Source organism: Jaculus jaculus, chromosome 16 (genome assembly GCF_020740685.1).
Source record: "Jaculus jaculus isolate mJacJac1 chromosome 16, mJacJac1.mat.Y.cur, whole genome shotgun sequence".
Taxonomy (NCBI): domain Eukaryota; kingdom Metazoa; phylum Chordata; class Mammalia; order Rodentia; family Dipodidae; genus Jaculus; species Jaculus jaculus.
In genome coordinates this window covers 71,034,098-71,263,532 of record NC_059117.1, presented here as the reverse complement: position 1 = coordinate 71,263,532, position 229,435 = coordinate 71,034,098, and the positions used below count along the sequence as shown (strand labels likewise).

At 41.4% G+C, this 229,435-nt stretch overlaps 6 protein-coding genes and 2 pseudogenes across 7 annotated transcripts; 4 read left to right on the top strand and 4 right to left on the bottom strand.

The window, feature by feature from the left end:
- Nucleotides 1-16,467: 16,467 nt before the first annotated feature.
- On the bottom strand, nucleotides 16,468-57,743 carry Uba3 (ubiquitin like modifier activating enzyme 3). 2 transcript variants are annotated; one of them, XM_045136035.1, is made up of 18 exons: nucleotides 57,705-57,743; nucleotides 57,497-57,538; nucleotides 55,789-55,909; nucleotides 52,035-52,115; nucleotides 47,468-47,550; nucleotides 42,651-42,731; nucleotides 33,016-33,059; nucleotides 31,953-32,017; nucleotides 31,507-31,662; nucleotides 30,705-30,807; nucleotides 30,470-30,583; nucleotides 20,765-20,818; nucleotides 19,544-19,580; nucleotides 19,377-19,458; nucleotides 18,447-18,547; nucleotides 17,942-18,005; nucleotides 17,789-17,843; nucleotides 16,468-17,335 (listed from the first exon to the last, which is right to left on the bottom strand). In XM_045136035.1, exons 1-18 carry the CDS (start codon nucleotides 57,722-57,724, stop codon nucleotides 17,247-17,249), a joined length of 1,392 nt encoding a protein of 463 aa, XP_044991970.1. In that variant the 5' UTR covers nucleotides 57,725-57,743; the 3' UTR covers nucleotides 16,468-17,246. The 2 variants fall into 2 exon arrangements, with proteins under 2 accessions (XP_044991970.1, XP_044991971.1); XM_045136036.1 differs by lacking the exon at nucleotides 57,497-57,538 and having other exon boundaries at nucleotides 57,705-57,730.
- On the bottom strand, nucleotides 43,953-45,925 carry LOC105944821 (annotated as a pseudogene).
- An 8,263-nt stretch (nucleotides 57,744-66,006) lies between the features above and the next one.
- LOC101606330 (RWD domain-containing protein 1-like) lies at nucleotides 66,007-66,477 on the top strand. The gene has a single exon (XM_045135446.1). The coding sequence runs from the start codon at nucleotides 66,007-66,009 to the stop codon at nucleotides 66,475-66,477; it is 471 nt and encodes a 156-aa protein (XP_044991381.1).
- A 2,110-nt stretch (nucleotides 66,478-68,587) lies between these two features.
- Nucleotides 68,588-108,082, top strand: Arl6ip5 (ADP ribosylation factor like GTPase 6 interacting protein 5). The gene is made up of 3 exons (XM_004669098.2): nucleotides 68,588-68,813; nucleotides 104,479-104,696; nucleotides 107,217-108,082. The coding sequence occupies exons 1-3, from the start codon at nucleotides 68,638-68,640 to the stop codon at nucleotides 107,387-107,389; spliced, it is 567 nt and encodes a 188-aa protein (XP_004669155.1). The 5' UTR covers nucleotides 68,588-68,637; the 3' UTR covers nucleotides 107,390-108,082.
- Nucleotides 108,083-116,232: 8,150 nt separating this feature from the next.
- Lmod3 (leiomodin 3) lies at nucleotides 116,233-138,558 on the bottom strand. Its single transcript, XM_045136031.1, has 4 exons — nucleotides 138,495-138,558; nucleotides 132,010-132,327; nucleotides 126,800-128,194; nucleotides 116,233-116,426 (listed from the first exon to the last, which is right to left on the bottom strand). Exons 2-4 carry the CDS (start codon nucleotides 132,301-132,303, stop codon nucleotides 116,400-116,402), a joined length of 1,716 nt encoding a protein of 571 aa, XP_044991966.1. The 5' UTR covers nucleotides 132,304-132,327; nucleotides 138,495-138,558; the 3' UTR covers nucleotides 116,233-116,399.
- On the bottom strand, nucleotides 137,997-138,716 carry LOC101606917 (myeloid-derived growth factor-like). Its single transcript, XM_045135670.1, has one exon. It carries the CDS (start codon nucleotides 138,714-138,716, stop codon nucleotides 137,997-137,999), a length of 720 nt encoding a protein of 239 aa, XP_044991605.1.
- Nucleotides 138,717-146,186: 7,470 nt separating this feature from the next.
- On the top strand, nucleotides 146,187-146,567 carry LOC101613488 (annotated as a pseudogene).
- Nucleotides 146,568-173,288: 26,721 nt separating this feature from the next.
- Nucleotides 173,289-215,066, top strand: LOC101607202 (zinc finger protein 25-like). Its single transcript, XM_045135669.1, has 6 exons — nucleotides 173,289-173,664; nucleotides 173,757-173,899; nucleotides 185,604-185,730; nucleotides 192,349-192,441; nucleotides 210,446-210,534; nucleotides 212,849-215,066. Exons 1-6 carry the CDS (start codon nucleotides 173,289-173,291, stop codon nucleotides 214,256-214,258), a joined length of 2,238 nt encoding a protein of 745 aa, XP_044991604.1. The 3' UTR covers nucleotides 214,259-215,066.
- The last annotated feature ends 14,369 nt before the right edge of the window (nucleotides 215,067-229,435 follow it).

The window sequence follows — 229,435 nt, the reverse complement described above, 5'->3', positions numbered from 1 at the left end:
TCTGTGGACCTTAAGGAGAAATTCTGGTGTGGTTTGGCTTGAATTTGACATAGTGTACAAATTCTGAAACATCTTATAGAAGGAAAAATCTTCCCTCCTCAATACTGGTATTTCTTGTCCAAGCCAAAACAAATCTAGTACCTTGAACTAAATGAATGCATACAGACAACACATCCGCCCACCCCCAAATTTATGTTTAAACCAAATCTCCAAGAGGTGAGAGACCTTTAGGAAATTATTAGGTTATTAGAATGGGAACCTTTATCAGAAGTCCAAGAATGCCTTTTGAGCCTTCCAAGCGTGTGTGTGTGTGTGTGTGTGTGTGTGTGTGTGTGTGTGTGTGTGTGTGTATTTATACATACATACATATGAAATTCAAAGCCATCTCACAAACCAGGAGGCCTCATCACACAGAACCGTGTTGATCTTGAACCTGGCTAGTTTATACAACTGTAAAAAACCAACTTCTGTTACTTATGATCCACCAGCTTTATGGCAATTGTTACAACAGTTCAATAGGACTAAAACACCTGGAAAACAAAATATTTACATATCAGTGTGTATTGTGGATATTACTGAAAATATAACCAGCATGCACTCTTGACAACAGGAAAAAAATTTAAATTGGTGGCCTTCTTAATCCAGTCATCAGCACCTGGAAAACAAAATATTTACCTATCAGTGTGGATTGTGGCTATTACTTAAACTATAACTATCATGCACTCCTGACAACAGGAAAAAACTTTAAATTGGTGGCCTTCTTAATCCAGTCAGCAGCTGTTTGGTTTGGTTCTAATCGTGCTACCAATATATTTAAAAGCCAAATTTTATTCAAAACCCATAATTTCAACTGGTTATGAAAAATATGAGAATTATTTCTGAAGACATCACATCCTTCAGTTGCAAGACACTGAGATATCAAACTAGAACTTAGCTGGAAGCCTCCTCCCTGCTGGCGAGGGGTCATAGTGCTAAAAAGTGCTTATACAGCCTTCTGGGGGAGAAAAGTCATCAAGCTTTAACGAGCAGTGAACCCTGCAAGCTACATAACTGGCCAGCTAGGAAATATGTACCCACAAACACAATACTGGCATGTCTAGTATGTATGGGGTTATGTAACCAACTACTGATTAAATTTGAGGCCAGCTCCATGGGAGGGAATTCATACCGGATACTGAAGGCCTACATAGGAGACTATGGCTGGGGAGGTCATAATCTTAGGGAAAAAGCTATTATTTGGCTAAATGGATATATTATGCCCACCAAACTGCCCTCTAGATATTTATGTTTATGCCCATATATTAGTGATCTCACTTATGGTTAGAGAAGCTTCTCTTTTTGCAGATGGTAGTGGCTACTAAGAAAACTCAAAACTCATCCAAGTGTTAAGAGACAGTGGATAAAACTACAATGAGATTCCATCTCACTCTTGTCAGATTGGCTACCATCAGGAAAATGAATGATCATAAATGCTGGCGGGGATGTGGAAAAAGAGGAACCCTTCTACACTGCTGGTGGGAATGCAATCTGGTCCAGCCATTGTGGAAATCAGTGTGGAGGTTCCTAAAACAGCTAAAGATTGATCTACCATATGACCCAGCTATAGCACTCCTAGACATATATCCTAAGGACTCATCTCATTTCCTTAGAAGTATGTGTTCAGCCATGTTTATTGCTGTTCAATTTATAATACTAGCTGGGAAATGGAACCAGCCTAGATGTCCCTCAACTGATGAGTGGAAAATGAAAATGTGGCACATTTATACAATGGAGTTCTACTCAGCGGTAAAGAAAACTGAAGTTATGAAATTTGCAGAAAAATGGATGGACCTGGAAAGGATTATACTAAGTGAGGTAACCCAGGCCCAGAAAGCCAAGTGCCACATGTTCTCTCTCAAATGTGGATCCTAGCTACAGATGATTGGGCTTCTGCGTGAGAATGAAAATACTTAGTAGCAGAGGCCAGTAAGTTAAAAAGGAGACATAAAGGGAAGAGAAAGGAAGGGAGGAGGATACTTAATAGGTTGATATTGTATATATGTAATTACAATGATTGTAATGGGGAGGTAATATGATGGAGAATGGAATTTCAAATGGGAAAGTGTGGGGGTAGGGAGGGAGGGAATTACCATGGGATATATTTTATAATAATGGAAAATGTTAATACAAATTAAAAAAAAAATGTCAGCCAAAAAAAAAAAAAAAGAAGGGATTCCGTGGAGATATTTGGGAGGAAGAAATGATCATGGTATATTGTTTATATTTATGGAAGTTGTCAATAAAAAGTTAAGAAACAGAAAAAAAAAGGGGCTATGGAACTAAATAGAAAGTTCTCATCAGAAGGAATACAGATGACATATAAACATCTTTAAAAGTTTTCTACATACGAGGCCATCAGGGAAATGCAAATTAAAACTACCATCTCCCATCAGAATGGCTACTATCAAGAAAACAAATGACAATAAATGTTGGTGAAGATGTAGTAAAAGGAGAACCCTTCCGCACTGTTGGTGGGAATGTCATCTGGTATAGCCATTGTAGAAATCAGTGTGGAGTTTCTTGAGACAGCTTAAAATAGATTGGCCATATTACCCAGCTATAGTACTCCTAGGCATATATCCTAATGACTCTTTTTTTTTTTTAAAGTGTCTTTCTCATCATCAAAGGAACCTACTATTATTTATTTATTTATTTTAGAGCGACAGACACAGAGAGAAAGACAGATAGAGGGAGAGAGAGAGAATGGGCGCGCCAGGGCTTCCAGCCTCTGCATACAAACTCCAGACGCGTGCGCCCCCTTGTGCATCTGGCTAACGTGGGACCTGGGGAACCGAGCCTCAAACCGGGGTCCTTAGGCTTCACAGGCAAGCACTTAACCGCTAAGCCATCTCTCCAGCCCTGTCCTAATGACTCTTCTCACTACCTTAGAGATACTTGCACAACCATGTTTGTTGATGCTCTATTCACAATAGCTAGGAAATGGAACCAGCCTAGATGTCCATCCACAGAGGAATGGATACTTAAGATGTGGTACATCTACACAATGGAGTTCTATTCAGTGGTAAAGAAAAATGAAATTATTAAATTTGCAGGGAAATGGATGGATCTGGAAAGGATTATACTAAATGAGGTAACCCAGGCCCAGAAAGCCAGACATCACATGTTCTGTCTTATATGTGGGTCTTAGCTACAAATGTATAGACTTGTGTGTGATCTGGAACCAAAATTCAGTAGCAGAGGCCCATAAGCTAGAAAAAGGCTTTAATGAATGGAGCAGAGGGAAGGTCTTAAGGAGATGGTATTGTATATATGTAAGTAGAAAAAAAGATTACAGGGAAGGGAAAGGCCTAAGCGAGGTCAGGGGAAAAGATTATATAAAACAAAGGTGGGGGGAAGGGTCAATCAAAATTCAAGATATTCTGAATAAGACATATTAAAATCTACTTTCTTGAATAATGGCACACCTAGAAGCCATAGATTTTTAGTAGAAAATTTTCACTGCCAGGGATGGGATACCTTCTAGTGAGTTGTTGGCCAGGGAGGTCCCTGTTGCCTCCAAAACATTATAGGTTATTGCCAAGGCCCTTGGTTTCCCATGAGAAAGAGATGGTAAGACCCTATTGCTAAGACTTCACATGCCAGAGTGGCAAAGTCACTGAGAAATCAAGCTGGTGCTGAGCAGAAAACTTTCTCCCTGTAGACCAGCCAACTGAAAGCTGGAAAAAGCTGCACTGTATGCAGCCTTATGGGAGACAGAACTCATCAGCGGTGAAACGGTGGACCTCAAGTTATGACTGAACAAGTGCAGTGGTGGCATGTCTGCTCTGGGGAAATCAACTGCTCTCAAATTGGCTGGAGGCCAGCTCTATGGGAGGGAATACATGCCTGGTACTGAAAACCTAGTCAAAAGCCTATAGCAGGGGAGTTCATGAGCCTTAGGGGTACAAAGCCTGCTCTTGTCTCGATAAATGCATATATTACTCTCACCAAATTGCCCTGAAAGCACTACACTTAATGTCCATACTCATATATTAATGCTACTCTCACTTCTAGTTAGAGAAGCTTCTTATTTTAGATGGCGATGACCACTAGATTGACCCAAAAGGCAACATAGTCCTGAAAAGAAGGGATGAAGGAGCGTCCAGCACTGAAACGTCTCACACTCTCCAAGGCTCGGGGTCCATTGCAGAAGAGGTGACGGAAAGAATGTAAGAGCCAAAGGAAGGGTACCACTCCTTACATATAACTGTCCAAACATAATGTGGCCTCAATATCCAAGACCTCACAGTGCCTAGCAATACCCACACAAGACCCTCATAATAGGGGGAAAAGATGATGACACCAATTTAAAAGAGAGACTAATGGAGAGAGAGCGAGGGGGGATATGATGTAGAACAGAGTTATGAAGGGGAAAGTGGGGGAGCGAAGGGAAATACTATGATTTGTTGTAAGTATAGAAGTTGTTAATAAAAATATATTAAAAAATGAAAAACAAGTTCCTCCAGCAAATAAAAAAAAATGTCCTTTCCTTAGGTGCCACTAAGATTTTTGATTCTTTCAAGGAAGCTAAGGCCACATTGGGGTGAGATTCTCACTTCATCCGTGTCCAGCAGTCTACACTCTGGCCATACGTTCTAACTTCACCTGTATCTACCCTGCCCTCATCCTGCCCAACTGAAGTGACCATAACAGAGGATAAGATAATACCCTCACTAAAGCAGGTGTTATGAATATTGAATCTTTTTGGCCTACCTTGTTTGCAAAGGCCCTGGCCAATGTCAATCCTGGGAGTCTCACCTGTAATGTAGGAGTTGGTGTACCTCTTCCCAATGCAGGTGCTGTACCCACAGGAAACCCTGCCCACCACTGCTGCTGCACAGATGAGAAGAAAGTATTAGCTAAGAAAGACGAGTCTGATGACAACATGGACTTTGGTTATTTTTAACTAAACCTCTCATAACACACTCAATAAAAGAAGACTGTTGCCAGGCATGGTGGTACACTCCTTTAATCCTAGCAATCAGGAGGCAGAGGTAGGAGGATCACCATGAGTTGGAGGTCACCCTGAGACATAGTGAATTCCAGCCTGGACTAGAGTGAAACCCTACTTCGAAAAACCAAAAAAAAAAAAAAAAAAAAAAGACTGTCAACATAAAAAACGCATGCTTTACACATTCCTGTATTCACAATACTCAACAGAGGGAGTATTGTTGGGCCTTGAGAGGCCTGGGTGTGAGGCCTAGTGGAACTTCCTGAGCCTAGCTAAAGTTTGGTGATCTGCCTTGGGCCAGTTACACCTAATGGCTTCTGGCCTGCTACTTCCACGTAGGAGTTGGAATTCCCACACGTGCACTTGGGACCAATCATCTCAAAGGCCCTTACCTCTCCCCCTCTCCCGTCCTAAAATCTCCGCCTTCGTTCTCAACATGATATAGGCAACTGCTTGTAACAATAAAGCGAGTTCCTGCTTTGACAAGACTCCCAACTCAGTGTGGTTTTTCTCTGGTGACTAGGAGAGGTTCTGAGTCATCCGAACTTCATCCCTTCTTCCTCTACCCCTTGGGAGGAACCAGTGGCCCTGGTCCCTCCTCAGCACTACCTACCTGCTGGGGAGGAGCCCAACCTCTGGTGCCTAACGTGGGGCTCTGGGAACCTGGAAGACTAGTGCCCCATGAGAGGCATTCTGGTTGAGGAGGTCAATTGGTGTACATGTGTGGGTGAGCATACCCTCATAAGTTATGAGGTAGTCTTCATATTTAATGCGTTAAACTTTGCTTCTATAACCTGTACTTGCTTGTCAACATCACTTCGTTCTCTTTCTCTTTCCTTTCACTTTTGGTTTCCCAGCAAGCAGCATCTGCAGCTTTTGTATTTCTGATCGGGTCATATGTCCCTAGTGAACACACTGCGTGGCTTTTGACCTTTAGGCTGTGCTTCTCTCTCTCTCTGCTTGGGCCTGTGAAGGCAGGCCAACTTTTTCTGCCATTATGAAACTTCCCCTGGATCTGTAAGCTTCAATAAATATCCCTTCCTCTATAACTGTACCTGGTCTGGAAGTTTATCTCAGCGAACCTGAAGCTGTCTGATACAGAACTTGGGTACCGAGGAGTGGACTGAGATGAACCTGACCATTTGGATGTTGATCTTTTGGAACCTTTATCTTGGAGGAATAGGTATGGACATTCATCCCTCTTCCTCAACCCCTTGGGACCAGTGGGACTGGTCCCTCCTCAGCACTACCTGCCCACTGGGAAGGAGCCCGTCAGAGTGTCACAAGTTTTGAGACCAGCCTGAACTACACAAATAAACCTTGACTTAAAAAAAATAAATAGGAGCTGGAGGCCCTGCTGCACCCATTCTCTCTCCTCTCTCTCTCTCTCTCTCTCTCTCTCTGTCTCTCTCTCTCTCTCTCTCTCGGCCTCTTTCTTTCTGTCAAATAAATAAATAAATAACATGTTTAAAAAAATAGCAGGGCGTAGTGAAACACACCTTTTATCTCAGCACTCGGGAGGCAGAGGTAGGAAATCAACATGAGTTCAAGGCCACCCTGAGACTACAGAGTGAATTCCAGGTCACACTGAGTTAGATTGAGATCCTATCTTGAAAACTAAAAATTAAAATATTAAAAAATAACCTAGGCTGGAGATACCTGGAACCACCACCAAAAATTTTTAAAAGCTACACTGATTTGTATTCTTTTAAGTAAAACATATAAATCTACCTATAGCCAACATTACTCTGAATAGGGAAAAACTGAAAACATTTCCTCTAAAATCTGGAACAAGCCAAGGATTCCCACTGTCTCTACCCATTTAATACAGTTTGGAGTCTTATCTAGAGCAGTAAGACATGAGGACATAAAAAGGATAAAAATCACAGGAGGGCTGAAGAGATGGCATAGTGGTTAAGGTACTTGCTTGTGAAGCCTAAGGACCCAGCTTCAATTCTCCAGGACCCACTTAAGCCGGATGCATGAAGTGGCGCATGTACCTGGAATCCGTTTGCAGCAGCTAGAGGCCATGGCACAACCACTCTCCCTCTATCTGCCTCTTTCTTTCTTTCTTTCTTTCTTTCTTTCTTTCTTTCTTTCTTTCTTTTTTTTTTTTGTATTTTTATTTTATTTTATTTTTTACCTCTTTTTCTAGCTCTTTCTGTTAAATAATTTTTTAAAAATCAGAAAAGAAATGAAATAATCACTATTTACAAATGATATGAGTCCATATTTAAATGACCCTACAGACTCTACTAGAAAACATTTAATAAAGAACTTCAGTAGGGTTGCAGGATACAAAATCAATACACAAAAATCAGTAGCATTGGGCTAGAGAGGTGTCTTAGTGGTTAAGCGCTTGCATGTGAAGCCTAAGGACTCTGGTTTGAGGCTCAATTCCCCAGGATCCACGTTAGACAGATGCATAAGGGGGCAAACACATCCAGAGTTCATTTGGAGTGGCTGGAGACCCTGGCACACCCCCCCTTTCACTGACTCTCTCTCTGTTGCTCTCAAATAAATAAATATAAAAAAATTTGAATAAGTAGCATTCATATATTCCAAGAATGAACTTGCTGAGAAAAACAGAAAAATAATTCATTCTCAAGAGTTCTCCTTAAAAATACAGAACTTAGACACATACACACAAAGTGGGTGTGATGGTTTGATTCAGGTGTCCCCCATAAACTTAGGTGCTCTGAATCCTGGGTTCCCAGCTGATGGAGATTTGAGAATTCAAGCCTCCTGGAGGCAATGTATTGTTGGGGGCGGGGTTATGGGTATGATAGCCAGTTTCCCCATGCCAGTGTTTGGCACACTCTCTTGTTCCTGTTGTTCACCTGATGTTGGCCAGGGAGTGATGTCCACCCTCTGCTCATGCCATCATTTTCCCCTGCCATCATGGACCTTCCCTCTCAAGCCTGTAAGCCAAAATAAACCTCTTTTTATCCCCTCAAAATAAAAATACACCAGTGAAGATACTCAACAGCGGACACTGCAAGCCTTAGATTTGGCCAGCCATTCCAAATGAGCCAAAAGGTGCAATAGTGGTATATCTGTCATGGTGGAAACCCACTGCCCTCTAATTGGACTGGTGGTAAAAACCAAAGAACAGAAACTAGCCACGTGTGGTGATGCACGCCTTTAATCCCAGCACTCAGGAGGCAGAGGTAGTAGGATTGCCATGAGTTCAAGGCCACCCTGAGACTAATACTGAATTCCAAGTCAGCCTGGGTTAGAGACCCTACCTTGAAAAACCAGAAAAAATAAAAAAGACTTTAACATCCTAAAGAAAGCACTAAAGAAGTGGTTCCTGGATTAGCAGGATACTGTGAAAATAGCTATATTACCAAAAGTAATCTATACAGATGCAGTGTGATTCCAATCAAAGCTCCAATATTTTTCTCAGAACTAGGAAAACAATCCAAATGTTCATATAAAAGCAAAAAAGGCATATTCATAAGGTAACCTTAACCACTAGGGAATGCAAATTTAAAAAAACCTTGAGATTTCATCTTACCCTAGTTAGAATTTCCATTCTCCAAGAAAGCTAATGACAACAAATGCTGGTGAGGTTGTGAGTGGAGGGAAACTCTTATGTACTGTTGGTAGGAGTGTCAACTGGTATAGGCACTGTGGAAATCAGTGTGGAGGTTTCTCAAAAAGCAAAAACATTGGGCTAGAGAAATGGTTTAGCAGTTAAGGTGCTTGCCTTAAGGATCCATGTTCAATTCTCCAGATCCCACATAAACCAGATGCACATGATGGCACATGCATCTGGAAATCATTTGCAGTGGCTTAAGGCCCTGGCATGCTCATTGTCTCCCTCTACCTCTCTCTCCTTCTCACTCTTCCTGTCTCTAGTAAATAAATTTAAAAATGCAATTTTTTTTTTTTTTTAAGAGCAAAAATTTGGGCTGGAGAGATGGCTTAGCAGTTAAGGTACGTCTGGAGTTTATTTGCAGTGCCTAGAGCCCTGGTGTGCCCATTCTCTGTCCCCTCCCCCCTGCCCCCATCTCAAATAAAATTAAATTTTAAAAAATCTTTAAAAAAAGCCAGGCATGGTGGCACACATCTTTAAAATCAGCACTCGCGAGGCAGAGATAGGAGGATCGCTGTGAGTTCGAGGTCACCCTGAGACTACATAATGAATTCCAGATCAGCCTGAGCTAGAGTGAGACCCTATCTCAAAAAACAAACAAACAAACAAAAACCCTACCATATGACCCAGCTATACCACTCTCTCCTGGGCACATACCCACAGAACTTTATATCCTTTCATACACATACCTGAACATGGAAGTTCACTTCTGCTCTATTCATAAGATAGAATATGAAAATCAACATAAATGTCCATCAATTGCTTGATGATTGCTTAATGAAAAAGTGATATGTATACACAATGGAGTTTTATTCAGTTGTAAAGAAAAATGACCAAGGATGGAATACTTCCAGTGAGTTGTTGGCCAGGGAGGTCCCTGATGCCCCCAAAACATTATAGGCCATTACCAAGGCCAATGGTTTCCCACCAGGAATAGTTGGTAAGACCCTACTGCTGAAGACTACACATACTTGAGCTGCAAGGTCACTGAGAAATCCTGCTGGAACTGAGCTGAAAACCTCCTCCATGTAGACCAGCTGACAGGAAGCTGGAAAAAGCCATGTTACATGCAGTTCAATGGGAGAGAGAGAAATCACCAGAGACGATACTTAACAGTGGACACTGCAAGTCTTATATTTGGCTAGCCAGGTCAAATGAGCCAACAGGTGCAACAGTGGCACATCTGTTATAGGGGAAACCAACTGCCCTCTACCTGGACTGGAGGCCCGCTTTATGGGAGGGAATAGATCCCTGATACTGAAAACCTAGGAGGGTAGTCATGAGCCCTAGGGTTGTAACGTCTGCTGCTGTTTGGCTAAGTGTGTATACTATGCTCACCAAAATCCAGTAAGCACTTCTCTTAATGTTCATACCCTTATATTAATACTACTCTCACTTTTGGTTAGAGAACCTTCTCTTTTCAGATGGCAGTGACCTTGCGATGACTCAGAAGGCATCATGGTTCTGAGAAGTGACAGAGGAGTGCTCAGCACTAAAATTTCTCTATGACACCTTCCAAGGCTCAGGGTCCATTGTGGAAGATGTGGCCAAAATAATGTAAGAGCCAAATGAAGGGTAGGACTCCTTATAATATGCTCCTCCAGACACAAAATGGCCTGGATATCCATGACCTCACAGTGCCTGACACTACCTACACAACGCCAGGCTCACGGGCAGGTAGGGCTGTGGGAGAGCTGGGCCCGTTGGTCTCTTCCTGGGGCTGAGCGGGATGGTGAGTGTCCACTACCCAATACCTCTCCTAAGCACTGGAGAAAAACCACACTGAGTCTGGAGACTTGTCGAAGCAGGATCTCACTTTATTGTAACAGGTAGGTGATTATATAGCATTGAGAACGAAGGCAGGGATCTCAGGAAAGGATGAGGTGTAAGGGCCAATAGTATACCGTGACTTTTGAAATGACTGGTTCTAAGAGCATGTGGGAACTCTAACTTTTTTGCAGAAGTAGCAGAGCAGAGGCAATTTGGTGCCCTACTGAGTCATAGCTGGCCAGAGACAGGTCGCCAAACTTTAGCTAGGCTTAGGAAGTTCCACTAGGCCTCACATCCGGGCCTCTCAAGGCCCAACAACACAAGACCATCATAAATGGAGGAAAAGATGACATCAAAATAAGAGAGTGATTGAGAGGGGGAGGGGATATGAAAGAGAGTGGAATTGCAAAGGGGAAAGTGGGGGGAGAGGGAGGGAATTACCATGTGATATTGTTTATAATCATGGAAGTTGTCAATTAAGAAATATATATAAAAAAAGATAAATGAGGGCTGGAGGGATGGTTTAGCGGTCAAGACCTTTGCCTGAAAAGCCAAAGGATCCCAGTTTGTTTCTCCAGGACCCATATAAGCCAGATGTGCAAGGGGGCCCATGCTTCTAGAATGTTTGCAGTGGGTAGAGGCCCTGGCATGCCCATTCTCCCCCCTCAAATAAATAAATAAATTTAAAAAAATGAAATTTGCAAGAAAATAAATAGAACTGGGAAAAATATACCAAGCCCATTAAGACAAAAATTGCATGTTCTCATATGTGGATCCTAACTTTTTTGTTTGTTTTGTATTTCAAGGTAGGGTCTCACAGTACCTCAGGCTGACTTGGAATTCACTATGTAGTCTCAGGGTGGCCTTGAACTCAAGGTGATCCTCCTACCTCTGCCTCCCAATTGCTGGGATTAAAGGCATGTGCCACCACGCCCAGCTTGATTCTTTTAATGTTGGTATGTATGTAAATAAAAGCTGGTTGACTGAGTATGGGCTATGATTCTATATAGGAGAATGTAAGAAGAGAACAAGAGATGATAAGGAGATGATAAGATGGGAAATGACAGAAGGAAACATGTAGTATGAAAGCAGATAGGCTAGGTTGGACAAAAGGCCCCAAAACAGGCGGTGGGGGGGGGACGACACTATGAAAGTACCATAATCTAACCTGATTCTATGTAAGCTAATAAAAAATTTGTTGAAAGAATTATTTTTTTATTTGTTATTTTTTTGGTTTTCGAGGTAGGGTCTCACTCTGGTCCAGGCTGACCTGGAATTAACTCTGTCATCTCAGGGTGGCCTTGAACTCATGGCAATCCTCCTACCTCTGCCTCCTGAGTGCTGGGATTAAAGGCTGAAAGAATTAATACATTGAATTGCTAATTCTTTTTTCAAGTTAGGATCTCAATCTAGCCCCAGGCTGGTCTTGAACTCACAGCAATCTTCCTACCTCTGCCTCCTGAGTGCTGGGATTAAAGGTGTGTACCACCATCCCTGGCTCTCTAATCATTTTTTTTTCTCAATTTTTATTAACATTTTCCATGATTATAAAAAAATCCCATGGTAATACCCTCACTCCCCTCACTTTCCCCTTTGGAATTCTCCATCATATCCCCTCCCCCATCTCAATCAGTCTCTCTTTTATTTTGATGTCATGATCTTTTCCTCCTCTTATGAGGGTCTTGTATAGGTAGTGTCAGGCACTATGAGGTCATGGATATCCAGGCCACTTTATGTCTGGAGGGATCACGTTGTAAGGAGTCCTACCCTTCCTTTGGCTCTTAGATTTTTTCTTTTTTTTTTTTTTTTTAAATTTTTTTTTTTGGTTCATTTATTTATTTATTTATTTGAGAGTGACAGACACAGAGAGAAAGACAGATAGAGGGAGAGGGAGAGAATGGGCGCGCCAGGGCTTCCAGCCACTGCAAACGAACTCCAGATGCGTGCGCCCCTTGTGCATCTGGCTAACGTGGGACCTGGGGAACCGAGCCTCGAACCGAGGTCCTTAGGCTTCACAGGCAAGCGCTTAACCGCTAAGCCATCTCTCCAGCCCATCTTACATTTTTTCTACCACCTCTTCTGCATTAGACCCTGAGCCTTGGAAGGTGTGATCGGGATGTTACTCAGTACTTCAGTTACTTCTTTCCAGCACTATGATACCTTCTGAGTCATCCCAAGGTCACTGCCATCTGAAAAGAGAAGATTCTCTACCTAAAGTGAGAGCAGCGTAAATATAAGGGTTCTCTAATCTTTTAAAAATAAAGTATATATCACTTATATCACATACTGTTGGGAGCTGTAGCTGCTCTTTGACCATGAGAACTGAAGCTGTTTTTGGATCTCCGGGCACAGAGGCCTTATCATATGGCCTTGGCATACAGTCTTCAGACACAGAGGCATTTGCGGAGCAGACTTTAGGCACGTAGGCACTGTGTGGAAAGTTTTATTTTCAGTATATAAGCTTGTGTTTGCCTGAATAAATCTGAGACCTTGATCAGAAAAATAAAATAAAATAAAGTATATAAACTTACCCTGTGTGGTTTTGAGACTTAACTTGTCAATATGGAGCTAGAAAGAATAAATGAGGCAGAGTCCTTGCCTCGCATGCCTGGCACCCTGGTTTCCATCACTATACCATTTATATATGTTTTTTCTTTCTTCTTTAAAAGAAGAAAGTCTACTGGTATACCACAAAGCTTTTGAACAGAAAATTGCAACTTAGCTGGGTATGGTGGTGCATGCCTTTAATCCCAGCACTTGGGAGGCAGAGTAAGAGGATCACCATGAGTTCGAGGCCACCCTGAGAGTACATAGTGAGTTTCAGGTCAGCCTGAGCTAGAGTGAGACCCTACCTCGAAAAACAAAAACAAACAAAAAAAATGCAGATTTTCACTTTAGCTCAGCTGACCTGGAATTCACTATGTAGTCTCAGGGTAGCCTCAAACTCAAAGCAATCCTCTTACCTCTGCCTCCCAAATGCTGAGATTAAAGGTGTGCACCACCACACCCTGCTCAGACTTAAAAAAAAAGGTGGGGGGCCTGGGACATAGCTTAGAGGTTAAGACATTTGACTGAGAAGTCAGAGGACCCAGATTCAATTCCTCAAGACCCACATAAACCAGATGTACAAGGTGATGCCTCTGGAGTTTGTTTGCAGCAGTTGAAGGCCCTGGTGTGCCCATTCTCTCTCTCTCTCTCTCTACCTACCTAGCAAGCTGCCTCAAAAAAACTCCCAACAGCTAGGCATGGTTGGCACACACCTTTAATCCCAGCACTTAGGAGGACTGCCATGAGTTGGAGGCCACCCTGAGACTAAATAGGGAATTCCAGGTTAGCCTGAGCTAGCGGGAGACCCTACCTCAAAAAAAAAGAAGGAACTTATGTCTTGAACCCAGGCCCTGCAATGCTACATATGAGGATGTCACCCCTTGGTCAGAGCTTTAGGCCATTGAAGCCAGCAGCTGGGTCTCATTCATCTTGGATCTCCAGCCCCCAGCCCAGTGGCTTCTGAGCCATAGCAGACTTGACTCTTTCTTTGTTCAATCCACCATCACACAAGTCCACTAAGGCCTACAAACAGTGTATCACACAGTTATTTGAGCTGAGTTCCAGGGGAATATCACAGGAACATGTGCAGACTGAGTATAGACAGTGAAATGCAAGCCAGCTTGGGATCTTATCTGTCTGTCTGTCCATCTGTCCATCCATCCATCCATCTGTCCATTTGTCAAGCAGAATTTCTAGAGGACTTGGTAATCTAACCAAGGCTTCATGGTGGGTGTTGGCACAGCCTATCTCACAGAATTGATGACTTCACGTGAACTGGAATTAAGAACTGCTGAATTAGTTACACTTAACTATTGCATTGAATTAATCATCACTACCTATCAATTGTACTTTCTCTTTACATAGTATCACTTAACAAAAGGCCAGGGTTCTTCTGAAACTGATAAAACTCTTGACTAGGGCACAGGGAGGCTGGAAGCTGGAGGGGGACTGTTCCAAGAGTGAGGCATGAGTGGTGCAAAGGCCCTGAGGGTGGAAAAGACGATGTGTCTGTATGTGGTCTGAGATGGTCATGATGGCAGCTGGGTAAGCAAAGAGGGATGGTCTTGAGTGAGCCTGGGCAGCGGATTTTAGAGCTTGTGACACTGACACAAAGGAGTTTGTCTGGGAGCAAGCACTGTGAGGGTCTGAGAGTAAATGTTCTAGGCTGGTGTGCTACATGCTATGTCTGTTGTGTAGTCTACTTTATTTTGTATTATTCGCTTCATTTTGTCTTGACTGCATATGTGATTTGCATTATTAACCATGGCTGCTAGAATAAAGTCAGAGAAATGGGGACTTAAAAAAAAAAACTGGGCTGGAGAGATGGCTTAATGGTAAAGGCGCTTGCCTGCAAAGCCAAAGGACTCAGGTTCAACTCTCCAGGACCCTCGTAAGCCAGATGCACCAAGCTGGTGCATGTGCATGTGTCTGGAGTTCACTTGCAGCAGCTGGAGACCCTGGCACACCCATTCTCTCTCTCTGCCTCTTTCTCCCTCCCTTTCTCAAATAATAAATAACATGAATATTAAATTAAAAAAAAAAAACTGCAAAGAATGAAAGCATGTTTTGGTGTTGGGTGTGGTGACGCATGCCTTTAATTCCAGCATTTAAGAGGCAAAGGTAGGAGAATCACCTTGAGTTTGAGGCCACCCAGAGACTATATAGTGAATTCCAGGTCAGTCTGGGCTAAAGTGAGACCCTTCTTCTAAAAACCAAAAGGTGGTGGTGGTGGGGAAGCATGCTTTGCACTTTCCAAATGAGTTACCACAATGTAGTTTTTTATTTTATTTATTTATTTATTTGGAGAGGGAGAGGGACAGAATTGGTGCACCAGGACCTCTAGCCACTGCAAACGAACTCCAGACACATGAACCAACTAGTGCATCTGGCTTTACGTGGGCACTGTGGAACTGAACCTGGGTCCTTAGACTTTGCAGGCAAGTACCTTAACCACTGAGTCATCTCTCCAGCCCACAACTCAGCTGTTGTTAGAATTTGTCTTTAATTTTAGGCTTAGTCTTTTTGAAAAAACAAAGACGTGTGAAGAGTCCTTAGTATAAAAATATAGTTATCTAGCTGGGCGTGGTAGCACAAGCCTTTAATCCCAGCATTCAGGAGGCAAAGGTAGGAGAATCACAGTGAATTCAAGGCCACCCTGAGACTACATAGTGAATTCCAGGTCAGCCTGGACTAGAGTGAAACCCCAACTCAAACAAAAAATAAACAAACTATACACACACACACACACACACACACACACACACACACACACACACACACAGAGGCTGGAGAGACAGCCTAGCAGTTAAGGCGCTTGCCTGTGAAGCTTAAGGATCCAGGTTCGATCCTCCAGGTCCCACATAAGCCAGATGCACAAGGTGGCACATGCATCTGGAGTTTGTTTGCAGCGGCTACATGCCCTGCATATGCCCATTCTCTCTCTCTCTCTCTGTCTCTAATAAATAAAATAAAAATAAATCTTAAAAAATAACATATGCATATAGTTATCCCATTTCATGTCATTATGCTGTCTTTACTATGGAAATCACTGTAGCAAAAGTAGTAATTTAAGTACACTTAAAAATCTGGCATTAGCAATTCTGTTAAATATTTAAAGAAAACTAGGCTGCAGAGACAGCTTGGTGGCTAAAGGCACTAATGGCCTTAGTTTGATTCCCCAGTACCCATATAAGACCAGATACGCAAAGTAGCACATGCATCTGGAGTTTGTTTGCAATGCTAAGAGGGCCTGGTGCCTCCATTCATATCTCCCCCCCCCTTCCTCCCTCTCTCCTTGCAAATAAATTTAAAAAATTGAAAAACTATTCTTATATCTTTTTTTTGTTTTGTTTTGTTTTTTTTTGAGGTAGGGTCTCACTGTAGCCCAGGCTGACCTGGAATTCACTATGGAGTCTCAGGGTGGCTTCAAACTCACAGTGATCCTCTGCCTCCCAGTGCTGGGGTTAAAGACAGGCGGCACTATGCCCGGCCATTCTTACATCTTTATGGAACTATTTACTATCATTAATATACTTAAAAAGAGTTTTTGAAAAAAGTAGACAATGTATAATTTTATTAATAAATAGTGCAAATGCATCAGTGATAACTGTTTAAACATTAATTTTTTAAACAGCCATGTGTTGGTTTAAATTTGTGCATACTGGCCTCTATGGCACTGCAAATAACACATAAAAATATTTCCCATTTCATGCACAAATATTTAGCTATAATACTGTTTACAAATTATTATGGACAAGATAAATTTTGTTATAATATACATTTGGATAACCACAATTTAAATGGATATTAAATCAAGAAACAGCCCATGTTCAATACACTCCAGATATTGTTATAATTTTTAATGCTATTTTAAAACTTATTTCCTCATTTCAATTAAAGGACACATCTTTTGTACATGTGGTTGTTCAAATGAAAGCTGAGAAAGGCATTTTTTTGACTACAATATAACTTACACAAAAGAGAGATTTGCCTCCTCCTTTAAAGAAGCAACACATTTGCTCAAAAACTTTCTCTCCATGCATTACTTCCCATATTACTAATGAAAACATGTATAAGCACCAACCCCAAAGTTCAGTCTTCAAGAGAAAGTTACAAAGTTAAAGAAGGGTAGCTTGCTGTGTGTGTGTGGTGTGTGTGTGTGCGTGCGCATGTGTGCATATATATATATAAAAGTCAAATTCTCATGACACCAATGCTAAAAGTGGTATCAATTAAATTTCCATTTCGGTGGGGTCCCCTGCTCTTCAATCAGATTTTTTAGCATTCATAAAGAATATTATTTCTACAAGTTTTCCATTATGTACAGATTTATTTTCCTTAGGAAGTAAAATGAAGTTTGAAAAGTACAGTTTGAGGTGTGGTGACATCAGCAACAGCCAGTTCCTGTCCATCAACAAGCCCTAATTCTAAAATAGAAAAAAGTATAATTAATGTAAGACAAACAAACAAAAAAAAACCCACATATACATAACAAAGTATACTTTTCTGATCCAGATAAGTTTTAAAATTCTATTCTATTAAAGCAGGATAATATTTGATTTATTGTAGGCTTTTTTTAGTTTTCTACTAAAAAAAACAATCAACTTTATTATTTCTATAGATATAAATAATTATGAGCTGATCATGGATTGAAAACAAAACTAATCTGAGCTACATCAAAGAGAACCTATCTCAAAACACCAAGGACTGGTGATATAACACAGTGTGGTAGGTCATTTGCAGACCAAATGCAAAGATTGGATTTGGCATTGCAAAAGAGATACATGGAGATGGGTAAAACACAAATCAGGAATAAGCACTTTATATTTCTATCAAAAAATTAAAAACCATATATACACATACATATTTTCTTAAAATACCTTTCAATGTCTTCGAAAGATTTGGCCTTGTTCGTTCTTCGATAGAGGTTACTGACTAGAAAACATCATTATTTTAGTGGATAGCACATTAAAATGAAATTTAGCTATTAACATAATGTTCTGAATAAAATTAAATATGAATATACTACTCACCTGTAAGTAAAGTGTTCTATTTTTCCCCTCTAATGTGGCCGTGATAGCTGGTGATTTCATTTGCCTAAATATAATCAAGAGAAAAAAGTAACAAATATTTCATTTTAAAATTCTTTTTTTTTTTTGGTTTTTTGAGGTAGAGTCTCACTCTGGCTCAAGCTGACCTGGAATTCACTATGTAGTCTCAGGGTGGCCTCAAACTCACGGCGCTCCTCCTACCTCTGCTTCCCGAGTGCTGGGATTAAAGGCGTGCGCCACCATGCCCGGCACAAAATTCTTATTTTTAATTTTTAAAAAATTTTTCACAGCCAGGCATGGTGGTGCACGCCTTTAATCCTAGCACCCGGAAGGCAGAGGTAGGAGGACTGCTATGAGTTCCAGGCAACCCAGAGAATACATAGTAAATTCCAGGATAGCCTCAACTAGAGCGAGACCCCACCTTAAAAAAAAAAAAACAACAACAAAATAAGATTTTCATAATATAACAAATCCTCAGAACACTTACAAAGCAGCACTATTGGTTAGATAATCCAAAACCTCTTGCAGTTTAGCTGATGGAGAAAACTCAATATTTTGAGGAAGCTGGCTACATGCTGGGCAGTTTTCCTAAAAAATTAAACATAATTTACATTAGTATATGAACCAGTATCAATATCTATATAGACAAAAAACTGGAAATCAATTTTTTTATAACTTTGTATATTTCCTATGAAAATTTTTTCATGTTTTAAATAAAGTCTATTTTGTTGTTGTTTTCAAGGTAGGGTCTTACTCTAGCCCAAGTTGACCTGGACTTCACTATGTAGTCCCAAACTGGCCTTGGACTCACAGTATTCCTCCTACCTCTGCCTCTGAGTGCAGGGATTAAAGGTATGCACTACCACACCCAGCTTTAAACCTTTTTTCTTTGTTGTTGTTGTTTTTAGAGGTAGGGTCTCACTCTAGCCCAGACTGACCTGGAATTCACTATGGAGTCTCAGGGTGGCCTCAAACTCACGGCAATCCTCCTACCTCTGCCTCCTGAGTGCTGGGATTAAAGGCGTGCACTACCACACCCGGCTTTAAATCTATTTTTATAATAGATCCATCCAACAGAGTTCATTTGCCATAGCTGAAGGCCATATTCTTTCTTTCTGTCTGTCTAACTGTCTATCTTCCTCTCTTTCTCTGCTTACAAATACAAAAATATTTTGGGCTGGGGAAATGGCTCAGCAGTTAAGGCAATTGCCTGCAAAGCCTAATGACACAGGTTCAATTCCCCAGTACACATGTAAGCCAGATGCACAAAATGGTATGTGCATCTGGAGTTTGCAGTAACTAGAGGTCCTGGAGCACCCATTCTCATTCATGTTTTTTTATTCTCTCACTCTCTCCTTGTAAATAAATAAATATAAGAATTTTTTTTAATTATTTCCATTATTCGTACACTACTAACCTTTCTCTCAGCTTCAAATGTGTATGTGTACAGCCCATCTACATCATTGAATACCAAGTAATTATTAAGGGGAATGTATGCACTGTAATGAGAAAAAGTCCATAATTATCTTACTTAGCCAAGTCACAACACGGATTTATATACATAGTTAAAATAAAATTCATTACCTTGTGGCTATTTTAAAAACCTCAGTGGCACACACAGCTGAAGGGGGGAAAAATAAAAGGCACTCAATGAAAATGAGGTACTTAAAAAGCCAGTTTTAGATAAGAAAAAATAATGTGGTTATCTTTGGTAGAGTCTCACTCTAGCTCAGGCTGACCTGGAATTCACTATGGAGTCTCAGGGCAGCCTTGAACTCATAGCATCCTCCTATTTCTGCTTCCCAAGTGCTGGGATTAAAGGCGTGTACCACCATACCCAGCTCAAATAAAGTTTTAATTGCTACTTATGAAAAATAATCTTAAATATAGAAAGTACCAACTTGTATGCTTGCTTCATGTAATCCAGACAATATATATTTTTTCCTTCTTAGATTAATGAGCATTCAACATGATTAAAAAGATATGATATCAATAATCCCACCTAAGACCCTCAGCAAAATTAGGGAGGTGTCTTTGTGTGTAACCTTTTTATTAAAAGAAAAATCAATAAATTAAAAAAATATATGGTACTAGATCAGAGAAGAATCTGGCTTCTCCTTATCTCTTGCCTAAAGGAGTTACATAGACATATTTTTCCATAAACAATCTGAACCCCTCCTTGGTAAGGAGCATTCCTGGAGGTTTAAATCAGATCCTAATATTATGGTTGGTTAAGGTCAGCCCCAAAACTTGGTGTCATGGCTGGTTAGCTCAGCACCCATTTATAAATGACCACAATTTGGATCACAGTGTGGATTTTACACCTTCTTACCTCCTTCTTGGCAGGAGCGGTATTTCACCCTCTTCTCTTAATCTAATAAAGTCTCTCTAAACCTGAACAAAGAAGATATGGCAGCCAGGTGTCGTGGCCCACACCTTTAATCCCAGCACTCTGAAGGCAGAGGTAGGAGGATCACTGTGAATCTAAGGCCAGCCTAAGACTACATAGTGAATTCCAGGTCAGCCTGGGCTACTGGACTGGAGTGAAACCCTACTTCCAAAAACCAAAAAATAAAAAAAAGATATGGCACTAAAATGTTCCTTTACTGTAAGTACTTTATTTAAAACAATATTGATACCAAAAAAATATACTAGGGATCCAACAGCTTATTTAGTTTAGACAGGTTAATTTACACCTTACTCTAGAACACAAGTAGCTACAGAAATGTTAATTTAGATATTGAGTGAAAAAACAAAGGGAAAAAAAGAAAACGAAACTCAGAGGCAGTATTTTTTTTTCCTTACCTGCAATGACAGCATTTGTGGAAGCTACTGCAGGAATGATTCGTTTTACTACCCCTGAAAAAATTAACTAGTTAAAATGAGGCCATTTCTTTTTAAAATTATCCTAAATTAAAAGGACTTAATTAAATCATTAAATCAAATTGTGTTTTTTCTACATAGTACTATGATTATTCAATATCATATTTTCATAATTTACTTTTAAAAACTTTTACACAAGGAATAAACTTAAGTATAGCAAAGCATGTGGTGTGTACTTACAATCCCAGCAGTGGGGAGGCTGGTGTGGGAGGATTAAAGGAATTTGAGGCCAGCCTGGGCTATATAAAGAGACCATATCTCTAAAAAATCAAATTAAAAAAATAAAATCAGTGGTTCTAAAATGTGAATGAGCTTGGTGTGTTCACAGAACACAGAAACAAATTAATGTAGGAAGAAGGTAGGAAAACAAGAAATGGGTATGAAGGGAATCTTAAAGTGATATTATTAGACCATTAGTCTAATAAAAGGACATAATCACAGAAGAGACATGAAAGATTTGCTGGCCTCAAATTCCTTTAATTCCGTATCAGCCTCCTCACAATTGCATACGTTGTGGTGGTTTTTACTGATTATGTATATTACTCTGTTGAAGTTTAGAATTTGCCAGTAAATTATTTCACCCAGTCCACTAGAATACTTGCTTAGCAAGCACACTCAACACTTAGGATTACTTCTGTGGCTTGGTTAACGGACAAGAGCTATACCTGGGCACCTTGAACTCACATCCTGAGGGTATATAGAGTGGGTTGCCATGTCTGGGAACATGGCAGATAAGTAGAAAACCCAAGCATTAAATCAATTCCAGATTTAAAAGTCACTACAACATAAAGCAAGAAACTCAAAGAATCAAGACAATACAGTCCCACCCAAAACTATAAATTCATGAGAAATGATCAGCAATGAGACTGTTTTAGATGAAATGCCTAACAAAGATTTCAAGACAATGATGGTATCTATGCTCAAAGAAATGAGAGAAGAACTGAAGGGGATCAAAGAAGAAAACAAACTTCTGAAAGAGAAAACAAGAAACCAGCTTAATGAAATAAAGTGGTTATTACAAGACACGAGTAAGGAAACAGAAATACTGAAGAAAAACCAGGCCGAAATCCTAGCTCTGAAGAATACAGTTAATGAAATGAAAAAAAAAAAAAAACCAAAAAAAAAAAACCAAACAAACAAACAAAAAAACCTCTGTGGGAAGTCTCACCAGTAGAATGGATGAAAGAGAGAACAGAATATCTAAACTGGAAGACCAGGTGGCAGATCTAATAGAGTATAACACAGAGAAAGACAAGCAAATAGCAAGGTATGAATGGGAATTTCAAGATATCCGGACACTATGAAAAGATCAATGATAAGAATTCAGGGTATAACAGGAGAATTTCGATCCATAGGCTTAGTAGGTGTTTTCAACAAAATCGTAGAGAAAAATCTTCCCGGAATTGGGAAAGAAATGCCAATGCAGATACAAGAAGCTTTTATTTATTTATTTATTATTTTTTTTTAAATAAATTTTATTTATTTATTTATTTGAGAGCAACAGACACAGAGAGAAAGATAGAGGGAGAGAGAGAGAGAATGGGCGCACCAGGGCTTCCAGCCTCTGCAAACGAACTCCAGACGCGTGCGCCCCCTTGTGCATCTGGCTAACGTGGGATCTGGGGAACCAAGCCTCGAACCGGGGTCCTTAGGCTTCACAGGCAAGCGCTTAACCACTAAGCCATCTCTCCAGCCCACAAGAAGCTTTTAGAACACCAAACAGACAAAACCTGGAAAGAACCTCTCCTCACCATGTTATAATTAAACTACGAAACACACAAACCAAAGAAAATATATTGAAAGCAGTTAGAGAGAAAAAGCAAACCACCTACAAAGGCAAGCCCATCAGAATAATGGCAGATTACTTAACACAAACTTTAAAAGCCAGAAGGGCTTGGAATGATGTATTCCAAGTTCTGAAAGGTAACAACTGTCAACCAAGATTACTTTATCCTGCAAAGATATATATCCAAATTGTTTGTTTGTTTGTTTTTGATTTTTCAAGGTAGGGTCTTACTCTAGCCCAGGCTGACCTGGAATTCACTATGGAGTCTCAGGGTGGCCTCGAACTCATGGCGATCCTCCTACCTCTGCCTCCCAAGAGCTGGGATTAAAGGCTTGCGCCACCACACCCGGCTATATATATTCAAATTGATGGAGAAATGAGGACATTCCAGAACAAAAACAGGCTAAAGGAATTTATGACAACTAAACCAGCTTTACAGAAAATAGTTGAAGGAATTCTTAATGCCAGAGAGAAAGCAAAACATACACAGGAGGAAATAGGAAAAAATAAACCACACTCAACAGTTAAATGAGTAAAGGGAAAATAGGAAACACTACAAAATAATAATAATAAATGCATACCTTTCAATAATAACTCTTATTATCAATGGCCTCAATGCACTATCCAAAAAAAAAACAGGCTTGTAGACTGGATTAAAAGGCAGGATCCGCCGGGTGTGGTGGCGCATGTCTTTATTCCCAGCTCTCGGGAGGCAGAGGTAGGAGGATCGCCATGAGTTCAAGACCACCCCGAGACTCTATAGTGAATTCCAGGTCAGCCTGGGCTAGAGTGAGACCCTACCTCAAAAAACCAAAAAAAAAAAGGGGGGGGGTCAGGATCCTACTGTTTGTTGCCTCCAGGAAACTCATCTCTCAATAAAAGATAGACACCAACCTTAGAGTGAAAGGATGGAAAATGGTATTTCAAGCAAATGGGCCTAGGAAACAAGCAGGGGTTGTTATCCTAATATCTGACAGGATTGACTTCAAACCAACATTAGTGAGGAAAGATAAAGGAGGTCATTTTATACCGATTAAAGGAACACTCCAACAGGAGGGCATGAGAATCCTAAACATATATGCACCTAACATGGGGGCTCCCAGTTTCATCAAACAAACACTATTAGACTTAAGGTCACAGATAACATCAAACCCAATGTAGTGGGAGAGCTCAATACCCCACTCTCATCAATTGACAGATCATCCCAGCAAAAAAAAGAGAGAACTTCCGGTTAAGATGGTGGCATAGGAACCATGCCAAAGGAGCCTAGGGGAGAAAAAGCCAAAGAAAACCCAGCAAAATACACACTTTTACTAAAAAGTGAGGTGTATAAGAAATTAAAACAGCAGCAAAAAAGTAGGAGAAATCCAGAGCATCCAGAGCCCACACAGGCAGGCCAAAGCAGCTCCAGCAGTGGAAGCGGCGGTGGAGCGGCTCTGGCAGCAACAACAGCAGCTCCAGCAGTGGAAACAACAGCTCCAGCAGCAGCAGCAGCAGCTTTGGCAGCAGCAGCAGCAGCAGCAGCAACGGCTGCTATAGCAGTGGCGGATTCAGCAGTGGCAGCTTTGGCAGCAGCAGCAGCTCCAGCAGCAGCAGCGACGGCTATAGCAGCGGCAGATCCTGCAGTGGCAGCTTCAACAGCAGTAGTGGTGGAACTAGCAACGCAGCTTCAGCAGCAGCAGTGGCAGATCAAGCAGTGGTGGATCCAGCAGCAGCAGCGGGGGTGCCCATCTTCAGGGCCACAGTTGCCAGGCTCGGTTTGCCCCACAGGAAAAGCCAGTGCCCAGCTCCAGAAAACGGAACAGCAGTCTAGTGACCCAGCTAGCCTACTTGACTGACACCAAAATCATCCAAAAAAGTAACTGGGATTGCACCAGGGAAGGGTCTCACTTGGTCACAAGCTGACTTGGAACCCTCAACAGAACAGAAATCTTAACCTCTTTGTTGATAGAGGATCTGGTTGTTATATTACCTACTCTGGCATTCTCGGTGCTGTTTTTGTACAGTGTTTAGTTAAATTTTAGAATCTACCTGTATTTTGTTCCACTCAGCCTACTTGAATACTCCCATAGCAGGGAAACTCAACCCCCAGAAGCACCTTTCTAGATACTCTGAAAGTCTTAAGAGCCACACCTAACACCTTAAGCTCCCACCCTAAAAATATATAACATCAAATCAATTGATACAGCTAAGAATACCCAACTAGCTAGAAAATCCAAGCACTAAATTGATCCAAGATGCAAAAATATACACATCATAACACAAGAAACACCAAAAATCAAGACAATATAAATCCACCAAAAAGTAGTAATGCATCAGAAATGACCTCTGATGAGAACGAGTTAGAGGAAATGCCTGAGAAAAATTTCAAAAGAATGATTGTAAATATGTTCAAAGAAGTCAAAGAAGAAATCAAAGTAATCAAAGAGGAGATCAGAGTAATCAAAGAGGAAATCAAAGGAATCAAAGAAGACACAGGACACCAATTTAACAAAATAAAGAAGTTCATACAAGACATAAATAAGGAAATAGAAATAATAAAGAAAAACCAGTCAGAATTACTAGCAATGAAGAACACAGTTAATGAAATAAAAAACACTGTAGAAAATCTCACCAGTAGAATGGATGAAGGAGAGGACAGAATATCTAAGCTAGAAGACCAGGTGGCAGATCTAACATACTGATATTCGGTCACTATGAAAAGAGCAAAGAATTCAGGGCATAACAGAAGGAGAAGAATCTCACTCCAAAGGCATAGTAGGCACCCTCAACAAAATCATAGAACTTCCCCCAAATTGGGAAAGAGGTGCCAATGCAGATACAGGAAGCCTTTAGAACACCAGCCAGGTAAAACCTGGAAAGAACTTCTCTTCGCCATATTATAATCAAACTCCCAAACACACAATCCAAAGAAAAAGTATTGAAAGCAGTTAGAGAAAAAAATCAAGTTACCTACAAAGGCAAGCCCATCAGGATTATAGCAGATTACTCAACACAAACGATAAAAGCCAGAAGGGGCTTGGAGTGATATATTCCAAATTCTGAAAGACAACTGTCAACCAAGGTTACTTTATCCTGCAAAGCTATCCATTCAAATACATGGAAGAATATTCCATGACAAAAACAGGCTAAAGGAGTATTTGAAGACAAAACCAGCTCTACAGAAAATACTTGAAAGAATCCTCCATGCCGAAGAGAAGGAAAAGCACACATATATGGAACCTGGAAAAAAGCAAGCACTACTCAAATACTACTTAACACAAGCAAAGGTAGAACCATAACCACAATAAAAAAAATGGCAAACATAAATACACACCTTTAAATAATATCTCTGCATATCAATGGCCTCAATGCCCCAACAAAGAGACATAGGTTTGCAGACTGGGTTAAAAAGCAGGATCCTACAATTTGTTGTATCCAAGAAACTCACCCTTCTACAAAGGATGGCCATTATCTTAGGGTGAAAGGTTGGAAAACAGTGTTTCAAGCAAATGGGCCTAGAAAACAAGCAGGGGTTGCTATCCTAATATCTGACAAGGTAGACTTCAGTCCAATGTTAGTCAAGAAAGATAAGGAAGGTCACTTTATACTGATTAAGGGCACACTCCAACAGGAGGACATTACAATCCTAAGCATATATGTACCTAACATGGGGGCTCCCAAATTCGTCAAACAAACACTATTAGAACTAAGGTCACAGATAACACCAAACACAGTAGTAGTGGGTGACTTCAACACCCCACTCTCATCAATTGACAGGTCATCTCAGGAAAAAATAAACAGAGAGGCATCTGGACTAAATGAGGTCAGAGAAGGAATGGACCTAACAGACATATATAGGACATTTCATCCAAATGCTGCAGAATATACATTCTTTTCAGCAACACATGGAACATTCTCTAAAATAGACCATATATTAGGACACAAAGCAAATCTTAACAAATTCAGGAAAATTGAAGTAATTCCTTGGATTCTATCTGACCACAATGGAATCAACCTACAAACCAATAGCAAGAAAAGCTATAGAGTATCCACAAAATCATGGAAACTAAACAATACACTACTAAATGATGAATGAGTCAATAAATAAATCAAGAAAGAAATCAAAATATTTATAGATTCAAACGATAATGAGAACACAATATACCAAAATCTCTGGGACACAATGAAGGCAGTCCTAAGAGGTAAATTTATAGCTTTAAGTGCCTATATTAAGAAATTAGAAAGGTCGCAAGTAATGACATAATGCTTCACCTTAAAGCCTTGGAAAAAGAAGAACAAGGCAAACCAAAAACCAGTAGATGGGAAGAAATATTAAAGATTAGGGCAGAAATTGATGAAATAGAAACAAAAAAAATCCAAAGAATCAACAAAACAAAGAGTTGGTTTTCCCCAATGACTAGTGACGTAGAACATTTTTTTTTTTAGATGCTTATATGCCATTCGTATTTCTTCCTTTGAGAACTCTCTATTTAGCTCCATAGCCCATTTTTTGATTGGCTTGTTTGATTCCTTATTATTTAACTTTTTGAGTTCTTTGTATGTTCTAGATATTAATCCTCTATCAGATATATACCTGGCAAAGACTTTTCCCCATTCTGTAGGTTGCCTCTTTGCTTTATTCAGTGTCCTTTGTAGTACAAAATCTTTGTAATTTCATGAGGTCCCAGTGGTTAATCTGTGGTTTTATTCCTTGAGCAACTGGCGTTCTTTGCCAAGACCAATATGCTGAAGGGTTTCTCCTACTTTTTCCTCACAAATAAACAATTTAATGCTTCACTTCAAGGCCTTGTAAAAGAAGAACAAGGCAAACCAAAAATCAGGAGATAAGAAGAAATCATAAAGATTAGGGCAGAAATTAATGAAATAGAAACAAACAAACAAAAAAATCCAAAGAATCAACAAAACAGTTGGTTCTCTGAAAGGATGAGACTGATAAACCCTTAGCAAATATGACCAGAAGAAAGAGAGAAGAGCCAAAAATTAATAAAATTAGAAATGAAAAAGGCACCATTACAACAGATACCAAAGAAATACAATTATAAGGACATACTTTAAGAATACATATATGCCAAGTGGGAGATGGTAGTACACGCCTTTAATCCCCGCACTCAGGAGGCAAAGGTAGGAGGATAGCCATGAGGTCAAGACCACCCTGAATGAGTTCCAGATAAGCCTGAGCTAGAGTGAAACCCTGCCTCAAAAAACTAAAAAAAAAAAGAATATATATGCCTCTAAGTTTGAAAATCTGAAAGAAATGGATTTCTTTGATTCATATGACCCACCAAATTTTAATTAAGATGAGATAAACCATTTAAATAGACCTATAACAAGAACAGAGATCCAAGCAGTTTTAAAAAGTCTCCCAACCGGGCTGGAGAGATGGCTTAGTGGTTAGGCGCTTGCCTGTGATGCCTAAGAACCCCGGTTCAAGGCTTGATTCCCCAGGATCCACAGAGGGATGGATAATAAAAATGTAGTACATCTAAAACAATGGAGTTCTATTCAGTGGTTAAAAAAAAAAAAAAAAAAGAAAGAAAGAAATTATGGAATTTGCAGGGAAATAGATGGATCTGGAAAGGATTATACTAAATGAGGTAACCCAGGCTCAGAAAGCTCAACGTTGCATGGTCTCTCTTACATGTGGATCCTAGTTACAAATGTATAGGCTTGTGTTTGATCTGGAACCAAAATTCAGTAGCAAAGGCCCATAAGCTAGAAAAAGCCTATAAGGGAGGGAGGAGAGGGACGGTATTGTATATATGTAAGTAGAAGAACAGATTACAGGGAAGGGAAAGGCCTAAGCGAGGTCAGGGGAAGACAGTGTATAAAAGAATGGTGGGGGATGAGGGGTAGGGTCAATCAAAATTCAAGATATTTTGAATAAGATATATGAAAATCTACTTTCTTGAATAATGGCATACCCAGAAGCCATAGATTGTTAGTAGAAAATTTTCAGTGTCAGGGCTGGGATACCTTCCAGTGAATTGTTAGCCAGGGAGGTCCCTGTTGCCACCAAAACATTATAGGCTACTGCCAATGTCCTTGGCTTCCCGTTAGAGAGACGGTAAGACCCTACTGCTAAAGACTTCACATGCCAAAGCAGCAGAGTCACTGAGAAATCAAGTTGGTCCTGAGCACAAAACCTCCCTAAAGACCAGCCAACTGAAAGCTGGAAAAAACTGCACTGTATGCAGCCTTATGGGAGACAGAAGTCATCAGTGATGAAAACAATGGACACTGGAATCCTCAAGTTGGCCAGACAGGCCAAATGACTGAACAAGTGCAATGGTGGCATGTCTGCTCTGGGGGAAACCAACTGCTCTCTAATTGGCTGAAGGCCTGCTCTATGGGAGGGAATACGTGCCTGGAACTGAAAACCTAATCAAAAGCCTACAGCAGGGGAGGTCATGAGCTTTAGGGGCATAAAGCCTGCTCTTGTCTCAATAAATGCATATATTACTCTCACCAAATTACCCTGGAAGCACTACACTTAATGTTCATACTCATATATTAGTGCTTCTCTCACTTCTGGTTAGAGAAGTTTCTCATTTCAGATGGCAATGACCACTGGGATGACCCAAAAGGCAACACAGTGCTGAGAAGAAGGGTTGGAGGAGTGTTCAGGAATGAAACATCTCACACCCTCCAAGGCTCAGGGTTCACTGTGGAAGAGGCAGTGGAAAGAATGTAAGAGCCAAAGGAAGGATACCACTCCTTACATACAACTGTCCAGACAGAATTTGGCTTTGATAGCCAATACCTCACAGTGCCTAACAATAGCCAGACAAGACCCTCATAATAGGAGAAAATGATAATGACATCAAATTAAAAGAGAGACTAATGGAGAGGGAGAGGGGATAGGACAGACAGCAGAGTTATGAAGGGGAAAATGGGGGGGATGGGAAATAGCATGGTTTGTTGTCTGTAAGTATAAAAGTTGTCTATATATATATATAAGTAAATAAATAAATAAATATACATATATATATACTTATATACATACATATATATAATTAAAAAATAAAAGCCAAAAGAAAAAAATTAAAAAACAATAAAAATTTTTTAAAAATCTGTTCTACTTTGAGACTGTATCTATCACCAGAAATCTGTTCTGAAATATGACCAATCCTAGAATGCTGCATTCTGGCCTAAACAATCAAGTATGGAAAACTGGATGACTGGAATAGGATCACAGAACAACAGTTGAAGCCTTGCAGCATATCAGAAGGTTAAAGGAACTAGGGAGTCAACAGAGTGATAAAAGTGTGAAGATGGGGTGGTCACTGTGCTCAGTATGTTAAAAGCTATTATCTAAAAGGGAATTTAGATTATATATGGTATCAGGTAAAGCTCAAACAAAAGATAGAGATTTTTGCTTAAAATACAAGCTCAGACATGCACACATGCTCAATCTCTCCTTGGAAATAAATATATAAATATTTTTAAATATATAGATTATTTAAGTCTTATGCAATTTGATATAAGACTGCTCCCAAGAGGTACTGAATTCTTCTTCAGTTGAAAATAAAGTATACAGTTTTGAGTTTGAAGACAGTCTTTCAGTCTTATGTAACCAAGAGCCAATGATTTCATTAAATATCCCTTTCCAGAGGAAAATGAATTCTGCTGATCTTGGTTACCTCCTTCTTTGGAATAAACTGGAAATAATTGTTTTCATAGTTCTTAACTGAACCTCAAATGGATGACATTCTCTAAAATCACTTTTCAAATATTCTAATCCCCAATCCCATCCCCACCCACATATACCAGCATTCCCAAACCTGTAAAGAACTTTGGAAGAGTCCAAGATCATGATTCATGACAATTCACTGACTCACCTTGTGTGAGTCTATAGGTAACACCCCTAATATTGTATTGTGATGCTCGCTCTAGAGACTTTTGGAAAATCCACTGAATATGTTCGGGTTCATCTCCATCTAACAGAACCCCATCTGTTGGGAGAGAAAAAAAAGACATACCTCAGCAATCAGAGAGCAATTTTTTACTAAAATTATCCAAGTGACCAATACAGAAAATATGTATTTAATATGTCAGTCTTCTTAAGTTCATTACCTCCAAATGGCTGCTCCTTAGGCCACTGCAACATCCTTACATACTCAATACAATGTTCTGGTAGCCTGGGCATAGATGCAATGGTGCACATGGGGAAATTAACCTAAAACCACAGTTGGTCTTTTTTAGTGAACTTTAAATGAATTATTTTAAAATTTCATATACAGTTATAATTTAGTTTTCAACAGTCATTTCAGCTCTCTACTCATATAAGAAAAGTAAATTAAGAATGTTTTTAAACTAACATGGACACCTGAGTCACTTCAGTGGTGTGTTTAACAAGTCATGTTTGATATACATACATACATGTACATGTATGTATGTATGTATGTATGTATGTTTTTCTTTTTTTTGAGGTAGGGTCTCGCTCTAGCTCAGGCTGACCTGGAATCCACTCTGCATTCTCAGGGCAGCCTCAAACTCATGGTGATCCTCCTACTTCTGCTCTCAAGTGCTGGGATTAAAGGCGTGCACCTTTTGTAGATGAAGTATGAAAATATTTGTAGATGAAGTATGAAAATATAATCAGAACTGTTAGCAGTATCTTCCCTCAAACAGAAAACTTTCACATTTTATTCTTTATTCTTAAAATAATTTTATTTTTTAAACTCATTTGTTTATTTTACAGTGCTAGAGATTTAACACTGATGATGGGAAGTACAGACTTGTATTCCCTGCCCCTAGCATAACTTTAAATATATTTACCCATAACTAAAAATCATAATCATTGGCTCAGTGAAATAATTTAACCATAATTCCAATGAAGACACTGTGAAAAAGAGGCAGGTACTTCTCTGATTACCTGTGGTGGATAAAGTTCCAGTGTACACTCAATACAAGCAGTCATTCCAGGCAAAATCACCCGAGCATTTCCTTTAAAGCCTTCTGTCCCCCCATCTATCAAAGGGACAATGGAGCTTGGATCTAACACACCATCTTCATAATTTAGAAGAGATATCTGGGGAGATGTTTTAAAGGGTTTAAAAGGAGAAGGGGTTAAGAACTAAGTACAAGCAGCATGCTTCCAACTAATTCTATGAGCCAGTTATGCTACTGATGTGTTGGAAACATAGGATCTTAACATTAACAATATTAATGAATGACTGGCAATAACAGTGAAGTATGTCTACCCAATTTAACATTAATTAAACTCAATAGTTTTTGAAAATCTGATGTGAAATTCTAATTTTTAATATAAAAAAGAAACAACAAAGATCTTCCGAGAACCATTAACACTAAAGTTTTTACCAGCATTCCATTTATCCATCTTCTGGCTATGATAGAGTCCAATCCACATACAATAATATGAAATTCTATGAGAAAAAAAAAAAATCCAAGTTTTTTTTTTTCAATACAGGGTCTTGGTATGTAGGCCAGGGTTGTCTCAAATTCTCCATTCTCCTGCCTTAACCTCCTTAGTGCTAGAATTCCAGGAATGCCCCACCACATTTAAATTTAATATTTATAGTACAGCTCCAGTACAGTACTGCCGTTTCAATGTAGGCTCACTGACTATAACAAATCTATCACAATGATGTAGGATGCTAATGATAAGGAAAGTTGTTTGTAGGAGGGGACAGCAAACTCTGCTGGAGGGCTCTACTCTCCATTCAATTTTGTTGTGACTCTAAAACTTCTCTCAAAATAGTTTAGTAATTTGCTTGGTGTGGTGGCATCTGCCTTTTCCGGCATTTGGGAGGCAGAGGTAGTAGGATTGCCATGAGTTCGTGGCCACCCTGAGCTAGAGCAAGACCCCACCTCGAAAAACAAAATAAAACAAAAAAATAGTCTAGTAACTTAAATAAAGACAATTAGGCAAAATAATTCACTTTCTAAGAAACAAAATGTAATTTGATTAGAAACTACTCCCTCCCCCTAATTCTTCAGTAATTCTTAAGCAAGTGAGTACAGAAAAATGTGAAATCTACCAAGAATTAAAACAGTGGCATTTCAGTTAGCCAATAAGCTTACTAAAAATACTAACTAAAGAAACAAATTTCGGGCTGGAGAGATGGCTTAGCGGTTAAGCGCTTGCCTGTGAAGCCTAAGGACCCCGGTTCGAGGCTCGGTTCCCCAGGTCCCACGTTAGCCAGATGCACAAGGGGGCGCACGCGTCTGGAGTTTGTGTGCAGAGGCTGGAAGCCCTGGCGCACCCATTCTCTCTCTCTCCCTCTATCTGTCTTTCTCTCTGTGTCTGTCGCTCTCAAATAAATAAAAAAATTAAAAAAAAAAAAAGAAACAAATTTCAAAATAGCCCAAACTAAAAAGTCTAATAATTTACTGAGAACTTAATTCCAAAACAACAACTTACGTCGATAGAAAGTGTCATTAAAATCTTGAATCTTGCTGAAATGTCTGAATGCAAGTAAAGGAACTTAAGCTGCTGAATTTTAATTTCTGAGATGAATTTAACAATGCTATAAGAACAAATTAAAAATATATATGTTTTATAAATTTTTTTCATTGTTTATTTTCATTTCTTTATTTGAGAGTGACAGATAGAGAAAGAGGCAGAAAGAGAATGGGCACACCAGGGCCTCTAGCAACTGCAAACGCACTACAGACACATGTGTCCCCTTGTGCATCTGGCTAATGTGGGTCCTGAGGAATCAAGCTTCGAACTGGGGTCCTTAGGCTTCACAAGCCGCTAAGCCATCTCTCCAGCCCAAAATGTATATTCAAATAAGAAAAAAGTAATCAATATTCAAAGCAGTGGAATTCAAAGAACCTGACAAAATAATTACAACTCTACTTTCTGATAAAAATTCTTTTCTACAACATAAGCCCACTCTCCAATATCAAGCTAGCATCAATCATGGGGTACAAGAGGGCCTACACCTATTAAACTCTCTATTAAAAAAGTAAGGGTTATCTCATTTGTCCTGGTGCTAACTCACTCTCCATGGGAGATTCTGCTTCTCTTTTTCAGATAGATGCAGATCCTAAGGAGAGAGCCACCCCATCATACCTCAAAAAGGCCCCGACTGAAACTAAGGAAAATTGGCAAAACAAGCAAGGGTGCTGTTTTCCTGATGAACCAGATACCAGCACAAGGGGGAAGGAGACCAACACAGAGAAAAATCAACTCCTACCAAATCAGAGAGCCAGAGCCTCAGAGGCCCCCAACACCTCATCACTGAAGCAGACCAAAAATGAACCCAACTTAGCTCAGGGAAATTTTGTGGAAGAGGGGGCAGAAAGAATGTCAGAGCCACATGTTGGGTCATGATATGCAGAAACACCTATCATACCAATAACTGTGGGCTAACTCCACAATGCACAACCCATATACATCAACAAGGAGGGGCCATTGGGGAGGGGGTAGGTCACGGATGAGCCTAATAATGGTACCAAACTGCCTGTATTTGCTGAATAGAAAACTAATAAAAAATAAAAATAAATAAATAAATAAAATTCTTTTCTACCATTACTTTTTTTACCGAGTTTGTTTTCCCCATCATTTAACCCCCATGTCACTATATTTAAAAATCATTTCTCAGAGTTTTATTACATAAAACCATAGTCCCAACAAAGTAAGATGTATGTGTCTTTCAATATCAGCACCAAAAAGACACTGTTATTTAGTGAAGGGAACAAACATCCTAGTTACTGCTTAGCTACGTAATTTTTTTGTTTGTTTGTTTTCTGAAATAGGGTCTTACTCTAGCTCAGGATGTCCTGGAATTCACTATGTCTCAGGATGACCTGAAACTCATGGCAATCCTCCTACCACCACTGCCTCTGGGATTAAAGGCATGCACAACCATGCCTTCTTTAGGTGATTTTACGAGCTATTATCAACTTTATTTAAAACAAAATAGGAGGCCAGAAGTGGTGACGCATGTCTTTAATCCCAGCACTCAGGAGGCAAAAATTGTAAAAGACGGTGAATTCCAGGTCACCTTGGACCTGAGTAAAACCCTACCTTGAAAATTACAATAGCTTTCTCAGCTGCTATTGTTGAATTTGTTCTTTTCTTGGGTTAGGGAGGGGTGGGGAGGAGGATAAGGAAACAAGGTATACATTTTTTCTACCTCTGTCATAATACTGAGCTTCATGTCTCTTCAGCAAATTACTTCCAAGTCTTCCGGTGCTTATAGACTGCACAGGAAACACTATTCAAAACTGGCTGTAAAGCCCAGGCATGATGGTGCTTGCCTTTAATCCCAGCCCTCAGAGGCTGAGGTAGGAGGATGACATGAGTTTGAGGCCACTCTGAGACTACAAAGTGACTTCCCGGTCAGCCCAGACTAGAGCAAAAACGCTACCTCAAAATACCAAAATCAATAAACGAACAAATAAACGAATAAATTAGGCCGTGGAAATGAGTCCATCAGAGCACTTTTTTCTTTTTTTTTGGAGATAGGGTCTCTTTCTAGCCAAGGCTGACCTGGAATTCACTATGTAGTCTCAGGGTACCCTCAAACACGTGGTGATCCTCCTACCTCTGCCTCCTGAGTGTTGGGATTAAAGGCATGCACCATCACACCTGGCTGCACTTACACACACACACACACACACGTGTGCGCGCACACAATTTTTTTTTTTGTTTGTTTTTAGAGGTAGTGTCTCACTCTAGCTCAGGCTACCCTTGAGGAACAGAATCAGGGGAGCCAGGAGCCAGCCCAATAAATTCTCCTGGATTTCTATGAAATACCAATTTCCCACTGGGAATGGCAGCACACACCTTTAATCTCAGCACTCTGAAAGCAGAGGTAGGTTTGCCCTGTGAGTTCGAGGTCACCCTGAGTCTATAAGGTGAATTCCAGGTCAGTCTGGGCTAACAAACAAACACCAGTTTCCCAATCTAAACAATGGAACTAGTAGGAGTATAAATACTCCTTTTTTCTTTTTTCTTCCATATGGAGGGAATACATTTCTATTTTTATTATTATATATATTTTTTATTTGAGAGAATATATATGGGCACTGCAGGGCCTCTTGCCAATACAAACCAACTCCAGACAAATTTGCCACATTGTATATCAGGCTTTATTATGGGTACTGGGTATTTGTACCTAAGCCTGCAGGCTTTGCAAGAAAATGCCTTTAACCACTAAGCCATCTTCCCAGCCCTCTAATTTTAAACTTGTGAAATCATACAGACTTTCAGGAAGTTGCACAGGTAGTTCAGGGAAGTCACATACTACTCATGATCACCACGCATCCAAGATTAAGAGTAAACTATGGACATGACACTGGTACAATGTACCTAGAGTCCTGCTGTTGTGAACACATGCAGATTTGGGTAACCACCAACCAAAATACACAACTACTACTCTACCATCACAAAGATCGCCCTTTTTCCTTTTCTTTTTTTTCTGGTTGTATTTGTTTTGAGATAGTTTCACTATGAAGCCTAAACTTTACTACATAGACCAGACTACCTTGAATTTGCAGGAATCCTCCTGCCACTGTGTGGTAGGTGCTAAGATTAGACAACAGCCACAGTGCCCAGCAAAGCTAATTATTTATTTATTTAATTTAAGTGGGAGAATATGTATGTCAGGGCCTCTGCCTGCTGTAAATGAACTCCAGGCGCACACGGTACATCTGACTTTATGTGGGTACTGGGAAATTGAACCCAGGCCACAGGCTTTGCAAGCAAGTGCCTTCAACTCCTAAGCCATGTCCCCAGCCACAAAGCTCTCTCTTGATACCTTTAACTCCTATGCCCTGTGCATATTCCCTGGTGGTCACTAATTTATGCTCCATTTTAAAAATAACTGTTATTTAAAGATTGTCACATAAGTGGAATCACAGTAAATAAGCTTTTGCAATTGGCAATTTTTTATTCAACACCCTTGAGATCGATCCCAGGTGGTCCACTTTCATGACTTCTTCCTCTCTACTGCTTAGTAGTATTCCATAGCATGGATACACTATAGTTTAATCATTCACCTATTGAGTTTATACTCCTACAAATAGTTTTATAAACAGGGGTGTACCAATTTTTATTCAAACACAAGTGTTCATAACTTGCCCAGAAATGAAGCAACAGGGTAGTATAGTTAAGTATAAGCTTAGGTTCATAAGAAAAGACCAAACTATTTTCCAGACCACTATACCATATTATGTTTCTTTTTATTTTTTTTCCCCTTTGGCTTTTTCCAGGTAGGATCTTGCTGTAGCCCAGGCTGACCTGGGATTCACTACATAGTCTCAGGCTGGCCTCAAACCCACTGCAATCCCCCTACCTGTCGAGTGCTGGGATTAAAGGCATGCACCACCATGGCCAGCCCCATCTAACATTTTTTTAAGTGATTTTATTTATTTTTATCTGAGAAACAGAGAAAGGGAAAGGGAAAGACAGAGAAAGAGAGAGAATGGGCACGCCAGGGCCTCTAGCCACTGGAAACCGAACTCCAGATGTGTGCGCCACCATGTGCATCTGGTTTACATGGGACCTGCAGAATCAAACCTGGGTCCTTAGGCTTTGCAGGCAAGTACCTTAAAGGTTAAGCCATCTCTCCAGGGGCCCATCTTACTTTTTTTTGGGGGGGGGTTCAAAGTAGGGTCTCTCACTCTAGCCCAGGCTGACCTGAAATTCACTATGGAGGCTCAGAATGACCTCAAACTCGCGGTAATCCTCCTACCTCTGCCTCCCAAGTGCTGGGGTTAAAGGCATGTGCCACCATGCCTGGCACCCACCTTACATTTTTATTACCAGTAAGTCACCTTAATTTTTTTTGCCAGCATTAGATACTGTAACTATTATTGTAACCAGCCTAATAGGTGTGCGTACTTTTATTAATAGCAGTAGCAGGGACTTAAGGGAATGGTATTGTATACATGTAAGTAGAAAAACAGATTACTTGGGGTAGAAAGTCCTACATGAGGTCATAGGAAGTAAAGATAGGGTAGGGGGAGGGTATGAAAAAGTCATGTAAACCTACTTTTTTGGACAATGGTACATCCAGAGGCCATAGATTGTTATTAGAAAATTTTCAGTGCCTGGGATGGGATACCTTCTGGTGAGTTGCTGGCCAGGGAGGTCTCTGATGTCCCCAAAACATTATAGGCCATAGCTGAGGCTCGTGGTTTCCCACTAGGAAGTTAATAAGACCCTATGGCTAAAGACTCCACATGCTTGGGCTGCAAGGTCACTGAGAAATCTTGTTGCTGGAGCTGAGCTGAAAACCTCCTCCGTGTAGACCAGTTGACAGACAGCTGGAAAAAGCTACACTGCATGCAGCTCCATGGGAAAGAGAGAAGTTATCAATGGAGACAAACAACAGCGGACACTGAAAGTCTTAAGTTGGGCCAGCCAGGACAAATGAGCCAACAGGTACAATAGTGGCATGTCTGTTATAGGGCAAACTAACTGCTCTAATGGACACTCCACACAAGGGAATGCATGTCTGATACTAAAAATCTATGATGGGGGAAGTCATAAACCCTAGTGGTATATTGCTTGTTGGTGCCTGGCTAAATGCATATATTATGCTCCTCAAACTGCCCGGTAAGCATTTCTCGTAATATTCATACCTATATTATGCTTTTGGTTAGAGAAGCTTCTCTTTTCAGATGGTAATGACCTCTGGGATGACTCAAAAGGTACCAGTGCTGAGAAGTTTCAGAGTGCTCAGCACTGAAACATCTCTATCATACCTTCTAAGGCTCAGGGTCCATCACAGAAGAGGTGGTGAAAAGAATATACGGGCTAGAAAGATAGGACGAGCCAGGCATAGTGGCACACGCCTTTAATCCCAGCACTTGGGAAGGAGAGGTAGGAGGAATGCCGAGAGTTCGAGACCACCCTGAGAATAGAAAGTGAATTCCAGGTCAGCCAGAGCTAAAACAAGACCCTACCTCAAAAAATCAGAGGGAGGCAGGCGTGGTAGCGCATGCCTTTAATCCTAGCACTTGGGAGGATTGCAGTACAATTTGTGTAAGATGTTATCCTTCCTCTAGTAAATCTCTTTCCCCACCTTTGGCAAACATCAACTAACAATACTTGTATTGGGCTACTTCTGTCTTCGCTAGTTTCACTGTCCAGCATATATCTTCTGAAAATGCCAGACAGTCTTCATTATTATTCACTATGCAGTCTCAGGGTGGTCTGGAACTCACAGCAACTCTCCTACCTCTGTCTCATGAGTACTGAAATTAAAGGGGTGCAACAACACGCCCAGCTAGGTATTCCTTTTCCTATACATTAACATTCAAGCTATGTCTGGTGATGCATGCCTTTAATCCCAGCACTTAAGTGGCAGAAGTAGGAGGTGACCAAGAGTTGAAGACCACCCTGAGACCACATAGTGAATTCCAGGTCAGCCGGTCAGCCTGGGCTACAATGAGACCCTACCTTAAAAAAAAAAAAAAAAATTCAGAATATTCTTGGTTAGGATTTTGACAGTAAGCACATTACACAGAGAAACATATATTCATTTTATTAAATCTTTCAACAGTTGAACATGGAATGTATCTCTCCATTTATTTAAATCTCTGAGCTTTGATTTATTTCATCAGTCTAAGTTTAGTATATATGTCTTATACTTTTTTTTTTTAATTATTTTTTGGTTTTTTGAGGTAGGGTTTCACTTTAGCCTAGGCTGACCTGGAATTCACTATGGAGTCTCAGGTGGCCTCGAACTCATGGTGAACCTCCTACCTCTGCCTCCCGAGTGCTGGGAATAAAGGCATGAGCCACCACGCCCAGCTGTCTTATACTTTTTATGTTAGACTTTTACCTAAATTTTTATTTATTATTATTTTGTTTTTGTTTATTCAAGGTAGGGTCTCACTCTAGCTCTGGCTGACTTGGAATTCACAACGTAGTCTTAGGGTGGTCTCAAACTGACTGTGATCTTTCTAACTCTGCCTCCCAAGGTTAGCCTGGGCTACAGTATTCTATGGGATTTCCTACATAGAATTTTTTTCCTTTTTCTTTTTTCTGAGGTAGGATCTCACTCTAGCTCAGGCTGACCTGGAATTCACTGTGTAGTCTCAGGGTAGCCTCAAACTTATAGCAATCCTCCTACCTCTGCCTCCTGAGTGCTGGGATTCAAGGCATGTGCTACCACACCCGACTCATAGAATATCTTTTTAAGGTTTGGGATTTCTAGCCCAGGCTGAAATGGCCTTGAACTCACAGAGATCCTCTTACGTTAGCCTCCCAAATGCTGGGATTAGAGGCATAAGCCACCACACCTAAATTCCATATCCTGATTTTCTAAAAAATTACCAAAAGTTCTACAAATCTAAATTCACGTGACTGTAAATAGTCCTCCTAAAAAAAAAAAAGTTGGGCATGTTGGTGCATGCCTTGAATCCCAGCACTCGGGAGGCAGAGGTAGGAGGATTGTCATGAGTTTGAAGCCATCCTGAGACTAATTCCAGGTCAGCCTCAGCTAATTCCACCTTGAAATTCCAAAATTCCACCTTGAAACACCAAAAGAACAAAAAACAAAAACAAAAAAATCCTTCTTGTATAAATCATTTCTAACAACCTTCCATTTGCCTAAAATATAATTGTTGCAGTCCGCTTCACATTGCTGGTAGAAATCACCCAACCAAGAGCAGCTTCTGGGAAAAAGAGATTTATTTTGGCTTAAAGGCTCAAGGGGAAGCTCCACGATGGCATGAGCAGAGGGTGGACATGACCCCCTGGCCAACATAAGGTGGACCACAGCAAGAGGAGGGTGTGCCAAACACTGGCAAGGGGAAACTGGCTATAAAGCCCATAAGCCCGCCCCCAACAATACACTCCCTCCAGGAGGCATTAATTCCCAAATATCCATCAGCTAGGAACCTAGCATTCAGAACACCTAAGTTTATGGGGGACACCTGAATCAAACCACCACATTCCGCCCCTGGCCCCCATAAACTGATAATCATACATGATGTAAAATGCAATGCATTCATCTCATTTTAAAAGTTCCATAGTTTTTATCAATCCCAGTGATGTTCAAACATCCCCATAGACCAAGATCTTTTAACTGAGCCATAATACCAAAAAATAACCTCAAAAAACCCATAATGGCACAGAAAAAATATTCACACTGCAAAATATGGCATTGGGCATAGCAAAGAAACATTCAACCAAGATTTAAAACAACCAGGGCAAATAAAATAGCAAACTCTGTAGCTTCAAGTCCAGCGACTCCAACCAGTGACAAATCTTCAAGCCCGATAATTCTAACCAGCAACAAGTCTCCGGCATTCCAATTCCACCCCTCCAGCTAGGCTACTCACAGTCCTGGGAAACTTCATCGGGGCCAGCAGCTCCTTGGTAGCCATCTCATGGTCCCGGCATCTCCATTGGGTCTCCACTGCAAGCCACGGTTCATCCTCATGGCCCCATGGGGTCTCTATGCAGGCAACCAGCAAACCTGCTTCACACTGCCCATGGCCATTTCCAAAACACAAGACCGTGTTGCGAAATCAATGACCCTCTTTTGAGCATTTCTTATACTCCACAATATCAGGTAGGGATCCAATTTGTTAATCCAGGAGGGAATAAAGCAGACTTTGAAGAACAGAACTCGCCTTGAGTACTCAGGCCCTTTCAAAAGAGTCTACATTCTTCCTTTTACCCCAGCACAGGTCAGCTAGCCCAGTCTCAAAGGTTGTAATCTTTCAGTTGCAGCTGAATGGGCAACAGTTCACCCAAGGATTTTTCTTTCTGTGCCATATTCCTCTGCTCACACCAGTTCATTTCTACTCAAAGCAACCCTGCACAACTTCTCAGGACACTGGCATAAGAGCAAGCTTCTCACACAACTGCTAGCCCAGTCCAGGCAAAGCTTTTTCTCACCCTCATAAGCCAAACCTCACAGTCCATAGTTCTGACTGCATTCAGGTCTTGCAGCTCAGACCAGAACAGTCCATCAAGCTGTAGTTACAGCACTGCAAGGCATCTCTTAGGCCAAGGTTTCAACTCCTTCCACATTCCTCTTGAAAATCAGCTACAAAAGGCTGAAGCCACACAGTCAGGTGTCTAGCAGCAACCCCACTCCCGGTACCACTTTACTGTTGCAGTCCGGTTCGCACTGCTGGTAGAAATCACCCAACCAAGAGCAGCTTCTGGGAAAAAGAGATTTATTTTGGCTTAAAAGCTCGAGGGGAAGCTCCACGATGGCAGGGGAAAACGATGGCATGAGCAGAGGGTGGACATCACCCCCTGGCCAACATAAGGTGGACCGTAGCAACAGGAGGGTGTGCCAAACACTGGCATGGGGAAATTGGCTATAAAGCCCATAAGCCTGCCCCCAACAATACACTCCCTCCAGGAGGCATTAATTCCCAAATATCCATCAGCTGGGAACCTAGCATTCAGCACACCTAAGTTTATGGGGGACACCTGAATCAAACCACCACAATAATGATTACTACTATTTGGAGAAAAAGAAGTTAACTAAAACCAGTCTAGGAAACCAACAGACTAGCAAAGATGTACAGGTAATACTGAAACAAGGAAGCAATATGCAAATAGAAATAGATGATAGCACAGGCTATATGAACTAAATTAAAATTCAAGGCCAAGGGGATCGAGAGATGGCTTAGCAGCAGTAAATACACTTGGCAGTACTCATGAGTGCATGCCTGTGAAGCCTAAGACAATTCTCCAGGTCCCATGTAAGCCAGATGCACACAGTGGCACATGCATCTGGAGTTCGTACGCAGTAGCTAGAAGACCTGGAACACCCATTCTCTCTCACTCACTCACTCACTCTCTCTCTCTCTCTCTCTCTTCCTCCCTCTCTGACTGTAATAAATAAATAAAAATCAAGGCCAAGCATATTTGTATAGCCATAAACAGAGAATGAAATATAAAGCAAAATGTTATCAGTAATTACTTCCCCAGTAGGTTTTCTGCTATTAGTTTTTTGTTTGTTTTTGTTTTCCTGCTCCTCTGAATTCTCTGTTAAGCATCTTTTTACTTACAAGAGGAAAATCCAAAGCTTTAAAAACTTAAATAGTTTTTTTCTGTCAAAAGGATACGGAACTACATTGCAATTCGGAATTCTGTCATTTAGAAATTCTGCAGCAACTTCAGCCTTAGGTCTTCCAACATCTTTAGGCCTATAGGAAAAATTATATTTAAATTATCACTCATGATATAAATTTAGATGATCTATATCATTACTTTCAGACATAAAATAACAGTGAGTTTATTTGTATTTAGAGAAAAAATTTTTTACCAAAGTATTTTTGTATTACTAATAACATTATTTATTCAACATTGAATGTCAATCCTTAGCCAGATGTGGTGACAAACACTCTTAATCCCAGCACTCAGAAGACTGGGGTACAAAGGACTGTCATGAGTTTGAGGCCAGCCTGGGCTACACAATTAGCTCTAGGTCAGTCTGAGCTAGAGTGAGATCCTGCTTCAAAAATAAACAGGGCCAGGTGTGGTGGCACATACCATTAATCCCAGCACTCAGGAGGCAGAGGTAGGAGGATCAGAGTTCAAGGCCACCCTGAGACTACAGAGTGAATTACAGGTCAGCCTGAGCTACAGTGAGGCCCTACCTTGGAAAGCCAAAAAATTTTTTAAAAAAATAACAACAACAAAAACCAACAGGGCTGGAGAGATGGCATAGTGGTTAAGGCACTTGCTTGCAATGCCTAAGGACTAAGGTTCAATTCCCCAGCACCTACATAAAGCCAGATGCACAAGGTGGCACACATATTTGGAGCTCGTTTGCAATGGCTAGAGGCCCTGATACACCCATTCTCTCTCTCCCTCTCTAATAAATAAAAACAAATAAACAAAAAGGTCATCCCTTCCTGAGGTTCACATTAATCTGACAAGTCTAATTAATATTTTGTTTTGTTTTGGAGGTAGGGTCTCACTCTAGCTGAGGCTGACCTGGAATTCACTATGTAGTCTCAGGTCTCAGGGTGCCTTTGAACTCACAGCGATCCACTTACCTCCGACTACCAAGTGCTTGGATTAAAGGTGTGCACCACCATGCCAGGCTAATTAAGCATTTCTTTTTTTTGTTTTGTTTTTTTGTTTTTTGAGGTAGGGTCTCACTTTGGCCCAGGCTGACCCGGAATTCACTGTGTAGTCTCAAGGTAGTCTCAAACTCATGGCGATCCTCCTACCTCTGCCTCCCGAGTGCTGGAATTAAAGGCGTGCGCCACCATACCCAGCCTAATTAAGCATTTCTTAAGTGAAAATATGAACAAGTGTTTTTGTTCCCCAGGTAAAATATACTAGTAGCACATTTTTTGGCCACTTCCAACCATGACATTTCCTCATGTGAAAAATTATCCCATAGCTGGAGAGATGTCTCAGAGGTTAACAAAATGACACATGCATCTTGAGTTTATTTGCAATGGCACAAAGCTGTGGTATGCCTATTCTGTCTATCTCTGCTTGCAAATAAATATTAAGGAAAGAAAAGAGGCTGGGTGTGGCTCCAGCTGAGAGTGGCTTATCTGCAGTGTGGCAGACGGTACCACACGTGTCAGCCATGTCATCCACCAGGATGGCCACACGGTCCTTCACGTTACCCACAAGAACCACCAGTCCACTTCATTTGCTTTCTTTCTCTCTCTGTGAATTAAAGCAAACTCCACATTCAACCTATCTGCAATTGAGGTAACACTTTTGGCTCCTCTAGCATCTGGGAAACAATAATACAGTTCTTCCACTGGGTGATGATCTCCCGAATCCACTGCAGAACTGCAGGCTCTGCATATAAATTATCCACGGGAATATGAAAATATTCCTGTATCTGAGGGGCATGCAGGTCCATGGGGATGATATGATCAGCCCCAGCAACTGATAGCATGTTGGCCACAAGTTTTGCAGAAATCGGAGCATGACTCTTGTCATTTTTGTCTTGCTGGGTGTACAGGAAGCAGGGGATCACCACGGTCACCCTGGAGGAGGCAATCTTGCATGAGTTGATCATGATGAGCAGCTCCATCAGGTTGTCATTAACTTCCCCACAGCCACTATGGATGATATACACATCTTCCCCTCTCACACTTTCACTGATCTCAACGCTCGTTTCCTGGTTGCTGAACTTCTTGGTGACTACCTTGCCCGGCTCCAGGCCCAGACGATCAGCTACTCACTGGGACAGGTCCTGGTGTGAAGCCACTGAAGAGCACTATGTTGGGCATGATGAGGCGTGGGATCCAAGGGGAAGAAAGAGAAGATGACAGCTGCTGCTGCTGGAGTGGGTGGCAGCAGGACTTGTCTTGGAAAATGTCCCCAGCAGTTACATGATCCTTTCTCTTGATGGCTTCCGTCAGAGGGAAAAGGCTCTTTATTTTAGAGAGAGGAATGTGACATTGTGCTGTCACCTCAGTGGGGGGAGCCATCATATTCAAAATATGTTGCTGAATTGGGGGGAGAGGCTCCTGGGGATGTAAAGCCCTGTGCAACAGACACTGGATAATCTCTGGAATTCAGGTCAATCAGAGCATCCACGGCACTCAACTGTTCCTCTATAAACAACGATAGACAGGAAGAAAACAGATTTTTATTCTCCACTATAACAAATATTCTCCACTGTGGGAGCAAAGTTCTTATTTTTCAATGAGGAAAATGTGTATTGCCGCAAGTCTTCCATGAAAAGCAGCTGCACATAAACTAAACACTCCTAAGTATCCTTAATAAGAGGAAAAGCCACACCAACTTGAGGATTAGCTCTCCTGTTATAAACATATCGAACAATGGCCACCATGTCCAATTCATCCAAAGCATGACTCAGGGAGGAAAGCGCAACTGCTGCTGCCTCATCATCTTTTGCTGCAAAGACCTTTACAACTTGGTTTCCCATAAAGAATTTTCTATGGACCTGAGAAGATTCACAAAACCCCAAAACAGAGAAGCACTTCCCCTCTGATTTATATTTCCTCATCCACTTTAGAAAAAGGAATTGTATCACTTTCATAGTGGAACCCTGAAGGAGTAGACCTCACCGAGCCCACCGTCACCTTCTAAAGACACCGTCACCTTCTGCACCTTCTTTCTGCTGCTCAGTCACGCCTTCTTGTGCAAAGGAGGGTCCACGGTGGTCCGAGCACAAGCTGCCATCTCCTCTGTCCCCAGTTTCATCATTCTTACCAATTGGAAAGGGCAAGAAGAACTGCAGGGAGATGTCAGATTTCTTCAAGTTATGAATTATTATACCCAGCTGATCTTTGCTGAAGGGACTGCTGAGGTCAGTGAACACTCCAATGTGTCTCTTCCCAAACTTTTTTCCTCTGTCGTTGGACAAACATGGTCATCACCTTCTTTGCTTGTTCAAATGGGGTTCTTCTCCAGAAAAGGAGTTACTCATTGCCGCGCCCACATCCATACACAGCACAACTGCCTTGTTCCCGAACCACACCATGTTTCCGGGACCCCAAATTTTTAATTTTGAAAGTGTGTGTGTGTGTGTGTGTGTGTGTGTGTGTGTGTGTGTGTATTTTTAAGTAAGGTCTCACTCTAGCCCAGGCTGACCTCAAAGTTATTCTGTAGTTTCTGGTTGGCCTCAAATTCCTAACAATCCTCCTATCTCTGGCTCCCAAGTGCTGGAATTACAGACATATGCCACCACATCCAGGCAAAAGCTTAAGAGATTAAACATTCAGGGATGAAGAGATGGTTTACCAGTTATGGTGCTTGGTTATGAAGCCAAAGGACCCTGGTTTAATTCCCCAAGACCCACATAAGCCAGATGTACAAGATGGCACATGAGTTGGGAGTTCATTTTTAGTGGCTAGAGGCCCTGGTGTACCCATTCTCTATCTGCCTCTTTCTCTTTCTCTCAAATAAATATTTAAGAAAAAAAAGATTCCATGTTTTACAAAATCATATATAACACACATATAGTTTAAAAATGCTTAGTACATTATAAACACTTAGCATTAAGTATCATTATTATTTCAACCATTTCATCCAAAAATAATCAATCATGTTGATGTCTTTTTTTTAAATAATTTATTTTAGTTTTTCAAGGTAGGGTCTCACTCTAGTTCAAACTGACCTGGAATTCACTATATAGTCTCAGAGTAGCCTTGAACTCATGACAATCCTCCTACCTCTGCCTCCCAAGTACTGAGATTAGAGGTTTGTACCACCATAACCAGGCTTAATTTTGTTTTTCTTTGGTTTCTGAAGGTAGGGCCTTAGTCTAGCTCAGGCTGACCTGGAATTCATTATGTAGTCTCAGGGTGCCCTCGAACTCACAGCGATCCTCTTACCTCTGCCTCCTGAGTGCTGGGATTAAAGGCGTGCACTACCATACCCAGTTAAAATAAATTTTTATTTATTTATTTAGAGAGAGAGAGAAAGAGGCAGACAGAGGGAGAGAACAGGCAAACCAGGGCCTCCAGCCACTGCAAACTCCCTCTCTTTTGCCTTTTTTTCCTCCTCCCTCACAAATTTTTTTTTTTTTTTTTTTCAAGGTAGGGTCTCACTCTGGTCCAGGCTGACCTGGAATTAACTCGGTCATCTCAGGGTGGCCTTGAACTCATGGCAATCCTCCTACCTCTGCCTCCTGAGTGCTGGGATTAAAGGCGTGTGTCACCATGCTCGGCTCAAATAAAAATATTTTTACAAAATAAGATTAAAATTGAGCATGGTGGCACAAGATTTTAATCCCAGCACTCAGGAATATGAGGCAGTCTGGGCTATAAAGCGAGTTCCAGATCAGCCTATTTTAGTGTAAGAACCTGCTTCTAAAAAATCAAATAAATAAATAAGTAAATAAAATTAGTGCTATTCTCTTTCAGAATTATTAAGCTAAAATATACAAGTCCATATGTTTATCAGAATTTTTAAAAGACCAAGATTTAAAACTTACCTAAATAAAAATTGCCTATTTAGATTGGAGACATCTATTGTATCCATGTCTATAACATGAATCTGTCTAAAACCAGACAATGCCTGTGGAGATAAAAACAATCCAATTATGCAGTTTCCTCATATTATTTGAAATTTAATATTCATTTTAGTATTTCCCCAAACTTACAATTTTTTGTAATAATTTCTACATAACTGCATGCAATGGCTAATAATATCTTTACAAGGTATATAAAATTAAAGATTCTTAAACAGGTCAAAAACGTATAACAACTCAGTTTTAAACAGCCTAGAACCAACAGAGAACAACTCACCATCTCAACAGCTTTTGCATCCATTTTTGTTTATTTGTTTTTGTTTTTTGAGGTAGGGTCTTGCTCTAGATCAGGCTGACCTGGAATTTGCTATGTTGTCTCTGGGTGGCCTCAAACTCATGGAAATCCTCCTACCTCTGCCTCCTCCTGAGTGCAAGGATGAAAAGAGTGCACCACCACTTCTAGCAAAATCTGCCTTTTTGTTTTGTTTTGTTTTTTTGAGGTTCTCACTCTAGCCCAGGGTGACCTGGAATTCCCTATATATTCTCAGGGTGGCCTCAAACTCACTGTGATCCTACCTCTGCCTCCCCAGTGCTGGGATTAAAGGTGTGTGCCACCACTCCCAGTTGACCAGAACATTTTTCTTCCGGTGTCTCCACAGCCTATTGTTCACCTCCTCACTCAAACAGCACCTTCTTATAATCTTTTTCCTTATCACCAGCAGTCTATCTACACCTTCCTCAGTTCATAGCATTTATTACCACCTCACATATTACCTAATTTGTCCTTTCCTTTAGCTAACACAATTTGGATCCCCAAAACATAAACACCTGCCTACACTGTTCTATTTCTTATCTTTATCATCTAAAATGCTGTTTGGCATGTATTAGGGGAGGCAAAATAAATATCTGCTTAATTAGTGATATGAATGCCATTATTTAAAGAATAAGCCTTTAGAGGACTTAAAGTCACTAATAGAGAAACCTATATATCTCTTATGTGCTTATGTCTGAAATGACAAAAGTGGGCTGGAGGGATGGCTTAGTGGTTAAGGCATTTGCCTGCAATCAACCCAGGTTCGATCCCCCACCCACCCAAAAAAAGGTCTGGGATTGACACACTGTGACAGTAAGTCAGATAAAGTACTGTCATTTTAGAACCCCAACACTGAGTATGTTATGATTACTGTTAGTTATTTCATGTGCGACTTGTCTCCCCAACATAACTTCAAATTCACTGTTAACAGAGACCTCAGTGACTAACAATCCTCTAGAACCCAACACAGCACTAAGTACAGTAAAGCATACTTAAGTTTTTGCAAATTCACTGTTTGCTAGCAAAATCAATGGAAATGTGTTGATACTTAATTTTTTTCCAGCCCTAATTTTTTTTAAATTTTTATTAGCATTTTCCATGATTATAAAAAAATATCCCATGGTAATTCCCTCCCCCACCCCCACACTTTCTCCTTTGAAATTCCATTCCATCATATTACCTCCCCATCACAATCATTGTACTTACATATATACAATATCAACCTATTAAGTACCCTCCTCCCTTCCTTTCTCTTCCCTTTATGCATCTATTTGGGTCCTCCATTTAGCTATATGATTTACATGGACCATTTTCATTTTTCTATAGTGATTAAGAAACCTGGCACACAACAGTTGCTCTACATCAAACCTCTCCCTACTCATTTTTGTTAAATAAACTGATAAATAATGAAAAGCTGCTTCATGGTCATAAAAAGTCAGTGAAAGCAGGGCATGGTGGCATGTGCCTTTAATCCCAGAACTCAGAAGGCAGAGGTAGAAGGATCACCATGAGTTCAAGGCCACCCTGAGACTACACAGTGAATTCCAGGTCAGCCTGAGCTACAGTGAAACCCTGCCTCAAAAGAGAAAACAAAAAAGTCAGTCAGGAGAGATTTGGCTTAGTGGTTAAGGCACTTGCCTGCAAAGCCAAAGGACCTTGGTTCAATGCCCAGGACCCATGTAAGCCAGATGCACAAGGTGGCACATGTGTCTGGAGTTCGTTTGCAGTAGCTAGAGGCCATTCTCTCCCTCTCTCCCTATCTTTCTCTCAAATAGATAAATAAAACATGTTTAAAAAGGGCTGGAGAGATGGCTTAGCAGTTAAGGCATTTGCTTGCAAAGCCAAAGGGTCCCGGTTTGATTTTCCAGGACCCACATAAGCCAGATGCACAAGGGGATGCATGCATCTGGAATTCGTTTGCAATGGCTGTAGGCCCTGGCACTCCCCTTCTTTCTCTCTCAAATAAATAAACAAACAAATAAATAAAATATATATTTTTAAATGTTTAAAAAAAATCAGTTGGCTGGGTGTGGTGGTGTATGCCTTTAATTCCAGCATTTGTGAGGCAGAGGTAGGAGGATCGCCGTAAGTTTGAGGCCACCCTGAGACTCCTTAGTGAATTCCAGGTCAGCCTGGGCTACAGTGAGACCCTACCTCAAAAAACAAAAAACAAACAACAACAAAAATAACCCATCAGTTAGCAGTGAGCTTGGGACAACTCAGAAGGTATCATAGTGCTGGAAAGAGGTGACTGTAGTACTGAGTATCACCTCAATCACACCTTCCAAGGTTCAGGGTCTAATGTGGAAGAAGTGGCGGAAAGAATGTAAGAGCCAAAGGAAGGGTAGGACTCCTTACAACATGCTCCCTCCAGACATTAAATGGTACCTGAACAAGACCATCATAAGAGGAGGAAAAGATCACATCAAAATAAAAGAGAGACTGATTGAGATGGGGAGAGAATATGATGGTGAATGGAATTTCAAAGGGGAATGTGGGGGTAGGGAGGGTATTACCATGGGATATTTTTTATAATCATGGAAAATGTTAATAAAAATTGAGAAAAAAATAAAAAATTAAAAACAAGCAAACAAAAAAATCAGTGAAACTGGCATGGTAGCACATGCCTTTAGTTCAAGGCCATCCTGAGACTACATAGTGAATTCTAGGTCAGCCTGGGCTAGAGTGAGACCCTGCCTCAAGAAAAAAAAAAAAAGTTGGACAGGACAGATGACTTAGTGGTTAAAGCACTTGCCTGCAAAGCCAAAGGACCTTGGTTCAGTTCCCATGACCCATGTATACCAGATGCACAAGGTGGCACATGTATTTGCAGTTTGTTTGCAGTGGCTAGAGGCCATTCTCTCCCTGTCTTTCTCTCAAATAACTAAATAAAAATAAGATATTTTTTAACATGTTTTAAAAGGGCTGGAGAGATGGCTCAGCGGTCAAGGCGCTTACCTGCACAGCCAAAGGGTCCCAGTTTGATTCTCCAGGACCCATGTAAGCCAGATGCACAAGGGGATGCATGCATCTGGAGTTCGTATGCAGTGGCTGTAGTTCCTGACACTCTCCTTTCTCTCTCTCTCTCTGCTTCTTTCTCTCTCTCTCAAATAAATAAATAAAATAAAATATGGTTTTTAAAAATGTTTAAAAAATCATCAATGAAGCTGGCATGGTGGCACATGCCTTTAATCCCAGCACTGGGGAGGAAGAGGTAGGAGGACTGCCATGAGTTCGAGGTAACCCTGAGACTACATAGTGAATTCTGGGTCATCTGGGGCTAGATCAAGACCCTACCTCAAAAAACTAAGAAAAGAAAAAGAAAGTCAATGAAGCCAATAAATATCACAACTATGTATTTTCAAACAGCATGTGGAAAGAGCCATACTTCCAACCTCAAATCTTGGGCATTTGCCACCATAGGGTCATTAAAAACTACTATCTTGGATGAGAAAGATAACTTAGTACTTAAAACACTTGTCTGCAAAGCCAAATGACCCAGGTTCAATTCCCCAGGACCCACAAAAGCCAGATGCACAAGGTGGCGCATGTGCCTGGAGCTCATTTGTATTGGCTAGAGGCCCTGGAGTGCCCATTGTCTATTTGCCTCTCTCTCTCTCTCTCAAATAAATAAATAAATATTAAAAAAAGAAAAAAAAAAACCCTACCATCTTATTAGGTCATGTAATAAATACCCAAATGCTTCAGGGAAAAAGAGTACTTAGAGAACTGATGTTCTAGATTACATTCTAGGCATATCACTATAACATAGAAAAATAATCAAGGAAATCTTTTCATTTCTCTGATGCTCAATGTTCCTTTGGCATAAAATGATACAACAGCCAACCTAGTTGAGTTATTAGGAGAAACAAAGGAAAACAAATCATGTGAAATTGTACAATAAAATATGAAATATCCTACATTTATTCAATGAAAATACAGTTAGCACTTGGCAAAAGGAAGTGCCAAAATTTGTTGGGTTAAGAACAGAGAAGAAAATGGAAGAAATTCTATCAATGACTACATAGCTAAGACGTTTAGAGTTAACCAGTTACAAAAGCTATAACATATTTTAATTACTATCTAGAATTTGATCTGCTTAATTTACCTAACAGATTCAAGAGAAAAGTTAGTAATTATGAAATAAGGATATTTCTAGTATGACAGAAAAGCAGAAAAGTTTTCTATCAAAAGGTATTTTACATATGAATGTATTACCAGGTTCTTCAGGAGCTCACATCCTAGGCCACCAGCCCCAATGACCAGAACTTTACACGTATCTAACAAAAACTGGAGAGACTGGAAAGAATGGAAAGGCATGTTAAAACCTAAGTAATTACCAATAATAAAGCAACATACCATGACAGCTGCAGATACATCAGTGAAAAATGTAATTGCTGATAAGGAGCACCTTTGGCATGTTATCAATTATTTCAAACTACAAAATAGATGTAATCAGAAATTCTAAAGTATTCATGATTTTACAGTTTGTGAATTTTTTAAATTTAATTTTTGGTTTGTATCAAAGTAGCCCAGGCTGACCTGGAACTCACTCTGTACATTTTTTTTTAAAATTTATTTGCAAGCAAAGAGACAGAGAAAGAATGGGTGCACCAGGGCCTCTAGCAGCTGCAAACAAACTCCAGATGCATGGGGCCACTTTGTGCATCTGGGTTTATGTGGGAACAAGGGAATCAAACCTAGCTCATTAGGCTTTGCAGGTAAGGGCCTTAACTGCTTGAGCCATCTCTCCAGCTCAATATCAATACTTTTAAATCGACTTTTAGTTTCCAAAATTAACAAACTATTTTTGAACGCAGCTCCTCAGTCTGCTTGGCCATCCTGACATGCTAAAAAGCTATTTTTGTTGCTGCTGTTTTTCTGAGGCGAGGTCTTGCTCTAGCTCAGTCATACCAAGAACTCTGTCGCCTCGGGCTAGCCTCAAACTCACAGTGATCCTCCTACTTTAGCCTCCCTAGTGCAGGGATTAAAGGCATGCACCATCACACCAGGTTTAAAAAGATATTTCTGGGCTGGAGAGATGGCTTAGCGGTTAAGTGCTTGCCTGAGAACCTTAAGGACCCCGGTTCCAGGCTCGGTTCCCCAGGTCCCATGTTAGCCAGATGCACAAGAGGGCGCACGCGTCTGGAGTTCATTTGCAGAGGCTGGAAGCCCCCTGGCGCACCCATTCTCTCTCTCCCTCTATCTGTCTCTCTGTGTCTGTCGCTCTCAAATAAATAAATAAAAATTAAAAAAAAAAAAAACTCTTTAAAAAGATATTTCTAATAGGGCAAAAAAACCAAACACCTATCCTTTATTATTTTAAAAAAGCTGTTTCTAATAGAAAAATACTATCTTTTGTTACTATTATTTTCAAGGGTTATTTTATCATTTCATTGGTGACATAATTTTACAATTACTTGTCATGTTCATTACACATTCCTTTCTCTGATTTCTGAAAGGGTAGGAAAAACATCAATTACTTAACTTCCTAAAAATAGAAAATTTAAGCTGGGCATGGTGGTGCATGCCCTTAATCCTAGCACTTGGGAGGCAGAGGTAGGAGGATCACTGTGAGTTCGAGGTCACCCTGAGAATACAGAGTGAATTCCAGGTCAGCCTGGGCTAGAGTGAGACCCTACCTCAAAAAACAAAAACAAATAAACAAACAAAAATAGCAAGTTTAAAAATCTGAAAAAAGAGGGCTGGAGAGATGGGTTAGTGGTTGAGGCACTTGCATTCAAAGCTTAAGGACACAGGTTCAATTCTCCAGAACCCACTTAAGCCAGATGCATAAGGTGGTACATGCACCTGGATTTTGTTTGCAGTGGCTAGAGGCCCTAGCATGCCCATTCTCTCTCCCCCTCCTTCTTTCTCTCTCTCTCTCTTTCATAAATAAATATACACCATGCCTGGCATAAAATAAGTTTTTAAAGAGAAAGCTGCTGCTTAAAGACTTAATACATACATAAAATAATTTAAAAAATAAAAATAGAGCTGGGTATGGTGGCACATGCCTTTAATCCCAGCACTCGGGAGGCAGAGGTAGGAGGCTCACCATGAATTCGAGGCCATCCTGAGATTCCATAGTGAATTCTAGGTCAGCTTGGGATAGAGTGAGACCCTATCTCGAAAAATCAAAAAAAAAAAAGGACTGGAGAGATGGCTTAGCGGTTAAGCACTTGCCTGTGAAGCCTAAGGACCCCCGGTTCAAGGCTAGATTCCCTAGGACTCACGTTAGCCAGATGCACAAGGGGGTGCACACATCTGGAGTTCCATTTACAGTGGCTGGAAGCCCTGGCGTGCCCATTCTCTCTCTCTGCCTCTTTCTCTCTCTGTCTGTCGCTCTCAAATAAATAAATTTATAATAGCTGGGAAATGGAACCAGCCTAGATGTCCCTCAACTGATGAGTGGATAATAAAGATGTGGCACATTTATACAATGGAGTTCTACTCAGTGGTAAAGAAAAATGAAGTTATGAAATTTGCAGAAAAATGGATGGACCTGGAAAGGATTATACTAAGGGAGGTAACCCAGGCCCAGAAAGCCAAGCGCCACAAGTTCTCTCTCATATGTGGATCCTAGCTACAGATGATTGGGCTTCTGCGTGAGAATGAAAATACTTAGTGGCAGAGGCCAGTAAGTTAAAAAGGAGACATAAAAGGAAAAGAAAGGAAGGGAGGAGGGTACTTAGTAGGTTGATATTGTATATATGTAAGTACAATGATTGAGATGGGGAGGTAATATTTTGGAGAAAGGAATTTCAAAGGGGAAAGTGTGGGGGGGGGGGAATTTCCATGGGATATTTTTTTATAATCATGGAAAATGCTAATAAAAAATTTAAAAAAAATCCCTCGTAAAAAAAAAAAAAACAATAAAAATCTAAACAGAAAATAAAGGTGTATAAGGTATTTTTTTTTTAATGAGATAAGAACCACCAGGTATGGTGGTGCACACCTTTAATCCCAGCACTCAGGAAGCAGAGGAATGAGGATGAGAATGGCCGTGAATTCAAACCCAGCCTGAGACTATATAGTGAATTCCAGGTCAGCCTGGGCTAAAGTAAGACCCTACCTCAAGAAAAAGAAAGAAAGAGGGAAGGAAGAAGGAAGGGAGGAAGGGAAGAATAGGAAAAGTTACCTTTGAATCTTTGAATACAGCAAGTAAAACTTATAAGAAACATGAGAAACTCAGAAAATTCAATATCAGCAGAATACAATTTAGAATAATCATTTAACTGAATTTACAATCTTAAATTATCATGCAAAAATGAAACTTTAAAAGTGCAAGAAAATATGATTATTACATAAATGTACTATCCAAAAAATAACACTGTCAATTCTGTCCAACATTAAAGGAGCAAAGTTATTCACATAAAATACTGAGCCAACTAGCCCAAATCAAGAGTTTCTACATGAATTGTCAGGACTAGTACAATATTTCTATTTCAAAATATCATCTCTACATAGAATCACTATAAAGAATACCTTTTCCATAACTTGTTAAAAAAAGTTTTATCTAATTGAATATTTGCTTTAAGTCAGATACAGTATAGAATATAATCTATGGCAAGCACATTTTTAACATGCAATTACATTCAATACTAAGTAAAGATTGCCAACAAAATTTCAAATTTTAAATAAACACATGTATAGTCCTACCAAAATTATTTCTCATATCAGGGCTACAAAAGAAAGATGTGTCTAAGAAATCACTTCAAACTGAAATTTTAAACATAACATTTTAAAGTGAAGTTATCAAGTTCTTTTTCTCGTGAAAAAATGTCAACTTATATGAAAGTCACTAGCTATTTAAGTAAAATTGGTTATAGTTTTTACTATAAAACCAAGATGTTTTAAAAAGCAATTTTATAGTGATCAGCATTATAAGAGAAAACTAAAAAGGAAGCATTTTATTATTTTTGAAAGTTAAACCTATTAGAGGAGTTATTTAAAAATAAATGTTTCTCACTTCAGTGCTTGGTTCGAAATCGGGGTGTGTGAAGGGTCCAGATCGCTCGAGGAACTTCTTTACATGGTTCCAGCGACCTTCCCAGTCTCCAGTGTCCCCACACCCACCATCAACAGCCATTCTGCACAGAACACAGTAAATTCAGCTGCAAAGATCAGTATGAAAAAGCCATACCTACAACTATTCGGCCTCCCCAAATGTAAAGGTAAGCACACAAGACCTGCTCAAATAAAGTAGGGAAACTGAGTAGAGGTTGTGTTTCTTTTCAATATTTGCTTGTCTATTACAGACCAAGCATTTTATTTCATTCATTTGATGAAATCAAAGTTTGTGTTTCTGAGTTCCTAACACCCAAAGATCAAACTTGAAACACTAGTTGTGAGAAATGGTCATCCCTACATTCAATATTTACAATCAGTGTAAACTTCCATAATCTGTTCCTTTAACACACTTGGATGAGGAAATATAGACACATGGAGTCAGGGGCACTTTCAGAATTGTGATGCTTCAAATCTAATACGAATTACATGTCTTTCCAACTTTGAAGTTTTTTTTTTTTCAGAGAGGTCCCAATTAAAAAAAAATCATACTGAGGTGCATTTGTTGTAAACACACACACGCACGCACACACACGTTTTAGGTTGAAATTATGCTAAAGATAATATTACCATCTAGAAATCCTTGAGAATACACAACTAAGAATGTGGGACTCCTCTCACATGTATTTTCTAGTCACTGAACGATTTATGTTTGGTTGTGACTATCTTCCTACAAATCCAAAATTTCTACCTTCAAATATATTAGTGTTATGGATTTTTTACAGAAGGGAGCAACAAATATTGCCAAGAAAAAACAAGCGTTTCAATATAGATTTAACAACAAAACCGTAACCTTGAGATTATACAACTGCCATAAACCTCATCTGTATAGAATAGCTCCTTCTTGGGGTCATGGGGATAATAAGATAATTACACAGAGGACTTAGGACAGCTCTTGCTATATAGTAACCAAAGCACTCAACGTGTCATTTTATGCAACAATGGTAGGAAATTAAAAGGTGGGAAGGAATGTAAACTCAAACTTATCATTCTAGACTACTTTTGCAGTTGAAATCTAAGGGACAAGATATGGCAAGACCAAAGCACTACTGCGCAATGGCACAGAAATTAGAAATTCGCCACACCCACTAAGACTTCCCTCGTAGGTAGGATTGGGTCAAATGAGAAAACATAGTTTCTCATATGTGGCATCATCACAAAACTAAGCATCTGATAAATTCATGACTGTAGAGAATTAGGGAATAAGTACTGGGGTCAACATATGTTTTAGACCCAACTACTCTACAGAAATGACCAGCACTCAGTACAACACCTGATTACAGTGTCGGATAAAGTTTGCGATTAGTACTACGTGTTAGTATTTGCCAAGGGTCAAGGAGGCCTCGTAGGTGCAGTTAGCGTGGATTCACTTGTCACAAGGTCACGGACCAGACAGTTTGGGATGGAGGAAGACGAGGGGGCACAAGGTGGCCTTGCCGCGCGGCTGGCCGGCCCGGGGACTGGGGGATGGGGTCAGGGGTGAGGACAGCGGCCTGCGCTCCGGGTGCCCCCTCCCAGCCCCCCGGCCCGCTGCGGCTGGTCCCCTAGGCCTGGGGATGGAGGGAGGCGGGGGTCTCCTGAGAGGACCCCGGCCTCCCGGCAGCACTAACTTCTCAGCCAGCAGCTCCTCTATTCTCCTTCTTTTCTTCTCCCTAAAAGAAAGAGAGAATAAAAGAAGGGTCAGCATCACGCTACACAATGGGCGCCGCGGGCATGGGGGGGCGAGGGGACGGGGCGGGGGCTGAGGGGCCCCGGGAGGCGGCGGCGGCCGCCCGCAACCCAGCGCAGCCCGGCGCGCAGGCGAGCGCCCGTACTTACGGCTCCTCGCCATCCGCCATATTGTTCTCCGCCTCTTCCCGGCGAGCCTCGCGCGGGCGGCCCGGAGGCGGGGCGGGGCGGGGCGAGGGCCCGGGCGACGCCCGGCCGGTTGTGAGGGCCTGGGCTGTCGGGAAGGGGCCGGGCGCGGGCGAGCCAGACCCGGCCGACGGAGGGGGCGAGAGAAGGGCGGAGCCCAGCTGGGGGCGACGCTGTCGGAGGGGAGAAGGGGTGGGGGTGGTCCCGGGGAGGAGCGGGCTGCTAGGAAGGAGAACTTGAGCCGCAGGGCAGGGGCGGGCCCGCTTGGGGGCGGGGTCACAAGCAGGGAGAGGAGGGGCGGGGCCGCTTGGGGGCGGGGCCACAAGCAGGGAGAGGAGGGGCGGGGCCGCTTGAGGGCGGGGCCACAAGCAGGGAGAGGAGGGGCGGGGCCGCTTGGGGCGGGGTCACAAGCGGGGAGGGGCGGGGCCGCTTGGGGGCGGGGCCACAAGCAGGGAGATGAGGGGCGGGGCCGCTTGGGGGCGGGGTCACAAGCAGGGAGGGGAGGGGCGGGGCCGCTTGGGGGCGGGGTCACACGGTAGGACCGAGGAGGGGCGGGGCCGCTTGGGGGCGGGTCACAAGGAACTTGAGGTGGAAAGGGCGCCACCAGCAGGAAGGGCCTTGGGTGCAGGGAAGCGAGGTGAAGGGCCGTCGTGGTCGAGGCTGCTTGGGAGCGGAAGGAGTGGAAAGTGCCCCTTGGGTGGGTGGGGAGCGGCTGCAGGGAGGGGAAGGAAGGGAGGGCAGAGCCAGCACGGAGGGCGTGCTGACCGGGCGTGGGCAGGACAGCCTTCAGGAAGGGGCAGGGCCCTGGAGAGGGAAGAGTGGTCTGGCGACCCAGCCGTGAGAGGCTGGGAGGTTTGCTAAGGTTCCTGTGGGCTTTGCGAGCCTCTCACTGTAATTAAAATCTTGATTATCTGCACCTGGTTAAAAATTGCGATACAAGGGCTGGAGAGATGGCTTAGCGGTTAAGCGCTTGCCTGTGAAGCCTACGGACCCCGGTTCGAGGCTCGGTTCCCCAGGTCCCACGTTAGCCAGATGCACAAGGGGGTGCACGCGTCTGGAGTTCGTTTGCAGAGGCTGGAAGCCCTGGCGCGCCCATTCTCTCTCTCCCTCTATCTGTCTTTCTGTGTCTGTCGCTCTCAAGTAAAAAAAAAAAAATTGCGATACAAGGAGGGAGTACTGACACACAGCTTTAATCCCAGCAGTCAGGAGGCAAAGGTAGGAGGGTTGCCATGAGTTCGAGGCCACCATGAAACTACATAGTGAATTCCAGGTCAGGCTGGCCTAGAGTGAGACCCTACCTCGAAAAACCAAAAAATAAAAAAAAAACAAACTTGTGATACGATGTATAATGTTATGCTGCCTACAGATATATTGCGTGTTTATACAATTATATCTTAACAAATTGCATAGAATATTGGTTTATTCTATTTTTAAGCTTCTAGAAAAACCACCACAATATGCCAGATCTTTCCTCACAGCAAAATGGTGAGAGGAATTTTTATTTTCCAGGAGGATTTCAAAATCCTTGCCTTTATAGGTACTCAGTGTAAAACATTTCATAGAGCTAGAGAGAACAGACTATTTTCTTTGTGAGAAATCAATATTAATATTTTAGTCATACCCTTCCGTCAGAAAACCATTCTGAGGTACATGTATTTATTTAACCATCATGTAGGTAGATGTTTAATTGGTAGGTGATAGATAAAGGATTGATAGAGCTTAAAGATTAAGAATACTGGGCTGGAGAGATGGCTTAGCGGTTAAGCGCTTGCCCGTGAAGCCTAAGGACCCTGGTTGGAGGCTCGGTTCCCCAGGTCCCACGTTAGCCAGATGCACAAGGGGGCGCACGGGTCTGGAGTTCGTTTGTAGAGGCTGGATTCTCTCTCCATCTGTCTTTCTCTCTGTGTCTGTCGCTCTCAAATAAATAAATAAATATTTTTAAAAAAGATTTAGAATACTCACAATCCTATCACCTAAAGGTAATAAATGGAGATGGAATTTTATTTTTTGATTTTTTAAATTTGCTTTGTTTTGAGAGAAAGAGGTAGTGAGAGTGAGAGAGAATGGGTGCACCAGGGCTTCTAGCCACTGCAAACGAACTCCAGACGCATGCACCACCTTGTGCATCTGGCTTATGCAGGCACTAGGGAATCAAACCTGGTTCCTTAGGCTTTGCAGGCAAGCGCCTTAACCGCTAAGCCATCTCTCCAGTCCAGGGATGAAATTTTCTAACATTTTCTTCCAGAATCATATACTGAATACAAATGAGTAAGTCTGAATGACCAGGTAAAGAAACATAACTATTTTATTTAACACAAACATCTCCTTTCTTGGGAGTGGGACAAGAACTGAATTAAAATTGTTACTCCCTAGCTATTAACTATGAGAACATGGTTACTTTCATTCCTTCATTTGTAAAGTAGGGAATAACAAAATTCACTGTATAAAACTCAACCAAATGGAATCTAGAATGCTTCTCATACACAGTCTCTGATCAACACCACTGGTAATTTGTTAGGATGCAGACTTTCAGGCTTCACATCAACTTCTGCAAAGTGAAGTTTATAAAATATTTTTATTTATTTGATAGACAGAAAGAGAGAGAGAGAGAGAGAGAAAATGGATATGCCAGGGCCTCCAGGAACTGCAAATGAACTCCAGAGGTGTGCATCTGGCTAACATGGGTCCTGGGGAATCGATCCTGGGTCCTTTGGCTTTGTAGAAAAACACCTTAACCACTAAGCCATCCCTCCAGCCTTTTTTTAAAAAAATTTTTGTTCATCTTTATTTATTTATTTGAGAGTGACAGAGAGAGAAAGAGGCAGATAGAGAGAGAGAGAATGGGCACACCAGGGCTTCCAGCCACTGCAAAGGAACTCCAGACACGTGTGCCCCCTTGTGCATATGGCTAACGTGGGTTCTGGAGAATCGAGCCTTGAACCGGGGTCCTTAGGCTTCACAGGCAAGCGCTTAACCACTAAGCCATCTCTCCAGCCCCCTTCCAGGCTTGTAAAGTGACGTTTAACACCATTGAGATGCAGTATCAAGAGTGTTCATCACCAGGTGTAGTGGTGCACACCTTTAATCCCAGCACTCAGGAGGCTTGCCATGAGTTCAAGACCACACTGAGACTACATAGTGAACTCCAGGTCAGCCTGAGCTAGAGTGAGACTCTACCTCGAAAAACAACAACAACAACAACAACAACAAAAGAGTGCTCATCAACTTAGCATCAGTCAGATACAGGTAGTGAGTACAGGGTAAATCTAGCTCATAGTCCACACTAGTCACTGTCTGGGTCACATCTTGACATGAGCTCAAAGACCTCTTTTGCTTCCCTAGACAAGGGGAAAGAAAACCTGTGAGATTAAATCCTTGCTTATCAAAATTGGCTATTGTTGGGCTGGAGATATGTCTCAGCATTTAAAGGCATATGCTCGAAAAGCCTAATGGCCCAGGTTTATTCCCAACACCCGCTTAAGCCAGATGCATGAAGTGGCACCTGTATCTCTGTTTGTAGTGGCAAGAGGTCCAGGTATACACATTTTCATATTCTCTCCATAAATAAGTAATAAAAATATATTTATAAGGCAAGCATGGTGGCGCACGCCTTTAATCCCAGCATTTGGGAGGCAGAGGTAGGAGAATTGCCATGAGTTCAAGGCCAGCCTGAGACTACATAGTGAATTCCAGGTCAGCCTGGGCCAGAGACGCTACCTCAAAAAACAAAAAAAAAATTATCTATCTACCTATCTATCTATCTATCTATCTATCTATTTATTTATTTATAAAATATTGGCTTTTGTAGGCTGTGCCCCCTAAAATCCTGCTTTCTATACACCCTTTGGTTTATGGCAGCAAACACCACTGCCCACTAGATGGTGAAAAACAATAGGCATCTAGTCCTCTCCATCACAGGAAAAGAAACTGGGCCTTAGGAATATGGCAGAAGTAGCTAAAAATGAAGTCTGAAAAGGCATTTGGTCCTGTATATGTATGCCTTGAGACTGATTCCATGACTAACTATAGTGACATTTTGATAGTTGACACCAGACACTCATTAGATCAGACTGGCTGATTAGAAATAACCACCTGCCTTTGCCAATAACGATAGCATTGGTGGCGTGTGAGCAATAGACTTACTAGACTTACTTTATTTGGGGCAGAGTATATTTAACTATTACTATAACTTATGAATATTCAGGATGGATGTAGCCCCAGGTGACTTCTGTGGTTAATTTGTTTTCTACTTCACCAACCCTCAATGAATACTGAAAATGACTTACTAGTAGTAACTTTCAGAGCTTGAAATATGTGTTTATTTTTATATAAACTGTATGGCAAAGTAACAATATACAGAGAAAAACCACAAACAAGCCAGGTGTAGTAGTGCACACCTTTAATCCCAGCATTTGGGAGGCAGAAATAGATGGATTGCTGTGAGTTTGAGGCCATCCTGAGATAACATAGTGAATTACAAGTCAGCCTGGGCTAAAGAGTAAGACCCTACCTCGAAAACCAGAAAAAAAAAAAAGCCCTCCCATAATCCAGGCATGGTGGCCCATGCATTTAATCTCCGCATTTGGGAGGCAGATGTAGGAGGATCATCATGAATTCAAGGCCGCTCTGAGACTACATAGTGAATTCCAGGTCAGCCTGGGCTACAGCAAGACCCTATCTTAAAACAAAAACAAAAACCAGAAAACCTTCCCATAATCCAAACACAAACATTTTCAGCAAGGGAAAGGGTACTCATGTTATAAAACAGACCTCTGTATTTTTTTTTCTCAATTTGCATTACTGAGAATTGAGTTTAGGGCTTTATACATTCTAGCAAACCTCTCTACCACTGACCTTCATCCCTGGCCATTTTCTTACTTTTTATTTTGACAAAGGGTCTCACTAAGTTGCCCAGGCAAGCCTTGACTTGCAATCCTCTAGTCTCTTCAGTAAGTGGGTGACAGACTTGTACTATTAGGTCTAGCTCTCTTTGGAGGTTTAAGCAAATAAATATGCCAAACATGGTGGCACATGCATTTAATTCCAATACTTGGGAGTTCAAGGCTAGTCTGAGACTACATAGTGAATTCCAGATCAGCCTGGGCTAGATAGAGTAAGACCCTATCTTGAAAAAAAAAAGAAAGAAAAAAACAAAAAAATAATAAAAATATCCCCAACAAATGTGTGCTGGCTATCAATTGCCTGTGATGGGTTGAGTGATCATATTATTACTAATATCTAGTTGACAATTTCGAGAAAGCCCTTAGTCATAGCTTCTAATGCTCATGGAGCTCTCCAACAGGTGTGGAACCCTACTGAGCTTGTACAAGGTCATGTGCTCTGCTTGTCCACACCACTGAATCTTGAAATTCATAGCCGGGACTTGGACTTCCTGTAACTGAGCAGACTGCTGGCACGTCTCTGGCACTCTTCTTACTGTCTCATATTCAGAGTATTTCCTGCATGGCAAGACCTCTGAAGGCAGAGCAGGGCTGCAGCTTCCTCTACTCTGAAATTCCTAACACTGATTTCACAGAGCTTTGAAAGGACTCAGAATATCTGATGGTGGGTTAAGGAGATGGCTCAGCAATTAAAGGCTCTTGCTTACAAAGCCTGATTACCTGCCTGGGTTCAATTTTCCAGTACCCACAGAAAGCCATATGCCTAAAGTGGAGCATGCTTTTTGAGTCCTTTTGCAGCAGTAAGAGTCCCTGGCATGCCCATTCTCTCTTCTCTCCAATCTCCCTCTCTACATCGTGTGTGTGTGTGTGTGTGTGTGTGTGTGTGTGTGTACATATATATATACACAGACAAAAAAGTGAAAACTCAGGATCATTTTTTAAAATTTAATTTAATTTAGTTTTTTATCTTTTCACAATTTTTATTAACATTTTCCATGATTATACAAAATATCCCATGGTAGTACCCTACCCCGCCCGCACTTTCCCTTTTGAAAAGGGTCATTTTTTTTTTTACACTGGAATTCTATTCAAAAAGCAGCACAAAGGATCTTAGCCAGCACTGATTTGACTCAATTATCAAATTATCCTAAACACCAGCAGTATTAGTGATTTCTTAAAGCTGATATAATTTCCCTTACTGCACTTATTTTTTTTTTAATTTTTTTTTTTGTTCATTTTTTATTTATTTATTTGAGAGCGACAGACACAGAGAGAAAGACAGGTAGAGGGAGAGAGAGAGAATGGGCGCGCCAGGGCTTCCAGCCACTGCAAACGAACTCCAGACGCGTGCGCCCCCTTGTGCATCTGGCTAACGTGGGACCTGGGGAACTGAGCCTTGAACCGGGGTCCTTAGGCTTCACAGGCAAGCGCTTAACCGCTAAGCCATCTCTCCAGCCCACTGCACTTATGTTTAACAAGGAAAATTAAATTGCTTTCCAAGTTTAGGAAATTTGGTGATCTGAGTAGAATGCATTTGAATTTTGTTTTTAAAAATAACTTTATTTGAAAATGGATGGATCCGGAAAGAATTATACTAAGTGAGGTAACCCAGGCCCAGAAAGCCAAGCGTCGCATGTTCTCTCTCATATGTGGATCCTAGCTACAAATGACTAGGCTTCTGTGTAAGAAGGAAAAAAAAACTCAGTAGCAGAGGCCAGTAAGCTAGAAAAGAGATATAAAGGGAAGAGAAAGGAAGGGAGGGGGTACTTAATAGGATAGTATTGTATATATGTAAGTAGAAGAATAGATTAATGGGGGTGAAAAGGCCCAAAATTAGGTCTGGGGAAGAAGTAAAGGAAAGGTAGAGGGACAGCTAATCAAAATCTAAGAGGATATAAATAAATCATATGGAATCCTACTCTTTTGGACAATGGAACACTCAGGAGCCATAGATTGTTGCTAGAAAATTTTCAGTGGCAGGGATGGGATACCTCCAGTGAGTTGTTGGCCAGGAAGGTCCCTGATACCCCCAAAACATTATAGGCCATTGCTGAGGCCCTTGGTTTCCCACCAGGAATAGATGGTAAGACCCTATTGCTGAAGACTCCACATATTTGGGCTGCAAGGGCGCTGAGAAAACCTGCTGGAACCGAGCTGAAAATCTCCATGTAGACCAGCTGACAGAAAGCTGGAAGAAGCCATTCTATATTCAGTTCAATGGGAGAGAGAGAAATCACCAGTGAAGATACTCAACAAAGGACACTGCAAGCCTTATATTTGGCCAGGCAGGCCAAGTGAGCCAATAGGTGCAATAGTGGCATGTCCGTCATGGTGGAAACCCACTGCCCTCTAATTGGACTGGAGCCCTACTCCATGGAAGGGAATACATCCCTGATATGGAAAACTTAAAACAGGGGTAGTCATGGGCCCTAGGGGTATAATGTCTGCTGTTGTCTGGCTAAATGTATATACTATGCTTATCAAACTGCCCAGTAAGTACTTCTCTTAATGTTCATACCCTTATATTAATGCTACTTTCACTTTTGGTAGAGAATCTTCTCTTTTCAGATGGCAGTGACCTTGGCATGACTCAGAAGGTATCATAGTGATGGAAAGAAATGACCACAGTGCTCAGTACTGCCATATCTTGATCACATCTTCCAAGGCTCAGGGTCTATTGCGGAAAAGGTGGTGAAAAGAATGTAAGAGCCAAAGGAAGAGTAGGACTCCTTACAACATGCTCCCTCCTGACACAAAATGGCCTGGATATCCATGGCCTCACAGTGCTTGACACTACCTGCACAAGACCATCATAAAAGGAGGAAAAGATCATGACATCAAAATTAAAAGAGAGACTGATTGAAAAAAAAAAAAGGAAAAAAACCTTTATTTGGGGCTGGAGAGATGGCTTAGTGATTAAGGCACTTGCCTGCAAAGCCAAAGGACCCAGGTTCGATTTCCCAGAACCCTCATAAACCAGATGCACAAGGGGACACACACATCTGGTGTTCTTTTGCAGTGGCTGGAAGCCCTGGCATGCCCATTCTCTCTCTCCCTAGTTCTGTATCTCTCTCTCTCTCAAATAAATAAATAAATTATTTTTAAAAATACCTTTATTTAGCTGGGCCTGGTGGCACATGCCTTTAATCCCAGCACTCAGGAGGTAGAGGTAAGAGGATTGCTGTAAATTTGAGGATACCCTGAAACTACATCATGAATTCCAGGTCAGCCTGAGCTAGAGTGAGACCCTGCCTCAAAAAACAAAAACAAAAACAAAAAAACTTTTATTTGTTTATTTGCAAGCAGACAGAGATAAATGAGAGACAGAGAGAATGGCGCACTAGTGTCTCCAGCCCCCGCAAACAATGTTGGCATTGCAGTCTGAGGAGAATCTTGGCATGGTGATGATCTTCACCGTAGTGACAGCTGCGCAAGAAAAATTAAATGAAATTGTAGACCAGATAAAAACTAGAAGAGAGGAAGAAAAAAAAAAAAACACTAAAGAAAAAGAAGCAGAAAGGAAATTATTCCATGGTACTCCTGTTACAATTGAAAATTTCTTAAGTTGGAAGACCAAATTTGATACAGAACTCCTAGAAATTAAAAAGAAATGGATGAAAGAAGAGGAACAAGCAGGCAAAAATAAATTAAGTGGAAAACAGCTGTTTGAAACAGATCATAATCTTGACACATCTGACATCCAATTCTTGGAGGATGCTGGAAACAACGTGGAAGTGGATGAGTCTTTGTTCCAGGAGATGGATGACTTGGCACTGGAGGACAACGGGGATGACCCAGACTACCATCCTGCTGACCCAGGGAGCAACTCTGACTAAGTGGCCCCTTTCCAGAGAGGCTTTACCACCATAGCATCTGTGGTGGTGTTGAAAGGGTTTTGATTTTCCTTTCTTTTTTTTCTAAGAAAAAAATATTTTTTCAGGAGAATAGTCTTCTGATAGTTTTCTTGTTGGACTTAATAAACTGACCTTAACATTTCAAATAAAAAACAAACAAACAAACCAAAACCCCAAACAACAGCAACAACAAAACCCATGCCTAAATGTATGATCATTCCAACACAAAGATCAGTGATCACATACACAGGTATAAGGACAGTCATGCATGATGTATGTAATCAGAAAGTTTGAAGTGTCTTCTTTCTCATAAAGAATAGTTTTAGACAGGAAAGATGGTTTATTGGTTAAGGTGCTTGCCCAAGAAGCCTAAGGGCCCAGGTTTGATTCCCCAGGACCCACATAAGCCAGATGCACAAGGTGGTGCAGGCGTCTGGAGTGTTTTTTCAGTGGCTGAAGGCTCTGGTGCACCCATTCTCTATCTGCCTCTCTGTCTTTCTATCTCTGCAATAAATAAAGAAAATATTATCAAAAGAATAGTTCATTGAAAATACTTTTCAAATTGTCCTTGATGTATAATTACAGTTACATGGCTGAAGAGGTTATTTTAAACATGAACAACTTTTCCTATGTTTTTTTTTTTCTTCTGTTTTGTTTTGTTGTTGTTTTGTGAGATAGGGTCTCACTCTAGCTCAGGCTAACCTGGAAGTCACGATGTAGTCTCAGAGTGGCCTCAAACTCACAGCTGTCTTCCTACCTCTGCCTCCCAAGTGCTGGGATTAAAGGCCTGCGCCACCACGCCCGGTTTCCTATGGTTTAATTGCCCCTTGGAGCTTGTTTAGGAGCAGAGAAGGACCTGACTTATGGCACTGTTGTTTCAAATAAAATATTTGGGTGCTTTTCTTTGCCACTGTGGATTTCTGAATGCATTGTCATAAAATGTATTGCTATAAAATTCATTGTTCTCTCTTAAGAGTTTGTGTCCCTGTTCAGTGATGAATTAGTAAATATGTGGCCAATATTGATTAAACAAATACTGTGATCCCTTAGTGAAAATTGTCACCAAATATTGTAATAAAACTCAGAATACTTTTTGGAATGATATCCACGTTTCTGCTTAGAAAATACTAGGCACAGAACACTTGGCTCATTCAAACTGTTTGCTTTGAAGATGTAAACAGTGTGCTCAGCAGAGGCTGGCGTGAGCACAGTACTATTTTTTCACTTTAAAATATATTTTTAAATTTTTATTTATTTATTTGACAGAGAGAAGGAGGGAGAGAGGGCGGGAGAGAGAGAGAGAGAGAGAGAGAGAGAGAGAGAGAGAGCGCAGGCGCGCACCAGGGTCTCCAGCTGCTGCAACTGAACTCCAGATGCATGCACCACTTTGTGCATCTGGTTTATGTGGATCCTAGGGAATTGAACCTGGGTCCGTTGGCTTTGCAGGCAAGCACCTTAACCGCTAAGCCATCCCTCCAGACCTATTTCTTCACTTTATTAGACTAGAAAGGTGGTATAGTAATTTTACTAAGAGACAGCAGAGATAAAGAGTAAAGAAAAGTGAAAAGACAACCAGACCTTAGTTCTACAAATTCTTCTTTCCCATTTTGGCAGTCTGATTTTCACACACGGTGACTCATGGTGAAACAGAAAACATGGAATTTGCACTCAGATGAACAGAGCTTGGAGTACTGACCTAACCCTAACCTATTTCCGGCCACACTATTGTCAGTTCCATTCCATTCCACTTAGACTGGCATGACAACAGCTTTTGTTTTTTTTCTTTCTCCAAGGCCGAGAATAAACAATCCAAGGTTCAATATTCAGAGTTTAAAAGGGATGAGTTTGTGTGCGAACTGTCACCTCCTTTAGACACAGGGTTTCCAAGGGCTGCTTTCTGTCACTTCACCTCTGTTCTGCATTTGGTCCTTGGCTCTATTGGGAGGCTTATTTTCCTGTTCACTAACCACTTTTAGCCAATCGAGAGGCATAGAAAGATAAATCCGCCCGCCCGCTCCTGATTTGCTGGGTCCCGAGAACTCTAACCGCACAGACGATTGAGCAGAGCCGCTGTTACCGCCCCGCCAGCTCGGTCGCCGCGGCCGCCGGATTCCGGAGGCGGAGGGAGCCCGGCGGAGGAGCATGGACGTGCACGTTCCCCCGCTGCGCGCCTGGGACGATTTCTTCCCCGGCTCTGACCGCTTCGCCCGGCCGGACTTCAGGGACATTTCCAAATGGAACAACCGCGTAGTGAGCAATCTGCTCTACTACCAGACCAACTACCTGGTGGTGGCTGCCATGATGATCTCGGTCGTGGGGTAAGCAGGTCTCGCGGCGCCGCGCCGGGCGGACGCGGCCAGCGCCCGGGGCTCCCGGGCGGGCGGCGGGCGGAGGACTCCCTCGGGGCCGCGGCGGCTCCGGAAGCCACCGGGCGGGTGGAACCTTGTTCTCAGGGCGAGGCGGCAGTGTGCGCGTCCCTTTCTCCGTTCCCAGGGCCGAGTCCCGAGAAGGTTCCCTGGAGAGGAAGATGGGGGAGAAGCACTGCCTGCCAACCTCGGGCTGGGAAAGTTATTTTCCCTCCGTGACTCTTACTGGAGAGATATGTGTAACCCCTTCAGTGTTTCTAAAAAGTGGTGTAGCCTGGTTCTGGGGCTGCCAATGGAAGCCGGAGGTGACAGGGTGTGGACTCTGGACGGTGTCCCAAAAGCGCATCTAAATGTTCTCCTGATGTCCGCCACACTGTACAAGGAAGCTCAGCTTGGAAACCAGGGCTACATTTCTCTCCTGGGAATTTCTTCCTTCTGGCATTTTCTTTCTGAAGTTGGCAGGTACCAGTTGCTTTCTCCAGTATCACTCCCTAGCATGGGGTCTTAGTGTATCTGAAGGCCTTTACAATGTTGGCGCTTTAAAAGTTAGATTAGACATAGGTCTGCATGGCCCTACATCTGCTTCCACTGTAGTTTACCCTTTAAACATGCTTCTTCCACTTTTGCAGAATGGGTAGCAATGTTCTTCACGTTCCTTATTATTTCCTATACACCTTTAAAGAAACAAACAAACAAACAAAAAAACAAAACAACACTTTCAGGGCTGGAGAGAGTTAAGGTGCTCGCCTGCAAAGGCTAAGGATGCACGTTCAACGCCCCAGATCCCACATAAGCCAAATGCATAAAGTGACTCATGCACACATGGTGGCCCACACGCTTGGAGTTCAGTTGCAGTGAGTGGAGGCCCTGGCGTGCCAATTTTCTCTCGAATGCGATATCATTAAAAAAAAAAAAAAAAGCACCTTCAGATGTTATAAAGGACTCACTTGCCCTAAAATCAGTGCCTGACATCTATTTAAGAGCAAACACAAAAAGTAGTGTAGGGACAGAACCGAGAAATTCAAACTGCAGCGTGAGGGAAAGGGTGAATTGGGTGGTGTCTTAAGTTGGCTGGATGTTAGTTGGCTTCTTTTACTGAGCTACTGCTGTGCAGCAGATCTTATGCCAAGCTCAGAGCACACCAAGATGAATCAGACTTGAATTCTGGCCCAGGTACACGTGGCATTTGCTGACAGGCTAAAGAAGCAAATAAATATACAATACAAAGAATAGTGGTGAAATTCATGGTCTCTGGTTTTGTTCAGACAGAGTGTCTAGGGCAGAAGTGGAAGCTATACGGGGACTTTATGTAGTCAGAAGTTCCTCATTGTGTCTTGCTGGATTTCTGGGAAGTCTGGGAATGGCCTAGTGGACAGAGGCTCTGGTGGAGTCTGAATGGAGTGGCAACCAAGAAACAATTAGAGTACAGCAAGCTTGAGCCAGAGACACCTGTCTCTGTACCTTTCCCTAGCTCTGTGCTTCTCAGTACACAAAGTTTTGTCAAAACAAGTAGTCGATAGGCTCACATCTTTTTTTTTTTTTTTAATTTGTTTGTTTGTTTTGCTTTTCAGGGTAGGGTCTCACTCTAGCCCAGACTGACCTGGAGTTAACTATGTAGTTTTAGGGTGGCCTGGAACTCAGTGATCCTCCCGATCTGCCTCCCGAGTGCTGAGATTAAAGGTTAAAGGCGTGTGCCACCATGCCCGGGCTTAAATATTATTTTTTTAAAAAATTTTTTATTTATTTATTTGAGAGCGACAGACACAGAGAGAAAGACAGATAGAGGGGGAGAGAGAGAATGGGCGCGCCAGGGCTTCCAGCCTCTGCAAACGAACTCCAGACGCGTGCACCCCCTTGTGCATCTGGCTAACGTGGGACCTGGGGAACCGAGCCTCGAACCGGGGTCTTTAGGCTTCACAGGCAAGCGCTTAACCGCTAAGCCATCTCTCCAGCCCTTAAATATTATTATTATTATTTTTTTAATTTTTAATTTTTATTTTTTTTATTTTTATTTGAGAGTGACAGACACAGAAAGACAGATAGAGAGAGAGAGAACGGGCACGCCAGGGCTTCCAGCCTCTGCAAACGAACTCCAGACGCATGCGCCCCCTTGTGCATCTGGCTAACGTGGGACCTGGGGAACCGAGCCTCGAACCGGGGTCCGTAGGCTTCACAGGCAAGCGCTTAACCGCTAAGCCATCTCTCCAGCCCTTAAATATTATTTTTAAAAAACTTACAAAAGGGGTTTCCAACTCAGGATCCTCCTGTTTTACAGGAGGCTTGGCTTCTTTCCTTCTCTTAACAAGCTTTTAAATATATACATATATTGTTTGTTTGTTTGTTTTGCAAGGTAGGGTCTCACTCTAGCCCAGGCTGACCTGGAATTCACTCTGTATTCTCAGGGTAGCCTTGAACTCATGGTGATCCTCCTACTTCTGCCTGAGTGCTGGGACTAAAGGCGTACGCCATCATGCCCGGCAAGAAGCTTATTCTTTTTATTTATTTTTTTGAGAGAGGTAAAAGAGGCAGAGAGACAGAGAATGGGCATGCCAGGGCTTCCAGCCACTGCAAACGAACTCCAGACGCATGTGCTACCTTGTGCATCTGGCTTATGTGGGTCCTGGGGAATCAAACGGAGGTCCTTTGGCTTTGCAGGCTAGCACCTTAACTGCTAAGCCATCTCTCCAGCCCTCTTAAGAAGCTTTGAATAAAGTTTTGTTCTGTTTAACTTTCAAATAAATTACAAAAAGTCAGGTGTGTGATGGCTCATACCTATAATCATAGCACTCAGGAGTCTAGTAGGAAGATTGCCATGAGTACAAGGCTACCCCTGACTTCATAGTGAGTTCAAGACCAGACAGGGATACAATGTGAGATCTTGTCTCAAAACAAACAAACAAACAAGAAACCTAAGATAAAGATCATTGAGAATAATTGTTTTGAAAATACAGGTTTGTAAAGTGTGGAAATTTTCTTCATATTCTAGTGAAAGCTTGAGTTTGTAACCTTTATTTTTCTGTGTATCTTTATTGTTTTGTTTGTTTGTTTTTGTTTTTTGAGGTACAGTTTCACTCTAGCTCAGGCTGGCCTGGAACTCACTATGTAGTTTCTCAGGGTGGCCTTGAACTCACAGCAATCCTCCTACCTATGCCTCTCAAGTGCTGGGGTTACAGGTGCGTGCCTTTTAAAAAATATTTATTATTTATTTATTTGAGAGAGAGAGGCAGATAGAGACAGGAGAGAGAGAATTCATGTACCAGGACCTCTGGCCACTGCCAATGAACTCCAGACACATGCGCCACCTTGTGCATCTGGCTTATGTGTGTCCTGGGGAATTGAACCTGGGTTCTTTGACTTTGCAGGCAAGCGCCTTAACTGCTAAGCCATCTCTCCAGCCCTAATCAACAATTTTTATACATGTGTATAAGTAAACTATTATTATTTTCATTATAAAAACCTAGTGTCAGAGAGGTTGGATGACTTGCCTATAGTCACAGATTTAGGCTTATCTTCTTAACAACTATGACATCTTTCTAGGAATCAAGGTAGAAGAAACCAAATACCTTCAGGATCAGGAATCAGCTGATTCTGGAACATTTCTCATTCTAAAAAGGTCTATCCTCTGGGTGCTATCAGATGATGGGCCGGTCAGAGCATTGCTGGTGGCTGTTTATCTGGATTCTCTTCTAGCAGCTGATAGTTCTTTGTGGTAATATGTGCAAATGTGGCTGGGATATTACCTAGGATGAGGACTATGTTCAAAGGCTGCTGATCAGTGATTCCACCCCTGTGTTGAGAAGGCCCTTCAGAGGGCTCTAGCAGCTCTCTGGTGTTGAGAAATGGCTTGGCTGAGGAAAGATTGGTTCAGTTCTTCAAGACTGCAAAGATTGCAAAGAAGGAGAGGGAAAACCCTAGAGGATGTATTGTAGATCCAGAAACACTAGAGAGATTTGCCTATGCCAAGATGGAGATTAAGATAATAGCTGGGGACTGGAGAGATTGCTTAGTGGTTAAGTGCTTGCCCATGAAGCCTAAGGACCCCGGTTCAAGGCTCGATTCCCCAGGACCCACAGTAGCCAGATCCACAAGGGGGCACAGGCGTCTGGAGCTCGTTTCTAGTGGCTGGAGGCCCTGGCACGCCCATTCTCTCTCTCTCTCTCTGTCTATCTGCCTCTTTCTCTCTCTGTCTGTTGCTCTCAAATAAATAAATTAAAATATTTAAAAATATTTAAAAAAAGAGATAATAGCTAGGAGCTGGAGAGATGGTGTGGTGGTTTAATTCAAGTGTACCCCATAAACTTAGGTGTTCTGGATGCTAAGTTCCCCAGCTGATGGCAATTGGAAATTGAAGCCTCCTGGAGGCAGTGTATTGTTGGGGGCTGGCTTATGGGTATTATAGCCAGTTTCCCCAAGCTGTTGTTTGGCATAGTCTCCTGTTGCTATTGTCCACCTTATGTGGGTCAGGGGGTGATGTCCACCCTCTGCTCATGCCATTGCTTTCCCCTGCCATCATGGAGCTTCCCCTTGAGCCTGTAAGCCAAAATAAACCTCTGTTTCCCACAAGCTGCTCTTGGTTGAGTGATTTCTTCCAGCAATGCAAACCTGACTATTACAGATGGCTTAATGGTTAAGGCACTTGCCTGCAGATCCTAAGAACCCAAGTTTGATTCCCCTGTACCCACATAAGCCAGATGCACAAAGTGCTGCATGCATCTGGAGTTCATTTACAGTGGCTGGAGGCCCTGGAGCACCAATTATCTCTCTATCTGCCTCTTCCTCTCTCTCTTTCTCTATTCTTCTCTCTCAAATAAATAAATAAAAATATTTTTAAAAATTAAAAAAAAAGATAATAGCCAGGTATGGTGGTGCATGCCTTTAATCCTAGCATTCAGGAGGCAGAGATAGGATTTCCATGAGTTTGAGGCCACCCTGAGACTACATAGTGAATTCCAAGTCAGCCTAGTCTAGAGCAAAACCCTACCTCAAAAGAGAGAAAGAGATTAAAATAGATAAGTGTGCATATTGAAGTCCTAATTGGGAAGGGTTTGGAAGTTACAAGTTTGGTCTTCAAACAGGGCATGGTTGTACATACCTGTTATTCAAGCACTTAGTAGGACAAGGAAGGAGGATCATGAGTTTGAGGCAAGCCTCCAGCCACTGCAAATGAACTCCAGACACATGAGCCACTTTGTGCATCTGGCTTATGTGAGTTCTGGGGAATTGAACCTGGGTCCTTAGGCTTTGTAGGCAAGCACCTTAACTGCTAAGCCATCTCTCCAGCTCTGATTTATTTATTCTTTTAATGAAGAGGTACCTTATTTAAAAACACAATTTGGCTGGGCATAGTGACGCATGTCTTTAATCCTGGCACTCAGGAGGCATAGGTAGGAGGATCTCTACGAGAATACAGAGTGGATTCCAGATCAGCCTGGCCTAGAGCGAGACCCTACCTCAAAAAAAAAAAAAAAAAGAAAGAAAGAAAGAAAGAAGGGCTGCAGAGATGGCTTAGTGGTTAAGGCGTTTGCCTGCAAAGCCAAAGGATCCGGGTTTGACTCTCCAGGACCCATGTAAGCCAGGTGCACAAGGGGCCACATGCATCTGTAGTTCATTTGCAGTGGCTGGAGGCCCTGTCATTCCCATTCTCTCCCCCTCTCTCTCTGCCTCTTTCTCTCAAATAAATTAATTTAAAAAAGAAAGAAAGAAAGAAAAAAAAAAAGAAATGTAAAAAAGATAAATTATTCTCACTAGAGACCACAGGGTAGAACAGACAAAGTCTTAAATTTTCAAAGCATGTGTGTGTATGGGGGGGGCATATTTAGGACAGTGTTCCTCAAGTTTGGCTTCTTTCAAAGATAGTCTTTGAGAGGTGTCCTGATGCTTTTGCATTTCACATTTAATTTTGCTGGTTGCCTCCATCATATTAACACACAGCTGCTCAGGGTTTCTGGACGTCCATCTTTTCTAACAGTGCTGCATATATTTGTACCATCTGTTCTCAGTCTATTCATGTAGCTCCAATAAGGACCACCATATTTAACTTTTTCATCCAATTTCTCAGACCAGTCCTCACAGAATTGTGGAGTATCTTTTATGAGATCTAGGATATGGTGACTTTGAGAACACTGGTTCAGAACTGTAACTGTCAGGCTGGACTGGATGGGAAAGGGAAGATGTATATATACAATTTGAAAAAAAAAATTCCCTATATCCATTAATTTCATGTAGTAGTTTGAATGTACGTCTCATATAGACTCAGGTGTCTTATTAAAGCTTGTCACTTGGATCTCTAGCTGCCTAGCTGGTGGAACTGTCACTGGGGGAGGATCCTGTACTCTACTCTTAAGGTGTCCCTGGGTGCGGATCTGAATTCCAGCCCAAAGGTGTCAGAGGGCAACATGAGCGGTGCCTGTGTCCCTGCTGCTTGCTGTGGTTTGTGTTTGTTGATTTTGGTGTTTGTTGGCTGGTGACTGTTTTTCTGTCTGTTTGGATGAATGGAAGTAGCTTCTTCTGCCACTGATGAAACTTTTCCTCTGGATCTGTGACCTTGAAATAAATCCCTTTATCCCCTAAACTGTGCCTGGTTTGAATGTTCATCCTAATAGTGTGAAGCTGACCTACAACAGAAATTTGGTCCACAGTGGGGTGGTGTTGCTATGATGAATCGGACCATGTAATTTTTGGTCTTTTGGAATTTTTGTTCTAGAGGAATGGTTATAGACTTAGCTTGCAAGTGAAGATGCCTTCCAGAGTGGTAAACCAAGTTTTATGAGCTATTCTGGTGAGAGTTTGAAAATGCTGAATGAAGAGAGAATTGTATTTAGTAACTTTGTTTATGAACTTTCAAAGGGGAAGGAAAGACCACAGAGAACTTTGTTGGAACTGGGATACTGGCATAAGGGTTGGCTGTGTTCTTCTGCCCATGCTCAGAGTGTTTTTGCAAGGCTGAATTTAAAAGTAATGCAATGATATGGTTGGTAGAAGATATAAAATAGAGATATAAGATTTAAAGTTGAAAAAAATTTTAAAGTTTAAAATTACTGGCACAGAGATAGGTTTTAGGTTACTGAAGCTGCTATTGTTAAGGATGACTAACTACTTACATTGAAATAATGAACAGATGTCTGTGGTGATTCCACCTAGGAAAGACTAAATGAATATAAATATAAACTCTTTTGAAAAGAAGAAATTTGCTTTTTTTTTGTGATTTTTTTTTTTTCTTTTAGATAGGGCTTTTTTTTTTTTTTAAATAGGGTCTTGCTCTAGCCCAGGCCGATCTGGAATTCACTATGTAATTTCAGGGTGGTCTTGAACTCATGGTGATCCTCCTACCTCTGCCTCCCGAATGCTGGGATTAAAGCTGTGTGCCACCATGCCTGGTTTAAAACTGCTTTTTAAGGTCAAGATTTGTTTCTTTCCTAAAGTAATATGGTTGTGTCTTTACACTTCTTTTAATGGTTTAAATGGTTTTAATGGTTTTAAGCATGAAAAATACATGGAAGTAGATCATGAAGTACCCATGGTTCCAGGAACCACTGCCATAGATGGGATTTCTCTTGGATCTGCAAGCTTGAAGTAAATCCTTCCCTCCCATAAACTGTGCCTGATTTGGATGTTCATCTTAGCATCTTGAAGCTGTCTAAAAAATTTCATAATACTTTACAGAGTCAAATTCAACAAGATATTTCAGTTGATGGCCAGTAGCAGAAAAACTAACAATTGATTCAGCCACGAGGATTTGGATAAACATGGTAGAGAAACAGGGTTTCGAGGTAGAGGAATGCTGGTCAATAAAGAGCAGATAGGAAACATGAGCTGAATAGAGGACATCTTACAGATCACTGAGTGAATCCTAAACAGAAATTGTCAGAGAGCTAATCCAGAAGAAAACCAAGATGGCCTGTTAGCTTTCTTGCCCCAAGGTTAGGGGCAAGTTGCCCACTCTAGTACTTGGGCAATACGAAGAAAAAGGTTGTTGCACAAAGTTCCATTCACCAGGAAATGCTGCCACCCTTTGTGATGTTCAGCTCTCAGGAGGACAGCAGCATGGGGTCTGTTTCCCTGTAACTCCCCTGTAATGACTGCAGAGCTTTGATCTTCTCCAGCATGGTTTGTGCATGGCTGTATCCACCTATATACTCTTTACCTGATGCCTGTGCCTGTGAGCTGTTGCATATAATCTTGAATCTTGTTTGTATCACTGCTGGCTATGATATCCACAAACTGTAGAAGTCCTTGTTTGAAAGGCTGTTTACTAAGGATCTCTTGGGTTTTCTGCAGTAGGAGCCAGTGAGCTTGATGAACACAACCACCTACCCAGGCTGGATTATGCCTTTCACAAAATCCTGAGCCATGCTGATAGGATTACCTGGGTGAAATCCTCAAGTTGTGTTTCTTTTTTTTTTTTTTTAATTTTAAAATTTGTTTATTTTTATTTATTTATTTGAGAGTGACAGACAAAGAGGCAGAGAGAGAGAGAGAGAGAGAGAGAGAAGGAGGGAGGGAATGGGTGCACCAGGCTTATGTGGGTCCTGGGGAATCAAGCCTCGAACCGGGGTCCTTAGGCTTCACAGGCAAGCACTTAACCGTCAAGCCCTCTCTCCAGCCCTCAAGTTCTGTTTCTTACAGAATTTTGCTTCCATTGGGGATCAGAGTTTCCTTTTGAGATTTGAGTATCAATCTAAAAGAGATTAAAAGACTTAAAAGAAATGGCATGAGATAGCTGGGTGTGGTGGCTCATGCCTTTAATCCCAGCACTTGGGAGGCAGAGGTAGGTAGGATTGCCATGAGTTCAAGAGCACCGTGAGACTATAGAGTGAGTTCTAGGTCAGCCTGGGATAGAGTGTGACCCTACCTCAAAAACAAAACAAAAACACAAACAAAACAAAACAAAAAAATAACAAAAGAAAAATATCATGAATAACAAGCTAGGAAGTATTTTTGCCAAAAATGGTTTTGAATCTTCACATTGGGAAAACAAAGATGTTTGAGTTCAGAAATTATAACTTTCCCCAGTCTTGACATGCACCATCAAGACATTAAGATATTCTGCTCATAATATATGCAGCAATAGATAAATGAAAACTTAGGCAACAGTTAATTGCATTTGCAATTTAAGTACTAAGCCTGGGATACCTCTACTTGTGGGTGGGAGTTTTTATGTGTTTAGCAGCATGTCAAAAGGTTTGAGCTAGAGAAATCTATTCAAGGAATATGTTATGGAATAGCAACATCTTGCACCTGTAAGCTTGTCAGAAATGAATCTCTGGGCCCATTTTAATAATTTGAAAAGAATCAATCTAGTCTGACTCAAGATAAACACTAGGGGTTGGAGAGATGCTCAGTGGTTAAAGCGCTTGCCTGGAAAGCCTAAGGACTCAGGTTTAATTCACCAGTACCCATATAAAGCCAGATGCACAAAAAAGCCAGACGCACATGTATCTGGAGTTCGCTTACAGTTGGTATGCAGCTGACATTCCCATTCTCTCTGTCTGTCTGCCTCTTTCTGTCTCTCAAATAAATAATAAATATAATTTAAAAAGAGGGCTGGGGAGATTGCTCAGTGGTTCAAGTCGCTTGCTGTCATAAAGGGACCCAGTTCCATGTAAAGCCAGATGCACAAGATGGCACATGCATCTGGAGTTTGTTTGCAGTGGCTAGAGGCCGTGGCATGCCTATTCTTTCTCTGCTTGAAAATAAATAAAACATTAAAAAAGATAAAGATAAAATAAAATAAAAAGAATGGTGGCACATGCCTTTAATCCCATCACCTGGGAGGCAGACGTAGGAGGATCACTGTGAGTTCGAGGCCACCCTGAGACTAACTACACAGTGAATTCCAGGTCAGCCTGGGCTAGAGCAATACCCTATCTCAAAAAACAAACAAACAAAAAAAACTAACAAAATTTAAATTAATCTAACTTTATGATTGGTGTTTTCTTCAGAGATTGTGATACATACCCCAGATTTGGAAGGCAGCTATGTAACCGCTATACCACCAATGCTGCCATAACCCCAATTTGTCACTGAAAATTATTAGTCACCCAAACTTTCCGAAACATAAAAAGGAGGCTGTGGGGGGGGGGGTGTTGTTGCTCAATAGTTAAAGGCATTTGCCTAAAGTCTGCCAGCCTGGGTTTGATTCCCTATGTCCAAGTAAAACCAAATGCACAAAGTGGCACGTGTGTGTGTGGCATTCATTTGGGGTCTTGAGAGATGGCTGAGCAGTTAAAGGGACTTTCTTGCAAAGCCCGAAGGCCCAGGTTTGGTTCCCCAGTACCCATGTAAAGCCAGATGCACAAAGTGGAGTTTGCATGTAGTGGCAAGAGACCTTGGCATGCCCATTCCCTTTCTGTCTCTCATTTTATCTCCCTCTCTGATTGCAGATAAAATTAAAATTAAATTTATAAAATGAAATAAATAAATAGTAATAAATGTTCAGGGGCTGAGGAGATGCCGCAGTCAGTAAATTGCTGTGCAAGCATGCGGACCTGAGTTCAAATTCCTGGCATGCACATAAAAGCTGGCTATGGCAGCATACCTGTAGTCTCAATGTTGAGGAGGTGGAGAAAGGAAAATCTCTGGGGCTTGTTTGCTGGCTAACCTAGCTAAGTTAGTGATCCGTGTTCAGTGTCTTAAAGAATACGGTAAAGTTGGGCATGATGGTACATGCCTTTAATCTCAGCAATTGGGTGGCAGAGCTAGAAGAATCATTTTGAGTTTGAAGCCAGCCTGGACTACAGAACAAGCTCCAGGTCAGCCTGGACTAGAGTGAGAATCTACTTCAAAATAAATAAATAAATAAATAAATAAATAAATAAATAAAGCAAGCAAAAATAAAAACAAGCTGGGCATGGTGGCGCACACCTTTAATCCCAGCATTTGGGAAGCTAAGGTAGGAAGATCACCATGAGTTTGAGGCTAGCCCGAGTCTACATGGTGAATACCAGGTAAGCCTGGGCTAGAGTGAGACCCTACCTCAAAAAACAAACAAACAAAAGTGGGTGGTGGGGGAAGAAGGTGAAGAACAATTGAGGAAGACACTTAACATCAACCTCTGGCCTCCATGCACACATGTACACATGTATATACATACATATATGTGTGCACATATCACACATAGACATGAGGAAAAAAGAAGAAATGTACATATTGTCTGTTCTTTTAAATGCTGCAAGGAAGAACTGTGTTTCCAGATGGCGAAGGAAGAAAAGGATGAGAGCCCAAGAGTACTCTGCATGAGGATGTGTTTAAACATTTATAAGGCTGATACCTGAGCCCCTACTAACTGACCACCAAATAGCCTTCAGAGTGCTTTTTCTATGTTTTTGCTCCCTAAAGCAACCACCAACCACCACAAGCAGGCTCACTCCAGGAACCCCAGGCAGAGTTCAAGCACTCTGCACCTTTAGGCTGGAATTCAGATCTGCCCTCAATGAGACCTTCTCCAGCCAGGCAGCTAGGAAACTAAGTTACAAGCTTTAATAAATTTGTGAATCTATTGGGGGCATCCATTCAAACTACCATACCTCTTATCACTGCAAATCCCAGGTGCATACTCTACTTTATACATCTCGCTTTGTGTAGGTGCTGGGGAATCAAATCCTGGGCCATCACGCTTTGCAAGCAAATGCTTTAACCACTGTACCACCTCTCCAGTCCAAAGTACTTTTATTTATTTACTGAGAGAGAGAGAGAGAGAGAGAGAAAGAATGGGCTTACTAGGGTCTCTTGCCACAGCAAAAAAAATTTTTATTTAAGAATTAATTTTTAGGGCTGAGCATGGTGGTGCATGCCTTTAATACTAGCACTTGGGGGGCAGAGGTAGCAGGATTGCTGTAAGTTTGAGGCCACCCTGAGACTGCATAGTGAATTCCAAGTCAGCCTGGGCTAGAGTGAGACCCTACCTCGAAGAAAAAAAGAATTAATTTTTATACACATTAACCAAGTGAAGAGAAATAAACACCTACACAGATAATTATCTTTGTCCAAGTGACTTATTTATTATTTTTATTTATTTATTTAAGAATGACAGACAGAAAGAAAGAGGCAGAGAGAGAGAGAGAGAGAGAATGGGCACGTCAGGGCCTCCAGCCATTGCAGACGAACTCCAGATGCATGCACCCACTTGTGCATCTGGCTAACGCTGGTCCTGGGGAATTGAGCCTCGAGCCAGGGTCCTTAGGCTTCACAGGCAAGTGCTTAACCGCTAAGCCATCTCTCCAGTCCCCAAGTGACCCTACCTTGAAAAAAAAAAATAAAAGAGTGATCACGTGCATGAGAGAGAGAGGGAAGAAGAGAAAGAGAGAGAGAGAGAGAGAGAGAGAGAGAGAGAGAGGGAATAAGTTGCAGTCTATTTAAGGTTAGTTAGCTGCAAGTTTTACAGTGTTACTCTTATTTGTATTGCTTCATATAATCACACTCAACAAGGAATGAGACGAATCTACCAACTTTTCAAACATTGCTGGGAAATATATCAGAGACTAAGACAACTGTGATTTCTACCTTCATCAAGTTTAGATCCCAGAGGAGTGGTGAGACAATGCTGTAAATATAAGAATTAATTAATTTTTTTTGTTTGTTTTTTTGAGGTAGGGTCTCACTCTAGCGCAGGCTGACCTGGAATTCACTATGTAGTCTCAGGGTGGCCTTGAACTCACGGCGATCCTCCTACCTCTGCCTCCCAAGTGTTGGGATTAAAGGCGTGTGCCACCATGCCCGGCTTAAGAATATTTGATCTAGCCTGTACAATTCCCACTTCCAAAACTCTCAGGATAGGGATAGGGAGTTATGTGGAGTGGTTGGGTTGTACTAATCCTCACTCACAGCTCAGATGCCCTTTACCTTGTTGAGCAACTATTTACTGAGTTCCTCTCTGTGCTAGATACTGGTGAGCTTGCAAGGATACAGTTAGGAAATCTGCTACATCCAGGCTTCCCAATTCCAAAATTCATCTCTACCTCCCTTGCCATTAATTGCACTTCATATGGGGCAGATGGAATGCTGGTGGATGTCAGACTTGTAAGAGGTCTATGAACACTCAGATGTTTAAACATCCTCCATCTGGACTGAGGATGTAGCTTAATGGGAAAGCACTTGCCTTGTGTGTACAAGGTCCTGGGTTCTACCTCCAGTGTTGCAACATTGTCTCTCATTAAGTCATCTTGAAATTATCTATGTAACCTTGTTCTTCCTTCCTGACTTCTCCCACCCTTGATTGTCTTTTTTTTTTTTTTTTTTTTTTTGGCTTTTCAAGGTAGGGTCTCACTCTAGCTTAGGCTGGAATTCACTATGTAGTCTCAGGGTGGCCTCAAACTCACACTGATTCTCCTACCTCTGTCTCCCAAAGACTGGGATCAAAGGCATGCACCACCACATCTGGCTCCCGATGGTCATTTTTTTTTTTTTTGATTCTGTTCAATTTTATTGATATAATTGTTGGTTGGTTCTTTGATAGTTTGTTTCAAGTTCAGTGATTCTTTTTTTTTTTTTTTTTTTTTGAGGTAGAGACTCACTCTGGTCCAGGCTGACCTGGAATTCACTATGTAGTTTTAGTGTGGCCTCGAACTCACTGTGATCCTCCTACCTCTGCCTCCAGAGTGCTGGGATTAAAGGAATGTGCCACCATGCCCAGCTAAGTTCAGTGATTTTTAAAAAAAAAATTTTTATTAACAACTTTCATGATTATAAAAAATATCCCATGGTAATGCCCTCCCCCCCCCACTTTCCCCTTACGGGCATGCATCACCACACCCGGCTCCCAATTGTCATTTTTTAAAAATTAAATTTTGTTTTCTATCATTACCAACTGCTTGGTAGCTTGTTTCTTTCCTAGGAAAGGATTCATAATTTTTCTAGGTAAGTGTTCAAACAAATGCATATAGTCTAGATTCCTGGTACCCTCTCTTTTTTTTCTGTTCAAGTGACATAGCAAGTTTGAGGTAGCTGGAAAAAGTGAGACCCTAGCTCAAAAAATAAATAAAAAAGGAAAGAAAGAAAATTACTGAACTTAAGTAATATGAAAATAGGCAAGTTTCTTACCTTTTTTTCTTTCAGTGTCTTAATTGAATGCATTGTGTTAGGTGCCGGAGTTAAAAATGTGATAGTCCTGGTTCTTATAGAGCTCCATAGTGGCCAGAGGCCAGAAATATTACTGCTCATAAAAAGAAGGTTTCATTGTGGTAAGTGCTGTAGAGGAACACGCATATGGTGCAGTGTGCTGTTCAGAGACAATGAGAAAAGGCTTGAGGAGCTGAGTTGTAAAGGTTGTTGGAATGAATCAGGCTGAGGGAACAGCTTGTGCATAGGCCTTTTGCTGCTCAGAGGGCAGAGCAAGCTCTAGCAAGAACTAGATGCCCTAGGGACATGAGGGCAGAATCAGGAGGTAGCATAAGAAAGCTGGCAGGGAAGGCTGCTGCCAATCCATAGGCCCCTCCTGCCAGTTACCAAAGATGTCCCCCAATAGATGAGCCTAAGACAAACCCCAATCGTGTGTAGGCTCACTTCAGATCTCACCATTCATTCAGGCACTGTGTCCCAGGTACCAGCTTCACACCTGAATGTAATAATCCTGACTACAGGGAAAGGAGAGCATTGTAGCATGTGTAAAGAATGCTGGTTTCAGGGCTGGAGAGAGAGCTCACATAATAAACTGCTCGCCTTGCAAGCCTAAGGACCTGAGGGAGTTTGATCCTCAGAACCCACATGGAAGTGTGTGGTGGCAGGCTGGAGAGATGGCTTAGCGGTTGAGGTGCTTTCCTGCAAAGCCAGAGGACCCGCACAAGCCAGATACACAAGATGGCTCATGTGTCTGTGCTCATTCTCTCTCTGTCTCTCCCTTCCACCCCGCTCAAATAAATAAACAAACAAATCATTTAAAAAATGTGTGGCGGCACACACCTATAATCTCAGACCTGGGAATCCCTGGGGCTTGCTGGCCAGTCAGTGTAGCTGAATTGGCAACCTCCAAGCTAATGAAACACCTTTGTCTCAAAGAAAAGTAGATGATGGGGCTGGAGAGATGGCTTGGTGGTTAAGTGCTCGCCTGTGAAGCCTAAGGACCCCAGTTCGAGGCTCAGTTCCCCAGGTCCCACGTTAGCCAGATGCACAAGGGGGCGCACGCGTCTGGATTTCGTTTGCAGAGGCTGGAAGCCCTGGCGCGCCCATTCTCTCTCTCCCTCTATCTGTCTTTCTCTCGGTGTCTGTCACTCTCAAATAAATAAATAAAAATAAAAAAAAAAAAGTAGATGATGCTCCACAGGAATGACACCCAACGTTGTCTTCTGGCCTCCCCTACAATCACACATACACCTATAGACAAACACACAGACACTCATGTAGAAAAATGAAGACTCTGACTTCATTCTAAGAGCAATAACAAGCAAGAAAACGGATGGGTACATTCACAATTTTAGTGATCCCCCTTGCCGTTTAAAGACCATAGGAAAACCTCACCCTCAGAGAAGTGTGCTGTGAGAGAACTGCGCCCTTCCACAACAACCCCTTTCCTTGGTGAGCCAGGAACCACGCTTCAAAAATAGCTTTTTAAGTTGGAAACTGGAACTCAGCAGGAAGCTGCTTCTGCTTAGATAGAAAACATTCCTCTGCCTCTTGGGCTGCGGCTGGCACAATGAGTCACCAAATGTGTACTGTGTTGCTCTAGGATCTTTGCCTTGGTACATTGCATTGCCAATTCTACAGTTGATAGCCTACCTTTCTCCCTTCTTTTAGTCCTTCCTTTTTCTTCTCTCTCCCTCCTCCTCCTTTTCTTCCTTTCTTTCCCAATGCTAGGGATTGAACCCAGGGCCTATCATATGTTAGGTGAGGGCTGAGCTACTTTGCCAACCCCTGCCACCTTCTCTCAGAAATGTACTTGCTGAGGGATTCTTGTGGTGATCCTTAGTTGTTTATAGGTGGTTAACCATACAAAATGGGCTGCCTTGAAAAATCATACCTTCTCTCTGTATTCCATTTCTCCCCTGACTCCTTTGACTATGTTTCTTCACTTCTCTGGGTCTCAGTTTTTCATCTATACAATGTGACTGTACTGATTTATTCAGTTTATTAATTAAAATAGGTAATTTACATTTTTATCTCAAAATAGAAAACATTTTATTTTATTTATTTATTTATTTTATGTTTTGGTTTTTCAAGGTAGGGCCTCACTCTGGCTCATGCTGACCTGGAATTAACTATGTAGTCTCAGGGTGGCCTCAAACTCACAGTGATCCTCCTGCCTCTGCCTCCTGAGTACTGGGATTAAAGGCATGTGCCACTATGCCCAGCTATTTTTTTAAATTTTCTTTCTTTCTTATTATTTTTATTTTTTGTTTTTTCGAGGTAGGCTCTCACTCTAGTCCAGGCTGACCTGGAATTCACTCTGTAGTCTCAGGGTGGTCTCGAACTCACAGCAATCCTCCTACTTCTGCCTCCTGAGTGCTGGGATTAGAGGCGTGCACCACCACACCCCACTAATTTTCCACTATGTTTGGCTAATTTTATTTGTTTATTTATTTGAGAGAGGGAAAGAGGCTGACACACATAGAAGGGGAGAGAGAGAGAGAGAGAGACAGACAGAGAGAATGGGCACACCTCCAGCCATTGCAAATGAGCACCAGATGCATGTGCCAACTGGGGTCCTGGGGAATCAAACCAAGGTCCTTTGGCTTTGCAGGCAAATGCCTTAACTGCTAAGCCATCTCTCTAGCCTGTTTCTTATTATTCATGGATTCCACTAAATGAAACTATCCAACAGAGCCCAATGACAAATGAAAGATGAGTGTCATATTTATAGAAATTATTACCCTAAAACATCTTTGGATTTTATTTTGACTTACCAACTGTTAGCTAACTGCATGTCAGACAAGAATTGCTTGAATCAGCCCTGGATCTTTCACTGTTCTTTGTCGTAGGCTTCCAAACTCTTACACTCACTGGGAAAATTCAATTAATCTTGTGTGTTCCAAGTGCAATTGGGTACCAGGGCATTGGTGGGCTGTACATTTTACCACTTTTTTTCAAAATGGAATTATATGTATTCAGAATATGGAAAAAATCTCTTCTCCTTGGAGTAAGTTTGTTATTCTAGCTTAGAAGCTTGGTTATTTTCTAAATATAGACTGTGGCTGGGTTTGTTGTAAGCTAAAACCATTTCTATAGGAGTCCTTGCTGTGCTATTTTCCCCTGATCATGAACTACAGGAACAGGTGAACAGCAAATTTGGAATTGCTTGAGTCAGCCCTGGATCTTTCACTGTTCTTTGTCCTGGGCTTTATTTAGAAGTTCAACCGAGATATCCACTTTACTTTTCAACAGGAACTACAAAAGGCTTTATATGAATTTTATTATATGCCTTGCAATTTCTTGTTTTAAGAATATGCTTTTAACATTTATGTATTTATTGAGAGAGAGGAAGAGAAAGAGAGAATGGGCATGTCAGGGCCTTCTGACAGTACAAACCAGCTTCAGAAGCATGTTCTACTTACATGGGTACTAGGGAATTGAATCTGGGCAATCAAGCTTTGCAAGCAAATGCTTTTAACCACCAAGCTATCTGTCCAGCCCACAAATTACTGTTTTTTTTTAATTTTTAAATTTTTATTAACATTTTCCATGATTATAAAAAAATATACCATGGTAATTCCCTCCCTCCCCGCCCCTGCACTTTCCCCTTTGAAATTCCATTCTCCATCATATTACCTCCCCATTACAATCATTGTACTTACATATATACAGTATCAACCTATTAAGTACCCTCCTCCCTTCCTTTCTCTTCCCTTTATGTCTCCTTTTTAACTTACTGGCCTCTGCTACCAAGTCTTTTCCTTCTCACGCAGAAGCCCAACAAATTACTGTTTTAATGAGCATTCTATAAAGGTCTGAGTAGCAGATCTTTGATGCTTTGCTGCCTTTTGACCATCTTCTACTCACAGTTTATACAAAGTTTTCTTTACTTTTAGCTCTCTAGTCTAGTTCTTTATGTTCATTTTGATCTTTTATTTTCTTTACTTTTTCTGGTAAGGTCCCAGTCTAGCCCAGACTGACCTGGAATTTACTATGCAGTCTCAGGATGGCCTTGAACTCACGGTGATTCACCTACCTCTCCTGGGATTAAAGGCATGTGCCACCATGCCCAGCTGATCTTAGCTTTTCTTTACAACTTAGAAATATTTGGGTACCTTCTAGGCCAAAGTTAAGATTTTTTAAAAAGATGTATTTCTTTTATGTATTTTTCTCAAATTTCATTTGTCATTTTAAATACCAGTTTTTTAAAATAATTTTATTTATTTGGAGAGGGGAGAGGCAGAAAGAGAGAGAGAAAGAAAGAAGGAGAAAGAATGGGCACATGTTTGGCCTCCAGCCACTACAAACGAACTTCAGACACATGTGCTACCTTGTGCATCTGGCTTACATGGGTTCTGGGGAGTCAAACCTGGATCCTTAGGCTTTGCAGGTGAATGCCTTAACTGCTAAGCCACCTCTCTGACCCCAGTATCAGATTTTTTTTTTTTAAATATGTGTGTGATTGTATGTGTGTGTTGCTGCATATGGAGATCAAAAACAATCTTAGGTGTCATCATCAGGAACACTGTCCACTTCTTTCCGAGACAGTCTCTCACTGGTCTGGAACTTACCAGTTAGGTTAGATTGGCTGGCCAGGGAGCACCAAGGATTGACTGTCTCTACCTACCCAGCACTAGTATTATAAGCACACATTGTAACACTAAGCCTTTTATGTGGGTACTGGAGATGAGCCCTGGTTTTTATGCTTGTGAGCAAAGCACTTGGTTGACTGAGCTATCTTCTAACCCTTGGCCTTTTTTAACTATTCAAAATACACATGGCAGGGCTGGAGAGATGGCTTAGCAGTTAAGGTGTTTGCCTGAAAAGCCAAAGGACCTCGGTTTGATTCCCCAGGACCCATGTAAGCCAGATGCACAAGGGGGCGCATGCACCTGGAGTTCATTTTCAGTGGCTGAAGGTCCTAGCACACCCATTCTCTCCCCCCTCATGTCTTTCTCTCTCTCAAATAAATAAATAAATATTTTTTTTAAAAAAAAATACACATGGAGGCTGGGCATGGTGGCGCATGCCTTTAATCCCAGCACTCGGGAGGCAGAGGTAGGAGGATCACCGTGAGTTCGAGGCCACCCTGAGAGTACAGAGTGAATTCCAGGTCAGCCTGGACTAGAGTGAGACCCTACCTACGGAAAACCAAAAAATTAAAAATTAAAATACACATGGAATTGAAAATTATGCAAATAAAAGCCAGGTATGGTGGTTCATATCTGTAATCCTAACACCTGGGAGGTTGAGGCAGCAAGATTGATATGCATTAAAGACCAGCCTGGGCTATATAGGAGAGATGAAGGAAGGAAGGAAGGAAGGAAGGAAGGAAGGAAGGAAGGAAGGAAGGAAGGAAGGAAGGAAAAAAGGGAGAGAGGGAGTGAAGGAGGGAGAGAAAGAAAGGAAGGAGAGAAAGAAAAAAAGAAAGGCACTACCCATCATGCTCCCACCCAGGGTCACTACTGTAATCTTTTGGTCTAATTTCTCTAGGAATGAAATTCATTGACCTATAAAAAATTCTGGGCTTCTGACTCAGCTTGTTGAAGAGGATATCATTTTTACTTTTTTTTTTGAGGTAGGGTTTCACACTAGCCCAGGCTGACCTGGAACTCACTATAGTCTCAGGATGGCCTTGAACTCACAGCGAACCTCCTACCTCTGCCTTCAGAGTGCTGGGATTAAAGGCATGCACCATCACACCTGGCCCTTAAAAATACTTTTATTTATTTGTATGCAAGCAGGAAAAGATAGAAGAGAGAAAGAGAATGGGTGCCTTGGTGTTCCTAACAAACTTCAGATGCATACACCACTGTGCATAATGTGTATGCTGGGGAATCAAACCCAGGTCGTTAGGCTTTGCAGGCAATAACCTTAACTGCTGAGCCATCTCTCCAGCCCTAATATTTTTTTTCTGTGTCCAATTATTTTTTCAGACCTATAAGGAAATTATGTCTGTCTCATATCAAGTATGGTTAGATATGGTGACACATGCCTGTAAGTACTAGCAGTTGGGAGGTGGAGGCAGAAGGATCAGAAGATCAAAGTCATCCTCAGCTACAGATAGGTTCTAGGTCAGGATGGGCTACATGATATCTTATTGCACCCGCCCAAAAAGACATCAAATCTAGGGTTATATCCAATGACAAAGTGTAACCCAGATTTAAAAAATAATCAAAGAATTATAAGCTACAGAGGCTAAATTGCCCTAAGGAACACAGAACTGAGAAGGAAGGAGGGAGGATTGGATAGGACAGGATGGGCAGGCAGAAAGCTTGTGTGCTGAGCTTGGAGAGCTCTTGGAGTAAGCCAGATGATACAGACTCATCCAGAGCGGGCCTTTGTATGAGCAGGGAGCCAAGGTTGAGCTTTAAGAGGGTGTATAAATTGAATTCCAATAATGACACTGGAAAGATGTAGTAACCCTGGGTAGTGGACAGAGGAGCAGTTGATCTTCTATGTTCACTTTATTTGTGATTAGAAAAAAATATGCCAATTATAAAACTTTCTGGGCTATATCACATGCATGATAAATCCATCTAATAGATTGTATAAATGTTTTATACTTGCTTTTACCCACTCAATATATTATTAACGCCTTGCCATGTTATTAAGTGTATTCATCTTGTTGGTTTTTTTCTTAGCTTTATTGACAGCTTCCGTAAATATAAACAATATACCATGGTCATAATCCCCTTGAACACTCTCTCTTTCCCCCCTCCCAAGTCCCCCCTCCCACTGGTTCCATTTCCCAGCTACTGTGAACAGAGCATCAGTAAACATAGTTGTGCAAGTATCTGTAAGATAATGAGAAGAGACCTTGGGATTTATGCTTAGGAGTGGTGTAGCTGGGTCATATGGTATATCTATTTTTAGCTGTCTCAGGAACCTTTACACTGATTTCCACAATTGGCTATACCAGATTACATTCCCACCAATAATGCAGAAGGGTTCCTCTTTTTCCACATCTTTGCCAACATTTATTGTAATTTGTTTTCTTTCTTTTTTCAAGGTAGGGTCTCACTCTAGTCCAGGCTGACTTGGAATTCACTATGCAGTCTCAGGGTGGCCTTGAACGCACAACGATCCTCCTACCTCTGCCTTACCCACTAAAGGCATTTGCCACCATGCCTAGCTTTGTTTTCTTGATGATAGCTATTCTGACAGTTGTAAGATAGAATCTCAAAGTAGTTTTTTTTTTTGAGGTAGGGTCTTGCTCAAGTGTGGGCTGACCTGGAAGTTAGTATGTAGTCTCAGGGTGGCCTCCAACTTTCTGGCAACCTCCTACCTCTGCCTTCTGAGTGCTGGGATTAAAGGCATGTACCACCATACCTGGCTCTTCAAAGTAGTTTTTTTTTTTTTTTTTCCCTTTTTCCGAGGTAGAGTCTCACTCTGGTCCAGGCTGACCTGGAATTAACTGTCATCTCAGGGTGGCCTTGAACTCATGGCAATCCTCCTACCTCTGCCTCCCGAGTGCTGGGATTAAAGGCGTGCGCCACCACGCCCGGCTTTCAAAGTAGTTTTAATTTGCATTTCCCTGATGGCTAAAGGATACAGAACTTTTTTTAGATGTTTATATCCCATCTGTATTTTTTGTTTTGAGAACTCTCTATTTAGTTCTTTAGTCATTTTTTTTCAAATTATTTATTTACTTGAGAGCAACAGAGAGAGAAAGAGGCAGATAGAGAGAGGGGTAGAATGGGCGCGCCAGGGCCTTCAGCTGCTGCAAATGAACTCCAGACGTGCGCCCCCTTGTGCATCTGGCTAACATGGGTCCTGGGGACTTGAGCCTCGAATCGGGGTCCTTAGGCTTCACAGGTAAGCGCCTTAGCCCATTTTTTTTTTAAATAGACATTTATTTTATGTTTTTTGTTGTTCATTTTTTATTTATTTATTTGAGAACGACAGACACAGAGAGAAAGACAGAGAGAGGGAGAGAGAGAGAATGGGCGCGCCAGGGCTTCCAGCCTCTGCAAACGAACTCCAGACGCGTGCACCCCCTTATGCATCTGGCTAACGTGGGACCTGGGGAACCGAACCTCGAACCGGGGTCCTTAGGCTTCACAGGCAAGCGCTTAACTGCTAAGCCATCTCTCCAGCCCTTTAGCCCATTTTTTAAATAATAGATTTAAAAAAAATTATTTTTATTTATTTATTTGAGAAAGAGAGAGAGAAAATGGACACACCAGGGCCTCCAGTCACTGCAAACAAAGTCCAGATGCATGTGTCCCCTTGTGCATCTGGCTTAAGTGGGTCCTGGAGGATTGAACTGGGATCCTTTAGCTTTGCAAACAAACACCTTAACTGCTAAGCCATCTCTCCAGCCCTAGCCCATTTTTTAATTGGGTTATTTGATTTCTTATTATTTAGTTTTCTGAGTTATTTGTATATCCTAGATATTAATCCTCTTTCAGGTATATAGCTGGCAAAGATATTCTCCCATTCTGTAGGTTGTCTCTTTGCTCTATTCAGTGTTCTTTGCTGTACAAAAGCTTTGTAACTTCATGAGAACCATTGGTTGATTAGTGGTTTTATTTCTGAGCTACTGAGGTTATATTCAGAAAGTCATTGCTTATGCCAGTAAGTGTAAGGGGTTCCCCTACTTTTTCCTCCAGCAGTTTCAGAGTTTCAGGTCTGATGTTAAGGTCTTTGGCACATTTGGACACATTTGGCACATTTGCATGGAGAGAGATAAGAATCTATTTTCATCCTTCTACATAGATATCCAGTTTTCCCAGCACCATTTGTTAAAGAGGCTGTCTTTTCTTCAATGCATGTTTTTGCCATTTTTGTCAAAAATCAAATGGCTGTAGCAGCCTGGATTTACATCTGGGTTCTCTATTCTGTTCTATATATCTGTCATTGTGCCAGTTCCATGCTGTTTTTGTTATTATGGCTTTGTAATATAGCTTAAAATCGGGTATGGTGATACTGCCAGCCTTATTTTTGTTGCTCAAAATTGTTTTGGATATTCGAGGTTTTTTTTTTTTTTTTTTTTTTTTTTTTGCTTCCAAATGAATTTTTGGATTGTTTTTTCTATTTCTGTGATGAATGCTATTGGAATTTTAATAGGGATTGCATTAAATGCATAGATTGCTTTGGGTAAGATTGACATTTTCACAATACTGGTTTTTCCAACCCAAGAACATGGGGTGTCTTTCCAGTTCCTTGTGTCTTCTGCAGTATCTCTTTTGAGTGTTTTAAAGTTTTCATTGTAGACACCCCTCACTTGGTTAGATTTATTCCAAGGTACTTTATTTATTTTTAATTTTTTGTCTATTTTTATTTATTTATTTGAGAGTGACAGAGAGAGAGAGATAGAGGCAGTTGAGAGAGAGAGAGAGAGAGAGAGAGAGAGAGAGAATGGGCATGCCAGGGAATCCAGCCACTGCAAACGAACTCCAGACGCGTGCGCCCCATTGTGCATCTGGCTAACGTGGGTCTGCATTCCACTTTATGACCAATATTAAACGTTCAAGGAGGAACTTTATGCACAGCCTTTGAATCATTACATAAACATTATCCACTGAATAGTCAAGACATTATGCTATATCCAGATTTTCATTTGTTTGGCTCCAAGGTCTTAGCCCATGCGCAGCTCCCAGGGACACTGAATTAAGTCCATTTTCACACAATTTTATGTTCAAAATACTGTGCACTTCAGGATTAGTATCTGGAGAAACCTTTTTTCCTGTAGCTTTCACCAAACGTTTCTTTTTGTGGGATGAATAGATGCATGCCTTTCAGAGGACATTCTTTTTTTTTTTTTTGACTTTTTATTTTTATTTTATTTTTTAAATTTTTGTTAGCATTTTCCATGATTATAAAAAAATATCCCATGTTAATTCCCTCCCCATTGTGACTTTTTGAGGTAGGTCTTGCTCTAGCCCAGGATGACCTGGAATTCACTTTGTAGTTTGTGGGTGGCCTCAAACTCACAGTGACCCTCCTACCTCTGTCAGAGGACATTCTTAATGTCACCTGTCTCTTCTTTAACAAATGCCTTGCTTCCCAACCAATTCATGTCTGATTTTTTTTTTATATTTAGAACATGAGTTTGTTGCAAATAAAATTTTTTTTTTGCAGAAAAACTTGGACCTCTTTTTTGTAATGCATCTTGCGGCCACTGTCGCATCCTGCCATGTGTCCAGAGTTGGGTTTAAGGATACACGGCTTCTTTACATAGTCCCGTGGGGTCTTCCACCGCGCCTCCGCTCCCCCCGACAGCACCTTCCCCAGCTCGCGCCTGCGTCACTGGGCACACGGCCCAGGAGGGGAGGCCCGCTACGAGCGCAGCGCGCATGCGCGGGCCCTGCCCGTGTTCTCGCGAGACCTCGGCACGGCGTTCCCACAGCTCCCTTGGTCAGCCTGCACGCCGCTATGCCCGCCCGGCCGTAGTCGCGGCCTAGACGTGTACCTGCAAGCGGATGTTGAGGGTCACCGAGCCCGCCTCGTAGAAGTAGGGGAAGTTCATGCGCCTCTGCCAGGCCAGCTCGAAGAAGGCGGGCGGCGTGCCGGAGAGCCCCTTGCAGAAGAGCCCGTAGGCGGTGGCGGCGGGCGCGGCCGTGGGCGCGGGCCTCCGAGGTCGCCGCAGGCTCGGCGGTCAGGGTCCACGGCCGGGAGCTGGATGGGGTCGGCCGGGGAGATGGGAGCGCGCCGCCGCGGAGTCACACCTGCGCCTCCCGCGGGCCCTGCTGTTAGTCTTGAGGGTCCTTTATGTATAGACTCATACCATCTGCAAATAATGATAGTTTGATCACTTCCTTTCCAATTTGTATCCCTGTTGTGAGTATCTCTTGTCTTGCTATAGCTAAGACTTGCAGTACTGTATTAAATAAACATAAGTACAATGGACACTCTTGTCTTGTTCCTGAATTTAGTGGAAAAGCTTCGAGTTATTCCCCATTTAGTATTATGTTGGCTGTAGGTTTGTCATAAATAGCCTATATTATGTTGACATATGTTCCTTCTGTTCCCAGTTTCTGTAGGACTTTTACCAGGCACAAATGTTGGATTTTGTCAAATGCCTTTTGTGAATCTATTGAGATGGTCATGTGATCTTTGTCCTTTAGTCCATTTATATAATGTATTACATTTACTTATTTATATTTATTTATCTTTTTATTTTTGGTTTTTAGGGATTTGCTCTAGGCCACGCTGACCTAGAATTCACTATGTAGTTGCAGGGTGGCCTCGAGCTCATGGCGATCCTCCTACCTATGCCTTCCAAGTGCTGGAATTAAAGGCATGCACCACCACACCGGCTTTGTATTACATTTAATGATTTACATGTGTTGAACCATACCACATTTCTGGGATAAAGCCTACTTTGTCGAGGTGAATGATTTTTTTTTTTTTTCAAGGTAGTGTCTCACTCTAGCTCAGATGGACTTGGAATTCACTCTGTAGTCTCAGGGTAGCCTTGAACTCATGGTAATCCTCCTACTTCTGCTTCCTAAGTGCTGAGATTAAAGGCGTGTGCCACCATGCCCGGTTGAATGATCGTTTTGATCTTTTTGATACATTATTGTATTCTGTTTGCCAATATTTTGTTGAAAAATTTTGCATCTCTGTTCATGAGGGAGATTGGTGTGCAATTTTCTTGTTCTGTCTTTGTCTGGTTTTGGTATCAGGGTGATGCTGGCTTTGTATAAGGAATTCAGTAGAATTCCTTCCTTTTCTCTTTTGTGGAAAAGCTTGAGAAGCAGTAGTGTTCTTCCATGAAGGTCTTACACAATTCACCAGTGAATCCATCTGGGCCTGGGCTTTTTTTTATTTGGGATTTTTTTTTTTATAACTGCTTGGATCTCCATACTTGATATAGGTCTATTTAAATGGTTTATCTCATCTTGATTTAATTTTGGTAGGTCATATAAATCAAGGAAATAAATTTTTTTTTCAGATTTTCAAACTTTTTTCTTTTTTAGTATCTTCACAAACCCTTGTGTCAAGGGCTAGAGCATATATTCTTAAGGTATGTCCTTATGATTTTCTGAATTTCTTTGGTATCTGTTGTAATGGTGCTTTTCATCTCTAATTTTATTAAATTGTGTCTCTCTCTTTTGGTCATATTTATTAAGGGTTTATCAATCTTGTTTGACCATTCAAAGAACTAACTCTTTGTTTCATTGGTTCTTTGGATTTTTTTTTTTTTTTTGGTTTCTATGTTATTAATTTCTGCCCTTATCTTCATAATTTCTTCCCATCTATTGGTTTTTAGTTTGCCTTCTTTTTCAGTTTCCAAGGCCTTAAGGTGAAGCATTAAGTTGTTTACTTGTGAACTTTCTAATTACTTTTTTTTTTTTTTTTTTTGGTTTTTAGAGGGGGGCTCTCACTCTAGCCCAGGCTGACCTAGAATTCACTATGGAGTCTCAGGGTCTCAGAGTCTCAAGGTGGCAATCCTCCTACCTCTGCCTCCCGAGTGCTGGGATTAAAGGTGTGTGCCATGGTGCCCGGCTTCTAATTTCTTCTTCTTCTTTTTTTAATCTGTCACATTTGGTCTTGAACTTGGGTGGGAGAAAGTAAAAATTTAGGGAAGAAGACAGCAGAAATCAAGCTGTGAGGATAGCCTGGGTGACCAGGCTGGGACTAATTTCTTAATATAGGCACTTAAAGGTATAAATTTCCCTCTTAGGACTGCCTTCATTGTGTTCCAAAAGTTTTGTTATGTTGTGTTCTCACTATCATTTGCTTCTGTGAGTTTTTGATTTCCTCAGTGACCAATTTATCATTCAGTAGTGTACTGTTTTAGTCTCCATGAATTTGTATATGTTCTGTAGTTTTTCTTGTTGCTGATTTGTTGTTAATCCCATTGTGATCAGATGGAGTACAAGGAATTATTTTAACATTCCTGTATTTCTTAAAAGTTTGCTTTGTGTCATAATATATGGTCTATTTTATTTTATTTTAAATATTTTATTTATTTATTTATTTGACAGAGAAAGAGAGAGGGGGAGAGAGAGAGAGAATGGGTGCATCAGAGTCTCCAGCCACTGCTGACAAACTCCAGATGTGCGCGCCCCCTTGTGCATCTGGCTAACTTGGGTTCTGGGGAATCAAATCTGGGTTCTTTGGCTTTGAAGGCAAACGCCTTAACTGCTAAGCCATCCTTCCAGCCCTATATGGTCTATTTTAGAGAATGTGCTGCTGAGAAAAATGTCCTCCTGTTAGAGTGTCAAGCAGAAACACTGGCAAGGAAAAACACAGTCAAATAAAAAAACACAGTCAGTCAAATAAAAAAAACTCCGCAGAAAATCTCACCAGTAGAATGGATGAAGGAGAGAATAGAATGTCTAAACTACAAGACCAAGTGGCAGATCTAATAAAGCCCAACAGAGAGAAAGGCAAGCTAATAGGAAGATATGATTGGGAATTTCAAGAGATTCAGGACACTATGAAAAGATCAAACATAAGAATTCGGTGGGGGGGGACTGGAGAGATGGCTTAGCAGTTAAGCATTTGCCTGTGAAGCCTAAGAACCCCAGTTTGAGGCTCCATTCCCCAGGGCCCACATAAGCCAGATGCATAAGGTGGCGCAAGCATCTGGAGTTTGCAGTGGCTGGAGGCCCTGATGTAGTGTCAGGCACTGTGAAGTCATGGATATCCAGGCCATTTTGTGTCTGGGGGGAGCACGTTGTAAGGAGTCCTAAACTTCCTTTGGCTCTTACATTCTTTCTGCCACCTTTTCTGTAATGGACCCTGAACCTTGGAAGGTGTGATACAGATACTGCAGTGTGGAGCACTCCTCTGTCACTTCTTCTCAGCACCATGGTGCCTTCTGAGTCATCCCAAGGTCACTGCCATCTGAAAAGAGAAGATTCTTTACAAAAGTGAGAGTAGCATTAATATATGGGTATGAACATTAAGAGAAGTGCTTACTGGCAGTTTGATACGCATAGTATATACATTTAGCTAGACAGCAGCAGACATTATACCCCTAGGGCTCATGACTACCCCTGTTTTAAGTTTTCAGTATTAGGGATGTATTCCCTCCCATGGAGTGGGCCTCTAGTCCAATTAGAGGGTAATTTGTTTCCATCATGACAGACTTGCCACTATTGCTCCCATTGGTTCATTTGGCTTGGCTGACAAAGTTTAAGACTTGCAGTGTCCACTGTTGGATATCTTCTATGGTGATTTCTCTATCTCCAATTGAACTGTATGTAGAATGGTTTCTCCCAGCTTTCTGTCAGCTGCTCTACATGGAGATGGTTATCAGCTCAGTTCCAGTAGGATTTCTCAGTGGCCTTACAGCCTGAGTATGTGGAGTCTTCAGCAATAGGGTCTTACCATCTGTTCCTGGTGGGAAACCAAAGACCTCGGCAATGGCTTGTAATGTTTTGGGGGTATCAGGGACCTCTGTGGCCAGCAACTCACTGGAAAGTATCCAATCCCTGGCACTGAAAATTTTCTGGCAACAATCTATAGCTCCTGTGTGTTCCATTGTCCAAAAAAGCAGATTTCCATATGATTTATTTATATCCTCTTTGATTTTTATTAGCCCTCCCTCCACCTTTCCTTTACTCAATCTTGTCCCCTGACCTCACTTGGGCCTTTTCACCCCCATTAATCTATTCTTCTATTTACATATATATATATATATATATATATATATATATATATATATATATATATATATATATATATTACTATCCTATTAAGTACGCCTTTCTTATACCCTGAATTCTTTTTGTTGTTTATTTTTACTTATTTGAGAGCAACAGACAAAGAGGCAGACAGAGATGGGGGTGGCAGTGGAGGGAGAGAGAAAATGGGCATGTCAGGGCCTCCAGCCACTGCAAACAAACTCCAGATGCTTGCACCACCTTATGCATCTGCCTTATGTGGGCCCTGGGGAATGGAGCCTCGAACTGGGGTTCTTAGGCTTCACAGGCAAATGCTTAACTGCTAAGCCATCTCTCCAGTCCCCCCCCACCGAATTCTTATGTTTGATCTTTTCATAGTGTCCTGAATCTCTTGAAATTCCCAATCATACCTTCCTATTAGCTTGCCTTTCTCTCTGTTGGGCTCTATTAGATCTGCCACCTGGTCTTGTAGTTTAGACATTCTATTCTCTCCTTCATCCATTCTACTGGTGAGATTTTCTGCAGAGTTTTTTTTTTTTTATTTGACTGACTGTGTTTTTCCTTGCCAGTGTTTCTGCTTGTTTTTTCTATTTCCTTACTCATGTCTTATATTGACCTTCTTATTTCATTAACTTGGTTTCCTGTGTTCTCTTTCAGGAGTTTGTTTTCTTCTGTGATTTCTTTGAATACAAATAAAATCATTGTCAGGCATTTCATCTAAAACAGTCTTACTGGGGGGGGGGTCATTTCTGATGAATTTATAATTTTATTTATTTTTGTTTATTTGAGGCAGAGATAGAGAAAATGGTCATGCCAGGGTCTCCAGTCACTGCAAATGAACTCCAGACACATATGTTGCCTTGAGCATCTGGCTTACATGGGTCCTGGGGAACTGAACCTAGGCCCTCAGGCTTTGCAAGCAAACTGTTAAGCCATTTTCCCAGCCTGGATTTATAATTTTTGGTGGTATTTTATTATCTTGATTTTTTTCCTCAATTTTTATTAACATTTTCCATGATTATAAAAAATATCCCATGGCAATATCCTCCCTTCCCCCACTTTCCCCTTTGAAATTCCATTCTTCATCATATCCCCTCCCCATCTCAATCAGTCTCTCTTTTATTTTGATGTCATGATCTTTTCCTCCTTTTATGATGGTCTTGTGTAGGTAGTGTCAGGCACTATGAGGTCATGGATATCCAGGCCATTTTATGTCTGGAGGGAGCACATTGTAAGGAGTCCTACCCTTCCTTTGACTCTTACATTCTCTCCTCCACCTCTTCCACATTAGACCCTGAGCCTTGGAAGGTGTGATCGAGATGTTACTCAGTACTCCACTCACTTCTTTCTAGCACTATGATGCCTTCTGAGTTGTCCCAAGGTCACTGCCATTTGAAAAGAGAAGATTCTGTACCCAAAGTGAGTGTAGAGTTAATGTAAGGGTATAAATATTAAGAGAAGTGCTTACTGGGCAGTTTGATAAACATAGTATATACATTTTTCCAGACATCAGATGTTACACCTATAGGGCTCATGACTACCCATTTTAAGTTTTCAGTATCAGGGATGTGTTTCCCCCCATGGAGCGGGCCTCCAGTCCAATTGGAGGGCAATTGGTTTCCACCATGACAGACATGCCACTATTGCACCCTTTGGCTCATTTGGCCTGGCTGGCCAATTATAAGGCTTGCAAGTGTCCACTGTTGAGTATCTTCACTGGTGGTATCTCTCCCATTGAACTACATGTAGAATGGCTTCTTCCAGCTTTCTGTCAGCTGGTCTACATGGAGGAGGTTATCAGCTCAGTTCCAACAGGATTTCTCAGTGGCCTTACAGCCCAAGTATGTGGAGCCTTCAGCAATAGGGTCTTACCATCTATTCCTGGTGGGAAACCAAGGGCCTCGGCAATGGCCTATAATGTTTTTGGGGCATCAGGGACCTCCCTTGGCAGCAACTCACTGGAGGTATCCCATCCCTGGCACTGAAAATTTTCTTTTTTTTTTTTAATTTAATTTTTATTAACATTTTCCATGATTATAAAAAAAAAAATCCCATGGTAATACCCTCCCTCCTCCCCCAGTTTCCCCTTTGACATTCCATTCTGAAAATTTTCTAACAATGTTATCTTGATTTTTTTTTAAATAGTATCTTGTTTATTTTATTTTATTTGCAAGCAGAGGGAGATAAGAGCAAAGACAGAGGAGACAGAGTGAATGGGAGCACCAGAGCCTATTGCAGCTGCAAACAAACTCCAGACACATGTGCTACTTTGTGCATCTTTACTTGGGTACTAGAGAACCCAACTCAGGTCATTAGGCTTTGCAGGCAAGTGCCTTAACTTCTGAGCCATCTCTAGCCCCTGAAGGGGTATCTTGATTTTTTTATGCTTCCTGTATGATAATGTAGAGATTATTTCATCCTCAGTTAATTTGTTGCTTGGGTTTTCTAATTATTTGCAGTGTTCTTAGCCTCGTAAATCTGACTTTATATACCTTCAGGGTAGGAGTTTAAGGTGCCCAAGTGTAGTTCTTGTACTCCAAGAAAACAGCAGAAGTGACCGTAGGTGTTGAGTTTGCCTGCTGTTGAAGAATTCTAGTGGACTGGGTGGAGCAACTTACTGGCAAATTCTACAATTCAACTGATTAATATACACAGTCAAAACCACTACAGAGCATTTATGCAAGAGTAGAGATTAAAACAAACAGATAATCTTATAAAGCCAAAGTCGGGCTGGAGAGATGGCTTAGCGGTTAAGCGCTTGCCTGTGAAGCCTAAGGACCCCGGTTCGAGGCTCGGTTCCCCAGGTCCCACGTTAGCCAGATGCACAAGGGGGCGCACGCGTCTGGAGTTCGTTTGCAGAGGCTGGAAGCCCTGGCGCGCCCATTCTCTCTCTCTCTCCCTCTATCTGTCTTTCTCTCTGTGTCTGTCTCTCTCAAATAAATAAATAAATAAAATTAAAAAAAAAATAAAGCCAAAGTCTCTAAGGGTGTGTGTTGCTCTACACCCTTAATCCTGTCAACTGGTAGGTTGAGATTTCTGTTCTGAAATGGGTTTTAGGTCAGCCTGGGTCTGAATCAGACCCTGCCCACAGTAATGACAGAAGAAAAAGGCAAAGGCCCTACCAACCAGGAAGCATTAAAGGCAATAATAATCAATCCCAAAATATAGCTTACTTGTGATCAACCAAGAATATGTAACCCATAACCTGGCCTGACATGGAAAGAAAGATTAGCTCTTCCAGTGCAGGCCTATGTGCCTGCTTTTTTGTCATTCGGCCTTGTTACCTTTTAGGATGGCTTTCAATCTTAATAATGCTGAGTACCCACCTTGATCCCTCTGTGTTGTGCTGTGGGTCTGGTGTTCTGATCAACTGTGCTGGATGCCCTGTGGCTGGGGGCTGAATGAGTTCTCCAGAGGTTCAGGGCCCTGACCACTGGGGGATGGGAGAGTGCAGGATACCAGGAGTTGCACCTGAGCTGCTCGGCTGGTTACATTTGTGTTCTCTTTCAGAAGCTGCTCAGTTGGCCCCTGCTATCTTCCCCTTCAGGTTTCTTGACTTTGAGGAGGCTGGTGCAAGTGGAAAATCCCCTCACTTGGTTTCTGCTCCTATAGCTCAGCACTAGCTTCGTCTGTCTTCTGATTCTCTGTGTGGTTGATAATCACTTACACACTTACACTCTTTAGAAGAAGAGTATATTTTGCTGTGTTTTTGCTTATCCCCTCCCCCGCCCCCAGGCTGGTTTGGTGTGGCTCCTATGCTGCCATCTCACCTGGAAGTGATAAATATTTCTAAAAGGAGGGTTAGGTTGAAACTAAAATCACAGTAGTTTTAAGCGTTAATCCAAATGTGAATAGAAATCATTCATCTGTTCATTATAGAGAAAGTGATCTCTGGATCTCACTTTATCTAACTCTTTTTCCCCTATCCCTCATTTCAAATTTAATGAATACTGAAAATACACTAACTCTTGTCCTTCCTAAGGAAAATTCACATTGGCCTCTAAGGTAAAAAAACATTAGTGACTGGTTCTACTCATCTATCATAGATATCTCTTAATGGCGGCGTTAGGTTGGGATAAAAGAGAAGACCACAATAGTTGGTCCTTTTTATTTATGAAAAACTTGGTTTAAATATCGCCTTCATAAATTTCCCCTAGTATCCAGAGTAGATGATTGCTATCAAATGATAAAGACATGTTCTCATTCTCGCCACCTCTACCACATTGGCCAGGGCCCAGAAGTTGCAGAGGAAGGGACGTCATGAATACTATTGTTACTGCTATACTAACAACCTACTCCAGGTGATGATGAAGACATGATGACTAATCAAAACCTATCAAAGCAGAAGTCCAGAGGCTACAAAGAACTCAACACTAAATCAGACTGTCAACAGGCTTGCCATGGCTCAGGGAGGCAGAAAGATTGTAAGAGCCACAGAGTGGGTAGGAATACCCTGAGGCATGGTCCACCCTCCCCTAGAACCCCACTGGGACTTACAGGACTTCATGACCCCACAGTAAATACTATAGCCCCGCCAGGCATGGTGGCACACGCCTTTAATCCCAGCATTTGGGAGGCAGAGGTAGGTGGATCTCCTTGAGTTCGAAGCCACCCTGAAATTACATAGTGAATTCCAGGTCAGCCTGGGCTAGAATGAGACCCTACCTTGAAAAACCAAAAAAGTAAAAAATAAATAAATAAAAATACTATAGCCCAACTAAGGAGGACCTGTTTTCATGTAACAATGAATTTGTACTTGGATATATCAGTTGACAACTCCTGTCTTAAGGATGCTTTGGACATTTATATCTGCTTGTTTATTTAATTTTTTTTTTCAAGGTAGTATCTTACTCCAAGTCAGGTTGACTTAGTACTCATTCTGTGCCATGGTTGGCCTTGAACCCACAGTGATCCTCTTGGACCTCAGCCTCCTAAATTCTGGGATTAAAGGCATGCACCACCACATCTGGTGTTTTGGGTCTTTAGAAAGATTGATGATGGACTTTCTGTTAGGAATCATAAACTCCAGTGTTTGTGAGGGAGTGTCCAGGCCAGTTATGAGAAAAACAGTAATTTGTGGCAGTACTCTTTGGACTGTTTTGTAAAAGCAATAGAGAATGGTGGGGATGGGGCTGCACAAAGAGCATTTGTCTTGTCAGAATGAGAAGGCACTCTGGCTTGTTGGCAAAAGCTTGGATGATTGGATTTTTTTTTTATGCCAGGAGACGCAAGAGACCCTGTATTTTTTTTTTTTTCTTTTGATTTTTCGAGGTAGGGTTTCACTCTAGCCTAGGCTGACCTGTAATTCACTATGTCTCAGGGTGGCCTTGAACTCACTGTGATCCTCCTACCTCTGCCTCCAGAGTGCTGGGACTAAAGGTGTGTATTACCATGCCCAGCTTTTTTTTTTTTTCAATAGGGTCTCACTCTAGCCCAGACTGACATGGAATTCACTATGTTGTTTCACTCTGTCCTCAAACTTGCAGGGATCCTCCTACCTCTGCCTCCCAAGTGCTGGGATTAAGGGTGTGTACACACACACACACACACACACACACACACACACACACACACACATTTGCAAGCAGAGAGGGAGAATGGGCATTCCAGGGCCTCTTGCAAATGAATTCCAAATGCAGAGGGAGAGAGCTTTTTCTGATCTGGCTTTCCATGGGTACTAGGGAGTTAAACTCAGACCATTGGGCTTTGAGAGCAAGTGGCTTTAACTGGTGAGTCATCTCTCTAGCTCCCAAATACTCTGTATTTTGTGGCCTTCATTACCCAAATAGGGAATCAAGCAAAAGTTTTTAAAACTATTACCTATTTATTTATTTACTTGTGTGTGTGTGTGTGTGAGAGAGAGAGAGAGAGAGAGAATATGGGTGCTCTAAGGCCACCAGACACTGCAAATGAACTCCAGATGCATGCATCACCTTGTGCATCTGGCTTATGTGGCTACTGGGGAATTGAACCTGGGTCCTTAGGCTTCGTAGGCAAGTGCCTTAAGTGCTAAGCCCTTTCTCCAGCCCTCAAGCAAAAGTTTTTAAAAACACTGTACTTGCCAACCAAAAAATGTGACTGTAGCCAGGATCTTGCTCATAGAAGCCATTGTGTGGCCTATCCATCATGACTACTTCTGTGAGAATTGAAATATACCCTTAGAGCTTTAAAAAATATATAACTGCTACCTGCTGTGTATTAGCAGCCAGGAGGTATGAAAGCTAAACACACTACCTCTGAAAAAAGCCATAGTCTTCAGAATTGTAGGATTCTAATAAGATAGACAAGTATGGTCTGTGTTAAACTGCTTGGAGGTGGAGCTAGGGACAGGGCTCAGCATTGGGGGGCACTTGCTTACAAAGCCTGCTGGCCTGGTTAGAAATTTCCCCGTACCTACATAAAGCCAGATTCACAAAATGCTCTCTCTTTCTCTCCCTCTCCTCCCCATATCTCTAACAAATATAATAAAAGAATTTTTTAATTGCCTGGAGGTGATCTTAGCTCTACCATTTTCTTCCTCCTCTTCTTTTATCTTTGCTTCTCTGTCTCTCTCTCTGTCTCCCTCTTTGTCTCTCTCTCTCTTTTTCTTGGATTTTTCAAGGTAGTATCTTAAACTTACTCCATAGCTTCAGGCTGGCCTCAAACTCATGGTTAACTTCTTACCTCAGCCTCTGGTACTTTTTTTTTTTTGAGACACAGTCTAACTTTGTAGCCAAGGTTGGTCTTGAACTCTTAATCTTCCTGCATTAGCCTCTCAAGTGCTAGGATTGCAGGAGTGAGCCACCTTGACTAGCTGTTAGCTCTACCATAAGCATTTCATAAGCATGGAGGCTGTTTTCAAATAAAGTATTTGAAAAATGACATAATATTCAATTTTGATACCATGCTTAGTAAGTAATATGTGTTCTTTTCTCTTCTCTTGCTGAGCCAGGCTCTGTTTATTTGTCTTGTTTTGGTTTGTTTTCGTATTCCAGGTTTCTGAGCCCCTTCAACATGATCCTTGGTGGAATTGTGGTGGTGCTGGTGTTCACGGCGTTTGTGTGGGCTGCCCACAATAAAGACGTTCTCCGCAGGATGAAGAAGCAGTACCCTACAACGTTTGTGATGGTGGTCATGCTGGCTAGCTACTTTCTCATCTCCATGTTCGGGGGAGTCATGGTCTTTGTGTTTGGCATCACTTTTCCTTTGCTGTGTAAGTGTGCCTGTTTTTCTTTTCTTATAAGAAATGCTGGCACAGTTGACAAGTGGGAATTATGTGTTCTGATTTGTCTGTTATGGTATCAGAATCTTCTAAACAGATCAAGGTCTAATAGTTGGTCAGTTCCAAGATACATAATGGGCACTTGTAGTGAGTCAGACCCTCTAATGGAGACACAGGAATAAATGGATACAGATCCCAAGAGATGCAGCAGCACTTTGAAGGTCTGCTTTGTGTTCCGCATTGCCAGCTTCTAGAGTCTCTTCCCAGTCTTTCAGTGCCATTCATGTTATCTTGACATAGGAATGAATATATCTGTCATCTGGAAGCAAGCCATTTTCTCTGCTTGCCTCAAATGATCCTAATTAATGTTCAGAGATGGATAACTCTATAAAAATAGTTTACATTGTGCTGGAGAGATGGCTTAGTGGTTAAGACACTTGCCTGTGAAGCCTAAGGATCCAGGTTTGATTCGCCAGTACCCATGTAAGCCAGATGCACAAAGTGGTACATGTATCTGGAGTTGTTTTGCAGTGGCTGGAGGCCCTGGTGCACCCGTTCTCTCTCTCTGTCTATTGCTCTCGAATAAATACAAACAAAAATTTAAAAAATAGTTTACTCAGAGTATAGATACCCAAATGCTCTGATTCTGAATGATGTTTCTAAATTAAACATGTCTTTCTTTTTTTTAAAAAATTTTTACTTCTTTGAGAGGGACAGACAGACATAGAGAAAGAGGCAGAGAGAGAGAGAGAGAGAGAGAGAGAGAGAGAGAGAGAGAGAGAGAGAGAGAGAGAATATGGGCATGCCAAGGCTCAGCCACTGCAAATGAACTCCAGATGCATGCGCTACCTTTTGCATCTGGCTTACCTGGGTCCTGGGGAATTGAGCCTGAAACTGGGGTTCTTAGGCTTCACAAGCAAGCACTTAACCGCTAAGCCATTTCTCCAACCCCATTGTCTTACTTTCTAAGACCCAAACACTTGAAACCAGAAGAGATAAAATTCCACTCATATCAGGAGAAATCTGATTGACATTCTAGCATATTCAGTGAGAAGAACATCTCTTTAAATTATATTTCATCTATGCATTTATTCTGAATAGTAAAATCATTTGCTTATATGGGATTTTGTTAAATTAAGGCCATAGTATTTATAAATACTGTTCCTTCTTACATAAAATACTTGAATCAGTAAATCCAGACTTATTAAAATTTTCTTCAGATTTTCATTATATGCCACAAGGTAGTATTTCAGTGAGTCTATTTATTTATTTTTTTCAGGGTAGAGTCTCACTCTAGCCCAGGCTGACCTGGAATTCACTATGTAGTCTTAGGCTGGCCTCAAACTCACAGTGATCCTCCTACCTCTGCCTTCTGAGTGCTGGGATTAAAGGCATGTACCACCATGCTAAAACATAGGTTCTTTTTAAAAAATATTTTATTTTTATTTATTTACTAGAAAAAGAGAGGGGGAGAGAGAAAGAATGGATATGCCAAGGCCTCCAGCCACTGTAAACAAACTCCAGATGCATGCCCCACCTTGTGCATCTGGCTTACATGGGTACTGGGGAATTTAACTGGGGTCCTTAGGCTTCACAGGCAAGTGCCTTAACTACTAAGCCATCTTTCTATCCCTTCTTTTCTTTTCTTTATATTTATTTACTTGAGGGAGAGGGAGGATGTGCCAGGGCTTTTAGCCACTGCAAATGAACTCCAGACTCATGGGCCGCCTTGTACATCTTGCTTACATGGATACTGGGGAATTGAACTAGGGTAGTTAGGATTTTCAGGCAAGCACCTTAACCAATGAGTCAACCTTCCAGCCCAAGAAAGCTGTTTTTCAATAAATAACATGAGGCATTCCTGGTGATCACCAACACTTTGGAAAACTGCCTCATTTGAGACACTTAAAAGTGGACTTTATTTGCATGCCTTCTGTATAGAACAAAACAGATAAACCCCAAAGTGAGCAAGTGTTCCTTTTTGAAGCCAGGTATGGTGGTGCACACCTTTAATCACAGCATTTGGGAGGCAGAGGTAGGAGGATCATTGTGAGTTTGAGTCCAGCCTAAGAGTCCATAGTGAATTCCGGGTCAGCTTAGGCTAGAGTGAGACTGTACCTTGAAAAACCAAGAGAGAGAGAGTTCCTTTCTGAAAAACTTTGGGTAAGTGGATTTATGTTTAGATCAGAGTCACCTTGATTCAGGTTGAATAACTGGCATTTAAATAGTATTTGCAAGGTGATGGTGTCAGTGTGAGGAAGAAAATAATGTAGCTGCCAGATTATAGCTTGTTTGGCTGAGTACCATGTTCTCATCCACACACAAAGAAATCTGTATGTGGCTTGATGAGTAACTTTATATAAAGTCCACATAACCGTTTAAAGGCCTGGATCCACATGAGAAGCAGAACAAATAGTATATTTCAAGTTGGAAGGATGATAGGGGACAAGATGTTGATATGGCAAAAGAGAATTCTTGCTTTGGCACTAACTGTGGTTCTCTTCTTTGTAGTGATGTTTATCCATGCATCCTTGAGACTTCGAAACCTAAAGAACAAGCTAGAGAATAAAATGGAGGGGATCGGAATCAAGAGAACACCCATGGGCATTGTCCTGGATGCCTTAGAGCAGCAGGAAGAGACCATCACCAAATTCACGGACTATATCAGCAAAGTAAAAGAATAAACATGACTTACCTGGTGATGGAGCTGCAGCAGATAATGAGCTTCAGCTTGCCCTTGCCTAGACCAATTTCTGTGTGTGTGTTTGAAATTGGAGGTGCACATTTTATTACCCACCTAAGGCAGCATGCATGTACAGGCCTACCTAGTAACATCTCTGAGGGGACTGAAGAAAGGACTCAGAAACAAAAATAAAACCTGCCTTTTTATTGTGTCTGAAGTTTCAAGTGTGCTTCTGAAAGAGACAGTACTGTTATCTTGTAGGGAAAAAAGTCATTGTAAAGTATGGAGGCAATATGAATACCAAAGTAGATGTTATGTGACAGCCTATTTCTAATACCCTCCAACAACTGCTCCAAAATTCTCTAACACTGTAATGTGTGTGGTATGTCAATTTAGTTGTATTATTATTTTAAATATCAAAGATTATCTCTATCACTTTGCCTCCTATTGACATGCAGTTTAAAACTAAACCAGTTGTTTGTACTTTGTTTATGACTATTAAGACAACTGTTTAGGAGGCTATTTGTTAAGGTTTTATAATTTTTTTTTTAATGCTAGTAATGTGCTTTTACCAGCAGGTTTTTTTTCCTGTGGCAAACTAAATGTCATCTTCCTTAAGGAGGTTATGGTTGTATGATCTCTATTATTCTTGACTTGTTAAAGCAATACAAAATAAAACCAACTTTGAGTTCTGCTTATATTGTATATTTCTTGTTGCTACAATGATAAAAAGGAGTCCTAGTTTTTGCATTGTTTAGTTTTTAACTAAAGTACCTAGGAAGGAAGAAATGAAGACAGTAACAGCTGTCCTTTTTAAAAAATATGAGAGAGAGAGAGAGGTAATGGGCACACCAGGGCCTCCAGCCATTGCAAATGAACTCCAGATGCATGTGCCCCTTGTGCATCTGGCTTTCGTGGGTCCTGAAGAATGGAACTGGGATCCTTTGGCTTTGTGAGCAAATGCCTTAACTGCTAAGCCACATATCCAGCCCACAGCTGACCTTTTGAAGTTTGAAAAGCCTCTCTAGAAGACCAAGCCAAAATATTTTATTTATTCTTTTTAATTTTATTAAAAAAATTTTTTTTGTTCATTTTTATTTATTTATTTGAGAGTGACAGAGAGAGGAAGAGGCAGGTAGAAAAAGAGAGAGAATGGGTGTGCCAGGGCTTCCAGCCACTGCAAACGAATTCCAGACGCATGCACCCCCTTGTGCATCTGGCTAACATGGGTCCTGGGGAATTGAGCCTTAAATCGGGGTCCTTAGGCTTCACAGGCAAGTGCTTAACCACTAAGCCATCTCTCCAGCCCTAGCCAAAAGATTTTAAACGGGCATGATCTCCAGCTTTTATAATTCATAAAAATTTTATAATAGTTATAATTATATGCTTTAATATAATTATAATATAATTATAATTAGGTAGCATGAGTTTACGTATTTCATTACTTTCATCCCTTTATTCCTCATACACTTAGAAATAAACTTTAAAAAGTGTTTGTTTAAGCCAGGCATGGAGGGACACACCTTTAATCCCAGCATTCGGGAGGCAGAGGTAGGAAGGAGGATCACTGTGAGCTTGAGGCCAGCCTGGGACTACAGAGTTAGTTCCAGGTTAGCCTGACATAGAGTGAGACCCTATCTCATGAAAACAAGCAAAAAATGTTTGTTTGCCAGTTCTGTATCTCATGGTGAAATATTAAACATTTCGATTTCCCTAACAATGAAAAAAATGCGTGAGGTAGCATTTACTGAAGAAACTCTCTGTATGCATAAATAATAAGCACATTTGCAGCTCCTGATTTCTCCTGTATTTTAATCTGTTAACTTACCTGCAGCCTTCATTTTCAGCAGTCCTATCACCATGATGTCATACAGGAACTAGAATCTGTACCTTTACCCAAACAAGGAGAATAAAACCTATCACAGGTATTTTTTTCATGAGACTTTAATTACTCATTAAATACCTGAGCTCAGTGACAACCTTATAACCAAGATAATATCCCACAGCTTGTGTTTCAAGTACTGTTCAATAAAACCTTCAGTTGGAGCCAGAAAAGAATTCTAGTAGAATCTTTCAAACCTGCCATTTGTTCTATACACATTTGTGTGTAGTGTGGTATGTATACATGTGTGTGTAAATGCACATATCCCAAGCTGTTGTAATTATCTTCACTTTATTGGAACAAAACACCTGACCAAAAGCAGTTGGTGAGAGGAAAGGATTTATTTCAGCTTAAAGCCTCCGAGGGAAGCTTTGTGATGGCAGAGGAAAGCCTGGCACGGGTCGAGGCTGGACGTCATTTCTGGTGCCGCAGGTGGACAACAGCAAGCAGGAGAGTGAGCTGAGCTCTGGCAGGAGGGAGCTGGCTATCACATCCCTAATCCCACCGCACAAAACATACCTCTTCAAGCAAGGTTCTACTTCCTAACTTGCTACCACCTGGGAACCGAGCATTCAGAACACATGACCTTACGGGGTATATCTGACTCGAACCACCACACGTGCACACACATGCCATAGAATAACAGGCATTCTGTCTCCATCACTCATTTGTGTATTTCCTTGGGATGAACTCTTTCACTGATTCTAGAGTTTGCCATTTTTGCAAGTCCCAGCAATTCCCTAATCTCTGCATAGGTCTGGGGAGAAGATGGCTAACACTTTAGTTCTAAGTGGTTACAGACATGTGTGGCTGTGCTCAGCTTCTTATGAGGATCATGCCCCCTTGGGTCTTCATGTTTCTGTGGGAAGCAGCATTGCACACTAAGCTAGGTCTCTGACATTCTATACATATTTTAACACCTTCTATTTTCTATATAATGTACTTGGGACTAAATACCATAAATATGGAGAAAGTGACCATGTGAATTTGAAATGATACTGTAATTTCTAATGGCCAGTGGTCAATCCAGGAATGCTAATAATAGGAGAACATGACATATAAACATATTTTAATATTAAATTTTAAAAGTTAGTTAAAGTATTCAACTAAAATCTTCAGGGAGTGGGCTGGGGTGTGGCTCAGTTGGTAGTGAAGGAGGATAGGAGAAAGCTAGCTTTTTTAGGCAGTTTCAATTAGGGATTGAGGCTCAAGGAGGACCAGAAGGTGCCAGCTTTCATGCCACCTTGCCCTGGCACCAGAATGAAACTTTTGGCAAAAATGTCTGTTGAGACTCATCCATAGTGCCCCCTGCTTCCCACAATCTACTGGGTGGGCTAACCCAAATAGGCCTAACCTCAGGTTCTTCCTCCAAATTTACTAGCCAATCAGGTCTTCTCCTTACCTGAGGCTGGGCTGGAGAGATGGCTTAAAGGTTAAGGCGCTTGCCTGTAAAGCCTAAGGATCCAGGTTCAGTTCTCCAGGTCCCACCATTCCCTCTCTCCCCCTTTTTTTCTGTGTCTCAAATAAATAAAAATAAATAATTTAAAAAAAAAGAGGGCTGGAGAGATGGCTTAGCAGTTAAGAGCTTGCCTGTGAAGCCCAAGGACCCCTGTTCAAGGCTCCATTCCCCAGGACCCATGTAAGCCAGATATAAAAGGTGGCGCATGCATCTGGAGTTCATTTGCAATGGCTGGAGGCTCTGGCATGCCCATTTTCTCTCTCTCTCTCTCTGCTTCTTTCTCTCTCTGCCTGTTGCTCTCAAATAAATAAATAAAAATAAAAATAATTTTAAAAAGATGAGAAAAGAAAGGCTGTGGCCTTCTAGTTCCTTCCTCTCTTCTCTCTTAGAAGCAACCCTCAATTGTGTGTGTGTGTGTGTGTGTGTGTGTGTGTGTGTGTGTGTGTGTGTTTCTTTCTTTTCTTTTTTTAAAATTTTCTGATGTAGGGTCTCACTCTAGCACAGACTGACCTGGAATTCACTATGTAGTCTCAGGGTGGCCTCAAACTCACGGGCAATCCTCCTATATCTGCCTCCTGAGTGCTTTTATTCTGTGCTGCTTGGACACACCTGAGTCTGGGCTCTACCCCCACCCAACCTGGCTCTTCTGCTTTGATACTTTCCTTTTGCAGGAAAGCACATAATGGATGCCAAGTATGTTTTTAGAGTCTCTACATATACATCTAAGTTCTACTTTCCATGTGCTTACAACTATGTTCCAGTCTTTTCCCAAAGATCTCAATTTCTCTTAAATAAACCTTATATGCTATATAGTGTTTCCACATGAGAGCATGCTTTCCATTTAGCCTCCTTTCCTAGACCCCAATCTCCCTTAAATAAAACCCACAATCTGTGAATTACCCATAAATAAACTTAATAATTCATAATTTATCCTTCTTGAGTCTGTATAAATTCTTCTTTTAAAATATTTTGTTTATTGATTTATTTGAGAGACAAAGAGAGATAAGAGGCAGATAGAGAATGGGCACACTAGGACCTTCAGCCACTGCAAACAAATTCCGGATGCATGCACCATCTTGTGCATCTGGTTTACGTGGGTACTGAGGAATCAAATCTGGGTCCTTAGGCTTTGCAGGCAAGTGCCTTAACCACTACTAAACCATCTCTACAGCCCTGTCTTTATTAATTCTTTTTGAGTCAAGCCCAAGCCCAATGGACTGGATTTTATTTTATTTTATTTCATTTTTGAGGTAGGGTCTCATTTTAGCCCAGACTGACGTGGAATTCATATGTAATCTCAGGGTGGCCTCGAACTCATGCAACCCTCCTACTTCTGCCTCCCAAGTGCTGGGATTAAAGGTGTGTGCCATCACACCCGGTGTATTAATTCTTTTTTAAAACTTTTTATTATTGACAATTTCCATAATTATAGACAATAAACCATGATAGTTCCCTCCCTCCCACTTTCCCCTTCACAATTCCATTCTCCAACATATCACCTCCCCTGTCCATAGGTCTTTTATTTTTTATTTATTTTTTAAAAATTTTTTTCCTTTTATTTATTTATTTATTTTTATTTTATGATTCATTTTTATTTATTTGAGAGAGACAGAGAGAGAGAGAGAGAGAGAGAGAGAGAGAGAGAGAGAGAGAGAGAGGGAGAGAATGGGCACGCTAGGGCTTCCAGCCACTACAAATGAACTCCAGATGTGTGTGCCCCTTGTGCATCTGGCCAACATGGGTCCTGGAGAATTGAGCCTCGAACCGGGGTCCTTAGGCTTCACGGGCAAGCGCTTAACCACTAAGCCATCTCTCCAGCCCAGGTCTTTTATTTTTATGTCATCATCTTTTCCTCCTATTATGATGGTATTAATTATTTATTAAAGGGAAGACAGAACCCAAAACTTGGAGTTCATAAATTCTGAGTAATACCTCCTGAACCCCCAAATCTTGCATCAGTCATATGCTTGTCTACCATATATGAAGCCCTGGGTTTGATCCCAAGTAGCATATAAATGTGGCACGGTGGCACGTGCCTCTAGTTCCAGCACTCAGTAGGTGGAGGCAGGATGATCAGAAAGTCAAAGTCATCATCAGCAAGTTAAATGCCAGCCTGGACTACATGAGACCTTGACTCAAACAAACAAACAACAACAACAACAAAAATTATGCTAATTAAAAAAAATTTCTGTGGATGAAGAGATGGCTTAGCAGTTAAGACACTTGCCTGTGACGTTTAAGGATCCATGTTCAATTCCCCAGGACCCACTAAGCCAGATGCGCAAGGTAGCACATGCATTTGCAGTGGCTGGAGGCCCTGGCATGCCCATTCTCTCTCTACCTGCCTCTTCCTCTCTCTTTTTCCCTCTCTCAAACAAATAAATAAGATAAAATTTAAATTAAAAAACGTTCAGGTTGGGAAAGCTGGTTAGAAAGAGATTAATGGGAATTACTTTCTTTTTCTTTCTTTTGTTTTTTGAGGTAGGGTCTCACTTTAGCTCAGGCTGACCTGGAAGTCACTCTGTAATCTCAGGATGCCTGGGAATTACTTTCTTTTGTTTGGTTTTTAGAAGCAGGGTCTCACACTAGCCTGGGTTGACCTGGAATTCACTATGTAGTCTCAGGGTGGCCTTGAACTCTCAGTGATTCTCCTAGTTCTGCCTCCTGAGTGCTGGGATTAAAGGTGTGTGCCATCATGCCCATCTGTTTTCTCTTTCTTAACAAAATCTGTGTATTGAGGCAGGAAGCCATGAAATTGGATTGTCTTTGGGTATGGGATTCATATCCTTTTTCAGGACCATCAGCACCTTTTGCAGTTCCTAACATACCATGGTTGAATAGACACATGCAGAACTTCAACTACTAACAAACTTGACATATTTACATATGCTTATAGTGCATTGTTCTGCCACAATTTTGCCTTCATAGATGTAGGACATGCAATAATAAAAATAATTTCATTTATTGTAGTCTTTTCTTTTCCCCCATTCCAGCACTGAGGATGAAAGCAAAGGATTCACATGTGCAACATAAGCATTCCACCACTGAACTATATCACTGATCTTCTTTTTACTTTTTTTGAAAATGGTTTATTTCTGTTTGGTTCATGTTCTGAATTCCAGAGGCAGGATTAGAAGGTACCCCTGCTTCTTTTTCTCTCTGTAATTTATTTTGAACGTGTTTCTTCAGGTACATTCTGGCTGCCACAAAAACTCTCCACACATAGTTAAGATAGTCTCAACGCATCTGATAAGGCAAATTTCTAAAAACATACCAGCAGACACACTCATAGCTTCAGAATTCCTGGGCACAAAATAATAATAATAAAAGTAATACTCACAAGTCAGGTTCGCTGAGTTTTTAACAAATATTTGACTACCTTATTAGTTTAAAAAATGTTAAGAGTTTTTTGAGCTTTTTTTTTTAAAAAAATAAAAATCTCAGATTCTATGCACCTAGTGATGAGACAGATGACTAAGAACTATAGGAACTTGCAATGAGGAAAGCACTGGTGGGGGGTGGTGGCTGGACTTGTCAGGAATGCTCCTGTGGAGGCATGCCATACAGTTGAGAGGTTGGATGGGGCCTCTTAGATGGAGGGAAATCTGTGTTTGTTCTATGGAAAGATCAAGAGGCAGAGGCACAGGCTGCTTCCTCAAGAAGAATATATTTCAGGGGAAGATCAATATACTGGTGCCAAGTGATGCAGGGCTTGAAGCAGAGGATGAGGAGTTTAGCCCTGTGGACAATCTTCTCTGCGGGACAGCTATGAATGTAGACCAGCATGACATTGTAGACTTACCTAAAACATTATGACGATTTAAAAAAACTCTTTATATGTAACTCAAGCAGTTCTCAAATCTGAACTTTGGAGAGAAAAATAACAATGATTGTCATAATGTTCAAAGTTTGGACATGCCTGCAGGTTTTGTAAAGAACAAGTTTTGAAAAGAACAGAGTAAACTCTAAGATTATATGTGTGAATATGTAAAATCTAAAAGCTTGTCAATAGCTGTATTTATTCCCACTTTTTCTTTTTTTTTAAATTTTAATTAATTAATTTATTTGACAGAGAAAGGGGGGGGGGAGAGAGAATGAGCATGCCAGGGCCTCCAGCTACTGCAAACAAACTGCAGATGTGTGTGCCCCCTTGTGCATCTGGCTAACTTGGGTCCTGGTCAATCAAACTTGGATCCTTTGGCTTTTATAGGCAAACACCTTAACCTCTAAGCCATTCCTCCAGTCCTATTCACACTTTTTGTAATGCTATGAAACAGGATGCTATCTCTAATCGTCCCTGTACATGGGGATACTGCCAGGAAATGTGTGTGTGTGTGTGTGTGTGTGTGTGTGTGTGTGTGTGTGTCTTAATTTTATCAGTATTTTTTTCTGTGACACTTTTTTTTTCTCTACATTCTATGGTTTACATACTCTGTTCCTGACAGATACCCTGTTAGAAAAATGCCCCCAAACATCAGAGGAGTCCACAAGGGAGAAAGCAGGGTTGGTAGATTGGTTAATGCTCATTAGCAGCTTGACTAGATTTAGAATCACCTAGGAGAAATATCTCTAGGCCTGCCTTTGAGGAGCTTTCAAGAGATGTTTGACTGAGGAATAAAGACCCCCCCTAATGTGGGAGCATCATCCCATGGGCTGAAGTTCCAGACTGAACGAATAATGAGGAAGGTAGTTAGGCCCCAGCAGAGATCTCTCTGCTTCCTGACTGGAGATGCAGTGTGACGAGCAGCCTCATGGTCCCACCTCCACACCTTCTCCACCACTGTGTTCTTTCAAACCATGAGCCAAAATAAAACCTTCCTTTCATGGGTTGCTTTTGTCAGATATTTTGTCAAAGCAACAAGAACAGAAACTGATACAGTTAGATATGAAGTCTTCACTAATTTTCCAGAAAAGACCTAGCAAACAAGCTTTCATTTTGACACCTGAGGGTGCAGGAGCTCATATCACCTTTCACACGTGTAGAGCTTAGAACATGATTTATTCCGTTTAAAATGACACATGGTGAATAACAACAGAGGAAATAGAGGGAGAAAAAAATGGGAATATAATAGTTACTACTTCTGTCATATTTATTGTTATTACCAGAAGAAAGCAATAGTAAAATGTTTACAAAAAAATTAACTTCTGCTCTGGGAGGCATCACTCTAATTTTCACCCAAGTCACTCAAATTGTTGGAAGTAGAAAATGTTGCCTGTGACTATTAATATTTTATTCTGTTTCCTTTCATCTTCTGCCTGTCTTTTGTCTTGGCCCAGGCACTTTTTATTTCACTATCCTCTGTGTCAGCTGCAGCCTTGTCCCTAGTTGTGCCACTTCTTTTTTTAATTTTTAATTTTTTATGTATTTATTTGAGAGCAACAGGGAGAGAAAGAGGCAGACAGAGAGAGAATGGGAGCGCCAGGGCGTCCAGCCACGTCACTGCAAACAAACTCCAGATGCATGCGCCCCCTTGTGCATCTGGCTAATGTGGGTCCTGGGGAATTGAGCCTCGAACCGGGGTCCTTAGGTTTCACAGGCAAGCGCTTAACCGCTAAGCCATCTCTCCAGCCCTAGTTGTGCCACTTCTAACCAGAAGCTGTGTTGGTGAGAAAGCTTCTCAGCTCTGATCCATTTCAGCTTCATGCTCTTCTAGATCATTCTTCTGTCTCTTACGCCAGCTCTTTTGGGAGTTGCACCTGTGATTTAGCCATTTGGAATATAAAAAAAAAAAGAACAGAAAATGAATGATGGAAATTCAGGAGCTTTACAGAAAAAAACCACAAATTTATATGTCTGATGGATGCAGAATGCATTAGAAATTTTGTCTAAAAAACCCTCCAAAATCATTATAAACTAACTACAACACTGTTGTTGGGATAATAACTATTTCCAAGACCTGTCCCAGAGTCTGTGAACATGTGACAAAGCAGATCACTGCAACAAGAGCAGGCATGAGAGCCGGCCAGAGCGCATAGCCTGGCACTGGCACCTACCAGCTGCTTGGGGTTGAGAATCAATTTCCAGCCATACAGTGACAATAACAGTATCTCATTCACATGGGTAAGAGTTACTTTACATCATGCAAGTGAATAATTCATGGGAAAACTTGTTTTCAAATGTACTATCTTACTACATCCTACAATAGGCTTGTATGTAGAAAAATGTCTCAGAGAAAATAATAATATCCCTCAGGTCACATTACTAGGAAGTAGTAAGCAGTACTTAAGCCAGATCTGTTTGGTTTCAGTAAGTATTGTTACATACTGCCTGCAGAAATACCACCCTAAAGCATATACCAGCATTTGGAGGGAGAAGGAGGAGGAGCACCCTATGCTTAAGGCTACCCTTAGTCTATAGAGTGAATTCCAGGTCAGTCAGGGCTACAGTGACACCCTACCTAAAAAGAAAAAAAGAGGGCTGGAACGATGGCTTATTGGTTAAGGTGCATGCCTGTGAAGCCTAAGGACCCAGGTTTGATTATCTGGGTCCCATTAAGCCAGATGCTCATGGTGGCACATGTGTCTGGAGTTCATTTCCAGTAACTAGAGATCCCGACACACCCATTCTCATTCACTATCTATATCTCTCTCCCTCTGTCTGTCTCTAATAAATAAATAAATTAAAGAATCTTTTAAAAATTGACAAAAGCTGGGCGTGGTGGCGCACGCCTTTAATCCCAGCACTCGGGAGGCAGAGGTAGGAGGATCGCCATGAGTTCGAGGCCACCCTGAGGCTACATAGTGAATTCCAGGTCAGCCTGAGCCAGAGTGAGACCCTACCTCAAAAAACCAAAAAAAAAGTAAAAATTGACAAAAATAAAATATTAAAAAATAAAAAGTAAAAATAATGATTGAGAGAGGTAGGGGAATATAATGGACAGTGGACTTGTGAAGGGGAAAGTGGGGGGAATGTTTATTGTCTATAATTATGGAAGTTGTCAATAATAAAAAAATTAAAAATAGGGCTGGAGAGATGGCTTAGCGGTTAAGCGCTTGCCTATGAAGCCTAAGGACCCCGGTTCGAGGCTTGGTTCCCCAGATCCCACGTTAGCCAGATGCACAAGGGGGCGCACGCGTCTGGAGTTCATTTGCAGAGGCTGGAAGCCCTGGCACGCCCATTCTCTCTTTCCCTCTATCTGTCTTTCTGTGTCTGTCGCTCTCAAATAAATAAATAAATAAATAAAATTAAAAATTAAAAATAGGGGCTGGAGAAATGGCTTAGTCATTAAGGCCTCTTGCCTGCAAAGCCAGAGGACCCCAATTAAATTCCCTGGGACCCATGTGAGCAAGATGCACAAGGGGGTGCACACATTTGGAGTTCGTATGCAGTGGCTGGAGGCCCTGGTGTGCACATTCTCTCTCTCTTGATCTGCCCATCTCTCTCTCAAATAAATAAAGAAAAAATAAGATAAAATAAAAATACTTAAAAATTAAAAAAATATATATATATTATTTGGTGTTTTTCTCAAGGATAAAATAAATACAGAAGAGCCACAGCAGCTCAATTGTGAAAATCCACTTTATGCTTCTGTTTTATGGTTCTAGCTTAAAGCAAGTTCTCTGTCTGTCTCTCTCCCTCTCTTTCTCTCCTGCTCTCTCTTTTCCAGGTAAGGTCTCACTTTCACCCAGGCTGACCAATGACATTAATATTCGTGAGGTGACTCAGCAACTATTATGTTTGGGACCTTTCAGAAGACTGATCATGTTAAGAAGACCCTGAGCATTTGTTTAACAATAGCTAAGAACGTTTTTCCCTTCACTGCCCATGTACACCTGCCAGAGTGATGTGTCATTTTGACATCTGCTATGGCTTCTCTTGCAGTCAGGTGAGATCCATCTTCCAGCCCTTCAGAAAAGACAATATCTCCTTCAGGCCAAGGGTTGCTCCATGTGTTTCTGAACGTCTGCATTCCTGGTGCCAGACTTTAAGAAGAGTGGGGTGTGACTGCTTTGCTATGCCTCACCCATGGAAAGCACTGATGATTGAGTGCAATGAGCAAAAGTATGTCTATATACTTTGAATAAGTATAAATCTGCAGCAAATATCTGAAATAGGGTGACATTTGTCTCATGGATCTTTACAAATATTTACATGAACATTTGAGAATTCCAAAATATTTTAAAAATCAAAATGATCCAGCATGAAAACCAAGAAACAAAATAACATGTTCCAAAGATGACCAAGGTGCTTCTTAGTGGTATAGTGGTTCAGATTCAGTGCTCTCAAAGATGACCAACTTAGTAGCTCAGAGCAAAGGAGAAAGAAATGAGTCACAAATAATCATTGGTTAACTGCGTGGAAAAGAATAATAAAGTACATATCTTGCTCCTTACTTCCTTCCAAAATTTAACCCTTTGATTCATCTAAAATAGCAACTATTGTGTTAGAAACCTGGAACTATAAAGGTTGTAAGAAAAGAAAAGCACTTACTTAAGCTACATTCAAGTAAGTCCCTTTAACTACTGAACCATCTCTTCAGCCCCTAAGCATCTAAATTCAATCCACAACCTCAATGTTTAAGAAAAGCTATGCATGGCTGCTCACACCTGTAACCCTGCTCACACCTGTAACCTCAGCCTTGAGGGGGGAGCAAAGAATGGGGCTCACTGGTCACCCAGTCCAACCAAAAACAGTGAGCTCCAGGTTCAGGGAGATAATGTAGAAGAGGGTTAGAGGAGGACATTCAACATCTTCTGGCTTCCACATGCATGAATACATACAGGGTGCACACATTTGCACATACACATACATATAACACACACACACATACACACACATACCATGTACTTTATCACACACACCCAAAATTAATTAATTAAATTTATTTAAAATATAATACCTGGGCTGGAGAGATGGCTTAGCAGTGAAGCGCTTGCCTGTGAAGCCTAAGGACCCCAGTTTGAGGCTCGATTCCCTGGGACCCACATTAGCCAGATGCACAAGGGGGCGCATGCGTCTGGAGTTTGTTTGCAGTAGCTGGAGGCCCTGGCACGCACATTCTCTCTCCCTCTCTCTATCTGCCTCTTTCTCTCTCTGTCAGTTGCTCTCAAATAAATAAAAATAACAAAAAAATTAAAAATAAATAAATATAATACCCACCCAGCGTGGTGGTGCTTGCCTTTAATCCTAGCACTTGGGAGGCAGAGGTAGGAGGATTGCCATGAGTTCTAGGCCACCCTGAGGATACATGGTGAATTCCAAGTTGGCCTGGGCTAGAGCAAGGCCCTACCTCGAAAAAAAATAATAATAATAATAATTACCATACCCATGCCAAATAAAGCAAGCCTGAAGACCTGGCCTGTATCCTCCAGTGTCTGATCCAGAGAGAATATTTTGCTTAAACTAAATTGACTAGGTCACTTTTGTAGAACATAGCATGTGAGCTAAGCAACTGTTCAGATTTCCCCTTTATTCTTTGCTGGTGACTCCACTGCAGGAATACCAGCCCAGAAACATGAGGTAAGGGTCTTGAGAGTATACATTAAAATTGAAGTTAAAAATTTAGCTTGGAAAAAAGCCGGGCGTGGTGGCGCATGCCTTTAATCCCAGCGCTTGGGAGGCAAAGGTAGGAGGATCACTGAGTTCGAGGCCACCCTGAGAATGTAGAGTGTATTCCAGGTCAGCCTGAGCTAGAGTGAGACCCTACCTTGAAAAACAAAAAAAGAAACAACAACAAAAAAATTTAGCTTGGCATGGTGGCTCATACCCTGGATCCCAGCTCTGGAAAGGCAAAGGTAGAAGAATCACTGTGAGTTTGAAGCCAGCCTGGAGCTACAAGGTGAGTTCCAGGTTAGCCTGGGCTAGAGTGAGACCCTACATCAAAAGCTTGTGCCAGGCATGGTGGCACATACCTTTAATCCCAGCACTACGATGCAGAGGTAGGAGGATTGCTGTGAGTTCAAGGCCAGCCTGAGACTACATAGTGAATTCCAGGTCATCTTGGGCTTGAGAAAGACCTAATCTCAACAAACAAACAAACCCCACAGGGCTGAGGAGATGGCTCAGTGGTTAAAGGCACTTGACTTCAAAGCTTGCTGGTTTGGGGTTCAATTCCCCAGTACCCATATAAAGTCACATGCAGAAAGTGGCACATGCATCTGGAGTTTGTTTGCAGTGGCAAGAGGCCTTGGCATGCCCATTTTCTCTTTCTCTCATACACATGAGCACAAATAAATATTTAAAAAAAAAACACAACATTTCAAATTGTGTGTCAATTATTTTTTTTTGGAGGTAGGGTCTCACTCTAGACAGGGGTGACCTGTTATTCACTATGTAGTCTCAGTGTAGCCTTAATCTCATGGGGATCCTCCTACCTCTGCCTCCAAAGTGTTGGAATTAAAGGTGTATACCACCACACCTGGCTATGCGTCAATTGTTTTTCAAGGTAGGGTCTCACTGTAGCTCAGGTTGATCTGGAATTCACTATGTATTCTCAGGGTGGCCTCAAACTCAGGGTGATCTTCCTACCTCTGCCTCCTGAGTGCTGGGATTAAAGGCATGTGCCATCATGTCTGGCTTGTCAATTTTTTTTTTAAGCAGGGTCTCATTGTAGCCCAGGATGACCCAGAATTCATTCTGTAGCTCCGGTTGGTCTTGAACTTGTGGCAAATCTCCTACCTCAGCCTCCCAAGTGCTGGAATTAAAGTGTATACCACCATGCCCTGCAGATGTGTCAATTTTAACCTCATTCTTGAAAACTCAATGCTATGGAGGGTATCAGTATCCCAAACCATAAAACCTTCCATTTCACCTCTATAATAAATGTTGTTATACTACATTTGCTTGACCAAAACTGTCCCTTTTAGCTGAAGCTTATGGCATTGAGTATAAGATGCATGCTTGTGATGTCTTTATTGCTCTGATATTAGCATGAACCTTAAAATGAATGGTGTTTGTAACAGGTGACCAGAGATGCAAGAGTGGGACTCATGAACATGCAGATGCCCTGAAATTGAAAGTCTTCTAAAAAGAGGTAGAGCAAATGTGGTACAACGTGATGCGTATGTAAGAGTTCTTTGCACTGTTTTTAAACTTCTGTACATCTAAACGATTTCAATATAAAAAGATTTAAAAAATTAAAATGCCTTTTAAAAGGTCACACTATGACTTGGCTTTAATCAAATATTTATTGTGTTGAAAGAAACCATAAAATCAGAGCAGTAAGTGGCCTAATGTTGGTGAAGCCATTTTAATCAGTGTAATAATACATTCTCACATTAACAGACCAAATAAGTGAAATCATGTGACATTTTGCAGTTGAGATACCTGCAAAAAGATGACCACTGCAGGCCAAGCCAGGCAACTGCAGGCAGAAGAAGTTGCCAGTTCCTCAGAAGAATTAAAAGCCATTTCAAAACATAGGCTATCATTCAAAAAGCATGTCATGGTTTTCTTCACAGCAGGCTCTTTGTTAGTTTATTAAAAAAAATAAAAATACCAAGCATGCTTAAATGGATAGCATTATACACCAAATAAAATATTAAAAATTTAGTAGCGGGGGGGGGGATCATGCTTTTGCAGTTATCAGCATGGTTTATTTTCATGTTTTTTTGTTTGTTTGTTTTGCTGTAGGATTTAGATCCCAAGCTGATGTGTTCTCAGTTAAGTAAATGGAAAAGGTCTTGACCCTGAAAATTAGAAAAGATACATTGTAGCCTCCATGAGGTGAAGACTATACCTGGTCCATCCACTGTGGTATCCTGCCCCTTCTCACAGCAATTGATATGAGTATTCACTGCATTAACGAATCACTGAGTGGATTAGACTAAGTAAATGGAACATTCCTTCCCAATTTAGGAGGTTGGATCAGATGTTCTCTTGAACTTCACTTCACTCCCTCTTCTACTTTGAATCCACAGTATCATTTTTAACATAGATTTAAAAACACAAACAAACTGATCATTCTTTTCAGTCTCTTATTTTCTGACAGTCACCAAACAGCTTGGAAATTTTTTGTCAATAACTGGCAAAGTGACAGCTTTCTCGAACAGCACCCTCATTCACTGCAGCAGAGGTCTGGTTGTCTAGAGAACAGCAGGTACAGACAGTCTTGATGCCGTGACCAAGGGCAGGCACAGGGCCCTGCCTGACCTCATGTGCTTTCCCCTGACACTTGCCCCAAGACAAGGCAGACTCCCTCCAATTCAGAGATAAAAACCATCTTAGGGGCTGGAGAGATGGCTTAGAGGTTAAGCGCTTGCCTGTGAAGCCTAAGGACCCCAGTTCGAGGCTCAATTCCCCAGGACCCACATTAGCCAGATGCACAAGGGGGCACACGCATCTGGAGTTTGTTTGCAACGGCTGGAGACACCGGAGCGCCCATTCTCTCTCCCTTTCTTTCTGTGTCTGTTGCTCTCAAATAAATAAATAAAAACAAACAAATTCTTTTAAATGTTAAAAAATCTTGGACTTATAAGATGGAATTCGTGATAACTTTTTTTCTAGGAGGTTGAACTACGAGCCAGAACTATATGTGAATAAATTACAATTCCCTTATTTTAGAACATAAAGCTCTGCAAAGCTGAAAGACTACAAATTTATGTGGAATTTGTTTGATATATCTTGAAAAAAGTGACTCTATGATACAATAATATATTGACCATATTGTCAATGCACATGCTTAGCCAAATTACACATGAAAAATTTTAAAAGCTATAGATAAAAATCAATCAATAAGGCCTATTGATATATGTCCTTTGGCTTCTATAAATGCCTCTGTAATAATGAACAAAACCCTTCTTCATTTTTGCTGTGTAAGCTGCAAGGGATAGAACTGGCTCTATTCACCTAGACTCATAGTTAATATTAAAAATGAAATAATGCAGGCTGGAGAGATGGCTTAAAGGTTAACGCATTTGCCTGCAAAACCTAAGTTCAACCCAAGTTAAGCTCCCCAGACCCACATAAGCCAGATGCACAAGGTGATGTGTGCATACAGGTAGTGTGTGTGCACAAGGTGGCACATGCATCTGGAGTTTGTTTGCAGTGGCTAAGGTCCTGGTGTGCCAATTCTCTCTCTGTCTCTCTATTGCTCTTTTGATCTCTCTCATACACACACAAAAGAATAAAAAACATGAGGGCTGGAGAGATGGCGTAGCGGTTAAGTGCTTGCCTGTGAAGCCGAAGGACCCCGGTTCGAGGCTCGGTTCCCCAGGTCCCACGTTAGCCAGATGCACAAGGGGGCGCATGCATCTGGAGTTCGTTTGCAGAGGCTGGAAGCCCTGGCGCGCCCATTCCCTCTCTCTCTCCCTCTATCTGTCTTTCTCTCTGTGTCTGTCGCTCTCAAATGAATAAATAAATAAAAATTAAAAAAAAAAGAATAAAAAACATGAAACCATAGTAAAGTATTTTAAAACTCTACTGATTTATGAAGATGCTTACTAGTGGTTTACCATTTGTCAGCTGGCCTAAAAACAGTGAATAGCATAGATGTAATTATAGGTAGTCTCTCTTCATCTACTTAAAAAGAAAAAGCAAACAACAACAACAACAAACAAAAAACAAAAACAAAACTCTCTTGAGCATTTATTCCAGTTACTTCCAAACATGGATTAATTAGGTTTTCTTCTTTTTTTTCTTTCTTTTCTTTTCTTACATTTTTCTATGTAAGGTCTCACTCGGGCCCAGGCTGACCTGGAATTCACTATACAGACTTAGGGTGGCATCGAACTCATGAGGCTCCTCCTACCTCTGCCTCCCGAGTGCTGGGATTAAAGGTGTGTGCCACCATGCCTGGCTCAAGGTTTCTTTTTTATTTCTTTCTCTCAGCAGGCTCCTGAGATATCTCTAATTCTCAGCTGTATGCAGCTATAATGGTGTTGTGTATGCACTTTGATGATGGAGAATGGCAGGCTAAGTAAGATTGACTCTAGACTCAGAACCAAGTTTCAATACCAGTACTGCCATTTTTTAGTGCTATCTCATAGATGTGTTATTAACTTCTCTAAGCTTCAGTCAGTCTCCCCTTTACAAACTGAGATTATTGTACCTACCTTGTTGAATTAAGATTATACAAGCCAAATCATATAATGACTTTGGTTTATGACAATTGCTCAATATAAGCTGGCTGCTTAGGAAGGTACACTGTGGGGTAGATAATTCTGAGCCCAGAAGCATTGTTACAGAAAAATTTCAATATCTAGAATGGGTTCCCTCTCAATGAATTTTTTGTCATGGAAGATCCCAATAACCCCTATTGCCAAGCCTCTCAGTTGCCCACCAGAACTAGATTATAAGACACTTTTAGACACTGTGTACTTTGCATGCAGGACACTGAGAAATCAAGCTGGAGCTGAGCTGAAAGTCTCCTCCATGTGGACTAACTGTCATAGGGCTGGAAAGTGCTGCACAGCCTACTGAAGGAGAAAGTCATCAATGAACTTAACCATAAGAGGACTCTGCAAGCTACACGGCTGGTCAGTTAGGCAAAATATGCCAACTGAAACAATGGTGGCATGTCTGTTCGTGGGAAACCTACTTTTTTTTTTTTTTTTTTAATTGGATTTGAGGCCTATTCCACAGGAGGGAATTCCTGTTTGGTAGTGAAAACATAGTCAAGTCCATGGTCCATGGCTGGGAAGATCATAAACCCTAGAGGGGAAGTTACTATGGTTTTTTTTTTTTTTTTTTTTTTTGCTAAATGTTCATATGTATATAGTCTTTCTTTTTGAGGTAGGGTCTCACTCTGGACCAGGCTGACCTGGAATTAACCATGTAGTTTCAGGGTGGCCTTGAACCCACGGTGATCCTCCTACCTATGCCTCCCAAGTGCTGGGAATAAAGGCATATGCCACCATGCCTGGCTCCTAAATGGATATATTATGCCCATACAATTTTCCTCTAATATTTATGTATATACCAATCTATTAATGCTGCTCTCACTTTTGGTTAGAGAAGCTTTTCTTTTCAGATGGGATTACTCAAAACTCATCAAAGTGCTGAGAAGGGACAGTGAAGTGTTTAGCACTGACAGACATCTTTATTATACCCTCTAAGGCTCAGGGACCATTGCAGAAGGGATGGCAGAAAGAATGTAAGAGCCAAAGGGTAGGAGGAGTGCTTATAATGCTGTCTTCCAGACACAAAGTGGCCACTGCATTTATGACTTCAGAGGGGCTGACACTACTAATACAAGACCTGCATAATATGAGGGCAAAGAAATGATGACATCAAAATAAAAGATGGGGCTGGAGAGATGGCTTAGCTGTTAAGTGCTTGCCTGTGAAGCCTAAGGACCCCGGTTCGAGGCTCGGTTCCCCAGGTCTCACGTTAGCCAGATGCACAAGGGGGCACACGCGTCTGGAGTTCATTTGCAGAGGCTGGAGGCCCTGGCGCGCCCATTCTCTCTCTCTTCCTCTATCTGTCTTTCTCTCTGTGTCTGTCGCTCTCAAATAAATAAATAAATAAATAATTTTTAAAAAAAGACAAGTTTTAAAAATAAGAAAATAGGGCTGGAGAGATGGCTTAGCGGTTAAGCGCTTGCCTGTGAAGCCTAAGGACCCTGGTTCGAGGCTCGGTTCCCCAGGTCCCACGTTAGCCAGATGCACAAGGGGCGCACACGTCTGGAGTTCGTTTGCAGAGGCTGGAAGCCCTGTTGCACCCATTCTCTCTCTCTCCCTCTATCTGTCTTTCTCTCTGTGTCTGTTGCTCTCAAATAAATAAATAAATAAATAAAATTTAAAAAAATAAGAAAATAAAAAAAATAATACTTCACATTGATTCTCATGATAACAGGAAAATAAAAAAAATAAATAAAAGATGGACTAGTTGTAAAGAAGGGTTCAGTGAGGAACAGGGGAAGGAAGACAAAGGGGTGGAGGGGATTATGTTCAAGATACATTATGCATATGTATGAAGGTTGTTAGTAAAAAGTTAAAAAGTTGCTTGCTGATACTGTTATCATAGAAAAATACAGGGGTATGTCCTTAAGAATAACCAATAATTTAACCTACTGGCAATGCTCCTCCAGTTGGGTACAATCAGTATCACGCTGTGTTAAGACTAACAAGGAACAGAACAGAGATACTTTTCTTGTGGTCCTTGTTGGTCATTTGACCCTCCTTCTACTTACGGGTTTCAGATAGGCGACATTGCTGTGACGGATGTCATTCAAGAGCTGATCTCTGGGAGTGATTTCTACCAGTGGGGGTGGCCTATTTCTTGGGACTGGTTTGAGTGTTTTGATCACATCTTTGAGGTTGGTTTTCTCTGCTGTCTCCCTGGCTTCTGGCATGCGAGATTTGCGCTGAATTCTCTTTAGCTTCACCACCCGGAAGGAGTCAGGGTCTGTCTTGCATTGGGGAGGCTGAGCTGGCTTTTTCATCATTTCATTCCTTTGACCAAAGGGAGCTGCTTGGGCATTGGGAGGCCATCCAGAAGAAGGCTGGAGGAACTCCTGCATTCTGGGATCTGGCATAGGTCCCCCCAACATCTCCCACATCCCAGGAGGCAGTCCTAGCCCATTCTCCAGCATAGCTATTAGCTTTTTTTGCTCTTGGAGTTGCTGCTGTTTGACTTCCTTTTGTCTTTTCTGCCTTTGTTTATCCTGGTTCCTGGTGAGCAAATTAGTGACCACCATTCTAGGACCAGGAAGCTCAAAATGGTAGCCCATCTTCAGGAGAGTGTTGTTGGCCTTCAAAAGTCTGGAAATTTCCATCTCGGCATGGTGTCCCAGCATGTGTCTCTGATTATGAAACCGAAGCTCGGTTAACGTCTCATTAAACTGCAGGCACCTCATGATGGCCACTATGCCTTTTCCTGTGATGAAGTTAGACTCGATGTTGAGCGTGATGATACTCCTGTTCTCACGCAGCATGTTGGCCAAGGCAAACGCAACGCTCTCATCTGCACCGACGTTGGCTAAGCTAAAGGTTTTGATGTGTTTGTTTTTCTTCATGGCATTAACAAAGTCCAGTAACATTTCTTTGGGGATGTTTTCAATGTTGTTCAGGTTGAGCTCCTTCATGTCAGGATCATTTTGTCTCACTCGTCTCAAACTCCCATCCAGGTCTGTTTGGTTTCCTGAAGGCCGGGCACTTACCTTCAGAAAACTGGTATCTAAAGCTAACTTCTTAGGATCTAATTTTGTTATTTTCTTCTCACCTTTTTCTTGGAATTCCAGTCTGTTGTTCTGTCCTTCAAATGCTTTAGTAGTTGCCTGTGGGAAATTGGTTTTACCATTTTGGATTTGTTCCTTTGTTTCATTTTCTTCTTCACTTTTGTTTTCTTCACCATCACTATCTTCACTTTCATCTTCTCCAGCTTCTTCATCGTTGTCACTATCACCATGTTCATAGTCTCCATTTTCGTCATTGCCCTCATCATCATTGCCTACTTTTTGGACATTGTAGCTGCCTTTTGATTCCCTTTTATTTGTAGCTATTTCACTATTGAGCTTTTCTTTTAAAAACTGAGACATGTTTTTGATAGTCTTATGTCTTTCTTCATTCTGTTCTTGAGTGTGTTCCTAAAAGACAGGTTTATGAGGATTAGCACATATAGCGATGATGAAATACCAAACACAGCAATCTCTACTGGAGTTAAACTATTTTAAGTGAAAAATTTATTCTTGTTCTTGGTGAGCAAATTAGTTACCACCAGAAAATATCTTAAGTGAATATTTTAGGCAAAATAAGCTATATATAATATTATTCTGTGTGCATATATGTACACATAAATTATTCACTGATTCTTATAGATACCAAAACTCATGCTCAGCCTGTCATAAAATGGTATATTATGTACATGTAACTGACATACCCTCCCACATGCAGGTGCTTCAACTCATTGTTAGGTTACTTAGAATGCAGTACATGCAAACTGTTGTTACACCACATTGTTTATAATTGTTTAGAATGAAAAGAAAAAATCTGTACATATTAAGTCCAGATGACAATTTTTATCTTTTAATTATTTTTTAATTAATTAATTATTTATTTTCTGAGGTAGGGTCTCACTCTAGCCCAGGCTGACCTGAAATTCACTACATAGTCTCAGGCTGGCATTGAATTCACAGCAAGCCTTCTACCTCAGCCTCCCAAGTACTGCAACTAAAGGTGCAAGCTACCATGTTCATCTAAATTCTTTATTTAAGGTAAGCCCAACAGACTGCTTTCTTTTTATGAGAGAGAATGAGAGGTGTGAGCAAGAGAGAGAGAGAGAGAGAGAGAGAGAGAGAGAATTGGTGTGTCAGGGCCTCCAGCCACTGTAATTGAAGTCTAGATGTGTGTGCCACCTTGTGCATATGTATACCCTTATGCATGTGTCACCTTGTGCATCTGGCTTACATGGGATCTGGGATGTTGAGCATGGGTCCTTAGGCTTCACAGGCAAGCCCTTAACCACTAAGCTATCTCTCCAACCTAAATTTTTAAAAGTATTTTCAACCATTGGTTGGTTGAATATAAGGATACACAGAGATAGCCGCATTAAAATAAAACCAAGTTTCAGATGAGGTGGTACACACCTTTAATCCCAGCACTTGGGAGGCAGAGGCAGGAGGATCACCATGAGTTTGAGGCCACCATGAAACTATAGAGTTAATTCCAGGTCAGCCTGGACTAGAGTGAGACCCTATCTCAAAAAACCAAAAATAAAAAATAATTTTTTAAAGTGGAGTGGGGAAACAACTCAGTGGCTAAGGCACTTGCCTGTGAAGACTAAGGGCCCCGGTTCAATTCCCCAGGACCCATGCCAGTTATGCACATGGTGGTGCACATGTCTGGAGCTCGTATGCAGTGGCTAGAGGCCTTGGTACACCCATGCTCCCTCTCTGTCTCATAAATAAATACATAAAAACAAAATATTTTTAAAAAACAAGATAATTTTGCTTTCAGATTCTATATTTTTTAAATGGTCTTCAATTCCAACAGCAACTAAAAGTACATTATTTGCAGCTTTACACAGCTTTTGAAATCCATATATTGAAGTCTTTGTTTCAAATGTAATTGAGTAGACAGTCCTGGGTTATGGAATAATTTAATCATTTCCCTAAATAAAGTTACCCTTCCTAAAGCGTCCACAAATCTTGTGTAACACTCAATTACATTTCCCTGAGAATATAACACAGTGTGAGGAAATGTGAGCAGTTTGATAATTTGGAGTGTGTTTTTAAAATCCATTTGGATTTTGTCTCTGCAGCTCTTTGAAAACTGTCTTGACTACTTCAAAGACAAGCTTGCCAGCTTAATTTCTTTTGAGGGAAAGTGCATGGGATGAAGAAGCAACCACAGAATGGAACAGGATTGGGCAAAGATTTAGGATTTATTGCTTTTACTGGAAAAGAAAATGGCAATCTTTTAAAATCAGTTTATTAGATTCTTGTGCATCAATTATTACACTTTTCTATACAACTGAGTGCCTCATTGTGTAATTTAGAAATGTGGTAGAGCAATCTAAGGTGCAAGAACTTCTGAGCAAGAACTTAAAGATGATGATACATTATGGGTTGGCATTGATAGTTGACAAGTGTCCCTAATCACCTAAAACCTTCACCACTGCATTTCTCATTAGCCCCATCGGGGGGAGCCAACTATCAAGCATTTTAAATGGAGGGAAGTCTCTCTTTTTTTGAAGTAGGGTCTCACTCTAGCTGAGGTTGACCTGTAATTCACTATTTAGTCTCAGGGTGGCTTTGAACTCACAGTGATCTTCCTACCTCTGCCTCTCCAGTGCTGGGATTAAAGGCGTGCGCCACCACGCCCAACTAGAACTAATTTCTTTCTAAAATTGGTGGCCAGATAGACTTGGCTTTGAATCCATTAACGTGCAATCGTAACAGGTCTAAAAATCACATTTTAAACAATAACATCATTAAGGTATAGTAGCAATTTATTTCCTTGAGCTCAGTTAATGTTTGGAGTCTCCTGGCCATAAAACCAGTTTACTACTTCTGTTACTAATACCCAGTATGATAGCAACATGATAACATGCACCTGTTATCAGTAGGTGTGCCTGAAAGAAACTTGCGATATCTCTGTCATATTCTTACTGTCACCTTTTTTTTTCTTTTTTTTTTTTCGAGGTAGGGTTTCACTCTAGTCTAGCCTGACCTGGAAGTCACTGCATTCTCAGGGTGGCCTCGAATTCACGGCGATCCTCCTACCTCTGCCTCCCGAGTGCTGGGATTAAAGGCATGCTCTACCATGCCTAGCTGTTGTTTGTTTTTTTTGAGGTAGGGTTTCACTGTAGTCCAGGCTGACCTGGAATTCACTATGTGGTCTCAGGGTGGCTTGAAACTCACAGCAATCCTCCTATCTCTGCTTCCCAAGTGCTGGAATTAAAGGTATGTGCCTCCATACCCAGTAGCTGTCACCTTTAAACCAAACAAAAAGTGTATGCTTTATACATAATAAATGTATAAAATTGGCAATTCCAGTTTTTAAATTTAAAAGTTTCAAGAAAGAACTATCTTTACAACTAATTGCTATCAAATTCTAAATGCTAAATGAAAAGCAGAAGTATTACATATTTTTGGTTCCTTGATTTGGCTTGGCATGTGTGGCTAGAGTTCTTTGAAACTGGGAAGTCTTTGATATTGTATGTAAAATATTGCATGTATATAATAGATGGGACAAAGAGATGGGATACAGAACTTTAATTAGCTTCTCAAAGGCACATTTAAGCCAAAGCAGTAAAGCATTAGCACTGCTTCTGGGTTATGAACTAAGTCATTAAAGAATAGACCACCGGCTTCTACATAGCAAATCTGATAACAATGTTTAAAAAGAGACAATGAAAAGAAATTATCAACTTTCCTCATACCCCTTTTCAAGGTAGGGTCTCACTTTAGCCCAGGCTGATCTGAAATTCACTCTATAGTCCCAGGCTGGCCTCAAACTCACGGTGATCTCCCTACTTTGCTTCCCAAGTGCTGGGATTAAAGTTGTGCACCACCATGCCTGGCAATGTTCACCCCCCCCCACTTTTTTTTTTTTTTTTTCGAGGTAAGCTCTCACTCTAGCTCAGGCTGACCTGGAATTCACTATATAGTCTCAGGGTGGCCTCAAACTCACCGTGATCCTCCTACCTCTGCCTTCTCAGTGCTGAGATTAGAGACGTGCACCACCACACCAGGAAACTTTCCCTTTTTGATTATACCATGTGTTTCAGAAAGTTCCAGTCTGAAGTAAGACTTAATGTGACTATATAATCTAGATGTGGCAAAACCCAAAACATAACAGCACACTGCAATCTTGAGAATCATAGTTGGCTGCAACATAGACACCTTGACAGCCCAGGCCCCTGCAGCCATTTCTCTGTCACACACAAATTCATTATTACCTCAGATTGTACAAAGGTGACAGGAACTCGTTCATCTTCCAGCATGCGCCTAGATGCCTTTTGCCAATACATATAATCAACAAGAGATTTATGGTCAAAGTTTCCTGTTGGTGGTTTGTCGGTTTGATCTTTCTGAATCATTCCCACAGGAAGATGGGGATCAGGGGCCATCACTTCCATTTCTGACTGTAGTTCCCTCAGCTCTTCAGGGGACAAGTTGGCCAAAATTTCATCTTCATCAATCTCCTCACCAACAATTTCTTCTTGATCTGAATTTCTGCTGTGCTCTGACATTTTTCCTTGTATGTTTCTATTTTACTAGAAAAAAAGAAAAATAATCAAACTTTCTTTTTAAAGGAAGATAAACACTTCAAGGTCTTCCAGCTAACATGTATCCCAGGTCAACCCACACTTGAGATATTTTTTCCCAAGAGCCTCAGTGGTGTTTGCTGTAGCTAGGAGTGACCACAGCTAAGCTCATACCTGATCTATATTAAGCAGGGTTTGACTGGACAGAATCCATTTATGGAGCTACTACGCCACTCCCCTTTCAGCAACTTGAGTCAGCTGTGCAAATCCATCTGACATTTCAGTACAGCTGCTCGTGTTCTCCAGCTCTGTGGATCCACAGGCTCGGCAGGAATAAAGTTCATTCCTGTATGCCCGTCCATTGTCACAAACTGTGTAGCTACACAGTCCAGTTCTTTGGGGAGTCCATTTATGTTTACTTAAAAAATGCAATCAGCTCACAATACATCAGAATGTACATTTGGCCAACAACCACAGTCCTTTTAGAGAAAAAAAAAGTCACTTGAAGGTAGAAATGAAGCTCTTGGAGTATGCCTCTTCACTATAACAAGGATCTGAAAGTCATTACTCCTGCAAAGAGCAGAGCTGTGGCCTCACTATGTCATTCACGCCTGTGTAAGTGGAACCCATGCAAGATGTCCTTATCTACATCTAGATCCTATGATCAAACAGATGGGGATAACCAGCCTCTGAATTTCCACTATGTAGGAGGAGTTAAATATTTTAAACAATTTGTTTTTCTCATGTATCCATTAATCCTGGAAAAATTAAGAAGGGTCTAAAGTGAAATGTACAAAAATTCAAATCATGAATGCACTAAAAGAAACTTATGAGAGAAATTTTTTTGTGACCTTGGGTGGGGATGGCAGTATGACAATATTTTTCAAATTACAAACGTATATGTGCTTTGACCTGGCAACTCCACTTTTTGAAATGTACCTTTCTGTTGTATTCCCATATAGATGAAATACCATTTCATTTACTCAATGTAGTAAACTATAGAAGAATATGTGGTGCACGATATTTATGTAACAAAGGGTAAAATAAATGTATTTAAGTATAAAAATAGTGTAACATTTTTCTAGGAAAATACATAAGAAATGAAATACCTTGAATATTCATAGAGAGAAGAAAATATTTGAAAGACTGGGCTGGGAAAAGACTTTTCTATTACATATAACTCCTTTTACTATTTTCAAACTTTGAATCTTTTGGATATTTATTCAGAAATATGTATACACACACACACACACACACACACACACACACACACACTAAAAACATGGGAATACAAAGCAAAGTAAAAAAAATTTCTCTTTATTTAATTGCTGAGTCACCACAAGTTAAAAAAAATTAAAAAGAAGAGTCACCATAATTAATATTTTAGTTTATCATTTCAGGCATTTCTTTTAGGCATATCAGATCTATAATGTCATCTCAATTATTTTTTTTGCAGTGTTGAAAATTGAATCCAGGGACTCATACACGATAAGCAAGCACTCTACCACTGACCTGTATCCCCAGCCCTGTCATCTGTCTTTTTAACTGGCAAAAAATTTCCCTATTTAGAGCTAAAGTGTATAAACTGCATACTTTACATAAGCAATCTTTAATGATATTTAGACTTCATTTCTCACAAGTACAAAGTTCTTCGATAAACATCCTTGTAGCCGGGCGTGGTGGCGCACGCCTTTAATCCCAGCACTTGGGAGGCAGAGGTAGGAGGACTGCTGTGAGTTCGAGGCCATCCTGAGACTCCATAGAGAAATCCAGGTCAGCCTGGGCTAGAATGAGACCCTACCTCGAAAAACCAAAACAAACAAACAAACATCCTTGTAGCTAAATATTTGTAGATATTCAAATTTATTTTTGGGGGGTAAGTTGGATAAATTCTTTTTAAAATATTTTACTTTGGGCTGGAGAGATGGCTTAGTGGTTAAATGCTTGCCTGTGAAGCCTAAGGACCCCGGTTCGAGGCTCGATTCCCCAGGTCTCACGTTAGCCAGATGCACAAGAGGGCGCACGCGTCTGGAGTTCGTTTGCAGAGGTTGGAAGCCCTGGCGTGCCCATTCTCTCTCTCTCCCTTTATCTGTCCTTCTCTCTGTGTCTGTCACTCTCAAATAAATAAATAAAAAATTTAAAAAAAATTTTACTTTTATTAGAGACACAGAAAGAGAAGGAGGGAGAAAATGGGCACACCAGGGCTTCTAGCTACTTCAAATGAACTCCAGACACATGTGCTACCATGGGTTCTGGGGAGTCAAACCTAGGTCCTTAGGCTTCATAGGCACGTACCTTAACTGCTAAGCTATCTCTCTAGCCCAAGGTGTGTAGATTCTTAGGAAGTCAATTTGCTGTGTCAAAGAAGATGAAAAAACTAAATGCTTTTCATATGTAGGCTAAATTATGCCCTTAATATTATCATAATACATCCAAAGCATATGCATATTATTTTAATTACATGCAAATTTTACTATTCCATTATTGTGTGTGTGTGTGTTTCTCCATGTTACATGGTTCTATATCCAGAGTCAACCAATCACAGATCAAAAATATTTGAAGAAAATTTTATTTGGCCTGATCCTGCTGTAATTCAAGTGCCCTGCTACAAGTGCCCAGGTCAGATGCCACCAAGATCTCCTCCATAGGGTTGTAGCCATTCTGAAGACAGTGGATGTAGGGGACTATAGGATGGATTACTCCTACTTTAATGTCTTCTTGCTTGATCTTGGGAAAGCACTACAGGGTCAATTTCAATGAAAATTTTATCTCCATGCTTGTCTTGAAACTGATCTAAGCCAGCTGACCCAGGAACAGAACTTTGCTCAAGAGAGAGCATGGATGGTGACATGGAGATATGTGTTCAACATGTGTGTTAGCTCAGTGATCTTCTGGGGATTACAGGGTAGCACATGTCAGTCATTGTGTCTTGTTCCTGGAACCCTGAGTTCACACTGTCAATGCCAGAAGTTTGTATGAAACGCTTGCCTCTGCACACTTGAGAAATAAAAGCCAAGGTATAAGCAAATTTTTTTTTTCATTTGAGAATATATATGCTTTTGTCTAGTCATTACCCAAATAGTACAGTATGGCAACTATTTATATAATATTGACATTACATTCATTACCATAAGTCATTTAGAGATGATTTAAAGTATACAGGAAGGTATGCATAGATTATGCATAGATATCATGCTGTTTTGTATAAAGAACTTGAGTGCCTTTGGATTTTATTTTAGAGATAGCGAGAGAGAAAGAGAGAGAGACAGAGAGGAAAGAAAGAGAACTGGTCTGCTGCCGGGTTCCTATAGCCCCACGTCGGGCGCCAGACTACTGGGCTCCCCCGGCAGGTAGTGCTGAGGAAGGACCAGGCCTGCTGGTTCCTCCCAAGGGGTTGAGGAGGAGAATGAGTGTCGATGGCCAGGAACACAGCACCAAGCCGGGAGTCTTGTCGAAGCAGGAACTCACTTTATTGTTACAGGTGGTTGCCTATATAGTGTTGAGAATGAGGGTGGGGATTCTAGGATGGGGGGAGAGGTAAGGGCTAATAAAATGATTGGTTCTAAGCACACACGAGCATGGGAATTCCAAATCCTATGTGGAAGAAACAGGCCAGAGGCTATTAGGCATCTTGCTGAGTCCTAGCTGGCCAGAGGCAGATCACCAAACTTTAGCTAGGCTCAGGAAGTTCCACTAGGCCTCGCGTCTGGGCCTTTCAAGGCCCAACAGTCTGCCAGGCCCTCAGCCACTACAATCAAGCTCCAGAGCTTGCAACACCTAGTGGGCACATGCAACCTTGTACTGCTTCTCTTTTGTGCATCTGGCTAACATGGGATCTGGAGAGTTGAACATAGGTCCTTAGGCTTCCCAGGCAAGCGCCTTAACTGCTAAGCCATCTCTCCACCGACTTTGGATTTTAATGTTTGCATAGGGACACTGAAACCAGTCCCTTGTGGATACTGAGGGATGACTAAATATAGATAATCTTGAAAGTTGTGAAAACAAAGATTAAAAAGGGGGGGAAATGCCAACGGTTTTAAAGGAAAGTTCTACTACTTCTACCAACATCAGTGGTCTACTTTTAAAAAAATATTTTCATTTATTTATTAATCTGCAAGCAGAGACAGACAGGGAAAGAATAAGCATGCCAGGGCCTCCAGCAGCTGTAAACAAACTAAAGACATGTACTGTCTATGTAACTAACTTTCCAAAAAAAAAAGTTCATATTTTGAAAAATATCAATTTAAATATGAAGAAGGAACACATGGAATTAGCTTGCCTGGATTTTGTTTGTTTGTTTCCAAGATAGGGTCTCACTCTAGCCCAGGCTGACTTGAAACTCGCTCTGTAGTCCTAGACTGGCCTTGAACTCACATTGATCTTCCTTCCTTCGCATCCTGAGTGCTGGGATTAAAGGATTTGCCTGGATTCTTTAGTGATTTCAGGATCCTGAGAAACTTACTGAGCCCTATATAATGGTAATATCCATAACATGCAATTACAGACATATTTAAATGTGGCATGCGTATTTACACATACATTTGTAAATTACACGGGACAGTACAGTGCACAGAGTAAGCCCTAGTATTAGTTACTGTTCTGGTCACTGTGACCAAATGCCTAACACAACAACTTAAGGAAGAAGAAGATTATTTTGGCTCAGGGGAGATTCAGTCCATCATAGCAAGGGTGGCGTGGCAGAGTTAATGGCAGCAGGAGCACGTGATCGAGACTCCTCACATTGTGGTCTATCACAAGTGGGTATAAACTTCCAGGTCTATTTTTAGTAGCCTACTTCCACCAGCTGGGCCCCACACTGCAAAGGTTCTACAACATCCCCAAACAGTACCACCAGCTGGAGACCAAGCTTTCAAAACATGAGCCTGTGGGGTCATAACAACCCTCAACACATGTGCTATTTCAGGAATAACTACAGAAGCATTTAAAGAGAAACACAGGCAAGTGTAAAATGTAGTATGCTAAAAAAATCTTTTCCAGAGTGGGAGAGATTTCTTGGCCGTTAACGTGCTTGCGTGTGAAGCGTAAGGACTCAGGTTTGACTCCCCAGAACCCAAATAAGCCAGATGCACATGGTGGTGCATGTGTCTGGAGTTTGTTTGCAGTGGCTGGTGCACCCATTCTCTCTCTAGTGAGTAAATAAATAAAAATATGCAAAAAAATTTCCAGGGCTGTGGAAATGACTTAGCAGTTAAAGGCACTTGCTTGCAAAGCCTGACATTCTAGGTCAAATTCTCCAGGACCCACATAGAGCTACATGCACAAAATGGCCCATGCATCTGGAGTTCATTTGCAGAAGCAAGAGGCCCTGCCATGCCTATTCTCTCTCTCTTCTCTCTCTTTAATAAATTAAAAGCATATTAAAATAAAAACATTTTCATGAAAGAAACCATTAGGCCTGGGGAGATAATTCAGCAGTTAAAGGCAGTTGCTTGCAAAACCTGACGGCCTGGGTTTGATCCCCCAGTACCCACATAAAGCCAAATAAATAAATAAATAAATTTGTTTTTTGTCTTTTATTTATTTAAATATGAAAAGACTTCATGCCCTCCTGGCTTCTGTGAAAGGAGGCCCCTGGGAGAGGGGCAACTATGAAAGTGGTCCTTGAGCTGGGGATGCCGGCTTGGGCAAAAGGGTAAACCTGCTGGCTTCAGAAAAGTCTAGCCGCTCCCGGTTCCCGCCCCCATGTAGTAAGTGCCTGCACTGGTTAAGAAGTTGGGGGACTTCAGACCCGAGTTCCGAGACCAGGGCTCTGTGGAGTGGGCTGGTGGCTCTGCACGGGGCCGTGTGGATTCCAGGGGCGAACCGAGGGTCCCCAGACAAGCCAGGCCGCAGCGCTCCAGGTGGCAGCTTCTCGGCAGCCGCTGAGGACCGCCAGGGGCGGGGGCGAGCCACAGCTCCGAGCGGGCAGCCGTGGCCACCGCCGCCAGCTTGGGCAGCTCAGCCGCGAAGGCCCGGCTGTGGCCACGGCGCTCTCGGTCACGTCGAATCTTCGCTCTTTCTCTTTCAAACGCTGCCTTGGAGCAGGCCATGGCATATTCGATCTCGGCACCCCGAACTTCGGCCTGGAACTGGGTGCAGTAGAGGCAGGACTTCCCCTGCGGCCTCCACACGGTGCAGGTGAAGTCCTGGTGGTCTTCGCTGGCCCCCAGACTCACCTGCCATTGCTCGTTAGTGCCGCCTGGGAAGCATATGTGAACACACACGTAAACTTGTCCCCGTCCAACGTTCTGGGAGAAGGAGTGCTCCACGCCGCCCGGCCGCACGTCGAATGCCACCTTCGTGGGCTCAGACACCGGCTCCGCCAGCCCCCGCACCAGGGCTGCCCGGAGCAAGGCGGCCCTCCTGCCCGCGCCGCTGCACGCGCCGGGCGCCGCCATCTCAGGACGGGGCGCCACGAGGGACACGTGGCCGCCGCCTCTCCCCACGCCCTACCCCTTCGCGACCGCGGTCTTGGGACGGAGCCTCAGCATAGGTAAGTAATTTTTATTATTTTTTTTATTTTTATTTTTAGTTTTTATTAGCATTTTCCATGATTATAAAAAAAAATCCCATGTTAATTCCCACCCTCCCCATAAGTAATTTTTTAAGGTAGGGTCTTGCTCTAGTCCTGGCTGACCTGAAATTCACTATAAAGTCTCAGGCTGGCCTCAGTAGCAATCCTGCTCCTGCCTCCCAAGTGATGTCCACAATGGCTGAACCAGATTGCATTCTCACCAACAGTATAGAAGGGCTCCTATTTTTCTGTATCCTCACCAGCATTTATGGTCATTTGTTTTCATGATGGTAGCTAATTGGACAGGAATGAGATAGAATCTCAACATAGTTTTAATCTGCATTTCCCTGATGGCTAGGGATGTACACCATGTTTTTTAGATGTTTATATGCTGTCTGTGTTTCTTCTTTTGAGAACTTTCTATTTAGTTCCATAGGCCATTTTTAAATTGGGTTGTTTGATTTCTTACTATTTAGTTTTTTTGAGTTCTTTGTATATTTTGGATATTAAACCACTGCCAGATGTATAGCTGGCAAAGATTCTCTCCCATACTGTAGGTTGCATCCTTGCTCTATTCACAGTGTCCTTTGCTGTACAAAAGCTTTAGAATTTCATGAGGTCCCAGCAGTTGATCGGTGGTTTTATTTCCTGAACAATTGGGGTTATATTCAGAAAGTCTTTTCCAAGACCAATATGTTGAAGGGTTTCCCCTATTTTTCCTCTAGCAGTTTCAGAATTTCACATCTGATATTAAGGTCTTTAATATATTTGGACTTCATTCTTGTGCATGGAGAGATATAAGGATCTATTTTCATCCTTTTACAGATACATATCCAGTTTTCTGAGCACCATTTGCTAAAGAGGCTGTCTTTTCTCCAATGAGTATTTTTGTCATTTTTGTCAAAGATCATGTGGCTATAGCTACCCAGATTTACAAGTGGGTCCTCTATTCTGTTCCATTGTTCTACAGATCTCTTTTTGTGCCAGTACCATGGTGTTTTTGTTACTAAGGCTCTGTAATATAGGTTAAAATCAGGTATGGTGATACCACCAGCCTTATTTTTGTTGATAAAAATTGTTTTAGATATTTGAGTTTTTTGTGCTTCCAAATGAATTTTTGGACTGTTTTTTCTATTTCTGTAAAAAATGCCATTGGAGGGCTTGAGAGATGGCTTAGTGGTTACGCATTTGCCTGTGAAGCCTAAGAACCCCAGTTTGAGGCCGATTCCCCAGGACCCCTGTTAACCAGATGCACAAGAGGGCACACGCATCTGGAGTTCATCTGCAGTGGCTGGAAGCCCTGGTGTGCCCATTCTTTCTCTCTCTATCTTCCTCTTTCTGTCTCTCTCTGTCGCTCTCAAATAAATAAATAAAAATGAACATTTTTTTAATATTTAAAAAAGAATGCCATTGGAATTTTGATGAGGATTGCATTAAATGTGTAGATTGTTTTTGGTAAGATTGCCATTTACACAGTATTGATTATTCCAATCCAAAAACAAGGAATGTCTTTCCATTTCCTAGTGTCTTCTACAATTTCTCTCTTGAGTGTTTTAAAGTTTTCATTGTAGAGCTCCTTTACTTTCTTGGTTAGGTTTATTCCAAGATACTTTTTTTTTAATGCAATTGTGAATGGGAATGATTCTCTGATTTCATCCTCTGTGTGTTTGTTTTTAGCACATAGGAAGGCTACTGATTTTTCTGTGGTTATTTTATATCCTTCTACCTGACTATAGGTGTTTATCAGCTCTAACAGTTTGCTGGTATAGTCTTTAGGGTCCTTTATGTATAGAATTGTATCATCTGCAAATGATGATAGCTTGATCTCTTCCTTTCCAATCTGTATCCCTTTTATGTGCATCTCTTGCCTTATTGCTATGGCTAAGACTTTGAGTACTATATTAAATAAAAGTGGGGACAGTGGACACCCTTGTCTTGTTCCTGATTTTAATATAAAAGCTTCAAGTTTTCTACATTTAATATTATGTTGGCTGTAGATTTGTCATAAGTAGCCTTTGTTATGTTGACATATGTTCCTTCTTTTAAAAAATATTTTATTTTTATTTATTTGACAGAGACAGAGAGAGAGAGACAGAGACAGAGACAGAGAGAATGGGAATGCCAGGGCCTCCAGCCACTGTAAATGAACTCCAGATGCATGTGCCCCTTGTGCTTCTGGCTAACATGGGTCCTGGGGAGAAGGGACAGTCTGGATGGTGGCTGAAGTTCTGTTGGTCCTCACAATCCTCTTCCTCACAAGCTGCTTTGTTGGTCCCTGCCATCCTCCTTTTCACATTTCTTGAGTTTGCAAGGAGGCTGGTGTGAGTGGAAAAATCCCCCCACCTGGCTTTTCCTGTGGCTCAGGCCAAACCTGGTGGCTGTATGGACCTGGTGCCACTGCTGATGGAGCCACTTGTGCCTGCTTCTGTGGTCTCTAGATGCTCTGAATCTCTTCTCCTTTTCTGCTGTGGTTGAGAATTTCTTATACATTCTCACTTTTTAGTAGAAGGGTATATTTTGCTGTTTGGGTTTTTTTGTTTGTTTGTTTTGCTTTTTCTCCCCTATGCTGCTTTGGCATGGTTCTTAGCCACTATCTTAACTGGAAGTCCCTAATTTTTCCATAACCTTTGATTTTTGTCTTCATCTTTTACTGAGGTTACCTCCTCAGGGAAGCCTTCCCTGATCTTGAAAACTGAGCTTGATGTTCCTTTGAAGACCTTGCTTAGAACTGGACACTTGTCCTATGAGACTAACTGCCAATTCACTGGTCAGTCTTTTTCCTAAGCACTATAACTTTGTGATGACAGATGGCCTTGTGACGTCATGGTAATAGTACCTCATGGAGTAGTCAGTGATATTTTTTTCAGGAAATCTTTGTATTTCTTAACCATAAATATCCAAATTGTTATACAACATGGTAGGCATTTCAGATGTCTTTTTTGGTCTTTATCCTGAAAGACCAAATCCAATCAAACAGGGTGATTCAAAAGTAAGACTTGGCAGTGACCTTGGGATGACTCAGAGGCACCATGGTGCTGAGAAGAAGTGACAGAGGAGTGCTCAGCACTAAAATACCTCTATCACATCTTACAAGTCTCAGGGTCCATTGTCAAAGAGGTGGCAGGAAGAATGTAAGAGCTTAAGGAAGGGTAGGACTCCTTACAACATACTCCTCCATACAAAAAGTGGCCTGGATATCCATGACCTCACAGTGCCTGACACTACCTACACAAGACCATCATAATAGGAAGAAAAGATCATGACATCAAAATAAAAAAGAGATTGATTGAGAGGGTCAGGGGATATGATGGAGAGTGGAGTTTCAAAGGGGAAAGTGGGGGAGGGAGGGAATTACTATGGGTTATTGTCTACAATTATGGAAGTTGTCAATAAAAAATAAATTAAAAAAAAAGTAAGACTTGGAAGTCAGTCTGGATATAAGTCCTGCTTGTGATAATGACTGGGAAACTTTGAGGTTACTTGTCCCTTTGTTTCCTTCCTCATTGACTCCAGTTGTATTCAGTGGTGAGATACTAAGGCTCAGGATTCAAGATGGCAGATTTTAATTGCAAACTCCTCCTTGTCCTAACTTCCATCTAGAGAAAGTCAACATCATTCTTCTTAATTTACAGTAGTCTGTAAAATGAGAAAAATAAAAATACCTAATGGGATGATTGGAAGAAATCTAAATGACATTAACCCATACTAACTTAGTAAACATTAGCTATTATACATTTATAGATGACTTGATTGTGTTATTATCTTTGCCTACAAAATGCTCAATACCTAAAAAATATAAAAGAAGGAAAACAAGCACTGGGGAGGCAGAGGCAGGAGGATCTATGAGAGTTTGAGGCCACCCTGAGACTACATAGCAAATTTTAGGTCAGCCTGAGCTAAGGGTGAGACCCTTCCCTGAAAAACCTAAAAAAAAAAAAAAAAAAAAAAAGTAAAACAGGATGACTTCTCAAAAATACCACATATGGGCTGGAAAGGTGGCTTAGCAGTTAAATCACTAAGGACCTAAGGACTAGGTTCAATTTCCCAGAACCCACATAAGCCAGAAGCACATGACAGAACATGTATCTGGAGTTTGTCTTGAGGCCCTAATGGGCCCATACTCTCTCTCTCAAATAATTTCTTTTAGTTTAATTTCACAGGTAATTTATTTTTATGTTTTTTGAATGGTGTGAGGATGAAACTACAATACCATTTTTAGTAATTAACAGTCCCACTTCTGGGTGTGATTTCACTTGAGGAACCTGAAATTGTCAAATTGATAAAGGGAGAAGTTATTTAATGGATACAGAGATCAGTTTTGTAGATGAGAAAGTTCTGACAATCCATGGCACAGTAATGCAAATGTGCTTAATGCCACTGAACCACATATTTAAAAATAATTATGGCAGTAAATTTTATATATTTTTGTAATTAAAAAATACTAGAAAGGGATATAATTCTATATAAGTATATAAATGAATAAATATATTCAATTATATATTATATATATATTATATATTATATATATAAATATATATATAAATATAAATGTATTCATTTATATACTTATGTAGAATTATCAAAAAGAAAAATATATAAAGCAAATAGGCTAGCAAATCTGGTTTATTCACTAGTATTCACTAGTATTTGTTGCACAATATTCTGTCTACCTGTGCTTATAATATAAAATTCTATTCCTTTTATGGATTATTTCACAAAAAACTCATCTAAAATTTAGTGGTAGTGGGTTAGGAAGATGGTTCAGCAGCCAAAGGTATTCTAGCCAGGAGTGGTGGCACACACCTTTAATTCTAGAACTTGGGAGGCAAAGGTAGAAGGATCACTGTGAGTTTGAGGCCAACCTTGGAATATGGAGTAAGATTAAGAGCAGCTTGGGCTAGAGTGTGACCCTTATTGCAGTCAGATTTGCATTGCTGGTAGCAATCACCCAACCAAGGGCAACTTGGGGGAAAAAAAGAGGTATATTGTATAAATGCTCAAGGGGGAAGTTCCATGATGGCAGGGAAAACAATGGTATGAGCAGAGGGTGGACATCACCCCTCACCAACATCAGCAATAGGAAAGTGTGCCAAACACTGGCATGGGGAAGCTGGCTATAACACCCATCAGCCTGCCCCCAACAATGCACTGTCTCCAGGAGGCATTAGTTCCCAAATCTCCATCAACTGGGAACCTAGCATTCAAAACACCTAAGTTTATGGGGGACACCTGAATCAAACCACCACATTCTGCCCCTGGCCCCCACAAACTGATAATCATCCATGATGTAAAATGCAGTGCATTCAGTATGTCTTTAAGAGTACCCATAGTTTTCATAAATCCTAATGATGTTCAAACATCCATGTAATCCAAAGTCTTTTAACTGAGCCATAATACCAAAAAATCCTTCCAAATCCCATAATAGCACAGAATACACATTCACACTGCAAAAGATGGCATTGAGCATAGCAAAGAAATATTCAACCAATACAAGATTTTTTTTAAAAAATTTTTGTTTATTTTTATTTATTTATTTGATAGCAACAGACAGAGAAAGGGGCAGATAGAGAAAGAGAGAGAAGGGGCACGCCAGGGCCTTCAGCCACTGCAAACGAACTCCAGATGTGTGCACCCTCTTGTGCATCTGGCTAATGTGGGTCCTGGGGAATTGAGCCTTGAACTGGGGTCCTTAGGCTTCACAGGCAAGCACTTAACTGCTAAGCCATCTCTCCAGCCCCCAATACAAGATTTTAAAAGGGCAAACATCAAACTCTGTAGCTCCAAGTCCAACAACTCTAGTAGTGACAAATCTCCAAGTCCGATAATTCTAACAAGCAACAAGTCTCTGGAGTTCCATTTTTGCCCCTCCAACTAGGCTACTCACAGTCCTGGAAAACTTCATCCAGTGCCGGCAGCTCTCTTTGGCAGCCATCTCATGGTCTCAGCATCTTCACTGGGTCTCCACTGCAAGCTACAGTTCATCCTCATGGCTCCACTGGGTTTCCATGCAGGCATCCAGCAAACCTACTACATGCTGTCTGTGGCCATTTCCAAAACACAAGACCATGTTGCAAATTCAATGACCCTCTCTTTCCTGCATTTCTTTCTTTCTTTTTTTACTTTTTATTGTTTGGTTTTTCAAGGTAGGGTCTCACTCTAGCCCAGGCTGACCTGGAATTCACTATGTAGTGTCAGGGTGGCCTTGAACTCACGGTGATGCTCCTCCTACCTCTGCCTCCTGAGTGCTGGGATTAAAGGTGTGCACCACCACACCTGGCTCTTTCCTGCATTTCTTATACTTCATAATACCAGGTAGAGTGCCAATTTGTTAATCCGGAGAGGAATAAAGCAGACTTTGAAGAAAAGGACACTCCTTGAGCACTCAGGCCCCTTCAAAAGAGTCTACATTCTTCCTGTTGCCCCAGTGCAAGTCAGCTGGTCAATCTCAAAAGTTATAATCTCCTCTGTAATTGCAGCTGTATGGGCAGAGGCTTCAGCCCAAAGATTTCATTCTGTGTCATAGCCCTCTGCTCACACCAGTACAATGCAACCCTGTACAACTTATCAGGACGTGGGCATAACATCAAGCCTCTCACAGAAACTGCTTGTAGCCCAGTCTGGGTAAAGCTCTTTCTAACCCTCATATGCCAAACCTTATAGTTCATAATTCTTAAAGCTACACAGTCAGGTGTGTAGCATCAACCCCACTCCTGATACAACTATACTGTTGCAGTTAAGTTTGCATTGCTGGTAGAAATCATTCAACTAAGAGCACCTTGTGGGAAAAAGAGGTTTATTTTGCTTACAGGATCGAGGGGGAAGCTCCATGATGGCAGGGGAAAATGATGGCATGAGCAGAGAGTGGACATCACCCTCTCACCAACATCAGGTGGACAAAAAAGATAGGAAAGTGTGCCAAACACTGGCATGGGGAAGCTGGCTATAACACCCATCAGCCTGGCCCCAGCAATACACTGCCTCCAGGAGGTGCTACTTCCCAAATCTCCATCAGCTGGAAACCTAACATTCAGAACACCTAAGTTTATGGAAGACACCTGAATCAACCCACGACAACCCTACTTCTTAAAAAGAAAAATAAGCCAGGAGTTGTGGCACATGCCTTTAATCCCAGCACTCTGGAGGCAGAGGTAGGAAGATTGCCATGAGTTCAAGGCCACCCTGTGACTACGTAGTGAATTCCAGGTCAGCCTGGGCTAGAGCGAGACCCTACCTCCAAAAACCAAAAGAATAAAAATAGGGTGCTCATCTATTTCTGCTCCCTTTTATATGTGTGGTGGTTAGGCTTCTGGCTGTAGTCTGCACTGGTGGTGTGGCAAGGCCAGTGACTGCTGCCATGACAGAAAGTGATGTTAATCCAAAGGCCTATCCTCTCAGAGGTGTCCACCTCATCAAGAAACTAATGGCCCTCATTTAGCAATCATGTAACTACAAACAGCTTTGGAAAGGAGCCAGTGAAACTTGGGAAAACATTGAGCAGGGACATCTCTGAATTAATTGTGATGGCAGCAGATGCTGAACCCTTGGATATCATCCTGCACCTCCCACTGCTGTGAAGAATGTCTCCTATGTATTTATGTATTTTAAGCAGGTCCTGGGCCAGACCTGTGGGTTCTCCAGGCCTGTCATTGCCTGTTCTGTCACTATCAAAGAAAGGTCTCAGCTCAAGCAGCAGATCCAGTCCATTCAGCAATCTACTGGATGGCTCTTGGTCTAAGACTGTGGCTGTGGCTCTGTTTCCCTGCGGAGCCCTCTCCCTTGTGTACCATATTGCTTGTGTTAGCATGTAGTATTTCAGCAGCTTTCTATTATAAAATATTATACTACAGAATAAAATAAAGTAGGGCTGGAGAGATGGCTTAGCAGTTAAGGTACTTGCCTGCAAAGCCAAAGGACCTTGGTTCAGTTCTCCAGGACCCATGTAAGCCAGATGCACAAGGTGATGCAAGCATCTGAAATTTGTTTGCAGTGGTTGGAGGCCCTAGCCCATTCTCTGTCTCTGTCTCTCTCTCTCTTTCACTGCCTCTCAAATAAACAAATAAGAATAAAATATTTTTTAAAATAAAATAAAATAAAGGTACTTACTTGATTGTAAAGCCTGTTGGCCTGGGTTTGATTCCCCAGTAGCCATGTGAAGCCAGACACAAAAAGTGACTTATGTGTCTGAAGTTCATTTGCAGGGGCAAGAGACTCTGGTGTGCCCACTCACATACACACACAAACACAAATAAATAATTAAGTTGATAGTAGTAAGTCCCCTTAAAGAATTGTGGGTTGGAGAGGTGGCTCAGCAGGTAAAGGCATTTGCTTGCAAAGTAAAAGCCTAAAGATCCAGGTTCAACTCCCTATCACCTATGTAAAGCCAAATGCACAAAGTGGTGCATGCACTTGGAAATTGTTTGCAGTGGCAAGAGACCATGGTATGCCCAGTTCCACACTCTCTCTCTCTTTTATTTTCTCCCCCCATGTCTTGCAGATTACATATATATATATATATATATATATATATATATATATATATATATATATATATATATATATAAATATAATTTATGTATTTGCAAACAGATATATATTAAATAATTGTTACTGATGGAGGGTGGGGATTGACTGGGAAGTTGGTATCAGGAGCATTCTGGGTTGGTGGCCTTATCTTGACTGGGTATTAGTTGCCAATTAGTGGCCAAGACTAATCCATAGACACTTAAGACATGAACATGTCACTCGATGCAAATTTTACTTCAATATGTCAAAAAAATGTTGAACAAAATATGAATGATTTTATTTTGTTTTGTTTTTCGAAGTAGGGTCTCACTGTAGCCCAGGCTGACCTGGAATTCACTATGTAGTCTCAAGGTGGTGAATTCATGGTGATCCTCCTAACTCTGCCTCCTGTGTACTGGGATTAAAGGTGCATGCCACCACACCCAGCAAAATATGAATGATTTTTAAAGTAGCTATTGACAAGTTGAGAAAAGAATCCCAACATTGTTGGTGCCAAACACCTGAAAATACAAGACCAAGGGCACTTAAGTTGGTTGAAATGTAAGGAGAAATTTAGATGCACAATTCTGTTATTCAAGAAGTACTCAGGACATTGGAGAAAAGGCCAGCCCTCCTAGAAACCTTAGAAGAGTAACAAGATAATGTCTTGAGAGCTTTATCAAATCCTACAAAGGTACAAACAGGCCTTCTCTTTGGTCCTGAAAAATTATGGCCACTAGAAACAAGTTTATTTGCTCTTTGTTTTTAAAATAACTTTATTTTAAGCTTAAGTCTTACATGTTGAATTTTTTTTGTTTTATTTTGTTTTTTCATGTTGATTATTTTTGAAAGACAGAAAATGCAATGTGTAGAAAGGAAGAAACTAAAGTCACAAGTTAGCATATAATCATGTTCAGTATGTTATGGGTATTCCTCTATTTTCTATTTTTAAAGATTAATTATTTTAAAGATATTTTATTTATTTGCAGAGAAAGAGGGGGAGAGAGAGAGAATGGGCACCCCAGGGCCTCTAGCCACTGCAAACAAACTCCAGACACATGTGCCACTTGTGCATCTGGCTAACATGGGTCCTGGGGAATCTAACCTGGGTCCTTTGGCTTTGCAGGAAAATGCCTTAACCGCTGAGCCATCCCTCCAGCCCTAAAAATTAATTATTTGAGAGAGTGAGTAAGGGTGCACCAGGGCCTCTTGCCTTGTACCATATTTTGCATCTGACTTTATGTGGAAGCTGAGGAATTGAACCTGGTCTAGAAGGCTTTGTAAGCAACGGGATCTCCCTAGCCCCTTTGTACTCTATTTTTAAAATTTATTTATGAGATAGAGAGGGGGTGGGGGAGAGAATGGGTGCACCACGGCATCCAGCCACTGCAAATAAACTTCAGATGCATGAGCCACCTTTTGCATCTGGCTTACATGGGTCCTGGGGAATTGTACCTGGGTCCTTTGGCTTTGCTGGCAAGCACACTAACAACTAAGCAATCTCTCCAGACTTTTTTAAACATTTTAAATTTATTTTTATTTATGGGAGAAAGAGTTGATGTACCACGGCCTCTAGCTGCTACAGAAGAACTCCAGATGGCTACATCACCTTGTGCATCTGGTTTATGTGTGTCCTGGGGAATTGAACCTTGTTACTTTGACTTTGCAGGCAAGTTCCTTAACCACTAAGCAATCTCTCTAGCCCTGTATTTTTTTTTTTTTTTTTTTCTGATGTAGGGTCTTGCTCTAGCCCAGGCTGACCTGGACTTAGTCTCAGATTGGCCTCTAACTCACAGTAATCCTCCTACCTCAGCCTCCCAAGTTCTGGGATTAAAGATGTGTGCCAACACACCTAGCTTCATGCTCTGTTTTTAATGTTGTACTTTTTAAGATTGTTTCTAATATTTTCTATCATATGGTCCATCCTCATTTTAACAAACTGTAACTGTCTTTGTTAGGCATGATCCATAATTTTTATCATGTTTTTAAGTATATTTGCCCCTAGACCTGTGGTATCATTTTACAATGCTTCACTCAGTTTATTATCTCTTGCCCCTCCTTTCCTCTCTTCTCTTCTCCCTTCCCTTTCCTTCCCTTCCTTTCTCTCCTCTCCTCCTCTTCTCTCTTTCTCTCTCCTCTTTTCTTCCTTCCATCCCTTCTTTCCTTTTACTTTTTTTGAGACAGTTTCTCACTATTTAGCCCTGAGTGGCCTGAAATACATATTCTCCTGCCACTGCATCCTAAGGACTTGTATTACAGGTGTGTGCCACCAAGTCTGGGACTTCCTTCCTCCCTTCCTTTCATTCATTCTTCTTTCTTTCTTTTAGATGGCTCAGTTGTTATCATAGAGAAATTTGCCTTTTATAATTTACCATTTACAACTTGGCATGTGTTGTATGATTCTGAGACAGAGTACTTCTCCAGGAACGAGTTCTTCTTGAAAGAAATGCACTGCTCCCTAGACTTCTGTATGAAGTATGATAGCAGGACATGGTGTGTGTGTGTGTGTGTGTGTGTGTGTGTGTGTGTGTGTTTTTGAGGTAGGGTCTCATTCTAGCCTAGGCTGACCTGGAGTTCACTATGTAGTTTCAAGCTGGCCTTGAACTCGCATCGATCCTCCTACTTCTGCCTCCTGAGTGCTGGGATTAAAGGCATGTACCACCATGCTCTGCTGAACATGACTTTTTAAATGCATATATACATGGGTGTATGAATTCAGATGAGCCTGTTCCTTTCTGTTCTCTGAAGATATTTATTCAAACAGTGCTTCCCATTATCAAAGCATTTTAGCAATGATCCTTTGAGACCTGCCTCTAGCCTCAGGTAGATTCTGTCAAATTCTCTCAATTAAACCACAGGATACATGAGACCAGAGATGGTAGCAGCCTCACTTTGCTATCCCAGCACCTAGGACAGGGAAAGAGAGGCTTAAAATAGATGTGTCAAATGAATGAATGAATGGGTTTCACTTATGGAAGGTCAATTGATTGCTGAAATAACTTCTAGTTTCCCAGGAAAATAATAATAATAATAATAATTTTATTATTTTTCTGCTTTTCAAGGTAGGGTCTCACTCTGGTCCAGGCTGACCTGGAATTAACTATGTAGTCTCAGGGTGGTCCTGAACTCATGGTGATCCTCCTACCTCTGCCTCCAAGTGCTGGGATTAAAGGAGTGAACCATCACGCCTGAAACCCAGTATAATTATTGCTCTCCTTCCTTCCCATATTGCCTCTCTTCCCAGTGTTTAGGTGTGTGGGGATGGAGGTCATAGTGATGGTGATATGAGACAGGTGGGGAGGTAGAAAGGGACCTTGCATGACACAGTAAGGGATCAACATTTTATTCTAAATGTAACTAGAAGCCATTAATTAGGGATTCTAAGAAAATAAAACAATTTATGCTTTTAAAGGATCCCCCTAACTGCAAGAAGGCCATGGATTTTATGGTGACAATGTGGAAATGGAGAGACATTTGGAAAATTGCAGACCAAATGATGCTGTGGGTGGAGAGGTTATAAAGGGCAGAGGTTTTTAGCTGCATATTGGTGGTAGAGCAGACAGGATCCATGTCTGAATATATAGATTAGCAAGATCTAATGGGGGTGATTTACACATGCCTCATAGAGACAAGTTTCAACCCTTTTAGTTTTCAAATTGCACAATTTAAAATTCAATTCTAGGGCTGGGAAATTTCTCAGTGGGTGAAGTGCTTGCTATACAAGCAGGAGGACCTGAGTTTGGATACCCAGAACCCATGTAAATGCTGGGCATGGTGGCACTTGCCTGTAATCCCAGTGCTGGGAAGGCAGAGACGGGGAATCTCTGGGGTTCATTAGCTAGCTGAAGTCTAGCTAAACAGGCAAACTCCAGGTTCAGCAAGAAATTTTGTCTGAAAGAATAAAGGTAGAGGGCAATGGAGTAAGATATTTGATTTCAAACTCTGACTTCCACATGCATGTGCGAACACATGTACATTTATTCACACATATGTGTACCCACACACATGAACACACATATATGCAGGCACCCATACCACACATACATACACATGCAAAAAAGTCAAATTTCCAATAATGTAATGGACACCTGACTGGCTACTTTGCAAATACTCTTATCCAACCAGGAAAAGGATGGTGCCTTGAGAATGATTAGGTGTTATTAGGACAGTGAATGGTTGCTGATTGCAAAAAATAATAATCTGGGCACACTCAGATATAATCTCTTAAATAACAGACAGCTTGGGTTGTCTTTTGGGAAATGCCTGCAAAATGCCCCTGGGTAGGGTTTGGAACTGGCTTTTGAAGAATAGACATGCCCAGCAGATGCAGCTCAGCAAATCCTGTTGATAACCTTTGATGTCATATCTCAAAATCCTCCACATAGAACATAGAAACCCAGAGTCATGTGATCCATGAGGCACAATGACCATCTCTACATGTGCAAAAGAATCCAAAACATTCTCCTTCTACTATTCAGTCCACATAAGCAGCCTCTTTCCTCTTCCCTCCATTAATCCCCTGCTGCTGATTGAGTAACACACGTAAGCTTATAGAACCTTGCCTCCTTGTCATTGACCACATAATAAAGCCTTTTTGTTAGCACAATCTGGGAGCCATCAGCAATCCTTGTTTGATGTCAAAAGTGTGAACGTGGGCTGGAGAGATGGCTTAGTGGTTACTTCACAGTTGCCTGTGAAGCCTAAGAACCCTGGTTCAAGGCTCGATTCCCCAGGACCCACGTTAGCCAGATGCACAAGGGGTGCATGCATCTGAAGTTTGTTTGCAGTGGCTGGAAGCCCTAGCATGTCCATTCTGACTCTCTATCTGCTTCTGTCTCTCTCTGTTGCTCTCAAATAAATAAATAAAAATAAACAAAAAAATTTTTAAAAGTATGAATGTCTTCTGGATGTGTGCTAAGCTTAGAATCACATTACTGACTTTGTAGAAAATATCTCACCTGCTTGGGCCCTATTTTCTTTCATGACCCCAATATAAAACTTAAAACAGGGCTGGAGAGATGGCTTAGCAGTTAAGCTGCTTGTCTGCAAAGCCAAAGGACCTTGGTACTATTCCCCAGGACCCATATAAGCCAGTTGCACAAGGTGGCACATGCAGCTGGAGTTTGTTTGCAGTAGCTGGAGGCCCTGGCACGCCCATTATCTCTCTCTCCCAGACTCTTTCCCTCTCTCAAATAAATAAATAAAAATAAAATATTAAAAAACCCTTAAAACAGTTTAAATATCAACCCATCTAAGAAGTCTCACCTGTTCTTCCCCCGTGGGTTAGGTGTTCTCTTTGGCCCCTCAACAGCCTGTTCCATCTCTAAGAGAAGGCAACAGCTCATGGGTGCAAGGAATTCTCTTATTAACTCTATTTCATTTTGTGTTAATTCTGGTTCATGTTATTGTTATCTCTTCTCATACTGCTACTTTGGTCAGTCATTGGTGCAAGTTAATTATTACATTACATTACATGTGTGATAAACTGCATGCTTCCTTTCCTGAAGTCTAACTATTGTGTTTATTGGTAAGAACTGAGAATGCTGCTGGCCGAAAGTGATTACTTTTTGAATGGTAATGTAAAAGGGAGAAAAGGTGGCACTATCATAGATAAAAGATAAATTAGTAAAAAGATCTAAAATATACTTGATTGTTCCTTGCATTGTTTATAGCAAAAGATCTGCCAATATCACAAGACTCAGAAAGCTTTGTAAAGACAAGGACCAGATTTGTTTGTTATACATGCAAAACATAATCAGATATTTTGTCTGAATGGATAAGTCACTTAAATAGCTGGTGAGAAACGCAAGATACATATGGTAAAAATAGTTTGATAAATTTGCAAGTTCAGTAGAAACACTGAGCAGGACACAACTCATGTATCTGGTTTTGGCCTGAAATTTGGAACCAACCCTTTTCATCAGTCTCTACAATGCAACAGAGAATACACAGAGGGACCTCAGCTCCCTCTCCATCAGGACAGATATTATCACCTTGCAATTGTATGCAGCTTGGAGAGAAACCAAGGTGTCAGCTTACACAACAAGCTGGGCCCTTGGAGGTTGTGGGCTGCTTCTGGACAACCTGAACCAAAAATAACAAATCAATGTACAAAATAGTAGACCATACTCTAGCAGGCCTTCAAGTTGAAAAAAAATCACCATCAATTCACTTTGTGTAATCTCATTAGTGTAGATAACATTGTGGGGTTGGGTTGCTAATCAGAAGTGAATCTGATTTGTTTCCCCTGGTTTAGAGGGCAGAGACAATATGCAGGGTCTGTCAGAGGTTGTCCATTTTCATTGTTTCTTCCTTACATTGTAAACCATTTCTGTGGGCCATGAGCACTTTTTAGCAATAATGTCTACTGCCTTTAGAACTTTATATTTGAAAACATTTAAGCCATTTGGAAAAAAGAAATAACCACATAATTATTTGTGGTCATAGCACCAGCACTGTTTTTTATTTTAAATTATTATTGTCTTCTTAAGCCTGTGCCCAGTGTCATTCCTTAAGTACTTCACAGATTTCCTGGGTTCAAGTTTTTTCAGACAGAGTGTCATGTCAAGGTTGGCCTTGAGCTCATGTTTAGCCATGGAAGACCTTACACTTCTGATCTTCCCTCTACCTTCCATGTATTGATATTACAGGCAACGCACCACCACATCTGGGTTATGCAGTATTGGGGAATCAAACACAAGGCTTTGTGCATGCTAAGCAAGCATTCTACCAACTGAGTTATAACTCTAGCCCCTAGATTCTATTTTTAAATGAGTGGAAGTATCATATACTAAATGCTTCCAAGTAAATTTCACCCCATCAGCATCAGTTTATTTACCTGAAAAACATCACTAAATGATTGACTTCGCCAGTAGCCTTGGGTTGCCAGACATTCCTCAGCTTTGCTCAGCATGTGTTTCCATGTAACACAAACAAGCATCACTTAAAAAATACTTGTAGGTATGATGGAGGTTTCTAAAATTGAAAAAAAATATATTTATCTCTGTCCAGCTGTAATCCGCTGAAATGTAATCTGAGGATTACAGAGCCTTAGATAGTACCTTTATAATGACAAACACCCAGCAACCACAGAAATACATGTGAGAGGCTCTGGGTAAGAGGTGAGCCTGTGAGGACAGAGCTTGTCAATGCTGGCATAGGGAATCATTTAAGAGCAAATTATTCTGTTGCTGTTTTTACTAAAATAATTTTTGAGGCTTTTATACATGTTCTTGGTATGCATCATTTCAATGATCATAATCTTCCTATTTTTCCAAAGTATATGTTTCTATTACAAAGGGAAATGGTATCTCAAAGTCTCACAGAACAATAGAGATAAGATAACCACTAGCATATCTTGATTAAATGTAAATCTATCCCTTGAATTTATCCTAAAAGACTTCTCTTTCTTGGTATTAAAATGTATGTTAAGCCTTAAACTTCTTCTGAAAGCTCAGATAAGGCATATAATCTTTTCATTAATCAGTTATTTAAATATAATTTTTTATCAGTGCAAAATTAATTCTTGCATATTAGGCCAGATAAATAGCAAGCAGCCTGTCAAGGCCTTGTCAGGGCATGACCCAGCAGAAAATTACAACTACTAGTAGCTGTAGGCTTGTATTACAGATCAGAGATGACAAATATGTCACACTTACATCACCACTCTCCTATGCCATGTCCGTGGCAGACATTTCTAATCAATCTTGATGCCATAAGCCAAAAAAACCCTTCAGAATCCTTTTCTGAGCCCTATGCCAGCCAATCATTATCAGTTAAGCTAGTGTCTGAGGCAAAATATATTTATTCATAATTAAAATCATTGATAAAGAAATAAGGGCTCGAGAGATAGCTCAGTGATGAAGTATCTGACTTGCAAGCATGAAGACCTGAGTTTGGCCCACAAAACCCGTAAAAATACAGGATCAAAAGCAAAAAGAGTCAAAGCAAAGTGCAAACTTTATTACTAAGCATGGTGGTTTGAATGTAATATGCTCCCCCATAGCTTCATATATTTGAATATTTATTCCCCAAATGGTATTGTTTGTTAAGGTTGTGGAACCTTTTCCGGCTCGAGCCTTGCTTGAAAAGTGTGTTACTAGGGGTGGGCCTTGGGGTGCTAGAGCCCGGCCCAGTTTGTCTGCACTCAGCTTATTTTGCCTGTTTCCTGCTTGCTGATGTGACAACACAGTTGTCTGCTCTTGCCGTACTTTTCCCATTATGATGAAACTTCTTGAAAATGTAAGCCAGAAATAAACCCTTTCCTTCCATAAACTGCTTCTGGTCAGGCATTTCATTTCAGCAATGAGAAAAGTAATTTTTACGCTAGGTAAGAGAAGCACACCCCACGGCAAAGCCTCACTCCTGGTTTAGACTGAAGACAAAACCAGAAGTCCTCTTTTTTTTTTTAACCCCTTCCTGAAGAATCTATAACTTGAGATTTTTTTTTTAATTTTTATTTATTTATTTGAGAGCGATAGACACAGAGAGAAAGACAGATAGAGGGAGAGAGAGAGAATGGGCGCGCCAGGGCTTCCAGCCTCTGCAAACGAACTCCAGACGCGTGCGCCCCCTTGTGCATCTGGCTAACGTGGGACCTGGGAGCCGAGCCTCGAACCGGGGTCCTTAGGCTTCACAGGCAAGCGCTTAACCGCTACGCCATCTCTCCAGCCCCTAACTTGGGATTTATCTGAAGGGTAGATAGGGAAAAATAAGAGACAGGGAGGTAAGGGAAGGAGAAGAGGACAGGAATGGATGAGAAGATAGGGAATGTTCTAAGAGAACCAGAAATTCGCTCATTGATTTTTACATCTCCTTACAAACAAAATACATGTCCGGGATGCTTACTGTGTAGCAGGTTCCACTCATCATCTTCCTTGTCATCCTCGCAGAATGTCTCTGAAGAAGTGTGTCTGTTAGAAACTGTGTGGGAGGGCTGGAGAGACGGCTTAGCTTCTAAGGCCCTTGCCTGCAAAGCGTCCTCTGGGGACGGGAGACACAGACTTCACACTGAGGTTCAAGATGGAGTTAAAGCTGGTGGGGTTAGCACTGAGCACCAGCGGTGGCAAAAATCCAAACAAGCCTGGAGAGCTGGCTCCGCAGTTAAGGCGCATGCCTGCAAAGCCTAAGGACCCAAGTTTGATTCTCCAGATCCCACGTGAGCCAGATGCACATGGTGGCACATGCATCTGGAGTTCATTTGCAGTGGCTAGAGGCTCTGGTGTGCCCATTCTCAGTCTCTCTCTCTCAAATAAATAAATAAAATCAGAAAAATAAATGAATAGATAAATAAAAGTACTAGAAAATAAACTTCAAAAACAGACTAGCAAACAATAATGACTTAACCATTTACGTTTCTACTGAAGAGACAAGTTAGAACTGCTCAACAGGGAAGTTAACGGCAACTAGGCTCCTACGCAGTCTTCCCTTAGGCTGGAAAAAATGTTCCTCCATGTCAGGATACCAGCCTTACACACCAGGTGGGAAGAAGGAAGGTCAGAGATCATCTTGAAGGTCAGAGATCATCTTGCTCCACTTGAGTCTGTCCCTTCTTCGTTTTTTTTCCTCAGGCTGATCTGAAATTCACTATGTAGTCTCAGGGTGTCCTCGAACTCAGGTGATCCTCCTGCCTCTGCCTCCTGAGTGCTGGGATTAAAGGCGTGCACTGCCACGCCCAGCTAAAGGTTTACTTATTTATTAATTAATATTTTTGATTCTGTCCCTTCTTTTTTTCTACAAAACCATCCATTTTATTCCAGAATACATCATCTTAATGAGAATAAAAAGCTTTTGTAAGCACATACTGCCAATACATTTTAAAAGGCCCAAATTTTAACAAGTAGAGTAGACAAGTTCATCAGACATGAGATCATAAATTACTTTGGTCAATAAAGATTTTTTTTAATCTGTCTCAACATTCTGCTTACACGTTTCTACATACACTGTGTATATGGTGAGTGTCTCTGTGTGTATATAGAGAGCTTTGTTTAAAGGGAATGGAGTATGATCTAGCCCACTTTCCCACAGTTATGTAGGAACTACAATGTTCTTTGTTAGCAAAACAAGAAGTGTGAGGTCTGCATTTCCACCAACATGATGCACAGCCCCAGCAGTCTCCTATAAAGTAAAGCCAGCACAGAGGATCTGTCAAGATCCGTGGCAGAACAGAGGAACTTGGTGATGGCTGGCTGGCAGGTGGTTCTAATTCAAGAAATGGCCTTGCAGCTTCTGGACAGGCATTTTCTCTGGTTTCAGGATTATCTGTGACTGGATTCTGAAGGCCCTCACCCAAGTCTTTAGCCAGTATGGAAGAGTTTGACTTCACTTGCTCAGAAGTGAGTCTGTCCCTTCTTAATCAGGAAAACATCCGTGTTTCAAGGATACTTTGTTTTCATTGTCTAGATCTGAGTCATGGGCCCTGCTTTAGATCCAGCAGGAGCCCAGGGAGGGAAAGATTATTAATTGAACTGGGATCCCAAGAATCTGATAAGCTTGACTTTTAAATAAATAACTGATGTGTAGAGAATAGGACATAGTTTATTTAAAAATATTTACAACCTGGGCTGGAGAGGTGGCTTAGTGGTTAAGCACTTGCCTGTGAAGCCTAAGGAACCCTGTTCTAGGCTCAATTCCCCAGGGCCCACATTAGCCAGATGCACAAGGGGGGCGCATGTGTCTGGAGTTCGTTTGCAGTGGCTGGAGGCCCTGGCACGCCCATTCTTTCTCTTTCTCTCACTCTCAAATAAATAAATAAATAAATAAATAAATAAATAAATAAATAAAATATTTTAAAAATATTTACAACCTGCTGGGTGTGGTGGTGCATGCCTTTAATCCCAGCACTTGGCAGGCAAAGGTAGGAGGATTGGGGAGATCAAGGCCACCCTGAGACTACATAGTAAATTCCAGGTCAGCCTGGCAATAAACAAACCAAAAAGAAAAAAAAAAAAAAGCCAGGTGTGGTGGCTCACACCTTTAATCCCAGCACTCACAGACAGAGGTAGGAGGATCACTGTGAGTTCGAGGCCACCCTGAGAATACAGAGTGAATTTTAGGTCAGCCTGGGCTAGAGTGAGACCTTACCTCGAAAAACCAAAATAAATAAATAAATAAATTACAACTTACTTAAAATAAAGTTTAGCCAGGTAGCACACACCTTTAATCCTAGCACTTGGGAGGCAGAGGTAGAAGAATCACTGTGAATTTGAGGCCAGCCTGAGATTACCTAGTGAATTCCACGTCAGCTGGGGCTAGAGTGAAACCCTACCTTGAAAAACCAATAAAATAAAATAATAAAATAAATTTAACTAGGCACCCTGTATTTTTATTTGCTAAATATGATCATTCCCACCCAAACAAAATTGAGTTTTTTTTAGTACAATAAGGGAGACACAAATACTGTGTACAGAACAAGCTACAGCCAAACAGTCCAGTGCTACACTTATTCCCAACATTCAGAAGCTGGGGTCTAGAAGAAGAGAGAGGTTTTAAAACTTTATCTAGCTCGCAAGTGCAAATACCGGTGTTAGATTCCATTGAAGCTAAACTCTACATGTTCTAGCCAGTACATTATTGACTTCTGTGACTAAAGAGACTTCAGAGGCAAGGTCAGATAAGGTGTTCTTAAACAAAGTGTTGGACTGGGGCAATGGCTCAGCAGCTAAAAGCACTTGCTAACAAAGCTTGCTGGTCTGAGTTCAGTTCCCTAGTGTCCATATAAAGCCAGATGCACAAAGTAGTGCATGTGTCTGGAGTGGTTTTTTTTTTGTTTTGTTTTGTTTTTTTGTTTTTCGAGGTAGGGTCTTGCTCTAGTCCAGCCATCCCTCCAGCCCATGTCTGGAGTTTTTTAGCGGCAAGAGCACCCATTCTCTCTCTATTTCTCATAAATAAATAAATAAAATATTTCAATAAAAAAACAGTGTCTACCCATGAAGGTCAGATTGCCACCAATCTGATTCGCAATGCTTCTTCTAAGGAAGTAGTTCTCTTTTGAAGGAAGGTGGGGGACATTGTGCCCCTTCATGGGTCATTTGGCAATGACTAGAGACATCCCCAGTTACCACAAGTGCGGAAGGGGCGCTGCCGTCATCCAGAGCTCGAGGCCTGAGACAGAGTTAAATACTCTACGATGCAGGAGATACTCTCTCCACAACACAAAAGCATCTGATTCAAAATAGCAACAATGCTGAGTTTTTAGGGGAAATGATGAGAAGTAGGGGAAAGTTTTCCCAGTGCATATCCCAAATACAAAGATAGACGTTGTTTTGTTCTTTTTTTTTTTTTTTTGAGGTAAGGTCTAGTCCAGTCTGACCTGGAATTCACTATGTGGTCTCAGGGTGGACTTGAACTCACAGCAATCCTTCTACCTCAGCCTCCCGAGTGCCAGAATTAAAGGTGTGACCACCACACCACCCCCCGCCCTTGTTTGTTTTTTTTCAAGAAATTTTAGATTTATAATTATGAACAGAGTTATTTGAGCTATCATGAAACTATTGGTTGAAAGTGAATAGCAGTATGTACCCATGAAGTTTAACATTATTTTTACTTCTTTGTTGAAGTTAAGCATAAGTAGTAATAAGAAGTAGATAGGCTACTTAAAGTCATATGTGTAAAACCAACTAGAAATTCTGTGTTTTTTCAGATGAACCTCCTTATTCCTGCGTTATTATATTGGATATTAGTTTAGAAGATCAGGATCACATAAGTTTGACTTTGTTTTTGATTCAAGAACATCTTATGTCAGAAAATGATTATTGATCAATATTCAAAGACGGGTGTATTTAAATTTCATAGATGTTCTTAAAAGAAATGATCACAGTTGCTTTACTAATGAATAAATTACTAATTAATAACAAAAGGCAGGGAGCTATATTGGAGCCATGGCACTAATTGTTAAAATACATTGTTGATCAGAATCTTTGGCCTTCATGTTTGGACCTCTTTTCTTTCTCCTCCAGAGTCTGATTACCTTATTAGTCTCTTCCAGGGTAACATGTGATACTGTCCCAACAGACACTGAGCTACAGTTTTCCATATCTCCTGAGATTCTTGGCAGATGTACAACCCAAACCTTATTCCTTTTTATTATTGTGCCAGGCCTATAATAAATGTCATACCAGTAGCTTCTGAAAAATACAATGGACTTTCACTGTTACTCTTGCATTCTTTATGCATTTAACATATATCTATAAATTATCATTTGGTTATCAAAGTGTATGTATTAATTGGAACCAGAATTTTATTAAAGATATAAATTCCATGGAGCTTTACCAAATGGGGCTTTAGTCAAAAGATTTTGGTTACTTAAATACCAAAGAGGATCATTAATGACTGAATTCATTTCTAAAGTGGTCTAGTGGCATTAATCCCAAAGAGAGGAACAAACAAGCCTAAATCTATTAAGTTCTATCTATATCTATCAATATCTCTAATCTAATTTTCTAGTATCATCTAGTCTACTTTTCACAACACAACAAATCTGATTCATTTATTTTTTATTTATTTGAGAGCAACAGACAGACAGAGAGAGAAATGGGCATATAGATAGAGAGAGAATGGGAGCACCAGGGCCTCCAGCCACTGCAAACAAACTCCAGATGTATGTGCCACCTTGTGCATCTGGCCTACATGGATCCTGGGGAATCAAGCCTTGAACTGGGGTGCTTAGGCTTCACAGGCAAACTCTTAACCATTAAGCCATCTCCCCAGCCCCTGCTTCTTCATTACTAGTGAGAAGATGAAGAAAATTACCTCTGGCATGAAACCTAATAAAGCATTTGTTTATCTATCTATGAAATGATAGTTCAGATAATGCCTACTCCAAAGTATGAAGATGAAATGGAATAATGCATGTGGAACCTAACTGTATAACTAGGGCTTAACTACTGTTATATTTCATTATCATTATTTTTACTAATGAAATGACTTTCCACTCTAGCATGTGATCTGCAAGTCACAGGACCCATAATTTTTTCAGTTATTTGCATACCATTTTGGGGATAGCTCACCTGGATTCTTGCAGTATATATGATCTTTTTCTATTTCCCAGATTGAACCTATTATTTACTTTCTAGAAACCTCCTGCCTCCAAATAAGAAAAATAAATGAGTGATTTGTACATGTTGCTCCCTAGTCTTAAGGTTTCCTTTTTTTAGGGCTATCAGAAAACCATGATTATTTAATGTGTTATGCTTGATAAAGGAAGATGAGAATTCATCAGAGGAAGGACAGTCCTGTAGTTACTGGGTTGTGAAGGAGCCTTTCTAATTGGATGGTGGCCCACAATATTAATAGCACAAACTGTTCCCTGCTGACTCTGCTCTAAGACAGCTACCATCAATAGTACCTGATACTTGGTGAGAATGAAGATAACAAAAATAATAAAAGCAATACATCTTGGAAAATATTTTGGTGGTGTTAAGAGATTGAGCATTTGGCCTTGAACATGAGACAAGTGGTCCACAACTGAACTATATCCCCATCCTTGTGTTTTCTTTTCTATTTTGAGATAGAATTTTATTTTTTAAATAAATTTTATTTATTTTACTGTTTATTTTAAAGAGTGAGAGAGGGAAAGAGGCAGACAGAGAAAGCGGGGTGGGGGTAGAGATTCATGTTACTGGGACAAACATCCAACCAGACACAGCTTATTTTTTCATTTCAGGAGTTTATTTCAGGTTTATAAAATCCAGGGGTAACTCCTTCAATGGTATAAGAAGCTACCTTCTGTAGATCCAGGCAGAGAGAAAATCACAGCAAGCAAACACCAACACCAGGAAGCACAAGCAGCCAGAGCTCAAATTACTCTCCACACTTAGAAGGGTTGGACCCAGATCCACCCCAAACACACATTTGAGTTAGACTCCAAGATCCACCCTCCAGTGACATGCCCCCTAAGGCAGGGGTATACCTGCCAGGGGCTGAAGTTGCAAGCTTCATTTTAATAAAACACCCGTGTCTATGATGCTAAACTATTATCAAACTATCACATTTTGCCCCTGGTCCCTGTAGACTATGACTATCTCACAATGCAAACTGCATTCAGTCCAACTTCAAAGGTCCTCATAAGGTTTACCAACTTTAAGACTATTCCAAGGCCCCAAGTATTATCTGAGATTTAAGAATGTCTCTTTAATTGTGAGTCCTGTAAAAAAAAAAAAAAACACCCAAAAAACAAAAAAGAAACAAGTTAGAGTTGGAGAGATGGCTTAGCAGTTAAGGAACTTGCCTATGATGCCTAAGAACCCAGGTTTGATTCCCCAGGACCCATGTAATCCAGATGCACAAGGTGGTGCATGTGTCTGGAGTTTGTTTGCAGTAGCTAGAGGCCCTTGCATGCCCATTCTCTCTCTATCTCTTTTATAAATAAATAAATAAAATATTTTAACAGAATGAAATAAAAAAAACAAGTTATATACTTCTAACACATAATGTCACAGAGCATACATTTTTTACTGCAATAGGCATAACAAGGAGAAACTGGACCAATGTAAAATCAACAACTATCAGGTAAACATCAAACATCTGCAGTTCAAGTTTGATATCCATAACCAGGGATGGCAGTTTCTGGATTTTATAATTTCACCCCTCTAGGTGGGCTGAGTATCCCAGGGAAAAATTTCATCCCAAGTCAACAGTGCTCCATATTGCTGTTACACAATCCTGCTACATCCAAAACATCTTCAAGTCTCTACAGAAAACCATGGTCCATCTTCACAGCTTCATACAATGACCTTATTTGACCTCCAAACATGGATGTATCCCTGTTTCCAATGCCACATCTCAGCAGTGAGCTGATGGTTACGAAGACCCATGTTGTCCCCAAAACAATGCAGACCATTGCCAAAGCACTTGGTTACCCACCAGAGATAAAAGGTATGAGACTATTGCTGCAGACACCATAGGCTGCTGCCACAGGACGTTGAGAGATTATGCTGGAACTGAGAGGAAAGTCAGTTCTTTCCTGGCAAATCCTCATGATGCTGGAAAGTGTTGTGGGACAATGACTGAGTGCTGCTCTCCCAACTCATGACCCACAACTCCGTGGTGAGTAACAGCCATCCCATTAAGGAAGGCCTTCAGTGGAGTGGGGGCCAGGCGGAGGTAAATAATGGTACTAACACATGATGTACCCATAAAAGTCTCAACTTAATTATATATATGAAGAAAGTGCTATGGGAGCTGCCGGGGGATAACGGTCACCAGCAGCATGAATAAGAGGGGACCCTTCAAGCTGTGCATCAACCAGCAAGAAGTACACACCTGTGCAATAGTGGTACACAGCCTTTGTGGATAACCAACTGCTTTCCTATTCGATATGAGACTGGCTCAGTGGAGAGAGCCCATACCTGGTGCAGGGAACCAAGTCAGAATCCCATGGCCAGGAAATTTATAGACCTCAGAGAGAAGCCCCCATTGTTCTCTGGATAAGTATAGTGAACATACACATCAAAAAGGCTTGGGCTGGGGGCTGGAGAGATTGCTTAGTGGTTAAGGTGTTGGCCTGCAAAGCCAAAGGATCCTGGTTCAATTCTCCAGGACCCAAGTAAGCCAGATACACAAGGGGGCACATGCATCTGGAGTTCATTTGCAGTGGCTGGAGGCCCTGATGTGCCCATTCTCTCTCTTTCTGCCTCTTTCTCTCTATCAAATAAATAAAAAATAAAATACTTTTTTAAAAGTCTTGGGCTGAAGAGATGGTTTAATGGTTAAGGTGTTTGCCTGTGAAGCTTAAGGATCCATGTTTGACTCTCCAGATCCCATGTAAGCCAGACGCACAAGGTGAGGCAAGCAAAAGGTTGCACATGAACAAAAGGTGGCACACATGTCTGGAGTTCAATTGCAGGGGTTGAGGCCCTGGCCTACCAATTCTCGATCTCTCACACAGAAAAAAAAGAAAAGAAAAGCAAAAAGCAAAAAGCCAGGCATGGTGGTGCATGCCTTTAATGCTAGCACTTGGGAAATAGAGGTAGGAGAATTGCTCTGAGTTTTACGCCACCCTGAGAGTACATAGTGAATAATTCCTGGTCAGCCTGGGTTAAGAGAGACCTTACCTGAGAAAACTAAAAAAAAAAATTAAAAAAAAAAATAAATAAAATCTTTCAAATTACTATGCATATCCCCTTTAGTCAAAGCTGCTCTCACTCTTGATGGAAGAATCTGTTTTATTTTATGGATAGCAGACAATACTGGGGAAATCCAAGATCCATCAATATAACAAGAAGATAGCCAACTGCCTACCACAAGATGTGCCACTTCTATCACATCTAGGAAAAGTTGAAGAGGAAGCAGTGACACAAATATTACTCCCACTGCTAGTCTGACAACCAGCTCTAGGGTAACAGTGACAGACTTTGTGGTCAAACACATTAAAGCAGAAATAAAGAGGTTACAGAGAACTTGACACTAAACCTCACCGTTCACAGACCCACCAAGGCTTAGGGACCTTTGCAGAAGAGGGTTCAGGAAGATTATAAAAGCCACAGGGTAGCTAGAAATATCCTGAGGCATAGCCCCTCCCCCAGAGGCTGACTGATGCCTTAATTACCCCACAGAGAACACCAATGACCTCACTGAGGAGGGTCTTCAGGGACTATAACCTTTGTAAAAAAAAATTAAAGTTAAAAAAACAAATTTAAGCTGGGCGTGGTGGTGCATGCCTTTAATCCCAGCATTTAGGAGGCAGAGGTAGGAGGATTGCTGTGAGTCTGAGTCAGCCTGGGCTATAGTGAGACCCTACCTCGAAAAACCAAAATAAATAAATAAATTTAAGAAAAGAGATAGAAGGCTGGGAGATGGCTCAGTGTTAAAGGCTTGCTTGCAAAATCTGCTGTCTCAGGTTTTATTCCTTAGTACCCATGTAAAAGCCAGATGCACAAAGTGGGACATGTGTATGGAGTTTATTTGCAATGGTAATAGACCCTGGCATGTCCATGTTCTCTCCTTCTTTCTGTCTCTCTTTCTCAAATCAATTAACCAATAATAAAAAAATTGTAACATAGCATAACATTAAAAACAATATAGAGAACAGAACTATCAGAAGATGCAGTGAGTTTTCACAGCTAGAGATTCTTGTGGAGCACCTACTGTATAAGCTGGAGCTTGTTTAAAATGTACTGTCATGAGCTGGGCATGGTGGCACAGGCCTTTAATCCCAGCACTTGGGAGGCAGAGGTGGGAGGATTGCTGTGAGTTCAAGGCCACCCTGAGACTACATAGTAAACTCCAGGTCAGCCTGAGCTAGAATGAAACTCTACCTTGAAAAACAATAAATAAATAAATAGGACTGTCAGTGTTGAGGTTTCTGAGACAACTGAAAATATATTTGCTATAGGACCCAGCTAAGCCATACCTGGGCATATATCCCAAAGACTGTGTACTTTACTACCAAGATACATGGTCATCAATGTTTATTGCTGCTCTGTACTCACAATAGTTAGGAAATGGAGTCAGCCTAGATGACCATCAACTGAGGAATGAATGATGGAGATGTGATGCACATACACAATGAGGTTCTATTTAGCTGTAAAGGAAAATTGAAAATGTGAAATTTGCAGGAAAGTGGATAGATCTGGAAAAGGTTATACTAAGTGAGGTGAAGTATTCTCAGAAAGTCAAATTGCAGTATTTTCTCTCCCATTTGTGGATTCTAGCTTCAAATTTTTAGATTTGTGTGTGAGTTGGAGTAAGAGTTCTCACCCGAGGCCAGGAAGCCAGAAAGGCTCCATGAAAGAAGTAGAAGATGAGAGGCCTACGAGAAGAAGAAGCAGGTAGAGTGGATGAATCCTAGAGTAGAACAATCTACGCAGAGTCAGGGGAAGTGGGTGGAGAAGAGGAGGGGATGGAAGGAGGGTCATCAAAAGTGAAGAGGTTATGAGTTGGGCGTGGTGGCGCATGCCTTTAATCCCAGCACTCAGGAGGCAGAGGTAGGAGGATCACCATGAGCTCTAGGCCACCCGAGAATACAGAGTGAATTCCAGGTCAGCCTGTGCTAGAGTGAGACCCTACCTCGAAAAACAAACACAAACAAGCAAACAAAAGTGAAGAGGTTATGAATAAGCCATATGGAAATCTATTTCTTTGTTATCTAATGAAAAAAAAAGGTAAGTTTAAAAAAAAGAGAGACAGTTTGGACAGAAGTTCCCTGCAGAGGTAAAAATGCTATGCCCAGAAGCCATAGGTTGTCACAGAAAAAATTCAGTGCTAGAGTCGGAATACTTCCTAGTAAGGTGTTCTTAGAAAACCCCTGAGGTTCCCAAAACAACACAAGCAATTGCTCAGGTTCTTGGTTGCTCACTAGAACTAAATGGTAAGACCCTCTTGCTGAAGACACTACACACTTCGGTTGCAGGATACTGAGAACTCAAGCTAGAACTGAGCTGGAAGCCTCCTCCCTGCTGACAAGCAGTCATGGTCCAGGAAAGTGCTTTGCAGCCGGGGGAGAAAAGTCATCAGCAATCTTAACTGGTAGTGAACCCTTCAACCTACACAACTGACTAGCTTGGCAAGATATGTCCACTAGTGCCATAATGGTATGTTTGTCATGGGGTGACCTAATGCTCTCTAATTTGATTTGAGACCAGCTTCATAGGAAGTAACTAATGTCTGATACTGAAAATCAAAATCCTATGGTTTGGAGAGTCACAAACCCTAGCAGTGAAGTTATTACTGTTACTTGGCTACATGGATAAATTATAAATGGAATGGCGTTGGATCACAGAATATAATGAAGTATGTTTAGTTAAAAAAAAATAAAGACATAAAATAATGGCTGGAGTGAAGGCTTTGTGGTTAAGGTGGTCATCTGCAAAGTCTAAGGACCCAGGGTTTTTTTGCAGTGGCTAGAGACCCTGGCACACCCATTCTCTCTTCTCTCTCTATAATAGTAAATAAATAAATAATTAAATCCTTAAAAATAAAGTAAAATGGACAAAACCCCAACCCAGCCTGTGCCACAGCAGAGTAGAAGAAAAACAGCTTGTAATTCAGGAACTAAAATTGGAAATTTGGGTTGAAAGCTCATCTCATGAGAAATTACATGATAGTTGAACAAATATGCTTCTGGGTCAGGAAGCAGTAATAACGTTTGAAAACTTTCAGATTTCATTATTTAATCTAGTGTATATAAATGGCATAAATTCTCATAAGTATGAATGACTTAGGAGTGACTATTATCCCTTGTGAATCATTTATTTTAGATCAAGTTACTTCAGCTTTACACCTAGACATTGATGTCTGAATAGAGAACATTATCTACTTAAATGTTGGAAATGTTTCCATATATACCCTATTGAAGCCATTGATCAGACTTTGGTTTTTGGCAGTGGTAATGGTAATGCCCTGTTGAATATTCACAAAACATCTGCAATAACAGAGCATCTTTCATGTACCCTAATAACATATACTCACCACATATATTATTTTTTTTCACATATATCATTTTTAAAATGTTGACAAGGGCTAGAGAGATGGCTAAGGTGCTTGATTGCAAAGCCTAAGAATTTGGTACTGATACCCATGTAAAGCCAGATTCACAAGGTGGAACATGTGTCTGGAGTTTGTTTGTAATGGCTAGAGGCCCTAAAGCACCCATCTTCTCTCTCTCTCTTTCTCTATCTTCCTCTCTCTCTCTCTCAAATAAATAAATAATAAATAAAATGTTGAAAATATACTATGAAATCAACATCTAAGGAAATATTTCCCCCATAATGGTCCCACATAGCTGGCAACAGAAATACTTAGTTCATATGGTAAGCACCTTGGCATTTAAAGATCCTTTGCACCAATTAATCTTGCAATATTTAGCTATCATAACATCAGTATTTGATGAATATCATAGATTGTGGGGTCAGGAAGGCAAGTGTCTGTTTATCTTTTTTTTTACTAGTATGACCTTTGGCACTTCATTAACTCTTCTCAGCTTCAAGTTCCACCCTTGTAAAACTAGATAAAGAAATGTGGATTGCTGAAATTTAAAGGAAGTGTTAAGTGTATACTTTGTTTTTGCTTTAAAATATTAGACCCTTATTTAGTACATAGAGTGTTTCTGCTTCTTAGTAACTCTTGTGTTATCTGAATGAATAGCTACTTGGTCCCTCTCTACTTTTAGACATGCACTTCTTTTTTTCAATGTACTTCCTTCACAAAAATTCTTAGTACTTATTACAGATGCTCCTCTGATGTCACAACATTGTAAATACAATATCCATAGTTTTAAATCTTTCTTATTTACCATACTACAAATACTTGTCTGTTTTTAATCATATCTTCCTATAATTTGCATCCAATAACCTCATTACCTATAGGAACTTTCCTATAGGCACTATCTTTATCAATATATGGCATACATTGCTTCCAATACTGTTTTGATACTATTTTAAAATGCACACATTTAATATTTTGGAGATGGAAATCTCCACACTGAGCTCCCTTCCACTGACAGATTAGAGTTGAAAGGGCAGTTAAGCCTCTTGTCCTTTGCTCCTTTACTGCCATCTTCTGGTGTGTTCTGTTTGCTACTATAAGATCAGTCCTGCCTTCTGGAACCTCTTCTGAGATCTCCGGCCTTTGCTGCTGTTGTTTTGAAGATGTCCCTTCACTTTCACATGAAGTAGTGCTCCATATGATTTGTTCTTCACAAGAAAGATGGGGCAGCTCTCAAATCTATCTGAGGGGTATGGCATTGGACTTCATAACCAGTGTAGAAGTGTTCTCTCAGAAAAGATGCTTTATGCTGGGCATGGTGGTGCATGCCTTTAGTCCCAGCACTTGGGAGGCAGAGATAGAAGGATCACTGTGAGTTCGATGCCAGCATACGACCACATAGTGAATTCTAGGTCAGCTTGGGTTACAGCAAGACCCTACCTGAAAAATAACAACAACAACAACAACAAAAAAAAAAAACAAAAGCGGGGCATGGTATTGCACGCCTTTAATCCCAGCCCTCTGGAGGCAGAGGTAGGAGGATCACTGTGAGTTCGAGGCCACCCTGAGACTCTGTAATGAATTCCAGGTCAGCCTGAGTTAGCGTGAGACCCTACCTTGAAAAAACAAAAAACAAATGAACAAATAAACAAACAAAGATTCTTTATTTCCTGATATAACTGTAGAAAAAAATAATATGGATCTGTATTTATGACACAAATTCCTAATAAATTAAATACACAAATGTAAATAAAAACTATGACTAGAAAAAAATTATATTCAAGTGAGATTTTGGAACAGATTTCTTTAAGGAATTTTAAAATTTAGGACTCAAAAGATGGCTTGATGGTTGATTTTCTCAATGCCTGCCAGCTCAGGTTCAGTTCCTCAGCATACACATAAAGTCAGATGCACAAAGTGGCACATGCATCTGGATTTTGTATGCAGTGGCAGGAGGCCCTGGTGTACATATTCTCTTTCTCTCTCTAACATAAATAAAAATATTTGCTGGGCATGGTGTTGCACACCTTTAATCCGAGCACTTGGGAGGCAGAGGTAGGAGGATTACTGTGAATTCAAGGCCAGCCTGGGACTATGAAGTGAGTACCAGGTCAGCCTAGGATACAGTGAGACCACACCTTAAAAGTATTTTTTAAGATTGGATTATCCAGGAGACTTCTGGTCAAGATGGCGTCCTCCTAACAGCACCTCACCTCCTCAGGGAAAGAAAGGCAATTAAGGGTTCTAGGACTTAGAGGGAAGAGCAGTCTCTGATCTGTCTCCAGTGGGAGGGTGCAGAGGGGCAAAAAAGGGAATTGGCTGAGTCCCCCGTTCCTGGGCAGCTCACCAGGTCCCCAGTCACCTCAAGCTGCCGTCCTAGCCACAGTCCCAGACTCAAGTTCCTCGTGCACTTAAGGCAAGCAAGGGGCACAGGCCAGCCTAATTCCACTGTGCTGCTATGATCGACCCTCTCCCTGCACACCATGCCAAAGCCCCTCACCCACCTGCCCTGCTCGCTCCCCCTGCCCACACCAAAGCCCCTTGCTCCTTCACCCCACACCAAAGCCCCTAGCTCATCCACCCTGCTCCTCCCCCACCCATGCCAAAAGCCCTCACTTCTCCACCCTACACCAAAGCCCCTCATTTCCCTGCCTACTTGCTCCCCCACCCACGCCAAAGCCTTTTGCTCCTCTGCCCTGCTGCCAAAGCCCCTAGCACCCCCAACCCTGCTCACTTTCCCACCCACCCACACAAAGGCTCCTTGCCCCACTGCCCTGCATCAAAGCCCCTTACTCCCCCACCCCGTTTGCTCCCCATGCCAAGGCCTCTCCCTCCTCCCATGTCACAGCCGCTCACTCCCCCTGCCCCATGTGAAAGCCTCACCACTCCCCCCCACCTCAACACCTGTCCCGCTCTCCCTGCCCCTACACTGTGATGGGAAGACCACAGGCAAAAAGAACAACAGGGAAAATCAAATGCTAGTAAATCCCATAACATCACCTAGTCATATGATGGATGTCTCCAATCAAAACATAGAAGAGACATGAGGGTCAGAACCCCAAAATGAAGTTATGAGCAATGCAACCTTGACCAAGCTAATAGTAGAACTTGCAGAAAAACAACAAAGGACCAATAATCATGTGGATGTTGTCAGCACTAAACTAGACCTAATAGATAATAAAATGGAGAAGATCCAAAGACAGTTAAAGGATATGAAGGAGAGTAGAAAAAAAAAAGATGACCTCAAAAATCAGCTGGCTAAGCTAAATGAAGACAAAGACACACAAGGATGAATTCCAAGAAACATCAAGTAAATCAGAAAATGATGTGAAAAGGGAACTTGACAGAGGGATGGAAACTATACATAGAAAAGTAGTAGAAAATGCAAACCTAATTGAACAAGCCCAAAATGCTATAGAAGCTCTCAAGAACAAAGTCAGCCATGTTGAAGATAGAAACTCAGACCTGGAAGACAAAATAGAAGAAACAGTTTGATAGTTCAAAAGTTTCAATAAGTTCAAAGTTATCTGTGAACAGAACATGAGGGAACATCCTAACATTTGGATTATGGGAATAACAGAAGGGGAAGAAACTCAGACCAAAGGCATGGAGAACTTATTTAACAAAATTCTCAAAGAGAATTTTCCCACTCTCACAAAAGAAAGGCCCATAAAGATACAAGAAGCTAACAGAACTCCAAACAGACTGCACCAAAGGAAAAACTCTCCAAGTCATATTGTCATTAAGACTCCAAATATTGACACCAAAGAGAAAATCCTAAAAGCAGCTAGGGAAAAACAGCACATCACATTTAAAGGTAACCCCATCAGAATTACTTTAATCTTCTCTATGGAAACCTTGAGAGCCAGAAGGGCCAGGAATGGAACACTGCAAAGTCTAAGAACCTATGGCTTTCAACCCAAAGAATTCTACCCAGCAAAAGTACCCTCATAATAGATGGTGAAAGGAAAACTTTCCATGACAAAACTCAGCTTTACGATTATATGAACACAAAACCAAACCTACAGAAAGTTTTCCAGGAAATTCTCCACAGAGAAGAAACAAATAACCAAACACAAATGCCTACAAGAAGCAGATCACAGCAACCAAACCTTGATATTCGATAAAAATGCCAAAAATACTCATTGGAGAAAAGACAGCCTGTTCAGCAAATGGTGTTGGGAAAACTGGATATATATCTGCAGAAGGATGAAAATAGATTCTTCTCTCTCCATGCACAAGAATTAAGTCCAAATGGATTAAAGACCTTGACATCAGACCGGAAACTCTAAAACTGCTAGAGGAAAAAGTAGGGGAAACCCTTCAACATATTGGTCTTGGCAAAGACTTTCTGAATACAACCTCAATTGCTCAGGCAATAAAACCACAGATTAATCACTGGGATCTCATGAAATTACAAAGATTTTGCACTGCAAAGGACACAGTGAAAAAAGCAAAGAGGCAACCTACAGAATGGGAAAAAAATCTTCACCAGCTATATATCTGATAGAGGATTAATATCTAGGATATACAAAGAACTCAAAAAGTTAAATAATAAGGAATCAAACAAGCCAATCAAAAAATGGGCTATGGAGCTAAATAGAGCATTCTCAAAGAAAGAAATATGAATGGCATATGAGCATCTAAAAAGTGTTCTACATCACTAGTCATCAGGGAAATGCAGATTAAAACTATATAGAGATTCCATCTCACTCCTGTCAGATTGGCCACCATCATGAAAACAAAGGATCATAAATGTTGGTGGGGATGTGGAAAAAGAGGCACCCTTCTACACTGCTGGTGGGAATGCAATCTGGTCCAGCCATTGTGGAAATCAGTGTGGAGGTTCCTAAAACAGCTAAAGATTGATCTACCATATGACCCAGCTATAGCACTCCTAGGCATATTTCCTAAGGACTCATCTCATTTCTTTAGAAGTACATGCTCAACCATGTTTATTGCTGCTCAATTTATAATAGCTGGGAAATGGAACCAGCCTAGATGTCCCTCAACAGATGAGTGGATAATGAAGATATGGCACATTTATACAATGCAGTTCTACTCACTGGTAAAGAAAAATGTAGGTCTATTAACCCCACAAACCCAGGCAAACAACTCTGCAGCCAGGTGTCTTGCTGTGGCTCCCTGAACACCCCTTTGCATGCACTCCTTGGGCCCCAGGCTGTGCTCTGCCCCGTGGAACCTCCTAGTCCCAGAAGTTCTGCTTGGCCGCAGTGACTGGTTTGTGGTTCACTCTGGCCCTAGTCAGGCCAGAGACGCTTTAACTAAGTCGCTACTGAGTGGCCTTTGGGGTTAGGACTGGGCGAGGCCCACTGAAGGTCCGCAGAGCTGGGATAAAGAGCCCAGGCCGCACACAGGTTCCAGATAGCTGGGTGACAGAATGTCATCTGATGTTCCAGGGCCAGGTCCTCTAGGAACAGGCTGCAGTGACATGGAATCTGGATAATGGGCAGGGAACCCATTATCTCAGAGAGCCTGGGGGACAGACCCCAGCAACAAAGTGGTACAGACAATGGGGAACCTGGTGCTGCGTTCAGGTTGTAGACGGGGGCGATGCAGCTTTCCTTCCCCTGATTCACGACGTACTGCGGAGAGGGCTGCAGTCCCCGCGCAGGGGCGGGACAGGACGCCGGGGTTCCGGAGCCAGCCCGGCCCCCACCCCACAGTCAGAGGGCTCAGGGCGCTCGGCGGCGGAGACCGGGTGGCTGACCCTGTGGACTCCGAGTGTTCGGGGAGTCCCCGCCGCCCCCCCAACAGCGGCCCTCCCCAGCTCCGGACGCCGCCTCACGCCCCGCGAGCCGTTGTGACTGACAGGCCTTCGCCCACGAGTTCCTCCCAGGTGTCAGTCAGGACTCGGGGGTGGGCCGAGAAGTGCCGTCCAATCGATGGCACGGGGGTGAGCACTGTCCAATCAGACGCTCAGGAGGAGCGGAGGGGGCGGGCTGTTGCCGCGGGTGAAGCGTTTCCTGCCCACGGGGAGCCGTGGCGCTGTGTGGGGAGCCGCCAGCCGCTTCGCGGTTCTTCTCGGGACCCCGGAGATTGTCCCCTGCCCTCTGCGCTTTGCGCCGCGGTGCTGCGTGGAGATCCACGTCAGGACGCTGGATGTCCGGGAAGCCCGAAATGGTGAGTGTGTGACGGCTTCCAAAGTCAGGGGAGGGAAGGGGTGTGCCAGCGGCCGTGGCTCCCCATGTTCCTCCCCTGAGTCTCCAGGCTGGAGCCCTCCGTTTGGGCGGCTGTGAGCGCGGTGCCCCCCAGGTGCTGGGTGGGGACTTGGACGGCTCCACCAACCCGGTTCGGCCCAGGCTACAGCCCTTCCCACGTACTTGTGTCCAGAAGTGTAGGGCCGGAGACCTGCGCCAGGGCAAGGAAGCTGTAAAACCCATATTTAGATCACTGGACTCTTGTCCCCAAACTCTCCATTTTCTATGCCACTTGCCTTCTGTCCTGTGTCCTCGGTGTTTCTTGATGTCTAACATGGGACTCTCACATCTGTTTTTCAGGGTGTTGTAGTCTGATGTCTAGATAATCTCTTACCTGTCCCTGGGACATCAGATTCCAATCTGCCTTCTAGCTAGCTACCTGAAGTCCATCTGATTGTGTTCTGAGCTCTGTCCTTGGGTTCTCATAATCTTGGGTGACCCCTACTGGGCCTTGAACCTCAGGAGGTCTCTCACACTGACCTGGGCAGGCTGTCATGAGCATGCAAGACCCCAGTTTGTTCTAGCCAACAGATGGGGGTTCAGGTGAGATGGGCTCTGGTCATATGCAATGGATGCTTGCAGAGTGGCAGGTTGCAAAGTAACGGTGGTGTTGGGTTTACAGGCACAAGAGCCCCTTTTCCATGGCTCTGGAAGTGTATGGGATTTGGGGTTTGGGAAGTGGAGACTTGGTGTAGCTGGCCATTGCATAGTTGTAGTCAAGAAGCAGATTTTGTGACTGGGGAGATAGCTCAGGTATTAAGGCACCTGCTTACAAAGCCTGATGGTCTGGGTGTGATTCCCCAGTACCCATGAAAAGTCAGATGCAGAAAGTCGCTCATGCATCTGTAGTTCGTTTGCAGTGGCAGGAGGTCCTGGTGTGTCTCTTCTCTCCTTCCTTCTCTGCTTGCAAATAAATACTTAAAAAAAAAAAATATATATATATATATATATCAGTGCTGGAGAGATTACTCATTGGTTAAGGCACTTACCTGCTAAGCCTAATAACCCTGTTTCAATTCCCTAGTATCCATGTAAAGCCAGGTGCACAAAGTGACATGAAAACATGTTTGTTTGCTGTGGTTAGAAGACCTGTTGTGCTTATTCTCATTCTCATTACCTCTCTCTCTTCTTGCAAATAAATAAAAATGTTTAAACAATTAATCTTAGGAAAGGTCTTGGAATGGAGTAGACCATGTAGAAGATTGAACACAGTGACCAAAGATAAGGTTAAGCAACTATGACCATCAGATAGGAGAAACCCCAAAAGTGCAATTAAACCACAACACCTAAGACCTTTGGATGTGAGTAAAGCAATGGAAATTTATTGAGAAAAGACTGAGAAATCCCTGAGAGTCAGAGCAAGCATACTTAGTATTTATTTATTGTGTTTGTTTTTTGAGGTAGGATTTCACTCTAGCTCAGGCTGACCTGGAATTCACAATGTAGTCTTAGGGTGGCCTCAAACTCATGGCAATCCTCCTCCTTCTGCCTCCTAGTGCTGGGATTAAAGGCATGTGCCACCATTTCTGGCCCCATACTTAGTATTTTGACCTGTATCCAAGTAAGAGCTAAAAAGGGGAAAGTATCAAATATACTTTAGAACTTAGACCAAGAGAAGCAGATAGGCTTAGCAGCAAAGATCTACAAGGAACTACCCCTTGTATGATTGTGACCCATTTTAGAACAGCATGGTAAGATGGAGACTAACAATATAGGAAATATTTTCTAAAATTGTACTAGAAATCTAAAGGAACAGATATGTATGGTTAGGAGTTACTTAGAACCACAAATTGACTTGATCTGAAAACATTTTCTCAAACGTCATCATACTTCAAATGTGAAGAATATGAAATAAAGAATTCTAAAATGGTTATCTCTGTGTCTCTGAAAATGTGTTCCTATATCACTTATCTCCTATTCCCCCTATCATGTTTGTTTCATTTTGTCTTTGTTTTTGTTTGATATAGCAAACTGGCCTCAAGCTTGTATCATTCCTCTTACCTCAGTTTCCTAAGCACTGGAATTTATATGTATGAACCAGCAACTTCAGCTACATGTCCCTTTTAGTCTCCCTATTTCTTTTTTAAAAATATTTTATTTTATTTTTATTTTTATTGTCGAGGTAGGGTCTCACTCTGGTCCAGGCTGACCTGGAATTAACTATGTAGTCTCAGGGTGGCCTCGAACTCATGGCGGTCCTCTTACCTCTGCCTCCTGAGTGCTGGGATTAAAGGCATATGCCACCATACCAGGCCCTTTTATAAAATATTTATTTATTTAATATATTTGAGAGAGAGAAAGAGGCGTGGGGTGGGGAGAATGGGAATGCCAGGGCCTTCAGCCACTGTAAACAAACTCCAGACACATGTGCCACCATCAGCATCTGGCTGACTTGGTTCTTAAAATTGAACCTGGGTCTTTTGGCTTCACAGGCAAATACCTTAACTGCTAAGCCATCTGTCTAGCCGTAGTCTTCCTGTTTTATTCTCTCTCTTTTAAAAATATTTTTATTTGGGCTGGAGAGATGGCTTAGCGGTTAAGCACTTGCCTGTGAAGCCTAAGGACCCCGGTTCGAGGCTCGGTTCTCCAGGTCCCACGTTAGCCAGATGCACAAGGGGGCGCATGTGTCTGGAGTTCGTTTGCAGAGGCTGGAAGCCCTGGCGCGTCCATTCTCTCTCTCTCCCTCTATCTGTCCTTCTCTCTGTGTCTGTCACTCTCAAATAAATTAAAAAATTTTTTTTTAAATATTTTTATTTATTTATTTGAGAGTGGGGAAAACAGAAAGATTAGGGGCATGACAGGACCTCTTGCCATTGCAAATGGACTCCACATGTATGTGCTTTATGTGTGCTTTACCTGTGCAATAGGGAATTGAAACTGGGCCATCACTTTGTCAGCAAACATCTTTTTTTTTTTTTTTTTTTTTTTGAGGTAGGGTCTCGCTCTATCCCAGGCTGACCTGGAATTCACTATGTAGCCTCAGTGTGGCCTTGAACTCACAATGATCCTCCTACCTCTGCCTCCCAAGTGCTGGGATTAAAGGCGTGTGCCCCCATGCCCAGCCACAGGATACATCTCTCTGGGCAGCAATCTCTTTAGCCCTTATTCTCTGTCTCTTTGGTTTTGTCTTTCTAACACTCTGAAAGAGTATGCATAGTCTGGGAATGGAATTTGGCCAGCCCAATCAGTGTGTTTGGTTCACTTCTTACCTTTTCTTTCTCTTTGGATTTTCCTCTCATTTTCTTTTTAAGGAGAAACCAGGAGAAGAGGCAGAGACCTGGGTTCAAATTTTACTCCTAAGCAAACATGATAGTTTAGGCCTGTAATCTACCTTATTGAGGAAAGTGAAGCAAGAGGAACTATTGAATATTTCACACTAGCCTAGGCTATAGTCTGAGTTCAAAGCAAACCTGGGCAAGTTAGTGCAACCCAAATCATAAAAGAGGTAGGGGGATCTCTGTGAATTCAAGGCCAGTCTGAGACTACATAGTGAATACCAGGTTAGAGTGGGCTAGAATGAAACTCTATATTGAAAAAACAACAACAAAACCATAAAAGAAGCACATGGAGGTCAGTGGTAGAGGGTTTGCCTGGCATGCACAAGACCCTGAGTTCTACTCCCAGGCACCTTCTATGGGACCATGGTAAATGGTTTGATATCACCCTCTGCCTTCCAGTATGGCAAGGTTACCACAACAGCAAAGAATTGTCTTGGAAAGGCTGAATCTGTTTTAGTGCCCTCCTTTTCTACCCTCTGGGCTCTTCAATTCTAGGAGAGGTGTGGGATGTGGAGCTCTGTCCACGATATAGAAAGGGAACTGAAGCCAGGGCACAGAGCTTAGAGGGATGATTACCACCGTGATTTCCACTGAGGGAAGCATGCAGCATCATTTCCCTCAGTGATCTGAAGAAGTCTGTGTCTGTACTAGGCTCAAAGGGGCTTCAGAAGTTTAGGAGAGCTGGGTATGATGGCACATGCCTTTAGTCCCAGCACTTGGGAGGCAGAGGTAGGATCACTGTGAATTTGAAGCCAGACTGAGACTACATAGTGAATTCCAGTCAGCCTTGGCTAGATCCTACCTTGAAATCAACAACAAAAACAACAAAAAATTTAGGAGAGATGTTCCTGATGGTGCCTGTTCTCTGAAGATGGTAGGGTACTGAAGTGTTTGAGGGAAGAGGATCACTTCAGGAAATCAGGCCTGAGAGGTGCTAAGAAAGATGACATGGTGTGAGGGAGGTGGCCAAGGCCTTAGGGAAGGAACTGTTGTTATTTCTGAGAGATGTAGTGATAGTGTCAAGGGTGTGCCACATCCTGCAGAAGTCTGAGGAGTAAGCAGGGAGAAATGGTACTAAGGGAGGATTGAATTGTGGAAAGAGAGGTTTTGGAGAGGGTCTGAATCTGGAGGTGACAGTTTGTGAAAGGAGGTGAATGCTTCAGGCTAGGAGTGAGGACTGAGAGAGGACATGAAGCTCCGAGGGAGGGGACATGTTTGTCAGCAACATGAGAACTGTTAGGGTTCAGAAACAGGTTCTGGGACACACTTTCTTTGATGCAGGGAAATTTATTTAGCAGATGTTCAGTGCAGGGCAGTTCAAGAGGGAAAAGAGCAGGTTTTGTATTTTTGGACCCACTGACAGCAACTGTTGAACAGGAGCCAACCTGGACCAGCACTTTGTGTCCATTTGTATTGTGTGCATAGTGGCTTAATAGGAGGGGTGTTGTTGGGGGAGGGGTTCTTGAAACTGACAGAGATGGATAGAAGGGAAAGAGAAAGGGACTGTATGCATCAAATAGAGATGTAGGGTGTTCAGGCACCTGCCGAGGGACTAGAGAGAAGAGGATGCTTTATATATCTCTGATTTTTCTGGGAAGGGGGAACTATTCTTCGTGGTGGTATGGACTGGTACTTGGAGGAACCATGCTGGCTAGATCCCACCCCCACTACTGTTGAGACCTTTTCAGGAAATGAGACCAGATTATGCTTGGGAGGGCAAGATGGGAATGGATATGTAAAACTTTGAGATTCTAACAAGAGCCTAAGAGGTTGTGAAGCAGGAGACAATTGATGGAAAATATGTTAATGGAAAAAGACATCAGGCTTGTTGCCTTGAAAACCTGGGAAACGGATACCCTGTGCCCCTCCAACTGCATGATCAAGCCGTTTGTATATGGAAAGCATATGCAGATGTTGGCACTTGCCATTATAATGTTTCAGAAGTTTAGGTACAGCTCAGAAGGTCCCAGGTGTCCTGATAAGAAGGTGATAGGCAATCTGGCCAGGTAATGTTGGGTGTCAATGGTCCTCATCTGTAAATGGAACACTACAGTGTTTAGGTTGAGCAGAGCATGGTCAACTTGCCTGTATTTTCTACACATGGAGCCTGAAGCAAGAGAATTAACAGTTGAAGGCCAGCTTTGGCTATCTAGGGAGTCCCTGTTTCAAAAGAAAAAAAATACTATTTGAATTTGAATTTGAATTCCAGTTCTATCCATTTGCCTGCTATGTGATCCTGGGCAAGTTACTTGCCTGCCCTATCTGAACTCCAGTTTCCTCACCTATGAAATGGGTTAAAATGATTTCCCCCTGTAGTGGTTGTGATAATCAACATGAAGTAGACCCTGTCTGCCTAGTGGAAGTATTAGTATAAAATTGACTCTGATAGCACACCTCTGATCCCAATATTTAGTAGGCATTAGCCTTAACAATAGGATTTTGAGGCCAGTTTGAGAATCAAAGAGAGGCCTTGTTTAAAAAGAAAGTGCTGAATGGTAGTGTATCTAAGTGGTAGAGAACTTACCTAGTATGCCAAGGATGTACCACAAAACACAGGAAGCAAACAGACCCTACTTCCTTAAAATAACTAAATGTATATACATATATACACATAATCTCCCCATAGATAGAAACAAAAACTTCTTAGGAAATGGATGGCTTTAGTTTAATTGAGTAGTTTTAATGCAGAAAGTAGGAGTGGATGACACACAATGCTGCTCCAATTTCCTTTCTTTCTTTATTTTATTATTATTATTTTTTTTGGTTTTTCGAGGTAGGGTCTCACTATAGCCCAGGCTGACCTGGAATTCACTATGGAGTCTCAGGGTGGCCTTGAACTCATGGCAATCCTCCTATCTCTGCCTCCTGAGTGCTGGGATTGAAGGCATGCGCCACCACGCCTGGCCCAATTTCCTTTCTTGAAAGATCCCCTCTTCTGAAAAAGTAGATTGCTTATAACCACTAATGATGTGTCTTCCCAGCTGGAGAGATGATCTGCAGTCTTTGGAGCCAAGTGGGGAAAGGAGGGTTTTCCTGTTTTCACATCTCCCATGGATCTTCTCAATTGAAGGGTGCTCCATCACAGCCTGATGCCTCCCACCCTATCATTCCCTCTATATTTTCTTGGGTGCTGCATCTCACCAAAATTTTGTCAGCCAATCATCACATAAATAAATGTTTTATTTTCAAGGGACACAACTGCTACTTGGGCTTTGGAGTCTCTGCTCTGCCTCCTCTGTATCTTATCTTTCACTTCAGCTTTTCCCTCTGAGTCATCACATAATGACAGATAATTCAAATGTAGCAGCTAGGAAGGTTTGATGTGTTGGTAATAAAGCCTCTGACACAGTTTCATGTCAGAGCAGAGCCTCCACACAGGTTCCTCATCTTCCTGTGTAAAAATTTAAGTTCTCTGGCACTGGGGCTGGACTTGTCCCCTACTCTATTAAGATCTGGCAGTGTGACTCTGTAATACTCTGCTTTGCCCTTACAGCTTGTCTAGAAGGTGGGGTGATCCATCCTTTTCAGGGCATGCTGAAGTTGGTCATGGGATGACCTTGAGAAGCTTGGCACACTGCCTCAATCAGGACACTCAGTAGCCAGCTGTTTTCAGTGCACAGCTGGTATGATAGCTGAACAAGGATTTACTTGCCTGGTATGTCTGTTCCCAGGATTGCTCAGTTGGGAAGTGAGGCTGGGAACCATTGTGTGCTCCCAGAAAAGGTGTTGCAGTCAGGTTCACATTACTGGCAGAAAATACCCAACCTAGAGACGCTTATAGGAAAAAAGGTTTATTTTGGTTTACAGACTCGAGGGGAAGCTCCATGATGGCAGGGGAAGAGGATGGCATGAGCAGAAGGTATATATCAAGGTCTGGGCAACATCAGATGGGACAATACCAACAGGAGACTGTGCCAAACACTGGCAAGAGGAAGCTGGCTATAATACCCGTAAGCCTGCCCCAATAATACGCTGCCTCCAGGAGGCTTTAATTCCCAAATTGCCATCAGCTGGGGACCTAGCATTCAGAACACCTAAGTTTATAGGGGACATCTGAATCAAGTCACCACAGAAGGTTCCTGCTTCAAAGATTCTCCAAATAGATGGGGATGATTACTCTCATTTAGTCTACCACAGTAGCTGGGGATAGAGGTAGAAAGAAGATTCTAGACCCATGTAATGGTATATCCCAGCACTTAAGAGACTGAGGCAGGACTTTCCCAAGTTCAAGAAGAGTGTGAGCTACATAGAAATTATGAAATCAGTCTAGGCTATATGGGAAATTTTGTCTAAATACCCAACCTCTCCCCAAAATATTCTGTGGAAAGTATAGGACACTTGTAATCCCAGCACATGAATGGCTGAAGCAGGAAGATTGTGAGTTACAGGCTAGCCTAGACTACCTTTGATACCATGCTCAGAAAAGGAGGGAGAGATGGAGAGAGAAGAAGAAGAGGAAGCAGCAGCAGCAGCAGTGAAGGGGAGGGAAAGGGAAGGGAAGGGGAAGACAGGAAAGGGAACAGAAAGCTAAATGTAATATCTTGTTTGTCATACCAGAAATTTAGAATCTGATATAGTTGAATTGCTTTGATTGACTTCAAACTAGACTATAATGTGAGACTCTGTAGAGAAAGAAAGGCAAGAAAAAAAGAAATTTTAAAAAAATGTCCCGTTTCTCTAATCATCAAGCTAGATTTCCCCAAAAGTGTAAGAAAGGCCTCTACATTCTGATATGGGAACATTGTTCAAATATGTGAGATGAAGGGAACTTAAGTTCTATAGAGCCATTAATAATTATCAGTGGTTTCCAGGGCGTCTATTTCAGAGGGATAAGTGATTGTCGGTGGAAAAGTAGAGTAATGAATAGGCAGATCACAAGCAAAATTTTAGGACAGGAAAATGTTCTGTATAATGATGTAATGATGGATATGTGACACATACTTTTGTAAAATCCTTACATAAAAGTATACAAAACAAAGAACAAACTCAAATGTGAAGTTTTGACTTATTACCTAATGATGTATTGTTTCCTTACTTATCATCATCATTAAATGTAGTCTACTGGCTCCTATTACAATTATATTATATACCTGCAAGAGGCTAAGAGTAGGAAATTAAGATCTGATGGTATATATGAGAACTGTACTATATTCAATTTCTCTGTAAAATAAAAAAGCTTTTAAAAGTAAGGTCTAGGGCTGGAGAAATGGCTTAGCAGTTAAGGCGCTTGCCTGTGAAGCCTAAGGACACATGTTTGACTCTCTAGATCCCAGGTAAGCCAGATGCACAAAGGTGAGGCAAGTGCAAGGTTGCACATGCCCACTAGGTGCCATAAGCATCTGGAGTTCAATTGCAGTGGCTGAGGCCTTGGCACACCAATATTCTCTCTCGCCCTCTGTCTCTCTCCGTCCCTCTCTCTCTAAAATAAATAAATAAAAATAAATGGAAAAAGTAAGGTCTCATGTACAAGCATTACCATGATACTCCTTTGAAAACAAAAAACCTGATATTACATTGCATAAAATAAAAATAAATGAGTATGATGGCATATACCTGTTTGCCTAGCACTTGACAGGTAGAAGTAAGATGCTGCCATATTTTGAGGCCTGTGTTACATAGTGGGGTCCAGTTGCAAAACAAAAAGAAATGAATTACCTGGGTGTGGTGGCACATAATGTTTAATCCCAGCACTTGGGATGCAGAGGTAGGAGGATTGTCATGAGTTTGAGGCCACCCTGAGCATACATAGTGAATTCCAAGTCAGCCTGGGCTAGAGAGAGACCCTACATCAAAAAACTAAAAAATAAAACAGAAATGAGTGAATGAAGAAAGAAGAAAAGGTAAGAAACCTTAACACATGAGTGAACATGAGTTCTGTAAACTTTTTAAAAAATGTTTTTATTGGGCTGGAGAGATTTTTCTTTGGTTAAGGTGCTTGCCTGCAAAGCCAAAGGACCCAGGTTTGATTTCCCAGGACCCACATAACCCAGATAACAAGGTGGCACATGTGTCTGGAGTTTCTTTGCAGTGGCTAGAAGACCTGGTGCACCTATTCTGTCTCTATCTTCCTCTTTCTGTCTTTCTTTCATATAAATAAATAAGCCTGGTGTGGTGGCGCACATGTTTGATCCCAGCACTCAGGAGGATTGCCATGAATTCGACCCTGTGACTACATAGTGAATTCCAGGTTAGGCTGGGCTACAGTGAGACTCTACCTTGAAAAACTGAAAATAAGTAAATAAGTTAAATTTTAAAAAAATTTATTTGTGCCAGGCATGGTTGCACATGTCTTTAATCCCAGCACTCAGGAGGCAGAGGTAGGAGAATCACCATTTGAGGTGCAGTCAGGGAGAGAGAGAATAGCCATGCTAGGGCCTCCTGCCACTGTAAGTGAACTCCAGATGCATGTGGCACTCTGTGCATCTGACTTTACATGGCTACTGGGGATTTTCACCCAGGCCACCTTGCTTGCAAGCCCCTGAATCATCTCTCTAGCCTGAGTTCTGTAAACTTTTGTATGCATTTGATGACTGGAATATTTTAGTTTTCTTTGGCACCGTGTTTTTTGTCCCTTCCCCCATCTACAAATGTTCATACCACAAGAATACTCATCCGGGCGAGGGTACTTTGCACAGTTCTTTGCACATCATAGGTTATGTGTTCCCTGGGTTCAGTAAGGAACAAAATGAGTAATAGAGGTATAGTTGAGCCAGCGGTGGTAATTAGAAGTATAGATAAGACTGAAAGGCCTTGAGAAGTTTGGATCTATGCCCCTTAATTGACTCAGGTGTTACTCAGATTGACTTTGCAGCTTTTGCCCCAGCAAGCAGACTCCTGTTATGGTAGTAGTTGGGGGTGCTTTGGAGACGGATCTGAATTCCAGCCTAAGGTATGCAATGCAGAGTGCTTGAGCTCTGCTCGGGGTTCTAGGGTGTGCTTGCTTGGGGTGCTGGTAGTGGTTTTTCTCTCTGCGTGAATTTGGTAAAGGGGGCCAGCTTCTTCCACCATTATGGAACTTTGCCTGCCTCTGTAAGCCTGAAAATAAATGCCATTCCTCCCATAAACTGTGTCCTGTTTGGAGGTTCATCCCAGCTGTGTGGAGCTGACTGTAACAGGTCCCAACTCAGCAGCAACTTCTCACAGTATTTTAAAATATTTTATTATTTATTTACTTATTAGAGAATGAGAGAAGGAGAGAGAGAGAGAGAATGAGCATGCCAGGGCTTCTAGCCACTGCAAATGAACTCCAGATGTATGCACCATCATGTGCATCTGGCATATGTGGGATCTGGAGAATTGAGCCTGGGTTCTTAGGCTTTGCAGGCAAGTGCCTTAACCACTAAGCAATCCCTTCAACATTTCATAGTATTTAAACAAACTGTCTGCAAAATGTGATGTAAAAAAGAAAGTTATTGGAGCTTTTCCTCACATAGAATTTCCCCTGGAGAGCTTTAACCAATATCAATTTCAAGGTCCCTGAGCTGGAATCTTGTTTCTATTGTTCATTGTAAACTTGACTTGGACAACTTTCAAAAGTCCTAGGAGGACTGGGGAGATGACTTAGTGGTTAATGTGCTTGCCTTCAAAGCCTAATAACCCAAGTTTGATTCCTCATTAACCACGTAAAGCCAGATGCGCAAAGTGGCTTATGTGGATGCCCTTCCTTCCCTCCCTCCCCCTTCCTCCCTTCCTCCCTTCCTCCCTTCCTCCCTTCCTCCCTTCCTCCCTTCCTCCCTTCCTCCCTTCCTCCCTTCCTCCCTTCCTCCCTTCCTCCCTTCCTCCCTTCCTCCCTTCCTCCCTTCCTCCCTTCCTCCCTTCCTCCCTTCCTTCCTTCCTCCCTTCCCTTCCCTTCCTTCCTTTCCTTCCTTCCTTCCTTCCTTTCTTTCATCTATCTTCTATCATCTATTACCTATCATCATCTATCTATGTAATCATCCAATCTGCCTCTTTCCCTCACTCTCAAATAAATTAAATAAATATATATTTTTAAAGTCCTATTAGACTCTAATGTGGAACTAGGGGTTAGAAACATGATGTTGAGGAACTGGGATGTTCTAGCTCTGCATGACGTCTGTGTGTACTATGTGGCTTTGCCCACAGCAACATCCAGTTCTAGGTGGTAAAAAGCTGCTCTTTCACAGCAAAAATTAAAGAATTCAAGATGTATTCCTAGATTATCTTATACCTGATCGTAGAACATCAGTTTCCATTCTATTCCCCAGCAATTCAGAGCCCTTTCTGTTTTTGTCTCAAAGTGATTTGTGCTTTGATGACCTTTGATGGTGCCTACATGGCTCTGACTTTCTTGGCCAGGCTTTCATGGGGTTTAAAAAAAATGTGTCATTACAGGGGTCGGTGTCATTTGAAGACATAGCTGTGGACTTCACCAGGCAAGAGTGGCAGGAGCTGGGTGCTGATCAGAGGACCCTATACAGGGATGTGATGCTGGAGAACTACAATAGCCTGGTGTTCTTGGGTGAGTTTAACTCCCCTGTAACTGTCAGTAGCAATTACTTTCTTTTTGGTTGATGAGTTTAGGGATCATTGTTAACTTTTCATACTAATTTTGTTATGCATTTTAACTGACACATATTAATGTCAAACGTATATGGAGAACAATGTGGCTTCAGCACCCTACATAATGTGTAACTATCAGTTGAAGACAACTGGTAAGAGCTCAGGAAGTTTTGTTTCTACATTTTAAATTTGATAGCCACTTTGAAATACTCAGTTAATTACTGTCTACCATACATATCACTTACTGATTACTTTATCTGCTTCTCAATAAATACTATCCATCTTCTCTCCATCACACTCTCCTCTATGCCTTTTCCAAAGTCTTGTAACCACTATTTTGTTGTCTATTTCTTTCAGGTCCACTTTGTCTTATAAGCAGAATGAAAGGATACATTATATTTCTTTTTGTGTGTGATGTAGTTTACTTCTGTCTTTTATATTGCTTGGAAGACATAGAAGAAACAACTGTTAACAAGTATGGAGTGAATAGATAACTGTGGTGGTTTGATTCAGGTGTCCCCCATAAACTTAGGTGTTCTGAATGCTAGGTTCCCAGCTGATGGAGATCTCGAGCCTGTAAGCCAAAATAAACCTCTTTTCCCACAAGTTGCTCTTGGTTGGGTGATTTCTACCAGCAATGTGATCCTGACTATAACAATAACCCAAAGAAAGTTTCCATCAACTCCATTTTATTTTATTTTATCTTATTTATTTATTTATTTTTCAGTGCAGGGTCTTACTCTAGTTACAGCTACATGGAACTCACTGTGTAGTTCCAGGCTGGTCTTGATCATAACAATCCTCCTATCTCTGCTTCCTAGGTGCTGGGATTAATCAATTCCATTTTTTCTTTTATATTTTATTTTCATTTATTTATTTGAGAGAGAAAGAAAGATGGAGGAAGGAGAGTAAAAGAGAGAGAGAAAGACAGGAGAGAGAGAGAAAATGAGAATGGGTTTACTGGGCCTCTAGCCTTTGCAAACAAACTCCAGATGTACGCACCACCTTGTGCATCTAGCTTTATATGGGTACTAGGGAATCGAACCTGGGTTCTTGGGCTTTGCAAGAATACTTTGGCAAGTATTTTAACCACTGAATCATCTCTCCATCAGTTCCATTTTGAAAAATGAAATTAAAGAGGTTACAGGTATTCTTTTATTTATTTATTTTTTTAAAGCAGTGTCACTGTAGCCCAGGCTGACTTGGAATTTACTCTGTATTGCAGGCTGGGCAAAAACTCAAAGCAATCCTCCTACTTCAGCCTTTGTAATACTGGGGTTCAAGGTATGCTTCATCATGCCCTGCTCAGATTACAGAGATTCCTTGAGAACAAAAGTAGATCTCACGCATGCCTGTGAAAAATAGCAATCCTATGTAGTTTTTTTTTTTTTTTTTTTTTTAAGGTAGGGTCTCACTCTAGTGAGACCAGCACTCGGGAGGCAAAGGTAGGAGGATTGCCAAGAGTTCGAGGCCACCCTGAGACTACATAGTGAATTCCAGGTCAGCCTGAAGTAGAGTAAGACTCTACCTCGAAAAACTGAAAAAGGAAAAAAAAAAAGTGTGGTGGTTTGTAATTCTCTTATGTGGACTATAACATGTCTATTTGGGTTTCTTTCAGTTTCCTTGACCTACATGTTCTTATCTTTCCTTTCATATATCATTCATTTTACTGAAACTATGTTTTTATTTCTTTTTTTTTCTTGAACACCCATAAGGTAACTATTTTCTTTCTTAATGACAGTGCCTATATATTTAAGGGTCCATTTTTCCTTATATGTTTTTCAGCTTTTTATCTTCATAGGTTATTTTTTATTATTTTATTTATTTTATTTATGACCTGGAATTCATTATGTAGTCTCAGGGTGGCCTCAAACTCATGGTGATCGTCCTACCTCTGCCTCCCAAGTGCTGGGATTAAAGGCATGCGCCACCATGCCTGGCAATCCTGTATAGTTTTTTACCTCTTTATACCACATGTATTTTGGCAGGCCAGCTCATAAGGGACACTTAATGAGGAGGACAGGATGAGGGAAGGAGAAGTGAAGATGTAGTTCTCTTCTTTCATCTTGACTCCATCTTGGAACTCTTATCCTACCTAACACTTAAGCATTTTACACTCTATAATCTCTATGATATATATATGTATATGTATATGTATATGTATATGTATATGTATATGTATGTGTATATACTATCTAAATCTCTGTAATAAAGTCTAAGTTTACCCTCTGGTCTGGGGGCTTCTGTTCTTTTAATTCATAAGGCAAGAGCCTGGAGGCCACTGACTCAATGGAAGCTTTTCATGACCATGATAGTCTAGCACCTTCACTCCTGGGTTACAGCCCAACCAAGTGCCACAAAAGGTTCCAGTGCTCTCAAAGACACCAAGAAAGGCTCCACATATTGCCATATCATATCAAAAGGAGTTTGTTTTGACTAATATTCTTTGAAAATTTGGGATTTTTGGTGCTTACATATGTTTGAGACTGATTGAAATACTGTTGAGAACTATTTTTCAAATTCTGTGAATAAGATCATTGTTTTAAAGACAAGGCTGTGAAGGTGTCTATAATGTGGTGGTGGGTGTGTGTGAGAGTGAGATGTGGTGTATGCAAGTATATGGGCCCATGCAGCGCCCTGTGCACTCACCTGTAGCCTGATGTGGCTGTCTCCAGTGGCCTGAGGCGAAAGTTGGGTATCATGGTCGCTTGCTCTTTTGCCTGTTCTTACTTTAGCCAGAATCTCTTATCAGAGAATTTGCTTGTTTTCTTGAGCTCTGTTGATTCTGTAGTCTGTGATCCCCCAGGACTGGGGATACAGACATGCATGACCATGTCCAGCTGTTTGAGTCCTGGGGATTGAATTCAAGTGGTCTCTCAAACTTCCTTATGCCCTCATGCTTGCACAGGAAATGCTTTTTTTTCTTTAACCTGTACTCTGTCATCTATCCAGCCATATTTGTTCTTTTATAATCAGTAGTATGTTTTCCTTTGGAAGTATTTAGAAGTCCACTTGTCTTGGAGTTTTGTTAGTTTCACTATAATGTGACACAGAATTGTGTTGATGACATCTGAAATAGCTAAGTTAATGCCATCTTGCCCTAACTAGACCCTGACTCCATTTATTGGGGGAATAAAATAGCTAAGCTAACATTTACCTCTTAGGGTGCCTTTTAGTTACAAACTCCTTAACTCCCTAGGAGGGCCATGCCTGCATTGGCATTGTAAGCAGTCTCAGGGCTTCCCATGACCCAGGTATTTAAACTCAAGATATCTTCAGGATAGGGAGTAGAATGCCTGTATGTCCAAAGATACCCCAGCCTACATCTGGCACCAATGTCCTTGTAATTTTTATGGTCTTTGGCCTTTAAAAAACGCTGTACCTCTGAGCTTCTGCCCTGAGAACATTTTCTGGTGTGAGCCCCTCTCAGTTGCTGGCTTAATAAAAAGGACTCTCAATTGGCTACAAAAGTGTGGTCATGCTGGGTGTAGTGGTGTACACCTTTAATCCCAGCACTCGGGAGGCAAAGGTAGGAGGATTGCCAAGAGTTCGAGGCCACCCTGAGACTACATAGTGAATTCCAGGTCAGCCTGAGCTAGAGTAAGACTCTACCTCGAAAAACTGAAAAAGAAAAAAAAAAAGTGTGGTGGTTTGTAATTCTCTTATGTGGACTATAACATGTCTATTTGGGTTTCTTTCAGTTTCCTTGACCTACATGTTCTTATCTTTCCTTTCATATATCATTCATTTTACTGAAACTATGTTTTTATTTCTTTTTTTTTCTTGAACACCCATAAGGTAACTATTTTCTTTCTTAATGACAGTGCCTATATATTTAAGGGTCCATTTTTCCTTATATGTTTTTCAGCTTTTTATCTTCATAGGTTATTTTTTATTATTTTATTTATTTTAACATATAGGGGTCCATCAGTGTCTGTAGCTACTGCAAAAATATGCTAGATGCATGCGCCACTGTCATCCTACCTTTCTTTTTTTCTTTTTCTTTTTTTCTTTTTTTTCAAGGTAGGGTATCACTGTAGCTCAGGCTGACCTGGAATTCACTATGTAATCTCAGGGTGGCCTCGAATTTATGGTGCTCCTCCTACCTCTGCCTCCTGAGTGCTGGGATTAAAGGTGTGTGCCACCACGCCCAGCTGCATCCTGCCTTTCTTGAGTGGCTAGAGGATTGAAACCAGGCCAGGAGGCTCTGCAACCCAGTGTCTTTAACTGCTGAGCCATTTTATCTTATTTAAAAAATATGTTTTATTTATTTATTTTCCTTTTTTTTTTTTAAGAGATAGAAAGAAGAGAGACAAGGAGAAAGACTGGGAGAGAGAATTGGTGTGCCAAGGCCTCAGCCACAGCAATCAAACTCCAGATTTTTACATCACCTAGTGTGCATGTGCAACCTTGCTCTTGCGTCACCTTTGTGTGTCTGGCTAACATGAGATCTGGAGAGAGATTGAACATGGGTCCTTAGGCTTTGCAGGCAAGTGCCTTAACTGCTAAGCCATCTCTCCAGCCCTGATTATTTATTTTGAGAGACAGAAGAGGCAGGGGCAGAGAATGGGCACATCCGGCCTTCTCTAGCCTCTGAAAATGAACTCCGGACACATGTACCACCTTGTGCATCTGGCTTTGCGTGGGTGTTAGGGAATTGAACCTGGGTCCTTCAGCTTTGCAAGTAAGTGCCTTAACTGTTAAGCCATCTCTCCAGCCCTGTTTTATTTTATTAAAAAATTTGTATTTAAAGCCAGGCGTGCTGGTGCATGCCTTTAATCCCAGCACTTGGGAGGCAGAGGTAGGAGAATCATCATGAGTTCGAAGACTACATAGTGAATTCCAGGTCAGTCTGGGCTAGAGTGGGACCCTACCTTGAAAAACAAAACTAAAAATAAAAAAACTTTATTTATTTATTTGCAAGGAGAGAGAAAATATGAATATGAATGAATGAGAATGGACAGATACATCAGGGCCTCATGATACTGCAAGTGAATACCAGATACACCTTTATGTGTGTACTAGGGAATCAAACCCTAGCCCTCAGGCTTTCCAAGCAGGTGCCTTTAACTACTGAGCCATCTCTCTAGCCCCTTTAGTTTATTTTTATTTATTTATTTTTTAAATTTTTATTTACTTATTAGAGAGAGAGGGAATGGATGTGTCAGGGACTCTAGCCACTGCAAATGAACTCCAGACATCATGATCCACCTTGTGCATCTGGTTTATGTGAGAGCTGGAGAATCAAACCTGGATCCTTAGGCTTCACAGGCAAGCACCTTAACCATTGAGCCATCCCTCCATCCCTAGTTTATTTTTTAAATAACCATGTTTGTGTTCAAAATTTGTTTCTCCAACTCAATAGTTGCGCTGTGGGGTCATTTAACTTTTAAAATGGTTTTGTTTATGTCATTAACTGCACTCTTATTCTGTAGGGTTTTTTTTTTTTTTTGGACTGTGTGTGTGGTATTCATGGGGTATATTTTGTATGTATATTTGGTATATTCATGTATGTGTCCAGGTGTGTGCCCCCTGCATGCATGCATGCATGTGGAGGCCAGAGGAGGATACACTCAACCTGAAGCTGCTGTTTTTTAGTCAGATTGGCTGACCAGTGACCCCTGTGATTCTCCCATCTCCACCCTTTTCAGCAAACAGGATATATGCCTATATGCCCATATCTAGCTTTTTTTAATGTCTAGTTTTTTATGTGGGTTCTAGGAATCAAACTCAGGTCCTTATGTTTGTGCAGCAAGTGCTTTTACTTACTGTACCACTTTCCAAGGCCCCTAAAATTTTTGACTTTTTATAAAAATTATTTTTATTTATTTATTTGAGAGTGACGGGGGGGGGGGGGGAATGAGAATGGGTGCACCAGGGCCTCCAGCCACTGCAAATGAATTCCAGATGCATGAACCACCTTGTGCATCTGGCTTACGTGGGAAATGGGAAATTGAGCCTCGAACCTGGATCCTTAGGCTTCATAGGCATGTGATTAACTGCTGAACCATCTCTTCAGCCCCTCGACATTTTTTATGACTATGTTCTTGGTTAGTTTGTTCAAATATCATCTAATTTTATTGTATTTTCTCTTACTTATGTTTACATAAACTAAAATATAGTATTTTAATGCCACTTGAAAGTTTTATTCTAGAACAGTGAAGAATGTAAGTATAAATAATCTCTAATGACAGTTTTTCTTTTTTAAAAATTTTTTGATTATTTTATTTATTTATTTGAGAGCTACAGAGAGAGAGAGAGAAAGAGGCAGTGAGAGAGAGAGAGAGAGAGAGAAAATGAATGGGTGCGCCAGGGCTTCTAGCCACTGCAAATGAACTCCAGACATGTGCGCCCCCTTGTGCATCTGGCTAACGTTGGTCCTGGGGAATTGAGCCTCGAACTGGGGTCCTTAGACTTCATAGGCAAGCGCTTAACTGCTACGCCATCTCTCTAGCCCATCTAATGACAGTTTTTCATTCACTGATCATAGTCAGTTCCTGAATTGGAGCTATTATCTTTCATCAGTTCACCCCATTTTGTACTCAGAAATAATTTTCAATATGTTTCTTACTTACAGGGTACTGCATTACCAAACCTGAATTGATCTTCAAGTTGGAACATGGAGGTGGGCCATGGCATGTAGCAGAAGCCTCAGTCCGGAATCTCCCAGGTTAGTGAACGTATACTGAGCAAGGGAGGTCAGCAAGAAGAGAGCTCATCACATTGAGTTTTTTTCAGTATCTTTTATCTAAACCTAGTCCTGAAGATAGATATTCTTAAACATCTGACACTTTATTTCTACTTTTAGGAGAGGATTACCTATCTTGTTTTCTGCTTACATATATTTTGTTAGATTTAATCCAATCAACACCTAGAACTTTTTGGATAATTTCCTTTTGGCTTTTTGCAACAGGTGTTAATGTATCCTTCCATGGCCTGAGGCTGAAGTTCTCCTTGAACTCTTGATCATTCTGCTCCCTTCCCATATTCTGGTCTGACAGATACATACTACCAATCCAATTTTGTTAGTGATATTTATTGACTAATTGTTTATGTATATTCTCTTTTTTTTGTTTGTTTATGTATATTCTCTATTATCATTCTTTCCTCTTGGCTGTGTGTGTGTGTGTGTGTGTGTGTGTGTGTGTGTGTAATTAATTCATTTAAGAGAGAGAGGGAGAGAGAGGCAGAGAGAGGCAGAGAGAGAGAAAGAGACAGAGACATAGAGAATAGGCACACCAAGATCTGTAGCCATGGCAAATGAACTTCAGAGGCATGTGCCACCTTGTGCATCTGACTTACATGGGGTCTGGGGAGTCAAACCTGGATTCTTGGGCTTCTCAGGAAGCCCCTTAAACACTAAGCAATCTCTCCAACCCTCTCTTGATTTTATATCATAGTTTGTTTGTTTTTTTTAGTTGTTTGTTTAGGCTTATTTCATCACTAAATCTTTGGAGAAGCTGTGAGTTTCCTGTCTTCAAGAAGTTCCACCCAAGACTCATAGTTTACCATGTCCCCAGACTTAACCTGTGCAAAGATTATCCTAATTATATCTAATTAGTTTGATCTCCATATGCCACCACAGTTGGTTTTCTTACAGTAACAGGAATGGAACCCAGGGCCTTGCACTTGCTAGGACCCAGTCCAAAGTAGGGAATGGTAAGAGGCAACACCCATGGAGCCCAGGCACTCAAGAGCTTCTGGGGGAAGTTAAATATTGTATATAGACACATTTGACAAGTTTGATGAGATGGCCTAACTCCTTCAAAAACACAAAGACCTGTCAATCAAGAAATTGGGCTTCCAATGAAACACTCCTTTCTGGAATAACTCTACATGTCTAGTGTCACTGATGAGTGCATAAGGCAGTTAAGAATGAATCATCCCAGTCTGGAGAGATGGCTTAGTGGCTAAAGTGCTTGCCTGCAAAGCCAAAGGACCCAGATTCAATTCTCTAGGACCCATGTAAGCCAGATGCACAAAGTAGTGTATGCATCTGGAGTTTGTTTGCAGTGGCTGAAGGCCTTGGCACACCCATTCTTTCTCTCCATCTGCCTCTTTCTGTCTCTCAAATAAATAAAATAAAATGAAAATGAAAATAAAAGAAAGGGCTGGGGAGATGGCTTAGCAGTTAAGGTGCTTGCCTACAAAGCCAAAGGACCTAGGTTTGATTCCCCAGGACCCACATAAGCCAGATGCACAAGGTGGCACATGGTTCTGGAGTTCACTTCCAGTGGCTAGAGGTCCTGGTGTGCCCTCTCCTTCCCCCTTCTCTTTTTCTCTGCTTCTCTCTCTCAAATAAATAAAATAAAAATATTAGAATAAATAAATAAATAAAAGAATGAATCTTCCCAAGGGTTGGGAAGATTGCTCAGTGGGTAAAGCACTTGAATGCATGTGTGAAAAGCAGAGTTTGGATCTCCAGCACCCACATAAATGCCAAGCAGGTGTGGTGGCCTACCTGTAATACCAGTACCCAGGAGGTGGAGATGGGAAATCCCAGAGACAAGCTGATGGGCTAGGCTAGCTGAGTGGGTGACCTTTGAGTTCATGACATGTATCATAGTTTTTATTTTATTTTTTTAAATTTTTTTTTAAATTTATTTATTTGAGAGCGACAGACAGAGAGAAAGACAGATAGAGGGAGAGAGAGAGAATGGGCGTGCCAGGGCTTCCAGCCTCTGCAAACGAACTCCAGACGCGTGCGCCCCCTTGTGCATCTGGCTAACGTGGGACCTGGGGAACCGAGCCTTGAACCGGGGTCCTTAGGCTTCACAGGCAAGCGCCTAACCGCTAAGCCATCTCTCCAGCCCGTATCATAGTTTTTAAATTGGTCCTTTCTTTTCAGATTCTTCCAATATTTCTTCTTTCATGATCTTATAGAAAGTGTCTTTGAATTTGTAGTGATACCACTAGCAACCATACAAGTTCATTGTCTTTTAAAGCAATTGCATTCACTGAGAGAAAAATAAAGCAAAGTTGTAATGTATCACTGCCAGATGAGAGTCGCAAGAATATTAACTATAAGGAGAGGAAAAATATACTTGGTTTTATTTTAGGGATGGAGTAAATTGAACTCACTTTTTTTTTTTTTTTTTGGTTTTTCAAGGTAGGGTCTCACTCTAGCCCAGGCTGACCTGGAATTCACTATGGAGTCTCAGGGTGGCCTCGAACTCACAGCAATCCTCCTACCTGCCTTCCGAGTGCTGGGATTAAAGGCGTGTGCCACCACGCCCGGCTCACTTTTAAGGAATTATTCACTTTAAGTTTAGGATGACTTTTCCAGGTAAATAAAGATAAAAAGCACAAACACAAAACCAGTGCTGAGAAAAGTAAAAAGTACTTCTAATCTCAAAACTCATATATTAGATAGACACAGAACCCAAGTCTCCAACCACCGTGTAAACAGAAAAAACACAGCTTCCAGAGAGCCCCACTCAGAATGGACTAGATTTCATGGCCACAGGAAAAAAAACCCATGGTTCCTTTCCCTGTCTTTTTCTTTTGAGATAGGGTCTCATATACTGCGGGCTATCCTCAACGTTGCTATGCAGCTGGGGATAATTTTTAATTTCTTAACTCTATCTAGACAGTGCTGACATTAGAAGTATGTTTCACCGCTCTTGGTTTTATGCAGTACAATGGGCCAAACCCAGGGCTTTATGCTAGTTAGGCAATCTGCCAGCTAAGCAACATCACCAGCATAACCTGTGTTTCTTTCAATGTTAAGTATAATTAATTTTTTTTTCCCTCAAATTGTCCAAATCTGCTTGGCACATCAGCATTGGAGAACAAATTTATTGTCTATGTTCACATGTTACAAAGTCCTGAAATCAAATGTTATCTAGTCTTTGGACCGGAAAAAAGCCAGGAGGCTGTGGACACGCTGACAGTGTTTCTTTCTTTGTGGGAGATGGCTACAGGAGACTGCCATGGACGCCAACAGGGCCATGTGTAGAATCACTGCAAGAGTTAGTCAGCATGGGTCTTGGGGTATGGAGAGGTAGTGTTCAACCTCTGTGGCCACAAGTTAGCCACTCTGCTTGTAAATTACTACAAAACATGGGAATATTAAGCCCAGAGTGAGCAGATTGCTTGGCCTCCAGAGCTTCCTTTCATCCTTATGTGGTTAGGTACACAGTGGGACTGAAAATTCTTGAGTTCATTCAGATCCAACAGATGCTTGGATATTTAAAGCTTGCCATTTATCACAGGGAGGTTTACAGTTGTTTGGGTTCTGAAAGCACTGAGACTCATAGGAAGAGTCCTTCCCTCTAGTCCTTTAGTCTGACACTCAGAGCATGTTTACCTTGTGGATTAGACTTTTTCCTTCTCAGTACACAGTATTTGTGGGCTCCAGAGTGAGTATACTAGAAATCACAAAGTCTCACTGTATCCACATGAACAAGTTTATTTTACTTATTTATTTGTTTACTTATGATAGTCAGAGAGAAAGAGAGACACACAGAGAGAGAGAGATTGGGTGTGCCAGGGCATCCAGCCATTGCAAAAGAACTCCAGTCGCATGCACCACCTTGTGTATCTGGCTTATGTGGGTCCTGGGGAATCAAACCTGGGTCCTTTGGCTTTGCAGGCAAGTGCCTTGACTGCTAAGCCATCTCTCCAGCCCCACATGAACAAGTTTCTTAAGTGAGTACCACCCTGCTGATCACAACATAATACTAATGGGCCAGTTCTCAGCCAGTATCCAGAACCAACTGATAAACCAAGAACAGAGGAGCTGCATTAGACTACATCTATAGGCTAACAACCCCCAACCCCTCTTGGGAGATACCTATTCATATTAGAGGACATAGATAATATGTTGTTTTCTTTCTCTTTCTCACCATCGTCCCTGCCTTATTTATTTGTTTCATACATTCATTGGTTTTTTTTTTTTTTTTAATTTCCACAGTTTGTTCTGCTAAACTTTACGCACATGTATTTTTCAATGTTTACTAGTGGCATATCAAGCTTCATTTTCCTTTTACGTTTATATTGTATTTGTTTTGGTGTTGCTGTCTTGTATTAAGATTGTTTTATTTCTTTGCAGAGAAAGATAGAAGAGAGACAGACAGAGAAAATGGGTGCATCAGGGCCTCCAACCAGTGCAAACAAACTCCAGATGCATGTGCTACTATGCACTTCTGGGTTTTACTTGCATACTGAGGAAATAAATGAACCTGGGTCCTTAGGCTTCATAGGCAAACCATCTCTCCAGCCCTTAAGATTATTTTATTCATTTATTTAATTTTATGTTTTAGTTCACATACACAGTTTTAAGTATCATTCTGGTATTTTCCCCCTTTCTACTCTTGTATCTTCCCCACTTCTGCTTACATGTCTCCTGTGTCCTTTCTTACAACATCCCACTTCTTTTTTATCTCTTTATGCATGCTTTTGATTACCTTTCTAGCTTTTTATATTTCCTCATGTATGATCCCTTTTTATACATACATAAACATACTGTAAGTACAGATCTGTATATGAGAAAGAACATGTAATCAATAGGCTTTCTGAGTTGGGTCACTTTTGCATAATTTAATTCTTTCTAGTTGTATTCTTTCATTTTCTTGAAAATTTTATGATTTCACTTTTCCATACTTCTGAGAAAAATTCCACATTATGTTTATATCATGTTTCATTATCCATTTACATCTTATTTTTAAAAGTATTTTTTATTTACTTGCAGACAGAGATAATAGACTGTATGGGAATGCAGCAACACTGTAAAAATAACTCCCCATGTATGCACAACTTTGTGCATCTGGCTTTACTTAGGTAGATGGAAACCAAATCTAGGCAAACAGGTTTTATAAACAAGCATCTTTAGTCTCCTGAGCCCTCCATTTATATGTTGATAGGTGTGAAGATTGGTTTCATTTCTTAGCTGTTGTAAATAGGACAGCAATAAACATGGATGTGCATGGAATTCTTAGGGTATAGGCCCAGATGGTATGGCATTTCAATTTAATTTTTTGAGAAACCTCCACACTGATTTCCATAATGGTTGCACTAGCTTACACTTCTACACCTCATCAATTTTGTTATCAGTTTTCTTGTTAATAGCCATTCTTTCAATGTTGAGATAGTATTCTATAGCAGTGTAAATTTTTATTTTCTTGATGGCATGGGATGTTGTACCCTTCCTATAATACTTACTGGCCATTTGTGTTTCTTCATTTATTCTTCATTTCATTAGCCTTTAGATGAGTGTCTGTGTTTTTTTTTTTTTTTTTTTTTTTGGTTTTTCGAGGTAGGGTCTCACTCTGGTCCAGGCTGACCTGGAATTCACTATGTAGTCTCAGGGTGGCCTTGAACTCATGGCGATCCTCCTACCTCTGCCTCCCGAGTGCTGGAATTAAAGGCGTGTGCCACCACGCCCGGCTATGTGTTTTTTTTTCTTAATGTTTAATTTTTACATTTCTTTTTTTTTTTTTTTTAATAAATTCTGGATCTTTGCCCCCTGTCTTACATATAGCGGGCAGAGATATTCACCCATTTTGTAGCCTATCTGTTCACTTTTTGAATGTTTGTTTTTCTAGAACCTTTTTAATTACATGTAGTTGTTAGGTGCTTTTACCTCAACTATTGGAATCTTGTTTAGAAAGTTATTGCTTATGCCTATGCATTTCAGTGTATTCCCTAGGATTTCCTCTTACAGTTTCAGAATTTTAGGATTTAGATTAAAGTATTCCATCCATTTTGAATTGATATTTATACAGGGAGAAAGTTATGGATTTTATTTTATTCTGCAGGTAGATATACAATTTTTACAGTACCTTTTGTTGAATAGGCTATATTTTTCTTCCCTGGACATGCTTTTTTGCCAAAAATTAGGTTATCAGAGCCATGTGGGCATCATTCCACATGCTCTGTTCAGTCCCATTGATTCTTTAGTCTGTTTTTGTGCCTGACCATGCTGTCTTTGTCAGCATCACTCTGTAGTGTAGTTTGAGGCCAGATATTTTCATATCTCCAAGTGCCTGTCTTCTTTAGATTACTGGGGTTATTCATGGTCTTTTCTGCTTCCATATGAATTTTGGGATTGATTTTCCCCCCAGTTTAATGTGGATGTCATTGAAATTTTATTTTATGTATTTTGTATAAATTTTTTTTTGGAGGGGGGAGAGTTTTGAAAAAATGTTCTCTCTCTGCCAAGCTGACCTGTAACTCACTCTGTAGCTTAGTGTGGCCTTGAACTCACAGTGATCCCCTATGTCAGCCTCCTGATTGCTAGAATTAAAGGCGTGAACCTCCAACATGGCTCTTTTGAGTTTTTTGTTATGCTTACATTGGAACTGTAGATTAATCTTGATACTAGGATTCTTTTATCGATATTAAGGTTGCCAGTCTGGAACAATGGAAGATCTTTGCCTCAACTAGTATCCTCTTTTATTTTATTTTTTTGGTGTCTTAAAGTTCATGGTAGATTTCTTTCATATGTTTGGTTATATTTATTACCACTTACTTGTTTTTATGCTATTTTGAATAATGAGATGCCTTATTTGATTTTCTTTGTATAGAATTATGCTGTATGCAAAAAAAAAGAATAGTTTGATTTCTTTCTATTGTTATTCCTTTAAGGAGTTCTTGTCTTACTATCTCTAGCTAGGACTTCATGCAGTGCTTTGAATGGAAGTAGAGTAGATATCATTGTCTTATTCCCAATTTTAGAGAAAATGGTCTCAGTTTTTCTTTATTTAGTATAATGTTGTCTGTGAACTTGTCATATTAGGCCTTTACTATTTTGATTTATGTTCCACCTATTCCTACTTTCTCTAGCACTTTCATCATGGAGCCAGACTGGCTTTTATTGAATATATCAGTTAAATCTGTATTGATTAAGTTGACCATGTGACTTCTATCCTAAAATTTATTTATATGGTGTACTACATTTATCAATTCACATTTATTAAACCTATCTTGCAACCCTGGTATTAAGCCTATTTCATCCTAATGAATGGATGTTCATTCAAGTGTGTTCTTGAATTTAATTTATTATTACCTTGTTGAAAATCTTTGCATCAATTTAAAAAATATATTTTATTCTTATTTATTTACTTTTAAAAAATTATTTTTGTTTATTTATTTAGTTTTTTTAAATAGGATTTTTTTTTTTTTTATTTGAGAGCGACACACACAGAGAGAAAGACAGATAGAGGGGGAGAGAGAGAATGGGCGCGCAAGGGCTTCCAGCCTCTGCAAACGAACTCCAGACGCTTGCACCCCCTTGTGCATCTGGCTAACGTGGGTCCTGGGGAATTGAGCCTTGAACCGGGGTCCTTAGGCTTCACAGGCAAGTGCTTAACCGCTAAGCCATCTCTCCAGCCCTTATTTATTTATTTGAGAGAGAGGCAGATAGAGAGAGATAGAATTGGTATGCCAGGGCTGCCAACCATTGCAAATGAATTCCAGACACATGCACCACCTTGTGCATCTGGCTTACATGGGTCCTGGAGAATCGAACCTGGGTCCTTTGGCTTTGCAGGCAAGTGCCTTAACAACTAACTCATGTCTCCAGCCCTGCATCAAATTTTAAATATTTATTTTTATTTATTTATTTGAGAAAGACAAAGACAGAGAGAGAGAGAGAGAGAGAGAGAGAGAGAGAGAGAGAGAGAGAATAAATCAGATAGAGAGAGAGGGTATACCAGGGCCTCCAGTCATTGCAAATGAACTCCAGAAGCATGTGCCTCCCTGTGCATCTCGTTTAAGTGGGTCCTAGGAATTGAATCTAGGTCCTTTGGCTTTGCAGGCAAGCACCTTAACTGCTAAGCCATCTCTCTAGCCCTCTTTTCACAAATTTTCATCAGGAAAATTGGTTGTAGTTTTCTTTTTTTTTTTTTGGTTTTTTGAGGTAGGGTCTTACCCTTGTCCAGGCTGACCTGGAATTCACTATGGAGTCTCAGGGTGGCCTCGAATTCATAGCAATCCTCCTACCTCTGCCTTCCGAGTGCTGGGATTAAAGGCGCACGTCACCATGCCCGGCTAGTTTTCTTTTTTTTGTGTGTGTCTTTTTGTTGTTTTGGAATCATTGTAATTCTGGCTTCATAGAATGAATTTTGTAATGTTCATTTTTTTCTATTTTATAGAAGAATTTGAGAAGAGTTTTTATTAGATATTCCTTTCAAGCTTGATAGACTTTAGCATTGAATCCATCTGGTTCTGGGCTTTTCTTGTGGGGAAAGTTTTAATTATATCTTTAGTCTCATTGTTATTAATTGGTCCATTTTAGTTATTGATATCTTATACTTTTAGCTGTGGGAGTTTCTCTATGTTTTAGTAAATTATTTTTTCTTCTAGGTATTTCTTTTAGAATAAGTTTTCAAAATATTCTCAAGTGATGTTCTGGATTTTATTAAGATCTGTTGCAACAACTCCACTTTTGTTTCTGATTTTTAAAATTTTGGTTTTCTTTCATTTTTTAAAAATATTTTTATTTTTGCTTATTTGCAGGGGGGAAGGGGCAGAGGGAGGGAGAGAGAGAGAGAGAAAATGGGTATGCCAGAGCCTCCATCTACTGCACACGAACTCCAGATGCATGCACCATGTTGTGCATCTGGCTTACATGGGTAATGGGGAATTGAGTCTGGGTCCTTGTCAGCAAGCACCTTAACCACTAAGCCATCTCATTTTTGCTTTTGTTATTCTGGCTATGTGTTTACTAATGTTCTTAACTTTCTCAAAGGACCATTTGATAGATTCTATATATTTTTATTTTAGTGTCTATTTCATGAATTTATGTTTTAATGTTTGTTATTTTTTGCTGCTTAGTAGACTTTGGCTTGGATTTTTATTCTTTTTTCTAAAACTGTGAGGTGGCTTATTTAGTTATTTATTTGAAATTACTTTAATTTTTTAAATAGTTGTTAACGAATTTATGTATTTATTTGAGAGAGAGAGAGAGGTTGGGAGGGAGGGAGGGAAATATAGGGAATGGATATGCCAGGGCCTTCAGCCACTGCAAATGAACTCCAGATGCATGTGCTACCTTGTGTATCTGGCTTATGTGGGTACTAGGGAATCAAGCCTAGGTCCTTAAGCTTTACAGGCAAGCACTATGCCATCTCTCCAGCCCACTTTAGTTTTTTTAGGATGGGCATTTATTAAATATAAAACATTCTTCAAACTGCCTTAGCTCTATCGAAGAGGACCTACTAGGTTGTACTATTGTATTCATTTATTTCAATGAATGTTTTAATTTCCTCCCTGATTTCTTTAGTAACCCTCTGTTCATTTAAAAATGTGTTGGTTTGGGCTGGAGAGATGGCTTAGCGGTTAAGCGCTTGCCTGTGAAGCCTAAGGACCCCAGTTCGAGACTCGGTTCCCCAGGTCCCACATTAGCCAGATGCACAAGGGGGCGCACGCATCTGGAGTTCGTTTGCAGAGGCTGGAGGCCCTGGCGCGCCCATTCTCTCTTTCACTCTCCCTCTATCTGTCTTTCTCTCTGTGTCTGTCGCTCTCAAATAAATAAATAAAAAATAAAAAAAATTATAAAAAAATGTGTTGGTTAGTCTATAAGAATTTGGCAACAGAAATATTTGCATAATTTTATTGACAAATTGATTCCTGTGCATTTATCTTAGGTATTTCTTTTTTGTTGTTTATTTATTTATTTGAGAGTGACACAGAGAGAGAGAGAGAGGTAGGGGTGGGCAGGCAGGCAGAGAGCGAAAGAGAGAATGGGCGCTCCAGGGCCTCCAGCCACTGCAAATGAACTCCAGACACACGTGCCCCCTTCTGTATCTGGCTAACGTGGGTCCTGGGGAATTGAGCCTCGAACCCGGGTCCTTAGGCTTCACAGGCAAGCGCTTAACCACTAAGCCATCTCTCCAGCCCTATCTTAGGTATTTCTTTTGCCCCTTGTATCCTGAAGTTTATTCTCTTGAAGGTAGCCCAGACTTCTTGGAATTATGATTATGTTGTTTGTTTCTTCATATGTATCTTACTGTGTTATTGACTCAAGGTTTTTCTCTACCCTATGTAATTTATTCTTCTACATGATCTTTGCTGTTGGTTATACTTTTCTAAGTTGGTTTTCAATGATTTGATTGATAATTGCTTTAAATTCCTTAATTTCTGTTTTGTTCTTTTTTAGTATTTCAATTTTTTGATGACTTTTTCTTCTAACTTACTCTTTCATTCATTTTGGAGTCTATGACAGTCTTAAATGTGTTCTTTTGATTATTCATCTGCTGATTCTGTGTGTTCATTATTTTTAAAGTAGGGCTCAAATTCTTTCTCTGGATTTTTTTGTTGTTGTTTGCTTGCTTGCTTGCTTTTCTTTTTGCTATCTCATTTTCAAGGTTGACTCTAGGTGAGTTGAGGTTGCCAGTGTTTTAGTACTTTGGTGTCTTTTATGTTTAGTGTTTCTCTTTTTTTAATATTTTATTAATTAGTTTTGTAGTCAGCAAATACAGGCAGTTTGGTACCATTATTAGGCTCATCCGTGACCTACCGACTCCCCACTGGCCCCTCCTTGTTGAGGTATATGGGTCGTGCATTGTGGAGTTAGCCCACACTTATGGGTAAGATAAATGTCTCTGCATATCATGACCCAACATGTGGCTCTGACATTCTTTCCGCTCAGGGAAATTTTGTGTTTCTCTTTTTAAATATATTTTTTATTTATATTTGAGAGAGAGAGAGAGAGAAGCAGAGAGAAAGAGAGAGAGACAGAAACAGAGAATGAGAGAGAGAATGGGTGTGCCAGGGTCTCCAGCTGCTGCAAACAAATTCCAGATGCATGTACTACCTTGAGCTTAGTGGGTCCTGAGGAATTGAAACTGGGTCCTTTGGCTTTGCAGTGCAAGTGTCTTAACTGCTAAGTCATCTATCCAGCCCTATTTTTAGTGTTTCTTTCTTGTATTGTGGGCATTTTTTTGGAGATGGAAGTCTTCCAGTTTTATTTCTTCCATTTATTCCAGCTCTATTTGGTTGCTTTGTGTGTGTGTGTGTGTGTGTGTGTGTGTGTGTGTGTGTGTGTGTAATTTCTTTTATGGTGGATGTCCTCATTAGAAAGTATGTTCCTTTCAGGTTTTTAGGGGTAGACAGAAGAGCTTAATACCACAGATTTCTTGGCAGTTGTGATTTTGCTCAGCTGTACTATCATTCTGCTTCCTATAGTTTACAAAGATTGTGGCATTGGTGTGTTGGTTAGAAAGGATGTGTTTTGTAATAATTTCTTTTTATTTATTTATTTATTTATTTGAGAGAGGGAGAGAAAGAGAGAAAATGGGTACCCTAGGGCCTTTAGTCACTGCAAACAAACTCCATATGCGTGTACCACCTGTGCATCTGTCTTATGTGAGTATTGAGTGACATTCTTTTTCTTTGTTATTTTTATTTATTTATTTGAGAGTGGGAGCGAGAGCGAGAGTGAGAGAGAGCAAGAGAGAGAGAGAGAGAGAATGAGAATGAGCATGCCAGGGCCTCCAGCCACTGCAAACGAACTCCATGTGTGTGCGCCCACTTGTGCATCTGGCTAATGTGGGTCCTAGGGAATTGAGCCTCAAACCGGGCTTCACAGGCAAGCACTTAACCGCTAACCCATCTCTCCAGCCCAACGTTCTTTTTATTTATTTATTTTGATTGCAAGAGAAGGAGGCAGAGAGAAATAATGGGTGCTCCAGGGCCTTCAGATGCTGGAAAGGAACTCGAGATGCATGTGCCCCTCGTGTACATGTGCGAGATTGTGTGCTTGCATCACTGTGTGTCTGGCTTGACCTGGAGACTCAAACATGCGCTTTTAGGCTTTGCAGGTAAGTGACTTAACTGCTAAGAAATCTCTCCAGTTTTTATGTGGGTACTGAAGAATTGAACTTTGGTCCTTGGACTTTGCAGGCAAGTGCCTTAATTGCTAAGCAATCTCTCCAGCCCAATTTCTTTTTTTCTTTTCTTTTTTTTTTTTTTTTTAAGAGCAAAAGACAGCAGTATTTGAGTGGTCAAGTGAGAAAGGAGTGAATTGTATATAGAGTAGATTAAGTCTGGATTGGGAGATAGGTAAATACATTGGAGGTATGCAAGGAAGTATGGAGACTATCACATTTATAAGATGCAGAAAAGTATATCTTTCTGAGTATTGAAAAGTGAGGGATAGTCCTGAAGATCTGTTTTCTCTGTATACCGGTGTGTATGTTCTGTGTTTATATGAGGTGTATGTGCATTATGAGACATGAGGTGTGTTAGAGTTTTTTACCCACAAGTGACCTGTTTGGTTTCAAAAGGTGGAATAGCATTATGCTTGCAGGAGCACCTGGGAAATTTATTATAGGATAGTTTATTATCCTTAGCCTGTGATACCTATTTTGGCTCAGGCGTGGCACAGGCTGTAGAGATTATGAGAGAGTTTAAATGAACATGTAGGTTTAGCAGGAGACTTGTCATAGAAAGTGGAGAGGGCATTGCTTTCATAGGGTGGAGAACATTTTTATAGTCAGCATTTATGTTTTCATGAGTAAATTGTAAGGCTAAAACATCAGCAGCCTTTTAATTATCAACCTGCTATTGCATTTTGTAACCAATTTATAAAATATATAGTAGTGCCCGGCGTGGTGGCTCATGCCTTTAATCCCAGCACTCGGGAGGCAGAGGTAGGAGACCCTGAGACTCCATAGTGGATTCCAGGTCAGCCTGGGCTAGAGTGAGACCCTACCTTGAAAAACAATATATATATATACACACACACACACATACATACATACATACATACATACACACACACACACACACACACACATATATGTATATGTATACATATAGATATATATGTATATGTATATATATGTGTGTGTGTAGTAGTTTTAGTAGCTCCTTGATGAATTGCTGTCTGAGGTCAGAACAGAGGGATATTGGAGGAAGCAGCAAGTAGTCATCAGGTGGAGGCTCCAAGGAGCTTGATCTGAATGAGAGGAATGAATATTTGGCATAAATTCCAAGTGGCAAGGTATTGTATTGTTGCAAGGCCAAGGAATTGTTAGAACCAGGGTCTCATTGAGTGGATGTCCTACTTCCTTAGCCAGACTTGAGGCAGCAGTGTGTGTATCTCCCATGTCTGGGTACCAGTTGTCAGACAGTTTTGGAAAAAAATGTTTGTAACTGGACATCCTCACAGGATAAAATATGATGAGAGGTTTGCACAGCTGAAAGTTGTGGGTCCTTGGAGCCTTGGTCCAGGCAACCATGGAGAGCAGGGTCTTGAGCAGCCATGAGCACAAGAAAGAATCACTTTCAGGAGGCAGTCTCAGTGTCAGCTTGTTTTATTTGTCAGGGAGATGGGTTTATAAGAAGTTGAGAGTGGGAAGAAGGTTCTGAGGGGATTGGTGGGTTCAAAGGTTGCTTGCCAATGCCTCGGGACATTCTTCCAGCATGTAGGGAGAGAGTCAGGTGCAGCACGTAGAGAGAGCCTGGTGATCTACATAGTGGCGAGAAAGGGACACAGGGGGATGGGGTGTGTGAAGGCTGCTGGCCAGTCAGGACTTTCCTAGGCAACTGAGCCAGGTCACAGGGCTATGAGCAAAGCCTAAATTTAGGTGTGCCAGGCTTGGAGAGGGAGTGGTCTCCTGTAGCCCAGGGATCTTTAGCTGTCCCTGGAAGCTCAGGCCCATCTCCTCAAGGCTCCAGCCCATGTTTGGCAATGCCTGACAAAAAGTAGCACTTTAAGGAAAGTACATTTATTGTCAATATGTAGGTAAAAAGTTCAAGGGCTGGAGAGATGGCTTAGTAGTTAAGGTGTTTGTTTGCAAAGCCAAAGAACTTTGGTTCAATTCCCCAGGACCCATGTAAGCAGGTGCACGTGTCTGGAGTTCGTTTGAAGTGGCTGGAGGCCCTGGTGTACCCGTTTTATCTCTCTTTCTCTCTGTTTGAAATAAATAAATAAAAATAAAGTTTAAGTTCAAATAGTAGGTAACTAATTAAGGAATATAAAGAATACATCTGGGAACAGTTTTTAGAAGTGAATCATCAATGCAGTTTAAACATTAAAGAAAGTGGGCTGGAGAGATGGCTTAGCAGTTAAGCGCTGGCCTGTGAAGCCTAAGGACCCTGGTTTGAGGTTCGATTCCCCAGGACCCACCTTAGCCAGATGCACAAGAGGGTGCACACATCTGGAGTTCGTTTGCAGTGGCCGGAAGCCCTGGTGTGCCCATTCTCTCTCTGTCTCTCTCTGCCTCTTTCTCTGTCTGTTGCGCTGAAATAAATAAATAAAAATAAACAACAACAACAACAAAAAAAAACATTAAAGCAAGTAGTGGGCTTAGTTTAACAAAAGGACAGGGAGGAGTTAGAAATTTTTTTGCCAACACAGCCTGAAAATTTGGCAAAAAGTGTTGCCTGACATGACAGGTAGCTAATATGTCATCTTAAAGGGAACAGAACAAAATGCATACATAGCAGTGTGCAAGATTAATTAAGAGTATCGATTACTGGCAATTATTACTGTTCCAGTAAGGCATGTATAGAATGGGTTAAAATTCCACTTTAAGCCCCAAGACCCCGGAACTCATATAAAAATTCTAGGTGTTGTAGCAAAAACCTGTTTTCCCAATGCTGGGGAAGCATAGAGCAGTATGAAATAAGGGGTTACTTGCTGGGCGTGGTGGCGCACGCCTTTAATCCCAGCACTCAGGAGGCAGAGGTAGGAGGATCACCATGAGTTCAAGGCCACCCTGAGACTCCATAGTGAATTCCAGGTCAGCCTGGGCTAGAGTGAGACCCTACCTCGAAAAACCAAAAAAAAAATAAATAAATAAATAAAAAAAGAAGAAAAATAAAAAGAAAGAAAGCAAAGAAAAGAAATAAGGGGTTACTAGCTATGTGCTCTAGGTTCACTGATAGATCTTGTCTCAAAAAAAATAAAGAGAACAACAAAGAGGGATACCCAATGTTGAACATTGGTCTCTACAACTATGCACACACATATGTGGAGCCACACATGTACCAACACGCATAAATGCTTACACCTCACACTCAAATACATCTAAATAAAAATAAAATCATGTGTATGTAAAAATATAGTAATATTGTGTCTTGAAGAATACATTCATGGTAATTTACATAAACATGAATGGATGTGCATCTATCATTCCAGAATAATGTAGACAGTTCCACAATGATAAGATGAGCCTTCAACCAAATACAGGTATGTGGTAGGAAGGGATTTATTTTAAGCTTACAGATCCAAGGGAAGTTCCATCAATGGCAGAAAAAGCTGGCTCTCATTCATAAATCCAAGCAGAGAGAGAAAACGCCACCAGCCAGCAAGCAGAGACCCCAGAGCTGACACTGCTCTTTCCACACTTTTGGGCTGGATCCCAGGATCCACATTCAGTGATACCTTCTCCAGCCATATAGCTGGAGACCCAAATTACAAGCTTAATAAAACACCTGAGTCTATGGGGGATATACATTTACATTCAAACCACCACAAATAAGTTCATGGTGTTTATAAAAACATGAATGATGTTCACTTTATTATGCTAAGTGCAATGGGTCCTAGTCAGAATGATAAATACATATTTTGTTATGTCAAATGTTTAATTAACTTAAAGGTCAAGAATATAAAATTGCCCTGGCATGGTGGTGCACGCCTTTAATCCCAGCAATTGGGAGGCAGAGGTAGAAGGATCACTAAGAGTTTGAAGCCACCCTGCGACTACATAGTGAATTCCAGGTCAGCCTGAGCTACATGGAGATCCTACCTCAAAAAACCAAAAGGGAAAATAAAAAAAAAGAATATAAAATTGGGTAGATTCAGTTCAAGTTATGAACCAGCTGGATGATAAGAATTGACCAATTATTCCTCATGTTTTAATATATAGTAAAAGAATCCATTAAAATTTGTATTTCACATTCTTTTTTTTTTCTTTTTTGGTTTTTCAAGGTAGGGTCTCATTCTAGCTCAGGCTGACCTGGAATTCACTGTGTAGTCTCAGGGTGATCTTGAACTCTCGGTGATCCTCCTGCCTCTGCCTCCTGAGTGCTGGGATTAAAGGAGTGAACCACCACGCCTGGCTGCTTTCACATTTTTTTTTCTTTTCAAATTTTTTTTTTTTTTTTTTTTTTGGTTTTTTGAGGTAGGGTCTCACTCTAGCCCAGGCTGACCTGGAATTCACTATGTAGTCTCAGGGTGGCCTTGAACTCACTGCGATCCTCCTACCTCTGCCTCCCAAGTGCTGGGATTAAAGGCGTGCGCCATCAAATTTTTTTTATTAACAACTTCCATGACTATTAAAAAAGTCCCATGATAATACCCTCCCTTCCCCCCACTTTCTGCTTTCACATTTTTTTTTTGCTTTCACATTCTTAATGGTGCAAAGGAAATGCAGTTGCATAATCAGTTTGTGTCCATTTTGCCTTTAAAATTATTTATAATTACTTTCATGCAAGGATGAATGTGTGAGCAAAGAATGGTGGTACACACCTTTAATCTCATTATTCAGGAGGCTGAGATAGGAGAATTGCCATGAGTTTGCAAGCCTGGAGCTACAGAGTGAGTTTTAGGTAAGACTGGGCTAGATTGAGACCCTTCCTTAAAAAAAAAAAAAGAATGTGTGTATCAGGGTGAAAATGAATACCAGACCCAGGCTTTACTTTTTGTATCTATTTTTACGTAGGTTCTGGGGAATTGAAACCAGGTTTGCAAGTTTTTCAAGCTTTCAACTGCTGAGCCATTGCCCAAGCCCCCATTTCATATTAATAAAAGTGTTTAGTTTTGTTTTAGAAAGTATATAGGATAAAGAGTTGAGTGAGTTGTGAGAAACATAAGGCATGCAACTGTAATGGGCATGGGCATAGGAAGTGGCCTGCAGCCACTGCAAAGAAGTCTGATCCAATTTGGAAGTTACCAAAACAGTAAAGAAATAAAATAAAACATGGATATTAAAAAAAAAAAGCAAGAAACATAAGGCAGACTAAGTAATTTGGCAGATGCTTACTTCTACATTTGGATATAGTTGACTCACTTAGGTAATTCCATTGAATATTATTGTTTTTTTTTCTTAGGATTTAAAAAATTATTTGAGACACACACACACGCGCGCGCGCACACACACACACACACAGAGAGAGAGAGAGAGAGAGAAAATGAGTGCACCAGGGCCTTCTGATGCAAACAAACTTTAGATGCATGCACCACCTTGTGCATCTGGCTTATGTGGGTCCTGGAGAATTGAACCTGGGTCCTTGGGCTTCACAGGCAAGTGCATTAGCTGCTAAGCTATCTCTCCAGTTACCTACTTTTTTAAATGTACTATAATCCTTTACCTAACCTATAGTTCTTCTTAGGATAAGAAAATATTTGACTATGTCTATCTCCCTAAGTGTAGCCAGTTTAAGAAAATCTTACCATTCCACATGTATGAGATGTGATTTTGGATATTATTTATAAAGTTAACATAATAGAGAAAAAGAACAAGTGAGAAAATAGGAAGGGAAAGTTACTATGTAGAACCCTGTGTTGAGAAATAGGTGAATAAATGATCTCCATTTGTTTCAACAGAATACAACAAAGAAATGTGTTAATGATAATTTGTAGAGTACTAAAGTATTTACAATTATGGTAAATCAGTGTTATTTTACAACTATAAGGATATGAAAATGCACTGTTACAATAGAATTACACAAAAATGACAAATGTTAACATGTATTTTTCACATCATTTTATGGTCTTGAAGTAACCGGCCAAGTTGGCACCAACCAGGAAAATCAAAAGAGACATTTATGGCAAGTTCAAAAGAACAGTACCAATGAAGAAATAGTTAAAGTAAGTTTTTTTTTTTTCCAGCAATTTATTCATTATAATCTATTCAATGTGTTAAAGTTTTTCCTGTGTGTTCTAAACATATTTCAAATCTGAACATAAGTGGAAACTATTCACTATTATTTCCTAAAGGAGATAACTGTGGGTTATGGAGAGGGCTCAGTTAGTAAAGCATTTGATGCACAAGCATGGGGTCAGAGTTTGGATCCAGAGTAATTGTCTGACAATCTAGGTGTTGTGATATGCACATATAATTCCATCTCTTGGAGGATGAAGACAGCTGGATCACTGGGACTTGCTAGGTGGTCATACATCACAATCTGCATTGTCATGGTTCTTTTTTTTTTTGGTTTTCTAAGGTAGGGTCTCACTCTAGCTCAGGCTGACCTGGAATTCACTGTGTATTCTCAGGGTGGCCTCGAACTCTCGGTGATTCTCCTACCTCTGTCTCCCGAGTGCTGGGATTAAAGGCGTGTGCCACCATGCCCAGCTTTGTGGTTCACTTTTAAACCATGTCACCAAAAATAAGTGGGAGAACATTTATGGATGGCACCTGACATTGGTTTCTCATCAAAACATTCATATGTGCACATGATATTAACATACATGCAGTAAGAAGATGAACACAGGATAAAATATACTATTTGTGTATACTATGCCTAATGAAATGTAGGGGAAACTCTAACTATTTTAACGTATCTGTCATTTAGATATCCTGAACATTTTAAATGCCATAACAACAATCAAATTTCACAGTGATGATATGTGTGTGTGTGTGTGTGTGAGAGAGAGAGAGAGAGAGAGGGAGAGAATTGGCTCACTAGGGCCCTCAGTCACTATAATTGAACTCCAGATGCATGTGCCACCTTGTGCACATGTGTGACATTGTGCATGTGTCACCTTGTGTGTCTGGTTTACATGGGATCTGAGAAGTCGAACATGAGTCCTTAGGCTTTGCAGCCAAGAACCGTAACTGCTAAACCATCTCTCCAGCCCTTCCATATATATTTTGATAATTTTGCATGTGTATATGTTTTGGTAGATGTGGTGTGTGTGTGAATATGGGTATGCATGTGCCACCACATGTGGAAGTCTGAGGATGGATTCAAAGTATAATCTTATTCTACCCTGCTTGAGGCAGTGTCCTTTTTTGTTTGTGTCTTGCTTCTTGTGTGAACAAGTGAAGCTGGCCCATGGGCTTCTGGGCTCTACTTCCCATTTGTTATAGGCAAGATGGGATCATAGATGCATACACCACATTGTGTCCAGCTGTATGTGGATGCTGTGAAATCAAACTTGGGCAAAAACTTGAAAGCATACACCTTTATCCACTGAGCCATTTCCTGTGCCATTTCAATATATTTGACCAAGACCATCATTTAATTAATTAATTAATTAATTAATTAATTTATTTATTTATGAGAGAAAGGGAAGGAGAGAGAGAGAGAGACAGACAAAGAAAGAGGCAGATATATAGAGAGAGTGGGCATTCCAGGACCTCTAGCCACTGAAAACAGACCCAACATGTATGCTCCTCCTTGTACATCTGGCTTATGTAGATATTGGGGAATTGAACCTGGGTCCTTAAGCTTTGCAGGCAAGTGCCTTAACTGCTATGGCATCTTTCCAGCCCATGACCATCATTCTAAACAAAGGTCATAATCTTTTGTTTGATTTTTTGAGATAGAATCTCACTGTAGCCAAGGCTGATATAGAACTCAGTATGTGGTTACAGGATGACCTCGAACTCACAGCAGTCCACCTCACCTCTAGAGTACTGTGATTAAAGCATGTACCACCATGCTTAGCTTTTTTTATAGGGAGTGATTTATGAAGATTTTTTTCTTTTTAAGACAAGCCCTTTTTTGTTTTTAATGCAAGTGTGTGAGAGAGACAGAAAGAGAGAATCGGCACACCAGGGTCTCTAGCCATTGTAATAGAACTCCAGATATGTATGGCCACCTTGTGCACATGTGCACCCTGTTGCACACTTGCATCACTTTGTGCATCTTGCTTATGTGGGATCTGGAGAGTCAAACATGGGTCCATAGGCTTTGCAGGCACATACCTTAGCTGATAAGCTGTCTTGCCAGCCTGAAAATGTTTTATATTAAAGAAATTTCTAGTAAGTATTGTAATATTGGAAATTCACTGTTAAGATGGCAGTTATTTATATATCTCAAGAAATATTTGATGTAAGTATACAAACCATTGATATAACATATCTAAATGACACTGTACATATAAGAAAGCATATGTAAATAAAAGCCTGTGGGTATTAGAAATATAACAAGGTTTTAATTTTTTTTTATTATAGAATGAACAAAAGGTGCATCTGAAAATCTACCAAGGGATAAAATGCTATGAAGGTAAAGCATGTGTGAGAATGTGTAACCAAGAGTCACAGTACCAAAGGAATCTGATGTCTTACACATGCAAAAAGGCTTTGTATTACAACTCAGCTCTCAATAAACATCATAATCTTTGTAGAAAGGGGGGTAAGAAAGATGAGTATAAGGAATGCAGGAAAACATTAAAATCACTCCACATTGTACCTCAGAGAACACATTTAAGTAAGAAGCACAATGAATATACAGAATATGGGGAATCTCTCTATTACAAGAAAGTCTCTAGACATAGAAGTCATTCTGGTGAGAAGCGCTATGAATGTAGAGAATGTGGGAAAGCTTATACTAGCAAGGCATATCTCACTGTTCATGAGAGAACTCATACAGGAGAGAAGCCCTATGAATGTACAGAATGTACAAAAGCTTTCATTCGGAAAGTGTACCTCACTAGACATCAGAGAACTCATGTGGGTGATAAGCCCTATGAATGTACACAATGTACAAAAGCTTTCACCCGGAAGGAGCACCTTGCACGGCATCAGAGAACTCATACAGGCGAGAAGCCTTATTTATGTACAGAATGTGGAAAAGCTTTCTGTTACAAAGAACAACTCATTGTTCATAAGAGTATTCATTCTGGTGAGAAACCCTATGAGTGTACAGAATGTGGGAAGGTTTACACCAACAAAGTAAGCCTTACTCGACATGAGAGAATTCATACAGGTGAGAAGCCTTATAAGTGTACCGAATGTGGGAAATTTTATATTTTCAAAGGAAGCCTCATTCAACATCAGAGAGCTCATACGGGTGAGAAACCATATGAATGTATAGACTGTGGGAAAGCTTTCACTCGCAAGGGAGACCTCACTCACCATCAGACAACTCATACTGGTGAGAAACCCTATGAGTGTACAGAATGTGGGAAAGCTTTTACTCGCAAAGGAGACCTTCGTAAACATCAGAGAACTCATACTGGTGAGAAACCATATGAATGTACAGAATGTGGGAAAGCTTTCACTTGCAAAGCAGAACTCATAAGACATCAGAGAACTCATACGGGAGAAAAACCATATGAGTGTACAGAATGTGGGAAAGCTTTCACACGCAAAGTACACCTCACTCATCATCAGAAAAGTCACATGGGTGAGAAGTGCTACAGTTTTCCAAAATATACAAAAGTTTGTACCAGAATAGGAAACCTCACTCATCATCACAGAACTCATGCTGTTAGAAGCTCTTTGAATGTAGAGAATGTGGCAAATCTTTCTATGACAAGTCACAATTCATTAAACATCAGAGAAGTCATACAGGTGAGAAGCACTCTGAATGTACATAATGTGGAAGGCTTTCATTTGGAAAGTCATCAACATTGTTCATGAGATAACTCTTGGGTGAGAAGTTCTATGAATATATTAAATGATGGAAAGCTTACACCAGCTATACATCAGAGAGCATGGGTGAGTAGCTCTATATGTCATTTGGGAAATTTTCCACTCTTAAGACCCAGCTGATTATATCTCAGAAACAGCAAAAATGAATAAGCAGAGAGATACAATATGGTAAAATATACCACCACAATTTATATTGTCAAGAGCTCCTATCAGTGTGAGATTTATAGAAGGGAAATCCAACAACATTCACACATTGACATGCCTTAAACCACTTATGAAATTGCTAGCATATTTGAAATTTTAAAAAAGTTTTGAATTTTGGATGTGACTCATAGTTTCTTTTGTGAATTTTATGTTATATATGCACGTGTCAAAGTTCTATCATGTGATTTACATATTTATGTCTATAGGGAAATTGAAACTATAAGCAATTTTGGAGAAATTTCATCAAATTTACTGTGTCTAATTGTACTATTTTTTATTGTAATCATTGAAAAAATTTCATAATCATCATTGAGACAATGCCCATGCAGTCCTTGAATTCCTATTGTAGTTCAGGCTGTTCTCATATTCATGTTACTCCTTCATCTTCCCAACTTGTTGGATTAGAGATACATTTCTTTAAATTTTGTTAAATTTATATTTAAGTACATAAATGAAATGTCAAATTTGGGGGGCTTAAGAAGTGACCACATGCTATGTAAGAATCAGGACCTATGTTTTTATTTCAGATGTGAAACCATATCTCAAAAAAATAAATAACAGGCTGCTGAGTAATAAAGACCAATATCTAGTATGTCCGTCTGACTTCTGCTTATACCCACACTGGAATTTGAGAAGGTGTACACAAACACACCCTCATGGTGTGTTCCTCAGTGATAGGGTATATTCTGGGCTTTGTGATTGTACTCACAAGCACATAGAAGTTACAGTGAAAGAATTTACTGGTGTAGTTATTATGTCAATATGATGCAATATTTGACAGAAACCTGAGACTGCAATTATTTGTTTCATGCTTTAACTTGGTTTATCTGTTGTAATTGGACCCCAAGACCATGGCCAGAATATCCTGATGGCAAGAAAGTGTGATAGTAGTCTTTCCTTATATCATGAAAGACAAGATTCTTAAAACAAAGAAAAGCCTAGTTACTAGTTTTAATCCTCATAATTGTACATCTTTTCAATCTATCACAACAAAGTTCTACTTTCTAAATTCAAAATTATCTCCCAAACAGTATCACAAGTTGATGCTCAAACATTCAAAACATAAACCTCTGTGGAACACCCAAAATACTTAGTACAAATCCTCAGTCTATAGGCATATCATGATGAATATTTCCAAACTTGTATGAATTTGCATCCTGAGCAGCAATGCATAAATGTGTGCCTATAATCCCATGCTGGGGTTGTTAAGAAAACGTCTTTCTTGGGCTCATTGGCTAGCTAGTCTGGCCTCCTTTGCAAGTTGCAGGCCAGTGAAAAACCTTCTGTCGTGACACCTGAAGAATAACACCCAAGTGAGGTTGTCTTCTGACCTTTGCATAAACAAGAACACACATGAACATGCATGCACAAACACAAAGATTATAGGCTACAGAGTGCCTCAAAAAAAAAAAAAAAACAACACAATGTGGGGGCTGGAGAGAGGGCTTAGCAGTTAAGGTGCTTGCCATTGAAGCCTAAGGACCCAGGTTTAACTCCCCAGAACCTACATAAGCCAGATGCATATGGTGGCGCATGTCTGGAGTTCGTTTGCAGTAGCTAGTGGCCATAATGTGCCCATTCTCACACACAGTCATTAATAAAGAAAAATAATATTTTTAAAGACCAAGCTTTAAGGGCTGGGGAGATGACTCAGTGGTTAAAGTGCTTGCCTGCAATGCCAAAAGACCCAGGTTCAATTTCCCTAGACCCACATAAACCAGATGCTCAAGGTGATACATGTGTCTGGAGTTTGTTTGCTAGAGGCCCTGGTTCATCCATTCTCTCTCTCTCTGCCTCTTTCTCCTCCCTCATATAAATAAATAAAAGTAAATATTAAGAATACATTCTTAAAAATCAACTTTAAACAAATTAATGAATTGTGGATGTATACATGCATGCATATACATATATGCATGTGCATATAAAAATATATAGATTGTGTACACATATACATACATACACATACATGCACACCTATGTATACATTCATATATAACACCTTTGCAGAGAAAGAATATGTACACATAGTTTTTGTGGCCACTGGGATTCTATTATTTATCCTTGTATGTCTATCAGTTATGGTGGTGATGAGAAACATTTGCAAATGAGAAAGTGTGTACTTAAATTTTGACAATCTTATATTTGCTTGTAGTTGAATAATACAAAGAGTTACACCCTTCATGGCATACTTCAAAACCTAAGTACACATTAGCATCGGGATACTTACATTGACAGAATATCATTGATATTATTCAGGGTTGACTATTGAATTTATCTCTATGTGTTTCATTCTGTATATGCCATTTTTAACCACCACCACCACATTCAAGATACGCTACATTTTGTCATTACATAGAGCTCTTGTATTCTCCTTTATGATCATATCTATCTGCTGTGTGTATCTCTGAGTAATCACTAGAGTATTATCCATTTCTAAAATTTTGTCACACCAAACTAATCGTTTTGTTCTATAACTATTTCATATTGACTTTCTACTGTGTGCATAAGCACTCAGAATACTTAAAACATTTTTATATATAACTTAAGTTTATTAGGGAATATTCATTTAAAAATACAATTTACAAAAATTATTTTTTGACAGGCTGTCCTTGAACATAGTATGTAGATAGGGCTGGTCTTGGATACCAGATCGTCCTGTGTCTGCCAGACATGCTCAGGCTCTATAATTTTAATTCATTGGCCTACTATAAGAACTTAAGTTTCCAAGTGGTAGCCTACCATAAATACAGTGTGTTATGCTTATAGGTGTTAATCTATTTTTTTCTATTGGTTTCTTTACAGTTCTAAAGTAGTAAAAGCATGGTAGCAGAACTAGTAAAATGGCATGTATATTATTTTAGGAGCATAAATTATTGATTAAAAAACTCATTAGTTTTAGATTTTGTTCTTCATAACGGAACACAGAAGTGAAAATAAAATTGAGTTCATTTTACTTTCTGTTATTTACTGTCTTATCCCCAACTTTAAATAAGAACATACCAAAACTTACTTTTAAAGACCTGGTGGGAAAATGTGGAGATCATTGTGAAACATACATCAGAGTTAACTGAAGGAAATTTGTTCTTGGATTCTGAAGTGCTCATGCAAAAGACATGTACCTGGTCTAGGGGGTATGAGAAGAAGGGCTAATTAAATGCCCTAAATCTGATTGCACGTCTATTCTCCAACTATTTAAATGTGTTACACGATGTTAGGATTTCATTAGAGAGCTCAGATTAGGGTGAGCCCACAGAAGTTAATTCAGAAGACTCCATGAGAGAGCTAGCACAACAGGTGCACTGTCCTCTGTTTAAAGACAGATCTTGGGATGAAGAAATGGCTCAGCAGTTAAGGTGCTTGCCTGCGATGCTTAAGGACCCATGTTTGGTTCTCCAGATCCCACGTTAGCCAGATGCACAAAGCTTAGGCAAATGCAAGGTCCCATATTCCCATTGTGCAGTACAAGCGCCTGCAATTTGTTTGCAGTGGCTGAGGCCCTGGCGTGCCAACTCTCTCTCTCTCTTTTTCTCTCTCTGTCTCTAAAAAAAAAGAAAATAAAATAAGAATAGATCTTGAGCCCGGCATGGTGGCACACACCTTTAATCCCAGCACTTAGGAGGCAGAGGTAGGAGGAGTGCCGTGAGTTCGAGGCTACCTTGAAACTACATAGTGAATTACAGGTCAGCCTGGGCTAGAGTGAGACCCTACCTTGCAAAACCAATAATAAAAAGAAAGAATAGATTGATCTCAAGGTGTTTTTTTTTTTTTTTTTTTTCTATCTGGCCAATATTCTGCAGCAGCTGTGGCTTTCTGCCTATTTGACTCCTGTTAAAATGGTGGATTCAGGGGCTGGGAAAATGGCTTAGTGGTTATAAGGTGCTTGCTTGCAAATCCAAAGGACTAGGTTTGATGCCCCAGTACCCATGTAAAGCCACATGCAGATGGTGGCACATTTGTCTGGAGTTCATTTACAGTGGCGAGAGGCCCTGGCATGCCCATTTTCTCTCTCTCGTTCTCTCTCTGTAATCTATCTATCTAAAATCTCTCTCTATATAAAATCTGCCTTTCAAATAAGTAAATTTTAAAAATATTTTTAAAATTTGTACATTAACATAGAGCAGTGTTTAAAGTTCAAACCTGTTACTGAAAGGATAAAATTAAAGGAAAAGTGTTCCTAGTTTTGAGTAGATGTGGATGGAATCATGGCAAAAAGTGTACAGTGGCAGCAGGGTGACTGTTGGAAGGCAAGTTTAGCAAGATCACCATTGGTTGGGGAGAAAAGCATGAATTGGGAGATGGTTCAAAACCACTTGGAATCTGGGAAAAGAATATCAGAGGTTTCAGAACCTGGCATAGAAAGAAGGTCAGGGCTAGAGATGGAGCAATAGCCAGAGCTTGAGGTGGAAAGTGGGGTCAGTTCCAGGGTCAGAGTGACAGCTCACTTGGCATCTGTGGGGGGAAAGCTTATTCCAAAGACATAGTCAGCCTCTGTACCACATGTTGTTACTGTTCTTGCATGAAGGAGTAGCACGAATCTACTCCAATACCCTGCAATGGGTACAGATCTCTTAATCTCTGTAAAATCTGAGCAAACAGCTGAAAGGTATACATCCCTCTGCTTGTTCCAGGCTCTATCATGTTAGTCACTTGGAGCTTTACCCACCCAGTTGATCTTTCCCTTGGGCCTACCTCTCTGCTCTGCTGACCCCATGCACTTCTGGCACCTCTGTGGCTCACTACTAGCAGATTGTCCCTGCTGAAACCTACATGGAGCAGTACCAGTTCTGAGCATTTGATGTTCATGGCTATTTACCAGGCAATGTATCCTTAGACAATGTGAGCTAGAGTCACCCTGAGATTGAGCATTTTCAGTTCCAGGTTGATGGTCTACCCTACCAACCAGTGATGTATCACTTTCATAGTTGGAAGCTTCCAGGTTCTGTCTAGGGGTGTGTACTGTACAGAAAGGATAGCAGACAGATTGTACCAAGGGTTACGGCCAGGAAGTGAGGTGCCATCGGATCATAATCATCCAGTGTTACAGTGCTGTCACTGGGTGCTGGACCACAGATAGTAATACGATGATTACAGCCAACTGGAGCAATGTTTGGACAACAGTGACAGTGAGTGACTCCTGCCATTGCCGCCATATGCATCTGGCTTATGTGGGACTTGGAAAATCAAACCTGGTCCTTCGGCTTCACATCTCTTCAGCTGACTCAAGCCATTTTTTAATTTTTCTTTATTAGAGAGAAAGAGAAATAGGCAGGGGGAGAGGGGGTGGCTGTAGCCACTGCAAAAACTCCAGATGCATGATCCCCCTTGTGCATCTGGCTTACCTGGGCCCTGAGGAATCGAACCTGGGTCCTTTGGCTTTGCAGGCAAGTGCCCTAACTGCTAAGCCATCTCTACAGCCCTCATGCTGTTTTTTCAACTGCGGTCTTGCCCCCAGATTTTCTGAGTCTTTGGATAGAAATTATAAGCACCTCAGCTCCTAGATTCAAAAATGAGGTAATTGCAGAAGAGGTGGCAGAAAGAATGAAGAGTCAAGGGAAGAGTAGGACTCCGTACAAACGTGCTCCTCCAGGCACAAATGGCCTGGATATCCATGCGCTTGCAGTGCCTGACACTACCTACACAAGACCATCATAAAAGGAAGAAAAGATGATGACATCAACATAAACCAGACTGATTGAGAGGATTAAGGGATATAATGGTGAGAGGAGGTACAAAGGGAAAATGTGGGGAGGGTGGGAATTACCATGGGTTATTGGCTATAATTATGGAAGTTGTCAATAAAAAATTAAAAAATAAGTAAATAAATTTAAAAAAAAATTAATGAGGGACATAGCAAGGCATGGTGGCACACATCTTTTATCTGAGCACTCAGGAGGCAGAGGTAGGAGGATGACCATGAGTTTGAAGCCACTCTGAGATTACATAGTAAATTCTAGGTCAGCCATGGCTAGAGAGAGACCCTACCTTAAAACAAGTCCACCCCCACCCCTGCCAAGAAAAATGAGGGAACCTAGATTAACCTTGGACCCAGAAGATTGGAGTATCTACTGTCCTATTTGTTGAGGGTTTTTTTTTTATTTGATACAGCATATCAACTGGTTTTGGCCTTGCCATATAGTCCAAGATATATTTGAATGCTTGATTATTGTGCCGTAGTGTCCATGTGCTGGATGTGTGCCACCCTGTGGCTCCACCCTGATACCAGCTCACCCGGTAGTAGAATTCAAGCTTCTCAGGACCAAGCAAGGACAAAGGACATCGGCCACAGGCACGGCGAGAAGCGGGAAATGGCTTAGAGGTTAGAGCTTTTGACTCTGAAGTCGAAGGACGCCAGTTTGAACCTCAGGGATGCAGGCAAGCCCGAGACACAAGAAGGGCGCTCATGTGTTCTAAGTAACCTAGGGGGCACATTTCCTGAACGGGTCCTTTTCTCTTGTCAATCTGTCACTTTCTCTCTCATAGTTAAATAAGTAAAATACTTTTTTATACCCCTTGCGTGCGGGGTGGGGCGTAAGAAAACGTGCTCAACACAGGTTTGTGAAGAGAGAGGGCCTTCCTGCCGGCACCTGTCATGTGTACTTCGCAATTTTATTGTGATAGAAGGTAAGCAAATCAATTAATATTAAAGTCAGGTCCAAGAAGGAATTGCAAAGCCTGTGGGAGTGGGGTTCAACACACAAGCAAGAGTCCTCGGGCCTTTTTAACTGGGGGGAAAGAAAACCCCGCTCCTTTGAAGGCCTGGAGTTGTCAGGCTCCCTGTCAAGACACCCCGACCAGCATCCCTGCTCGTTTCAGCAGAGGTGGCCCCTAATCATCACCACTGACAAGGGTAAGTGAGCAGTCCACGAACGTGGACTCAGACGTTCTCGACGATTTTGGGATCTCTGAACGTTTGATAGGTGAGGCAGGCTCTCCTGCTCAGGCAGCCCGCCTGGCGCTCGGGGAGGCCCTCCTCCTGCTGCCAATTAAAGGACACTTTGCGGAGCTGTCTCTTTCCCAGAGAAACACACCCTGCGCACCCTACTCCCTTACATTTCACACAGTCCCGTTCAAGGAGGCTCCCCACCTGTAAGTGAGGGGGGGAACCCGCAGAAATTGCTCAACTTCAACAAGAACGACTCGGGCTGGCCCATGGCTGTGCGCCGGCCATTCTTTGTGAATTCTATAAATCTGACCATTTTTCTGAAGAGAGCCGATTCTCTAACCTAGGGTGATAGCGTTCGCTCTCACCCTAGGTTAGAGAATCGGGAGCTTTTCGGCCAGAGAGAAGGCCACGAAGAGGCAGTAGATCTCCGTGTGCTAGGGAAAGGAGGCCCCTGACAGACACGTGACTCAAATGGTCACATCTGCATGGGACATGCAGAGCTTCCAGGTGAAGTGAGAACCTACCAGGGGGTCCTGTGCCCCTTTCTAGCAGGAGGACCGACGTCTTTTTGAGGCAGTAGACACACAGGAGTCTCTCGAAAATAGGACTGACATCAAATTCATAGGCAGGTGTCGACATTCTTTATGCCTTTGAGGCCCAGGGCAAAATTGCTGAGCCCATTCCAGAAAGAATGAGGTGTGTCGGGGTCCAAACGTGTATTTGGAGGCTTTGGGTGCCCACTCGCAGGCTCTGGACGACCATCCTGACCCGACCATGGGAGCAGGGGCAATGAAGGAGCAGAAGGGTAAGAACTGGATGATCACAGACGTGCCCCGCGTTAATTGAGTCACGCTCACACATATCGAGGGAAAGACGGTAAGTACGTAACACATGGTCCACTGTGAACACAGTGACAATCTGTTGTGGCCTTCCATGCTCCTCACAGTCATGAGAAGTTCCCATGTGATGTGGAACAAAAACAGCAGGCATGGCTATGCTTGATGGTGACATTGCAGAGGACACTGCACACCAGTGTCTCCAGTTTTCCAAACAGCTTCTTGGGTATTGTACTGGAATGATATCTTTGCTTACCAGGATATGAAAGCTATATCTTTGCATCAAATGGAAGTCACATCCATATTTCTGTCTAGGGTATCCCTGTTGAAGGACAAACATTTAGGCCTGTTTTTAACCTTTGAACCATTTTGCATATTTTTCATTGAATCTCCGATTTTCAATGATCAGAGCAGTTGAGTATCATCAACACGGGTAACTTGAAGTCGGGGCAGGCAACTTTACTGCCAGCAGAGATAATAGGATTAATGTGACAAGGCAGCCACCCTGTGGCTCCATCCTGAATCCCAGCTCACCCGGTACTAGAATTCATGCCTCACTGGAGAACGAAAGGGCCTAGGCAACCAGCCACAGGCTCCACGGGAAGCGGGAAATGGCTGAGAGGTTAGAGCCTTTGACTCTGAAGTTGAAGGACCCTGGTTCGAACCTCCTGGACGCAGGCAAGTCCAAGACTCGATTGGGCGCTTGTGTGTTTTGGTCACCTGGTGGGTCCATTCCCTGTCTGGGTCCTTTTCTCTTGTCAATCTCTCACTTTCTCTCTCATCGTTAAATAAGTCAAATACTGTTTTTTTCCCCCTTGTGTGGGGTTGGGGGGGGGGCAATGAAAAGGTGCTCAACACAGGTTTGTGAAGAGTGAGGGCCTCCTTGGCCGGCACCTCTCTTGTGTACTTCACAATTTTATTCTGATACAAGGTAAGAAAATCAATTCCTATTCAAGACAGGTCAAGAAGGAATCGCAGAGCCTGTGGGAGTGGCCTTCAACGCACAAGCAAGAGTCCTCGCGCCTCTGTCATTGGGGGGAAAGAAAACCGCGCTCCTGTGAAGTCCTGGAGTTGTCAGGCTCTCTCTCAAGACACCCCGACCAGTATCCCCGCATGTTTCAGAAGAGGTGGCGCCTAATCATCACCAGTCACAAGGGTAAGTGAGCAGTCCACGAACGTGGACTCAAACGATCTCTGAACGTTTCATATGTGGGGCAGGCTCTCCTGCTCTACCAGCCAGCTTGGCGCTCGTGGAGGTAAGTCCGTAACACACGGTCCACTGTGAACACAGTTAGAATCTGTTGTGGCCGTCCATGCTCCTCCCAGTCATGAGGTTAGAGGTACTTTGCTCCCAAAATTTACCCATCTGGGTTTGATTCCTTAGTACCCACGTAAAGCCAAATGTTCAAAGTATCACGTGTGTCTGGAGTTCATCTGCAGTAGCTGGAGGACCTGGCATGCACATTGCTCCACTTCTCCTTCTCTCTGCATTTGGATAAATAAAAATATTTAGTTTTGTTGAGGTTTGGTTTCACTCTAGCCCAGGTTGACTTGGAACTCAGTCTGTCATCTCAGGCTGGGTTCAAGTTCACAGCAGTCCTCCTACCTCTGCTTCCCAATGCTGAGCTGAAAGGTGTGTGCCACCAGGCCTACCTTAAACATATATTTTAAATAATAACATAAAAGCCTATGATGGGTAAAGCATGGCACTTTCCATCTGGTTTTTACCCTTGATCCTCTGGGCCAGGCTTGCACTCTGTCTCAAGGCTCCCTCCAAAGCTCTGGCCCACACTGGAATGTTCTTCCCCATGCTCCCAATAGTAAAATCCTATGGGGACCTTAGAGAGGCATTTCAGTGCCAGTCCACTTAAGGACTTTTGTGTCTGCACACCCAACCTCCAGTCCTCCCACACTGGTCTTCCTGCACACACTCCGAATCGTCTGTTCATCCTTCTCTGGACCCTGGGCTCTTCTCTTTGGAGCACAGGACTGGGTCACACCTGCCTGTGTTGGGAGTGTTGTTACACCTCCCTTGCTGGTGTTCATGCACAGGTAACTCCCGGCTTTCGTCCCCCAAGGTGATGGATAATAACAATTCTACCTAGCAGGACCAGTCTGCCACTCTGTAAATAGAATGTGCTTTGGCCAGCTGAGGATATAGCAGTGAACAAATTCATGGACCTGCCCTGAAGAAAGTACACTGCTCAGCTCCATCCTTGACAAGCTTCTGGAAATGTTAGTTGTGGGCTGGAGAGAGGGCTCAGTGTTTAAGGTGCTTACCTGCAAAGCCTAATGACTCAAGTTTGATTCCCCAGGACCCATGTAAAGCCAGATGCACAATGTGTCAATTGCATCTGGAGTTTGATTGCAGCAGCTAGAGGCCCTGGTATGCCTTTTCTCTCTGTGTCTCTCAAATAAATGAATAAAAAGTCAGCATTACTGAGCGGAAGCCTCCTCCCTGTTGCCTAGCTGTCAGGATCCTGGTAAGAGCTATATAGCCACTGGGGGAGAAAAGTCATCAACAGTCTTAGCCAACAGTGGACCCTGCAAGCTCTATGGCTGGCCAACCAGGTCACATGTACCAACTGGTGCAATAGTTATGGGGGAAACAAACTGCTCTCTGATTGGACTTGAGGGAATTCTTGCCTGGTTCTGAAAGCCTAATCAAAAGCCTTTGGCTGGGAAGGTCATGAACCCTAGAGGGGAAACTACTACTGTTGTTTGGCTAATGGATATATTATGTCCACCAAACTGCCCTCTAAATAATTATGTTTGTGCCCATATATTAATGATAATCTCACTTTTGGCTAGAGATGCTTCTCTTTTCAGATGGTGACCACTGGGGTGATTCCACACTCACCAAAGTGCTGAGAAGTGACAGTAGAGTGTTCAGCACTAAGTGAGACATCTCTATCACACCCTCCAAGGCTCAGGGACCATTGCGGAAGAGATGGGAGAAAGAATGTAAGCGCCAAAGGAAAGAAGGAGTGCTTACAATGCTGTCTTCTAGACACAAAGTGTCTGTGATATTCATGACCTTACAGGGGCTGACACTACCTACACAAGACCTGCATGATAGGAGGGAATATTATGAGATCAAAATAAAAGAGAAGGACTGGAGAGATGGCTCAGTGGTTAAGGCACTTGCCTGCAAAGCCTAAGGACCTGAGTTTGATTCTCTAGTACTCATGTAAAGCCAGAGGCACAAGCTGGTGCGTGAACCTGGAGTTCATTTGCAATGGCTCGATACCCTGATGTACTCATTCTTTCTCTGTCTGCCTCCCTCTCAAATAAATAAATAAATAAAATAAAATATTTTTTTAAAAAATAGAAGAGCCTGGCATGGTGGCATATGCCTTTAATCCCAGCACTTGGGAAGCAGAGGTAGGAGAAGCGCTGTGAGTTTGAGGCCAACCTGGGACTACAGAGTAAGTTCCATGTCAGCTTGCGCTAGATTGAGACCCTACCTTGAACCCCCACCCCCAGAAAAAAAAAGAAAGACTAAAGAAGGAAGGGATTCAGTGGAAGGGGTAAAGGGGAGGGTGGTGTGAGGGGATTATGCACATGGTATATTGTTTATATTTATTGAAGTAGTCAATAAAAATGTTTTTTAAAACAGAAGTCAGCTTTGCACATGTGGTCTAGTATAGTATAGCCTTCTTTCGTGGTGCTAGGGGTTAAGCTCAGAGTCTGGTGCACAGTAGGCAAGCACTCTACTGGTGGACTACGCCCTTAGCTCTGGCGTGACGTAGTCATCTCCATTGCATCTGTATATCAGTTATGTTTAATTGCTAGAAGCTGTGTGGATCTTGTCCCATCACTAAAGTTAAATCAGTTGTTCACCCAAGGTACTCATTTTTTTTTAAATTTTTTAATTTATTTGAAAGCGACAAACACAGAGAGAAAGACAGATAGAGGGAGAGAGAATGGCGCGCCAGGGCTTCCAGCCTCTGCAAACGAACTCCAGACGCGTGCGCCCCCTTGTGCATCTGGCTAATGTGGGACCTGGGTAACCGAGCCTCGAACCGGGGTCCATAGCTTCACAGGCAAGTGCTTAACTGCTAAGCCATCTCTCCAGCCCCAAGGTACTCATTTTTGTTTGAAATTTAGGATTAGTTTCCAAATTATACATTAAACATAGACTCAGGAAGAGCTGCCTGCTGTGGTGGCTTGGATCCGATGTTCCCATAAACTCATATGTTCTGAACACTTGGTCCCCAACTGGCAGCAAATTTGGGGGTGACACTGGCTGGAGGAGGTGTGTTGTTGGAGGCGGGCTTAGGGGTGTTATGGCCAGCTTTCCCTTGACATGTTTGGCTCACTCTACTGCTGCTGTTTTCTACCTGCTGTGGCAGAGGTGATGTCCAGCCTCCGCTCGTGCCCTGTTTCCTCTGCCATCACAAAGGGTCCCATCAGCTGCTTTTGGTCGGTGCTTTTTCTCGGCAACGAGAACATAACTGCAACACTTGCTGGAGGAAGCCCAACAAAAATCTTATACTTGGGCTGGAGAGATGGCTTAGCTGTTAAAGCACTTACCTGTGAAGCCTAAGGACACAGGTTTGAGTCCCCAGGACCCATGTAAACCAGATGCACAAGATGGCGCATGTATCTGGAGTTCATTGGCAGTGGCTGGAGGCCCTGGTGTATCTATTCTCTTTCTATATCTGCCTCTTTCCCTCTCTCTCTCTCTCAAATAAATAAATATAAATATTTTAAATGCCTTTTAAATATTTCATTTATAAAATTTATTTCATTTATTAAATAAAATAATATAAATATTTTAAAGCTCTTAAAAATATTTATTTAATTTATTTATTAAAATCTTTAAAAATATTTATTCATTTTATTTATTAAATAAAAACAAATACTTATAATCATTTAAAATGTTTATTTATTAAATGTATTTATTAAATAAAAATAGATATTTTAAAAAATCTTCTTAGGGCTGGAGGGTTGGCTTAGCAGCTAAGGCATTTGACTGCAAAGCAAAAGAACAGAGGTTTGATTCCTCAGGACCTGCATTAGCCAGATGCACAAGGGGACGCATGTGTCTGGAGTTTGTCTGCAGTGGCTGGAGGCCCTGGTGCACCCATTCTTTTTTTTTTTTTTCTCTCTCTCTATCCCTCTTTCTCTGTCAAATAAATAAATAAAAATAAAATATTTTTTAAAACCTTAAAAAAAACCTATTTATTTATGTGAGAGAGAGAAAGACGCAGATAGAGAAAATGGGTGTGCCAGGGCCTCCAGCCACCACAAATGAACTCCAGACATGCACCACCTGGTTTATGTGGGTACTGGGGACTTGAACCTGGGTCCATAGGCTTCATAGGCAAGTGCCTGAACCGCTAAGCCATCTTTCCAACCCTGAAAAAAAAATTGTATACTTACAAAAAGTCCTGTGCAGTGTGTTTGGAAGGTATGTATATTATCAAAAGATCCCCACAACAATAAGTAAAGGCTCATTTTATTTTTTATCAATGCAGCTCATATACACTTAATCAGAAATATAACATTTAGCAGAGAAAAAACTTTAGAGGAAATTAATTTTTTAATTTAAAAAAATATGCGACTTCTGGGTAAGATGGCGGCGTAGGTACCACACCAAAGCAGCCTAGGGGGGACAAAAGACCAAAAAAACTTAGCAAAATGCACACTTTTACTAAAAAGTGAGGTGTATAGGAAATTGAAGCGGCAGTGGAGAAGTAGAAGAGATCCAGAGCATCCAGAGCCCGCACAGGCCGGCCCAAGCGGCTCCAGCAGCTCCGCCAACCACGGTGGCGGCGCACCAGAAAGCCACCAGGCTCAGCTCCAGCCACAGGAAAAGCCAGGTGTGGGAGCTTCCACCCACACCGACGCTCTGCGCAACTCAGGAAACGTGAAGGGAGAGCGGCAGTGAGCAACGGAGGAGCAGACCACGAGGTAGAAGGACACATGGAACAGAGAGAACCAGAGCAGCTGCGGCTCCCTCCCCTCCCCCACTGCCTGAGCCCAGCTCCAGCGAACAGAGCAGTGGTCCCGGGACCCAGCCACGCCAACTTGAGCCAACAGCGGGACCCACGCAGGAGCAGAGTTCGGCAGCAACATCAGGGGCTTTGGCACCGGTACCAGCGCCTCCAGCAGTAGCAGCTCCAGTCGTGGCAGCAGCGGCAGACCTAGCAGCAGAAGACCCAGGAGCGGCAGCAGCAGCAGACCCAGCAGCAGCAGCTTCAGTGGAAGCAGCGGCAGTGGACACAGCAGCAGCAGCTTCAGCAGCAGCAGTGGCTCCATAGTGAGAGCTGCAGCAGCAGCAGAGGCAGTAGCAGCAGTGTGCCCAGCAGCAGCAGCTTCAGCAGCAGTGGCTACAGACCCAGCAGCAGCAGCTTTAGCAGCAGCAGTTCCAGCAGCAGGGGTGCTGATCTGCAGGGCCACACTTGCCAGGCTCTGTTTGCTGCACAGGAAAAGCCAGTGCCCAGCTCCAGAAATCAGAACAGCAGCCCGACGACCCAGGCAGCAACTTGACTGAGACCAAAATCATCCAAGGTAACTGGGATTGCACCAGGGAAGGGTCTCACTTGGTTGCAAGCTGACTTAGATCCCTCAACAGACCAGAAATCTTAACCTCTTTGTTGATACAGGATCTGGTCGTTATAATAACTACTCTTGCATACATACGTGGGGCTGTTTTTGATTGAATGTGTACAGTGTTTAGTTAAATTTTAGAATCTACCTGTATTTTATTCCACTCAGCCTGCTTGAATACTCCCATAGCAGGGAAACTCAACCCATAGGAACACATTTGAAGATGCTCTGAGAGTCTTAAGAGCCACACCTAACACCTTAAGCTCCTACCCTGAAAATATATAACATCAAATCAATTGATACAGCTAAGAATACCCAGGTAGCTAGAAAATCCAAGCATTAACTTAATCCAAGATGCAAAAATATATACATTATAACACAAGAAACACTAAAAAGCAAGATGATATAAATCCACCAAAAGTATTAATGCATCAGAAATGACCTCCAGTGAGAACGAGTTAGAGGAAATGCCTGAGAAAGAGTTCAAAAGAATGATTATAAATATGTTCAAAGAGGTCAAAGAACAAATCAAAAGAATCAAAGAAGAAATCAAAGAGGAAATCAAAGGAATCAAAGAAGACGCAGGACACCAATTTAATGAAATAAAGAAGGCAATACAAGACACAAATAAGGAAATAGAAATGATAAAGAAAAACCAGTCAGAATTACTAGCAATGAAGAACA

Excerpts from the sequence above, each read along its gene's own strand:
- LOC101607202 (XM_045135669.1), top strand. The coding sequence starts at position 173,289 with ATGGGGAACCTGGTGCTGCGTTCAGGTTGTAGACGGGGGCGATGCAGC. Across the intron at positions 173,665-173,756 it reads GAAGTGCCGTCCAATCGATG|CCGTGGCGCTGTGTGGGGAG; the intron begins GCACGGGGGTGA and ends GCCCACGGGGAG. Across the intron at positions 192,442-210,445 it reads CTCAGTCCGGAATCTCCCAG|TAACCGGCCAAGTTGGCACC; the intron begins GTTAGTGAACGT and ends ATGGTCTTGAAG.
- LOC101606330 (XM_045135446.1), top strand. The coding sequence starts at position 66,007 with ATGTTGGCATTGCAGTCTGAGGAGAATCTTGGCATGGTGATGATCTTC.
- Lmod3 (XM_045136031.1), bottom strand. The coding sequence starts at position 132,303 with ATGTCAGAGCACAGCAGAAATTCAGATCAAGAAGAAATTGTTGGTGAG. Across the intron at positions 128,195-132,009 it reads TCACCTTTGTACAATCTGAG|GAACACACTCAAGAACAGAA; the intron begins GTAATAATGAAT and ends CCTGTCTTTTAG. Across the intron at positions 116,427-126,799 it reads ATGTCGCCTATCTGAAACCC|GTGCAACTCCCAAAAGAGCT; the intron begins GTAAGTAGAAGG and ends GCTAAATCACAG.
- Uba3 (XM_045136035.1), bottom strand. The coding sequence starts at position 57,724 with ATGGCGGATGGCGAGGAGCC. Across the intron at positions 55,910-57,496 it reads GAGGAGCTGCTGGCTGAGAA|AATGGCTGTTGATGGTGGGT; the intron begins GTTAGTGCTGCC and ends TGTTCTGTGCAG. Across the intron at positions 42,732-47,467 it reads AATAGGCAATTTTTATTTAG|GCCTAAAGATGTTGGAAGAC; the intron begins GTAAGTTTTAAA and ends TTTTTCCTATAG.
- Arl6ip5 (XM_004669098.2), top strand. The coding sequence starts at position 68,638 with ATGGACGTGCACGTTCCCCCGCTGCGCGCCTGGGACGATTTCTTCCCC. Across the intron at positions 68,814-104,478 it reads ATGATGATCTCGGTCGTGGG|GTTTCTGAGCCCCTTCAACA; the intron begins GTAAGCAGGTCT and ends TTCGTATTCCAG. Across the intron at positions 104,697-107,216 it reads CATCACTTTTCCTTTGCTGT|TGATGTTTATCCATGCATCC; the intron begins GTAAGTGTGCCT and ends TCTTCTTTGTAG.
- LOC101606917 (XM_045135670.1), bottom strand. The coding sequence starts at position 138,716 with ATGGCGGCGCCCGGCGCGTGCAGCGGCGCGGGCAGGAGGGCCGCCTTG.